At 38.9% G+C, this 243,793-nt stretch overlaps 1 protein-coding gene and 2 pseudogenes across 3 annotated transcripts; 2 read left to right on the plus strand and 1 right to left on the minus strand.

Annotated features, from left to right (window-relative positions):
• The first annotated feature begins 26,845 nt into the window (after positions 1-26,845).
• Positions 26,846-42,515, plus strand: LOC100066414 (protein limb expression 1 homolog pseudogene; annotated as a pseudogene).
• On the plus strand, positions 27,096-243,475 carry COL14A1 (collagen type XIV alpha 1 chain). 3 transcript variants are annotated; one of them, XM_005613198.4, is made up of 48 exons: positions 27,096-27,518; positions 47,266-47,391; positions 55,729-55,845; positions 59,481-59,624; positions 63,906-63,992; positions 92,170-92,325; positions 93,151-93,270; positions 94,486-94,650; positions 98,580-98,741; positions 105,211-105,362; positions 106,558-106,687; positions 108,218-108,363; positions 110,995-111,124; positions 114,274-114,413; positions 120,698-120,824; positions 122,232-122,371; positions 122,866-122,998; positions 124,359-124,418; positions 125,998-126,149; positions 131,130-131,259; positions 134,446-134,568; positions 136,868-137,017; positions 139,851-139,967; positions 147,211-147,357; positions 151,216-151,272; positions 154,615-154,754; positions 156,704-156,827; positions 157,688-157,831; positions 158,670-158,834; positions 159,420-159,458; positions 159,614-159,752; positions 163,413-163,555; positions 166,313-166,422; positions 169,868-170,026; positions 177,726-177,803; positions 180,325-180,411; positions 189,988-190,041; positions 193,419-193,514; positions 194,680-194,733; positions 195,171-195,224; positions 207,248-207,301; positions 207,769-207,840; positions 216,590-216,625; positions 217,634-217,700; positions 220,901-221,089; positions 239,002-239,079; positions 240,776-240,931; positions 241,768-243,475. In XM_005613198.4, exons 2-48 carry the CDS (start codon positions 47,304-47,306, stop codon positions 241,797-241,799), a joined length of 5,343 nt encoding a protein of 1,780 aa, XP_005613255.2. In that variant the 5' UTR covers positions 27,096-27,518; positions 47,266-47,303; the 3' UTR covers positions 241,800-243,475.
• LOC111775118 (U2 spliceosomal RNA) lies at positions 184,325-184,428 on the minus strand (annotated as a pseudogene).
• Positions 243,476-243,793: the final 318 nt, after the last annotated feature.

Here is a 243,793-nt window from a genome sequence, read left to right on the forward strand (position 1 = left end):
GAGAGCATTATACTAAGGGAAATAAGCTAGACAGAGACGAATACTGCATGGTATCACTCATATGTGGAAAGTGAAAAAAAGAAAAGAAGTCAAACTTGCAGAAACAGAGAGTAGAAGAGTGGTTACCAGGGGGTGGAGGTGGGGTAAATAGGGAGAGGTTGGTAAAAGGGTACAAACTTTCAGTTATAAGATGAATAAGGTCTGAGGATCGAATGTATAACCTGGTGACTGTAGCTGATACCACCGTGTTATATAATTCAAATTTACTAAGAGAGTAAAATTTAAATGTTCTCCCTGAAAACAATTTTTTAAAGGTAAAAAGAAAAAGAGAGAGCTGCCTTATCCAAGGTCATGTCCCCTTCCCTGGGGACAGGCCAAATCTTTAAAGAAGGGACCAACTTGCTGAACAGAAAGTGCACAAAGACTTGAAGAGCCACTTCTCAAAAGAGCATATGTGGTCACCTTGGACGCATAAAGGCCTGACCCCTTCGCTCCAATTTGGATGACTCTAAAAGGTCGTCCTACCTCCAGAGCTCCCTGTAGGATTCGTCAAGGCCTTTGTTTCAACTGCTTCCCAGTCGCCTGCTCTCTCTGCTAAATCATGCCTTGACTTTCTCACAGGTACTGTTCCTGAGAGCACTTACCCCGATAAACTTCTTGAATACAAATCTCCATCTTAGAGTCTGCTTCCAGATAACCTACCCCTGATAACATGTAACATAAATACGGAAAAGTGCATTGATCATAAGTGGACAACTTGATGACTTTTTATAAAATGACCACACCTATATAACCAGCATCAAAATCAAGAGACATCCCACATGCTTTCTTCCCATCACTAAGAGTAACCGCTATTATCATTTCTAACAGCCCAGGAGTACCTTTCTATTTTTCTTTTTTTAATCAAATTCTTTGGTATTATATTTACTACAGATAATTTGCTAGCACTTATAATAGGCCAGGCATCGTGCTAAGAACTTGACGTTCATGATCTCATTTACTCATTGGGAAAATATGAGATAAAAAAGATTATCCTCATTTTACAAATCAGGAAGCAGCTTCAAAGATGTTAAATAATGTCCCCAAGGTCACACAGCTCCTAAGTGGCAGAGGCAGCATTTTAAACCAGGTTTAACAAAGCCTAGACCTTTAACCACCTCCTTCTACTCCCTCTTGTGATAATGTCATTACTTTGCATTTTTCTGAGGTTTTGTAGTTTTCAAAGCACTTTCATAAGGTTATCCGCAAAGTATGGGTTTATAGTAAACCATTGACTTGAAGTCTAATACGTGTTTGAGACCTAGTCCTCTTTTACTCTGTGACCTCAGAGAAAATACTCGAGCTCTTTTGGCCTCACTATCCTCATCTCTAAAATAACAGCACTGAATTAGACAATTTCCAAGAGGCCTTCCCGTTCTAATCTTTTTACTGATAAGTGATATAAGGTAAAACTACAATCTGTATCATTGGCTATCAAACTTCTTTTTTTTTGTTTGTTTTGAGGAAGATTAGCCCTGAGCTAACATCTGCTGCCAATCCTCCTCTGTTTGCTGAGGAAGACTGGCCCTGAGCTAACATCCGTGCCTATCTTCCTCTACTTTATATGTGGGACTCCTGCCACAGCATGGCTTGCCAAGCGGTGCCATGTCCACACCAGGGATCCGAACCGGAGAACCCTGGGCCGCCGAAGCAGAACGTGGGATCTTAACTGCTGTGCCACCGGGCAGGCCAGCCCCCAAAACTTCTTAATTATAGCACACAGTAAGAGATTAATTTTGCATTGTGGCTCAGTACACACACACATATATAACTGAAACGTAATTTTACAAAGCATACTGGAATGGTCAGATCCACTAGGTTATGCTGCAGTAATAAGCAACCCCAAAATCTTAAAGCAACAAAGATTTTGTTCTGGCTCATGTCATGTGCATTATGAGATGACTGGGGATCCTGCTCCACTTTGTCCTCATTCTATGACTCAGGCTGATGGCAGCTTCCATCTCAAAGTTCACCAGTCTTGGTGGCAGAGGGAAAGAGATCATGGTGAATCCCATACTGGCACTTAAAACTTCCACTGCAATGACACATGTCACTTTTGCTCACATTACTTTGACCAAGTCATTTGGCTACACCAAATTTCAAGAGGGTGGGGAAATGCAATTTTACCACGTTCCTTGGGAAAAAAAACAAAAATAGCTGGTGAACAGCACGAATGACTATCACAAATATGTACTGTGATAGTTAATTTTATGTGTCAACTTGGCTGGGCCACAGTGCCCATATATTTGTTCAAACATTATTCTGGATGTTTCTTTGAGGATGTTTTTGGGTGAGATTTACATTTAAATCAGTGGACTTTGAGTAAAACAGATTGCCTTCCATAATGTGGGTGGGCCTCATCCAGTCTAATGTCTAACTAGAACAGAAGATTGACTATCCCTGAGCAAGAGGGAATTCTGTCAACAGATGGCCTTTGGACTTGAAATGCAACAGTGTCTCTTCCTGGGTCTCCAATCTGCTAGCCCACCCTGCAGATTTTGCTCTTGCTAGCCACATAATCATATGAGCCAGTTCCTTACAATAATTTTCTTTGTGTATATATACACATCCTACTGGTTCTGTTACTCTGGAGAATCCTGATACAGGTACCCATACTATGGGTATTCTGTATGCATTCTGATACGTTGTCTTTTCAATTCGATTGAGTTCTATTCTATCCTACCCTATTCTATTCTATTTCATTTTTTTTGATGCTAGTCACAGTCCAATAAGTTGATTTGAAACTCACCTGTGGATTGCAATCATAAACTTCAAAAACACCAGCTTATATACAATTTGAACTTAAACAGTTAATAGTAAGCCCTGATTTTAACCAATCAGAGATTATTTTACTGGTTTTACACAAGAAATGTTATAGTGTCCATGTTTCTGCTCAAAGGGAAAACAAAACAAATCAGAATCTTGCTTTATTTTAACACAATTAGCAAGGCTCTCTTCTCACCAAAGGAAGCAAACTCTAATCACATCCATTGATACAGCAGGAGTAGATTATTGATCCGGAAGAACAGGTGCAAACCCCAAGTGATTAAACTGAGCAGAAGCCCTGGGTCAGGTTGCAATATTTAGCAAACAAAGAAAAGCCATCCCTAAGAAAATGGATGGCATGGGTTGAATTGTCAGGAAACCCTCAGTACCTCAGACTTTATGAACAATAGAATTTGTTGGGATAGTCTGAACCCACACTCTAGAAGGAGAATTATTTACACTTTACTACACAATTAATTATACAGCTCAAACTCCAGTTACTATGCAATGGTATTCTGCTGGAGAATACCAATTACTCCTCACCAAGGAACTGCTGAAAATCATTAGCTTTTATCAGTAAGTCTGTCTCAACAAATTCTATTGTTGTTTCATAAACTCCTGAGTTAGAGAAATCCTCTAGGAATTATTATAAATAAATATATGAAATGAACAGATCTTACTTATTTAAAATAGATATATGCAGGTACTGAGTAGTGCTCTTCACGGCCAACGCATACAGGCCATGTTAGTTGCATAATGCATGACTGGGGACACGTTCACACAAACTTTGAGGAATGGCACCCCTGGAGTTGGGCAACATGGTGGCATTGACCAGATAAGCAGTCTCCCGTGCAGAATGTGCCTCGTAGGGCTTTTTCCCTTTGGCTCTACCAGGTAACCAAGGCTCTTAGCACAGAGTGATGGACTCAAAAATATTACTTGACTATATTTCCACAGGAAGGCAATGAGTCTTTGTGAAACTGTGATGGGGCCACCGCCAAAGTGGCATCGCTGATAAGAGACGAAGCTGTTACCCTTATATAGACCAGTCTGCTCGTCTGTCTGCTCCTGTGTCTACTCTTTCAGGTATTTCACTGTTTCTAGTTGAAGAGAAAACAACAACAACAACAAAAATAAAAAACCCAAACAAGAAACAAATGACAATCTTTGAGACGGTGCAGTAATGGAATTCTTAAACTGGGACTATGTGGTTGAACACAGATGTGTAAAGATAGAATAAATGTCTAACTTCTCGGTGAATATAACAGTTCTGTTTCAGGGAACTTAACCTGACTTAGGATACCTTGCGGCCAGGAATTAAAAACGGTGTCGCTGAGAGCTCCTGCTCGAGACGAAAAACATGGAAGCAAGAAAAGAAGTCTTAAAATCTGGAAGCTTCTCCCACCCAGACCAAAGCTTGGGGTTGTCTTAGTGCTTATAGCTTCCCAATGAGTCAGAAGATGCCTAAAGACTTGGATCTGCCTGTCACCTTGTTTACTTAGGACAATTCCGAGCCAAGAGTCACATAGTTTGAAAACTGTGAAAAGAAGCAAATCATTTGTTTTAGCTATTACAAAGGTGAGAAACATTGAAAAGATTAATGGCACCTCCTCTCTTCTGCTGAACGAAACCCTACACGCTGATGGCGAGGTAAAAGTGAACTGTGAAGAAGGAAGAGAGAGAAGGGCAGGTCTGGGAGTTGGTGGTGGTGGTTGTGTATGAATCTGTGTTTGTGAGAGAGGATGCATGACGTCTTTCTGCAATGAGAAGACCAGCGACAGAAACTCAGTTGGGTCCCGGTCCATAGAGTCCTGGTCCTTCTGTTTTCTGAAGACGTGCTAACCTCAAAATGCCTAAATGACAGGTGGACAACAGACATATGTGGAGAGACAGGGACTAAGACAAGAATGAGCACTGGGGCGATGCTTAGTGTAGAACGAATGTTCCTTCGAAAGCATTCAGTTCACATCATTGTTTGTTTCAGAACAAAATAGAACAAAACCACTGCCCTAACAAAGCAAACACCTCTGCAGGCCCAATGCTCCCCTCAACCCACGCGTTTATCATCCCCTATTGAAAGGGTCAGAAGCTGGCGAGAGCTACGCCTCCACATTTTCTGAAGGTCACAATCTGCCATTCAATGTTTCTTTCACTTGCTGCTCCAGTCTTGTCATAAGTACAGTCTTACTCAGGCAATTTACCCAGGAACATGGTGATAATTCTTCCTGGAGACCAGGGTAGAAGGAATCATATAAAGTATATCAAAGTGTGGCTATTTCTAGGTTAGGGTTTAGAATCTATACCAGTGAATAAATTAAAGATGATTTTGTATTAATCAATACAATCTGGGTATGAAAACGTGTTGATTTGTGAAGCCATTTAAACTCTGTCTCTTTTAGCAATCTAAAACCATTAAGCCAATAACAATAACAGGTAACATTTATTGTCCTTTCTCTGAGTCAGGTACCATACACTTTACACGGATTGTCTCATTTACTGCTTGCAACAATCCTCTAAGGTAGGTGTTATTATTGTCCTCATTTTACAGCTGAAAATGCTGAGGTACAGAGAGGTTTAGCAACTTTCCCAGAGTTACACAGTAAATGACAGAGATGGGATTTGACCCCGGGGGGTGTGGTCCCCTTACCATCCATAAATCCAACTAATTAACATTAAATCTCTTGTCTTCCCACAGGACTTCACCAATTCTCTTGAGTTCTTGCCCAGACCACTGAAGGGAGTTACCCCAGAGCTTTAGACCTACAGCCATCCCCAGTCCCAGTGCCTGGCAGAGAGGTTCACAAGGGGTGCTCTTTGCAGTCCCTTGAACTCTGTTTCTGATTGGAGCATCCTTATCACTACTGAAGTTCCTCAGCACAACGGTGAGGGTCTCAGAGTAAAGGTCTAGCTGCATATTTATGGTGAGTTGGAACGTGTGAAAGAAGATCCAGGTTACCCATGGACAGGCCAATGAGAGTCCTGTTAGCATGAAAGCTTGATACATCCCTAGCTGCGTGAGTTAGGACTGACGTCTGGTTCTCTGGGCTAAGACTGCCAATATTGGAGAGACCAATGGCTTCCTTTGATCTCCCAGGCAGCATGCCAGATATGGAAGGCATGCCCCTTGAAGAGTGAAAATGTTTTGAGGTGCAGAATCTTGAGACACCTGTTGGGAATTAACAAAGAGAGATTTTTAAGTTCAATGCCATTCAAGTTATTTTCTGCTTTAGTACCACAGGGACTTAGTATAAGGTCCCTAGAGGAATAAGGCCATAAAGGGATTATTAATGAATCAAAAAGCAAAGGAGAGCTGGGCTAACATGCACCCTTAGGGAAAGAGATGGAGCAAAGCTGTCTTGCTTGTCACTTAAAAAAGGAGTTTGGCCCAAATGGGAGGATATTTCAGTATCTTCAGCCTTTAACAGGCTGTAGCTGTTATAACTTGTAATCTGCTTTCTCTCTGCCTGGGCAGGGCCTGGGTTCCTCCTTGCCTGTCTTACTTTCCCTTTGGCTCTTTCTAGCCTACAGATCACGTGAGTTTCTGCCACATCTCCCACCTAGCCCTCTGACCTGCCCATCACCCTCAGGCTCTGCCTCAGAGCAACCGCCTCCTTTGCCACAGTGGCCATGGGGTAGGTCTGCAGGTTTCTCCACTCTGGTACCTTCCGAGGTCTCCTGGAGCTTCAGGAACTCCTGGACCCTTGGACAGAGACCTGCCTGGAGAAGCTCAAAGTCAAGGCCTCCTTCTACTAACCACAGCTGACCATCAGGTTGCCAAGACGTGGCTATCACTTTCCATCATCTTCACTGAGAAGGAAGGTAGAAATCTGTCTTCCTGTAGGCGTTCTTCTCCAGATTTTAGGCTTTATCTTGGAGAAGGGAAATCAGGACACACACTCTGAGCGCTTCATCCAATTTCTCTCTTTCTATTCACCTTCTTTTTCCCACAATCCTTCTAGTTAGAAGAGGTGAGCTTTTGTCTTATTTCCCTGACATTGTAGCCACCTTTAAACATGGAGCAGCAAACCTTGCGTTCTGGCCGTCATGGGCAGAAAGGATGGCTTTTTATACTGTGAAGAACTCTGGGAATTAATCCACCAGGCCTAACCTTGATGTAGTAATGGGCTCTATAGTTAAAGCTACAGCAAACCTTTATCTTCTTTCACCATAAAGCCTGATTTTATTGTCTTTCTAAAGAGGGTAAATACACTATATCTACCTCACCAAGGCTTGATAATAGCTCTTCAGAGGCGAGAGAATGCAAGAAAATGTGATCCAAGGGCGAAATTAAAATGTACCGCTTTAACATTTGCAAACCATATTTTTAAAACTGTCATGATCTAACCGTTGTTCCCTCAAGGGCTCCTTATGTTGAAGATTAGCACAGAATTAAACTGGGAGTATATTTCTGTTCAGGAAGTTGATTCATGTTTTACTTAAATTGAATTACTCTTCTCAGTAACAGATGTCAGTCACCTATGCCCTAACCTGTGTCCACAGTAAAGGGACACCTTGTCTATGGGTCTTTTGGTGAGAAGTCATCCATTTTCAGGATGCAGCAAGAGATCTTTAATCCAGAAAGACCACTTGAGACAGTATGGGGTTTGGAAAAACACTCAATTGACAATTGGGAATCATAAGCTGTGGTCCTTGTTTTGCCAATCCTGACCCCTGTGATTTAAGGGGACTTAAAGGGACTCAGTTAATAACCTCTTTGGACTTTAGTTTCCTCATTCAATAAAATGTCTTTGAGGTCCATTCTCAGCCTATGTATCTTTACTAAAAATGCTCATTCAGCATTCTTCACTTAGAAAGCTATGAAATGCTGCCCTCTTGTGTTTTCTCAAGGTTCATCTAGTTTAAAAAATTTTTAATAAATTCTTAATTTTAAATTAATTAAAACTTCTTTTTTTAAAAATTGATCTGTTATGCTCAGTTCCCATTGAATCAAACATTTCTGATACTTGATTTTAAAAGAACTAAGTCCCCTTTGAAACGATAACCCCATTCCATTAAAGTGGTCATCCTTTCCTTTGGAATGTCGAAGCCACGCAGATGAACTATCCTCTTATAGCCCATGTGTCACCTGGGGACACCATGTCCTGGGGGAATTGTGGAAAATATGGCCCAAACACAAATTCCAGTGCCTAGGAACACTTAAGACCTTAAAATGATTTCCATTTCTCAGTTCCCTCAGTCAGACTCAGTTCGAGTCAGAGTTTTGAAATATTTTAACAGAAGTATAACGTATATGCAGAAAAATGAACAAACCGTAGGTGTAAACTCAGTGAATTATCAAAAAATGAACTCAACTCTCTAACCAATACCTGAATCAGGAAAAAGAACATTACCAGGGCCCCCCAAATCTCCCTAGTTTCCTTTCCCAATCCCTATTCCATTCTTTCCCCCCAAAGGTAACCATTCTCTTGATTTCTAACACCACAGATTCATGAGGTGAGGGTGAGGGAAGCATTCTATATCTTCATCTGGGTTGTGTGTGTAGGCGGATATTACATTTTATGTATTACATATATGAAAGTACTTTGAGCTCAATACTTAAGATTTATGCATTTTGCTACGTTCAAATTATACCTCAATGGGGGCCGGCCCAGTGACACAGTGGTCAAGTTCACACGTTCTGATTCGGCAGCCCCGGGTTCACTGGTTCAGATCCTGGGTGCGGACATGGCACTGCTTGTCAAGCCATGCTGTGGTAGGCGTCCCACATATAAAGTAGAGGAAGATGGGCACGGAGGTTAGCTCAGGGCCAGTCTTCCTCAAAAAAAAAAAAAAAAATTATACCTCAATAATTTATTCCAGCTTTTCTAGCTGTTCTCAATGGTATAGCTGGTCCAAAATAACCTTCCTTTTATGTTAAGACCTTCAACAATCATGGTAAAATGATCAAACCCAGGAAATTATAATTGATACTATGCTACTAACTAAAGTACAGACCTTATTCCAATTTCACCAGTTTTTCAACTATTGTCCTTTTTCTGTAGCAGCATCCTACATTACATTTAGTTATTTCTCCTTCATCTTCTCCAGTCTGTAACCGTTCTTATAGAAGCAGAACCGTCCACACCTTCTCTTTTAGACACACTAATTCAATCACACCTGGAATTTCATGGTGTTTAACAGCTTTTCTGGAGTTTGGATCCTGATTTCCACCATCTCACTAGTTCTTCTCTTCGAGCTTCACTTCGTCCCCATACAATAATCCACTGTCACCAAGGATTTGTGGCCCTGTCCCCGAGTCTCATTGCTTCTTTCAAGGAGTAGCTGTGTCAGGTGAGGCTGACACTACTCATCTCCTGGAATTCTAGTAAATGATATTTTTTATGTCCTGTGAGCTTAGAAATTCATGAGACCTTTGCTGTCACTTCAAGGCTGGCTCAATGGTGGTGTTACGTTTACCAGCTTTGACATGCGGCAGGGCATAGTGAGTTTGGGATGACTTAGACATCATTACTGTAGCCAGAAACCATCCTGCTGTGTGTGGCTAGGTTAAATAGGGTGCTGGGAAGGATATACAGGTGTGTGTGAGGGAGAAAGGTGATTTCAGAGCAGGGAGAGAGGTAAAAAAGGAAAGACAGCAGCTTGCACAGAGAAAGAGCACGTGTTGAACACTTACTAGGTGTCTGACACTTTCCATGCCCTGTCTCATTTAACCCTCGAAGCACCTCCACCTTGTTAGATATTTCACTATCCACTTTAGTAACAAGTATCCTGAGAGAGATTAGTAATTTGTTTAAGGTCAGACAGCTAGTGAATGTCAGAACTTGGGATCAAAGATATGTGCGTACAGATTTCCATTATATATGTGCTCTTTCTCTTATACCTCTGGGCTGCCATGAATATAATGAGAATAATAACATAATAATAATAAAATATGATACAGGAACAATAAGAAGAGATAGGTGATCTTCCTATAAACACTTATTATGGGTCATTCAACTTACATATATTATCTTACTTAGTTCTCATAACAACACTACAAATTAAGGATTACCATTATGCCTAATAGACAATGGAACTGGAGCACAAAGGATGTTATTTTCACAAGATCATGCAGTTATTAAGTATTAGAGCAGGATTTGGAAGAAGTGGGCAAAAGAAAATTTTGTGTGGAATATAAACCCGTGAAAATTTAAGAGATGATTTCCAAAATAAATTGCTTGAAGCAGTTTGTGTAATTGATGTAGATAGGTTTTGACCCATTATTGGATTGTGAAATATATTAAGTGGGTTGAAACCAGCATCAAAAAAAGAAGAAATAGGATAGAGTATAAACAATCTATTTACACATGGTAAAAGAGTGTATAGTTTTAAGAAGCTTTTCTTTGTAAGGATGTGTGTGTGTGTTTGCATGTGTGTGTAAGGGATCATGATGTAAATTTTCTTATTGTGTGAAAAAAGTTTTAAAAACTCTGATATATTTGGTGACAGTATTTCGTGGTTTAAAAAACAAAACAAAACATGTTTTTGGAGTCAGAGACATCTAGGGTCAAATATTTGCCCAACTATAATTTTTGTAAAAACCTAAGTCTTGTCTGCTTGCTCATTTGCTGCTATCCAGTGGGAGAGTCTTGTGGAAAAGGTTTAGAGAGTCTCCTGTATTTTCTTTTCATAAAGAGTCCTGTGTCTCTTAATGCTTACCAAACACCACTGAAATGCATTTCGTGGAGGCTCTGCTCCAAACATGCTCCTATGCATGATGGGCTGGACCCCACAGACCTTTGCACCTGATTCTCACATATCATCCACCATGGCATCTTTCTCCCTCTCTCCACACCTGGGAGAATCTTAACGTTGTTGAGGGACCAGGGCTAACGCTTGACTCAGAGTCTGACACATCTTTGGGATAGAAGATGTTTATTCTCAGAATCATTCCTTTCCAGATGGTTCACACCCGAGACCTGACTAAGTGCCCAAGCTTTAGGGAGATTCTCGGGAAGGAGAAGACCAGGAGGTCATCCAGTCGTGGAGAAATGCAAAATGATTAAACTCTGCAGGAATTTCAACTCCCTTTCGGCAAGTACCCTCCATTTTTCCAGGCTCGCTGCCCAAACATAGATTCACTCTGCCTCTTGCAAGTGTCTGCGTGACACCGTGGGAGTCATTTCATGGCAGAAGTGTGGGCTGGAGAAGACTTGGCTTAGTATCAAAAGAGATAATCTGAGGATGGGGAGGAGAGTCAACCTCTTAATGTTTCCACAACCCTCCCGTTTGCAACTAGATTCCTCTTCTCTGGAATTTTAACCTCTACTCCTGGAACAGAGAATATTTTTAAATGCTTTCAAACTCAGAAAAGACCCACACACAAATTTAAACAATGAAAAATAAAATAATCTCTGTACAAAATTTAAAAGCAAGCCATACTAATTATAGAGAGCATTAGCAATAGAGAAAAGCAAAAGAAGCAAATTTATATTATCTATTTTTTATCACTCGGGGAAAACCTTGGTTTACACCGTGGTATATACTCTTTCGGACCTTCTTTATGCACATAAGACACAATTTGTTTGTTTTGCTGGTATGATTATCTTTGTCACTTAAACTTCACATATAGCCATGATCGTTCCTTAAGATAATTCCTACAAGTATAATTACTGTATTTCCTGAGTCAAACAGTACACACATTTTGAGGGGTGTTTCTTTCAGAACCAGTTTTCATACACATTCGCAGTCCTGCCTCTCCCTTCTAACCTTGGTATGTATCTTGAGACTCACACCACTGTTGTTCTGCTGTAGTCTGTAATACCCCCTTCTGCTGAGGAATTATTTGTGATAAAAGGCAGTATCTGGTTATTCCCCTGAAGGGTAGCAGACTATGCCACTCCCAAATATGCCACTTTGGTATAAGGATTACCTTGAGCTGAAGGAAATTGAGAAGCAGATAAAGGAAAATTCTCTGCCTTCCTCCTATTTGCCTAAAAGCAGGACATAAATTTATAAATGCTTGCCCCCTTTCAGGAAGGACAGAAGGTAAGCACCAGAGGCAACTAGAGATGGCATCAGAGGAATCTACACAACAAACCTTGCTAAAACTAGTCCTTATCTACCATTAATTTCTTTCTTTCTTTCTTTTTTTTTCTTCTTCTTCTTCCCCCCAAATCCCCCCAGTACATAGTTGTATATTCCAGTTGTAGGTCCTTCTGGTTGTGCTATGTGGGACAGCACCTCAGCGTGGCCTGATGAGTGGTGCCATGTCTGCGCCCAGGATCCGAACTGGTGAAACCCTGGGCCGCCAAAGCGGAGCACGCAAACTTAACCACTCGGCCGCGGGGCTGGCCCCTACCATTAATTTCCCTGTGTATTTATCTTCCCATAATTTGCTGCCCCTAGAAGCTCAAAGTCCTTTTCTTTTGTCTTGCTACTTCTCTAAAAATCTGTTGTTCTTTTGTCAATATGCTATACTGTATAAGCCCAAATTCTAAACACTGCTTTGAGTTACTCATCACTGGTTACACCCATGTGTTTGCACAATGCAGATGTTAATAAATTTCTGTTTGGATTTCTCTTCTTAATCTACCTTTTATTAGGCCAATTTACAGAGCCCCAGCTGGAGAACCCAAGAAAGGTAGAGGAAAAAGATTTTTTTCTGTCTGCCATAAGATTAAAATGAGCTCAAGGGACGATCTTGATAGATCTTAGATATAAATATTGTGAAGTGAAGTTCATGGGTACAGAGACTTAGAAGCATAAATATAACCAGGAAGCACAGAGGAGCCAGCTTTTTACGGGATAAACAAGACCAGTGGTAAAAGGGAACTGGGGGGGCTTGTCTTCTAAGAGGTCTTCCTAAAAGGCAACGTGGCAGCAAAAAAAAAAAAGTTACAAGAGAGGTAATTTGTTTGCATACTCACACTTATCAAATTTTACATGAGAAATCCATCTCCTTATTCTTTGAGGTATAGCTCAAATTTTACCTCTTTTTTTTTTCACTGAGGAAGATTGTCCCTGAGCTAACATCTGTGCTAATCTTCTTCTTTTTCCTCTATTTTGTATGTGGGATGCGCCACAGCATGGCTTGATGAGTGGTGTGGAGGTCTGTGCCCAGGATCCAAACCCACAAACCCCAGGCTGCTGAAGTAGAATGTGGGAACTGAACCACTATGCCACCAGGTTGGCCTCTCAAATTTTACTTCTTTAGTGGAGCCTTCTGTATCAGTCAGGGTTCAGAGAAGCAGCACCATTAAGGGACATACACAGTTGTAAAAGCTAGTTTATAGTCTTTGTAACACTATTGTCTGGATAGAATGCACTGTTTTGCATACCCATCAGCCAGGTATAAGAGTACTATTTACTCTACGGCTTTGCCAACAGAATCTATCACCATAATTATTAATTTCTGCCACTCTGATAAGTAAAAAATGATGTTTCTCCTTTTAATTTGAATTTAATTATGAGTGTGATTGAAGAACTTTCCATAAGTGTAAGGAACATTTTGTATCTTTTTTGGGGGTTATTTTCTCCTTCATGTGTTCTGCCCATTTCTCTATCAGGTTTTGGCCCTTTGTTATTTGATGTTTAAGAGTTCTTTATGTGTTAGTGATACTAGCTCTTTATCTGCAATTTATGCTGCAAATATTTTCTTCCATTTTGGAATTTATCTTTTGACTTTGCTTATAGAGTTTTGTGCCATGCAAAGCTTCTTTTAAAACATTTTTATTTTTATCCAATTGAATTTGTGAATCTTTTTTCTATTGTATCTGAATTTTTAGACATATTTAGAAAGCCTTTCCTTACAGGTTTCAAAGGAAACTACTTATGTTTTCTTCTATTACTTTCATGGTTTCATTTGTAGAATTATGTTTCTTATCCATTTGGGTTTTTTTCTTGCATAGAGTGTGTGTTAGGGATATAATTTTATCTCTTTCTAAATAACTTTCCAGTTGTCCCAACACAATTTTGGTCCCGCGGATTGGAGATGCCAACTTCTTGATACATTACATTTCCATATATGTTCTTACTTTCTAGTCTATTCCACTGATCAGTGGATCTATTCATGAACTAGTACAATACTCTTGTACTTCTAACAGCTTTCTGGTATATTTCTCTATCTGATAGAGATTTCTGCCTCCCCCCACCCCTTAGTGGCTCTTCTTGTTTGGTGTTTCCCTGGCTATCTTTCATGTTTATCTTTTCATGTGACTTTTAATTTTAACTTATCTCATTTTGAGATAAAAGCTTTTGGGTATTTTTATAGAGGATTTACGACATTTTTATTAAATTATGGAAAACTAACATATTTATGGTGTCATTTTACTCAAGAACAGCAATGTCTGCCCATTTGTTTAAGTTCATCAGTCTTTCAGGAGTGTTTTAAAATTTCCTCGTAGATTTTGCAAATTTCATGTTAAGTTTATTTCTAATTATTTTATCTTTTTTATTGCCATTGAAAATGGGATTCACTCTCCCATTATTTTTGTGTATATGATGGATATTTGTTCTTATATGTTAATTTTATATCTTGCTATCTTGGTGATCTTTAAAATTGTTTGCATGTGTTTTAGTATTAATTCTCAAGATCCACTGGTTCTTTAATTTTTTAAGTATTAGCTGATGAGGATTTTTAGGCTGCTTAATTTTAAAATGGCTTATGATGAGGATTTTTAGGCTGGTTAGTTTTAAAACTACAGATGAGATTCAGGCTCCAAGGAGTGGAATTTGTTTTGCCCCTTTGTTGGGAAACATTTACGTTTCTAAGGGAAACCTCTATCTGTGAAGATGCCTCCCTCTCTGTGCCAGGAAGAAGGGGGAATGGTCTTATCCCTAGAAGCTCTTAATGGGGAAGGCAAGAACTTAAGTTGGTTGCTGTCTGGCAATCTCATGTAACTGGTTTAGGGTGGTGGCGTCTAACCTTTCTAACCTTTACTTAATCCGATTTGATTCTTGTCTAAAAGTCATGGGATCACCCAATGACCAGACCCCACCCGCACTGATACCATTTTAACTTTTTTTCATGTTCTTTCCTTTGTCTTGTAAAGAGATGAATCATATACCTATGCCTTATAAAATTAGCCCTAACCCTCAACTCGGGGCAGCAGCAGGAGCTCTGACTGCCCGTGGGTCCTGTCCCCTCGCACCAGCTCTGCCTGCCCATGGGTCCTGTCCCCATGCTAGCGGGGGCAGCAGCAGCGGCTCTGCCTGCCCATGGGTCCTGTCCCCATGCCAGCGGGGGCAGCAGAAGCGGCGGCAGCAGAAGCTCTGACTGCCCATGGGTCCTGTCCCCATGCTATTCCACACTATTTTCTAAATAAAAGAGCACTACTGCCAGATCTTGAGAGTCTAAGAAATCTTTCTTTCGACTCCTCGGCTCACCGATCCCGCATCATTAGCTTTTTCTTTCTTAAAGTTCTCTTTTTTCCCACTAAATCTGCTTAGCCATCTTTATAATCTCTTGTTCTTATTCACATTCTCAATTCCGTCTTTTATTTTTTAAACATTTTAAGCATAACTTATTATGTGCTTATTAATTCCATTATCTAAAATCTTTGCAGATCTCATTCTACTGTCTCTTTTATTTCTGCTGGCTGTTGCTCATGGTCTCTTATTTCCTTACGTGTTTTGTGATCTGTTTTTGACCATGTATTCGTATTCCTGGGCACTCTATCTGTGGAATTTTTGAGCCCTGTGTTTAGAGTGAGTTCTTCCAGAGAGGATCCAGTTTGCTTCTGCTAGATGTCTAGGGACAATAGCAACACGTGGCCAATTCGGAATGCTTCTTAGCCTGGAGGCTTCTTAATTCACATAGATAGGATGAATTTAGGCCACAAATCGGATGTAGTCTTTCTTAGGGCTACCATTTCTCACGGAATCTCTCTCCCTACCCATTCACCCAGTTCCAAGATAAAACAAACAAACAAAACTTTACTGGCTACCTTTGAGAGTGGGTTTATTTCTAGATCTCTCTTTCATTGATAGATAGCCATTTAGGTTCCTAGCTGTATGTGGGGCTCTCCTAGAAGAATTCCCCCCGGGGGGGGGGGGGGGGGGGGGGGGGAGGTTCTAGGCTTGAGCCTGAAAGGCTGTCAAGATAGAAGGTCAAACTCCAAGGTAGGCAGATGCCCCAGGACAAAAGCATGCTTAAGTGCTGGCTCACCTCTGCATTCCTGCCTTTTATTAAATTTTGGCCTATAAGATATTTTTTGTCCTCTTCTACTAGTTTTAAAATGTATTTTTAAATCTTTTATTTAAATATGTTATACAGCTTTTTGAGTTTTTTCAACAGAAAAGTTGCTAAGAGAACCTAGGCTATCCCACCTTTGCCAGACTTGGAGATATAAGGTGACTTTTAAGACATCGAATACATTTTATTATTTTATTATTTTATTTTTTTTGAGGAAGATTAGCCCTGAGCTAACATCTGCTGCCAATCCTCCTCTTTTTGCCGGGGAAAACTGGCCCTGAGCTAACATCTGTGCCCATCTTCCTCTACCTTACATGTGGGACGCCTGCCACGGCATGGCTTGCCAAGCAGTGCCATGTCCATACCCGGGATCCGAACCGGTGAACCCCAGGCTGCTGAAGCAGAACGTGTGAACTTAACCGCTGCGCCACTGGGGCGGCCTGGAATACATTTTAAATGAGTTAAGATTATGATATAGATATTTATTTATACACCTAGAAAGATGGTGGTGTAATGGTCAGTGAGAACAAAGAGTTACAAAATCGTAAAGAATATGAGTTCATCAGAAGATATTCACAGAGATCCTGTGTACAGAGAAATAGATTTAAACCGTGGTTATTAACAGTGGCTGTTACAAGGAGATTGAATTTTTGGGTGATTCTTATTTCTTTGATTTCTTCTTTTATAGTTTTCCATAAAAACATGAATTATTTGGCTAAAATATAAAAAACTATTTAAAAAATCATATAAATCTAAACTGAAGCATTTCAATACTAAGCAGGAATGGTATGTTTTTTTCAAAGCCATTTCAGTACGTTTTACAATTTATCAGCTTTGACTTAAAGTCTCTCTCTGTCCACACACAGGCACACACACACACACACACACACACACACACACGCACACGTGTTTTTTGCGCCTCTGGGCAAAATCACTTGAGTATAGGCTTCTATCTTCTGTAGAGCTGTTTGGTTTCTAGGAATGAAAGACTTTCTCCAAAATGAGGCTGTCAGTAGAAAGAGAGCAGCTGAGGGTGGTCCTCTTTCATTGGAGTCTTCCAAAAGTTTGAAGGTAGTTTGAGGAGTTGAAATGACCTAGATAATGTCTTCCCTGTAAACAGAAAATCGAGGAGATAATCCTCCAAATGCTTTCCAGTGGATGATTCTATTATTTTGTATGAATGTTCCCTGGCTGGAATGATTTCTCATTTTTCTCCCAGTACCTCATTTAACTAACTCCAGATGAAGAATCTTACAGCTTGCAACTCTTTTAGAGTCTATCTTATTAATCGGTCTTTCTAGAATTGATCAGAGAAGTATAGACAGAAATTTAGTATAGCAATCAGTAGACCACGAGCTCTGAGGACACCATAGCAGACCCTTTTCTGGGCAAATGTGCAAGAAAATGCCACTCCAACAAGGCCAACTGTGCATAAAAGCAGATGCTATAACGCAATGAAAAAATTTGGGAAAACAAAAAGAATACACTGAGACTCCAGGAAATTCCACTAGTATGTATCACGAAATTAGAAAAAAAGGAAAGACTGTGTCAGACTATTCAAGACAATTCTTTTCTTTCAGATAGCCCCACAGACTTGGTGATGACCAACAGTCATTTTAATTGTGAAGTTGAAATGTATAAACTATATTCATAATTTTTAATGGGAACTACATTCTGAGACATGCTTTAGGTTTATCAGAATTTCACACCCTCACCCACAGAATTTTTGCTTCCTCTAGATGTAACTGAGTTTAAGTACCCAATAAAATTATTAAAAGCTCTTACAGGGTTACAAATGAATATAAATTACACCATAGTAGTAAGTCGATTATGCTACATTTACTTATTTCAAAGAATAAATGGACACATTTATTTTGATCATAGATTTGAAACCTCTTAGAGGAAAATGCATTCTTGTCTTGTGTAGTAAATACAGATTTTGAAATCTTGTTCAATCTATCATCACAGGCTGTCATGAATTACTTCATGATCACAAATGCTGACAGATTAGACTTGGCAGGTTCACTTCGCAGGACGTTTGGAATGAGCTGATGGTTTGTCAGCATTTCTCCCCCACTGTGAGCCTGGATCCTTGTGTTGGATACTTCCTCGAGGCAAGGAATATACCTAACCCTTTGTGGTCCTGGATCCTCCTCTGGGTTTCTAAACAGAAGTGTTTTGTGGTATTTGAGAAATCAAGCAGATTAATTAGGCAGGAAGTTGAACGCCATCCTATGACCTACAAGAAACCTTTTTCTTATTTAACTTCTCCATGCCTCCATTTAGTTTTCTAAATGGATGATGCTATGCGCTCGTCCTATAACCATAGATTTATAGTGAGGATCACCTGTGACAGTTTATTTCGGAAAGCTTTGAAAGCAAAATGGCTAGCCCACAAAAATTCTTCTCACTCTCAAAAACAAGATTTTCAGATAAGGGAAGCAAATGAGAAAGACAGATCTAGGTGCTTGAGGGATCCTCCTGGTAGTTAAATTTGACCAGATCACTCTTGTGTTTAGAACTTCCCTTCGCACACAGAGTAAAACCCAAAGTCTTTGCCTATAGGCTTTACACCCTCTGGGCCCAGCCACCTCTCTGACGTCATCCCTCACCTGCACTCACCTTGCTCACTCCTCTTATGCCTCACAGGCCTCCTTGAAGTTCCTCCATCCTCAGAGACTTTGCCTTCCTGGTTCTCTCTGCCCTTCCTCCAGTTCGTTCCACAGCTGGCTCCCTGCCTTCATTCAGTCTCTGCTCAAAGGCCCTCTCTTGGGGCTCATCCCTGACCTCCCCATCTAAAAGAGCAGCTTTTGTCCATCTATACCTACTTGTCTTATTCTTCTTTCCGGAACTTAACAGTGACATGTCGTTAGTGCCCTCAAGGGAGTTCTGACTCCCTGTGACCTTGTGTACAGCAGAGTGGAACCTTGCTCTGTCTTTTTGTGCCATCCTCTCACCTTCTGCTGCTATATCAGACAATGCTCTGCTGCTATTCATAGAGTTTTCGTGGCCAATTTTTTTGGAATTGGGTGGCCAGTTCCTTCTTCCTAGTCTGTCTTAGTCTGGAAGCTCTGCTGAAACCTGTCCACCAAGGGTGGCCCTGCTGGTATTTGAAATACCAGTGGCAAAGCTCTCAGAATCACACACAGCAACATGCAGCCAGCACAGTATGACAACCAACAAACAGGTGGTGTGGTTCCCTGACCAAGAAACAAACCCAGGCCATGGTGGTGAAAGCACTGAATCTTACCCACTACCAATGGCATTATGTCGTGTATTTATTGGCTTACGTGTTTTCTGTCCCCCTCCCTCCATGAGTTCCAAGAAGCAGGAACTTCTTTTGTTTATTGCGTATCCCCAATATGTAGAATATCACCTGGAAAGTCATAGGTCATGAACAAGTATTTGCTGATTGAATAAATATGTAAATAAGCTCGTGGCTCCTGAGGCTCCTGTCACCTGCCCTATTAGTCAGACAGCCAGCATGTGCTACACATATGGATTTAGGTGAATGACTTAAACTGATGACAGACACATGGGAAAAATGAAGGAGGCATAACTGATTAATTTCATTCAATTCGATGTAACAAACACCAAGCCCCTGTTATGAGTAAAGCTCGGTGTTGGAGTTGATACCAGCCATCTGCTTCTCTGAAGAAGCCTTGTGATTGATAGTTTTGCACAGGAAGAACCTAACCAGAAAGACTTCCTCAACCAGTTGGGAAATCCCTTCTGATTCCCACTGAAATAAATTTAAGTTGACAAGCATTTCTCACATTCCTACTACAAGCAAGACACTACGCTGCTGTCTGTCCCCACTGACATGCTTCACAACGCATCAATCTTTCCAGTTTGAATAATGGCAAATCTAATTCTCAGGGGAAAGAACTTGGTGCAGGAATACAGAACAAGATTATAGACTTTTTTTTTAAAGATTTTATTTTTTTCCTTTTTCTCCCCAAAGCCCCCCAGTATGTAGTTGTATATTCTTCGTTGTGGGTCCTTCTAGTTGTGGCATGTGGGACGCTGCCTCAGCGTGGTCTGATGAGCAGTGCCATGTCTACGCCCAGGATTCGAACCAACGAAACACTGGGCCGCCTGCAGCGGAGCGCGTGAACTTAACCACTTGGCCACAGGGCCAGCCCCAAGATTATAGACTTTTGCAAAGCTGTATTAACCTGAATGCTTCTAAAAGTACAAATATTATATTAGAATTCAATTAGAGTCATGCTTCCACACTGCTCATTGATGTGCAGTTTGATTGAGACAAGAAAAAAGTACCTATTACAAGTTAGCCAAAAAAAACATAGCTTTCTCTCATTATTGTTTGAACATCTAGAACTCATTTTTGTGCAAATATTTGTAGAGTTTATTTCTGGTATATTTTATCTATATAATTTCATAGGCGTAAATTTTAAACGCACACGTATATATGAGGACCTCATTATACAAAAGAATGGAGTAAAAAGAGTGGAGGGTATGAAGTAGCATCTGGCACAATTAATATAAGCAAACAGTGAGAATTTACTGGGAGCCTGGCACTCTTCTAAGAACTTTCATGGATTAAATCGATTGGACAAATTAATTCATTTAATACTCACAACATGCCCACAAGGGAGGCCCTTTTACCACTCCCATTTTGCAAATTAGGAAACAGGAGCAACATTAGTAACTTGTACAAGTTAGTAATTGTGCCAGAACTCTGTGCTAGAATCCACGCTGTTAGTCACTATTATGTTGTCTCCTAGGAAGCATACATTCTACCTGGGCAGATAAGAAAGAAATATATTAAATATTAACCAGAGTTGACAGCAATAGAAGAGGTATCTCAAGGTAATACAGAATTTTTTTTTTTTTTTTTTGGCAAAAACCGACAATAATTACTGCAAGAGCTCAAAGGAGGGAAAGGCAAGTTCTGCCTGGGATGGAGTGGACCAAAAATCAGAATGGCTTCTTCATCACAACAGCACTGCTGGAAGCAAGAAATAAGGGGAGCAATGCCTACAAGATTTTGAAGCGAAATTATTTTTAAGCTAGAGTTCTACGCACAGCCCAACTAGTAAGGAAATTTGAGGGTAAATAACTACAAAATCTCAAAAATATATGACTGCCTCCCCACACACCTACCTTAAGATATCGCTAGAGGATGTCCTTCATCAAAACAAGGGAGTAAAATTCGATCTAGGAAGATGTGCAAAATTGAAAACAGGATATCCAACACAGGAGAGAAATAGAGAGAACCCCCAGAATAGCAACTGTGCTTCAGGCGTAGAGGGCAGCCACCCAGAGTGAAGAGCATGACTCAAGAGACAAGCTTTTGAGAGTTGTCATCACCATGCCTGTGCTGTTGAACCATCTTTTTAACCAGAGAAAACCCCTGGAGGATGTACTCAACCCAAACAAGGGAATACGCTAAGAAAGAGGAAGATATGATATCCAGGAAACAGGAAAAGCTAATCTTGGAGAAAGGCAGAGGGAATTCCAAGTAGGATAGAAAAACAAAGGCCAGGATGAGAACTGAGCAGCAGATCTATAAGAAAACCTGCCCAGAGAAGGAGAAATGTTTAAGAAAAAAATTTTATCTGATTAAAGTAACCGCATGGAATGTTGTACTGAAGCATTGTTGGAAACAGTTGGAAAGACTAGCAAAAAACAAAGAGAAAATGAAGCAAATGAAAAAGCAAGGTAACTCCTAACTTCAAGCAAAACTAAAAGAAGATAGGGAAAATAATCATAAATGTTATGATGCTTTTATAGGAATAATATTTGCAAAGCATACGAATGGAAACACTCAATATGGATTTAACCAAAAATTGTAATCTCATTCTATTGGGAAGATAAAAAGGGGAGACATGGGGATGGCAGCATAAAGATCTACATCCTCTTCTACCATAATAAGAAATATGTAAGTGATGTTTAAAATTGATTAGTAATCACATAGTAGCACATACATGTTACTTAGAAATATGGAGATTTGAACATGTCAGAAAAAAATGCTAAAAGAGTGAAAAATGGTTACTTCTGGAGAGTAAGACTATTTTTTAACAAGCTTTTAGTGTTATTTGAATTTTAAAATTACATGTATGGATTACTGTAATAAAATAATATTTTAAAAAATTAAAAGAGTCCATGTGAGCTTTCCTCAAATGTTTGGTATCCAAAAGGCTCTCCACAAAGGTTCTTCTTCTGGTATTATTATTATCGGAAAGAATCTTGGCTTATTGTAGGATGATATTGAATCTAGCAATATCTGCCACTGACTTTCTGGGGATTTGGACAGGGGATATTAATTCATTGAACCTGTTTCTTCATTTGTCAAGTGAAGGGGTTAGCACACGTATATAATCTCTTTGGCCTGCTCCAGCCCTAATATGTTATGAATAGAACCTTTTATGCAACACACATACACTGACAGGGTGCTGTCACACAGGAAAAACTTGGCTGCTTTTAAAGTCCTGACTTTGATCTGGGCCATAGATCCGAGAAGATGAGGAATGCCTTCGTCACTGCTTCAAGAACATGAAAGGTGACTGTGAGGAGAAGGCGGGACTCCAGTACCACAAAGGACAGTAAGACAATATGATTTTAGCCTCTGAAATGATTCTTACCTTGCAGAGCCAATGTATTTAAATAGGACAATCTACTTGAATGCATTTTGTAAAGTAAAAACCCTATGCAAGCATAGGAGGTACCGCTAGCATTGTTTAGAAAGGGGTCAGTGCACACCAGTGGGGAAAGCTCTGGTCTGGGAGTTAAGACATTTGAATTCTAGTGTTGACTTTACTCTTAACCCTCTGGGTAAGCTTGGACAAGCTCTCTCATGTCCTTTGTCTCAGCTTCAGGATTGGTAACATGAAGATTGACTCAGTTGGGGTTTTCCGGTTAGCAGAAAAACAAATCAGATTTGGCAAAAATGAGATAGTTCACAGAACTGAGACAACAGCTTCAGGAAGGACAGGAACCAAAGATGTTCTGGAGCTCTGGGCTGATGTTCAAGATTGAATGACAATGGGACTGGCCCGTGGCCGAATGGTTAAGTTCACACTCTCTGCTTCCGCGGCCCAGGGTTTTGCAGGTTCAGATCCTGGGCGTGGACATGGCACCGCTCATCAAGCCATGCTGAGGTGGCATCCCACATGCCACAACTAGAAGGACCCACAACTAGAATATACAACTATGTACCGGGGGGCTTTGAGGAGAAAAAGGAAAAATAAAATCTTTAAAAAAAAAAAAAGATTGAATGACAAAATGGCACAGTCACAGCCCAGTGGGAAGGGATGCCAGTAGCCACACTTGAGGAGGGACGGAGGGCCTCTGCTGATGTAGGGTGCCTTAGTCCATTCCATTTGGGCTACTGTAACAAAATACCATAGACTGGGTGGCTTATAAACAACAGAAGTTTATTTCTTACTGTTCTGGAGGCTGAGAGTCTGAGCTCAGGGTGCCAGCATGGTTGGGTGAAGTCTTGCTTCCAGAGTCCCAGACTTCTCATATTCTCATACGGCAGAAGGAGCTAACGGTCTCTCTAGGACACCTTTTGTAAGAGCATAATCCCATTCATGAGGATTCCGCCCTTATGACTTAAGCAACTCCCCAATGCCCCACCTCCTAATACCATCACCTTTGGGGGTTAGGATTGTAACATGAGAATTTTGGGGAACACAAACATTCAGACCACAGCACAGGATTAACTCTTCAGTTGTTGGATCAAAGGGAGATGTGGGGTGGTGGTCCCAGGAAGGGGATGTTGGAGAAGACATTCAGGGTTTGGGAGGCAGCTATTTACCAACTGCTATGGAAGTATTTCAATATTTTAACAACTGGTAGAGCTGTCTTGTGTGTATCTGCTGAATGTTAGAGCTACGTCTAGGTATAAGGAGCTATTTATTATTTTAGGCCTCATTGCTAGGATGAATTGAGAGGAAAACTTCAGCAAACACTTTTTTTCTGTCCTTGTCTCCTACCACTTTAAACTCACATTTGGGGGAGAGAGAATCTGGTTGGCCTAGTTTTACAGTCAATGCCCACACTTGGCTAGGGGAGAACAGAGCACCCTGAACGACAATCCCACCATAGCCGCATCCAATGGAGTGGAGGCAATTTCTTAAAAAGAACTCTGAGCTCTGTTACTCTAGGGTGAGATAAAAGTATTTAATAACTGGTATGGCAGGGACATCAATCAATTAGAACATACATCAGCCCTTGACTAGGGAGCAGGGTCCTGAAGGTCCCTGCCTGTGCAGGGGGTTAACACTCTGTTATCAGTTGTGCTGTTGCAAGAGCAGGACAAATCCTGGGAGTCTCAAAAGCAGGAATGGGATAGTCAGCATGGAGAAGGGGAATATGGGAGCAGGGGTTTGGGACATGGTTATTGCTCTGTTTCCAAAAGAAGTGGGGGAGAGGAATGCTGGGCTGAGGAAAAAATCATAGCTGACTGTTACAGAGGGGTTGGAATGTCACTTTGGTGAAATATTTTGCTTCTCTGAGCCTAACTCCTTGTGGGGAGTCATAAATAACCCATGAAGCTGGAAACTATGGTTTCTAAAGAGTGTACGAGGATCTGAGTGGTGGTATTTTTGGCTTTCACAATGACTAGGAAATGGGGAGGGTGTTACTGGAATTTGGTGATGGAGTCAAGAATAATAAACATTCTACAATGTCTGTGGTGGTCATGCTGTCCTACCCAAAATGTCAACAAGGCCTCTGTTGAGAAACATTGCAAGGAGAATTTTCCAGAAGGGGCTGCTGAAGAGAGTACTGCCATGTGTAGTGCAACGGACAGAAGAGAGATAGACCTAGTTGGGTGATAAAGAGACCCTTTTTTTATTTTTTGTGAATTAGGTCCATAAAGACATCTGTCATTTAATCCTCATGCCCATCCCCTGAGATACAGTTAATGACCCCTTCTTAGACATCAAGAGAGAAACAAGATCACGGTCATGTCACAAACTCAGGACGAGTCTAGGAAGAGTTGTGGAGTCCTGGAATCAATTACTGTGGGAAGCTGGAATTTCTGGACATCTTTGAAAAGGCCCCAGAAATTCGCATATTTGTTCAGATAGAGTTTCTCCTAGATTGACGGAGGAGACCATTAATGGGATCTTCTGGTCTTGTTTCAAGGACTCAGTTCTCAGTAATCTACTAGACTCTGGGGACTGACCTTAAGATCAGTTTTGAATAAACACTCCCTTGAAAGGGCTGGAAATTCACACACAACTGCAGCTCAGTGGAAAACTGACTGAAACCAGCCATTCAGATTCAAGATTAACTGAAGAGTCTCGACATTGAAAGTGAAATGCAAGAAGTCAAAAGTTAAAGAGATGAAGGAAGGATGAGTTACGATTTTTAAAAATAACAGTTTATATGACTACAAAATCAATATACATTATTGTATAAGATTTTTATCAAATATTATTCTTCTCTATTGGCTGTATATGGATTTTTGTACACATGTCACATTTTAAAATCATCAGAGAATTCCTTATTTCCAATTTTCTATAATTCCATCATAAGTAATTTTTTATCCCCTTCGCCTAAAGCTTTGTGCTAAGGTGCCACTACCTCCCCGAAGGGAATTACAAGAAACGCTAAATTTACGTTACCCAACTACCTCGTGGTAAAAATGAAGGACATAAGAGTAGATTTCATCAGATAAGTGGTTTATTATTTAAGTAAGCACTTGCTTGGCGGGGGCATAAGAAAGGAGCTCTAACCAAAGTGGTAGTTGTCTCCAGGGATAAATACTGCATTTCAGGAATTCCGGTCCCTGCGCGTTCATCTAGGGTGGATGAGCGACTTTCCACTTTCCGCCCTCTCCCAAACCCCGGATGCAGACACCAGGGGGCGCTCGCGCCCTTGCAGTACTGCATCTGGAGCCCTTGCGCTCAGCCTGTCTCCTGCAAAGCGGCGCTGGCTGCTGACCCGCGAGAACCGCGGTCAGTGAAGCGCAGAAGCAAAGCGGCGCCTAGCTCGTCCGCGCCCGGAGGCTGAGCTGAGGCCAATCTGGAAAGGGACCAATGGACGCAGGGCGGCGATGAGGGCTGGAACCCGCCCTCTCCACTCCAACCGCAGGACCGGCGGGGAAGTTCAGAGCATGGGCAAGAGGATGGCAACAGCATGCAGATTCGGGGAAAGCGGAGGAGGTGGCTGACAGCGATTGGGATAGTTAGGATGTCGGAAGGACCCCCTGAAAGGTTTCAAATGTTACAGCCCCTCTTTCTGGACGCTCAGCTAGGCATGATGGAAGCAGGTTCGGGGAACTTTTAAGAGTATCACTTGCCCTTTCTCTTGTCTCCTTCACCGGTCTTTAGCGGTGGTGAAAATACCCTCTTTTCATTTTCCCAAGGCGAGAAAGTATTTTCTCACAAAAATGGGTTCTTGCTAAATTCCCAGTTTCTATGCCTTCCTCCCTAACATTAGTGTACACACAGCAAGGCTGATTGTAAAGGACGCCGTGGTAGGTTTGTTTGCACGGTTCAAAAATGGGTAACGATGGTGAATTTCTAAAGGGGGCCAGAGGGTGACAGCGCAGAGTCGCTAGAGACCTGGCGCCGGGCTCTGGCTCTCCTGGTGGGCTTCACGTCTCAGGGTGGAGCCTCGCGGAGGGTAGGGTGCATAGATCAGACCTACCACCAGGGTGTTTGATGAATGCAGAGTCCCCGGCCTCAGCTCTGCTCTGTTGAAACAGTATCTCTACGAGTGGGAACCTGCAGGTTAGGAATTCCAACCACAGGCCACTGCCGACGTTCGTCTTTCTAAACCTAGAAAAATGTCAATTTCGACACCCCCAGATGATTCTTCTGCTCACCAAAGTTTGAGCATCGTTGTTTTGGCGTTTTATAGCCCTTGTTCCGAACTGTTGGGAAAAGGAAGGGCGAGGAGGGAACGTAACCTTTTACGACGGGTATGGGTCCCCGGAGCGCAGGCTCCTTGACGCAGGAAGGCAAGGCAGGTCTTGAGGAGCCGGGAAGTGGGCACACAGCACCTGCGTACCAGGGGGCTCCAGACCTCCCAAAGCCACCGCGGTTTAGCAGCCTCACACTAGCCTCGGTCGGGGTGGAGGAGCAAAAGAGGCTTTTTCCCGAGCTAGACGCCCAGCTACAGCGCGCACCTGGGGTGCCCGCCAGGTTTGGGAGGAGGGGCCGGTGAGCAGCGCGGGACTCGCTCCTCGGAGGAACTCCTGTAGGGCGGGGGTGGGAGAGGAGGAGGCGATAAAGTGGGGGGCGTTTGGGATTTAGGCCTGCCTCCCACCTCCCCAACCTCCGCCCCCGCGGCCACCTTCCGCTCTATAATTGGCCGCCGGCGGGCCTTCCTTTCCTCTTATCAGATCCTGGGCGCCCAGCAGGAGGGGAGCGCTGGAGAGGAGGAGGCAGCTCCGGGCGGCCGGGAGTGGGAGCGGGAGAGGGAAGGGGAGAGGGCGAGGAAGAGGGACAGGGAGAGGGAGAGAAGCTAATTAAAAGGGGCACACAGCGCAAGGGGAGTGAGAGCGGTGCACCGCTAAGAACCAACGCGCCCGAATTTGGATCTCCCCTAGGCACCAAGAGGTCCCCAACTTTGGCTGGAACCTTGCTCTGCACAGGTCAGTTCCAATCTTTCTCTGCCCTTCTTCGAGTCGGCTTTGAAAAGTCTATTCGTGTGGAAGGAAAAGTGCAGAGGGCGAGACACCTGCGGATGCAATGCAATGCCATGGGCATTTTCTACAGCACGCGCCCAGGATGGCCCAGGGACCTTTGGGGTGGGGTGGCACGATGCACCCGGATGCCTCCTCGCGGGGGTCACTGGGCAGGGAGATTGGAGGTGCTGCGCGGCGCGAATGCAGAGACTGTGAAGATGTGTTGCTCCTGGGATCTTTTCCCTGTACTTGGGTGTTGTGAGCGCACGGCGGGAAGAAGCAGCTTTGGCTGCAAGACAGTGGCGACTTGAACATTTCCAAGTAGAAAGGGTTTAGTAAAGGCAACAATCTGGTGAGAAAGTGGCTTAGGGATATGTCTTGGAGGGCTGTATATAAATAGAAAGCACGCTGTCTTTATTTAGATTGTGTGTGGGGTCGCTTGGGAGAGCAGTCGAATGAGATCATAGGGGACAAAACTCACCCAGACACCCCTTGGCACTACCATAGATTAGCGCTGGGGACCAGACGCTGGACGCAAAGAGGAGCACCCAGGCAGGGAGCGCTGATGGAGGATGTTGGCGGTAGCCGCTCCTCCACGTCTCTGAGTCAGGAAACCCGGATGCTTCGCGCATTTTGCTTTGGTGTCTGGACTCAGGGGGCTCCGGCTTTGAGATGCATCACCAGGCTGTGGTGTTGGAGGGTTCTCTCTGCCCTGGCTTTTCCACTCCTAACTCCTCCCCCCCCCCCCATTTTATTCCTCTGTACCCCTCCTTCGAGCCTCCTCATACGCAGCGCCTGGGCAGAGATGCCTCCGGCGGAGCTGGGCTTTGGCATATGGTGCGCACAAGCAAGACAGAGTTAGAGGCGGGCCGAGAGGATCCGGCGTGGGGTCCCTGGAGTGGCCTCAGTCCTAGGTGAGCGTCTGGACGCCGCCTGCAAGTCCAGAAACACAGGCCCTCTGATTTGGAGCTGGGTTCTTAGGTCCTCTGCGGGCAGCGTGCCCTGTGGCGGTCGAGCTCCGGGCTGACACGGGGTCGCCCCTTCTGCCTAGGTGCGGGCTTTGGACTTGTCCTTAGGGAAAGTGCCCAAATGGGGCTCGTGTGCAGCTCTCACAGGAGCCTGGATTCCTCTCCCCTGCCCTCCCAAATCGCTTCTGGAGCTGCTACTGAGAGCCCCACTCCCCCTGGAAGTTTCGGAGAGTCCTCTGCTGGCAACAGTGGAAGGGGGGTGAAGCCGGCAGGAAGAAAGAAATATGGGGCTAAGACTTCGGTGGCTCTGTGGGGTGCAGAGATAAAAGCGCTTTTCCGAAACTCCCCTGTTACAGGCTCTGGGGCGGTTCACCTTCAGAGGGCCAAGGAGGTCACTTCCTAGCTGCCCCGTGAGATAAAGAGGCCCTATTCGAATCCAGCAAACGAGCTTAAGCTGGGTGCACTGATGAGAATTGGTGTTGCGTTTCTGACAAGATGGTCCAGTTCTGCACACAGAGAATCACTGGTAACTTTAGAATGAGTGAATGATTAAATGAATGAATGAATGGATAGCATTTGGCTATTTGGTTGTTCGGAAAGAGCAACTTGGTTGGATTTCCTCTGAACCTGGCCGCAATGGCATGGTTACTGGAAGACAGACTTCAGGATAGTAATTTTTTTTTTTTTTTTGAGGAAGATTAGCTCTGAGCTAACTGCTGCCAATCCTCCTCTTTTTGCTGAGGAAGACTGGCCCTGAGCTAACATCCGTGCCCATCTTCCTCTACTTTCTATGTGAGACGCCTACCACAGCATGGCTTGCCAAGTGGTGCCACGTCCACACCTGGGATACGAACTGACGAACCCCGGGGCTGCTGAAGCGGAAGGTGTGCACTTAACCGCTGTGCCACGGGCCAGCCCCAGGATAGTATTTTTTAAAAACAGCTTTATTGAGATATGATTCACATACCATACAAGTGTCCAATTCAGCGGTTTTTAGTATTTTCACAGAACCACTGTGAATGAGGTTCCTAACTACGTAACCATCACCACGATCAATTTTAGAACATTTTTATCACTCTGAAAAGAAAACCCACACCTATTAGCAGTAACTCCCCATTTCATCCCAACCTCCCCCTACTCCCTCCACCCAGCCCCTGGTAATCATTAATCTGCTTTCTGTTGACATTTCATATAAATGAAAGCATACAATATGTGTGTGGTCCTTTGTGACTGGCTTCTTTCACCCAGCAAAATGTTTTCAAGGTTTATCCATGATGTACAGGATACTCTCTAACTAAACACTGAGCATCTTCTCCTTTTCTGCCTGGGGAGCCCTTAGCTGGGAGAGACCTGAACCTCCAGTGCAGCCCTGACCTCCTGGGGGTCCCTTTGAAAAGACAGGAGCCACACTGGTGAGGCCTCTCAGTAATTCCCTGGGTAGGATTTCTTGGAACCCATCAGAATTCCTGGAGCAGTTTTGGGTAGGTCCCAGGCTTCAGGATTGATGGGAGGAGCCCTTTGGCCCTTATTCTGCTGCTAACATTCCAGCTGAGGATTTCAGAGAACTCTCGGGGCCTTCCATGAATGTTTTGTTTTTCAGAATCAGTCAGGGCTAGCCTTAAGAATGGGCTGAGCGAACTGGTATGATTTGGGGGGCACTGGGGCAAGCCCCAGCACCCCAAGAAGACCCTTTGGGGTGTGCTCCCTTCGGCTTTTAAATTCTTCCTAGTGTCACCTAATAAAACACAAAGACCATTTGCCTGTTTTCAGCTGACAGTCTCTGCAGTTGTGTGACTGGAGAACCACATTTGCTGTCATTTGGCTCCTAAGGCAGCCAAAGGACCGCTGTTTTCAGGGCCTGTGAAGTGTAACCCGATTCCTTTGAAGGACAGGAGCCTTCCCGAATTGCTTGCCGCAGGCTGAGGTGGCGGTGTTTGAGCACTGAGCTAACAAATTATCTGAGATTACTACAGTTTGTGTAGAACGAGATCATTGGTAAATGAGGCACTAGATGGTCCCCGGGGCAACAGGGGGGCCACTGGAGGTGGGGGAAGGGAAGAAGAGGTAAGTTTAAAAGAAAATGACAAAAACAAACTTCCCGCTTGGCGGATTTGCCCCCATGGTGCTGGAGGTCAGGAAAGCAATCTCCGCTTGCTGCTTCTGTAACTAAATAAAAAGTGGCAAGGATCCAGCTACTCTTCTGTCTACAATCTGCCTTGAGTGAAGACCAAACCTCATCCTGTTCTGGTGAGGGGTGACTGGTGTGTGTGTGTGTGTGTGTGTGTGTGTATGTATGTGTGTGTGGTGGAAGTGCTGGCATTTTTTTTTTTTTTGAGTACCTGTCCTTTTCTCCTTTAGAAACACATTTAAATCTTCCAGTTACTTGCAGAAGTAAATATTATTCTTCCTGTAGAGATAAGCTCACTGAGCCTCGGGGGCATAAACTACCTTGCCTGGGGTCACAAAACCAGCAAGTGATGGACACATGGTTAAGAAAAGTCTATATGAAATTTGAACCCAGATCCCGTTGGACACATTCTCCCTCAGCTTCTTTGATGGGGGTGGGGGAGGGGCGTGTGACTAGCAATGGATTATATCAACTGAGGCCATACAATCTAGTAACTGAAATGGGATGGAAGGCAGACAGATGTGGGTGAAATCAAAACTTGCTCCTTCTGTGCCCTGTCCATGGGCACATCAGTGCTCTCGACAAACTTTTCTGTCAACTGGCCTTTGTTGGAGCTAGCCTGGCAGGCGTCTCTAACTTTGAATTTTATGCAGCAGTGCTCACGGTCTTTCTCCCCAGAAATTACCTGGATTGTTTATGAAAATTGATCTAGAGAGAGGCCAGCCTTTGCCGAGTCCATCTGAGTGTCTTAGAATGTGTCTGTAACTAGGGCCACTCAGGGAACCCTTTACTGGATAAAGATTTCTTCCTGAATGGCTTTCTGCCTGGTTTTGTAGAAAGGAGCACACTGAATTGATATCTAAAAATGATATTCTACTGCAGGATTTTTGCTTCCATTCTTCCTGTACTTTCCAGCCCTGCCTCCTGCCATGTACTGAAACTGTGCTAAGCATTCACAATGCAGTGGTGAATAACACACTTTGGTGCGTAGGAATGCAAATAGCCAATTACAGTATAGCGTTAAGTGCTGCAGAATGGAAAATAAAAATTGCTACTGTAGGAACCATGGAGGCGCATCTGGCCCACACTTGGAAGATCAAGGAAGCCTTCTTGAAGGATGTCTGTGTTGAGATGTGCAGTTATCTTGTATACTGTCCATATGTAGTATAGAGTTTAGGTAACAACACTCCTCCACTTCTTTGACCAAGAAGCTTTGTCAGTCCTTAACAAAAGAAGGAGGGAAAAAAAAGCCAGGTGATGGATTCCTGAGTCAAGGAACCGTCACTCCAATTTGCCATACTTTTGGGATGGCTCTGCCTTCTATCGCATAGAATTTACAGCAGTAGTTTAAGACTGTTTGAGCAGCTGTGTTTCTGGGGCTGATTGTCAGTCAAGTCCCTTGCATTGGAGTCATTCACAGGGCTGCTGTTAGCCTACATAGGGTCTTTCTATGAATTAGAAATATGTGCTCTGTCTGGGCAGGCCCGTGCCGTTGGGAGAAGAAAGCAGCGTCCTTTCCTCTGGGTAACACAGCTTTGCATACAACTTGAAGAGCAGAGTGTCTGCTAATTTCAAGCATCCCTCACTCTAGGCCAAGTGCAAATTGTGCAGTGCGTCGGCTGTGACCTGTACACATCAACCCTGATCATTCACTCATTGATCATTCAATCAATCAATATTTATTCATTGCCTTTTATGCTCTTTGAACCTTTTTCATTATAGTTAAACTCCCCATCTAGATGTCTTATAGTTCCTAAGACCCAGAAGGTAAAAACAGTTACTGAGGCCATGAATTTAACTGGAGAGTTGCAATGGGATAAGGAGCAAATGTACCTCATTGGAGGTCTGGTTGGTGACAGATCTAGGCCAGTGCTACACAAACTGTGGTCTGCTGGTTGGTGCCCATCCACAAACTGTTACTTCTCCCCTGATAAGATGACATTGCACCAGGATGTAAATCAAATATGTCACTAACAACACTGTTAGTTCAGCTGAGATATTTTCTCATAGCAAAACTTTCTTGGTAAAAGAAGCAAGACAATGCATAGATTTACATTTTGGCGTAAGCCAAATTGTGGACCAATAACAAACAGTTCACGGAAGAGCTATGTTGAATGACACCAATCTAGGCAACATTGGCCCATATCCGGCCAGGAAGGAGATTTTGGCTCCTTTCTGTCTTTATACTATTTTCTTTTCTCTCTTTCTCTTTCTCTTCTTCTTTTCTTTGTTTCTTCTGCCTCCTCATCCTCATCTTTATAATTTCCCCTCTCCTCTCCTTTCCTTTATGACTGTTTTACTAATCCTTCCCCTCCTTTCGATGTTTCTCTCTCTTACTATTTCTTTCTCTACTTTTTTGATGCTGTGAATTTGATTCAGTTGTTTATATTTTAAAAAACAAAATGAGGGGGCTGGCCTGATGATGTAGTGGTTAAGCTCATGCACTCTGCTTTGACAGCCTGGGGTTCCTCAGTTTGGATCCTGGGCCCAGACCTAGCACCACTTGTCAAGCCATGCTGTGGCAGCATCCCACATAGAAGAATTAGAAGGAGTTACAACTAGGATATACACCTAAGTACTGGGGCTTTGAGGAGAAAAAAAGAAAAGAGGACTACTGGCAACAGATGTTAGCTCAGGGCCAATCTTCCTCACCAAAAAAAAGCATTAAAAAAAAATGGTAAGCAAGCTAATTGGTTGTTAGCCAAAAGGAATAAAACAAAACAAAACAAAAAACAAAATGAGAGGAGCCCAAATACAAAAGATAAGAAATGAGAATGGAAAACAATCACAAAATTAGAGGAAATTAAAAGAATTGAATAGAAATTAAAATAATTTTACACCAATAAATTAGAAAACTTGGATGAAATGGATTTATTTTTAAATAAAATACAAACTACTGAAACTGACCTTAGATTATACAGAAATTATGAATAAAACAATAGGCATAACAATTTTGAAATAGTTTATAAAAAGTAGCCTCCCCCAAATGCCAAACCTCCATGGTTTTGCAATTGAACACTAACAAAAATATTAAAATATTGATAATACTAATGCTATTATAACTGTTCCATAGTACCATATACAGAAAGAAGGGAAACTTCAAAGTTCTTTTTATAAAAAAAAAATACTGACATAAAAATTTGACGCAGCATAAAATAAGAAAGCTACAGACTAATATCACTTATTAATATAGTATACTTATTAATATAGATAGCATATTAGCAAATAGAACCCAGTAATGCATCAAAAGAATGACATGCCTCTCTACTTTCATTACAGTTACTGTATAGTAAGGCTTGCTATTAGAATTGTGAGTCATCTGATTTCATTCTTCTTTTTAAAGGTTATTTTTAGCTGTTCTAAGTCCTTTGCATTTTCCATGCAGTGTTTAGAATCAATTTGTTAATTTCCACAAAAAATGACTTGTCGAGATTTTGATTAAGATTGCTTTGAATCTATACATTAATTTGAGGACATCCTAATGATATTGAAGTTTTCAATCCATGAACATGGAACACTGCTCTATTTATTAAGGTCTTCTTTAATTTCTCTCCGGAATGCAGTTTTGTCTTTTTGTAGTTTTTACACCAAAGAGTATGGAAGTCTTGCATGACTTACTAATTTCTAAGTATTTTGTGTTTTTTCATGTTATTGTACATGGAATTAAAAAAAATATTTTCTTTTCCACTTGTTTGCTGCTATAAGCATATGATTGATTTTTGCCTGTTGATCTGTGTCCTGTAGCCTTCCTAAATTAGTTCAAGTACATTTTACTTTCCTTAGTAGGTTTTTCATGATTTTCTATGTAAACAATCATTTTGATTATAAATAAATACAGTTTTACTTCTTCCTTCCCATTCTTTCTTCCTTTTATTTCTTTTTCTTGCCTTATTGCACTTGCTAGGACCTCTAGTACAATGTTGAATGAAATGGTAAAATGTTACAGTGTTGACATCTTATCTCATTTTTGATCTTAGGAGAGAAACATTCAATATTTCACTATTAAATGTGAGATTAGCTGTGGGTTTTTCATAGATGCTCTTTATCAGATTGATGAAGTTCCTTTCTATTCTTAGTTTCCTGAGTTTCTTCTTCTTTTTTGTGAGAAAGACTCACCCTGAGCTAACATCCGTTGCCAATCCTCCTCTTTTTTCACTTGAGGAAGATTAGCCCTGAGCTAACAGTGGTGCCAGTCTTCCTCTATTTTTTGTACTTGGGATGCCTCCACAGCATGGCTGGTGAGAGTGGAGTAGGTCTGCCTAGGGGATCTGAACCCACAAAGCCAGGCTGCCAAAGTGAAGCACATGGACCTTTAATCACTCAGCCACTGGGTCAGCCCCTCCTGAGTGTCTCTTTAGTCATGAATGGGTAGTGATTTTCTCAAATGCTTTCTCTGCTTCTATTGAAATGAGATATATATATATATATATATCATTTATATATATGATTTCAGTCTGTTAACATACTGAATGATATTGATTTTAAAATATTAAATGAATCTTACATTCCTAGAGTAAACCCTACTTGGTAACAATTATTATTATTTTTATGTATTACTGAATGTTATTTGATAATATTTTGTGAAGGATTTTTGTATCTATGTTCAAAACGGGTGTTCTGTAATTTTTAGCTTTTGTAACAATGTTTGGTTTTGATAAAAAGATTATGCTAGCTCACCTTTGTTTTCTGAAATGATTTCTGTGGGATCAATGTTATGTCTTCCTTAAATGGTTGATAGAATTTAGTAGTGAAATCACCTAGGGCTGCAATTTTCTTTCTGGGAATATTTTTAATAACAAATTCAATCTCTTTAATAGATATAGGCTATTTGGACTTTTTGTTTCTTCATATGTCTGTTTTAGCAAGTCGAGTGTTTCAAGGATTTTTTTCCCATTAAACTGAATTGTTGGATTTATTGGCATAAAGTTATTAATATTTTTCCTTATCATTTTTTGATGTGTGAAATATATAGTGATGTTCTTCCTTTTATTCCTGGTATTGTTAATTGTGTTTTCTATCTTTGTTCCTTGATCATTCTTTCTAAAGATTTTCAATTAATATTTCAAAGGAGCAAATTTGGCTTTGTTAATTTTCACTAATGTTAGTTTTATATGTCGTTGGTTTTTACTCTTATCTTTGCTGAATCCTTTCTTCAACTTAATTTGGATTTAATTTGCTTTTCTTTTTCTGGCTTCTTTAAGTGAAAATTAGACCATTAATTTTAAATCATGCTTCTTTTTTATGTAAATATTTTAACCTATAAATTTCTCTCTAATCCTTTAGCTGTATCTCACAAATTTTCATGTGTTGTGTTTTTATTTCCAAATTTTTAAAAAATTCCAAATTTTTTTTTAAACATTTTATTTTTCCTTTTTCTCCCCAAAGCCCCCCGGTACATAGTTGTGTATTTTTAGTTGTGGGTCCTTCTAGTTGTGGCGTGTGGGATGCCACCTCAGCATGGCTTGATGAGCAGTGCCAAGTCTGTGCCCAGGATTTGAACTGGCGAAACCCTAGGCCACTGAAGCGGAGCATGCGAACTTAACCACTCGGCCATGGGGCCAGCCCCCCAAACATTTGTTAAATTTCAAGTATTTAAAAAATTTCCCTTATGGTATCTCCTTTGACCCATGGATTAATTAGAAGTATGTTTAATTTCCAAATATTTTGAATTGGTAGAGATATTTTATTATTATTGATTTCTAATTTAGTTCTGTTGTTGTCAGAAAACATACCCTGTAAGCTTTCCATTTTTTGAAATTTATTGAGTTTCATTTTATGGCCCAGAATAGGGCCTAGTTTGGAAAACTTTCCATGTAGAAAAAACAGTACATTCTGCAGTTGTTGGATGTAGTGTTCAATAAATATCAATTAGTTGATAGAGTTGTTCCCGTTTTCTATATCTTTACTGATATTTTGTCTAGCTATTCAACAAGTTCCTGAGAGGAGCATTAGCATCTCTAATTTTGCTTATTCTTTCTTTAGTTCTCTCAGTTTTTGCTTCATGTATTTTTGAAGCTCTATTACTAGCTGCATCCATGTTTATGATTAAATTTTCTTGATTAGTTGACCCTTTATCATTCTGCTATGTCCAGGATTTGAGGTGAGTTTTTATGATGATTTCATGCCCCTTCATTTTGGCTCACTTTTTTTTTGGGGGGGACGATTAGCCCTGGGCTAACTGCTGCCAATCCTCCTCCTTTTGCTGAGGAAGACTGGCCCTGAGCTAAGATCCGTGCCCATTTTCCTCTGCGTTGTATGTGGGATGCCTACCACAGCATGGCTTTTGCCAAGTGGTGCCATGTCTGCACCCAGGATCCAAACCAGCAAACCCCCAGGCCGCCAAAGCAAAATGTGCACGCTTAACTGCTGCGCCACCGACTGGCCCCTTGGCTCACATTTTTTTTTTTTTTGACATGTTCCTTTTCAGTTTCCAGTCTCTTTGGCCTTCCTGAACTTTTCTGCCCTTTAATACTTTGTGCTAATAAGACCATGGGTTTCCACTTGATTTCTAGTCACCAAGCCATGAATTATGGAGAGTTCACTCGGGGGGAAAAGGCGAATCACCAAGCTAATACTAACAAAACGATGTCTTCTTTATTCCTAACTTAGAGTTGTTTTCTACTGTGTCATCATGCTAACAGATAAGAGTAATAATCACTAACTTCCTCAGGGCATCATAAGCTAATCCTGAAAACCCTTATGATGATTCTGGATGTGAGGAGGGTGGTATTTTCATTAGAGAGAAGAAATAAGGAATGCCAAACAATGTCAACACACTGGGCTGATACATTAGGCCTGTTTTCAGTCCTTGTTTTTTTTATCTACAAACCTGTATGACCTAGATCATCAATTGACTGTACAATTCTCTTTCTATAAAGTTTTGATATTAAAATATTAACAATGTAGAGTTGGAGAAGGCATCTTAGAGGTCATTTTGTTCAGTTCCCCTACCCATAAATTCAGGAATCTCTTCAATAATATCCCCTATGGGTAAAGCTTGGCCAGCTTCTGCCGCAGAACTTGTAGTAAAAGAAAAGAACCTGTTCTAACTGTTAGAAAATTTTTATTCCCAAATTCCTATCTCTGTGTTTCAGCCCATTGATTCAAGTTCTATTTGCAAAAGCTGCACAAAATATTCTTGTTTTATCTTCCACGTGAAAGCTCTTCAAATATTAGTAGATGTCCTAAAATTACATGCCTTCGATTCTTACTTTCCTAGGCTTCAAACATGCTTAAACATCCCCATTTCTTTCAAAACTTCTTTCCGTGAACTTGTCAACTAGAACCGCTAAGTCTTTCTCTAAGTCTGAATTGCTCTTAAGCCAAGTCTTCCACATCTTCATATGGTTTATTTTGAACCCGCGTAGAGCTGTCATCTGGAAAATGATAGAAATGGATAGGAATGTATTTTGAAAAGTTTAGAGCAGTTCACCCATGCAGATAATTGTTGCCCTTGTCATTATCTGGATCCTCAGTTTTTGTCTGAACCGTTTTGTGAAGTTAATCCTCCAGTCTTAATGTGATGGGGGAGATAAAGACTTCTCAAATCTCCTTCCTCATTTAGCATCTACCCAAGTGGCAAATTCATTGGCTATAGTCACTCCCTTTTCCTTCGTGTTCTTTCAACCTGTTGCTAAAATACGCTATAGTTAGAACTTTTTGAGAGCTACCTGTATTCTAGTACATTATCACAATCATCCTGTGAGGCAGATGTTATCCTGCACATTTTATTGATAAAGAAGTCAAGTCACAGAGTGGTTAAGCTGGTTAGTCAAGGACCCTGGCAAATTATTGACAGAACTGTCTTCCTAACTCCCAGTTTTCTATTCATACCATCACTTTGTGCTAATTCTTTATTCTATTTCATACTTACTTTGCAATATGTTTGCTTGTGATCTTCCTTTTCAATAAAATTGTAAGTGAGATCACTGCGGGCAGGGATTAAAGAGCATAAAGTTTTGTATCTTCCTAAGTACCAAGTAGAGAGCTTTGGGATATAGTAGGACTCTCAATAAGAGATTCTTGGAATGAAAATTCCAATACGGTGAATAGCAAACTCTCTCAGAACTGGTATACCAGATGGCCAGCAACATTTTTTTTTAAGTTTATGGTATTTTTGTAAGTCAGCACAAATAGAATAGATTCAATTGAATTGAATCAAGGTTTGAGCGTATATATATATGTGTGTGTAAGTCTATGCAATTCTGTGTGTAGATGTGGATGAGTGATTTACAAAAGCTTTAGAATAAATATTTTAAGGAAGTTTGATAAAACTGGCTTAATCAGAGCCTTTGCTCCTTGTTAGACTTAACTGTACAAATGAGATTAACTAAAACAAACATATGAAGTAGAAAGAGGGCTAATTAGCCCTAATGGGGAGAGTTTTAAGTTACTGATTACAAAATTGTGACAGCGTTTTGAGAAAACTTGTACTAAGCATTAGAAACTTTCCCCAAATTGGGTTTATACCTTCTGAACTTAGAGCTAAGTAGCCATTTCTAACATGATGTTTTTTAAACCAAAAGACAAAACAAAAAAATTAAGGCAGAGTTACTTGTTTCATGCAGGCTTTTGGGCAAAGTCTCAACAAATTAGGCCTTGACATTTTGGTAAATGTTAAAACATCTTGTGGCACTTTAGTAAGAATTGAGATTTTTCTTGCCCCTATTTTACTGTCCAAAAATTTGGAGAGTTGGCAGAAAACCTTGGGAAAACTAAAATTCCACTGATCCCAATATGTTATTACTCATCCTAATTTAAAATAAACAGAAAAGGGAAAGAATTTAAAGATAAGCTTTGGCTATGATTTTTTTTTTTTTCCATATAAATAATACTCAGTTTTCAAAAACAGGTGCCAAGACTAAGGTAGCCGTTGTTTATTTATTTACTTAAATTAAATTTTGTGAAATGCAGATTAAGTTCCAACATGGCAGATTGAGTATTGCTTCAAAACACCTCGACATGGGAACTGCAGAGCTTGGAGGAGACCAGAGAAAGGCTATTGGCTGGTGGATTGTCAAAGGACCCTTTTCTCCTATGTTAACACACTACCATGTGAGAGCTGATGAAAGTCCCCTGATCTCAAAGAGCATGCCCAAAAGACAAATGTGGCCTTTTCCTTACCTCTCCCTCTCCTTGCCTTATTCTGGTTGAAACCTATGGTTATAATATCTGAGGAACAAAATTTTAGAGTATTTTGTTTGAGTTGAGAGAGTGATTCTGCTGCTGCAGTTTTCTTGGGGTGTGGTGGACAGCTGTCTGGGTGATTGGCAGGTTTATTGACGTCTTGGTTGTGATAGGACTGGAGCCTGCTCCCATATCTTTTCAAATCCCCTGTATCATGCCTTCTGTCTACATAAGAGCTGCTCACATCCATTTGGATAACCCACCTAATGTTGTTCTATTTACCTCTGAAGGGTTAGAGTTCTATAGATGCCCCAGGGCTTTTCCTCCTGTATTTTAGCAAAATTTACTCAACGTTTGTCCCACTTCCTCTGTGCCCTGACAAATGGTTGGTTTACTAATGTGTAGTCAATTAATCCAGGCTACAATGCCATATATTATATATACCTTTATTAGTCACCTAATGTGTTGCCTATTCCATTAGGAATTTTAAGGAGATTCTAGTATGTGAATGTCTTAATCCAAAAAAATATTCCTTAGTAATTAGCATTTTGGAACTAGAGTAAGCTGGTAGAGGAAGATATTTTTTTTGGACCCCTAAGCACAATTCAATACATTCTTCAGTTTTTATTATAGGATCTTAACTTGATTGTTTATTTGATTATCAAAGCATACGGATCTCCCTTTAATTGGCAACACAACAGAGTGGCATATTAGACTGTCATTGGATATTATAAAAAAACATATTTCCCAAGAAAAAGTTTTTTGAATGATTGCTTGAGGGAAATACAATTATTTATTATTATTTATTTATTCTTCTGGATATACTGTATTGCTGTGGAATAAACCCAGAATATCACAGGTTTAAGTGCATGAGTCACATTGCTTTGAAGGCTTATAGAATTATGCTTTGCTGCATTCACTGAAATAACTCTTAGGTAAAAAGGAAATGAAAGCTTATATGATGACGCCAGAGCATATTCAGAGGAAAATTAATGGGCTCAAAAAAAGAATAGTGTTAGATTAATTGAGGATTCAACAAAAATTCACAAAGAACAACAGAAGTTAAAAAAATAAAAGCAGAAAAGCAAAAGGAGGCAATTCCTAATGATAAGTGAAGAAATAAATAAATCAGAAAACAAAAAATAATATTGACAAGAAAAAAACTCATCTTCAAAAAAATTGGAAACTGGATAAATGTGTAGCTTATCTATTCTGGAGAGAGAAGTCAGAAACACACTACCTTAATACCGATAATGGAACGGTAACCAAAAAAGATATGTTTTAAGTTGAGCGATCACACAACTCTGTGCTGATAAATTCAAAATCAAAATAAAATGAATAACTTTATGGGAAAATATCGAGGCTAGAACCAAGAAGTAATAAACTTAAGTAGATGTATAAACAAGGAAAAAAGATTTAAAAAGTTGTGCAGGAATTAGCGTCAAGAAGGGAATTATGCCCATGTGATTTTTTCACTCAAATTATTCATAGGTCTTCATTGAATAGGTCATTCTCATGCTACTTAAACTGTTACAAAACTGTTACAAAATGAAGATATGGAGCTTTCTACCTTACTTTATGAAGCTAGAATAATCTCGACACCAAAACCCTTAAAGAAAAGAAAATTATTGGTCAACTTCGGTTATTAACATAGATCCAAAAAATTAGCTATACAAAGTTGACATTATATGAAAACAATAATATGCGGATACAACAAAGATAAGTTAGCCTGGGAGGCGGGTCCCCTAAGGGGTCTTTGGGCTCTGGGAAATTGTCTGATTGGCAGGGATTCTTTGCTTATCCAATGCATCGATAAGCTGCACAGATTCAGTCCAGGACTGCAAGAATTCAGATATGAAAACGGTCTGTACAGAAGGCTTGCCCTGGCAGACCCAAGATAGACAGAACCTTGGAATCCCTGAGACACAGCAATGCCCAAGTCTTGCCTCGCAGAGAGACCTGGGGCTCAGTTCCAAAGACTTGAATGGTGTGTCTGTGTTAACAGGAACTTTGGGAAAGCAAGCAGCAGCAAAGGGCTGCTTTCCCAAGTGGAGCCATGGTGGTCTACAAGTCCACGCCATCTCTTGGGCCTCCCTCTGTGAGTGATGTGACCTTCCAGGGGGGACAGTATTTTGGCAACTTTCAGTGCTGCTTCACTAGAGCTGAGGCATGACAGGATACAGCTAAAGTGGTCTGGGTCAACTCCTTTTTCAATAAGCTGCCCTCTCCAAGGATCACCAAGGAATTCATCAAAGGAAGTGTTCAGGAAGCAATTGCCTATGCCAGCAACACTCTAGACTTGCTTATGACCCCAGCATCAGCATCAGAGCCCATCATGTTCGAGTCAAATATAGGGAAGACCATATTTGGAATTCCAGGAGCCAATGACCATTTTCCAACTATCGCACTGGAAGGGAAGCCTTCAAAGCCCTTCGTGAAACAAAGTGTTCCCAACAGAAAATCTTCTCCCACTATTTCCAGTATTCCCTAGATGAAAAGATGCGCAGCTGTGTGGCCCTGGACTGGATTATAAAGGAGTAAGAGTTACCAGGAATGCTCTCTGAAGAGCAATGAGTGGTCTTGAGGGAGTTAGAGCAAGCCAGGAAAGCAGGATAACCATACTGCTACATAGAAAATAAAGAAATTTGGAGCTTAGCCTTGACTTAGATCCACAGTGGGCTTGACACTTCCTCGCCCAGGGATGATCTGCTGAGCCACACGACGCTGTGCGGCTGTCTGTAGCCAGGCCAGATCCCAGAGGCCACGAAGGATGGCAGAGGCCATTAAGAACTTCCTTGAAAGGGGTCATCAGAAGCTTTGGCACCTATAGCTACGACCTGAAGCCTGCACTAATCCTCCCACCCATTGTGTTCACAGAATCTGAGAGTAGCAAGACCCTCACAGGACCCAACACCCACCTGATGCCAATTTCCCCGTTATGTCTTCAGATTGAAAAGATGGAAACAGGATTGTTTGAAAAATGTTTTCCAGGGCTGGCTCCAACCCAAAGCCTGGCTGACACGTGCCTCACTAGATTATATATATTGTTTCAAAGAATGGATTAGTGTAGATTCCCTCAAAAGAGCAGCAACCTGGACTTGGAGAAGTAGCACAATAGCGATTAAAAAATATTTGGGATTAAATAAGCAATGTGGATTGTTTTAAAAAACATACAAGGGTTAGAGTCTCTTCCGAAGCTATGTAAGCAAAGAGAGAGCTCACACTCTACTGGGTAAAATCCAAAACTATTGTGAGGATTTTATCTGGATCTATCAAAGTTCTTGAAGAGGCAATAGTATGAAAACACTAGATAAATCTAATGTGGCTTAAAATATCACTGAAATAATAATTTTTTAAACCCCACACTCTTTCACTTGGAGATAAATCGTTCCTACAATGGTGCCCTCACTCCTGGGCCTCAAGAAGAATTAATATGCAATTTTTATGAGTCCTGCAGTTGATCATATTCATTTTTCATTTGCAAATAGGTAACTTGAATTGATTTGTTTTTATTCTTGCCACCACAAAAGTATATCTATATAGAGAAAATTATAGGCATTTTAAAGTTTAAAACACTTTGAAAACTCATTAGCATGTAACAAGGAGTGCTTGTATTTGATTAGTTTCTTAAGAGATGGAGAGAAGGAATATTTTGGTCTCTCTGTTGTTGTTCAAGAACATAAAAAACCAATAGCTCAAATGTAGTGTCATTATTACATTTAAGTTACTGGAATATTTTGTAAGGAAGTAATATGACTTTGTCATCTATTTGAAAATGGCTTAGCTGAAAGCCAAAACCATTATAATTACATTAAACTTAGAAAAAACCGTAATAATTGCCATGAATAGGTAGGATTTCTTTCTGTATTGCAAGGATAGGTTATTGTTAGACACTATGAAAATAATTACACTAAGAAGTAAAGATCAAAATATGAATATCTCAATAATCGAAAAGTCATAAAGGCAAGATTCACCATCCATTCCTGATTGAAAAAAATACTCTTAGTAAAAAATCAAGAAGCGTTTTCTTAACAGAAAAGTAAAATATATCTAAGCTCAACTGCTAGCAGTAAACTTAACGATGAAGTATTCGAGGCATTCCTAGTAAAATAATTGTTTTAAAACTACTAGCCTATACAATAAGAAAAAGTACATTGATTGCAAATGATGTGATTTCAACCTGGAAAATCCAAAAGATTGAATTGAAAAAAATAGAGAACTAGAAAGAGTTCAGAATGTTGGTCTATTATAAAATAAATACATAAAATCAGTATCTTCTCTGTATTAAAACACAATCCAAGATCCCATTCATAATTGGAACTAAAAAGTTAGAATAACTGAAATATACTTTGAGATGGGAAAAACCATTTTACCCGTGACGCTGCATCAGAAACTATAAAGAAAAATATCAAGTCGGATGCCTTAACTTGAAAAGAAAATTCTTGGCCCACTAAACAAAATTGAAAGACAAAAACAACCTGGAAAAATATTGCAATATATGTGTTAAAATGAATAATATGTAAAGAGTTCTTATAAATCAATGATAAAATGGTTAAAAGATATGAATGAGTATTTTATAAAAAGTATAGATAGCCAACAAACACAAAATGTTACATTTTACTGGTTATGAATGAATCAAATTAAGACGATATTGTGATAATTACATTTTACCTATCAAATCAACGTATATTGAAAACAATTAACCGCTGTGATGGTGGAAGTGATGTGATGTGGTACTCATATAAGAGGCTAGTGGAAGTGGAAATCAGTATAATTTTCTATAGGGCATTACATACTTATCTTTCAAAAACCTTAAAAACACATCTTGTTTTACCGAGCATTTCCATAATTGGGAATTTAGCCAAAAGAAATCAATAGTCATGTATTCAAGAAAATGTGAATAAGGATGTTTGTTGCAGTGTTATGTGTATTAGGGAAATTTGGAAATCAGCTAAATTTCCAAATAGAGATAGATAAATAAATTGCGATACAGCCGTGTATACTGTAACAGGCTTAAAATATCATCATCAGAAAATATTCACACTTTAGTAAGGGAAAAATAGCAAAAAGTGCATACTCTTTATTGTGTTTTCTTGTATTTTCTAATTTTCCACAATTAAAACTCATTATTTTTGTAATCAGAGCATGAAAAGATATTTTAAAATGAAAAGAAAGTCGTATGAAGTGTGATACTGTTGAAATGGTCTCCTAAGATGCTTCTACCACATCTGATTGCCGTGTGTGTATGGGTTAAAATCCAGGATCCTGAACTCACTAGCTAGGTGACTTGGGGAACTTCTCTGTGCCTCATTTTCCTCATCTGTGAATTGATATTATAATCATATCTACTTTGATTAGTTAAATTAATTAAAGGAATTGCTGTGAGGATTAAAGGAATTTATATATGTGTAAAGTAATTAGAATAGTCTTTATACATAGTAAGGGCTCAATAAATGTGAATAAAGTACAGTGACCTTTTTTTTGGATGAACCATGGAAAAAGTTCTACTCAGCTTTTAGTATCAGGGAAAGCTATGCATCTCCAGAAAAATATATTTTAAAATTTAATCTAGAGCCAGCCCTGATGGCCTAGTGGTTAACGTTTGGCACTCAGCACTTTGATGCTGGGGTTTGCTTCCCAGTCGTGGAACCACACCACCAATCTGTCAGTTGCCATGCTGTGGCAGTGGCTCACATAGAAAAACCGGAAGGACTTACAACTAGGATATACAACTATGTACTGGGGCTTTAGGGGAAAAAAAAAAGAGGAAGATTGGCAACAGAGGTTAGTTCAGAGTGAATCTTTCCCTGAAAAAAAAAAATTGATAATATAGTAAACTTTAAAACTTAGCATGTTCCTTCCTTCTTTGACTGCTAATTCATAAATTCTGGGCCAAATTCATGGTCACCCCTACTAACTATACAGGACCAGATAGGTTTTCTCTGTGCACATTTTACTCAGTACTATATTATATTTCCACCAAATTTTCCCTTATGTTAGGATTTCCAAGACACCCAGTTAAATTTTAATTTCAGATAATAATTTTTTTTAGTATTAAGTATGTCCCAAATATTGCATGAGACACACTGAAATATTATTTTCTATTTGTCTGAAATTAAAATTTAACTGGGAGTCCTGTGTTTTTATTTGTTAAATATGGCAGTCCTACCTTAAACATTATATTTATTTATTATTAGGTTGCCCCAGATCCTTTGTGGAACAATATTGGGGAATGAATGAATGAATGAATGAATGAATATCTGAGTGAAAAAAATACCTTGAGTAGAAGGAAACTTTTGAGATGTCTTAATCTCTGAGGAAAGGACTCAGAATTTCTCCTCTGTAATGGCTTATAATAGAATTGTTGTCAATGATTTCTAGACTGGCTTTTTAAATTAATGCTAAGCATTCATCCTTCTTTCCCTCCCTCTTTCCTTCCTTCCTTCTATGCTTTTCTCCTTTTTCATCTCTCTCTCTTTTTCTTTTATCTCTTCGTTTATTGATATTCTAACAAAAAAAAAGACTTGGGAGAGTTTTATTTTTTTATTTTATTTTATTTTTTCTGGTAGTAGTGCTCCTTTATTCAGAGAATAGCAAGGGAACAGGACCCATGGGCAGTGAACAGCTGCAATGGGTTGAGGGCAGGGCTAAATTTATAAGGCATAGGTATGTGAGTTATTTCTTTACAAGACAAAGGAAAGATCATGTAAAAAGTCATTAAAATGGTATCAGTGCAGGTGGCATCTGGTTATCAGGTGGTTGTATAACTTTGGATACAAATAAGGTCAAATCAGGTTAGGAGGTCCTACACTTGCCAGAGGGTGGCATAGATGGGCATTGCAGGCCAGGACGCCTTGGGATTCTCTCCCTGGGGCAGCCTTGATTCTCCTCATAAAATGCCCCCTGAACCCATTTGGCCTCAAAATCCTTTGGGGAAGGATGAATTTTAGATTCACAGGTATGAGAAAAAAAAGGTATAATAAAAGATTGGGGATTATTCATCCTGGTGAAGTGAAAGCTAAATAGTGATTTAATATTAGCACAAAGTGGTTTTTCAAATTCTCTTTGATCACTAGAAGAAGGTCCCGTATATCTTTACTTTGTAGGCAACGTGAGGCAACATAGGACTTTTAACTTTATGTGATAAATACTGCAGGAGCACATTACTGCCAAGGAAATTGTGACTGTCTAATGATAATGCTCATTTCAGGTAAACTTTTGGAATTTATCCATTTGATAAATTCACTGTGCGATTTACGTCTTACAAGAGTCACAAAACACCGTCTGAACTTCTCTTCCAAATAGTTCAAATTATTCTCTCCATTTACAGCATCTTCTCAAAAATCTTCCTTTTATCAATTTATGTGTTAGAGTGAAATATATGATGCAATGAATTACTTCCTGACAATGTTGTCTTATTTGCCTGCCCTAGATGACTACATATTCTTCATTTTCAGCCTTCTCAAAATATCCCTGTGCTCTCTGTTTCTAGGCCTGCTGCTGTATCCCATGTGAAAAGCAGGAAAGAAAATGAAGATTTTTCAGTGCAAGATGCAGTACTCTCTGTTTCAAGCTTTTTTGGCAGTTGCTTATTTTTACACCAGTGTCCAGGGTCAAGGTAATTGAAAACTTTAAGATAATCATTAGAGTCTGGGACTCAAGCCATCTTGGTTCTGATTAGCATTTTTTATTTTATTTACCCGAATAGTACTTCATTGATTCAACTATGTTTCTAGGCAGGGTCGTATGTTGGCTTTTACTCAATTTTACCAGCTGTTTACACGGTAGAAATGTGCCACACCTTTGATGAGGGTTACGACCTCGCCAGTGACTGAGCATAGTAATTTTGTGGCAAGTGGTCAAACAGCTTCTGAAAAGCCTGAGGCGAATTTAAACAGTGAAAGTCAAATTTGCATGTTACAAAATCAGTTCTATTAATAAGGAACTATGTGTGTATGTATGTGTCCCAATTGTGCCTTGTCTCTTAAATAGAGTGTCTACAAAATATTTCTGCCATTTCATACCCGCTCCTTAATTTTGTTCCTTTCTTTAAAAACTGAGCACATAGTCTAAAGGTTACTAAGAGTCTAACAGAGCCTGCTGGTATGCCATTTTAAGCATTTCTAATGATTTCTAGCTTTGTTTTTATTGAAATTAGTTTTTGAAATCTACTATTTCTGTTACTGGGATCTACACTTTAATTTTTAATTTCCACTCATTTTATAAAGTATGTCAGGAATTGGCAAACTACCACCTATGGGCCAAATCTGGCCTACTTCTTGCTTTTGTAAATAAAGTTTTATTGGAACACAGGCATCCTCATTTGTTTACATATTGTCTGTGGCTGTTTTCATAATGCAATGGCAAAGTTGAGTAGTTGTGACAGAGACTGGATAGCCCACGAAGACTAAAATATTTATTGTCTTGCCTTTAGCAGAAAAAGTGAGCTAACCTCTGAAGTGCACAATATGTGCAAGTGTGCAAAACGACATTGCTAGACAGATATGATAAACCTGCAGAAACAGAAGCGTTGGTACTGAAATAGTCATTCATCAGTTAAGCAAAGAAGTCTAAATGATAAAGAAGGTGGTTTTAGGAGGGTTAATGTCTAATGTTTGGAAGTGAAAGTTGTAGAAAAGTCAAATGCAAGAACCGCCATACCCTGCTTCCTTAGAGTGAGGCACAATTATTTGGAAAAGAATAGAACTTGACTCCCTGCGCCCTCAAATAGTGTTAAAACACTTGGAGTTAATGACTATATATCCAGCTACTTCATGCAACACATAGGGATCAGTTGGATAGAGGAATTCTGTTTATCTTATTTACATTGATGAAAGAATGCTTTGAGCTGTAGCAATTAGAGAACAGATCTGGGGAATTCAGAAATGGTCATTCATGGAGTAATTGATCAGACAGAGCTCTTCTGGGGTACTTTCAGGGATGCTGTTTATCAACTATACATTGTTAGCCAAATTTTGTTTTAAATTAACATTTATGGGACACCTACTCTGTGTCACGTTCAGGATACAAAGCTGAATGAAACTATCTTCTTTGCCTTACAGCAGTGTACTGTCCACTAGGGAGAGAGAGTATAAGCAGATAAATCTCAATACAAGTTCTATAGGGGGTTATGGAGAAAAGACAGATGGAAAGATAGGTTGGACCCAGATTATGAAAGATTTTAAACAGCTCTGCTTTTTAGAGAAACACATTGATAACAATATTGATGATACTCATAGTTGTGACTCATTGGTGCTCGGGGGATTGGAATAACTAAAGCAAGAGAGAGCCTTAGAAGATTATGCTAAGCTGTCCAGGAAACAGGTGTTGAGGGCCTGAAGTAGGTAGAGGGATAGAGAGAAGAGAATGAATCCAAGAAATATGTAAGAGGTAGAAGAGAGAGGACTTGTTTATTGATTAGATGTGGTGGGGGCTGAAGGAGAGGGAAATATCAAAGAGGAATCTGAAGCTTTTTGTTGGAGAAATGAGTAGATGGGGCCTTTAATTTCCACCTCTATGTTATTATTGCTTCTGTATCTTTGTGTCTTAATTGTTTGTTTGCCTAAGCTCATTGGAGGCAGTGTTTCTCTGTTTAATGTCTGTATCTCCAGTACAGAACAATGCCTCAATCATAGTCGATGTTTGTTGGGGAGATTAATAAAGAGAATCAAGGATGAAGCAAGTATCTGAAGCTGAAGATAATGAGTTCAAGTCTTAGACAAATAGTGGAGCTTGAGGTGCTGGTGGGATACCCAGGTGGAGATGTCTGGTAGGTAGTCAGGGGTCTGGAGCTTAGGAGAAAGTGATGAAGGCAGGAGATTTTATCTGAATTGTGTTGTGCTTAGGAATTAGCTTATAGGGACCTTTGAAGTCTTAGAGGTAGAATTAGAAAGGATGGTCCAGTGGAGAGAAGTGAGGATGGAATTTGGCAGACACCAACAGTTAAGAGGTTAAGGGAAGAAAAAGGACCAATTGAAAGTGTCAAAAAAGCCATTGTAAGGACAGTCAGGGGAGGGTAGTGGTCTAGAAGTGAAGGCCGGAGAACCTTTCAAAAAGGAAGCTAGTGGGCATATGCTGGAGGAAACCCCAGTGGGAAAAGCCTTCAGATGTCGTTGGCTTTGGTTTTTAGGAAAGTATGTGAGACCTTTGAGAAACTTTATTTCTACCATGACACCATGTATTTACATGAGTGATTTTGAGCAAAGAATAAAGAATATGAATGCTTTATTTGGTTGATTTTCTACTTTTAAAACAGACATAGTAGTGCGTTCCTGCGGGTTGGCCAATTTTGACCCTAATTTGCCAAGCCATATGTGAGTCTGTTTCATATTCAGTTAAGTACATTGCTAATGGCAGATGTGTTGACTTGCTGGCTGACACTAATTACTCTCAAACCTTAAATTCTTATTGACGTCTTTGGAATCATTTTTATGAACAAAATGAGAAAAAAAAAAAAGGTAAGTGTGGTAGGCAGAATAATGTGCCTGCAAAGATATTCATGCCCTAATCCCCAGAACCTGAAAATATGTTAAATTATATGGCAAAGGGGAATTAAGATGTCAGATGGAATTAAGGTTGTTAATCCACTGACCTTAAAAATAGAGAAATTATCCTGGAATTGTCTGGGTGGGTCCAATTTGGAGCCAATCACAGGGGTCCTTCAATATGGAAGAGGGAGGTGGAGGTGCCAGTGTGAGTGATGTCATGTGAAAAAGACTCAACCAGCCTTTGTTGGCTTTGAAGACAGAAGGGGGCCACAAGTCAAGAATGTGGGAAGACTCTAGAAGCTGGAAAAGGCAAGAAAATCCAAAAAGGAATGCAACTCTACCAACACCTTGATTTTAGCCCAGTGAAACCCATTTCAGACTTCTGACCCGAGAACTGTATAATAGTACATTTCTGTTGTTTTAAGCTTCTATAGTTTGTTACAGCAGCGAGAGAACTAATGCAGTTGGTGTTAAAAGGCATATAGGAAATTAACTCTCCCCTCTTAAATTACTAATCAACAGAATGCGCTTTACCCCTTAGTCTCTCCATGTAATTCTTTATGAAGACTTCTCCCTCTCCAGAGAATGTGAACCCCTATTGGCTCAAATAACTGTTTATACCTGGATTATTCCAGCACCTTCTTTTCAAAACAAATTGTTAAATGAACTGGACCGTAGAGAAAGTAACGTGGTGTTAGCTGTAGGGAAAAAACGTGTATAGCATGACAGAATGGTGGCACCAATACTTTCTCAGAATTTCACAGTAAATCTATATTTGGTTCTGGCAATGTTTGTCTTGGATGACTACAGGAAAGAACCGCTGAAGGTAAAGTAACTGTCATTTAAAAACCTCAGAGCATATAAAATTGGAGACTTTGCACGGGGGCTAGATTTAACTTTATAAAGACCTCTGTGTTAACACATTTACACGTATTTTTTGCTATTATTACTAGTCAAACATATTTGGAAGTTGAGAATATTTTCTTTACTGCTGTTTTCAGCATCTTTATAATGGATCATGAAATTATAACATATTAGATTCTAAGCAAGATAAAAAGAATCCTCTAGCATATCCCATGGTAAATTTCTCTCAAATTTTAACTTCTCCTATTTATAGAACATTTGGGCAATGCGTTTAATTGGAAAATGACTGATAAAAAAAGCTGAGGGTTTTTGGTGTTTGTTTGGGTTTTTTTAGATCACTTGGAAAAATAATCCAAATACTTCTCTGCTGTTTAAATGTATTTTGCTTTTATAAACATATTAGTTTTTCCATTGATATGCACCCTAAACTATGTTTTGAAGGGAAAGATACTCCCAGTGCCTATTCTGCTCCATGTCTAACAGTCAGAGATTTTTGGTTGCAAATAAAAGAAACGTTCTCTGGCCAATTGAAGCAAAAAATGTATTTACTGGAGGTAATGAAGTAACTCATATAATTAAAGTAAAAGGTACATAGTTAAGCTTTGACAAGGACAGGAATCTGGAAATACCCTGGATATAGTTTCTAGGTCACAAATGGATATAGTGACCTTTTTTTTAGGGCACGTCATTGGAATGAAATGACTGGAGTGATTTTCCATCCTTCCATCACTGGACATAAGTTTCAGATTCTTGAGAGAGTCTGCCCGACCAGGTTTGAGTCATTGTCTCACCCCTTAGCCAGAGGAGGATGGCTGACAGTGTAGCCAAGGTGCCTTGCAGTGGGAAGGGAGTGTTAGTCCTTGGAAGAAAACCAGGGTGCTGTTAGAAAAGGCAGAGGGGAAGTGATTATGGGTAGTGAAGAACAAAAGATCTCCATTTCATCTTCCTGTGTCAAAAGTATGTGTTTCGGGAAATGAAGGCAAATATTTCATTAGAAATAAACTTTCACATAGGTTGCCACTTGTCAAAATAGCAAGATTTCAGTTGAGTTGAGTTGAGTTGAGTTGAATTGAAGTGAAAGAAAAAAAGAAAGAAAGAAAGAAGGAAGGAAGGAAAGAAAGAAGGAAAAGGGAAGAAGGAAAGGAGGGAGGGAGGGGCAGAAAATTAGCCCTTTAATAAATAGTCATTTTATGAAATGAAATTTCCCAAGTACCTGATAACAGTAAGGCTTCAATGGAATCACAAAACATTCCTTTTCTGCCTATGAGATTTGATTTCTACAAGATTGATTGCAGTGAAATTCTTTGGGTTTAAAGAAAATCTTCCCTCTAAAAAAAATACAACACAACAAAAGAAAAATACCCTTGTACCTTCAGTAACAAGCCTAACCTATAGTAGAGAGGAAGATAAGAAATGGACCCTCCTCAATCCCGCTTTGGGATGAAGTTCATATATTCACAAATGTTATATTTGGCTCAATGCAACATAGGAAGCCTGACTTCACCATAAAAAGGATGAGCTTGTTGGCCTGGTCTGGGTTCTAAGTGTGTGCCAGAAGTCAAGCTTTACATTTGATTTTTGTCTTTTTAAAAATGTTAAGATTTTAAGTGACACATATTAACTTTTGAGTCAAGTTCATGCAAACATTTATAATTATTACTGGAATTAATTATATGTGTAGAAGCATTTCCTCTGTGCTCACAAAAAGAAAAGAAAAATCATGGGGCTGGTATTAAATATACACAAACTTTTGTTCCAGGAGATAAAAGCAATTATTTCTTCACTGCACTTAGAGTGTTCCTGTCAATCTTGCTGCCCTTGTTTTGGTACAAGTCCCACTGCCTTCCAGACCGGGAAACGGAGCTAACTTTGAAGTTCAAAACTGACTTCATGAATCTTTCTTTCTTACCTAGCATTTCTTCCTTTCAGTGTTTTTTTCCCTAAAGGCAAAATCCTAAAGGAAATGTGAATTTTGTATCTAGCCAAGATTTTTTTTTTAAAGTTTTTTTTATTTTTTCCTTTTTCTCCCCAAAGCCCCCCGGTACATAGTTGTATATTCTTCGTTGTGGGTCCTTCCAGCTGTGGCATGTGGGACGCCACCTCAGCATGGCCTGTTGAGCAGTGCCATGTCTGCGCCCAGGATTCGAACCAACGAAACACTGGGCCGCCTGCAACGGAGCACACGAACTTAACCACTCGGCCACGGGGCCAGCCCCTAGCCAAGATTTTTTTAATGATTGTGAGAGTATTTATGCTTACTTAGAAAATACTTGTAGTCTGCTGATAAAAGAAGATGGTGGTATTTCTTTTTGCTAGCAGTTGTAATGGGACTGTAGTCATATGAACCATTTGTAAATTGTTTAAAAAGTTGAATATTGATGGATTTTTGTTGTTGCGTTGGCTTCACACTTTGTTTCCTTGAAGAGTTCAGTGGAAGCCAGTGGACTCTGGGTTCTGGAGCATCATCTGTATTGTCTGAGCATGATCAGTGTTATCCTCATTACTTTCTCCTGAAGGTTCAGAAGGTTAGCTATTGACTAAAAAAATGTTGTAGACTATAAACTCAGACCACATTTAAAGAACAGTAGCCTGGGTAGAAGATGCTGTAAAGATATCTAATCTTTAACCTAGGAATCCTGAATGTTCTTTGCCCTCCTTGAGATGTCAACACCCCTGGGGTGCTGACAGAATTGGTTGACCCTCTTGGAACTGCCTAGACTGAAGACTCCATTGACGAATCCTAGGCATCCCAGCTTTCTTTCACCAGTGCATTCATGCAAAACTGTGCAACAAGCTTGGCTAATGATATCTATCAGCCCACTGGCAAGATGTGGCTCAGAAACTGGATATATGGTTTACAATTTTTTAATTCTTATTTTTAATTTTCTTCCATAAGTAATAAGAACTTATCTATAAATAGATTTTTCTCCTCAAGTTCCAGACAAAGAAAAATAGTAATAGTTTCTCTGTTCATCCAAATGTTAGGTTTGGCCACCTTCCTCTTCTGTTTTAAAATAGTTGTTCTTATGATAAATCCACCTTTTCCCATAAACCAGAGAAATGTAAACTCTTCCATTCCTGTCAAACTGAGAATGGGAAGCTAATGTTTTTGTTTTGCATGACTTGCCTTCTCCACTGAGAGGTAGCAAAGGGCGACTAGAAAGAGAATACCACACTTAAGATTGTGCCCTTCGGTGCTCAGTGATTTCAGGTGAGGAGCTACCCTGGAGGGGAGTAAATTACTCATTTATCTAGCCCAGTGAGGGGTGACTTCTTAATATGGCTCTTCTCTCAAAGAAACAGAGCATTTCATTTGGGGTCAGAGATTGTCGTTCATCAGTATGTGAATGTGGGCAAGTCTCTTAGCTTCTCCTTGGTTCCCTAATATATAAAATTGGGATAGCAATATATTTTTGTGAGGATTAAATGAGCTTTTGAGATCACCCATTAGATGGAGTAAGAGGGAAGGAGAACAAACATTTACTGACCGCCTATTATGATGCATCGTATCTGTTATCCTGTTTAACACTGGCGTCCATCCTGTGCAGAAAGTATTGCCGTCACCTTTTCTAAAAACAAGGCTTTGGAAAACACAATCAGTTGCTCAAGGTTGTTGTCTAATAAGTGGCAGAAGTGGGAATTAAACTAATGTCCAAATCTCATAGTATGCTCCATACCTATTAAGGAGAATGTTTGTTTCCTTCCCCACGTTCTGTTTTCTAACGTAGAAAGAAAGGCTGGGCATAAAAGTGGGTAATAAGTGCTAACTTTTCTGTTAAGCATTAGCTTTTCTTTTTTGACAAACTAATTTAGATATTATATCATAAAAATCTTCTTACTAAAGGAATTCTTTTGAATTTCCAGAACATTGGTGTAGGGTCCCAAAAATATATTTTGAAATTTGAATGACTTATACAAAAAGTGATATAGATTTACGCATTTTGTGAACTATCAGAAAAGATTAAATATGTGGGGATGATTCAAGGCCCTGTGCTGTGAATCATTCTGAAAGGTGTAAATCAGCTAGACTTGGAGAATGGCTCAAAGTTTGTAAAACATAATTATCTTTTATTTGGTCCTTTTTATTTTGGTCCTTTACAAACTCTTTCTCAAACGTTTTTAAATGAAGATCATATTACTATAATATGTCCATAATAGCCTTCTGAAATGATCTTATCATAAAAAATATTGGATTACTAACGTGAAAAACCACAAGGCACGAAACAGTCCCAGTAGGGTAGATTATGAAATCTCACATGTTCCAAGTAGAAAAATTCGTCCTTGTAACGTAATGAAAGCACTTTACAAGATTGGCTTCAAGTTTTAAACTACACTAGAGAATTAAATTCTAACCCTAACTCATAGTTCTTTGTCATAAGGTCGGAACTGTCTGACAAATGGGCTTATCTCTTGAGTAAGAAACCAATGCCCTTGCGTTTGAGTTATTTTGCAATCTGATCAATTCATGAAGGAGTTGTCGAAAGAACATATTTTGAGGCTGATGAAGTCTCGTGCCTTTTGATTACATTACTTTGACTTTTCAGTTTAACGATTGAAAGCTTAAATGTTTTAACCTTTAAACAATTTTTGTTTTTCCTTTTCAGTGGCTCCACCCACACGGTTAAGATATAATGTATTATCTCATGATAGTATACAGATTTCATGGAAGGCGCCAAGAGGGAAATTTGGTGGATACAAACTTCTTGTGACTCCAGCATCAGGTAAAAACAACCAATTGTATTTTCTAGAGTCTAGCAACTTTTTACACATAGATAACTAAAAATGTGTAGTGCTAAGTGTTGCTTTAAAATCATTTGAAAGTTTTTTTAAACTTAATCTTTTGAGGTTGAAATCTAACCCTACAATCTAGGAAAAAAATGTTCCCAAAGTCTGCGTAGTGACTGTTGGGCTCACCGTAATTCTCCTCAGGCGAAACTTCCAGACTATCAAAATATTCACGACTTCTGTTTCAACATAGAATGAATACTTTTGGTCTATTGGCACCTCGAAAAATACGATATATGAAAAAATATGAACAGTTGTGACTGGCTGAGTAAATTATGATTAGTTAACTTGATAAGACATTATTCAGCAACTATACATTAAAATTATAAAAGCTAAGTAGACATTGTAAAAATAAGTGATAAATTAAATCAAGAAAAGCAAAAGTTAAGCAAATTTATTGATCATGAAGATAAAATATGTAAAAACTTTTTAAAATTAAATTTGGGTTGAATTTTTTCTTTCTTATATTTTACATTTTTGTTATACAAGTATAATCAACTAAAACAATACAGAACATATAGAGGCATTACCCCTGCTACATGGGTGTCATGGAAGGGAAGATGGGGTCAGCAACTGGAGTGCTTGAGTTCGAAGCCTGGTTCTGTGACTTATAAGTAATGTCATTTGGGCGAGTTATTTAATCTGTCAGTGCCTCAGTCTCCTCTTCTGTAAAATGTGCAAACAGTATCAGGACCTCATGGAGTTGTTGTGGGCTTGGAACTCAAAATGTAGTCTGGGAACCTGCAGCATCGTCATCACCTCAGAGCAAATGCAGAATGTTGGGCCCCACCTCTCACCTACAGAATCAGCATCGAAATTTTAAAAAGATCCTCAGATGATTTCTTTGCATATTAAATTTGGGAAGCAGTGGTTATGAGTCTAAATGAATTAGTAAATGTAAAGCACTTTGAACAGTGACTGCCAGATAGTAAATGCTCAATAAATCTCACCCTGATTATTATGGAGATGTTCTTTAGTATGTCTCTCAGGTCTCATTTCTTTTCCCAGGATCCGTTTTCACCTAGTACATAATAAACACTTAATAATAGCATATTTGTATAATTTATATATTTATATAAATATAATAATTTTTTTCTCTTTATTGGTGATAAAGATGGTTATGTGGAGCTGGACTCCTTTATGTTGGAGACCTTTTCCCAACTCATTTAATGAGGCAGACAGATACTCTGTTGTTCATGAATGTGGATATCTTACCAGTTCATTCTTACCAGATGATTTAAAATCTCTAACAAAACGAGTACATGAAACACCAGGCTTCTTGCTCTACCACTAAAGAGGAACCTCCTTTTATTAACAAAGAGTACCCATAGGCTCCTTAGAATGACTTCTGGTTCCCTGATAGGAGATGACAATCTTTCCCATGTTGGCCTGCAGAAGTGACTCACTTGTGGAAAGCAATATTTTATTCTCCAGCCTGGTTCAGAGATTTCATTTTGGAGTATGGCCCAATTTTGAAATAACTTTGAGTTTTTATAATGCAGTTTGTTTTCTAAAATAAGCCATCATGGGAAATTTAACTTCAAGAGATTCTTGGACATCATTATGACCCTAAAGGTCAAAATACAAGTTACCAGTTTATGGTACGACTGAGAATTCCCCATGTATGACCTTAAAAGGTTATTTTTTTCCCTCCAGATAAACAGTGTTTTATCTTTTACTAATTAATTTCTGATAATTCCAGACTATTAAGTACCCCAAGTTGGTGTCAGTGAGGAATCAGAGAATCTTAGAAGTGACTTGGGTGGCCTCTGGACCAAACCTCAGTCTGATCCTTCGATCCACTCTGGCACAGCACACCCAAAAAGTAGACCTCCAGCTCTTGCTTAAACACCTCCAGTGACAAAATAAAAACTGAGGATGAAAGCAAATTATTTTTTTATGAATACTGGGTTTACTTTCCCCTCTGAGCCAATGTCCTTACTGCAGTTGTCCAAGCCATTAAGACAGTTTTAATACTCTGATAGCTATTTGATCAAACATAGCAAATAAAAAGAGTAGTAACTACATCTAGACACAAAATGTTTGTAGACATTTTAGTAGTATGAGACATGTTCCAAGTACTGTTTATACCAGTTTTTCCCAAAGCATGTTCCATGGTATTCTGCAGGGTGCTAATAGCTATTATATGACCAAAAGTTTAGTGGCCAAATAAATTTGAGAAGTCCTGGTTTAGACAGAGTTTAAAGCTTTTTATTGCAGGATTCATAAAGCCTTTAATAAAATAATACATCCTTTGCCTCTCAGAGAGAGACTCTATTATACAGAGTTTGCCAAGGAATTTTTTTTTTAGTGAAATGTACATTATGGAAGATTTATTTGGTGCGCTTTGTAGTAGATGAGTTTTAAATGATAGAGGAAGTTTGTGAAGCCAGATTTAAGATCTTGGACACAAATGCATTTAAGGGATTGGGTTTTGGCAAGAGAGAGGCGCATTTCTGCCTTCTAGTAGCAGGCAACATGGATGATAGTAGTGTCAAATTTCAGACTTAACGTCAGTAATTTTATTAGAATGTAATTAACATATATCGTAATCTGTGTTATGTTTGATTAATTCAGCCAATTTCAGACTCTTTTTGCTGTTACTGCTACAGGGGCAGAAGTTTTAAATTAATTTCCCTTTTCTCAGACACAGTAATCACTGCCAGTGATTAGAGAAGAAAGGTGTATTTGTAATTTTGCATAAAAGTTGAGTATTTAATGAACAGCATTTTCAGGAAAGCCTTAGATAGTCTAATTTGATGGAGAGAGAATGGAGGTTTGAAATCTTGTTATGAACCAAGCTAACTTTTCAGTAGCGAGGTAGTGAGAGGTTCCTTCAACATCCTGAGCCTAGTGATGGCCACATTAAAGATAATTAAATTGCTGATGCTTTAAGGATGCTTTGACTCACTTTAGAGAGGCCATAGGAACAATTGCAGCGTAGATAATTATATTCAATCTGCCTATATCTTTCTCTTCACTTTTAAGTGGAATTCTTTTCTTGAAGAATATATCTGATGTTGAGGGCTTGCTGTCTTCTAATCTTGCACTATCACTTTCCCTAGTGTTTAAAAACAATAATGTGTTATGGTGAAAGATTTTTGAGAATGTGCTTTTACCTAATTTAGACAATTGTTTGTCTAATGCAAAGAGTACAACTGAAAATGAGAATGAAAACTGTATTAAAATTAAGTGCTATGGGGCTGGCCCTGTGGCCGAGTGGTTAAGTTCGCACGCTCCGCTGCAGGCGGCCCAGTGTTTCGTTGGTTCGAATCCTGGGCGCGGACATGGCTCTGCTCATCAAACCACGCTGATGCAGCGTCCCACATGCCACAACTAGAAGGACCCACAACAAAGAATATACAACTATGTACCCGGGGGGCTTTGGGGAGAAAAAGGAAAAAAAATAAAATCTTTAAAAAAAAAAATTAAGTGCTATGCACATAGGCTCCATTGTATATATTTTAAAATGTCTTCACCTTTTAAAATCTTTATTGCTGGTTAATAAGTTTTCTTAATGTACGCAGTTAACCTATTTCTTAGATCTGATTTTTCTTTCTGTTTTATTAAGGTGGAAAAACCAATCAACTGAATCTCCAGAACACTGCAACTAAAGCAATTATTCAAGGTCTTCTGCCAGACCAGAATTACACAGTTCAACTTATTGCATACAGTAAAGACAAAGAAAGCAAGCCAGCCCAAGGTCAATTCAGAAGTACGTATTTATAGGTCTTAAGGTGCCACCATAGTACTCTGTCCCAGCTCTGAGTTTGAGTTTGTTAAATACTGTAAGAGGTTAAAATCCTAGATTCTTTAGATTTGAAGAGATCTTAAAAGACATTTAGTACCATCTTCATGAGTTCCTTCTATCTCTAATACTCCTCTGCCCCTCCTTTACCCATTTCACTGGACTCCTACTTATTCTTTAAGTTTTAGTTTTCAAATGCTCTAGCCTGCATCTTACCCAGACATCTCATCTACCCAGCACATAATAGATGCTCATTAAATACTTACTGAATGACTGAATCGATGATGCCAGCATTTCCTCTTTAGTATCCCCAGCAAGTGCCAATCCAGCCTCTGCTAAAACAACCTACACAGTGAGGAATTTAACTACTTCCAATAATTAATCAGTTGGCATTTCTTAACAGCCTATTATGTGCCAGGTCTCATGACAAACATTGGTAAACAAATGCAACATGGTAAGTATTAGGGAAAGATACACCTAGGACGTTATGAAGAGAGGACTCTCTCTGCCCTAATAATGGGTTGGGAACAGAATGGATGGGGGGATGGCTTCATATCTGAACCAGTTTTCAAATGGTAAGTTGAGCAGACAGAGAAAGGATGGGGCATCCAGACACATACTAAGCAGGGGAGAAAGTTCTGAGGCAGCCCAAGCCGTGTCGACATCCTTCCATTAGAAAGCTTTTCTTTTTATTGAGTTTAAAGGTTGTCCACACAGGCCCTGCTTTTTCTGCCTTTCAGGAGATATTCATTCATTCATTCTTCTTTTTTTTTGCATTTAACAAATATAGATTGCATGGTTACTAAGTGTCAGGCCCTATTCTAGGCACCAGGAACATGACAAATCTCTGCCCTTATAGACCTGACATGCTAGTGACCAGAGGGTACAGGAACTCCTTCTTCCTGAAGGTGGCCTGTCAAATGTGGAGGGCAGAGTTTTATGTGTCATGAATGCTAACAGAAGAGGCCTGCCCTGGTTAGCTTTCTGTGTTACTTCCTTGTTAAGATAGACTCTTTAAAAAACCTGACTTATTATTAAGGACAATTTTCAACATCATAAAAACATAGGCAGAATAGTATAATGACCCCCTAAGTATCCATCATTCGCTTCAACGATTAGCCATTCATGTCTAGTCTTGTGTCATCGATACTCCACTGCCACCTCCTCCCCATATTATTTTGCAGCAAATCCTACGTATCATTTTAAATAACAATAGCTTTTAAAATCCCGCTATTAGGATTAATCCACAAATCTGGGAGGCCATGAGTTCTAGAGCTCTGCGTGCAGCAATGTTCTATCTAGATATTCTAACCCTCCCTCCCTTTTTTCCTCCTTCTTTTAAGTAATGTTTTATGAGACATATTTTGTGATTTCTTTTTTTTTAAATTAAGAAAACCCAACTTTGTTAAGCTATTACCTCTTGAAACTTCTGAACAAAGATGTTTGGTAAATCCACCTGTCAGCAGGACATACAGATGTTTTAAATGTTACATTCTTTTGAGACTCACATTGTCTGGAAGCTCTGGAAAAGGTTTTTTATGTTATTTTCAATATAAATCAGACTTCTGTCTCGTTTTATTGGCACTGGGCTTCAGTTTCTGGCCTCCAACATTCCTACATGAGTAAGCGAAATAACTTTTCTTAAAAGTTTGTGAGAAGCAGAAAAAGGGATGAGGAGAAATGATTTATTTTACGTTAGTCTGAAGGTATTGCGATTGATTATTTTAAATATTCCACTGACTGGGCAGCGTAAGAAACACAGCCTTAAAAAGCTTTCACAATAGCTATTTACTCAAAATACTGAAAAAGAAATGCAGTTTTCAGCTTATTTAGCTCTGCTGAAATAATCTTAGGGAAACAGTCTAACCTGTTAGTTGGATAAATAATATGTGAGCATTTATATTTTTTAGCTGTGTTATTTTTATTGGCAGAGTGGAGGAATTAGTTCTTCCCAAATAACAGTTTGTAAGAATGAAACTCAAATAACTTTATTTGGATGGCCTCCTTTTCCATTTTGCATTTCAGTTATAATTTTGCTCCCTGGGAGATGGAGCTAAGGCCCGGTCTCCCCTCCCTGGGAAACTTTCCTGGTTGGATACAGGAAAATGATGATCCAGACAAATCCTGTGGATATACGTTTGCAATTTGTGTAGGGGTTTGAATTCTTCATAAGTTCATCTTCTGATACACAGGGAAGCATAAGAAACGATCTTTGGAATTTGAAGACAGAAAGGCATGCCGGCTATTACGATCCTAAATCTGGTGTGGGTATTTGGCCAAGCAACTCAATAGCTTCCAGCCCCAGTTTGCTTGTCTCTAAATGGGGGTAATGACATGTACCTATTATACAGAGCAGGGGCATGATAGAAGGGTTGTTAGGATTAATATCACTTGGCTTGTGACAGTCTGTTCTCTAAAAGATTTTGCCCCTTGCATGAGGGGGGCTGCAGCTTGGTGTGACCTATGTGCTACATCTTGTATGTGAACCAAAGGCCGAATTCAGAGTGACTGTCATTTTTCCTCGTTCATCTGTAGACTGGTTTATGGCCCTATTTGGCAAACTTTCTTTTCCACCGCCATTTTCCAAAATATCCTTTGGAATGATGTTTTGCTAATCTCTGCCTGCAAAATCTTGCTCATCTTTCAAAGTCTGGCTTACATGTCACCTTCCCAATGAAGTTTCCCCAAGTCTCCACCTCTGGAATTCTTCCCCAGATCTATTTCTACTTCAGCACAATTTTTCTCATATTAACATTGCAGACTTATTTTCTTTTACAGAATGTAAGCAATTTGAGGCCATGGCCTATGTGGGGGTGGGGTTGAAGATGTAGAATTGGAAATTATCCACAGAAGGGTGAGAATGAAAACTGTGGGATGACAAAATTAAAGTTGGGGTGTGCAGAGATGCAAGATAACTTTAGTATACGATTATGTTTCAGGAATGGAAGTAGAACAAGGATCCAAAAAACAAGAATGTAAAGGAGAGGTCAGAGGAATACAAGAAAAGCCAGCATGGTGCCTTTGTGAAAACTGAGAAAGAGAAGAATTTAAAGAAGAGGGTGTTTCAAAGTGGCCAAGGCTTGTAAAGAAGTCAGAGAATGAGGGCTGAAAGAATGGATTTAGATAATTAAGAAGTCAGAGGGAATAGCAGGATCAAGGCATCTTCTATTTATTATTATTATTTTTAATCTTGGAACTTACTCTCTAGGTACCAGAAAGCCAAGGAAGGTTTCTAAGGAAAGGAATAATAGAACTAGAACAACATGACCTTGGCAGATGGCAAGTCTCAAATGCTTTTAGCAAAGGGATGGAAACCAGTGGAAAGACGAGGAGGAGGAGAAGACGATAAAGACAGGATCAATGGAATGATCCCCTAGAGATGACAGGAGGGATGGTTCAGAGAAAATCATTGCTTCCCTTACACAGCCCACCCCTCAATAAATTTGCTTATTTCTGTGAAATGAATGCAGCAATTAAATGAAACATCTTACCATGAGGTCACTTCTGCCTTTTCACAGGGTATTTTATTTGTGCAGAAACCATTGCCATTTGGCAATAGTCTTGACTGACTCAAACAACTTAAGGTGCCAAACAATAGCAGGAAATTGCCGTGGAGTTTTAAGCAGTGGAAAGTGAAGCTAATGGTCTAGGCTGATGTGACTGTATTAAAGGACAAGGGGCATTCTGGGTCCCTGGATATTTCATAATGAAAGTGACAAAGAAACTATTATTTTTAGTAGGGAAACTTTTTTTTAAAGTTTATAAGGAAATTATTATGGGGTTCCCCATCTTCTATTGCAGATAGACCAACTCCAAATGAGAATATTCGTGGCTAAGATCTTTCTAGAATAGAGGCCAACTCGGAGGTCTTGTCCAGAGACCTGAAGATATGGCTCAAATCACTTTCTGATTTTATGAGATATGTTTTAGTTACTTAGCTCCTGGTTCTTTGTTCCCTCATGTATGGAATGGGGATAATCACACCAATTTTATAGCAGTTATAAAGGATTAAATTTATCTGATACACCTGCCCATAATGGGCACTTGACCAAAGTAATTCCAAAGTGTTTTCCTCACCTCCCTGTGGCAAAGTTAAAAGAAATACAAGTTCTAATCTTTGGGAATGAGTTCTACCATAGAGCTGATTTGTACTCAATACTCAATACTTGCAAGAGTTTTAGTAAAACTCATTGCATGTTTTCTTTTAGACTAATATAACATGTTGATGTATTTCTATTTTTCTTCCAGTTAAAGATTTAGAAAAAAGAAAGGAGCCAAAACCCAGAGTCAAGGTTGTGGACAAAGGAAATGGGAGTAAACCATCTTCACCAGAAGGTCAGATTTTTTTTCTACTTGCTTATTTTGGGGGTTGAGTTGTTTTTATAACATAGACGATAGAAACATACCTGGCCTTTGGTCCTATCAGAAGAGTACATATATGACAGTCTCCCTCTGCTCCTTTTCATTCCCCCCCCTTTCCTCACACGTAATCACTATCAACACTTCCCTCTCCCTTACTCTCCCATATTCAATACATCACCAAGTTCCAGTGAATTCATTTTCTCTTGAAATACTGACAGAATCTGTTCATTTATTTCCATGTCTATTGCCAATGCTCAGGCTAAGCTCCCATTTCTTTCCTGGTGTACAATATTAGTCAGCAAATCTCAATTTGTTCTCTACCAAGAAGTTGGAGCAATCTTTTCAAGACAAATCCAACCCTATGCTCTCCTCACACACAGCTTAAAACCCCTTCAATATTTTCCCACTGCTCTTAGGATGGAGGACAAAATCCTTAAGAAGACCTCCAAGGCCCTGTGTAGTTTGATAACCTACTGACTCGCCTCTCCTCCTCATTTACCAATACTCGCTCCCTGCTCTCCAGCCCCATTGGCCTTCTTTCAAATCCTTTAAAGACTATGGTCTCTCCCATACGAAGTCATAGCACCTGCGGCACTCTCTGCACGAAACACTCTCTCCCATCACCACTCTGCTTAAATACCTTCTTTTCTTTCTTCAGAGTTCAGTTCCATCATCACTTTCTCAGAAACTTTCTCCAATATTTCCTCTATTAGAGGTCCTTTTACACCAGCTAACTTTCCTTCACAGCATTTGCATGTTTATCTTCCCCACTAGATGATAAGATCCAAGAGAAAAAGGATTGTGTCTGTTTTTGCTCTTCCATATCTAGCAGTTTCTGATGCATAACAGGTATCCAGTAAATAGTCACTGAATGGAAAGATGGATAAATGATCAATTAGAAATGTTACCTACTATTGGCTAAAAATATACTCACCCATCAACTCACCCCAGTGTTTCTTTTTACACTTTGGCACGTGACTTGCCCTTCTCTCTGAATATATAAACATATGTGTATGGCTTGCCATACTGTATTTCTTATTCTGTGCATTGCTTTTTCACTTTGAGAACTTTCCATGTTACTGCCTACAGGAGGCGTGATAGCCTAGTGGCAAATTGTGTGGGCATCAATTTTGCCTGCCTGGATTCAACGCCTTTGCCACTTTAAGCTTGGGTAATTTATACTGGTGATCCTAATGTCTGTGTCTCTTTTTCTTCATCTATAAAAGGTGGATTTAATTCATAGAGGTATTTGGGATTAAATGGGTTGATATATGTAAAATAGAATACTGCCTACCATTGAATAATTTTAGCTGTTATTGTTAGTTTACCTCCTTCCTTCTAATGGCCAGATCGTATCCTAAGGAATAGATTATCTTAATTCGTGAACCGTTCCCCATGCTAATGAGCATTTGGATGCTTTCTAATTTTCACTGTTACAAACATGCTGCAAAAAACACCGTATATCGGAAGGTGAATGTTCAGCTCAATCAGGTCCTCCCTCCTGGGGAATCGGAACAGAAGACAGAGAGAGTTAAGTCATAACAGGAGTAGAAGAAGTAGAGCCCAAGACTCACCAAGGAACCTTAATAGCGAAGCCTTGACCTTGGATGCCTGCTGCTAAGAGGCTGATCAAGTGATGGAATGGCTAGAGCTGTTGTGGCATACAGTGGGTTGCTGGAGCTAATGCTGTTTTCTGAACGAACGTCAGGTTTTTCTTTTTCCTTTTTTTTTTTTGAGGAAGATTAGCCCTGAGCTGACGTCTGCTACCAATCCTCCTCTTTTTGCTGAGGAAGGCTGGCCCTGAGCTAACACCCATGCCCGTCTTCCTCTACTTTATATGTGGGACACCTGCCACAGCGTGGCTCAACAAGCAGTGCATATGTCCACACCTGGGATCCAAACCAGTGAACCCTGGGCTGCCAAAGCAGAATGTGCGAACTTAACCCCTGCACCACCCCGACAGCCCCTCAGAGTTTTTAATCATAAGTGGATACTGTAACTTGTCAAATGCTTTCTCTGCGTCTATTGAGATGATCGTGTGATTTTTATTCTTCATTTTGTTAATGTGGTGTATCACATTGATTGATTTGCGGATGTTGAACCATCACTGCATCCTTGGAATAAATCTCACTTGATCATCCTGTATGACATTTTTAATGTATCGCTGGATTTGATTTGCTAGTGTTTTGTTGAAGATTTTTGCATCAGTGTTCATCAGTGATACTGGCCTGTAATTTTCCTTTTTTGTGTTGTCGTTATCTGGTTTTGGTATCAGGATATTGTTGGCTTTGTAGAATAAGTTAGGAAGCTTCCCTCCTCTTCAATTTTTTGGAAGAGTTTGAGAAGGATAGGTATTAAGACTTTGAATGTTTGGTAGAGTTTGAGGGGAAGCTATCTGGTCCTGGACTTGTATTTTTGGGGAGGTTTTTGATTTCTATTTCCATCTCCTTACTGATGATTGATCTATTCAAATTCTCTATTTCTTCTTGATTCGATTTTGGAAGGTTGTATGATTCTAAGAATTTATCCATTTCTTCCAGATTATCTGATTTGTTGGTGTATAGCTATTCATAGTATTCTCTTATTCTGTATTCTCTGTATTTCTGAGGTATCTGTTGCAATTTTTCCTCTTTCACTTCTGATTTTATTTGAGCCTTCTCTCTTTTCTTCTTGGTGAGTCTAGCTAAATGTTTGTCAATTTTGTTCATGTTTTCAAAGAACCAGCTATTCATTTCATTGATTTTTCCTATTGTTTTTTTAGTCTCTATTTCATTTAGTTATTCTCTGATTTTTATTATTTCTTTCCTTCTACTGATTTTGGGCTTTGTTCTTCTTTTTCTAGGTCCTTTGGGTGCACTGTTAGATTGTTTATTTGAGATTTTTCTTGTTTGTTGAGGTAGGCCTGTATTGCTATAAACTTCCCTTTTAGAACTGCATATGCTGTATGCCATAAATTTTGGCATGTCATATTTTCATTTTCATTTGTCTCCAGGTATTTTTTGGTTTCTCCTTTGATTTCTTCATTGACCCATTCGTTGTTCAGTAGCGTTTTGTTTAATCTCTACGTAGTGTGGCTTTTCTGATTTTCTTCCTGTAATTAATTTCTAGTTTCATACTTTTGTGGTCAGAAAGGATGCTTAATATGATTTCAGTCTTCTTAAATTTATTGAGACTTGTTTTGCAGCCTAATATGTCGTCAATCCTGGAGAATGTTCCATGTGCATTTGAAAAGAATGTGTATTCTGCGGTTTTTGGCTGGAATGTTCTGTATATATCTACTAAGTCCATCAGGCCTAGTGTGTCATTTAAGGGCAATGTCTCCTTATTGATTGTCTATTTAGATGATCTATCCATTGGCGTAAGTGGAGTGTTGTTATTGTGCTACTGTTGCATTACTGCTATTATTGTGTTACTGTCTATTTCTCCTTTTATGTCTGTTAACAATTGCTTTATATATTTACATGCACTATGTTGGGTGTATAGATATTTACAAGTGCTATATCCTCTTGTTGGATTATTCCCTTTATCATTATGTAGTCCCCCTCTTTATCTCTTGATACAGTTTTTGTTTTAAAGTCTATTTTGTCTGATATTAGTATTGCTACTGCAGCTTTCTTTTTATTGCCATTTCCCTGGAGTATCTTTTTCCATCCCTTCCTTTTCAGTTTGTGAATGTCTTAGGTCTGAAGTCTGTCTCTTGTATGCAGCATTCATATGGGTCTTGTTTTTTCATCCGATTGGCCACCCTATGCCTTTTGATTGGAGCATTTAGTCCATTGACATTTAAAGTAGCTATTGATAAATATGTACTTATTGCCATTTTGTTACTTTTTTTCTGGGGATTTTAGTACTTCTTCTCTGCTCCTTCTTCTCTTGCTCTCTTCCCTTGTGGTTTGATGGCTTTCTGTAGTATTATGTTTGGGTTCCTTTCTCTTAATTTTTTGTATTTATTATAGGTTTCTGGTTTGTGATTACCATGAGGTTCATATATAATAACCTACATATATAGCAATCTATGTTAAGTTGATGGTCTCCTTAGTTTGATCTCTTTCTGAAAGCTCTACTCTTTTACTCCCCTCCTCCCACATTTTGTGTTTTTGATATCATATCTAACCTCTTTTTCGTCTGTGTGTGTACCCATTACCCTCTTTCATGCAAATAGATAATTTTGGTATTTTTGTCTTTTCACCTTTATATTATCTTCATAGGTGGTTGATCTGCTGCCTTTACTGTATTTTTGCCTTTACCAGTGATTTTATTGCTTTTTTTGTTTTTGATATTTTCTTATTCCTATTTGTGGTCTTCTCTTCCCCACTTAAAAAAGTCCCTTTAGCATTTCTTCTAGTACTGGTTTCTTGGTGGTAAACTTCTTTAATTTTTGCTTGTCTGGAAAATTCTCTCTCTCCTTCCGTTCTGAATGATAACCTTGCCAGATAGGGTAGTCTTGGCTGTAGGTTGTTTCCATTCAGCACTTGAAGTATATCATGACACTCCCTTCCAGCCTGTAAAGTTTCTGCTGAGAAGTCAGCTGATAGCCTTATAGGGTTTCATTTGTATGAAACTTGTTTGCCTTTCTCTTGTGGCTTTTAGGATTCTTTCTTTATCTTTATTTTTTTAAATTAATTAATTATTTTATTCCAGTAACACTGGTTTATAACATTATGTAATTTTCAGGTGTACATTATACTATATTTTGAATTCTGTGTAGATTACATCGTGTTCACCACCCAAAGACTAATTAGAATCCATCACCACACATATGTGCCTGACACCCCTTTCACCCTCCTCCTTCCCCACTTCCCCTCTGGAAACCACTAATCCAATCTCTGTTGCTATGTGTTTGTTTGTTGTTGTTTTTATCTTCTACTTATGAGTGAGATCATATGGTATTTGACTTTCTCCCACTGACTAATTTCACTAAGCATCTTCTCTTGCTCTCTTCCCTTGTGGCTTGATGGCTTTCTTTAGTAATATGTTTGATTTCCTTTCTCTTACTTATTATAGGTTTCTGGTTTGTGATTACCATGAGGTTCATATATAATATTCTACGTAGATAGAACACTATATTGAACTGATAGTCTCTTTAGTTTAACCTCTTTCTGAAAGCTCTGCTGTTTACTCCCCTCCTCCCACATTTTGTATTTTTGAAATCATATCTAATCTCTTATTTTGTGTGTGTATCCCTTACCCTCTTATCGTTGAAATAGGTAATTTTAGTACTTTTGTCTTTTGACCTTCATGTTATCTTCATAGGTTGTTGATCTGCTACCTTTACTGTATTTTTGCCTTTAGCAGTGATTTTATTGCCTGGTTGTGTTTTTTGTTTTTTTTGATAATTTTATTATTCCTATTTGTGGTCTTCTCTTTCCCACTTAAGTAAGTCCCTTCAGCATTTCTTGTAGAACTGGTTTCTTGGTAATAAACTCCTTTTATTTTTGCTTGTCTGGGAAACTCTTTATCTCTCCTTCCATTCTGAATGATAACCTTGCCAGATAGATTATTCTTGGCTGTAGGTTTTTTCCTTTCAGTACTTTAAATATGTCATGCTTCTTTCTTCCAGCCTGTAGGGTTTAGGCTGAGAAGTTTGCTGATAGCCTTATGGGCTTTCCTTTGTATGTCATGTTGCCTTTCTCTTGCAGCTTTTAGGATTCTCTCTTTATCTTTAATTTTGGGCATTTTAATTATAATATGTCTTATTTTGGGCTGATATCTTGTTTGGAGCTCTCTGTGCTTCGTGTACCTGGATGTCTGTTTCCTTCCTTAGGTTAGGAAAGTTTTCAGCTATTATTTTTTCAAATAGATTCTCTGCCCCTTTGTCTCTCTCTTCTTCTGGGACACCTATAATAGGAATATTAGTGCATTTGATATTGTCCTAGAGCTCACTTAGACTGTTCTCTTTCTTTTTAATTCTTTTTTCTTTTATCTGTTCAGTTTGGGTGATTTCCTCTAGTCTTTCATCCAGCTCATTGATCCATTCTTGTGTGTCATCTACTCTGCTATTGAGTCCCTCTAGTGAATTTTTCATTTCCCGTATTGTATTCTTCATTTCTGATTGGTTCTTCTTTATATTTTCCAATTCTTTGTTGACGTTCTCACTGAGTTCATCCATTCTCCTCCCAAGATCAGTGAACATTCTTATGACTTTTTTTTTCAATATTGGCACCTGAGCTAACAACTGTTGCCAATCTTCTTTTTCTTCCCCTTTTTTCTTCTCCCCAAAGCCCCCCAGTACATAGTTGTATATTCCAGTTTTGAGTGCCTCTGGTTGTGCCATATGTGATGCCACCTCAACATGGCCTGATGAGTGGTGCCATGTCCGTGCCCAGAATCCTAACCAGTGAAATCCTGGGCTGCTGAAGTGGAGTGCGTGAACTCAACCGCTCGGCCATGGGGCCGGCCCCTCCTTATGACTTTTTATTTGAATTTGAACTCTGTCAGGTAGATTGTTTATTTCTGTTTTGTTTAGTTCTTTTTATGGGGTGTTTCCCTGTACCCTTACTTGGACGCTATTCCTTTGTCTCTGCCTCTTTCTCTGTGCTTATATGTATGTGTGAGTCAGCTATGTCTCCCGATCTTGTAGAGATGGCTTTATGTAAAAGATGCCTTATGAGGCTCAGCAGTTTGCTTCCTTCTCATCACCAGTTTGAAATGTTCCAGGAGTGTACCCTTTGTGGGCTATGTGTGTCCTTGTGTTGTGGCAGGGTTTCTTTTGCTGCAGGTGCCCAGGGAGGCTAGGATGTCCCCCTGGCTGACTGGTTGTAATGCTCAGCTGTATGTGGCTGCCATGGACCCTTCAGTCACTTTATCAGGCGTGGCGAGCCCCAGCACAGTTGACTGCAAGATCTAATAGCACATTTCTGTTGCAATTTTTCTCTTAAGTGAGTTGGCCCCACGTGTAGCTGTTTGCTAGGCCCAGGGGCTTACAGTTGCTGCAGGCCTCTGGCCAGCAAGGCTGTTGCCAGCTATCTCAGGATTGCAGCTGAGGGGGGCTAATCCCAGGCCCTGAAGCACCCAATTATTTCAGGCTTTAGAAGGTGGAACCGGTACCCTATGTGGCTGCTTGAGAAGTACAAGTCTTCTGTAGCTGACAAACCCCACCACCCACAGGGCCATGCACACCATCAACACAGACCTGCCCTGTGCGTGCACCCCAGCTCCCTGAAGTGGACCTGGTTGCCCCATTGCGGAGGCTCCACACACTCCACCTGCTCCTTGCTCATGTCCTGCCTGGTTGAGGCAGAACCACTCCCTTGCCTGCAGAGGATCCAGGCACCCTGCCTGTCACAAGTTGCCTGAGGGCTTGCTGTTGGATAAGGCCCATCCCTAGGGTGGGCTGCCTGCTCTGGCTGAGCTGGATTAAATTGGCACTTTAGTGGGGGGGGGCAGACCCTGGGCTAACAGGTCAGTGGAGGGATTCCAGTGGTGTCTGCCAGTGTCTATGTCAGCACACCTGTACTAGGTCACAATAATAACTACCTCCAATGTCTCAGTCCCTGGACAGGTCTCTCCTCTCACCAAGATGCACCCAGAGCCTATCAGGTGAGTCTCTTTTCACCAAAGGACTGTGCACCTTTCTGTGACTTTAGGTTGCTTTCTGAAACAGGTGAATTTGTGTGTGAGCCCTTTAAGAGCTGGCTTTTTCTCCCTTATGCCTGATAGCTTCTCTGGGAGTATTCCCCATTGTTGTTAGTAGCCAGCAAAGCCAGATATTATGACACTTGTCTCAGTTGTGCTGAGTCCAAAAGATACTTATAGCAGTAACGCTCCCCTGTTCAGGTCTCCCACTCCTCCAGGGAAGGCTACGTACTTTTGGATTGTTCCCCGCTGGCCATAAACTACTGTGGCTTGTGAAGTGGCTTTTTTTCTTGCCAGAAAGGAATTTCTGCCTCTTCCACCTCAGTCAGGGCTGTCCTTTGTTGTGGGGATCTTGTTATCCAGTTTTCAATTCTGTTCCAAGAGTGGTTGTAAATTCATTGTGTCCATGGGAGGAGGTGAGTTCAGAGTCCACCCACACTGCCATCATAACACCATCCTCTGCCCACTTGTTTTAACATCATTGCTGATTCTTGCCTGAGTCAGTTACTACTATAATGTTTCTGAAGTGGTAATTTTCCTAACTCCATTATTCATTCTACATTTGTTAGTTGGCATTCTACTGTAAGGGAGATCTTTCCCTTCTCCCACATTTATTTGTCTATTTATATCAGTATAGACTCGTGGATTCTTATTTTATGTGATGGGTTGTAATCCATTACTATCATTATTTGTTTTGATGCTCAAATTGTTTTAATTTGCTCAGTGGGAGCTATTTCAAGTTGTCCTCTATGTCCTTTTAATATAGCCCCATCCTTCTTTAAGCTTTTCCTACTTTCTGGCACAAACCTTACATTCCAGGCTCTGGTACTTTTTCTGCCCTGTTCTAAAGTCAACCATTTCTTCAAGGAATCCTGGTTTCTTTTCATGGAGAATGGTATTTAGATACCAAGATGTGGGTGCTAGATGTGCATATTGCTTCTGGGTTGTCATTGCTTCTAGGCACTCTTAGCTGAGAGTACACATGTACACACACACACACAATTATCTATCTATCTATCATCTATCTTATTGTAGCTTATATTTATATTATACCTTTAACACAGGGTTCATTCTAGCCCTGGTTTTTCCATATTTATAACTCCCTTTTCAAGAGAATTGGGAAAAATGGCTCCCAACATCTTAAATGTATCTCCTTATATGCTCAGTTATAAAAATAGTTTTAGCATTGGTAATCTATACACATGGCAAAAAAAATCTATTGACTAGTGTTCAATATTTGCCTTTAGAGTGGGGTATATAATAAAATACACATGTTCAAATGTTGGGTTAGTCCTTTTCTTCCTTACTCCCTGTGGTTTTATTATTCATTTTTAATACAGCTAGGTTAATTTGTGAGTACATAAAACATTAATGTGGTTTTGAAAGTAAAAAGCTGTACAAAAGGGTAATACTCAGAGGCTGGCCTGGTGACGTAGTGGTTAAGATCATGCTCTCTGCTTTGGTGGCCTGGGGTTCACTGGTTCAGATCCTGGGCATGGATCTAGCAATGTTCGTCAAGCCATGCTGAGGTGGTGTCCCTCACAGAAGAACTAGAAGGACATACAACTAGGATATATAACTGTGTACTGGGGCTTTGGGGACAAAAAAAAAAAAAGCGGGGGAAGGTTGGCAATAGATCTTAGCTCAGGACCAATCTTCCTCACACACACATACAAAAAAGGCAATCCTAAAAGAAACATCACTTCCATTCAGCTTTACTCACCCCTTCTTCTTCTTTTTTTTTTTTTTTTTAAAGATTTAATTTTTTCCTTTTTCTCCCCAAAGCCCCCGGTGCATAGTTGTATATTCTTCGTTGTGGGTCCTTCTAGTTGTGGCATGTGGGACGCTGCCTCAGCAGGGCTTGATGAGCAGAGCCATGTCCGTGCCCAGGATTCGAACCAACGAAACACTGGGCCGCCTGCAGCGGAGCGTGTGAACTTAACCACTCGGCCACGGGGCTAGCCCCTTTACTCACCCCTTCTAAATAAACAAAGTCAATAATTTCTGACTTAATCTTTTGAAAAAACAGATTTGTAAATATTTTTATGGAGGACTTTACATGTAAGTTCTCACCTGAGTCTTGGCTCAGCATTCTTTGCTTAAAGAATGGCATTGAAGGTGAACTCTATCTTCCATCCATGGACTAGAGTTCGTCCTAGAATTTAGCTATAGCTAGTTATTCCTGAAACGTCCTAAGTTCTCCATTCTTTTCCCTGATGCATCTTCCTCTTGCCCTTCTAAAGCTGAGGATTGAGTGAAGTGAGTTACAAACAGGAAGATGGACAGTGAAAAGGTGGGAGTAATAGGTTCTGATAAATGAACACCTGGAGAAGGACCAACCTTCGGCAGTTCATTGGCTTTACTCACTAAACACATGTTTATGGACGGCCCTTCCATGAGCCCATTGTTGGGCAAGAGCTGTTTCAAGGTGTTTATTGGGGTGATCAGGATCTGGTCTGGGGCAAAAGTTTCAAGAGGTTTGTGGTAAAAAGGTGGCTTCTTCCTTTAGATGGAGTCTCCCGTGAGGTGTGCGCAGGGGCAGTGAGGATTCTGAGGGCGCTGGTTGTGTGGGAAAATTGTCTAAAGAAGTGAGTTGTAAACCGTGGAGACAATCCAGGCCAGAGTTAGGGTTCCCAGTAGGTTGAAGAGGGGCAGTAATGGGACCCAGTGGAGACAAACATGGCCTTCCCAGACCAGGCCTCAATGCACCACTTGCCATGGCCTTTCTTCCAAGATATGGTGGTCCCGTGCTTCACACTGAACCATGCTGCTCTTTGTTTTCCTTACAATCTACAATTTTTCTTGTACAAGAGCCCACATTGATAGTGGCTCAGATGCAATCAGACATATTTTGCATATTTTAGAATTTGAGTTTAAAGGCAAAGAGCTAAGATCCTTAACAGAAGTCGCAGTGCAGTTGAATAATTACTTGTTTTCAATCTTCTGTACTTATTTCTTCAATAATCTAAAGCAAACTCCCAAACAAAAGTGGCATTTGCCTTTGAGCATGATATTGGCACATTTGCATCAATGGCTGTTTCTCCTTTGTTGTCCAAACAGCTTTCTCCATTTATTTTTGGTGTTTTGCGCAAGAATGCAGAACCTGTTAGAAAGATTATGAGACAGATAGGAAAAGTAGCATAGGGTTGCTTTTTTTTTCTTTTAATTGTTTTTAAATTAAGATTTCTGACCTTCTTAGTTTTTTAAAAAATGTATATTTAGTTTTCTACTATATGGATAGTAGATATATATAATATATATATATATTTAGTTATATATATATATATTTAGTTTTCTGCAGATATGTATAATATATATATATTTAGTTATATATATGTATTTAGTTTTCTGCAATGAGAAGATAAGAAGAGGATCCCAATGCTCTCATTTTCTGGGAAAAAAATAAGATGAGCTTAAGTTATTCTTTGCAGGGGTTGGCCAACTATGGCCCATAGGCCAAGCCCAGTCCTCTGTTTCCTTAAATAAAGTTTTATTGGGCCTCACCTATACTTATTCCTTTGCATGTTGTCTAGAGCTGCTTTCCCACAACCTCAGAGTTAAGAGAAGCAACAGATATCCGATGCCTGCAAGGACTAAAATATTTTCTCCTTTGCTGATCCTTTGCTTTTGAATGTGTTGGAACTGAATCCCTTGATGAACTGAGTAGTTCATTGCTTTTCTGAGGGCAGCTGGTCCATTTTGGTATTTCCAATAAGAAGTGCTATAGGATGTACTCTCATATATAAACCTTCAAAGGATCCTAATTCTCAGACTCCCACGTTTGATTTCTTTTTATTTGAACCATAAGAACTCCCAAAAGTTAGTTGTGAAGATTAAAGGAGTTAATATGTGAAGTCCCTAGAACATAGAAAATGCTATTTAAGTATTTGCTATTAATATTACAATGTAGGGTTTACATTCATTAATTTAATCATAGACATATCTTTTGTGTTATTGATTTAAAAATAAATGCATAGAGGTGGTTTGGTGATTATCCGCTAGTGCTGAGCACTGAGTTAAGCACTGGGAATAAATTGGTGATCATTGTAGGCAGGATTCTACCCTCATGAAACTTACATAGTCTAGTGGGGCCTCAACACGTGTACCCAGTACCTTCTCTTGGAGAAGAATCAGTTCTGAATTATGTATAGTCATTATGGTTGAATGTAGCCAGGGCATATGATTATTCGCAAGGTGTATTTTCACTTACTGGGATTGCTTACTTCCTATTAGTGCTTTTATGGTTCTTGACTCACAGTTAAGAGATCAGTTTGAAATCTTACCCCCTTTTCCACTAGTTATTCTTGGACTTAGATCTGCCAGACCCAGGACTTTGAGTTCAGTTCAACGAGAGTGGGACTGGTAGGAATTTTGATTTTGGTAAGGCAGGAGTCAGATGATCAGCTAAAGCCTAGGCGAATGGGTGGGTTTTGTAGGTTAGTGCTTGCTAGATTCTGACTTCTAGGTGATAGGGAAGGGATTGGGTCTAGTCATAAACTGGACATTGGGATTAGTTTGTGGGCTGGAATTCATGCACTAAGGGGTTTAGAAGGATGCCTGGCCCATAAAATATGCTCTGGAAGTGTTTCTCCTTGTCCTCTTCCTCTTTCTTCTTCATCTCTTTCTTCTTCTTTTACTTCTTTCTCCTCCTTATTCTCTTTATTGTTATAATTACTATTATCTAGACAGCTGATATGGTGTACCAGGGACAAGACTTGGGTGGCCTAGGATATCTCTGCTCATAAGCCCAGGGAGAATTTGAGGACGCCCCTCTGTCTATGCCTGTGCCCCCAGTGGGGAAAGAGTCTCCTTAAGAATGCATAACCATGGGCCTGTACCACATTCAGATGAGGCATTCACATTTACACTCCTCAAATGCTCTGGGATCCTCCTATTCAAGAAATTAATACAAAAATTGTTCAGAGCTGGTAAAAGTAGAGTGCCTGGGAGAAACGAATACAAAGTCACATTTGCGGCACATCTGCTCAGCTTACGTTCTAAAGATTGCCACAGATAAAGCAGTGCCAAGGAAGAGTTCATAAGCCAAACCTTTGAAACACAGAAGAGAACCGTGTGCCATGAGGAGAGTCAGAAGACACAAAAATGGTGGTGTCAGAATCCCATGAGTGTCAATCATGGAATGATTACATAAAACACTATAAAATAAACAATATTATTAAAGCCATAGAAATATTCAAAACATGAGAAGTAAAGAATGCGAGCCCCTGAAAAAGAGAGTAGATTTGAAAAGGAATCAAGTAGAACATAAAGAGTTCTGAAGAGTCTAAATAAAAAGTTAGCCACACTCAGAGTCATGCTGGTGAAACTGTAGAACGCCAGGGTCAAAGATAAGATTTTAGAAGACAAAAGGGGAAGGAGGAAGAAGAAAAGGACTTGCTGCTGCTGTTTCTAAATGATGGAGCTCTAGCTGTGTGAAGTTGTCTGTTCTTCAATTCTTTGGCATATTAAATAAAACTACAGTTTTTGAAAAGTGATGTTAATTAATTTACCTTATTTATTTATTTATTTGGTGAGGAAGACAGGCCCTGAGCTAACATCTGTTGCCAATCTTCCTCTTTTTGCCTGAGAAAGATTGTCCCTGAGCCAACGTCTGTGCCCATCTTCCTCTACTTTGTACGTGGGTCTCCACCCCAGCATGGCTTGATGAGTGGTGTGTAGGTCTGCGCCCGGGATCCGAACCCGCCAACTCTGGGCCACTGAAGTGGAGCACACTAACTCCACCACTAAGCCACTGGGCCAGCCCCTAATTTACCTTATTAGTTTGTTAATTAAAAAAAAAGGTTGGGAACTTCAGCTTGCTCAATAAACTGGTAACGTGTTTGAGGAAGAAAAGATTATTAATTAAAAAAAGGTTGAGAAGCCCTGATCTAACACAAATGTGTAAGAGAAAAGCTGTGATATATAATTCTGGCCCTGTTCCTCCTCACTGCCCTCTGTGCACTCTGTAATATTTCATAGAAACACAGAGCAACTGCAGAGGTAGTCTGCCGAGCAGAAGGCATCAGACACATCGTAGTTAGTAAGTCCAAGTAACCGTGCTCAGAGGAGAAATCAGAAGATGATGTGAGTTGCTTTCCAGCCCGAGGGTTAAGAGGATAAACAATAACGTTTTCATCAGGATATTTTTTTCTTCTCATATTGAACTTCCCCTTCTTTTTTCTTATTTTCCTTATTACTTATTGAGATCAGTATGAACTTAGGATAGCACATAAGTTTTGTGGTCACACGTCTCTTGGAATAAAATCTTCCTTTGCTTTGTACCTAGCTGTGCAACCTTAGGCATATTAACCTTTCTAAGCCCTAGTTTCCTCATTGGCAAAATGAGCATAATAGTCGTAAGGAGCATGCAGGCTTGTGAGGATTAAATGCTATCTTATATACGACACACCTGGGACATAGCAGGCACTTAGGGAATGTCAGTTTCCACCTCCTTTTCCATTTCTTTTTTTTTTTAACATCTTCTTTTCAAGGAGAAAATGTTAGCATACAGAATGCAGTAGAGTGTCTTTCATTATCAATAAGTATTTGTCAAATATTTGGATTTGGCTTATTTTAGACTCAAAGAGAGAGGTTCACAATCCCTTGGAGAAATTAAGAAAGATTTTTTATGAAAATAATGTTTTTATCATAAAAAAACAGAAAGTAGGGCCAGCCCCAGTGGCCTAGTTGTTAAGTTCAGTGCTCTCTGCTTCAGCAGGCCAGGTTTGGTTCCAGGGTGTGAACCTACACTATTTGTCTCTTATTGGCCCTGCTGTGGTGGTGGCTCACATACCAAAAAAACAAAAAGAAAAAAGGGGAACATTGATAGCAGATGTTAGGTCAGGGTCAATCTTCCTCAGCAAAAAAAAAAAAAAAAGAAAAAGAAAAGAAAAGAAAAAAACACAGAAAGTAGATTTCTGTTTTTTCCTTGATGTGAAGCATTATAATTCGTGTTTTCAAGAATTCAGAAGAACATGAGATAGAATCAGTCATTCAGAAAGTAATCATTGAACACCTGCACGGTACATCATACCTGTGCATAAAATTGTAAGAGTTCCCCAAGGGCAAGGGTATGGAATTCTTCTAGCAAACGCCCCTCCAATTTTCTCCTAGTTCCCTCGTCACTCTTGATAAGGCATTTTTAAAGGATTTTTGACACCTTTTCTGTTGGCCTCCAGCAAATCCTATCATTCTTAACCTGTGAATTCTTCAGTGGAACAAAATCATAGCTCTGCCTTAAATAAGTTTTCAAAAGTCCTAATTTTGAAAAGAACTTGTAACATATCCTTTTTTAAAATCAGATACTTTACAACTGTGAGCATTGCTATAGATTTTGGCAGAGTCTGTTCCCCATAGGAAAGCTTGGACTTGTCTGATTGATACCTTCCTTCTTGTCTGAGAATTTTCTGTTAAACATCTTGTTTCCATACCTGCAGGGTTGACGTTTGGTGTCAAATTGAGCAGGCATTTCAGCCTGAGAAATTGCAAAATGTCAGGATCTGTTTGTTATTGATGAATTGGAATAACAGAGGTGATTAAGTTGTGGCATTTTTCGGAAAATGACCTTGAACAGCCAAAGTAAGCATCTAGCCAAATCACGCGGTACTATATACAGAGCTGAAAATAAATGTGAATGTAATACACTGGCTCCTGAAGTTGAGCACGTTTTATTTTTAAATAGAGGTGGCCAGGCAAAATAGCCTCTCTTGGGTCAGTATTAACTTATGAAAATCAGGAAATAACCAGGTAATTGTATAAATAAAATTTTTGAGCAAACTTTATATAAAAGTATTTGAAAAGGACTATATATTTTCAAAGAATTAAAACTTGTTTTAGGTTTCTTGCATTGTGGTAGGTAGAGTTTGGAGAGGATAGACAAGAAGAGATGATGGGGGGAAAAAATTGAGTCCAAAGTCTCAGAGATGAGAATGTTGTTGGGGGAAAGAAGAGTAATTGTATTGGGATGAAGTGAGAAATAAATACGGACAGGTCAAGTGGAGCTGAATTAGGGAGAGCTTCGAAGAGCACAATGAACAGTTTAGGCTTAATTTGGTAGGTAGGGGAGGGAAGAAATAACCTTAAAATTTAGCTGTGGAAGGAACTTTGAGAGCCATGTTGTTCAATCAGTTAGGAGGATGGTTGAGGCTCTTCAGGCAGGCCATCGAAAGTTGACTAGCGTTTGCTTTCATTGATAGAGATCTCACTATTCCCAAGGCAGCTGTCTATGGAAATCTTGACTGTTAGAAAGTTCTTTCTTGAACTGAGTTGAAATCTGTCTCCTGGTGGGCACACAGAACACTCCCAATCCCCTTCCTGTATGACAGCCCTTTAAATATTTGAAGACGGCTCTCACGTCTGCTCCCGGTCCTTTATGGTTTATGAGCAGAGGAGAAATGTGATGAATGTGATGTTTAGAGGATTGTCAGTTACTGTTAAGATGCAGGGTTCTGAGTGACGGCTGAAGTGTTCTTTTGGCTGTGGTTCAGGGGTTGGGCTTCACGTGCCTGCCAGTTGTCAGGTGTTATTCATCCCAGGTTGGCTATAGGACAAGTGACTCTCATTTCATGCTATCTTTTTTTTTTTAAAGATTGGCACCTGAGCTAGCAACTGTTGCCAATCTTCTTCTTTTTTTTTTCTTTCTGCTTTTTCTCCCCAAATCCCCCCAGTATATAGTTGTATATTTTAGTTATGGGTCCTTCTGGTTGTGGTACGTGGGACGCTGCCTCAATGTGGCCTGATGAGCGGTGCCATGTCCACACCCAGGATCCGAACAAGCGAAACCCCAGGCCGCCTCAGCGGAGCACACGAACTTAACCACTCTGCCCCGGGGCCGGCCCCTCATTTCACGCTATCTTTAATGGCTAGGCTTGGCAATCATCCCTCCCTCCCTCCCTTCTTTCCTTCCTTCCCTACCTCCCTGTCTCTCCCTCTCACCCCATCCCTCCCTCCCTTTCTTTTTCGCTTCCTTCTTTTCAAGTTCTTTTCTTCTCTTCTGTGATAGGAGTTGAATAGCACAATAGTAAGAGGTTCAGACTTTGGAGTCAGTCCTGGATTTGAATTCCAGTTTTTCCATCTGCTCAGTGTGTGATGATGGGCAAGTTAGTTAGCCTTTCTAGTTATTTAACCTCTCTTTTTCAATGGTGTGAGAAGAACCTACCTTATAGGATTAATATCAGCTTCAACACAAAAGACATGCAAAGCATCTGATGAAAGCAGTCACTAAATGGTAGGTCTTTTTATTATTGTAAAAAAGGGAAGCAATGAAAAGTGTCTGCCACAGTCAATAGATAAATAACTGTATGCATTAGTCAAGGTTCTTCAGAGAAACACAACCAATTGGATGTGTGTATATATAGAGAGAGATTTATTGTAAGGAATTGGCTCACACGATTTTGGAGGCTAAGAAGTCGCAAGGTCTGCACTTGGCAAACTGGGACCCAGGAGAGCCGATGGTGTAAGTTCCAGTCTGAAAACTGACCAGCTTAAGACCCAAGAAGAGGTAATGTTTCAATTTGAGTCTAATGTTCCAACTCAAGGCAGTCAGGCAGGAGCACTTCCCTCTCCCTCAGTCTTTTTATTCTATTCAGGTTTTCAGTCAATTGCATGAGGGCCACCTCCATTGAGGAGGGCAGTCTGCTTTACTCAATCTGCAGATTCAAATGTTAATCTCATCTAGAAACACCCTCATGGACGCACCCAGAATAATGTTTGACTAAATGTCTGGGCACCCCGTGGACCAGTTAAGTTGACACGTAAAATTAACCATCACACTATATAGTATATTTCTAGGACGTAAGAGGTTCTACGAAGAAAAATAAAACAGAATAAGGGAAGAGAGTGATGGGGAGTGCTCTTTTAGATGGGGCGATCATCTGTCAGGGATGCTTCGAAAGATGAGGCTCCACCAAGCCTAGAGTGACTGAGTGTGCACACTCTGATTTATGTGAACTCCCAACTCAACTGAAACGAGCCCCCTGCTCCACATCTGCTCGATGGATCACTTGTAACATTTATACAGCAGATAACGAGTGAGCATCCATTGCATTAGATGAGGACATCTTCTGTAGTAGTGAGCATGGTACGTTGGAAAAGGCATATTGGCCCAAACACTTAGAAGACCTGGCATCCAGTCCTGGCTCATCCAGTAACCACAGAGCCATTCACTTGTCTCACTGAATCTCAATTTCATTTTCTGAAAAATGAGAACAATAATGGCTCCTCACGGGAATGTTGTGAGAGTCAGAATGTGTCGATGCATTGAAAAAGCCTTTTAGAACCACTGAGCTCTTCACTGATGTAAAATGATGCTAACTATTTTTGAAAAAAAAGTATCGTGAGTGATGTGGCTGAGGCCAAACTTGGAAGTGAGCTTCCAAGAGTTGTATTGCACCAATGTTTCAGGGATTTTCTTTTGCTCTTGGTTTGGAATCTCGAACTTAACCTCACCGGAGACTTAAGTGAAAAATTGTTCTGTGACCACAGTTTTCCTTCAGCTGTCTTGGGTAATGAATAGCCTAGCTAGGTATTTTGCTAGTGGCATCGAGAAAAATAATTCAAAGCTGGTAAATGAATTGTAGACCAGTTGTGGTAAAAATGATCGTGAGGTCTCCTGACTGTGTATTAAGATAAAGCGAGTGAAAATACTATGTGCTCCACTTTCATCCGGATTAGCCTCCAGCATTGGGAAAATCTCAAGGAAGACAGGCCAACTCGATACAGCCTTCCTGATCCCTAAATTACTGTAATCCACTTTCAGAGTGTGGTGTGGCAGGGCAGGAGGAGAGGCCAAATTCAATGGAGCCCTCATGGTTCATTTTTCTCATGCCCTGCTGGAGGTATGAATTATGTGAAAAGAGAAATTCTTTTTGAAGAACACAATTCAATGTAGTTCACATTCGTTGATGTACTATGTGCTAAGAGCTGAGCCAGACAAAGGGGATAAAAAGATAAGACAGAAAGCCCTCATCCCTCGAGGAGTTCAGTCTAGTCAGGGAGCTGGAAATAGAAACAAATCATAATAGTCCAGTGTTATGAGTACAAGAAACCATGCACAAATGCAGAGGCAGTAAAGAGAGGCAGATAATGAATCCCATCTGAGGACTGTTAGAAAGGGTTCATGGAGTTGGTGAAGTGTAACTTGGGTCTTGAAGTTTGAATAGGAGTTCACCTGACAGAAGAAGGCTTCTGTCAATTCTCCCTTTTCTATTTGCATTAACTATGTTGGTGAATACTTTTATCCATAAATATATTGTAAATATTTCCTAATAAACCAAAATTAGGTCTTTAATTTGAATGTCATTAGAACAAAAGGAATAATATGGTATAAAAGTAAGACATAATTTGGAGCCGGCCCTGTGGTGTAGTGGTTAAGATCGTGTGTTCCGCTTTCGGCAGCCCAGGGTTTGCAGGTTCAGATCCTGGGTGCGGACCTATGCAGCACTCATCAAGCCACAGTGAGACGGCAGCCCACGTACAAAATAGAGGAAGATTGGCAACAGATGTTAGCTCAGGGCCAATCTTCCTCACCAAAAAGAAAAGACGTAATTTGGTAATTTTCGTACTATTCTAGCTACAGTAGAGCTCCCTTCCCCCATACACACAGCTACTCTTTATAACATTCTGTTTATTTTTATAAAGCACTTTTAGGGGCCCGCCCAGTGGCACAGCGGTTAAGTGTGCATGTTCCACTTCTCGGCAGCCCAGTGTTGCTTGTTCGGATTCCGGGTGGGGACATGGCACCACATGGCAAAAGCCAAGCTGTGACAGGCGTCCCACGTATAAAGTAGAGGAAGATGGACACAGATGTTAGCTCAGGGCCAGTCTTCCTCAGCAAAAAAAGGAGGATTGGCAGTAGTTAGCTCAGGGCTAATCTTCCTTAAAAAAAAAAAGCTCTTTTAAAAATCTGAACTTACGTTGTTTTGTTAGAGTCTTTTTCCTCTCATCGAGGAAATTTAATTTGCTGCCCAAGGGGGGAACTTGGTTGTGTTCCTGGTTGCCCAAAACAGTGCTTAGTATACAGTAAGCATTAAATAAATACATTTTAAATAAATAAATAAATTTCCTCCAGGAAATTAGTTCCATAATATCAAATTAATAAACATAGGTTTAGAGTAGAGCGATTGATATCAATCCAACTGCTTGAATTAACTTGTAGTTTCAACACAGAATTTTTTCCTGTCAGTAACATGGTAAAATTGGTATACAGTTATTGTTAAAGGGATGCTTATCAGATGAGCTGCTGAAATACTAAGTGCCTACGTTTTGGAGGGAAAAAAGTTCTAGACAAATAATTGGAGATGCTTGCAAATAGCCCATACTAGCTGTGGACACAACAGGGGCAAGCCCTGTGGGGTGCTGCTTCCTATCAGAGACTTCATTTCCCTCTGCTTTCTAAACTTGTATAGTATAGAGTGCCTTATGAAGGCTGCACAGCCCTGTGGTGAAGAGTATGGATCATGAGGACCTATCATGTGGGTGGGTTCAAGTCCCAGCCTTGCCTCTGCTTATTTGTGGGACACCCTCCTTAACCTCACAGGAGACTTAAGTGAAAAATTGTTCTGTGACTGCAGTTTTCCTTCAGATGTCTTGCTTCATGAATAGCCTAGCTAGATATTTTGTTAGTGGCATCGAGAAAAATAATTCAAAGCCGCTAAATGAATCATAGACCAGTTGTGTTGAAAATCACGCAGTCCGTGTATGTAATACTTTTGGGCTGCAAATGGACTGTTAATGATAGTACCTGTCTCATAGAGCTGTAGTGAGGGTTGAATCAAGAGAGAAGTGTAGAGGGCTTACTGGTTAATAAATATAATAATGACATACACAGCTTTCAGATATGGAATGTTAGGGATCGTTGGTTTTTCCTCGGCCTCCTCATCATGCACCTCCACAGGGTGTAGGACATAATAGGAATTGTTTCTTCTGATTCTGCCTGTGACATCAGAGTGTTATTATCTTTGTGATCTAGCCTATATATTGAGTGATTTCTTTGATTGTGTTCAGCTGCTTAGCTTTTTAAATTTTTATACCACCTGTATTTTCAGAATTGCATTTTAGAGAAAGCCCATGTTAAGCCAAGAGCTGAATTAAAATACAGTTCGAGATTTTTATGGTATTCTTTAAAAATTAGTTATGGAATATTGTTTTAACAATAAAAGCATATGTACTTCTCCATTTAAAAGGCCGTGTTAAATTACATTTGGCTGCAAGGTTTCATACAATTCACCCTGACTCCCAGGTGTGTCTGGTTTTCCACCACTTGATTCCATAACATATTTTAAGGTGCTTAATGCTTTCTTTCTCATTGGTCCCTCTCCAATTAAGAATGCTGGAATGGGTAGCATATTTGCCAGTGGAAAGGAATGTTATTTGTCATCAGTGCTGAATCTGGACTCTTATTTTTAGTAAGATTTGAATATACTCCAAATTTAATAAATTCAAATTTTGGTAAAATTTGAATATATTTTTTAAACAATTCCCTATAACAGCTGGAGTTACGTTTGAGATGTGTGGTTATTGAACTTAATATGGAAGCTTTAAAACTACCTCTTGCCCCAAGTATTTGACCCATTTTTTGCCTCTGGCACAGATAAACCTGTCGTTGGGGCAGACACGTCACGTGTTCGAGAGAGTTCTGCGTACACTAAATCTTACTGGAGGTGGACACACTGCGTCTGTGCCTGCGACAGTGGGAAACAGCCCTGAGGGTCATTGTGTTTGGATGTGTCTTAGAGCTAATGACCAGGGTTTAGGGCATTTGAAAAAGAAATATGTTTTTCACAGTTCCCAAGTCAATGTGCACTAATCTTGAGGAAAAATCATACTTTGGAATGCAAAACCAATTATAGATTTTGCCTTCTGAAACCCTTGAAAACAGCATCTTTCTGCTGATGTAACAGATACTAGTCATTAAATTAGAAAACAGGGCATAGGTCTTAATTTCAAATGAAGCATGCAGAATTGTGGCTTGTGTTTAAGATTTGATTCTTCAACTGTGCAATAAAACACTAAAATCATTTTTCTAGTTAATACTTTCTCCATGCTAGATAGGATTACTTTCCTCTTTTTAAAATTAGTTACTTAACTAGTTATTTTTAATGGCATAATAAGCACCCAAACCCCCTCTACTCCCAAAAGCTAAGACCTTGGTCACAAGCCACATATAACCATATGGTACTGCTGCCATCCCACCTCTTTCCTTCCCCTCACCCAAGGCAATGACAATCTTGGATCCTGTCTTCATCATCATCATCATGCTTTTCTTTTTAAATAGGTCTACAGCATCTATATATGTATTTCTAAGAAGATTTTACATATATATATATATATTTTTTTTTTTTTTTTTTTTTTTTTTTTGCTGAGGAAGATTAGCCCTGAGCTAACATCTGTGCCAATCTTCCTCCACTTTATATGTGGGTTGCCACCACAGAATGGCTGACGAGTGGTGTAGGGCCACGCCCAGGACCAAACCCACGAACCTGGGCTGCTGAAGTGGAGTGCGCCAAACTTAACCACTATGCCATGGGGCCAGCCCCAAAAGATTATATTTTGTATTAGTTGTTTTTATTGTTATAAAAAGATATCATGCTAAACGTGATCTTTTGGGGCTTACTTTCCCTCCACAAAATATTGTTACCCACAAAATAGCAATATGTTGCTAAGATTCATCCAGATTGTTGCATTTCAATATAGCTCATTTGTTTTTGTGCATATATAATATTCCATTGTATGCCACAGGTACTGATCCACTCTCCTATTGATGGATATTGGAATTGTTTCCAGCTTTTAACTATTGTAAACAGTGCTGTTATCAGACTTCTTCGACTTGCTTCCTATTGTCCATGTGCAAGAATTTCCCTTGGGTGTAGACTTAAGAGTGGAATTGCTGGGGGCAAGATAGGTGAATTTCCAGCTTGAGAAGGAAATGCCAAAAATATGTTCTAAAGAATTTGCAACAATTTACGTTACTACCAGCAATGTGCAAGAGATCCTGAGGGTCCATATATTTTCTTACATTGGTTTCATTAGACATTATTTTTTTATTATTTATGCTGTTTAAATGGATTTTTATTGAGGTAATTGTAGATTCACAAGAAGCTATAAGGAATGGTAAAGATCTGTGTACCCTGTACCCAGTTTCCCTTGGTAGTAACATTTTGCAAAATTGTAGTACAATATCACAACCAGTGTATTTACATTGATGCAATACATCCACTTGTTCAGATCTCCCCAATTTTACTTGTATCATTTTTGTGTGTGTTTATGTAGTCCTATACAATTTTATCACATTGCATGTTTGTGTATCCTTAAGTACGCTCAAGATGCTGGACAGTTCCATCACCATAAAAATCCCTGTGTTGCCCTCTCATAAGCACATCTCCCTCCTTCCTATTCCCCATCTTTAACTCCTGACAACCACGAATCAGTCCTCAGTTTTTACATTTTTTTCATTTCAAAAATTTTACATAGGTGTCAGGGCCAGCCTGGTGGCACAGTGATTAAGTTCGCACATTCTGCTTCAGTGACCTGAGGTTCACTGGTTTGGATCCCGGGTGCGGACATATGCACCACTTGTCAAGCCAAAGCTGTGGTGGCATCCCACATATAAAGTAGTGGAAGATGGGCACAGATGTTAGCTCAGGGCCAGTCTTCCTCAGCAAAAAGAGGAGGGATTGGTGGTAGATGTTAGCTCAGGACTAATCTTCCTAAAAGAAAAAAAATTTTTTACATAGGTGTAATCATGAAGTGGGTAACTTTTTGGGACTGGCTTTTTTTCCCTCCTGATACTTCCTTGAGGATTCATTCAAGTCATTGTGTGTATCAATAGTTCTTTCCTTTTTATTGCTGAGTGATATTACAGGGTATGGATGGACCAATTTGCTTATCCATTAACTTGTTGAAAGACATCTGAACTAATTTCAGGTTTTTACTATTATGACTAAAACTGATATAAACATTTTTGTATGGTTTTTTTGTGTGCAAATGTAAGTTTTCATTTCTCTGGGATAAATGTCCAACAATGCAATTGCTGGATCACATGAAAAATTCATGTACACTTTTTAAAGAAACTGCCAAACTGCTTTCAGAGTGGTTGTACCATTTTATATTCCCATGCACAATGTGTGAGAGATCCAGTTTCCACACATCCTTGCCAGCATTTGTTGTTATCCTTATGTTTTATTTTAGCCATTTTGATAGATGTACACAGTGAAATAACATTGTGGTTTTAATTTGCATTTCCCTGATGGCTAGTGAAGTTGAACATCTTTTTACGTGCTTAGTTTGCATCTGTGTGTCCTCTTTGGTGAATGTCTGCTTATGTCTTTTGCTCATTTTCTAACTGAATTTTTTTTGGTTTTGTTTTTTGTGTTTAGTTTTTAACTGTTGAGCTTAGAGAGTTATTTCTTTATGTTCTAGATTCTAAGCCATTTATTGATATGTGGTTGGCTAATATTTTCTCCAAATCTCTAGCTTATCTTTCCATCCTTGTATTTATTTATTTACTTTTATTGTGGTAACATTGGTTCATAACATTATATAAATTTCTGGTGTATGTCATAATATATTTCGAATTCTGTGTTATATCATGTTCACCACCCAAAGACTAATTATAATGCATCACCACACACACGTGCCTAATCACCCCTTTCACCCTCGTACCTCCCCCCCTTCCCCTCGGTAACCACCAATCCAATCTCTGTTGCTATGTGTTTATTTGTTGTTGTTTTTATCTTCTACTTATGAGTGAGATCATACCATATTTGACTTTCTCCCTCTGACTTATTTCACTTAGCATAATACCCGCAAGGTCCATCCGTGTTGTCAGAAATGGCCAGATTTCATCATTTCTCATGGCTGAGTAGTATTCCATTGTGTATATATACCACATCTTCTTTATCCATTCGCCCCTTGATGGGCACCTAGGTTGCTTCCAAGTCTTAGCTATTGTGAATAATGCTGCGATGAACATAGCAGTGCATGTATCTTTGTGCATTTGTGTTTTCAAGTTCTTTGGATAAATGCCCAGCAGTGGGATAACTGGATCATATGGTAGATCTATTCTTAATTTTCTGAGGATACTCCATACTGCTTTCCCTAGTAGCTACACCAGTTTACACTCCCACCAGCAGTGTACGAGAGTTCCCTTCTCTCCACATCCTCTCCAACACTTCTTGTTTCCTGTCTTGTTACAGCCATGCTGATGGGAGTGAGGTGATATCTCATCGTAGTTTTGATTTGCATTTCCCTGATAGTTAACAATGTTGAACATCTATTCATGTGCCTGTCGGCCATCTGTATATCTTCTTTGGAGGGATCTCTGTTCAGATCTTTTGCCCATTTTTTAATTGAGTTGTTGGTTTTTTTGTTGTGGAGGTGTATGTGTTCTTTATATATTTTGGATATTAACCCCTTATCTGATGTATGGTTTGCAAATATCTTCTGCCAATTGTTACGTTGTCTTCTTGTTTTGTTGATGGTTTCCTTTGCTGTGCAGAAACTTTTTAGTTTAATGTAGTCCCATTTGTTTATTTTTTTCTGTTGTTTCCCTTGCCTGGTCAGACACGGTATTTGAAAAAATGCTGCTAAGATCGATGTCTAAGAATGTACTGACTGTGTTTTCTTCTAAAAGTTTAATGGTTTCAGATCTTACATTCAAGTCTTTAATCTATTTTGAGTTGATTTTTGTGCATTGTGTAAGATAATGGACTGCTTTCATTCTTTTGCATGTGGCTTTCCAGTTTTCCCACCACCCTTTATTGAAGAGACTTTCCTTTCTCCATTGTATGTTCTTGGCTCCTTTGTCGAAAATTAGTTGTCCATATATATGTGGATTTATTTCTGGCCTCTCAGTTCTGTTTTATTGAACAGTGTGTCTATTTTTTATGCCAGCACCATGCTGTTTTGGTTACTATAGCTTTGTAGCATATTTTGAAATCAAGGAGTGTTTCCATCTTTTAAAAAGGTCTTCTGTAGAGCCAAGAGTTTTAATTTTAATGAGGTCCAATCTATCAATTTTTTATTTTATGGCTAGTGCTTTTGGTGTTGAGTCTAAGAACCCTTTGCCTGGCCTTCGAACCTGAAGATTTTCACCTTTCAATTTTTTTCTAAAAGTTTTCTGTTTTACATTTAAGTATGAGTTAATTTTTGTTAAAGATTTGAAGTACAGTTCAAGGTTCACTTTTTTGTCTATTGATGTACAATTATTCCAGCACTGCTTTTGGAAAAAGCTCTATTTCTGCCATTGAATTGCTCTGCAAGTTTGTCAGATATCAGTTGGGTGAATTTGTGAGGGTTTGTGTCTGGGTTCTCTAATCTGTTTCATTGGGTCCATGTGTCTAAATCTCTCCCAATATCAAACAGTTTTGATTTATTCTGTCTATAGAGTGAGTCTTGAGATTGGGTAGACTGAGTTCTCCCACTTCATTCTTCTTTTTCAAAATTATTTTTGCTCTTCTTCTTCCTTTACCCTTTCATATAAATATTAGAATAATCTTTATTCTACAAAAAATATACGGTTGGAATTTTGATAGGAATTGCATTGAATCAGTTCTCAATTATGAAATATCGGTTTGGGCAGAAGTGACATCTTTTCTATGTTGATTCTTCCAATCCATGAACCCAGTAAACCTCTCCTTTTTTTTAGGTCTTCTTATACAGGAATTAACCTTATATCTTACTTTGGAACTATATGGAATTTATATCACCAAGTCAAAATGACTTGGATGAACTAAGTCAACAAAATATTTTTGTTGGAAACAATTTTGAAATGGAAAATATCAGTTTCCATAGTCCTCTTCTAAATAAGCAGACAGAAATTGTTCCCTTTCTAAGATCTTATTTATAATGTATCCAAATAATTAAAAAGTGAAATAATATCCCTAATAATTTTGAAAGAAAAAGAAAACTACTTTCCATTTGAGTTAAGTTTCCTCATAAAAACTGAGAGTAATGGGTTTGTGGAACTTCATAAGACTTCAGTTTTCCCTGATTATTTCCCAAAACCAAATTAATTTCTATCCCGTGACTTGCGGTGTTCTGTTTTAGAATATTTCAGTGTGGTATAGTAGGGCTGCCTCCCAAGTTGGAGGTGGCTTTGTGTTTGGTTATTAAAGAAGGGATGTTTGGTGCCCAAAAGTGTAGTATATAAACCTTGGATCAAGCTGTACAGTTTAGCTTCCTTACTCAGATGCGTATCTGAGGATTTCATTGGCAAATAGATTATTTTCCCATCTGGTAAAAGGATCTAGGTATTCCATGCATATTTACGTCTGGGGAAAATACCAAGAATCTCTTAGCAAAATGTGGCCTGGTAGATGCAGAGACTTATATTAAACCGCCTGCCCCAGCCATAGCAGTTCAACTATTTTTTCCTCCAGGAAAAAAATATATTCAATTTATTTATGGGCACTTCTGTATTTTGCTTTTCATTACCTAAATTGTATTTCAAATATTGTTTTATTGTCACTGTAATGTCAGAAAACAAACTAAATAGGGATTTGCTGCCAATTTTAATAAGTTGACATGGACGCAAAGAAACATGCACAATATTCATGATCTCTAGTCCTACTATGAAAATTCAGTAAAGTTAAGCAGTCCTTTGCACAAACTACAGTATGAAGCGATGCTTCTAAAGGAACTCCCAGTACCATGAAAGTTTTAAGAGTTCTTGAACACATTAAGAATATTTTAATGTCTTGGCTCTGAGTGAATGCAAGTGGCGGTTTTCACCCAGTCAAGCGCAGACCTACCCTACGTCAGAGGGCCTCCTCCTTTGTTGTGAAGACCCCTGTTTGCCCTCTGCGTCTTGCCCACACTGTGGGCTGGGGCTTTCCCAGAGGATAAAGCTCAGGGTAGTGCCACCCCAGCCACTGGGCATCCTTTTCTAAATCCTTATTCTGAAGCCTAATTGAACCACTTAAAAAATCAATTACTTAAATGATTTTTTGGGACAAAATCTTATTGTCTCATAGACACAATAGGCTAAAGAATTTGAATTGGGGGAAACTCTTGGGCCCTTTTGCAATTTTCTTCTTCCACAAACCCATCTTACTTTAGCAAAGGTCTGGGTACATTTCTTAGATTAAATGCACGGCCCTGACTTTTCCTTGAATTCAGGAAGCCCATATTCCTCTTCTCCTACCACTTCCTCGACATAGACTTATCAAAATAGGACAGCTGCCTCTCTGCTTCCTGGCCATCTTCCCATCTCTGCTGACTCTCGCATATTGGTGTTGCTAAGAACTTTCCTGGAAAGAATCTGCAGGCTAAAACCCAACGCTGGATGATTTTGCACAGACACTACTTTCTGAAATATGCAGAAGGCTGGAGTTGCCAGGATGGTGTGAACCTGCCAGTGTTTTTCTATTTCCAGGACACTGGCTCTGCTGCCAGCTGTTACCACAATTTTTTCCTAGTAGAAAATTTGTTTAAGGGAAAGGTTGTAAAAACATGGTTGCTTTAATGCGAACTTTATTGTATTCTTAGCACTAAGTTATCTGAAAGACATTCAAGTTAACTCACTCTTTTAAAAGTTCCACCAGTAACACCGGATGCTTTTCTGGTTTGTCCTTTGCAGAAGTGAAATTTTTCTGTGAAACTCCAGCGATCGCTGATATTGTAATCCTGGTTGATGGTTCCTGGAGTATTGGAAGATTCAACTTCAGACTGGTTCGGCTTTTCTTGGAAAACCTGGTTACAGCGTTCGACGTGGGCTCAGAGAAGACACGAATTGGTACCTCTTCTGTTATTAACAGCAGTCAGTTGTCATTGTAAAACTGCTGGGAAGCTTCTTAAGAAATTTCAAAAACTCTTTACAAAGTAACTTTCAGAATCACAGGATGTTCCCAAAAGTGCAAGCTTGGATCAGGAAATATTTACTCCTACTAAGTTTTGCTGTGACACTTTCATTCAATTAATTATTGAACACATTTTAATTTTCTGAAAAGTCAAAATCTTCTCTGCCTAATAATAATAAAACTTTTAAAGTTACAGTCGGTTTAAGCATTTATCACATAAAAGTTTTCTTCTTCTTTAAGAGAAACAGCTGAATCCAGTGAAATGTTGAACTAAGAAAATTGAAGATTGGAAATAGTTTTGTAGTACAAGATGATCTTCGCCAAATTAATTCAAGCCGAGATAAAAAGCAAAAAAAAAAAAGAAGTAAATCTTTGAGTAACATATCTACTTTATTAAAGTTTCAAAGTATCACATTTAAGTAGCTGTTAAGGAAACTCATTCCTTTGAGAATAAAAACAAACAAATAAATCTAGATCTTTTACCTACAAACATGATCATACTTTTTTTAAAAAAATGCTCTTTACCTAATTGGATGCTCAATTCTAAATGGCTAGAAGATAAGTACATTCCCCTGGCGCCCAGATAGTCCAAATTAATTCCTTAAATTGATGTCAGGAATTCTTTTTGAAAGTACATAGTGAGGCAGAGAAGAAAATGTTGCAAAGATTAGGCCCTTCATCATTCTAGTTTCTGGAATAGTTCACCAGATCTTTGAGTAACCCATCATTTCTGGGTGGACTTTCTTATCTTTATTTTCCAGGTCTTGCACAGTATAGCGGAGACCCCAGAATAGAATGGCACTTGAATGCCTTTAACACAAAAGATGAGGTGATCGATGCTGTCCGAAATCTACCATACAAGGGAGGAAATACACTAACAGGTACGTTTTGTTCACTGCACATTTTTAGCAACATATCTTGCTAAAGAATAGTTTTATCACTTTATTCTGCCACTCTGTAAGACTGAGCATAGTATTTTTTTAACCAAACTAGCATCTAAAGTTCTCAGATGGCTCTTTTCTCAACCTCAGCATCAAGAGTTAAAGCTCAGACATCTCATTCCTATTGCTGTCCCAGGAAAGGCCTTTTGGGGCTAGAAGACAGCAGAGCGATCCCTGAGCGTGCCAGTCTGCAGCAGCTGTCTTAAGCTTTGTCAGTTCATTTCCTTTTCTTTCCCTTGTCTTCTCCTCCAGCCACCCTGTCAATTAAATAAAAACAGATTTCTATCTTATTTTCAAGAAAGGTATTTTCTTTGCCCTTATTCTGCAATCAGTAGTTATTGTGAAAATATTTGTGGATCTTTGGCTCACAAGTATTTTTGATAAATGAGTAATGTAAGGATGTTTAGATTATAATTATCCATGGCCCAACCATAAGGGGTTATTCCAGGTTTTAACCTTAGTACGTGCTATTTTCTTCCACAGCACATGATGGATAGTTTAACTATATAAATGCTATGCTTGACTTTTAAGTAATCCACTGAAATCCTGATCGTTGCTTCGCCATTTGAGGCCTAATCGAATGGGTTTTTTATTAATACAACAAAACATTTATTAAACACAAACCCTATAACAATATTGCAACATTTCTTATTTTTTCTGGGTAAAAAGTGTCACACTAAAAGGCGAGAGTTCAATTATCATTTTAGATCTGCTCCCACTACCCCTAAAAAAGAGAGGAAAAGAATTTTTGTTCTTTAGACCATCATGAACAAAATTGAATGTGTAGTGATAATATTTGGGACAGTAGCTTCTATGTGGGTATTCTTGCTTCATCCTAAATTATAAAGGTTTAGATTTTCTTGTACACAGATCTGTGACCATCTATTGGCCACAAATTCAGAGTTCTTTATAAATGCTAGTTTCTGAAATGGTGCAATATTCAGTTATTTTTATTACCTCTATTCTGGTAGGTTTTAGTTTTTCATCAGATCTGTCAAGGAAAAGATCCTTGTAAAAATAGAGATGAAAGATCACATCTAATAAAAACTCCTTTAGCTCAATAAGTTAATCAGCTTGTGGTTGCATTTTGCAGAATTAGAAGGCTTTTTATTAGAGATGATTGGTTTGTGTTTCTTTTTCCTTGTTTTCTCCCAGGTCTTGCTTTGAACTACATTTTTGAAAATAGCTTTAAACCAGAAGCAGGAGCAAGGTCTGGAGTGTCCAAAATTGGCATTTTAATCACAGATGGCAAGTCCCAAGATGATATTATTCCACCATCCAGAAACCTTCGTGAGTCTGGTGTGGAACTGTTTGCCATAGGTAAGTGTTATTTATGGTCCTCTTTCCACAATGGGCGCAGACACACAACCACTTGAAACAATGTGTAATGCAAAGTGCATTTCATTGAAAGTCAGAAATTTCTAGCCCTGACTGTAGTTGTAGCCATCATGTGACCCGAGCCCAAGTTCCTTGCATGTAAAATGGAAGTGATGGCAAATGTCATACATCCAATAGTGTGAGGATCTCTGGGTAGGTGTTTGTTATCTTTTAATTAGTTGAGACTTTTCTTTTCAGTAGCACTTTATATCTGTCTCTTCTTTGGTCGTATAGAGAGAAACTAATTTATCAGTTTCAAGGAATTAGGGTCCTGAAGCTATTTAAAGAAAGCACAGAGTTCTAGATATGCCATATTATTTCTTTGAAACTAACTCTTTATAAGGTATCGTTCTTGTGGAAAAGGATATGTATGGCACACATTCAGAGAACTGCACAATATTTAGATGATGATGCAACTTTGCTCTTGATTAAAATGTTTACATTTTCTTTGGCAACCAGAAGGTCTTTTATTTGGTAGAGACTGACAGACTTTCTCAGCAGAAAAAAAGCCTGATTATCAAGCAACACTGAAATACAGATCAAAATGCCAGAGCAAGTTCCTCAACGGGGTTCTGAAAACATTTAAAATTGGTTATTATGAATGGTCCATTTCATTATGTTTTCCGTATTTAATTTTTCTATTTATTATCAATCTTTAGTCTCATTAAAATGTATTTATCTCCCAACATTTATTGAGAATATGATGCAATCTTCTCTTTGTGAACTGACTGTGAGATATTTCTTCTATCAGAAGAGAATGCTTTTTACCCTGGACTTATCCACCAGTTAGGAGTGACAAACTGGATGTCAGCATGAAAAATACAGATATGAGGGACCCGTTTTAGTCCTACTAAATTGAAATATCCGGAGAAGAGGGCCCTGGGAATCTGTACTTTGAAAACATTCTCCAAGGTTGAGAACTACTGGTAAACCCATTGGACAGTCTCCTTGTGTATTACTCAAGTTTCTCTCCCTTAGAGAAAGATCCTAAAATGTTTCCCTGTTTATATGTTTTGTTTCATCAGAGCACGTTTCTGATAAGCCATTTTTTTCAGAACTTATTTCCTACTAGTGTCCAGCCACGTGTTGATTGAGAACAGCTGCAGAAGGAAGAAGGGGCTATGGAAAGTGCTCTTCCCTCTCTTTCCTGTTCCTTGTCCCTGCAGGGCGTCTGGACAGTGACGTCCTAGAGGGCAAGGTTGTGTCTTCTTCATCTTTTCGTTCCCAGAACCTAACCCAGTGCTTGACACTTAATGTGTCCAATAAATGGTCGTTAAATAATTTAGTGTGTCTAAAAGATTCCTAAGACAGCAACATTACCTTTAGTATTAAAAATGAAAATACTTGTGAAAGATAGATATAAGAGAAAAGTATTATTATTACTATTCAGATAAGGGAAGGGGGTTTTCCTACAGCAGAAGCCGTTATAAAATACTGCTAGTAAAGGCTGTGTGTTCTGTTCATAGAAGAAAGAGCAAAGGAAATTCAGAGGAAAAAATAAGAAAAATAAGTTCAAGCTTTGGTTTTGGTAAATTATATCCTTATTAGTGTGTGTATGTTTGTGTGTGTGTGTGTGTGTGTGTGTGTATTATATCTCAGGGGTATGCTGGAGCCAGGTCACACCCATTTGCAAGAGCCAATTGTGTGCATCTCTTCCCAAGTTTGCATTCTGTGACCTTGCATTGGTAGTTTGAAATCAGCCATAGTGAGGGTGTTTATAACAGAGAAATCAGCAAAACATTACAAATTAGTGCAGAAAGCTGATTGTTAAACATTTACCAGCACATCCTTGGAAACTCTATGGGCAATAAACTAAATGGTTTTAACTATATGGCAACTTCAGTCCTGACTTAAAATGTGAATTTTGTCCTGAGAATTATTTCAGATTTACTTGGCATTCGCATTTCTCATCTTGAGGTTTAACAGGACATCTTTCAAAGCTATCAGTGAACAACAATAACAAAAAACTCAAATAACAAGAAACAATTCCTTTGATCCATTCCCAAATTTTCTCCTCAAAATACGGTTTATAGAATGTTTCATTAAAGAAGTATTTGCTTATTTGCTGTGAGCCAGGCATTGTGATGGGTGCTGGGGCCCAAAGAGAAACAAGGCAAAATTCCTATAAAACAAATTCCTTTCAAGACAGGATGACCATTTCATCTCTTCTTCATGCTGTTTGCAACAGTTGAACTATTGCGTTTGGAAAGACGAGAGAGAGAGAGACAGATTGGGGACTATCTTCCCTAGAAAATTCTTGTATGAATCCAAACTTGCCGGTTTTAACTAAGTGCCATGAAAAGCTTTATTGACGTTAAGCTCATTGCTTCAGCATGCACTCAATGTTATTTTGTTATTGTGGACATAGATCCAACTGTGTGTTTTAGCAAGTATTGTAGAAGGTCCTTCAGGCAAGATACATCAGAGAGATAGATTTATTTTTCATTTTTTATTGTTCTATCCTTTTGTCCGGCAGAGGAAATCCCTTTGGAAGACTTTAAAATAATGAAAAATTAATTCATGTGTTTACTCTCCATTTTCTGGTCAGGTTAATAATGAGCGGATGAGTTTTTAAACAAAACTTCAAGTGAACTCATTTAGATGTGATTTGGACATTTCTATAGAAATTACCTGGAAATCAGTAGTATTTGTTATCTTATAACCCCCTGAAGCAAATAGTTCAGAGACAACTATTGCTTTGTTACTCAATTATGTTGAGGTTGGAAGATAAATTAAATGGTACAGCAAGGCATCAAAAAAGTAATGCATGTTGCCACAAGTAATTTCTCTTTCTTGTTCTTTAGTACCTCTTTCTAACCCCCTCAGATGATTGCAAGACAGGGATTTATAAAGAAATACCTCTTGTTGGCTGAAGCCTGAGGAGGAGAAATCGTACCTTCACACTCATAAAAAACCCAACCCTGGGCCTCTCTTTTTCTGTTTCTAATTTTGTTGGTAAATGTTTACTCATTTTAAGGTGCACTCTTCTGAGAGGCAGTAGGCTCTCATGGTTAAAAGCATATAACTGTGGATCTAGACTGCGTGGGTGGAATCCCAGCTGTCCACTTCCTAGTCGTGTTTCCTTGAGCAAGTTAATTAACCTCTCTGTGCGTCAATTTAGTCACCCATAAAATGGAAGAAACACTAGTGCCAAACTCATTGGTTGGTTGTGAGGATTAAATGTGTCAACATACATAAAACACTGAAGTGCTTGGGGCCTATTAAGCACACTCTAAGTGTTAGCATCCAGTGCTAAGACAGACTAGAAATGTTCTTTGAGAGCCGAGGATTTTCTGCCTCACTCTGTTCTCTGGTGTGTTCCAAACACCCAGCATTGCCCTTGACCTATAGTAATAAACATCGTAGAAGAACCAGAGCCATTTCCATTAGCAAAATTGCAGTGGTTACTAGCCAGACAATTTTACTTGAACGTGTTAATTTTTTTCCCAAGCTTTCCCTTAGTGCTATACAATAATAATAATAATAATAATAATAATTTTGTATATATAATTTTTATTCTAGCAGTCTGTCCCATTTAAGTAAACTTATTTTAAAGAAATTGGAATGTGAAGCTTTGATAGTTTAGGATCCTGGTTTAATTACTATTGCTCCTGCAATATTCATGCAAGACAGAAGTTTAGTTTCATCAGAACATCTTCCTTTTAAGATATACTGAACAAAATTAAGATCTAATCGTTTAAAAATGATTCTGAAGGTGACTTTAAAAACCCAATCCAACATGAGCTGTGCCTCTTTAAAGAAGCCGATGCTTTTATTGCAGTGAGGACTGATGGCTGGGGTCGGGTTCACTGCAGTTGCTTTTTCAAATGGGGCATGAATGTCACGGCCCTCCCTGTTGTCCTCAATGCAAGGGGTGAAAAACGCCGATGAGAATGAACTGCAGGAGATCGCCTCCGAACCGGACAGCACTCATGTGTACAATGTCGCCGAGTTTGACCTGATGCACACAGTTGTGGAGAGCCTGACTAGGACCGTCTGCTCCAGGGTGGAGGAACAGGACAAGGAGATCAAAGGTAAAACGAGAGACAGAGCATGCGGGTGTCCCCCTGTGCAAAAGGCCACCGTGGATTATGAAAATTCTCGTCATTTTTCATGTTGACTTTTTAAATAGAGTCCTTTATTCTCCTAAGACGTGAATCATCAGAGTAGAAAAGGGAGTATGTTGGCAGACTCTGTAGGGGAGAAGGGATATTTTAACCACTAGATAATTTTCTCCACCGTGTTGCATTTAGGCCATCACTTTTTTTTTAAATTAAACTTTGGATTTTGAGATCATTGTACATTCACATAAAGTTGTAAGAGTTAATCTACAGATTGTGCATACTTTGTCCGTTTCCCTCAATGGTAACATGTTGCAAAACCACAGTACAGTGTCACAGGCAGGATATTGGCGTTGATACAGTCAAGATACAGAATATTTCCATCACCACAAGGATCCTTCTTGTTGTCCTTTTATAGCCGCATTCACTTATATCTTTCCTCCAACCCCTCCTGAACCCCTGACAACAACTAATGTATTCCCCATCTCTAAATACTTTTCATTTTGAGAATATTATATAAATGGGATTATGTGGTCAGTAACTATTGGGGATTGGCTTTTTTCACTCAGGGTGATTCCCTGGAGATTCATCCAAGCTGTTGCACATATCAGTAGCTCTTTCCTTTTTACTGCTGTGTCGTATTCCACGGTATAGATGTACCACAGTTTGTTAAGCATTGAAAGACATCTGAATTGTGTCCATTTTTGGGCTGTTACAAATAAAGCTGCTATGAAGATTTACATATAGGTTCCTGTGTGAACAGAAGTTTTCTTTTCTCTGGGATAATGCCCAGGAGTGCAATTGCTGCATTGTATGGTAGTTGCATGTTTAGTTTAGTTAAGGGACCTAAACTGTTTTCCAGGGTGGCTGTAGCATTCTGATTCCCACCAACAATATATGAGTGACACAGCTTCTGTGCATTGTCACCGACATTTGTTGTTGTTACTATTTTTTGTTTTAGCCATTCTGATAGGTGTATAGTGATATCTCATTGTGGTTTTAATTTGCAATTCTCTGCTAGCTAATGAAGTTGAACATCTTTTTGCATGCTTATTTTGCATCTGTATATCCTTTTGGGTGAAATGTCTATTCATTATTTTGCCCATTTTCTAATTGGGCTATTTTTGGTTTTATTTTTTGGGTTTAGTTTTTAACTGTTGAGTTTTGAGAATTCTTTATTTATATTCTAGAAATTAATCCTTTATTAGATATGTGGTTTGTTAATATTTTCTCCTAATCTGTAACTTGTCTTTTCATTGTTTTAACAAAGTCTTTTGCAGAACAAAGGTCTTTTAATTTTGGTGAGATCCAATTTATCAATTTTTAATTTTATGGTTAGTGCTTTTGGTGTCAAGTCTAAGAACCCGTTGCCTGGCCTTAGATCCCAAAGATTTTCCTATGTATTTTATTCTAAAAGTTTCGCATTTTATTTCTAAAATATTTTACATGTAAGTCCATGATCTGAGTGCATTTTTGTAAAAGATTTGAAGTTTAGTTCCAGGTTCTTTCTTTTGGCCTATCAATATACAGTTACTTCAGCACGACTTGCTGAAAGGCTCTATTTCTGCTATTGAGTTACTTTGCATGTTCGTCAAGTATCAGTTGGGCAAACTTGTGTGGGTTTATATCTGGGTTCTCTAATCTGTTCCATTGGGTCTATGTTCCAATATCACACAGTCTTGATTTATTCTAGCTATAGAGTAAGTCTTGACATTGGATAGACTGAGTTCTTCCACTTGATTACTCTTTTGCAAATTTTTTTTGGCTATCATTCTTCCTTTACCTTTTCAGATAAATATTGGAATAATCTTTATTCTACAAAAAATTTTGTTGGGATTTTGACAGGAATTGCATTAAGTCAATTGTCAATTATCAAATATCAACTTGGGAAGAATTGATGTCTTTCCTGTGTTGATTCTTCCAATCCATGAACATGGCAAATCCTTTCATTTGTTAAGATATTCTTTGATTTCTTCATCAGGATTTTGTCGTTTTCAGAATACATGTTCTATACAAGTTCTTTTTTCTATTTACATCTAAGTGTTTCAATGTTGGGGGGAGGTTTTAGTTGTATTTTTAATTGCAGTGCGCACATGTTCACTGCTGGTATGTACAGATACAATTCTATTTTTTATCTTATATCCTGTGACCTTACTATTTGAACTTGTTAATTCATTCTAGGAATTTTTCTCTAAATTTTGGGGCATTTTCTATGTAGAACATCACATCATTTGCAAATAGGGACAGTTTTATTTCTTCCCTTTTGATCTCTGTGCTTTTTATTTCCTTTTCTTGCTTTACTTCACTGGCTAAAACTTCCGCTACTATGTTGAATAAGAGTGATGAGAATGAACATCCCTGCCTATTCTCTATCTTGGGGGGAAAGCTTCTGCTTTTCAAGGACTTGGTCCATTTCATAGAACTTGTAGAATTTATGTGTGTAGAGTTGTTCATAGTATTTCCTTAGTGCTCTTTTCATGTCTGCAAGGTCTATAGTGATGGATCCTCTTTCAGTCCTGATATTGGTAATTTTTGTCTTCTCTCTCTTTTTTTCTTTCATAACCTTGCTAGGGGCTCGTCCTTTATTTTTTAAAAAAAGGCTTTTCAAAGAACTCGCTCTTGGTTTCATTGATTTTCTCTATTTTTCTTCTGTTTTAAATTTCATTGATTTCCGCTCTTGTTTACTTTCTTCCTTTTGCTGGTTTTGGATTTATTTTGTTCTTTTCTAGATTCTTGAGAAGGAAACTTAGATTATTGATTTGAGATGTTTTCTCTTTTCTAATGTAATTACTTACATGCTATCAATTTCCTTCTCAGCATCATGTTAGCATGATGTTAGCAACATGCCACGTATTTTGTATTTTCATTTTCATTCAATTCAAAATAATTTTGATCTTCTTTGATCCATTGATTATTTAGAAGTGTGTTATTTATAGTTTCCAAGTGTTTAGATGTTTTTTTGTTACCTGTCTGTTGTTGGTTTCTATTTTGATTTCATTATCATCAGGGAACACACTCTATATGATTTCAATTTTTAAATTTGCTGAGGTTGGTCTTATGGCCCAGGATGTGGTTTATTTTTATGTCAGTATATGCTCTGTGGGTGCTTGAAAAGGGTGTGTATTCTGCTGTTATGTGCAATGTTCTATTTTGACTGAATCTTATTAGTTGATGGTCTTGTTGAGTTCCATATCCTTGCTGATTTTTTTGTCTAGTTGTCTTAATAATAGTTGGGAGAGGTTATGTTAAAATATCCATCTATAATTGTAGATGTGTCTATTTCTTCTTTCAGTTCTATCAGTTTTTACTTTATATATTTTGCAGTTCTTTCTTTGATACATACACATTTAGGATGCTATGTTTTCTGGGTGGATTAACCATTTATCATTATGTAATGTCCCTCTCTGTCTCTGGTAATTTTCTTTGTTCTGAACTCTACTTTATCTGATGCTAATGTAGCCATTTCTACTCCCTTTTGGTTAATGTTTACTTGATAAAACTTTTTTATTCATTTACTTTCAACCTCCCTATATCACATTTGAAGTTGGTTTCATGTAGACAGCATATAGTTGGTCATGTTTTTTAATTTGCTCTGCTAATCTCTTCTTTTTAATTGGTGTGTTTAGGCCATTTGGATTTAATGTGATTATTGATACATTTGGGCTTAAGCCTGCTAGTTTATTTGTGGTTTTTTATGTTCGTTCTTTCTGTTTTCATTTCTCTGTTTTCCTTATCTTTCTTTCCTGTGGGTTACTTAAACATTTTTTAGAACTCCACTTTGATTTATTGATAATCTTGACAGAATCTCTTAGTATAGCTTTTTTAGTGGTTGCTCTAGGTATTACATTATATATATCCTAGTCTGCTGGTGTTGACATTTTACCAGTTTGAATGAAGTGTGGAAACCTTACCTTCCTTCAAATTCCTTTACTATAGCTGTGTATAGTATAATTTTCTTAAATATTCCCTCTCTATATATTTAGAACCACATCAAAAATTGGTATAATTCTTCAACCATCAAAAATAATTTAGAAAACTCAAGAGGAGAAGTAAAATGTATTATGTTTATCCATATTTTTATGCTTTTCTGTAATTCTTTCTTCCTTTCTCTAGTCCTGGGATTCCTTCTTTTAATTATATTCTTTTTGTTTAAAGAACTTCTTTTAGTCATTCTTTTAGGATAGGTCTTGCTGGAAAATTCTCTTATTTAATTTTACTTCATCTGAGAATGTCTTGAGTTTTTCCTTGATTCCTGAAAGATATTTTTGCTAGATATAGAGTTTTGAGTTGATAGCTCTTTTCTTTTAATACTTGAAAAATGCTGTGTCGCTTCCTTCTGGCCTCCATGGTTTCTGATGAGAAATCTGCTGTCATTAGAATCTTTCCCCCTGTAGGTAAGGTGTCATTTCTCTCCTGTTGCTTTTAAGATTTTTCCTTTGAGTTTGATTTTCAGAAGTTTGACTATGGTATGTCTTGGTGTGAATTTCTGTGAGCCTATCATTTTTGGGTACACTCATTTTCTGGAATCTGTGGCTTACATCTTTTGGCAAATTTGGGAAATTTTCAGGCATTATTTCTTCAAGTACTGACTCACCACTAGATGTCCTCTGACAGCATCCTAGAGGGGAAAAGGAGTGGTACCTTAATACTACCAGGTGGGGTTGGAAGTCTAAGCTTCTCATGTGGTCTCTACTGATATCACAGAGGAGGGAGGTGGTAGAAGGATTCATCACCACCCATCAGGGATAATTATCTCTCTTCCCTACTGGGTCTTTTCTCACACCACCCTGGCTGCGTGATGGGATAGGAGTGAATGTTGGGGAACCCTGTTACAGCCAAGAAAAATAGAAGTCTTGTCTCCCCGGTTGGCCTTTGCTGGCATGAGAGGGTGTGGGGTCACAGTTCTGTCCCTGGGTATTTGTCTAGAGTAGAGCAGTTATTGCCTAAAAGTTTTCTGTCTTGGCAGGCTGGCCCTTTCCTGGTCCTTTGGCTGGAGAAAGCAGGCTTTCTTAGGGCTTTTTTCTTTAACTACGGATGTTTCTCAGTTGCTAGGTTCTTTAGCACATGTCTGGGATTTATAAGGCAAAAGGAAAACTCAGGGAACTCACCACTGTATTATTTCTTGGGTCCCACAGTCCCTTGCTTATCTACCTTCTTTTCTCTGCCTGTCAGTGTCTTCTTATGCTTGTTTTGTATATAATTTCCAGAATTTTTAATTGTACTTAGTGGAAAAATAGGGAAAAGTACATCTACTCTATCTTCCTGGAAACACAGTCATCATGGATTTTTAACCCTTGTCTTTCATGATATCATTGGTCTGCAGGTTATACCTGGGTTATAGGGATGTGATCTGAGAAGAGGGTAACATCCAGATCCTCCTTTAAGAGTTTGGTTTTATTTCCCACCTTCATTGTATCCAGGATGTGGAATGATTCTATTTGGCGACATGCCCTTCTCTCTTCCATCATTCCTCTTTCCCTGGACCAGATCTCTTGGAACTAGATTGGGCAGCCAAGCAGTATTTTCCTGAACAAATTTCTCTGAGCTTCTTAATGAGACTACTTTAGAGCCCAGCTATTGCCACAAAAAACATGTGATTGCTGATAAATCATGTAATACAGTTCCTAGCCACAGCTAGTGTTCAATAACTATGTTTTTTTTCCCCATTGTGATGGTTACTAAAGTTCCTTGGGGTAAGTGCCCTTAGAGAGTAAAAAGTCCTAAAGTTCAAAGACTTTGAACTTACTTGTCCCAAATCTTTTATAGAATTGTTTGCATTAACAAGTATATAATACACACAAAGTGCTTACATAGTGTCTGGCTCATAGTGGGCATTCAGTGTATGTTAGTTGCTTTTTCTTCCCTTTAATTTTAGATATTCAACATTTGTTGCATTGAAGTCTTCAGTACAGAAGCTATACCGTCTGAGGCTTAATCACACAGGCTCTGTGTCAAGAAGTCAAGTATCAATCTCAGCTCTGATACTTACTAATTGTGAGACTTGGGCAAGTTATTTAACTTCGCTGTGCCTTGGTTTTCTCACCTACAAAATAGGAGAAATAATAGTAACTGTTGAAATTAAATGAGATAATGCTTCTAAAGAGCTCAGAAGATCACCTTTAGTATACACACGCTCGATTAATGTTGTGTCTTTGTTTTTTTTGTTATTCTATAGCATATCTTTAAGAAAGTTCAAGAAAGTCAAGGACTATGTCTTATTGAAGTTTGCATCTTCAAAACCTTGCATAGTGATTGGTGCCTAGTAGAAACTTAAATGTTTCAATGAACAAATGTGGGAATGAATAACTGAATCAGTGTATCTAGAGATGAAAATCTTAGAGGTAGCATAAAAGCAGTAGTCATTTCTAACTAATGGAGTTTCCCAGTTTCGTAAGAAATAACTTTGGGAAAGAGGTTCATTTTATGTGTTTCTTTAATTTAGCCTCAGCCCTTGCCACCATTGGGCCGCCTACAGAGTTGATTACCTCTGAAGTCACTGCCAGAAGCTTTATGGTGAACTGGACTCATGCCCCAGGAAAAGTGGAAAAGTACAGAATTGTGTATTATCCTGCCAGGGGTGGAAAACCAGAAGAGGTAATGAAGAGACAGTATTTTCAAACCATTATTTTTATTCTCTCAAGTCTTCTACAGTAGTGAGGACAAGACAGAAATGTGTATATAAGGAGATTATTCTGTCACAAATGTTTAAAATGATTTGACTGAAATACATTTCCACGTGTCCATGTTGTTCTTCCATCTCTCTGGATTACGGTATTTACATCGTCTCTTCTCACCTCCGTCACATAACCCTCAGAACTGATTATGTATCCACTTCTAACACAAGTTATTTTCACTTTTTTTTCTTTTTGAGTTCTAAAGCAAAAGGAAGCAGCAGTTAATGATCTGGCCAGAACCCCTTTTTACTATTCATATATTCTTTCTTTTTGGGGAGTGGTCTCAACTTTCTGCCTTAATGAAGTCTGTGTGTTTCAAATTATGTGGTCATATAGTCCTCCAGGATTTGAGATTTCCTGGATATTTGTGGAGATTAGTGCAATGGAGAAGCCGTAATAAAGCGTCTGTGGCCATCTTTTTTCATGAGTTGGCCATCACCGGAGAGGACGCCTATTGCCTGGTGATTTGATCCTTCCTATTTCCTATCTTTGAATCAGCAGTTCATGGCGAATATGTTAAAATGTGATGAAATCTCCCTTTCTTTTTTTTTTTTTTTGAAGTACTAACCTTTGTTGTTCAAACCTCTGATTGACCTCAGCATGTTTGACAGTTTTCTTCTGTATTATGGCAGGATTTATGATTTCTTTTTTACGTGTTAGAGAAGTAGATCATGGAGTTTTAAATCATCTGGACTAAAAAAAATCAGAGTGCTTCCACTGGTTCTATCTTTTTCATGACTAATAAACCTTTTAAATGCTTCCCAAAGCTCCATGGAAAAATTTCACATGTCTGCTGTCATTAAGTGAACATGAATAGGATGATAATTAGCCTGAAAATGACACAATTTCCGTTAGATACGAATTAATAAGGTACTTTCGTACATATTCCATAAAAGATGCATCACTTCATGTAAAATTTAAGGAGAATTGACTGCCACAGTGGAAAAAAGGATGTGGCATAAATAAGAACATATTTAATGAAATGATCTTGCTAGAGGTATTTTTGCTTTTTTTTTTCATGTAGCCTTTAAAATAAGAGGTATTTTTGCTTTTTGATTTCAATTCTGCATCTGAGATATTCCATACTCTCATTCCTCGAACTGTTCTTTAAACAGGCGGTGGTGGATGGAAGTGTATCGTCCACAGTGTTGAAGAACTTGATGTCTTTAACTGAATATCAGATAGCCGTCTTCGCAATATATGCCCACACTGCTAGTGAAGGCCTACGGGGAACTGAAACTACGCGTATGTATTGAATTTTATCCCACTTCTGACTTTGTACATCATTGCGTAGATGGCCTTTCCTAAACTGGAATTCTGCTTAGGTTGTATTGAGGGCATCCTGAATCAAATTCATAGAAAATAGTTGTCACGGTATATGCAGCATTGTGCTATAGTCGCGTTTTGCAGGTGCTACATATTGGGAGGGATGTTATAAAACTCTGGTATGTTCAGGATAGAGCAACCTCAGTGGTGAAGGGTGCAAAATATTAATCATTTAATAAACAATATTTAGCGAATGCGTGTTATAAACTAAGCACTGGGCTTGAATTTCAGTAGTTCTGTTGCTCTCTTGTCTGGTAGAATACCATGGAAATTATGTTACATCTCTTTTCATTATTCATATCATTGTAATTAAAACAAGTTTTTGAATGCTAGTAATTTCTTATTTGAGCATGATCATGATAACACACACAGAAACTTTCAGAGAATCTTGGGAAAATATAGTTGTAATAAACATGATCACCTACTCATTTAGTTATTTCAAACATTAATTGAGTTTCTGTTACGTGCTAGGCACTATACAAAGTTGGTCTAAAAATTCTGCCTCTGATAGAACAGTGGCAATGTAAACAGCACCAATAACAATGTGCCAGGCATTTTGACGATCACAGTCCACATCCAATACTTTCTTGGATTTATCCCTGCAACAGTTTGTAAGGCAGATGTTAAGACCGTTGCTTTGCAGAAACATTTTAGCGACAATCTCTGCCCTCAGGGAAGTTTTAGTCCAGTAAGAGAGGGAATTCAAGCCAAGGACATGCAAACAAAGTAGCGCAAGAAATACTATAGACACTCCGATAGAAGTGTGACAGGGAGCTGCCTGTGTAGCATGGTCCCAAACTTGATATTGTGGTTGGAAAAGCAGGTAGGAACCGATGGTGGAGGGCTTAGAATTATGTTTGAAAACAGCAATGTTTCATGGTTTTCATTGGCATGATTTAACCCAGGAACTTGCAATTTATCCTTAATTCTTTTCTCCTTACCTCTCAAATATGGCCAATATTATTTCTTGATTATTCCATTTTTCTCAAGCTCTGTTGCATTTGACTGAGTGAAATCTTATCACTGTCTCTAATTAACTATGTCGATGAGTATTTATTCATTCACGTATGTGTTTGTCCAGCCACCCATTTTGTCATTTATTAAGTGACCCAACAATTATTTTTAGTGGCCACTGCATGTCAGACACTGTGTGTGGTAATGGGCATAAAATGATGGTCAGAATAGTCCCGCTGCTCTTGACTGGCTCCCAGAGAAATGTGTCCATCACTGTAGTGGGGTGTAAGAAACTAGAAGATGTTCCTGATTTTAAACAGTCGCTATGTTTACTCTCCCGGAAGGGGCTTACATGGCTATGTGAACAGATTTAAGGATGAAAATTATCTGAAAAATAAGCTATGTTTACTTAGTAGCTCCTAATGCATAGATACTTTGAAATAAGCAAGCACAGTGATAAATGGCTGAACGTTAAAAAAATATCTCCTCTTGCAGTTGCTTTACCTATAGCTTCTGACCTTGAGCTGTATGATGTGACTGAGAACAGTCTGAGGGCAAAATGGAATCCGGTGGCTGGAGCCTCAGGGTACCTGATCCTCTACGCTCCTCTCACGGAGGGCCTGGCTGGGGATGAAAAAGAGGTAACTACCTGCTGCCTACCAGAGTCCTAGAGTCTTTGACTTCCTTAAAATCGATGTTTTTACCACAAGAATTTAATGTATAAAATTTAGAAAATTCACGTTAGCAAAAGGAAAAAAAAAATCGCTTGTAATTCCACCTAGAGATATCCGTTGTTAACATTTAGTTAACAATCTTTTTCAATGCATTTTAACACAAAAAAATGGAAACAGTTTTGCAGTCTTCTGTTTTCATTTTGTTTATTGTGAATATTTTTCATGCTGTTAAATAATCTTTTATATAGTCATTTTAGAGGTCACGTTTAATTAATCTCATGTTACTGCACGTTTAGCTAGTTTGCTTTGCAAATAATGCCTTTGGGGCCATTCTCAACATATAACTTTGCATGGTTGTCTGGTTATTTCCTTAGGATAAATTCCTAGAAATGGAGTTTCTTTTCATGCAAATTACCACGTATGCAAATTAGTATTAAGTATGCAAATTATTAAGGCTTAAGTATTATTAAGTATAACTGTGTATTATGAAATGACTCTAGAGAAATTTTATATAATTTATATTGTTATATGAAATTTTCAAACGATTGTTTTCCCATATGTACACTGACTTGGAAAATTTTTTTTACTGATTTGAGAGGTAGTGAAATGTATCTCATTGTTGTGGATTTCTTTGCATTTATTCTATTTTAAATGAATCTTTGACTTTCAAATGATTTATTTTTGTCCTCATTTTAAATTAATTTATTAATTTTAAATAATTAATTTAGTCCTCAATTTAAATTAATATGCAAATGAAATATTTAAAGTAAATATTAATTATTAGTTAATTAATTTTTAGGGAACAACTACCATAATATAGATATTCAAGGAGTAAAGAGGAAATGTCTCTGACACTTGGGAGTGTCTTGGCGAGGCCAATGGAGTGGCTAAGAGAGGGAATTCAGTACTCGATTCTTGAACATCATCTAAAACCTGCCTCTGGTGACAGAAATCTTTAGGGCCAGAAATATGGTGAATCTGAGCATCAAGAGCAGAGAGCATTGATGACACGTGTTATTTTCTTTCCAAGATTTAGACGGCTTTTGCCCATTTGAGTTTAATGTTGATCTTATTATTTTGGCAGAAGGGAGACTTACAAATGATGCTAGAAAGATGCTCAGCTTTACCGGGAAAGAGAAAAATAAAAAAGAAAGGAATATCAGTTTACCTAATAGATTAGCAAACAGTTTTTAAAGTCTGATAATACTGCATATTCATGAGCATGTGGGGAAGCAAAACTACTCATATAAATTGGTATGTAAATTAGCCTGTCGAATACTTGGAAATATTTTATCAAGTTGAAGATATATACAAATTTTTGGGTATATATCATAGGGAAACATCCTCCAAGGGTTTTTCAATGTAGGCACTTGATCAGATGAACAACTGACATGTTCATCAAGGAATGGAAAATAGTGGCATATTTATAGAAAGGATACCATAAAGGAATTAAATAACGTTAACTCTGTCCCTGTGTATTGACATGGATAAATCTTGAAATGTAGTATTGACGGGGAAAAATATTATGTTGATATGGTCCCATTTATGTACGTTGTTAAAAATACAGAACCATGTATTATTTACAAATATATACATATGTATGTAGAAGTAAAAAGGTGGATCAGTAAGATACACCTCAACATTAGGGGAGAGGTGGTCAACAGAAAGAATGAAAAAGATCTTGTGTTTTATTGAATGTATTAGTTCTTTTAAAAATGAGATCTGAAGTCAATATGATAACATGTTAATATTTATTAAACTTGAGTGGTGGTACATCAGGGTATATTATTTTCTCTACATTTATGTTATATATGATGAGATATTTCAAAATTAAAATTTTTAATTTGAAAATAATGCTGGCAGTTGTGTGACTGAAGACTGTTTATGGAGATACTTTTGCCTTCTAAAACAAAAATAAAAACGTCTTGTCATGCAGTTGTCATTCAGTTGTCACACCACTAAGAATGTTTGCTAGTTTTCCTGACTCTAACGGTCAGAAAAATCATCCCAGAATCAAAAAGCAGATTGCCAAGTTGAGCATCAAGGTGGGTTGATCAGTTCTGAAGACTGGAAGAGACTTGGAATCCAAGTAGACAGGTCCCTTTGTTGAAGGGGGCAGTAAAACTGGTCCCCTTTGACTTAAGGTCAATTACTTTTGAAGCTAAAAGTGGGCATCCAGCCAAGAGACTGGTTAGAATTAGCCACGTGGTAACAGACGCCCACTTGGCCCTGCCTCCAACAGGCTGTCTTGGAGCTTATACTCTTTATAGAGAACATTTCTGATTCAATTCCACCCACACTCTTCTGGGGACCAAATATTTGACACTGTTATTCTGGCTGCATTTGCCACTTGTCCACATGTAAAGAGTTATCCTAAAACAGCACGCATGGGTACATTCAGTTTTGTATGGTTCCATAGCATCTGTTCCTAATAGAAAATGACATGAGACAATGAAAAACTGATAACTGAAGCCTGTTTGATGAAGTTGTGAGGAGACAAAGTCTTCTTACATGAAGTTTCACCTTTATTCAGTTCCACGCTAATCAACATGAATAATACACATTGGCAAATGATCTGATAACATGTGTTCTTTCCAGATGAGAATTGGAGACACCCACACAGACATTGAATTGAGGGGGCTGTTACCCAATACGGAATACACAGTTACGGTTTATGCTATGTTTGGAGAAGAGGCCAGCGATCCTGTTACAGGACAAGAAACAACATGTGAGCCGTTCGGTCCTTCAGATGAAATGCTGTAATAAAAGCCCAAACGAACGTTGGGATTCTGAATTTGAAATCCTGGTTTAGATTGGAACCTCTTAGGAACTAATTGTAACTTAAGAAAATGTGTGTTTTATTATGGGGAAGGAAATGTGTTTCTTCATCTTGTTATTATTGCGAGTCATTTGGATGCTAGAACTGAACTTTGGCATCTTTTAGTGGTTGCCACCAGTGTTTTTGTCTAAATCCAAATGCTAGATCAGAATACAGGAGAAAGAACATGGGCTTTAGAATCAGAACAGATGAGGTGGGAGTTCCAGCTCAAGTCATATCGTAACTGGGTGACAACGGGCAAGTGATGTAACATTTTTGAGTCTCTAAAAGGAAGACCAATAATCTTACAGCATGTTGTTGATAGAAGATTAAATATAGCAGTACAGATGAAAGCACTTAGTACATAGTTACTCAATTTTTCTTTTTTCCCCACTATCATCCAAATTAACACTTTTTTCTCAAAATTTTTGGACACCTTCTTATCTGAGACTATTATTATTAAAATTAGTTTTTAAAAATTGAATACAAATTTTATTGGCAAGTGTAATTTTAGCTAAATGTTGAAAATTTTTAATATTTTTAGGAGATGTATGTAATCATCTATTTTATTTGAAAATATGATAAAGACAAAATGCTACCTCGGCATACTAGCAATGCTTTGCTACCTACCATTAAAAAGATGGCTCTATTCATGGTGTTTTGAAACATAAATAAGTGTGGGGAGACTTGGAGTCTTGCACATCACTCTGGAGCACAATTTTTACAGTACTTTTGTATTTAAGATTCTACTTGGGAAACATACACAGAAGTTCAATGAGAAGGAAAGACGTTTTCTCCTGCATCCATTCTTTGTTGGTCAAGGCTATGCTGTTTTTTGCTCATCAGAGAAACACCAGTGTAATTAAAACGACAATCAAACAAAAAGCTGGGAGAGCCCAAAACAGAAGAAAAGAAATGAATTATGCTAGAAAGCATCTGATATATCACTTGACTTCAGTGAATTTTGAGACTGTGTCAGTTTGGAAGAAAAACTTTTCCCAACCGCCCGTCTCTCTTTCACTCAGAATACTCATTTCTTTATATTTAGAAAAAAAAAAGTGCATGACTCTTTCCTACCGTTAGTGGTTGATTTTTTTTTTTTTTAAAGTTCCTAAAAAATGATGTCCTGGGTACCCGTTCCTGAGATTAGTATTTTAATGCACCAAGGAAACCAGACATTGTTCCACCATACTGCCAAATTTAACTGAACTCCAGAAGAATTTAGAGCTACGTGTGCACAACACTTAAAATACTTATATTGCTTTTCTCCTGCCTACACTTTCTCTCTAGCCCCTTAAGGAGGCTCTTAGGTATTAATTCTCTTAAGTATTAAGAGACCCACTAAGTCCCATAGCCTCTTATTGCCAAATAATCAAAATGTATTGAATCAATGAAAGAATTGGCTTTTGGGGTTAGGAGGCATCCTGTTTGTGGCTATGGCTGATAATTATTGTCATTTATCTTGCAGGTTTTTGCTCTGCTGGCTTATCAGCACTATATCACAGGGTCTCGAATCAATTGATCAGTTGTCTGGGTTAAATTCTAACTATTCTTCTGCTCCTACAAAGTGTGACCTTGGCCAAGTTACCACAATTTCATGATTTATATAAGGGGGCTCATTATAGCTCTATCCTTGCAGTCTAATGTAAGGATTTAATGAGATAACATGTGTTAAGTCTCAGACTCATGGAAAGCAAGCAATAAATCTTAACAATTCTTTTTGCTATAAACCTGTAAAAACTCATGAAACTCAAACATTATTGACAAGTTTTCATCTGTTGCATCACAGTGGGGTCTTTGAAGAAGTGCAAAAAGCTGTGGAATTGGTAGTCAGGGATCTGTAAAAATAGCAACACCTCTTTAAGTATTTTTTAAAGCCACAGCAAAGTGTCTATTTTTATCTGGTCTCACAAAGCCACTGGGATTTATCCAAGGCAGGTCTCCTCCTCATTGATTCAACAAATAGTTATTGAATACTTGTTATATTGGGGATAAAGCTGGGAACAAAATTAAACCAAATTCCCTGGTCCTCTGCGATTACAATATATCAGGGGAGAGAGACTGTAGACCAATAAATGTTCAATAGAAAAAATAAATGAGGGGAAGGAGATGGGTAGCATTGGGGTGGAAGGATTATTCTACATAAGGTGATGATGGAAAGCCCCACTGAGAAGGTGACATATGTTCAGAAATCCGCGGGGCCGCCTCCGTGGCTGAGTGGTTAAGTTCGCGTGCTCCGCTGGGCGGTCCAGGGTTCAGATCCTGGGCGTGGACATGGCACCGCTCGTCAGGCCATGTTGAGTCTGGCGTCCCACATCCCACAACTAGAAGGACATGCAACTAAGATATACAACTGTGTGCAGGGCGGGGGGCGGGTGCTGGGGAGATAAAGCAGAAAAAAAAAAAAAAAAGATTGGCAACAGTTGTTAGCCCAGGTGCCAATCTTAAAAAAAAAAAAAAAGAAATCCGAATCTTGGATGACTCCAAGGTTTTTGGCCTGAGCAATGGGAAGAATGGAGTTTCTAAATGCTCAGAGGGAGAGACTGAGAGAGAAGGTTGGAGAGGTGGCAGGAGTCAGTGGTTCAGTTTTGGACAAGTTAAGTTGGAAATACCTTATAGACGCTCAAGTGGAGATGGCAGATGGGCGTCACCCTCATTTTACACGTGGGAAATTGTAGAGCAGAGAAGTAGAGTGACTTTGCCAGAATCATATGATAGTTAAATGGAAGAGCTAAGATTTAATTTCAGGTGTCCTGGTTTTTGACCCACTAGTTCTCTTATTTACATCAGGCTATAATAATAGCATTGACTGGAGACGAAAGGCACAGGAAATTTATCTAAATCTTATTTATTTCTAAGCATATGTAATTTATTACTGCCAAGCATTCTGTATAGGGAAAACTTTTTTCTTTGTTAATTTACTAATTTTCTTTGTCATAAGTTATCTGGGTGAAGTTTTTTAAATGTAAGTAGTTTGGAACTCAAAGATGCTGTTTTTGTCTTTTTTACATGTATGTTATTTAAAATTTTAATTATTTTCTATTCCATTTACTGTGAAGTGCCCTTAAGTCCACCCAGAAACCTGAGAATCTCCAATGTTGGCTCTAACAGTGCTCGGTTAGCCTGGGACCCATCTTCAGAAAAGATCAGTGGTTATCGAATTGCATATAACAATGCAGACGGGACTGAAATCAATGAGGTAAGCTGTGGAACACGATATCTATTTTTCCATGATTGTGTGTTAGCTTTTTATGGCTTCATAACATAGTGGCTTAAAACAATACTAAGTATTTATTTTCTCTCACAGTTTCTGTGGATCAGGAATTGAGGCTTGGGCATGTAGTTCTGGCTTGGGGTCACTCATGCGATTGTAGCCAGATAGCAGCTGGAGCTGGCATATGATAATGGCTTCTTGATTCGTACGTCTTGTGCCTGGCCTGGGAAGACTGCATCAGCTGTGAGCTGGAGAGGCTCTCTCTATTTCTAAGTAGACTTTTTCACATGATGCCTCCAGTGTGACAGCTTTAGGGGAGCTAGACTTTTTACATGTTGGCTCAGGAGTCCCCAGACACTTGTCCAAAGAGACAGAGAGAGAGAGAGAGAGAGAGAGCCAGGAGGAAGCTGTGTCCTCTTTAGTTTCCAACATCAGAAGTCACAGAGATCACCTCCACCACACCGCATTGGTAGGAGATATCACAAGTCCCCGCATGGATTCAGGATGGGCAGGAACACAGGTCCCACCTATGGTGGGAAGCATGTGGGATGGAAGATATATGTGGATGTGGCCGTCTTTGGAAAGTACAGTCCACCCTGGTGGACAGGGGTGAGAGGTATGTATCTTCATAGAAGTAGTAAATTAGAAATAATGTCAGTGTTATCTAGTTTATCCCTCTGATTTTGAGTAAACTAGCATCTGAAAGGCCCTGGTTAGATGAGCTTAAATTGAAAACTGGATGATTCAAGTTTTGTGTAGGAAGATACTTTCAAATAATGGAACTTACTGAAACCCATGAAGATATGGTATTTTGCACTCAGTGACTAATGCTCTTCAGAAATCCCTTCTTTGGAAATATGCTTTAGCAGGAAAGATGGCAAAGTTATTTTTATTCCTTATCTTGGTCCAAGAAGCTAAGAGAAAGAGGGAAATGTGTTGGATTACATCGGTTCTATTTTCTGACTAAATAAAGCAAGTATTTTCATATGCCAAGACAAAATTTTCCTACAATTAAGTCCAAGCAGTATTTTGCCACATGCACCCTCATACGGGACATTGGGTCAGGAATGGACGATAACTGTACATTTGCTAACCATACAGAAATATGTTTCAATATCTTTCATTAAATCTTCATAAGTTCTGAGGGCAAATAATTCTGACAAAGCTGGGATCATTTGGACTGTTTGCTTTGCTTTTGAAGACTGGAGTCTGGAGTAGTGAAAAGATTGAAAGCAAAAACACTGATCTCTCAGCGTCTCTTTGTTATCAGTGATAAATAATCTACTTTCCAAAGGGTTGCAAATTCAGCTGTGTAGGAAGATCAGGCGGGTAATATGAATGAGTGAGGCATGCCATTAAATGTGCAGAGGTAGTCACACCCGCAAAGAAAGACACTCTCACCTGTTTTTCTTGAAACGTGAGGCTAACTTAGGCTGTATTTCATTTTCCCATTTTTGGGACATGGATTTAGAAGAAATTCTCTACTGAAAGACGATTCAAGACTGATGCTAAATGACAATGAACAATGGGGTGCAGTGACAAGGATGCTAGGGTGTGGTGGGGACAGACATGCTAGGGAGTACTTACATGTCCATGCGAGATGCGGCCAGCGTCGGCTCCTGCAGGTTGCTGCTGCGTAGAAATCCAGGTAGGGGCTCCCAGATCTTGTGACCTTTGATCTAGTGACCAGGGATTTCTATTTTTATGTGAAACTTACCAATTTAAAAGTGTTGACTCATTGAACAACCAAAATAACAGAACAACTGTATTCACCAGTAAATATTTGTTCACTGTGGAGCACCCTCCTTTGGTAATAATTTTTCATAAAACAAAAATAAACGATCATATATATGTATATATGAGTAATATTTGAAAATATAATTATATAATAAAAATTGTTATTATTTTTTATTGAGATATAATTGACATATAACATTATATTAGTTTCAGGTGTATAACATAATGATTCGATATTTGTATACACTGCAAAATGATCACCACAATAGGTCTAGTTAACATTCATTTAAAAAAAATTATAATTGGCAACAAATGCCAGCTCAGCATGAATCTCCCTGCTAAAAAAAATTATAGCTGTTGTGGCCTGTTATGGCATTTTACATTATTTGCCTTTGTAAAGAATGACCCCAGACTAATATATATGTTGGGATATACAAATTTGTTGTGCTTTTGTGTAGTGTTTTTCAATCTTGGGGACGCCTTTGGTGCTTGCTATTTCTAATTTGTATTGTGCTGGGAAATTAGAAAACTATGTTTGGTAAAACTGAATTTAAAATGAGTATAAATAGACTACAAATGGAAATCTGAGAAAATTTTATTTGGGTAAAATGCATACACAATGTGTGGATTTTGTAACATTTCCATTTTGACTGGGGGGGAGGTGTGTGTGTGTGTGTGTCTGTGTGTGTGTGTGTTCTTATTTCTTAATTCTTAACCATGCAATTGAGATTAGAAGTTGCTGGAGAAGTGTCTTTTGTTTAAGAGAAATAGTACGTTACCTAATTTTGGAATATATGATTTTGAGAGTGAGTATTCCTACCATATTTTGCTATAACTTCTATTAATTTAAACTTTATTTGTAGATAATGCTACAACTGGGTTTTTAGGAAATTCCCAAAACTTTCTGGAATGAACTTTGAAGTGTCCCAACTAAAATCTACTTAGTTTATAACATGTAATTGATTGTGAAATCTTTGCTTTTGACAACATTTCTATTTCTCGGCTTCACTTTCTCTTCCTCCCGTCTTTCCTCCTTCACTTCCTCTGTATCTTTCCCGAAGCATTGCTGCTCTCCCCAACTTTTTGGAGACTGAGGAAGAAAAATAAAACAGAGCACTTACACAACTGTCAATGATGTTGGTAATAATGGCAGCTAATGCATCTTGAGTGTTCCCCTGAGCTAGCAACTGTTTTGAGAGCTTTACAGAGACCACCTCCTGCAATCCTTATAAAAATTGCTGCCAAAGCATGGCTTGTCAAACTAAGGACAGAAGCCATCTCAGATAGCATCTAGTGTGACAGAATTTGGGGAAATGTGCAAACAAAGAATTAAGTGCTGCCATTTGAGTTATATAAGTGAAAGACCACAGCTTTTATGCTCTGAGAGGCGCTCCAGTTCTCAGCAGCCATGACTCAACCACAGAGCCCAACTCCCTGGTTCCTCATCAGGACCTCTTTCTTCATTCCTCCCAGAGTTAGGCTGAAGTTAACCTTTTAGCTAGACTGAAAAATTCTTCTCAATAATAGTTGCATAACAATGAGATCATAGTAATTTGTTATCATTTTCCCAAATCCTTCCCCTACATATTCAAAGTACTACCAACAAAATCAGTTCCAGAACTTTGTCTGAAACATAACTAATAAAAATAAATGATACCTAAAAGTTTTCATTTGATGAATAAAATAACTAATAATTAATGCATAAAATGTGGTCTGTTCAGTATCAAGTAAAATGCTTTAATAAGTAAACTAGATCTTTTCAACATATATATGTTATGCATATATATTAAAAAGGGGGAAAACTGTGTGCATGTATATGCACACTTTTTTCCCTTTTGTCTCTGGGTGTACCTAAGAAAATTTGATTTTAATTGTTTTTGTGTATTTTGATATCTTCACAAAATTCCTATTTGTCATGGATTTGAGAGTTAGAAGTCAAGCCCTAACTATCCACTCCATTTAATAGTTTCATGGCTCCAGGAAGTTGAGTTAAGGTCTTTGGGCCTCAGCTTCCATGTTTGTAAAATGGTTATTGTGAACACCTAGGCTTTGGTGGGGGGAGGAGCAGACTAAATAAGGCAACGAATGTAAAGTTACAATTCAAAACAGCAGAAAGCAGTGTGTAAATGCAGTTTAGAAGAACATGTCTTGAGCTCATATTTTGTATGTGGATCTGTCTTTTCTCTGAATTTAAATAATGAAGACCACTGTAGATAGTGTTTATGAACATAGGATGTAGAGTTTGAAACACTTGTGTTTAAGTCCTAGGTACTAGTTGGTTTTCCCTTGGGCAAGTTCCTTAACTTTTCTGAGTCTCGCTTTCTCATCTTCACATTAGGGGTAATAATTTGCTACCCTACACGGTTGTGTAAGGATTAAGAGAATTAATGTGTGTAAAGTATGCAGATAGTACCCAGACAGGAGTAAACACTGAATGCTAAGAATGACTATAATGTTATCAGGCCCAGATTCAGAAGAAGATAGTGTATATTTTTAGTTAACTATTGTTATGTAACCAACACACCCTGGCTTAAAATAACAACCCATGGTTATGCAACTTGGGCAGGGCTCAACACAGACAACTCGTCTTTGCTCCATGAAGTGTCAGCTGGGGTGACTCTCACACTCATCTGGGAGCTTGACGGGGCTAGAACTTCCAAGATGACTTCACTCCCATGTCTGGGGTGAGTGAAAAGGCTGGGATCAGCTGGCCCTTTCTAACGGAGTGACTCAGAGTTCCAAAAGGGTGAAACTGGAAACTCTTTTCCCCAAAGTTGACGCTCTTTTTTGAACTGCAGTTGATTCCTTAGAGATGTATATGGTTTCTGGATTGGCTCTTAGTTTAGATGAGCCCTTTTTTATCTCTTTTAAAAAGGCTCTTTGGTACCTCCATCTTCATTTTCATTTATTATTCTAGTCACTCAAAAAAAAAAATCACTTCAACATAGAGTGATGAAGAAGCTAAACAAGGTCCTGCCCTCAACGGCCTTACACTCTATGCAGGAGATAAACAGTAAGCAACTACATAAGGAAATAAAATAATTTCAGGCTGTGATTGGTGCTAGGGAAGACACAAACAAGGGCAGTGTTAGAGAATAATCCTGCTGAGCTAGGTGGAAACAGAAGCCCCCTCTGAGGAGGTGAAATTTAAGCATGGACCTGACAGATGAGGAAGGACTAATTTTGAAAAGAGCTAGGGAAATAGGGTCCCAGACAGAATGAATTGCATGTGCAAGGGCCCTGAGGTGGGAAAGACATGGGCCTGATGGAAGGTCAGTGTGACTGGAGCCCAGCAGGTGATTGGGAGTATGGCAGAAAAAAGGAGCAGTGCTCCAGGTTATGTAAGACCAAGAGGTCATCGCAGGGGATTGGTTTTAATTTGGAAGGCAATAGATAGCCATGAAGGTTTTAAAAAGGAAAGTGACGCGTTGTATGTTTTGATAAAGGTCACTTTGACTGCCATGAGCAAATATATACAGTGAGCTTAGTCACTTTCCTCTTAACTCCCAGGCAGCAGTAAAGTTACTCATGGATAGCATTGTAAATAACAGATGTTATTGATATTGCTCAAAAATGTCTCTTGAAGACATTTTAAGGGGGATCTTTTTTGGCAGAGTCTGCTCTCGGATAAATAGGTACATTTCTTTAATTCCCTAGAGTATCACCAGAGCTAGCACATTTCATTCTAAGTACCCGCCTTATAGGGGTTTTGTGAGGATCCTTTGAGACTATGTGTATACAATGTATGTATGTGGGTGAGGGCACCATTTACTCGGTCTACACTATGTCCCCTGTGCTATGTAGCTCAGTTGGCCAACACCCAACCTCTCAGTGGTAAAGCTGTGTCTATTCTTCCTCTTACGCTGAGGATGACTTTGCTCAGGACTCTGTCTTCTCTTACTTTATGGTTTCTTTTGTCAAGATCTGTTCTTTGTTGTTCCTTTTTCTAATTCTTCCCTTTCCTTACACCCTCACCCCTTATCCCCAGAACTCCATCCCTTATGTGCCCTAAAGAAATTGGTATATATTTTTCCTAAATATGTCTCTCTGTGGAAGATAAAGGAACATTTCAAATATTTACTCTTATCTTTAATTTGAATGTCTCCTGATCCTTCGCCTGCATGATTGCTCGCCTATGCAACTTTTATAGGAGTAATTGTGTACACTTAGTCACAGTCAGCAGAGCCCAGGCAGTGAAGCAAAAAACTGGCAGCTCCTAACAGCTCAGGCTGGAAACATTATATTTATTTATATTAGCATTGTAAATTGTCTGCACTTTGCTTTCTCTGTCTTTAACAAATGGAAATAATACTGGTTGCAAAGCTGTCCTGAGAATTAACTGCTAGGTAATCTATTTGAGGGTATAAGATTAGAAATGTGTATGTATAAACTGGTTTAATAATTCAATCATTTTTGCAGTATTTATAGCTCTGCTGCCAGCCAAGTGAACTGCAGACAATAGTAAAATGACTTCTGTTTCCTGTACTTAGGGACCATCTGATATAGCTATTATTGACTTCTCTCTTTTGCAGGTTGAAGTTGATCCTGTTACTACATTCCCTCTGAAAGGCTTGACGCCCCTCACGGAGTATACTGTTGCCATCTTCTCCATCTATGATGAAGGGCAGTCAGAACCTCTGACAGGAATTTTCACCACAGGTAAGCCTTATTACGGTTTGGAAAGGTTCCAAGAGAAACTATAGGGAAACCAGAAGCCAGAGCAGCTTCTTCAACGGTGATTTTCAAGAGACTATGTTTTAATATTATTAATAAATGAAGAATTGAGTGACTACAAGTCATCCTGGCCAATTATTTTCTAGCAAATTATTCCCTACCAAAGCAAAGGAAAGAGAAAAAAGACCAGCTAAATTCAAAAATTCTCAATTAGGTAGAAGTGTACATACATTGTTCTCCTTCTAATCTCACATCATTTCTTAAGTTCCATCGTTGTAAAATTTTCGCGTCTTTCTTCCATTCATATCTGTATATATTAAGTTGAACTTCCTAAGTTGCTGATATCCAACAATTGACCTAAAAAAGTGGCATTTCCATATTATTGAACCTAATACATCAGTCCATAGCCATATTGTATTTCATGCAGCCTAAAATATTAATACAACAATATGGGGTATTTTAAATACAAAAATTTAAAATAAGGCATGAATGCATTATTTTCCTTTTCTTTATATATCCTGTCATCACTCAATAAATATAAAATATTTTTGCCTCTTGGTGGCAACAATTCTTTTGTTTTCTAAACCAATCTTTGATTGCACATGGAAACAAATTTGGTGCTATATGAAGATGAAAAGGTAATTTGGAGAGAAAGGAGAAATAAGCTGGATTGAAAAATAATGTTCACAGAAAAAATTTCAGTAATTTCATAAAATCTCCTGAGGGCTAACTCTAGTTGGACTTCTCATGGTGTGCTGTCAAAGAGTTTAAAATCTCTGATTTAAAATAATAAAAGTCAATGAACTGACGATTAATTCCGGGTGTAGTTGGATGTTAAGCTTTCTGTTATACATCCAAAAAGTGTGTAAGCCATGAAATAGTGAAAGATCTGATAAATTATATTTCCCTTCTGATGGCAGCCATATGTACAAGTTGAAAGGACGAAGGTTCTTCTTTAGGATTTAACTTATTACTGGACACACAAGGGAATAGAGTTAAAAGGGACATTTCTTAGGCCTCTAGGGCACTGTTTTGCTAATTTCCTTGAAATACTTGGAAAATATTATCTTTGGGAAATAATGAATATGGCACTCTTATTTTTTATAGTTAATGAAAAGAGCCAAATAGAAAATCTAAGATTCTGGAAATTACTGGAAAATTTTAGAATCTGCTGTGTATGGTCTTCTTAATTTGTGCTGTGGGTAAACGCTGGAAACAGAGACGTAAGGTCACGCTGGACTGATCAACGCTGCTTTCCTGCTTCCATATGCTTTCCTAAAGCAAGAAATTCCTCAGAGTCTTCTCTTCCTGTGGCTGGCCTTGGGAGCTGCTTGAGTTTTGATGTTCTTGCCTCCTCAGATCCCTAACAGAGTCTCCTTCCTTGGCTTACAGAGGAAGTTCCAGCCCAGCAATACTTGGAAATTGATGAGGTGACGACAGATAGTTTTAGAGTGACCTGGCATCCCCTCTCTGCTGATGAAGGGCAACACAAGTTGATGTGGATTCCAGTCTATGGTGGGAGGGCCGAAGAGGTGAGTTGCCTGAAATGGACTGAAAACTAATACAGACCATTTATCTGGAAGTGAATACCCACTGCTGCATTTGAATTGGTCTTCACTTTAAAATAGATCGAGAATCCCAGAAGTAATCAATATTTTGCATGGCATGGAGTTCTATAAATGTGAAATCACGTGATTTTTCTAAGATTAAAATGCATTGTTTCTAGGGCTTTAGTTATATATTTTATATATTTTTAGATTCTTTGGCTTTCATAAATGATATTTAATAAAATCTCAAAATGCCACTTTTGTATTTATCCAACAGTTTTATTTGCCAAGGGACTTGAAAGGAATAAAGTCTCTGGTTTGACTTTACGATTGAATTCAACAGCCCGGGAGTTCTTTATGCTTTGTTGTTTCTTGCTTACGTTCAGGATAACATTTTTCATTTTTATTATTTTTTCGCAACTTTCTTTTTCCTTTGTTATTCAAGCAAACCCAGTTACTAAGCACCAAATACTTTTCAGATTGTCCTCTTAGAAGACCAAGACTCTTATGTTGTTGAAGGCCTGGAGCCTGGCACTGAGTATGAAGTTTCACTGCTGGCTGTACTGGACGATGGAAGTGAGAGTGAGGTGGTGACTGCTGTTGGGACCACACGTAAGTCTTGGTCTGGCCAAGACGGACTTCATGAGCTCCCACCATCCATCCATTCTGACACATTCTTCACCCAACCAGATTCTCTCCCTATCAGCCTTATCCCAAGCTACAGAGGCTTCAGTTTCTCTTTTTCCCCCAGAATTTTTCATATATTTTCACCTTTAACGAAACTGATACGTGAAGCGTTTTAGAATCTTAAGCTATTATCACCATGAAGGCGGGGACCATATCTGTCTTGTTCACCATTATATCCTGAGCCCTTAGCACAGTACTTGGCATATCTTAACTGAACAATAAATACCTGTTTGAGTGGATGGATGGGTGGATGGATGGATGGATAGATTAAATAATTTATAAATGAATAAGCAAGCAAACAAATAAACCTAGGGTTAATATGTCCAAGAGTTTCTGGAATTTCCCAAGTTGATCTTGATTCCAAGAATCTTGTACAAAATTCACTCACTGATTCATTCATCCTTTCATTTTTTAAATATGAGGTATTAACCGCATTTTAAATTGTCTCTGTTTGGGTTCCTTGGAATCAGATTCTGAGACAGAAAATTGCATCCAGAAGGTTTATTGAAGAGTTTAATTGGGAAATACATCTGTAAGGAAGTAAGGATGACAGGATGGGACAGAGGCAGAGGCTAAAACTGAGCCCTCCACTAATTCTGCTAGGAGTTCTGGACCTGGGATGACCCTTCTGAGTTGTCCCAAGTTGAGTCAAAGGGGCTGGGCCTTTGTATCCCTTAATACCCGGTCTTTGGAGGTGGGCCATCCCCTGACAGAGTCTGTGACCTCAAGCAAGGCAATTTGCAGAGCTCTGAGCCACTGGCAACCAGTATTCTAGAAGCTGGTGGATGAGTGTGTTGACCCTGAAAAGAGAATCTGGGCCGAACACCATACAGCCACTCCATTCCACTCGTTGCCCAGGGTGGATACAAGAAATGGAAGATGTACTTCTTACCCGAGCATATTGCCTTCCTTGGTGGTCTTGTTTGGCAGCCCTTTCATGACCTTATCTACAGCACTATTTAATTTCCTTTAATTATCATGGTTATCCCTCATTTTAAAGTAACTGGGAGGTTTCACAATTTTATAGGTGTAATTCAAATGTTTATATGCAGTCGGGTATCTCTGATTAGAAACTTTAACTTCTTTGGGGTTCAGTTTCCCTATCTGCAGAATAGATATAATGTCTGATTACTACTTCTTCGTTCTTGCAACCATAGTCAAGGTTGTTGTGAGTAGCAAGTGAGATAATATAGGTGAAATTTTCTTTGAAAACTATAAAATGCTATACACAAATGTACAGAGTTATTATCATGACAAAATTTTTAAGTAATGAATATTTTTTTAGTTGACAGTTTTTGGACGGAACCAGCCACGACTATAGCACCTACCAGACCTGTGACTTCAGGTAAGGACAAATGGAAGCTCATTTACCCATAACCAAAGCTTGATTTAAACAGAAATTATGTTATCCCAGCTTTATTTATTTTATATTATTAATTAGGAATGGGACCTGCCAGTTCACATTACATGCCTCTCGGAACCTCTCAACCTCTTCTTACCCTGAAATGCCAATCGGTCTTCTAGTCTGCTAATCTGTTACCTCTCCCTACCTTTTCCATCTTTGTTTGTGATTCCCATTTAAACTTTCAGAGGATGTCAGCATAGCAGCCCCCACCATCTCTGCCCTCCTCTTTATCTCAGTGCCTTCTCCTGTGGCTCTCTGTTGAGAATTATTCACGTCATGGTTTCCTTGCTTCTCTGTGGTCTATTGTTCTTCCTACATCAGCTGTGTTCTCTCTCAGTGTAACTTTCCTTTCCATTATAGCACACCTCTCAGCTAGCTCTCAGAGTCAACTAGATAAAACATCATTTGATAATATCATTTATTTCTCTACCTAAAACCCTTCATCGGCTCTCCATTACCCATTCATTCATTCACCAATTCATTCATTCTTCAGTTAATCTTTACTGAGCCCTTCTTTGTGCCCCCAGATCGCTTTATCATAATATTCAAGAGCCTTCCTGGTTGGGTTCTGCTTCCCTTCCTGGCCTCAACCATATTTTCCTTGCTTTCCCCATTTCCTCCTGCCATCTAGAACTCCTAGCCCTGAAGGTGAGAAGTTGCCTTCTATTACCACTGCCTGGGACCCTCCCCAATTTTGCCTGGTAAATGTCACTCTCCTACTTCCTGTGTGACACTTTTACTATTTTTGTCAAGAGTAAATCACTATATATTTCAAAGGCCTAACACAGTCTGACACACAGGAAAAGCTCAATGAATGTTTACTGAATGAATGAATAAATGAATGAAGAGGAGAGTCAGTGGAGATGGACGGAATGAAAGGTAGTCAGCACAGAAGGGAGAAGAAAAAAATGGGAGAAATGAAGGAGCAGGCACCTTGTGAAATGAGAAAGAATGTGTCAGAGAACACCGGTGAGGAGATTAGACAGATGTAAGAGGAAAGATAGTATCTGTGTGGGCTGAATGGATAGAGGCAGCCATAGAGAGTTGTGCTTCGAGTGACAAGTGTTAAGACAGAAATGGGGAACAGATGAGTGGGTCGTGCGTTGGATGCTGGATTGCACACTGAGGCTGACCACATCTGGCCCATCATGGCCACTTCCCCAACTCAGTGTTAGTGTGAGGGTTTCATGAGCAAACTCCCCTTTGGGCTCCCCTTAAGGTTTCCTAGTCAAAGGGCTTCTCCCCAGTTCCTCTTACTAGTATATATACAGAGCTCATAGCTTTGAGAGGTCCAGGGTCTCACCTTGTAGGCATCTCTGAAACCCATTCTCGTTTGCTACATGTAGGTATCATGGCTCCCCATTATGCACTAAAGCTGAGTTGTTCTTGCTTCACATGGGTCTACGTTAGAGAAATACATTAAATGATACTTGTTGTCACGTCCACAGATGGTTTCTGTAGCTCATTTTGGAATATGATGGGTTAGAAGTCCTTTAATACTTGGTTGTGTTTATTCCAGTTTTCCGGACAGGAATCAGAAACCTGGTTGTAGATGATGAAACCACTTCTAGCCTGCATGTAAAATGGGACATTTCAGACAGCAGCGTGCAGCAGTTCAGGGTCACCTACCTGACTGCTCAAGGGGACCCTGCGGAAGAAGTGGTGGGAACGGTCTGTATAAATATGGCTCACTAGAACCTCCACAGGGCGTCCTGACTAACAGAGCTAACGAGGCTGTCTCTAGAGATGAATGCAAGCTTTGCTGCTCATTTCTTGGTGACCCCAGAAACTAATCATTTCTTGGTGAGCTCCAGAGACAAATGGTTTTGGTTAATTCAAACTAACTACTGGTTTCTTGATGACCTTTCTGTCTCCGAAACTTGCTCCACATACAACCTGCTTCAAACTGATAATGCTTCTGAACCTTGTTTCCCATGTTGCTTCTGTTGCCTGGACAACCTGTTAAAGCACCAAAGCTGGGTCATAAATAGGCCATTATACACTTGTTCCTGTATGTATATATAAATATATAAACTTTTAATATATGAACTTTAAAAAATATTTATGTTAAACTTTTTTGCTCTTGGGAATCTGATTAAATGTTTTTAAGCAAAGCATACATGAAAGATATTCTTTATGTAGTTGAAGTGTTCCTAATAAAGTACCATCCCTTAACAAATAGTTATATTTTTCACTGACATCAACTTATTTTGACTATAAATGACTTATAGTCATTTCTAATTTGTTCTTAATCATGAGTGTCTCCCTTAGGGGATTTAGATTTTATGTTGAGTTTTCTTTAAGCGGTTTCCCATATATTTGTTTTTCTATATTAGAAATCTGGATACATCCTTAATTATGGCCCTTTCATGTTTTCTTAATTTACACTATATCATTTAGTCTAGAACCTGAAAATTATTCCCTAGACATGCTTCCTGGCAGACCAGATAACTCCAGTTTGCAGCCAAAAGAAGTTTTTCTTTTTTTTTTATCACGGAATATACTTTCTTATCCTCATTGCTTACATGTCTTGTCTTCTGCATTATTTTTGAGACACTCTGGGAAAGAAGTCTCTAAATTCATTATTGCTCAAGAATAACACTATTGTCCTTTCTTCCTCTTCCTTACTTATAAAGCTTTTGATGGAAAATTATTTTTATTTATGTGCTTATGTAAACAATTATTTGAGCCCAAAGCCCTCTTAGGAAAATACTTTATTTCAAGCTGATAGAGCAATCGTTACAGAACACAGTGATAACCCTGAGAATAGCCACATCCCCTGTGAATAGCTAGAAGGTCCATGAAATTGGTCTGGGAGTAATTTTGCAAAGTTGATGGATGCTTAAACAAACTTGATTGAACTATAAATTCATTCAGACCATACATTTCAAATGATCTATGATGGGAAAATTCAAAAAAATTAAAATTCTGCTTAGAGGTGCTAACTAAAGATAAAATTTGGGTGTTTTGTTTTCCCTGTTATTGTGCTCGTGTTTTAATTTAGTTCCTAAAAATGAGACCCTTAAAAACTTCCCAGAATGAGAGCTGTGTTTTTTGTTTCTACTCTTTCCAAGAAACACATTAAGCTTCTTGCTAAATTATTCCTGCTAATTTGGAAAGAGTAACAATTTAATCTCATGCATGCACTTGTAAGCTATGCAAGGTAAAATAATAATAATATTTATCTTGGGTTGTCTTTAGATAATTTTCCCTTTGCTAGTTTCTTTCATTTCACACTGTTTATTTTGAAACACTTGGACACCTAGATGAAGGAAAAAAAGATCAAAAGTCTTAAACACACATGTGCCCCAGTTAAACAAACCCTTAATAAAAGTGAAAAATATTGATAAATTTGGTGATGATTATTTACTGTGCAGAAGTGTTTTTGCTATACAGAAGAAAGTACTCTAGAATTCTTTAAATATTAGGTGCCTTTAGTGAATTCCAATTAAATTGGATTTGTGCACGCAATTTACAGGCATGTTTTCAGCTGAGGATGAATCGAGAACTTATATCTCAGTGTTTTATGAAGTGTGATTACTATATAAATGTAATTTATTAGTGGAGACAGAAAATGGGATGCATTTTGATTTAAATCCAGGTAAAGGTTAGATAGGCTGTTGCAGACCTATAGCAAAATCCAAGGGTCTTGAACTTCCACACACCAAATGAATATCTTAAAATAATGATGCATGGCAGGGAAAGACAGATGGCTAAAACATATTACAAAAGTGGGAAAGGAAATGTGTCTGGATAAGACGAATGTCTCTTACCATCTTTCCAAATTTTCCTTAACTATAAAAGCTCATTAAGTTTACACGAGGAGAGGATAAGTTGGAGAATACTTTGTGTATATAAGATTGTAAACCAAAGTTAAGCTTTAATATATGTAAAACAAGGTGAATTAAATTTACTTTTCCAATTGAGGTAACTGAAATAATTTTATATTTTCTAAGCATAATCAAATCTACCAAATATTTCCAAGAAAAAACTTTTGAACTCTTAGAATGTAAAACTACTTGTCAAATATTTCACAAAGACTGAATTTTAACTCCGCTCTGAAATACAGAGGAGTGGCGATAACTTTGCCCTGGATTTTGCTGTGAAGATAGGGAAGTCTCACACTTCTTTGTTTGTGAAAGGCTGATCAGGATTTCAGACTTTTCTAGAGCCTAGATGTCAAAATCCATAGCCATGATCTGAATTCCAAGTTGCAAGAAATACTATGGCACAGGAATACGTAAAGTGTGGCTCAGTCTCCTATAAGATAAGGTCAGATATTAAGGATTAAGCTTTTAGAAACATTTATAGCAATTTGACTTTGCTGCAATATCCAAGAACATGATATTTTTTTCTAGCCATTTTGTCTTATTGTATTTTATAAAAATATTGGTCTTCAATGGATTGGAATTAAAACGACAGCACCAACACTGCCTAGTCCTTGCCATGTAGCGTGAGAAGCTCTGTCTAGAAACAGAGCTTTATAAGACAGGAACGCAGTGAAATGCAGGGAATCTTCTTTCCGTTGAGGGAACAGCTTGCTGGTGCTGGCTGGGATCCCGACTCCTCTGAAGAGCTTTGGGCAGTAATGGAGCCAGACATAAAGTTGCGTTTCTGAAAAAATTAAAAACAGGAAGCTCACTGGTTAGATTTGCATCTCATTTAACCGCGAGCATCTTTTATAGAACTGCTTTATAAAGAAAACCACCATCTGCTACCACCTGTAGCATCTGTTTTTAGTAGGAGCCCGTCTTTACCTTGCTTTGTGCAAACAAGCAGAGGCCAAGCAGAGGGAACTTTGCATACCCAAGAGGAGATTTACATTTGATTCTCGGGGAATGAATACCCTTAGGGTAAAGAGGTCCAGGCAGTGCCGTCATCTCATGTGGAGTAAAGGATGGTGAGGGACCAAAGAGAGGCTCAGGTCAGATATCCAGGATTTCACTATGGGTCCTTTACTCAGTAACTGTGTGGGACTCAGTTTCCCCACCTGTAAAATGACTATAAGGATACTCCTTACCTCAAAGGGTTGTGGTGAAAATTAAGTGAATTACTATATTAGAATACTAGAGAAGCACCTGGGACATAATAATTGCTAGGTAAATGATGGCTGTTATTATAAACCACAGCAACTACTTCCTGGCGAGCTAAACGAGTCCTCCAAAATGGCCCCACCACTTTTGAGTATTCCACAGGCTAAATTTGATTGGTTCCAAGGCCATATGTCTCTCAGTTTGAGAGATTACCTTATTTAAGGAACATCAACATGGGTGGTTTGCTAAGCAGACAGCTTGGAATGAATGCCCAGGCTCTGTGCTCCAGAGGAGTTATATTTAAAAGCAATGCCCTGAAGGAAGCTACATGGATGGGGCAACACAAGTCAGGGCAACCACAATTCTTCCTTTACTTGTCCTTACTGCCAGGGTTATCTAACTCTAGAATAAGGCAGAGCTCCTTTTTAAAAATATCCCTCCGAGGACCACATCAATACAACCTTGTATATTTCAATGTCCCTTTCATATGAGGAACAAAATCATATTAATCCAATATAATCACTTAATTCAGACTCCCTTTTTTTCATATATTAAAAAAAATATTGCTTTTAGAGCTTAGCAGTATCTTAGCAACAGCTGCTTCTGGGTTCAACTCGAGGCTTTCTAGGGCTTATTCCATGATTTATAGGTTCCTTCCCTCATCCAGAAGTAGACAGCACAGCCCTTTGCCTGCTGGCATTTTACCCAGCCTTTGAATCAAAAAGCGTCTCCAGCTGTCCTGGTCTTATGACTCCCTCAAACGTATTTGGGTCAGTTCTTACATCCTAACATTTTTCCAGCCATGATTAAAAATGGCCCAGAGGTGTGCCAGCGTCTAACTGCTGGAGCACAGGCAGAAAGTTCTGTGGTTTTAGCATCGAGAACATGTGGCTTTTCTGGTCCATATATTCTCTTAGGGATGCCAGAATTTGCACTCCTGAGTCACATGGCACATGGCACTGATGTTTGTGTGGTGCTCACCCCATCGCTGCATCTCACTTTTTGCAACATTTAGTGACAGCGATGGCGATTTCAGATTGAGGAAGACATCGCCTGTCAGAAGTAAAAACACTGCAACATGTCTTAGTGTGACTGGTAAATATGTTTCCATCCAGAACACTTGGATTTATCGTGTGGTTCTGTTGTTCTTGGCTGGCACCCATCCTTTTCTAAAAGGCTGGGATTAGTTTTATCTCTGAAAGGGTAAAGAACGGAAGGCTGAATTTTCAAGAGGATACTTAAGTAGAATCAAAAACGATAAGCAGGCTGGGTCATAGAATGAACACTCCTAAACTATAAACACCTGCTTCCCAAAGAGATGACTATTCTTTCTTCTGGAGACTTTCCAAAGGCTGAAAAGATGTTAAGAGAAGACCATTCCTTAGAGCCTGAGAGCTTCAAATTTAAACCTTCTGCATTAGTGATTATAAAGTAAGGGTTGCCAAGAGGGGAATTTCAGAGAGAGATGCTTTTGCATGGATGCCCTTTTTTTCTCGTCACTCTGCAAACACATCTCCTTGCTTCTGATTACTTCAAAGTTCCTATGGTTCTGCTCCATTAGTGGACCAATGGAAACAGAGGTCTTACAAAGACCAGGGTCCTTTGCTTTTCTGTTCAGGTTATGGTGCCTGGAAGCCAGAACAATCTCCTTCTGAAGGCTCTGCTTTCCAATACGGAATACAAAGTCACAGTGACTCCCATCTACGATGACGGAGAAGGTGTGAGTGTCTCCGCCCCTGGAAAAACCTGTGAGTGAAATTTTCTCCCTCTGGATACTAGCTGACTAATTAATTGAAAATGCAAATGGCCTGTAATGTACCCTAATAGCCACAGTGTAGTGTGGTGAAAAGAGCAAAAGAGATTTGGAGATAGAAAATGTGTGTTTGAATTCTGTCTTCACACATTCAAGCTGTGTGACTTTGGGCAAGTTGCTTAACTGCTCTGGGCTTCAGTTTTCTTGTCTGTAAAAGCTAAGACTTAAAAAAAAACCTGACATCTTACTCCTCCAGCATCTAATTCATCACAAGTCCTGTTGATTCTCCAAAATGCATTCTACGTGCTTGTTTACTTTCTCCTCATCCAGCTGCTCACCCCGATCCAAGCCACACTCTCTCTTACTAAAATGGGTATCTGAGCTTCCTGTTTTGTCCTCCTACTTCCACTCTTGGATCCTTTATTCTCCTCACAACAGCCTGAGGAGCGTTTCCAAATATAAATTATCTCACGTCATGCCTCTGTTTCCTATTGTACTCAGGGTAAAACCCAACGTCCTTCCCATGGTCCCACGAGGCCCTATCTGACCTAGACCCTGCCAATCTCTTTGATCTCACCTCCTAACAGTTCCCCCGGCCATACCTCCTTTCCTGTCTTCAACGGACTTTTGAAGCCTATTCCTGCCTTCAGACCTACGCACTAACTATTCCTTCCATAAGGAATATCCTTTCCACGATGTTTGCATTTCTGGCTTTTTCTTGTCATTTTGGTCTCAGCTCAATGTCACCTCATCTCCACAGACTTTTCTGACCACTCATGCAAAGTATGTCCCACTTTCTATGATCTTAACCTTTTTTGGTGTGTGTGAGGAAGATTGGCCCTGAGCTAACTTCTGTTGTCAATCTTCCTCTTTTTGCTTGAGGAAGATTGTTGCTGAGCAAACACCTATGCCAATCTTCCTCAATTTTATGTGGGACACCACCACAGCATGGCTTGATGAGTGGTGTGTAGGTCCACGCCCAGGATCAGAACCTGCGAACCCCAGGCCTCCAAAGCAGAGCATGTGAACTTAACCACTACACCACCAGGCCAGCCCCGATATTAACCTTTCTTTGATCATGTCATGGCACAATTTACTCTCTATTTTCTTGTGTACTCATGTATTTGTACACTGTCTGTCTCCCATCTCTGGAGAGCAGCATCGTGAGAGCCCACGACGTCATCTGTACTGTTCACTTCTGCGTGCCAAGCTCTTACAGCATGGTGTGGCACGGAGGAGGCATCACAAAATGTTTGTTTTAGATGGATTGGCCATGGTAATCAAGTGAGGCGTCTGCAGGAAAACCCCTGGTTAGAGTGCTACAAAGTCTTAGTTGTCTTCCCTATTGTTGTGATTGTCTATACTGGCGTGAAGACTACCCCAGGACCTAGAGGCTTAAACCAGCAACCATTTTATCCTATCACAGGATTTTGTGGGTCAGAAAGTTAGGCAAGGCTTGCTGGGAAATTCTCCTGTTTCATGAAGTATTGATTACGGTCACCTGGTGGCCCGGTTGGTCTGGAGGGTCCAAGACAGCTTTCCCCACTTGCCTGGCATGCTGGTGGGGAGCTAGAAGTCTGGACTCAGCTGAGCCTCTCTCTCTCCATGTGGTCTCAGAGCCGCCGTGTGGTCTTTCCAGCAGGATAGTCCTAGTTCCTCCATGAAGACTCAGAACTGTAAGAGCAAGAGCTTCAAGAGGTCGGAAGTGAAAACCGTCAGGACAGATAAGAGCTATACTTAGAACTAGGCCAGCGTCGCCTCTGGTGTAGCCTAGCGGTCAAGGTGGTCATAGAACCCATCCAGATTTAACGAGAGGGTCAAACCCCCCACCACTCAATCGGAGGAGGGTCAAAAACCTGTGCCCATCTTTAATCTACCACAGTTACCAAATGGTTATGTGTGATTAGGTGCAGAATGGTGGCAAAGGCTGACTTCTGTACCTGGGCACCTACGTGTGGATTTTTTGAGTAAGTGTGCAAGTTGTTAAAATTCTGTATCTGCAGCCTAAAGCCTTGAGTCTGCTCAACTGAGCAAATGGGTCTTATTTGACAGTGCTGGCATGGCTTCCTCCTGCCATGCCCATGCTATGATGCCTCCACCCAGACTCCCACCACACCTGCACATTTTGCCAAAGATCACGCAGGGTGTTATCAGCCCTAACAGTTGCTGCGGTCATTTCCTCAGGGGTCCTGTAGGAGGAGAGAAGGAAAGGGGAGAGCAGAGCAGTGGGGGCGCTCCGAGCTCTTCACTACCCAAATGTTGGCATCTTGACTTGAGCCACACGTTGGAATTTCTAGCATATTTTGGTATTTTGCTATTAAATAAGTGTTTGAAAACTACAGACTTAAACAGCAACAAAGGAGAAAATCAAGCGGTATTAAATTAAGGTTCATGGAACACCTACTATGTGTTTTTAAATACATCATCCTTGTCTGTCTTGAATCCAGGTCATTAAAAAAAAAAGCAAGCCAGAATGGTTTAAAACAAGCATAGTAAAGCCTGCTGTTCTGAGTTGCTTTGGACTGTATTATTTAACGCTCTAATGTTCCATAAAGTTACCACAGGCCCCGCCACTATATCTATATGGTAAAATAATTTCAAAGTGTTAGTGGGTGGTCTACTTGTTTTAGACCATCCACTAAATTCTATCGACAGCGAAATGATAATGATGATACCCATCAATATGCACAATAGTTTGCAAAGTTCTTCCCATATAAATGGCTTTAATGTTTGCATAAAAAATTGATAAATGCTAATATAAAATTTTAAACAATATAGGCCATATAAAGATGAAAGCAAAAAAGAAAATCATCAGAATCTTCCCTTCCAGAATTACCATCATTACCATTGTGTGACCGTCACCCACGATATTGCCGTACATACATACTTGATAATGGCACAGAGCGGCGTGTAGACAGAAATTTTTAATAAACACTCTTCAATTCAGTTTCACTTAAAATTAGATGAAGAAAACAATGACATTGAATGAACTTCAGATCTTCAGAGCAATTATTGTCTATATATTTAGTATTTACAACAGCCACAGATTCTCAAAGACTTCTCCCCTTCGGGAAGAAGGTGAAGAAGAAGGTGGGAAGACATCTTCGATGCTGTTGCCAACAGTGTAGGGGTGAGGATGACCACCACCCTAAACCCGTTTTTCCTTTTCTTTCTTCCTCAGTGCCACCCTCTGGGCCCCAAAACTTACGGGTCTCAGAAGAATGGTATAACAGGTTGCGCATTTCATGGGATCCCCCGTCTTCCCCTGTAAAGGGCTATAGAATTGTCTACAAACCCGTGAGTGGTAAGTAACGCCTTTTAAAAAATATTGCTACCATGATTAGGTGTCTAAAATGTCTTCTAAGATAAGTTATTTTTGTTTTGTCTTTCTATTTTTGCTTTTATCTTTGGTTTTAAGAGGTGAGAAGAGCCTCTTACCTGTTATAAAATAAAGCTTTTCGAGTAGGGCCAGTGCTAGGATAGCTATTATCAGAATGATGAAGTTATGACCCCACCTGGAAAAAGACTGGGCACGTTAAGGGGCAGAATATGTACTTGGTATACACCTGACCTATGCGCAGCCCAGACAAGGAACCAGCCCGAGGAAACCTTGATTCCATAGAAATGGGAAGTTTCTATGGCTCAATGGGTATGTGTAGCTCTAATGATTCAGAATCTCTCATTTCTAATCCCTCTTCTACCTCTTACTTCTTGGATTAGTTGGAAAAAGTCCATTTATCAACTTCTCAAGTCTCCTCATTTTGGAAACTATGTTGGAGAATAAAATTCATCAAACCCTAAGATTATGATAGGAAAAGCCTTTTCCATCAGCCTCTTAGCCACCTTGATAAGAGACCCCTCTCTTCTTACCTCCCATGTCATTATATCCTGAAGACAGGAGAATGGCCCAAGTAGGGGTGATTGTACCCTTGCTCCATATGCCTTGAGATGAAACCGTCTGCCCCTTCACCTGTTATGGCATCATCTCCCAACACTTTCATGAAGGTTAAACAGGAGACTAAAAATAAATATGATAAGAGTCTTTTCAGTTTTCTGGATCTGGGCCTTCAGTACTCTGGTTGTTCAGCTGAAAGGGGTTCTTCAGTTATTTTTCTTGATTTGACAGGAAAATTTAAAAAACATTCTTTGGGCCACTAAAAAATTTTTTCTGCCCTCAAAACTCCATTAGTGTCCATCTGTCATCTGAGATGTTGTTCTTGCCTCTGTATCACTTTTCAGCCTTTTCTATTGTTTTGTCATCGAGTTCTTATAACTACAGTACCCCACCCCCAATTTCTCCGCACAAACATCCCTATGAACCATGAAAATGAAATAGCAAGAATATAGCATGGATGCACTAGCCTCCTCGAGACGGATTCCTTGGGATCCAGTATCAGTTTTTTTTGTTTCTTTTCTTTAGGCCTGAGGCACATGTTAATTCACGAAACAGCCTTCCTGAATTTGTTCTTTGGACCATTTTATAAATATTTGTCAGATTTTCTGAGAGAAAATAGTTTTCTTTTAAGCCAGTGGCTCTCAGTGGGTGCCGTTTGCTGCCAAACAAAGATATTTTGGATTGTCACAACTTGGGAGGTAGGGGGTTGCCGTGGGCATCTAGCAGGTACTGTTAAGCACCCTCTAAGTCACAGTACCTCCCCCGCACAGCTGCAGAATAAAGAATTATCCAGCCCAAAATGTCAATAGTGCTGTGGTTGAGAAACCCTGTTCTAGGTCAGGTGGAAGAATGTTATGTGGTCATTTGCATTGAGAGTTTGGGGCATGGGAAAATTGCTACTGAGATACACAGACATACAGAAATACGTAAATATATATAAATTCATTGTTGGAAGCGAGGATCTGGAGTAAAGAAATGAGTATTTTAGGAACTTGTACCTAACTCAAAGTTCTTAAAGAATGAGCACGTATGGGAAGAAGCAGATGGTAAATAAATTTGTAAAGGACTTAGCAAAGAATGTTTTTAATACTAAATCAAAGACTCCAGTGGGTTGAAACAGAGGTAAAAATGTAAAGGCCTAAAGAAGCCAGTTTGGTCAAGGGCTTTGGAATAAGAGTGTCCTCTGTCTGGTCTTAAAAATCATAAGAGGAGTGAATAGAACCAATGGGATAACGGATATGCTGGCCTCCCATGTGGCAGGATATGGCATAGAGTCTTTGATAAAATTTGCTGCTACTGCCACTTGCATGCCCACTGGAGACAAAGCCGGGTGTCTGAGAAGGGGAAATTGAGAATGAATTCTTCAGTTTAGCAAGTGCCCCAAAGCCTACGGCAACATGGTAGTTCCACTGTGAAGGCCTCATACTATGGTGGATGGTAGATTGTGAGGTGGACCAGTTTATTTGAGTAAATGCTAGGGAAAGAACTACATTTGAGAAAAGAATTCGATTTCTAAAAAGAGCCCTAGCATGGTAGTCAGGTATGTAAGCCTTAGAGCTAGATGGGGCTAGATTCAAAGCCAGCTCTGCTGTTGGCCTTCTGTATGATCCTGGACAACTGAAAACCAGTTGCCTGAGTACAATTCACTTCAGAGTGTTTCCATGTTTCCATGCTCTGTTGTAACTGAAATATACTTCTTCTCCTTTAGTTGCTGGCCCAACACTGGAAACTTTCGTGGGAGCTAACATTAACACCATTCTTATCACCAACCTCCTCAGTGGAATGGACTACAATGTGAAAATATTTGCCTCCCAGGCCTCAGGCTTCAGCGATGCTCTGACGGGCGTGGTGAAAACATGTAAGACTGATGTCCTGTCGCCTCCACCCCCACGTGTGGTTTTGCTGCTTTGTTTTCACTGTGACTCAATCCTTGCTTCAACTTGGCAGTTGGTTTCCCTTTTCCTCAGCATTGCCCTTTCTGGATGGTGTTTCATGGAAAGAAAGGTGTGCTCCTCACTCAGGGCTGTCATTCAGTGCCCTGGTTGGCAGGCGGAACGTCAGCCTGGCGTTCAAATAGACTTGGTGGTGGCAGATAGGAATTCCTTCTGGAAAGTGTTTGTTGGCATTTTTCAAATTAGATGAAATTTTCCAACCGGCCTGTAGCCTGACACAGCCAATGCCAGTCAAAAGGACCATGGGGAAGATCGCCTTTTCTCAAAACCTTTGCCCCTCCCCCTTCCACACACACACACACACACACACACACACACACACACTCACACACTTGCCATCCACAAAAGATACATTCACCACTCTAAGGACTTTCTTCTCTACCTTTTAAGGATTTGCATGCTGTCTGCATACCATCTGGGACTTCTCATTGGCATACCCCACTCCCAGACACCCATGTCGTAATGCAGGGTTTTCCAAACTCCAGCACGTGTGTTCCATACTCCCGATGTTTGTTATACTTCCACACCATCTGTTTAATATATTTCTTTAAATTGACTTAGGACAGCTTTTTTTTTTTTCACTTAAATGCTTTTCAAAACCCACATAGTTACTCTAAACAGAGACCAGTATTTTTAATGACCGAAATAAAAATGGTTTGGCTGTGTGCCAATTAAAATCATCGTGAGTGCTATCCACATTACGTGTCCCACATTTGAGAATGATAATCACGGTGTCATCAAAAGTATAAGCCTTAAATCTGCTATTTATTACCTATGGCCTCGAGCAAATTACTTAACTTCTCTGAGCCCAAGTTTTTTCTCAACTCTGAAATGAAGATAATGATAACCATTTACAGGCTGACTGTGAAGATTAAGAAGATAATGTATAAAAAGTGCCTACCATATGGCAAGCACTCAAGGAAGAACCACTATTAATTATCGTAATAAGTGTACATTGCGCCCCTGGCTCTTATCTCACCCTCATCGCTAATCAAATAAGTAATCTGATAAATGGAATTATGCAAGAATGGGGCAAATACTAAACCAGACCCCAAGCCGCCTATATTTGGCCACCTGTATTTTATACACAGCCAGCCTTTTTGTTAGAGGACACTTCCTGAATTCTCATTTATGGAGTATCTTGAGACCTTAAAGTCTAGATACAGAATCAGTTCAATCTCAAAAGAAATAGTCTCTGTCTTCAGCAGATCTAGGAAGCCGTTGGCCTGTGGTTCTGATCTCGTACTTGGCTGTCGAAGTGACACTGTTCTGGGCACTATCATCAATTCCAAGTGATTTCCCTCTGTTGTGCCAGGATAGCAATCCCACACTCCTTCCTGAGGAACATCTGACAATCTCTCATGCATTTTCCCACCCTCTATCTCCTCTCTCATTCTCTAGTTTATCTTCATTTTCCTCTTGTGATCACCCTTTCTGTCTGTGCCACTTCTTCTATCTCTATGAGTTTTTTATTGGTCTCTCTTCTCCTTGCTCTTTCTTATCTCTTTTTATCCCCCTGTCTCTGCTTCTCTCTTTCTTCTGTTTCATCCCTCTTCTCCCCTTTAATAAATATGTTGAGTATTACAAATATAATTTCAAAAGATTGAGAGTATTGAATTGTTTTATGTTCTGTTCTTAAACTAAAAATTAGATGGGCTTATTCCTTTTCTCTCTCCCAGGCAAAATAAAACCCCATACAATACAATGGCAAATAAACTATTTTAAGGTGTTTTTTAAATTTAGTACAGTTATATACATCATTACTGATTTCCTTTTTTTGTGGGGAGAGAGGGGTTGTTTGATTTGTCTTAGGAAAAAAAAAATCTTCCCTCTCTGATCTAACAGAAGGGAACAATGTAAAGATGTAAATTGTGATTAGACAAGATTATTTTTACCATCTTGAGAAAATAATTTTAAGCTATTTTTTATTTTATGAGATATCTAAGAGAAAAGGAGAAGTAAGAAAAAATGATATGGATGGAAGTCAGAGGTCATTACAGAAAGTAAATATTATTAATTTTCTGCTTTGCTTGGATCAAAGTGATAAACACTGGAGGCTTACTCCCCTATTGTATTGGAGAAACAATATTTTTACTGCTTCCAAAAATAACCTTTATGTGAATCATTTTTGTATATCACAGTGTTCTAAGATTAATAGGAATATGTGTTTTTTTATAGTATTTTTCTGTGTCAAATCTTTCATTTTTAAATTTTCAAAAATTTATTCATTCTCACTCAACCATATTCTGAAGGCCAGTCCTTGTGAAACTGGACTCCTGATTCAGTAAAACTTCCATTTTATCTACTTTGCTCCTCCCTTTTATTTAAACCATGGCTACATTTCAGCGGTTGATAAGTACATATTGTATTTAATTTTATTATTATAAAAGTATTATATATTAATTGTGGAATATTTAGAAACCACAATAAATAGAGAGAAGATTAAAAATCACCCATAATTTCATCATTCATTGCTTCTGTTCTTTTTCCTGTGAATATATATTTCTTTTTTTGTTTACCAATAACAGACATACCATATTATACATGATGCTTTGCAACTATTTTTTCAGGTCATAAAGTAGTTATCTTTTGTGCACTAATTTATTGTGAGTTGGATTTCCCACCTATGGGGGTGGAAATTTGAATTCGAATTTTATTGCGTTAAAGTTAATTTCAGACTTGGGGACATTTGTGGCATTATCTGCAGTGTGACATAGTTATGTCTCTCTTTTATTATAGTGTTTTTGGGTGTGACCAATCTCCAAGCAGACCAGATTCAAATGACCAGCTTGTGTGCTCGGTGGCAGGTGCAGCGTCATGCCACTGCCTACAGGGTCGTTATAGAGTCCGTCCAGGGTAAGTGCGACCCATCACGTATGTTTTTGTCAAGCACTCAGGTACTTAGTTCTGTGCAAGTCACTGTGGACAACATACAGGTAACGTTAAACAAGAGCCCTCTTCTTGAGGACGCAGTATTGTGTTATGGATCACGCAGGATATGGAGTCAGAATGGCTGGTTAAGTCAATTATTTAACCTCTCCAAACAGCCTTTTTCTCATCTGTTAATGGGTATAACCATAGTGCTGACCTTGTGGCATTCTGTGAGGATTAAGCTGAGGGTAATCCACGTAAAGCACTCGCGACAGTGCTTTGCACACATTAAGCACCGAGGAAATAGTAGCTCCTACTGGTAGGAGGAGCTGAATAGGGGGACTAACGTACATTGAAATTATATGGTGCCGTGATTTTGGTATTTACTCCATGGGGATCTAGGTTTGACTTTAATGTTTTTCTTAGTGATTCTTTCCACTTTTGAGGATAATTGGTGGCCGACAAACCCTCATTCAGGAGATGGTCTCCTGTATCTATGCCATCGTGGACAGGTGCTTCAGCGTTACAGTTCTCAAGGACATCTACAACTCAGGACTGTGTTTCAAAGTTGAAACATTAAAAATGTCTCCTTATTTTCATTAAAAGTATCGAGAACAATAAGAAAAGGCCGATTCCCAAAAAGTGAGTTTCTAGCAACTGTTAATCCTCTTTTCACGTTATCAGCACGGGTAATATTCAGAAGATGAGACCGAATGATGAAAATTACTTTAATCACATTTGTATTATCAGTAGAAAAGGTATGTCTTGTTATTTTGGGGGGATTATAGGATGCACCAGAGAATCCCATAGGATTTTTTTTTTATCTTTCAAACTTGCTAATAAAATTGTTAAAAATTTTTCTATCTGGAAAAATGATCTTGGTTTCCCTATCTTAAAAAGCAGAAGGAGCTAATTTTTTGGGTCTGAATAAGACGGGGTTTAGTCTTACATCCCTGGCTATAACTACATTCAAAATGCAGAAATCCCACTTTTGATCCAATCCAGAAAGTGGAAAGCACAGTTTAGTAGAGTGCAGGTAGCATTTGGAAACATCCTGAGACTATGAGAATAGAGTATGAGCAACAGGAGAGGAGAGTCCTGCCAACGCCAGCCAAGGCATTGTCTCCGTAGACACGTTAAGCCGCTAATTCCTTGATTTCCTGTGTATAGTCATCCCTTTAGCCTGTAAGGATCCCTCTAGCTGGACATTGGCTAAACATGTGGGAGTGGCTTTAATCTGGAATAAACATTGAGTAAGGGAAAGTCAGGACAAGTCACATGGACTTTGTGGTTGTATTTAACATAACTTATGGGATGCTTCAGCAGAACTAGATGAAAGATACGCAGTTATTTGAGAAACAACTATAAAATCTTGAGGAGTTACATTTCATATATCTTTATACATCTAGATAAGTCACATTTTAATGTAGAAAGGTTGATATTTAATGGTAATTCTTAATCTTTAAAAAAAATACTGTGTATAGGGGCCATCCTGGTGGTGCAGGGGTTAAGTTCGCACGTTCCACTTTGGTGGCCTGGGGTTCGCCAGTTTGGATCCCGGGTGTGGACCTATGCACTGCTTCTCAAGCCGTACTGTGGTAGGCATCCCACATAAAAAGTAGAGGAAGATGGGCACCGATGTTAGCTCAGGGCCAGTCTTCCTCAGCAAAAAAGAGGAGGATTGGCAGCAGATGTTAGTTCAGGGCTAATGTTCCTCAAAAAAAAAAAAATACTGTGTATAAAAATCACACTCCCAAACTACCCCACAATACTTTTATCCTTTTATGTTATTAAGAAGTTGACATGAAGGGACATAGGGTCCTGGGGATATTCATTGTCTTTCATAGAAATTATAATTATGTAGATTGACATAAAGATGTATCAAAACTGGCTTTCTCAGTGGAATTAGCTAGATCCCTAAGTATTTATTATTAAGTGCTTTTAGTTTATCATATTTGCAAAATAACCTTGGGATTCTTATCAGAGGATATGATTGATGTGTCTGATAACATGGTCTGGTAATCTAAAACCTCAATAAGCTCTTTCTGAAGCCAAGATCTTTGCTACAAAAAATGAGTCTATGTTTCCTTCTTATCTTCAAGCTAAGTTAATTTGTACTCCCTCAGTGTTATTTTCAGGCTGCCAAAAACAGCTTCAACTGAGCTTCAGTAGTCTCAATTAAACAAGAATGAACAAAAGTGTTGTTTCATTTATTTTTCATCAACATTTATACCCGGGAGATTTATGAGCCCACTTAGCCTACATTTCATTCACTCAGTTGTCTAACTGAATGTTATTAACCAACTGGACAGCAACAGATTCTGGTTGACAGCCTCGAAAAGAAGTGTTGGGCTGGGGAGTGAGTGTGGGGATAGCAGTAGGCAAGATGTTTAAATACTTTAACGTATACAGTTGAGGTCAAGGAATAGTCTTTCTGCTTTGGAGTAGGGAAGGATTCGGTTGAATTTCTTTATCTTACAGAGAAATGTGATCATCATTCTGATCACTGCCTTCGAAGGACTTGTGGTCAGATGCCCATTCTTCCACGGACAGTTCAGTCCAAGAGCCCCCACTGTTTTAACTCTATAATATCTCCTGTTGGCTATATATGCTGTCTCTGGAGAAATTTCAGTTCTTCCACCCCAGAGGAGACACTAGAGGAAAATGGGACCCAACTCTTCTATGTGATGGAGAAAAGCTTTATCCCAGGGTGACCTATTTCTGAATGCCTTTGCAAAATTCCTAGTGTTTGATCAGTAATTTTTCCAGTTCTTTTTGTATATATATTCCCCGTGGTCTGGTCATGTGTACTTTTATTCTGAGATGAAGTCAGTGGAGAGGTCTCTGTTCTAACCATGACTGCTGGTCAACTTTCTTCCCTGGGCTTCCGTTTCTCTAAAATTACTTCTTTTGAAGATATTACCGAGGTAATGCCTACAAATTTCCAAGATTTTTGTGAATAAAGTAGCCAAGCTGTATCATTCAATGTTTGTTTGTTTATAAGCGGCAGAAATGCAGATAACAGGGAGTTAAGCAAAAGGGTCAATTTATTGGCTAATATAATGAAAATTTCAAGAGTATCTGGCTTCAGGCATATCTGGATCTTGGTGTTCAAACAATGTCAAGATTAAGTCTTAATCCATCCTTCTGCTCTGCTCTTCTCTGCCTCTCTGCTAAATTGTGTGAGTTGGTGCCAGTCAGATCCAGAATTACATCCGCCCAGCTTCCACTTAACAGTCTTAGTGAAAAGAGAGCTTCTCTTTCTCAATAATTCCAGCAAAAGTCCAGGAACTGAGTCATATTGGCCTCTTTTGGGTCACATGCCCCTAAATCTGTCATTGAGTTCAAGGGCGTGAAATAAACTGACTGGTTGGACCTGATTGCCTCCCACCCCTGTATGTGCAGGGGGAGAAGGGATTTTTATTCAGTCCTTCCCAAATCATAAAGACCAAGAGTGGGGAAGACTGGATTCAAATAAAGAGGGATTAGGTGCAAGACAGGCAAAAACAACAGATGTCCTCTACCCATGTAAATATTATGACATTTTTTTATAGCCAAGAAGAAAAGAAGGAATGATTACCAGAAGGATAAGGTCCTCTAGGGGAGACCGAAATAAAATCTGCTCTTGAGTCAGTCATCCACTTGCCAAATTAAATTGTAGGCTTTTGACTAATTGTAGGACAGAACAAAGTCAGAGACTTCTGGTTGGTCTTGGGTAACTCAGAACCCCACGAGAGTTTCCATTAGGTCTGTGGATGCTTTAGAGTCCTGTCTCTCTCCAGCTGTTTTTGAGTTGACTTGGCACCTGAAGTTGAGTATTGCATTTCCCTTCAAGTTCATATATTTATATACCACATGGGCCCAAATACTGTATTCCCTCCATAATCCTAACTTGGTGAATTGCTTTGTGGCCTCCTTAAAAAAGTTTCAAAGGATGCTCAACTTGTCTTTTATCTTTAGGTGTTAAAATGTCAATTTTGCAGTATCATCCATTAGCAAAGAGAGAGAATTACAGGACAGTAGAGAGCCTACCTTACCAGACACCAGATCCAAAAAAGAAAGGTCACATGAAAGAAAACCTGTTCTCCAGATTAAACTTTTTTGAAGCAGTAACGTTACAATCGGGGGGTCAGGGTATTTGAGAAACCTGGGGAATGGAAGCATTTGTATCATAAAATTTCAGCAGAGTATCCTGGATCCTGGATATTCTTTGCTTCCCGATCTCAGTAACTACTCATAGGACATTTTGGTCAGTCACGTTGGAGCCATCTTTATCAGCATGATAATAACCCAGAGAATGGCTTTAGCCTTGCTTCATAAGAATGAATGCACAAGACAGAATTTTTTACCCCATTCAAAAAAATAAAATAACTCCCTACTTTTGGCACAAAGGGTTGAGGAAATTAGTCATTATTTGATCAGTTTAAATATTTTCCTTTAAGGCAAAGCCATCAGATCTGAATCACACATGCCAAAAGCAACATTCAAACACCCCCATTCATGTAACCCCTCTTTGTTAGTATTGGGAATCAAACCAACTCTGTTTCCCATTAATTTTACATTGCCTGTTCCAGTTTTCCAATGATTGGTAGATTCTTTTTGTTTGTTTTAGCAGTAAAACCCATTTATATTCTATGGGTCTAGGGTCTATAAAGTGCACGGATACCCATGAGAAATAGGAGATGACAGAAAGCACATTTCTAGAGTTGATTCCTAGAGAGTCCCTGGGAACTTTTGTGAAGATAGGTAAATATGATCCATGTAGGATTTAGGAAATGTTTGTATCACAGGGGGCTCACAGAAGCTTGCAGGAGGCTCCAAAGTTGTGGTTAAGGGTTAGAAAGAAGCAGCTATTGTGGAGCACTGAGCCTGGGAACCGCAGACTGAATGTGGACATCAGCAAAGCAGAGCGCAGAGTTTACTAACATTTTCTTACTATCGAACTCCTTTCACAGCAATATATAGTCTCAGAAACACCTTAAGAATTTATTTCATCATTATGTAAAACATATGATAAAGAAATTATTGAGGTAGACCTTAATTCATTCTGAACCAGTATATTACTAAAGATTATATGATAAAGTTCACTTTTGAAACTCTTTAATATTCATAATTATAAAAATAAATTTCAAATTCCATTTACTAAATGGCTTTAATTTCTTTATATTTTTAAAATCAGGATTTAGTCATTAACAAAATTTTAAATGATATAAGTCATGTTTGTTCTGATATATGTATATTGTAATATATATGTTTTGTTCCTATATATATTAAAATATAGATTGAAATTTAATAGGTATTATACTTTCAAAATAGACAATAATCACTATTTAACAGTTTTGCATTTCATACTTAAAAAAGCAACTGGTCTGTTTTTATGTTTTCCATATTTTGTTTATATTTAATAAACTGCAAATAACATTTTGAAAGAGTTCTTTTTAACCACTAAATAATATGTGTAAGGTATTTAATCAATGCAGTTTTTTAACACTGGTTTTTAAATTCCTGGAAATAAAGCTATATAAGGCTTTGACTAGATGGATGCAACTTATGGATCAGATGAAGGTCAATCTAGAGGGAAATTTGTATAACTGTTCTTTTCGTGGTAGCAGTGGTTCTTCCTTTTACCCAATTATCCATGTGGTAAAAAAAAAAATAAACATGCTATGCCTATGAAGAAAACCCATTTGAAACTCTTTAGTAATGAAAGCCATCAAGGCAGGCAGCCATGTCCAAAGGGGTGATATAGCCCTGAGCCGTAAGGGGTCCTTAATCTGATCCCCACAAGCTGTCATATTTGCTTATTTCATATGGACCCGGCAGCTCTCAAACTGTTTCACTTTGAAAAACCATACAGTTCATTTATATCATTTTATGATCTATTCATGGAAATTAAGCCAGCATCCTCTGAGACTGCGCTCTAGAGTTCTGATTTAAATTTCAATTCTGCTACTTAGCATGTGGACTTTGTTAAGTTACTAACTGTTCTGGCTTTTGGTTCCTTGTCTTTATAATTATAAATATTATAAAGATCAAATGAGTTAATAAATATAAAATCCTTAGAATAGTTCCTGGCACAAGATAAGTGCTCATTAAATGTTGGCTGTAATTATCTTTGTTGTTATTGTTATCGTTAAATACCGAACACAGAACCTGGCACGTGGTAGGCCCTCAGGAAATGATGAATATAATTAATCCAGTTTCCCCAGACTCCAGACCAAAGGACCAGTGCTAATTGCTCCAGAATAGCACAGCAGTTTTGCTGTGGATGTGGGCATGAAGAAAGGAGCCAACAGTTACTCAGGTCTGCCAAGTTCTTTGTGCCTCTGTCGTGGTGGAGACACGGCAGAAAAGGTGCTATGTGGAAATGGCTATATATGGCATGTCTCCGCGGTAGAACAAAAAGAACTTTGGAAGCAAGAGTCAGTAGGCTGAGTTCTCCAGCATGTATGGCCCTAAGCACTTAAGCACCATGTCCGATTTCCTCACATTATGATTTTAAAAGAATAGGAAAAGATTTTTGAAGTGGATCGAGGGAGTTTGAAAAGCCTCCTCTGAACTCCCTAGGAGTCTCCTTTGCAACTGAAAGAATCATGGGCATCAGTTAAGAATCAAGCCTGAGAGCTGGGAAATTAGGTAGTCTGCACCCATGGAGGAAGCTTCTGACACCCTGGAAGCCCCTCTTGGCCCACAGGCATAAGAACTGCCCAGAACCCTACAGTTTCTAACTCTATACCTATATCTTCAGACCACAGCCAAGAAGGGCATCCTGTTGCCTGGTAATAAGTTGTATGGGACCAAAAGAATGTATCTTTTTATGTCAATTTGTAACTGGTTGACTGTATTCCAGAGAATCATGTTAAATAAAAGGGAATTCTGATTATTAAAAAAATGAATATACGTGCCTCCACACCTGTCCAAAAGATCAATTAAGATGTTTACATATAATTATATACATTAATAATTCTCCATTCATTAGAGGGCTCATCTCAGGAGTCTTTTAGCAGTGAAGTCACATTTTGAACGTATAAAGTGTGATTTTCAATTATAAAAATATCAATGGCTGTCTTAATTCTTTAGAAAAAGATACAATGCCTCAAACTAATATGATTCATTCGGGAATTATCTGATTAGGCCATGCATATTCAGCATTTCAGAAGCCAATCATCTACTGATGGCTGTTTCTAAAAATAACATATGTATATGTTTTGTTTTGTTTTTATTATAGATACAAAAAAGCAAGAAACCATTGTGGGTGGAGGGACAACCAGGCATTGCTTCTACGGACTTCAGCCTGATTCAGAATATAAAATCAGTGTTTATACAAAGCTCCAGGAGATCGAGGGACCTAGTGTGAGCATAATGGAAAAAACACGTAAGTCGAGTGTGCTCTCTCCTGATCCCCAGCTCCATGAGCAAACAGTATTTTAGACATCCTCTTTCAGTTCAAAAACCTCATTCCATTTAGAAAAATATTAGCTATTGCTGCCCAGGAATATCTGTAATTCCTGATAAGTCACAGAATTCACTGCATGTGGCCCATTAATGTCAGTTATATGGTTTTTTCCAGCTTCCATGTGTTTCCCAGGGGACTATAAGGCCACATGATGGCATAGCGCTCTAAACAATGATCTATATTGTGATCTATATCCATAAGGAACCTTTGTGGTATGCGGAATGTGAAATGAAGTTTAAGGACCGGGTTCTGACATTAAAACAATGGCGTACTACCACAGCCATGAGAGTGGGAATGGAGCCAAGATGTTCCAACTGGCTGACCCTAGACTTATTGCCTACTTAAGAGTCTCTTGCAATTTTTCCAAGTTGGCTGCAGATCTGATGCACTGAAGGGAAAGGCAAAGTACAAAATTAAAACAAAGCACTTTTTACATGTTCTAAAGAGCAAGGAGGGTGTCAACTTCTTGGAATGGCTTTTAATCAAGGATTCCTGACCTAAAGGCCACAAACATTAGAATGGTTTGAATTATAGTGAATTCTGGGGGACATTTGTGTGCTTAACTCGATATCCCGAACTTAAACTCAAAATCCTTGAGGATTTGTGTCTTAATGGGTAGTGGGCAATGGGCTTTCTTGGTAGCCCCTCTATCATGTATCTGACATTTAGAAAGTTCTACTGTCTATGTATAGGTCTTTCAGTTGATGTGGCCCCTGCAGAAGAAATCATTGTCAATGTGTGACCTTCCAAAACAGAAAGTCAAATTGTCATAAATGGAATCATCTAGTTTTTTTCTAATACAAAGACTTTATTTCATAACACTGAACTATTAGACATTTTATAGTATACATGTGTTTCTGATGTATAATTTATCTATCATAAGCTTCGCTCATTTTCAGTGTACAATTCAACGATTTGTAGTACATTTAAAGAGTTGTGCAGCCATCACTACAGTCCAATTTTAGAACATTTCCATCAACCCACAGAGATCTTTCAGACCCATTCACAGTCAATCTCCTGTCTCATCTTCAGCCCTAGGCAATTTGCTTTCTTTCCTTGTACGTTTATTTGCCTTTTCTGGACATTTCCTATAGATAGAAATATGCGATACATAGTCTTTTGCATTTGGCGGCTTTCACTTAGCATATGTTTTCAAGGTTTATTCATGTTGTAGAATTATCAGCAGGTTGTTTCTTTGTATTGCTGATTAGAATTCTGTTTTATAGATAGAGGATCGTATAATTTTGAAGTTATTAGGGGCCTGGTAGTACACAAGATTTAGAGAAAAACAGGCTTGGGTGGAGTCCTTTCTAGCATTGTGGCTTTGGGAGATTCAACATCTTTGAGCTTCCTTGGCTCATCAGTAAAATTAAATACCTACTCTCTTACCTCCTGTGCTGGTGGTAAAGATCCAAGAGAATCTGCTGAGGAACTTTTCAACCTGTGTCATAAGACACAGCAAGTATTTTGTCATCACCATCACAAACTGATGGCCATGGGGTTAGCTCTCACAGTCAGCTGTGTTTTCTCTGGGCCATAATTTTTTTTTTTTTTTTTTTAAGTTTTAAGCTGTTTTCCGAAAGTTCAAAGGATCTGACAACACATGGCACACAATGGTGCCAATCTGCTGAAAGCAAGTAACTGCTATCTCTTTTAGACAGCATATATGCACTCAGGTTTGCTAGTCCTTAATGTTTAGGCTAGTCCTTAATGTTTGCTTGTATTCGCTACTTGCCTGACCTCTAAAAATATTTGAGTTTGGGACCCCTGGTCTACTTCAAATTCCCCTAACCTTAACCCCGCAACTGTTAACTACCAACCCAGGGTTTATTTAGATGGCTCTGTTTGATGTAAATATTTTCCTTATGTTGAGGACATCTGTCGTCTTGTTGTTTCCCCCAACTGGCTCTAGTTCAACCTTCTGAAGCAATACAGATCAAGACTGCTCCCTCTTCTGTGTGACAGCCCCTTACATACTTGAAGACAGGGACCATCTGTATGCCACGTAGAGAATATAAACACGGGTCACCAGTTCATTGTGGTATTTCTTACACAAGAGGTTCTTTGGCAAGAGGTTCTGCTCAAATGTATCGATCTGTTTGCCATGGTCTCTCATTGATTTGGTTCTTGGTTTGTTGACTGAATTTAAGATATGCCTTAATTTTCCTCGTTAAAGAAGATATACAATTACAAAGATGACTCACTGCTTCCACGGATTTTAAGATAAATAAATCCGGCTTTAGAAGCATTTTATGGTGCTTTCACGAAAGTTTTGCAATCCTAATTTTACTATTAAGATTTATCGAGATTTTTTACTTTTGAAACTTGTTAGCTTCAAAAGGTTGCCTTTAAAAGATAAAAGTGATGTATACCCATAATAAGGCAACAGAGGGTACAAAGTGCATTGTCAACCTCCTTTCCCCATTCTCCTTTTCCAGAAATGCCCATTTGTACCAGCTTGGTTTCCTTCAAGAGATTCTACCTGACATATAACTACCAGATGTCTATCTATCTATCTATCCATCTATCTAGATATATCAATATATATCCTATATATCAGATACATTTTTATCTTTTATTTTCACAAATAGAACCATAGTTTTGTTTACTTTTTGTTTTCACAAATAGAATCATATCATGGCATTCTATGACTTCCTTCATGTCACGTAATAGTTAGTCTCAAGCATTTTTCCCTATCAATAATATACAGTTACTTCATTCTTTTAAGTATTGAATCATTTTACTCAAATAATTTTATCTTATTGGCTCTTAGAATTGGGAGAGACCTTAAAATTCATCTCCCCCAACTTCCTGCTAGTGAAGGAATTCCTTTTGCAACATTCCTGAAAATAGTCAGGCCGCCTGAGCTCAAGTCCTTCCAGCTATTTGGTTCTCACTGTCTCCAGAGACTGAATGTTCCTCTCTGTCAATGGCTGTGATTAGTCAAGGGCTTTCCCTCATATTAAACTGGGATAACAAAAACAATTTTCTATGTTTTTCTGAAATTTTTAGTGTCAAACCTGAATAAGGAAAAGAGTACATAGAAAATAATGTTTAGAATATTTATCTAATGATTCCATAACTTCCTGGTGCTTTGCCACGTGAGCTTGTATGATAGTCACCACTCTGATGTAACTATCCTCAGGTCCTTTAACCAAACCTCACCTCACATATTACATAGACTTCTCATCCCTCATCGCCAAGTTGAACTGATTCAGACACACTGTAGTTTCCCAATGTTTTGCCATTTGGTCTTCAGAACTGAATGTTTTCCAGGTGCAGACTGACCAGAACAGAGAGTGAATCAGATTCCACCGGGGACCATGTTCTGGGGATGCAGGGTGAGAAGGAGCAAAGTGCTATTGGACAAGGATTGATGGTCAATCCTTAGTTAGGCAGAAGGGAGATGAAGTTTATTATATGTGTGAAAGCAGCCGCAGACCAATCTGAAATAGGTTGGCGGGATTCCTGCCTTAAATCAGCATTAGAACCACTTTGTAGTTGACAGTTTGATTGCATTGATTCCTGCTGGGTAAAATGAATTGTGGCGAAATGAGATTTCAAGCCTTTAGTCTGAGCTGCGGGGAGAGGAGGATGGATGGAGCCAGTGTTCACAGACTGTGGCTGATTTATAGTGGTCATTAAATTCGCTAAAGTCTCAAAGAAGACAATTGTCAGAATCATTGATGCCCCTGAAGAATTATTACTCCATGACCCCCCCTTTCTTTGCCACATATGAGATGGCTAATTGATGTTCTTTCTTCCTCTTCTTTACAGAATCCCCTCCTACTCAACCACCTACTTTTCCTCCTACCGTTCCACCAGCAAAAGAAGGTAAAAGAATAATACAATAATGATGCGATTTTAGGTTTGGGATTTCTGTTGGTTTTGTTTGTTTGTTTCTTTCTTCATTTAAAAGCCAAGGTATGAATAAAAGATATTTTCTCTTTAATACAAATCCTTATCCAACCTTGATAGGGTACAAACTTGCAATGAACAGTAAATAAGACATAGAGATCTTATGCACAGTACAATGAATATAGACAACAATATTGTATTATAATTATGTAATGTGATAGAGGTGCTAATTATCGCTACAATGATAACCATACTACAAAATATAAATGTATCAAATTAACACATTGTACACTTTAAATTATGCAGTGTTATATGTCAAATATATTCAATAGAAAAAGAGAAAAAAATCCATTTAATAAAAGATTCTGTATACACAGAGTAGATTTTCTAACAGAATTGCTTCATGTTTATTTCATTGAAAATATCAGAGTAGTAAATATTACATTGAGGAAGAATAGTCCCATAATTTGTGAGTGAGAATCTTGTTTGTAATTCTGTAGGCAAGGATAATAGTTTCCCAGCTTACCTCTGAAATGCCTCTCCCAGTTGTTTGTTTCTATCTTCGTCACAAGAGTTTCTTCTCACCTCTTACCTGAGCCATTAAGGTAACTTTCTAAATAGCTTCCCAACACAGTAGTGATTGTTAATTTTTGTTTCATTCCATTAATGAACATTTATTAACCCTACTCTTCATTCTCAAAGCTCTTATGCCCGGCACTTGGAATACAATAATAATATATGATTGCTGCCCTCTGCTTATTCTCAATATTGCGAGAGAAATAGGTGCTTATCTAGATAATTACCAGTCAAGGATATGAGTTAGAAAACGGGATTATACTACGGTAGGCCAGAAATGAGAACATTTAATGCTGCTGCAGGTTATTTGCTTTAAAGAAGGAGAAGGAATTTGATCTACACTTTGAAGAATGAGTTTTGCAGATAAATAATGGAGGGAATAGCACTCAAAGTCACTGAGTGATCTAAATGCATAATGTGTTTGGGAAAGCCTAAGTACGTTAGTGTGGCACAGAGAAAAGGGTACAGACAGAGTTATGAAGTGATTTGTGTTCCAGAATAAGGAGTTTGGGCTTTATCCTGTAGGAAATAGTGTGCCGTGAGAAGTTTTATGAAGGGAGGGTGACCTGAGGAAATCTATGTTTGTGAAAGATGACCTTGATGGGAGGATGGACTAGAGGAAAGAGGGAGATGAAGGTAGAACATGTAGTTGGAGGGTTGTATTAGAAGAGTTCTTCCGTTCATCATGCATGTTAAAGTGCCTGCTACATACCAGGGATCCAATGAAAAATAAGTCATTCCTGCCTTACAGAGGCTTAGAGTCAGTGGAGTCAAATGCTGGAGAGTGTAAGGGTCAAGGAAAGAAAGAGGCAATGAGGAAATCTGATAAAACTCAGCATCCTTCCTAGCAGTGTGAAAAGTCTTCAATGATCAACCTGCTTTGTAGCGTCATTTCCCAGAGTATGTTAGGTAATGGCAAAATTGTACAACTCAAGGTTTCCCATATTTGTCTCACGTTGTCCTGAATCTTTTAGTGCTATTTACTCTATCGGGAATGGCAGACTCTTTGTTCTTCCATCTTCATGTCTAGCCTTTTCTAGCCTTAAGAGCCATAATTATTTTCACCTTAGAACTGAAAATAGAATCCCAATTGATGAATTTCCTAATGAGACATTTCTGATACAGATATTATGGAATGCTCTGAGGTCAGAATATTTTTATTTGTAGCTGAGTGTGGGTATCATTCAGTAAGCATTCGTGAATTTTCATGGAAGACACGCAATTTCAAAGGGTCTGTGAGAGTAAGGATTGACAAAGTAGAAACATTGGGCCTGAAGTGTTTGTGATGATACTTTTAGACAGAGGGGCTTTTGCAACTTGAATGCGTTATTTATTTTAGGTTCTGTTTGTCCTGAGTGTATTTAATTAAAAATGCCTATAAATTTTATTATTAAAGTAACACTGAATATTTATTAAACAAACATAAGAAGTAGGAAAGCGTACAAAGAAGAAAATTAAAAACACAGTTTCATAACCCAGAGGTAATTCCTTTATGCTTTTTGATGTATTTTCTTTTTTTCTTTGATTTATTAAGGACAGTTTTCATTTTGAGTATATTTTCAAATAGATTTTGCTCTCACTTCGAAGGTGAAACCTAATCTTGATTTCATCTTTCCTTAGAAACAAAGGACCAGGTTTTCTTTTCTAAGCTTATAATTAGCAGATCTGTGATCCCTTTCAGCTTTAAATTCAAACCATAAATTTATAAAATTTTAATAATCACAGAACTCTTGAGAACAACCTCCAGATCCTTATTGTCCCTGGAGTATTACCTCACTTGGAGATGTTTAGCTTACATTATAAATAGCTTTAAGGGAATAACATTGTACTTAAAATAAAACCGGGGTTTTTTTCTAAAGAAAGAAGAAAAACACATTATCTCATAGAATATTTGTGTGCAACTGGCCTGAGATTAAAAGATTCAGATTATTGAAGAGCAAATTCTTTGTTTCATCATAAAACAGAGTCAACCACAATGATCTACCCTACTGAGGGGAGAGAAGCACAAATAATCTGAAACAGCCTATGACACCATGATACATGATACATGAGTATGATACATGACAAAGGACTATGAAAAAAATGCTTTCAGTAGAGCAGGTTTCTGCTTGTTTGTTAGTGTTGATATCAGTGATACCTACTGATAATAGTTTCCCTGGGCTAGCATTAGTGTGCATTTCTTGACACGTATCAGTGGATGGCAGAGGAACATAGACAGAATTTTTGAGCAAGGCTAGAATTAAAGTTTGCTTTATGGCCTCAGCCCAAATGCATATCAAGTTGTAGATTAACCTGCTTCCACTGTGTCACATGCCTTCCTTCTGAAGTTGAATCTCTCTGAAGTTACTAACTCAATAAGCAGAGGACAGGGTGCTGAGAGCGATAGCTTGGACTTCCTTCTCATCAGTAGGCACTCCAGAGTGTTTGCTGAAGCTTCAGTCCCTAAATCACTTTAGTTCCACATTTTTCCATTCTCTTATTTCTATTCTTTGGGGCTGAGATTGGTGGATCTTTTTCTTCTCTAGTTCGACATGTTCCATAGAAGCTTCTTAGTCATGAGTAGAAACCTTGAGTATAGCAGAGAAATCATGGTCGGGAAGCAGAATGAGTAAGAGCTTGGAGTATGATTTACATCTTTCCTTTGGGGAAGAGGTCAGAGGAAAACCATCATCTGCTTCGTTGGTTTGACAACTGCTATGTTTTCCTCTTATCTCTGATTCACAATTCGTTCTTGGTCTTCAGTATGTAAAGCTGCCAAGGCAGACCTGGTGTTTATGGTGGATGGATCCTGGAGCATTGGAGATGAAAATTTCAATAAGATCATTAACTTTCTGTATAGCACTGTTGGAGCCCTGAACAAGATTGGTGCAGATGGAACTCAGGTAAGGCTAACATATCAATTGTTCATTCATTCTGTGCATCAAAAAATTATCCCAAGCTGTTATTATGGCTACTTGTCATGGGATATGGGTAAAGAACTATAATGATCGGATCCAAGCCCAGATGAAAGGATAGACAAGTCTGGGTTGAGAAGCAGCTTACTGATGCCTCATAGGGCTTGAGAAGACGTAATCCATAAAAACCATTGAGTTCAGCAGACTAAGAAAGGGTTAGAATGGCCATGTCAGCAGATGTTTCTTTTATATACTCAGATAGAGTATCTCCTTTAAGGATACACCCAATAGTTTTCCTGTCCTCAAGGACATTAAAATCTTGAAAGAGAGAGATTATGATCACAAATTACTATAGAACAAGTAGACCATAAAACTAATTTATTCATTCAACAAATATTTATTGGGGATTTATTGTGGTCCGTTACGGTGCTGTCATAATGGATATGATAATGTCCTTAATTTCATGGTTGTTTATATTCTTAAATGCAGAGAGAGGAGGAAGATGACAGACATATAAACAAGCAAACAAATAAATTCACAATGTAGGGATGTGAGCTATGAAAACAAAGTTATGTGATTTAAATTCACTGAAGCTTATTTTAAATTGTGTGGTCAACAAAGCCCTCTTTGAGGAGGTGTCTTTTGAACTGAGATGTGAATGATGCAGAGAAGATCTGAGCGTAGAATTTCCAGACAGGGGAAGTTGTAAGTGCAAAGGGCCTAAGGTGAAAATGATTTTTGAGGCGATGCTAAAACTTGTGGCTAGAATATAGTGGATGAGTGTGTGAGTGGGAGGAGAAGACGTGGAAGAAGTGGGCAAAGCCCGATCATCTTGAGCCTTATGAACTCATGGAAGGAGTTGGGTGTCATCATAAATGCAATGGGACACCACTGGAAAGTTTTAAGGAGAGAAGATCTGATGTGCTTTTTTTAAAAAAAATCATTCTGACTGCTTTGTGGAGCAGGAATACTAATAAGGGTAAGAGTTGAAGTCGAGAAACTAGTTAGGATGCTGCTCTCGAGGTCCAGCATAGAGATGATAGAGGCCTGGGCCAGGGTGGTAGCAATGAGGTGTGCTGAAATGCACAGATTTGGAATATATTTTAGAGGAACAGTTGAGAAAACTTGGATGTACCATAACAGAAGAGTAGATGAAGTGCTGAGGTATTTCAGGGAGGAAGAAATTTGTTTTGAATAAAGGAATCAGGGGAGTTTTCCTAAAGATGGTGACAACTGCAATAGACCTTGATAAACTGGTAGCAGTTGAAGGCTCACAAAATCAAAGACAGTACTCTGAAGATGCTATGTTTACTCCCTCCATCATAGTTCTGAAAAATAAACCTAAAACAATAAATTAAAAATGGCCCCAAAGTTCCACCGGAATGAATGCAGATTGTAGGAAATGAAGCCAGGAAAGTTGTATTGTAGTGGTTAAGAACACAGATTTTGAAGTAGAATACACCTAGCTTCAACTGTCGGTTCTGCCAATGACGTCTCTTGTGATCTTGTGCAAGTTACTTGACTTTATGTGCCTCGGTTTCCTCGCCTGTGGAATGGTGGAATAGTAGTAGTTACTTCATAGTTTTGCCTCATGACGAATCTCTGTAAAGAATGTAACTCTGATTCTCTGACCTTTGTCAAGTTACAAAGCCTAGGCTGCCATTTTTCCATCAATCCAAGGAGACGGCAAAAGGCCTACGTGCTTTAGAGAGAGATTTTTAAAATAAACTACTTCCTGAAAAGTGCTTAGAGAAAAAATGCTGTTGACTGTGTCGTCAGATTTAGTATATGACTTGTGTGAAATTTTAAACTCAGGAAATTGAGGACTGAGTTAAAAAATAAATTAAGATTGTAGGTGTAATCGTGCTATTGTGTGGGCTATCTGGCCTGGAGGAAGTCCACATACATGTAAAAACAAATATACCTTCTCTCTCCAGGTTGCAATCGTTCAGTTCACCGATGACCCCAGAACAGAATTTAAACTGGATGCTTACAAAAACAAAGAGACTCTTCTTGATGCAATTAAACATATTTCATACAAAGGAGGGAATACAAAAACAGGTAAGGCTAAAAAAAAGCCCAGTTAAGACCCAAAGTAATTAATTATTGGTAATTACTGAAATGATTTTTATGAAGCATAGTAATACAGATTTTTAATATTTTTCATTGATTTAAGAACTTTGTTCCTACCCTTCTTTCCCAAGAAAAACAAAAATGGGAGGTATTTCTATTTTTAATTTTTTGAGAAATCTCATACTGTTTCCATAGTGACTGCAGCAGTTTGCACTCCTACCTGCAGTATATGAGGGTTCCCTTTTCTCCACATCTTCTCTGACACTTGTTATTTCTTGTCTTTTTTTTTTTTTTTTAGATTTTATTTTTTCCTTTTTCTCCCCAAAGCCCCCCAGTACATAGTTGTATATTCTTCGTTGTGGGTCCTTCTAGTTGTGGCATGTGGGACGCTGCCTCAGCATGGTTTGATGAGCAGTGCCATGTCCGTGCCCAGGATTCGGACCAACGAAACACTGGGCCGCCTGCAGCGGAGCGCGTGAACTTAACCACTCGGCCACGGGGCCAGCCCCTCTTGTCTTTTTAATAATAAAGCTATTCTGAGATGTGTGAAGTCATGTCTCATTGTAGTTTTGATTTGTATTGCCTAATAATTAGCGATGTGTTTACTAGAGGGGAAGGGGGTGAGGGGAGGGTGAAAGGGGTAAATGGGCACATATGTATGGTGACAAATAAAAACTAGACTATTGGTGGTGAACACTCAGTCTATACAGAAGCTGAAATATAGTAATGTACACATGGAATTATTCAATGTTATTGACCAATATGACCTCAGTAAAATAATTGTTTTAAAAACACCGGGAAAAAAATGAGAGGGAATACAATTGAACCATTACCTTCCTTTGTTTCAGGAAAAGCAATTAAGCATGTCCGAGATACCTTGTTCACTGAAGAGTCAGGTACCAGAAGGGGCATCCCAAAGGTCATCGTGGTTATAACTGATGGAAGATCACAAGATGATGTGAACAAAATCTCCAAGGAGATGCAGTCTGATGGTAAGTTTTACATAGATAAAAAATAGCGGCTACCAATAATAACGTTAGCGTTGTTGTTTTCTGAACACAAATTTATAGGCTACATCAGCATGACTTAAACGTCTGCAAATTTTTCTTTATATTAACTGGACAATGTGATTTTAAAAATACTTTCCAGGTTACGAATCTATTATTTTGCTGTGTTTTCTCTAATCCTTTTATTACATACAGGATGGCTGTATGAGAAACTTTAGCAATAAGGGGAATACTATGAAAACAACCATTATAAAGGGCCAGGGAGGGAACCTGATCACAGACACCCTCAGCCTCCTCATCTGTGAAAAAGAAATTCTCATAGGACTGTTGTGAAGATTACATTCTATAAGATATGCCTGGCAAAGCGTAGTTTAATATTTATTTACCAAGCATTGAATCATGGCCCACCTCAGGCTGCTAAACCTATTAATACTTATCTCAGTTTCTACATCTGAAAAAAAACAAACAGATAAAGTTTCTCTGTTTCAACTACACTTCATCCCATAAATCTTAAAATAATTATTAAAAATAGGCAGACGTAAAGACGTTACTCAAATGGCAACCATTTTATCTCAAGCACTAATTGGGGCCTTGACCTTCTTGAGTTTCCTTAAAATGGAAAATTTTTTTTAGGGGATGATGGAATAACTATCATATAAATATGTGCGTGCAGAATTCTGACGAACTATAAAGACTAAATTATCCACCCCCACTAGCTCTCGTTAATAAACATATTTTAAACATTTGGACATGTCTTATATTGCATTGTTTGCATTTTGTGCAGTTTGAGTACTCAGACATCTGTTCCCCCATTCTCCTACAGGCTACAGCATTTTTGCTGTTGGTGTGGCTGATGCAGATTACTCGGAGTTGGTTAGCATTGGCAGCAAGCCCAGCGCCCGCCATGTCTTCTTTGTTGATGACTTTGACGCCTTTAAGAAAATTGAAGATGAGTTGATTACTTTTGTCTGTGAAACTGCATCAGCAAGTTAGTTCTTTGGAATTTGTACTTACTCATGTTGCTTAAAGGCTGAAATATTAATACTGATTAAATAGTGAGTCCCAGCTTGATCTGAGGAAAGAATATTGACTTGCAGAGCTGTTTGTTAAGCAGACGTTAAGTTTTATGGTTTTAAGTGTGGAAGTAAACCTCCCCTCTCCCTAGTTTAGAGTTTTAGGTGGATAAAGACTTTCCCTAATGAGAGGAGAGTCTCTGTTTCAAACAACTCTGCTTCAGTAGTTGTAGCAAGTAGTTTTCAAAAATGTATTAAGACTACTCCTCAGGGTAAGACATTAGAAGTGAGACCTCTCCCAACAAGTGCTCTCAAGTGACCGCCATAGATTTTAATAGACCCAGGAGAGGAGAAGGAAGCTGTGGTCCTTTGGTTTTAATAGATGTAAGAGCATTTGAATCTTTAGGAATCCACTGAAGACCATAGCCACATCTGCTTTGGATCCCCTCCACACCTGACTTCCGGAAAGATTACGTTAGCTTCCTGCTCTCAGGACAGGGAAAGAATATGTTTGGAAAATCTCTAAATTAGGATTTTGTATTGTGTGTTTTCTTTTCCAGCCTGCCCACTGGTGCACAAAGATGGCACTGATATTGCAGGTATGCATTATCACAATTTTTCCAAATACAAATATATTAAATAACTCCCATTTGGGGGTCAGATTTTCTTTTTTAATCATTAATAAACTAATCTTGAAATTTAAAATCCAGAAGTGGCTGTTTATTCTTTTTCTCTATCTCTTTGTTTTTTTTAGGATTTAAGATGATGGAATTGTTTGGTTTGGTTGAAAAGGATTTTTCATCGGTGCAAGGAGTTTCCATGGAGCCTGGTACCTTTAATGTTTATCCCTGTTACCGCCTTCATACAGATGCCCTGGTTTCCCAGCCAACCAAGTATGTTCCCATTGCAAGATATTAAAGCCAATCATTTGTTTATTATATCTCAATGTGAAAATGATGTCAACTTGAAATATGCTGTAATAGTTCCTGATAGGATTTTCCATGACTTTTAGAGAAGATGATGTTTAGATTTCTTTGTTCGAAAGCATCACAGTCATACATAATGCTGGTTGAACTTTAATATCTTTTGAACTGAGAAAATGTGTAAAGATCATTGATGCTTACAGAGCACTACTGTATGACAGGCATTGTTCTAAAGCCTTCTGTATATTAACTCACTCAAACCTCTGAACAACTCTACGAAGTAGATTCAATTCTTATCTCAATTTTATAAATAATGAAACTGAAGCACAAAGAAGCTGAATGACTTGAGTAAGGTCACTTAGTTTAAGTGACAATGCTGGGATTTGCACCTGGCCATCAGGCCCCAGAGCCGACACCCTGACCCACTTCATGCTAGTTCCATGAATTTTTATCTTGGGTTTTTATCTTTGAGAAGTCACCCAGCAGCTCTACAGACTTGAAGAGTATTTTCAGGTTTATGTCAAAATCACATGATCTAGTTGCTTTATAGTCTGTGAGGCACCTAGGGATTCCTGGGGCCTTTTGCAGCAATTCTGCAGGCTCTGGAGGTACTTGAGATTACAGGTTAGGAATTCCTGGTTTCACGGGGCATCTCTCAAGCTGTCGTGTGCTACTTTACATCCTAAATCAACATTTGTTTTTGTCTCAAAGTGCCTTCAGTATTTTAATGTGAAATATTTTCAGTGTCCAAATTTTGATGTAGTGTGCACATGTATGTGAAAAAGTGGGAGAGATCATAATAGAGTATTAACTTCATCCATCCAATTTACAAACAAGTTGCTTTTCTGTCTTCTTCCAAAATATTATTTATTAAATTCTAACCTATTACAGTACTATCCAAATTATTTTATTGTGCTTCATTTTGGGGAATATTATTTGAAATAAGTAGAACTCTTTTAATAATTTAAAATATTTGTTGTTATAGGTATAGCTTCATTTTCTAGAAAACTGTTGTAAATGTCTTTGATCTACAGAATATATGTGGTTTTAAATAAAACCAACATCCGATGTTACCTTTTGGCAGGTTTTTTTACAGTGTCTAGTGATGAATATTAAAATGTGCATTTAAAAAATCATTCCTGGATGTCTAGCAAAAATGAGAATTGCCAAAGGGAAATCCTCTACTACTCTGCTGAAATTGCTCATTCGATCAGCAATGCCCTCCACCTTGCCAAGTCCAAACATTAGTTCCCAGTCCGTATCTTACTCACCTGTTACCAGCGTTTGACAGTTAGTCACCTCCTCCCCCTGGATTCACTCTCCTCCCTCTGTTTCTGGGACACACACTCTCTTGAGTTTCTGCCTTGTTACCACTGTTCCTTTTCAGTGCTGGCTTCTCTTTTCTCCTCCACCTCTTCATTTTGAAAAACGCAGCCTAGCTCCTTGATCTCCTTGTTTTCTGTGGGTGTACCTGCTCCCTAGTGATCTTTTCAGTATTGTAGTGTTAAGCACCGTCTTTATGTCAAGGTCTCCTAAATTTATATTTCCAGTCCAGACCTATTTCCCAAAAGTTAGACCTGCATATCCAATTGCTGACCGGACATCTCTCCTTGGATATCTAATGGACGTTTCTTACTTCATATTTCAGTACCACATCCCTGATCTTCCTTCCAGAACCAGCTTCACCTCACCTTTCCCATCTCAATGAATGAAAACAACATCTAACTAATTTCTCAGGCAAAAATCCTGGCTCCTCTTTTTCTCTCAAGCTCCTCATCCAATCTATCAAGGAATCCTATTGTCATGCCTTCTCACCACCTCCTCTGCCATGGCCATGATATGGGCCACCATCGTCTCTTTCCTAGGTAATTGCAGTAGCCTCCTAATTGGTCTTCCTGCTGCTCTCCTTGCCTTCTTAGAGTCTGTTCTCTAAGTTGCAGTCAGAACCATTCTTTTGAAATGTAAATCACATCATGACACTCCAAAATCTGCCAGTGATTCCCCACTCCCCTTGGAGTGAAAGTCAAAGCTCTTCAATGGCCTTTTCTGGGTACCTATTAGCTCTTTGACTTTACCTTCTGTCTCATTCAGCCTGTTCTCCAAACACACCGGGCACACCCCACTTTGGTGTCTTTGCACTGGCTGGATGTCTTTGTCGCCTTTGAGTTTTCCTTCAAATGCAACCTTTTCAGTGAACCTGTCATCCAACTTAAGCTTCTCAATGAGCCTCCTGAGTGATGCCAGTGCTGATGACTTTGATTAAAATTGCAGGAGAATCCACTCCAGCAGTCCCAATCCTCATAATGCTGCTCCATTTTTTTGTTTTTCTGTGGTACTTATTATCTTCTAACATACTGTATAATCCACCCTGCTAGAATTTAAGTGCCTGTACAAGGATATTTACCAGTTTTATTCATTGATGCGTCTTAAATGCCTATTACAATGTCTAGCATACAGTAGGCACTCAAAAAATATTTGTTGAATGAATGAAAGAATTATTATGTAAATAAGTAAATGAATGAAATGTTTTTATCCAGGTAAGTCAAACTTTCATTTTCAAATCCATGCTAAATTCCCACATACTCACAAATTTATCTATTTAGTTAATAACTCTTGTGGGTCTCCTATATATGTAGAGGGTTATATTTGTTGCATGAGGAGAAAATTTGAAAGCATGTAAGTGATCCGCTTAATTGTTAGAAAGATGAGATGCTGTAGCAGGTTGGGTTCCCCAGAAAGCAGATCCAGAGGTGGAGAGTGGTGTGCAGGGAAGTTGATGAGGATGTGCTCTTGTGGAGGGGAATGGAAGGACGTAGGACAGGGCAAAGGAGAATAGTCTAGCTGTGAAGCAGTCTCAATAAAAACTTCAGCTGACCCACACTCGGGCGTTCTGAAAATAGATCTATCTCCATTAGAACGAGAGGCTCTGGTCCTTATATCCTCTCAAAGACTAGTCATTGAAAAGAGGTGCCATAAAAAAGTTGACCTGACCTTGGGGGAGGCCTCTTTCTTCAGCTGAGGCAAGTCCTGAAGGTAGTTGGTATCTGAGCACTGTCTACAGACATCGCCACAACAGCAGGAGTAATGGATTCTTAATTCTTGAAGGCAGACCTGGATGGTGCATCAGAGCATGAAGCACATACGGAAATGCAGCTAACTGCAAGCTGTGGTTTCTAGAAAGTGACAATGCCTTAAATTTTGCTAAAGGACTATAAATACATGTTATCTGTAATACTAAGACTTTTGAATCTACTTTAAATGTTCACTCAGAAGTGGCCAGTTAGATAAATTACGGAACAGCTAAACAAGAAAAGATTGTGCAGACATTAAATATCATGCTTTTAAAAATATTTAAGGAAGTATTAAATGTGTAGTAAATAGGGCTAGGAAAAGAAAGGTGCAAAATTATATAAATTGGACAAATACTTACAGATATTTTTTAAAAAACTAGAAGGAAATGCCCCACACCGAAACAGTGATCACGTCTATATGGGGTTAATGGTAATCTGTTATTTTTTTCTTTTCTGTTTTGCCAAATCTTGTATAATGAAGGTGTGTTTGCTTTTATAATCAGATAAATAACTTTTTGAGGGGGAATGCAAGAAAATATTGTTTTCTTTTCATTTTCAGGTATTTGCATCCAGAAGGATTACCCTCTGACTACACCATCAGTTTTCTATTCCGGATTCTTCCTGACACTCCGGAGGAGCCATTTGCCATTTGGGAGATTTTAAATAAAAATTCTGACCCATTGGTTGGAGTCATTTTAGATAGTAAGTATATTTATTTATATAATATTTACACACACATGTATGAGTAATATAGGTGGCATGCCATCTTGCCTATTTTGTGTATCTTGTAGAGAAACTCACTTATCCTAAGCTGCAAGTAAATACCGACAGTGAACTATCTAGCAATTGGTTCATTCATTTATTTATCCACTCATTGTTTCAACAAATTTTTGTTTGTGTGAGGAAGATTGGCCCTGAGCTAACGTCTGTTGCCAATCTTCCTCTTTTTGCTTGAGGAAGACTGTTGCTGAGCTGACATCTGTGCCAATGTTCCTCTACTTTATGTGGGATACTACCACAGCATGGCTTGACGAGTCGTGCTAGGTCTGCAGCCTGGATCTGAACCTGTGACCCCTGGGCCGCTGAAGTGGAGTGTGTGAGCTTAACCATCATGCCACCAGGCCAGCCCCACAAATATTTTTTGAGTTCCTGCTGTGTGCCAGCACTTGACTCTGGGATTCAGTAGTGAGCAAGATGGAGCGAGATAATTACTAAGATAGTGAAGACTGCAGGAAGAGCAATTTTCATGGTAGGGGAGGAGGGGCAGTAGGAGGGGTGGGACCAGAAGTCATTTTTTGCATATGGATTTGATAAGTGTAGATGCCTCTTTTGGGTTCCTGGACCCAATTCCAGCATGTATGTTCAAGTAAGGCTTCCCATACAACACCAAGCAATTCTCGGACACCAGCAGAGTGTCTGAAAATTCAATTCAATTCTGACTGAGCCAGGCTGTTACCTGTGCTTCTGACCAATTGGCTACAAATTGGAGGTTCCAACGACCCCCTCCAACTCAGGATGCAGATCATGTGTCCAGGTTGTTACCTGTACCTTTGATTGACTGGCTATGGTCAGAGGTTCCCGTAACCTCCTCCTCAGTTCAATTAATTTTTTAGGGTGGCTCACAGAACTCAGAGAAATATTTTACTTACTAGATTGTCAGTTTATTATAAAAGGATATAACCTAGGAACAGCCAGATAGAAGAGATGCACAAGGCAAAGTATCTGGGAAGGGATGCAGAGCCTTGGGCCCAGAGCTTCCATGCCTTTTCCAGGCACATCACTGTCCCTAATCTCCATGTGTTCACCAACCCGGAAACTCTGAACCCCATCCTTTTGTGTTTTTATGGAGGCTCCATGATATAGACATGATTGGTTAACTCATTGGCCATTGGCAATTGAACTTGATTTCCAGTCCCTCACCATTCCCTGAAGGTTTGGGGGAGGGGTTGGGACTGAAAGTTCCGACCTTCTAATCACATGATTTGTTCTCCTGGCAGCCACCCCTCCATCCTTAGGTTACATAAGGGCTTTCTAAAAGTCACCTCATTAACATAACAAAAGACACGTTTATTGCTCTTATCACAGAAAATTCTGAGGGTTTTAGAAGCTGTGAGCCAGGAACCATGGATGAAGACCAAATATATATTAGAAATATATTTTGGTTGTCTGAATGGCCAAATATATATTTATTATAAATCACCAAAGTGCAATGCTTATTTCACATCCTAGAAAAAAATGTGAGATTGGCAGCAGCATATTTTGGTAAAAATTCGAGAATGAAGATATAAATTTGCAAGTTGTACATGTGTGGTATCTATAAGCCATGATACTGGGTGAGATCATCTAGAGAGTGAGTCTAGAAGGAGCAAAGAATAGATGTGAAGACTTGGGAAATTCCACTGTTTGGAGGTTAGAAAGTTGAGGAGGAACCAATAAAGGGAGCTTCTTAAACTCATGCTCTTGTGTGTCACATATGATGATCACTTAAGAGAATCATCCAGGTTTTGGTTAGTATCTCTGACTTTTCTAAATATGTTTTTAGTTTAGGATTCCAATCAAGCTAGGAGCCAAAATTTGGTGGCTATTGTTAGGTGCTAACTCAGACATTTGGGTAAGGAAAGTATTGTAGGCTTATTTCCAACTAGTGTTCATGAAAGGACTTTTCAGTACATGGAAATGAATCAACAACTAAATATGACACTATGAGCCCTTTTTGCATTGATATTGAAACTAAGGAAAAGCTGTAGATTAAAGGAGTGTAAGTAACTAACTCCATATACACCCAGGACTTGAAAACAAAGAAGTCTCTCAAAATGCTTAAGACTAGCTTTTTCCTTTTCAAAGTCAAGTGAAGAATTAAATTGTAATCTAGGGAATAAATTAGGGAGAAAACTGTTCCTATTTTTTGTAATAAAATATTCCTTTTGTAATAAAATATTCTAAACATGAAGTACTCAAGATTAGAAAGGTTGTGTTTGTTTCTTTGTTCATAATAAAAGACGTATTGGAATATCACTGTTTTGGGATGGTGTAAGTTGCTTGTCCTGGGAAAGTTGGTTGCTCCAGTGGGTTAATATGGCAAAGAGTCTAGTTTCTATTTCTTGAGATTTGATTAACTTCATTCTCCCTTTTTGTCTGCCTCTACTCCCAGTTTCAGACAACCATCTCTCAAGAGGGTGATGGGGATGAGAACACAGGCAAGGAAGTACAGAGAAAGATATATGTAGGAGTCCTTGCCTTTCCATCATCACCACATGGTTAAATGAGTTAATCTGGCCAACTGAAAGCCTGGGGCAACCCAAGGACCACAGATGCTTTCCTTACTTACTCATCGCTTCATTCTAAACTCAGACTCAAAACAATGCATGCATTATTTTCAGTCTTGAGTTAAATTTTAGAAAAATTATTTACCCATTTTAATTCTTTCTAAAATGTTTTTATTTTTCTTCATTTGATTAGATGGTGGGAAAACCCTAACATATTTCAACTATGACTACAGTGGGGATTTTCAGACTGCTACTTTTGAAGGACCTGAAGTTAGGAAAATTTTCTATGGAAGCTTTCATAAGGTGAGTATGCCTTGGATACATATATTCTTTATTCTATTTGCTATGGGCAAAGCAGCAGAAAGATATAAAAAGAAAATTCCACAAGCTTTGGATCTCAAATTGCAACTGAAGTAAGGATTACCTGTGGAGCTTGTTAACAATGGCCAGAGATTCTGATTTGGTTGTTCTGAGAGGGGACCCTGAAATGTGCATTTTAAGGAAGTACCCTGGGAGATATTGATAGAAGTGGTCCAGGTTCCCACTTTGAGGAACAATATAGTAGAGGGTACTATATTATCAAACGGACAGTTATCAATTCACTACATTATGTGTAATGTAGAAAAAGGATTGCTGGTCAACCTGGCTACCAATGGAGATGAAAGCACACTTAGCCGAATCATGTTACAATGTGAAGATAGACTGCACTGATATTTTATTATATATGAGGACAACCCATCACTGTGATCATAAAATTTACCCCGAGGAAGAATTTTGTAAAATATGACTTTAGTTGTTCTTATTTTAACCTGGCCCTTGTGAACTCTGTCCTTTAATGTTTCACATCTCTGAAAGTCTTAGTTTTGGTGATCGCTGGAGTAGACACGCTTCCTTCCAATATTCACTGTTTCCTTTATGTTTGGCGGATAACCCCACTGACCCCTGGGCTGTTAAGGAATGCAACACCAAGATTGCAGGAGAGCAGAGCATTTACCAGGTGGTGCTGCAAAAAGTCTTGCCTCTTAACCAAGCCCTTCTCACCCCTTTAGAGGAGGGAAGGGACGTTGCACTGTAGTCTTCATCTTGGCTTCTGTCTCCTGACCCAGAACATGTCAAATCCATCTGACTTACACAACTTTGCTACTTCCTGGGGTTTTAAATACCATAACTACCTAAGAACAATTATCTAACAAAATTTGTACTCTTTCCTGCATAAGAAAAGTTGCATTAAAAAAATGTTATTTTTTCTGGCTTAATAGCACTGTACTACCAGAAGTACAAGGTATCTTAAAAACACATAAACACATGAAGGTGGAAATTTATTAATTTGTGGTTCAAAATGATCCGTTAGCAGCTCTTTGGGGTTATTGTCATTTATTCCCCAAGTTCCTCTTGACGCAGTTCTTTTCTTGATTAGGCAGTGTCTATTGCAAAGTAGTCAAGAAAAATTGGAGGGGAGATGAAAAGCAAGTGCGATATCATGCATGTTAAAAAAATTTGCCACCTGAGCCTGTGCTATAGGCACGAACTTGTAATTCTCATTTGAAAGAATCCTTTGTGAGCCTTAGGTAAACCTTAAGCTTTACTTGTCTTTACCTTTGAGAAGAATTCAAAGACATATAAGTCAGGTGCATTAAAAATAGGTTGCAAATTTATAAGCCTTCAAGTTTTTTAAAGTTATATGAAGAAAAACCTTTCTCTACTTTGCAAAGTGTTAAAGTAGCCAAACAACAAAACAAACAAAAAAGAAAAGCTTATCATGTAACAAACTACTTCATTAATAGATCTATTAATGGAAAATCTTGATGCAAATTCAATCGGTAGAGATCGAATTTGATTTGTTCATAGACTTATATTATAACTGAATAAACACTTTACCTTGATTTATTGTTGATTTTTAGTTGGCTTTATTTTTTTACACTTTGGGTTTGAAGCGTGGCCCCATGGTCTCTTTCAAAAAGTTAACATTATATAAATGAATCCTTAAAAGCAACCAAAGAAGCAAAATACTTTTGAAAACTTTGCAATGTCTCATTTTGTACAGCAAAAGTTTTTTTTTTTAAAAAAAATCATATGAATAATTTCCCTACAAGCTCACAGTTCCTAAATCATGAATATTATATGCTAAGTTGTCTACCACCCAGTATGAAAATTTCTCTAATTTAATGATGAAAAGTGTTGCAAGGTGCAAAAACACACAAGAGTCAAATTATACCCTTCTAAATGATCATAAAAGAAATGTTAATAGGAAACAAGTAATGTGGGGGATTTACTCCGGCAGTATTTCTCCAGATAAGTAATGGTTAACTCCTTTTTGAAGGAAAGAGAATTCTCTAGAGCCTCCACTGTTGACTTAAATTATTTTTTATCATGATATAACTTAAATAAAACATGAAATAAAAATTGGTATAAATCCTTATGCTTTCAGTTCCTATGCAATAATGAAACAAAAATAAATGAAGATTAAATAAAACCAGTAAAGTTAAAAGTAACACTATTTTAATACGAAAGATGACATTATTTCGGTGACATTCAACCTCTGCTCACAATACAAATACAGTCCTAGCAGCTGGAACCGTGTGTCTTATAACCATGAACATTGCCTAATATTTTTTCTCTTTGAACTACCATGATACCTTCCATTATGCAGCTATTTGTAACTTTTGGCTTTTACTTGATGTGAAATCATTATTTGCCTATTAATTTCACTCTTTTAGCTCACTAAACAAGTAATCTGCTGCAAACAGGTAGTACTCATGAGGCAAGCGCCATCATAAACTGAAATGCATATATAAGCACTGAAATTTCATGGCAGAACTGGCTTACAAAGCGATTCATCGAGCATATATTTACTGTGTGTGTGTGTGTGTAAGAGTGGCTCTGAGCTAACATCTGTTGCCAATCTTTCTCTTTTTGCTTGAGGATGATTGTCGCTGAGCTAAAATCTGTGCTAATCTTCCTCTATTTTACGTGGGATGCTGCCACAGCATGGCTGGATGCACAGTGCTAGGTCCATGCCCGGGACCTGAACCTGTGAACCCTGGGCCACCAAAGCTGAGTGTGTGAACTTAACCACTACTCCACCAGGCCAGCCCCTACTTTTGACTGTTACGTACATGATAAGATAAATTTTTACGACTCCTCACAAAGAATGTGTAGACGCCTGAATATATTACCATGGACCTTAAGATTCTAGAGATTTCAGTTTCAGAAAACCACATACATCAAGCCAAAGGACTTTATTTCATTTGGACCTGAAGTGACCAGAAAGCCTTCCTCCTTGCCCTTCAGATTCTAGATCTCCTCTCCTCACCCGAAATTAAACAAATGTTTTCAAAGTGAGGTTTGCCAACTACTGGTAGTACCTGAGATAACTTTTGCTGGTAAATCAGCATTTTTTAGTTTTAATGTTTTCATGTTTATTTTAAGGTGCATTCAGAAAGGCACAACTAGTACAACAATTCTGTGACGTCGAAATGTTGCTGCTTTAGAGGAAGGCTAGATTTTAAAAAGTGAATCCTTTCAAAATCATTTTAAAAAAGTATTAACTAAATAAAAATAGAGATAATGCCTGAATGTTGGACAATCATGCAGATGGTAAAAATAGAACCTTTTTCCTCTAGCAAAATACATAGTGACAGAATCCCTTCTCTTTCATACTTTTTAGTGATGAATCATGCAATTATGTAAAGTTGGTTGATATTTCTTCTTGTTTCTTACCTCCTAAAACATTTTTACTTTTACCCAGCTGCACATTATTGTCAACAAGACTTTGGCTAAAGTGGTTATTGACTGCAAGCAAGTGGGTGAGAAGGCAATAAATGCGTCAGCTAATATCACGTCGGATGGTGTGGAAGTCCTAGGGAGAATGGTTAGATCAAGAGGACCAAATGGAAACTCTGCACCAGTAAGTGAATGAACAAATGAATCTGTGTTATTGTTATAGAAAAAAAATATTTTAAAATATAATTATCTATTTTCCAGGGGCAAAGTCTGGTAAAAGGATGGATGGATGGATGGATAAATAGATAACACTCTCTTTAAATGAACTAAAACATACATTCAAAGCTCTTGGGAGTATGCTTCTGCTATGTTATAATGAGAATGCTCCAGGAATTGGGCTAGTTTGTTGTCTAAATTCATTTTAAAATTCAAATAGTAAAATATTCATCACATGGTTGTGACATAAATAGTTTGTTCGTGAGAATCCAAACTGTAAATGAAAGTCATTTATATAAGCAAATAGAAATCCAGGCAAAATATGTGATTGTTATATATGGGAAATTGACATAAGCCTCTCATGTGGGTTAGATCTGAATATTCTAAAATGAGGTTTTTGCTATTGTTGATGAGAAGTTTACCCTTTAATCATTAATAGTTATTTAAGTAACAAATCATCTAAGATAATATATTTTTCATCATCCAATATGGAATGTAAGACTGGGAGACTTCCAATTGGCAAAGAAACCACATTCCCTTCACTGACTACCCACAAAAAAGAACAGTATACACAAGCTTTTGTTTTAACACCATGTGTTCACAGCTAATTAGCAGCATTCTCTAATTGAAGCCCTTCTATAATTAGAACCAATTAGCCTGGAGGGTACTTTATCTTGTAAACAATTCCAACTCTTCTAATCTACACTTCTCTACTATGTGACAGAAAAATCAAGTTAATTGTGAATCACTGTTACTGTCGTGCACTTTCACAGCTCTGGAGAACTAGCCAGCTATATGGAACTTTAGAAAGACTTGGTGGTTCCCAAAGTCTTTTTAAGCTGAAGATTGCTTTGCACAAATGAAATCTTCTAGAATGTCAAATAAATAAATAAGATTAAAACAGAGCCACGCTGATTGATGCGAGAGGGGACATGGGGTAGCAGGTGTCTACACCCACCAATGGTCCCTAAGGGAGCTTCAAGGAGCACAGGTCAATTCCACTATTCTCTCATAACTTGTTCACTTTATACACCAGCGAAGAGTCCCTGAGTGGTGAAGTGATTACTTTAGGACACTGCTATTTCATGGCATTTCTCTTTGTGGTCACAATAGAAGCGAAATCTTTGTGCTCGTAGGAGGACATTGGTGCTTTCACACCTTGGTGGATGTGTGCTAATTAATTGAACACTTTAAAAGTATCTTTAAAAGTGCTTTTGTCTCTACTTTGCTTTAGAGAAGTATGGATTAGATGTTTGGAAAGAGAGAATATTCTAAAAGCTGAGGAAGGCTCCCTGTTTTTCAGGAACGGTAACAGACTTTTAAGAATGTTTATATGATATTGAGGTGTTGTCTCCTCTTAATGTGTAGTATTTCATGCTGATTTAGAAATGCACCATCTTCTGTTCATGAAAGATACTTTTGTGATAGCACACTCCAGAATTATAAGACTCCAGAATTAGCAAACTAGTCATATCTTGTACGGATAAATGGATGTATATAGACGGATGCTTGGATGGATGAATGAATAGACTCTAATTTAAGAAAGAGAAACAATTTTAGGTGTATGAGATTCTGGGCCCAAATCACTTCTTCTTCTTCTTTTTTTTTATTTTAGAAATAATGCATATCAAATCCCTGCCACTTAGTAGGCATTTAATGAAGTGCAGCTATTACTATTGAAGGACGTCAATAATACCTTCTCCATCTCACCTTTTCTAAACCTCTAGTACTTGGTTAACACTTGATTATTTGTAGTCATATATTATTTTCACGCTCTTTCATATATCTACATTTGACCTCTCCAGCCAGAGTATAAATCTCTCGAAATAGAAACCATGTCATGGTCTTCATTTGCATCCACTCTCTTCTAACTCACATCACAGTATCTAATGAAATATGAACAGAGTAAGTTCTCAAGAAACATTGAGAGAAATTAAAGAGAACGTCATCTATTTGAATTGTATCCTGTCTTTTCTTGAAATGTTGTTTTGCATATATTATTTTCCACGTGTGGATTGACAACAGTCCAGTAATATATATCATACCCTCTCCTAATTATAATTTGTATCTTACATTTACAGTTTTGATTACAATTACAATGATTGTATTTCAAATTACACTCTATGTAATAATTTTACTAGAAATATATGACCAATTAAATATCAAAGAATTTATTTCCGAAAGCAAAAATGCCTGTAGATTTTAGGCCTACCGGCGATAAATCTTTACTTTTTAGCCATGGAAGAAAAGCAATTAAACAGAGCACCGTCTGTGGTAACTTCCAACCAGTAGTAGACAAAGGGGAATTTATAGAAGTCACTTTAAAGAGTTCTTTGTAAGACTAGGAGGAAAATAGTTACGGCTTTTGTTAGAATCTAGAAGTCTACAAAGGATTACTAAATAGATTTTCAGTCTGCCCACTTATGGAAGAATTTGATTATGTTGAAATGGATGGTATTAGATTAGATCTCAAGAATGTGATTGGAAACTCACTTGCTTTTTGGGTTATTACTTGTTTCAGTGCAAAGCAAGAGAAAAGCTTCCATGTTCAGCTTTCAATTTAGAAATCACAGATTGCTAATTTAATCTTGATATACATCTGTACTCCAATACCCAGCAAAAGGGAATGTATAATGTGCAAGTGTGGAATTATTCCAGGAGGAATAATTATCATATGAGACAGACTGACTAGTAGTCTATAGGTCAGCATTCCTGACAAATTCAGCAATGATTTGAGAAATGCCAGAGGATGGAAAAACTAAATATTCAGTCTTTAAAGAAAATACATTCTTTTTAAACCAAAGTTGAGTGGAGGAGAGATTAATGAATTTAGAGATACAGTAACTACTGTATTGAAATTACTCAGTGAGTAATGAAAACAACTGTGTTCAGCAATGCAAGATTTTACAGGCAGCGGAAGTCCCTAGTGGGACTAAATTCATAATCAGGCTTAACTCAGCCGTCAAAACACATGTGGGAAGAAACTTAACAACTGTGCTTCTCCTCTCTAATCTTCTTTCTCCTAAGAAGTTTATTCTACTTTTTCTGATACCTAACAAAATTATAATGCTGCCAATCAGAGATGATTCTAGAAAAATTTTTAGCTCTTGCGTAGAATCGTGTTTCTTAGGGTCTTTCTTCCTTCCACCTTTTCAAATCTAACACATAGAATTATCCAATTGACATTTGTTTAGCCCTCTGCTGTGTAAATAAAGACAAATACAAGTTGTGTTATGAAGTTTTTTACAATTTCATTTTCTGAGTTAAAGCTTCTATGTAGGAATCAACAGTAGGCTAGTCAATGATCCTATAGAAACAAGTGTTTTCAGATTGCAGGAGAATGTATTTTTGCGTGACTTATATCTTTTAATCCTTAAAATGATAATAGTAGCTAGTATTTATTGCATGCCTAATGTATGCACTTTTCTGAGATTATTTCATTTAATCTTCCAATAACCCTAGGAAGAGAGACATTATCTCCACTTTGTGGATGCAGAAACTGAGATTTGACGAAGCTAGAGAGAGATCCCTTTTCAAAGTGAGGAAAGTGAGATATGAGACTGTATCTCATAAGTTTACCTGCCTCCCGTTCTAAGCTGTCTTCCACTGGGAGAGACTGATTATCACACAGCTTAAGGCAGAGCAGGGAGTCTGGCCTGAACCAGTCACCATATGCCCTGTCTGTTCACTGACAAGTTCAAAGACTCATCGTTATTTGAATTATGACCTTGAAAGTAAATGTGATCAAAATATTCCCCTAAAGTGTGTCAAACATTCTAATTACTACCAATGAGTACAATAGCTGTCAATTTTCATTTCCTAAATTAATTAGTGCTCTTATGGTTTTCCTTAAATTCAACAAATTGAGGACAAGTAAAAATATTATGTTCAATAGCTGACAAATGGTATATGCTTAATACATCTTAGTTTTGAGGTAGAGCCAATAAAAGTTAAACACCAAATTAAAAGCAGAAGATGGGCTGGGTTCACAGTAACCTGCCTCTGCTATTCTCGTGCAATGTAAAGCTCTCTAAATATTTGCGTAAGTTCAGGTGCAGCTTGACTTCAAATTATCATCTTAGGTTATGCTGGAAAGAAACATGATAAAATCTGGTATTGAGTGAAAAGTGGATCTGGGGGTGCGTTTTGATTCCTATTCACACATCGCAGTGACTCAACTACTGAGAAATATTTTAATCTTATATTCACGCTAACATTTGACCCCAAATGACTTGCCTTTTGTGCTAGACCCAGAAAAAAATGCCCAATAATGGAAAACAAGCATTTGTAATTGGCTAAGTATTCCCTTGAAAGAGATTGTAACAAGTGAAAGTAGGAAATTAGGCGTCTTTTTCTCTCCTTTTTTCTTTTTTTTTAGTATAGATATATTTTTCATAATGTTCAGTTAGTTAAAAAGGACAAAAGTTACAGCAGTAAAAAGGGGCTGCCTCTTGGCATTAGTTTCTTGAGATATGATTTATTTTTAACCACATTGTCTCGGATTTACAGGCACTTGAATATAAGATCTTTCAACATACCGTCTCTGTACTGTTTCCTACATAATAGGCACAAATATGTGTGTCATCGCTTTTGGAATAAAAGCCAGGGGGCTTTTTTTTTTAATCAATCCCCAGAAATGTGCCTTGGGAAAGAAGTCCCTAAATAAAGGCTGAGGAATCCAAACTATTATGGATGCAAAACAATTATGAATAAATTTGTTGTGCTCACACAAAAAAAGGCTGCTGACCTCATCCAACTTGAGAAAGAAAAGACGGCCCACGAGGAGCATTCCTCAAATGATCGTATCGGTTTCATTCAGCGCTTAGTAGGCATTCGACCCCTGAATAAACAAGACAAGCTCGTAAGAATCCTAATAACTCAGTAGGGCAGAAGAAGTTTAGCCAAAGGTTTGTGTGTAGACATTATGCTGTCATAGGTGATTAGCTGGTGAACATTTATTTGAAAAACTTATAGAAAGTCTAGTGTATACTGGGGCTAGTGAAAGAGCTGTGCTTTAAATAAATCTTTCCATTCATTAAAATGTTTTTACACTGGGAACTCTATTCAGAAATGGAAAATTTCTTAATGGATGAATGACTTACAGATTTAACTGACTCTATCTAATGCCGTCATAATGGGACCCATTTAATAAATGTCCCCAGACAAATGGCTTTGTAGGGTTAGACTGGAATATCTGGATTGTAAACGTTACATCAAAGATCTGTTCACTGGAAAATGAGCCACGAGAAAATGAGGTATGATGTTCACATCCCAAGTAGAACTCGGCTTTCAGCATGTGCTAAAATTACTTGGGGTCTTTCATCCTAGCTCCTAATCTGCAGAATGGGGTTCACATTACTATTATACCTCACATTGGTGACCTGAGGATTAAATGCTATAGACGAAATCTTTAGGATAGGGCCTGGCACCTAGTAGGTTTGCAACAAATATTTGCTGCTATTATTGTTGTGATTTGCTAAAATGTTTCTCAACCAAAACATTAAACAGATATCATTATTGTGGAAACAAGCTATTGTTCTATTTCTATCCTCAATACTGTATCACTTTCATTTTGATTTTACTCTTTTCGCCTTTGTATTATATACTCCTACACCTTCAAGAATTCAATTATGAAAGAACTGTACATGTTGCACTCAAATGATATTTATTCTCCATAATACCCATCTTCTGGGCACTGTTCTCAATATTTCCCTATATGTATATTTTTGTTTGTTTGTTTGAGGAAGATTAGCCCTGAGCTAACATCTGCTGCCAATCTTCCTCTTTTTGCTGAGGAAGACTGGCCCTGAGCTCATATTCGTGCCCATCTTCCTCTACTTTATATGTGGGATGCCTACCACACACAACATGGCTTGCCAGGCGGTGCCATGTCCACACCTGGGATTCGAACCGGCGAACCCCCGGCTGCCAAAGTGGAACGTGCGCACTTAACTGCTGCACCACCGGGCTGGCCCCAATATTTCCCTATATTAACTCATTTTATTGTTATAGCTCTTATTATTACACTAGTAAATAGCTACTATTGAAAAGCTACTATTATTATACTAATTTTACAGATTAGGAAACTTGAGACTCCAACACATTAAATAATTTGTTCCTAACGACTTAGCTTGTGAGTGAAGGATTCAAGGATTCCACTCAGACCATCTGGCTCTTTAAAAATGTTTTAATTTTTAAAACCTAATTTTTTAATGATCGTAATTTTGTTGTGTGGTTGTCCTGCCCAGACTCAGATACCATACCCTTTGGGAAACAAACTTTTTTAATCTAGAAAAAAAAGATAGTGAGCCATGCACCTATTTCTTCAAACAACTCAATAGTTGTGTCTAGAAACAAGAAGACATGATGCCTTGACTCATGGATCTGCTTTCAAAATTTAAGGGTTATTTGCAAATAATTGTGCAAAACTCACTTGGGGAAGGATGTTTGCAGCAAGGCACGTTCTTCTTGAGTATAACAAGAGAAAGCCTGACTTGATTCTCTTTCTGTCAGAGAGGGCAGGCTTCTGTGATGCTGCATGCATTGCTAGTGAACTATTTCAGCAGGACTAGCTGCTTGGGCATTCTCCTTTTCAGCAAGGGGACCCTTGATGGGGGCAAGTAGTATTCCTTAGGAGAAAATAAAGCACCAAGAGTTTCTAGCTCTTGCTGAAAACACCACTTGCTGAAGGAAGGTTGCAGATTTAAAATGAAAAGAACTTCCTCCTTCTCCCAGCTCTGTAATTCATGACACTTTTAATATTTGAAAATAATATAGGAAGAAATATAATATTAGAAATGATTGGGTCATGAAGCCAGTGTTAGCCCTTAATCTGTTGTAATGATGTTTCTGTATATTTCAAAATGTGCATTGAGTTATCGCCAACATACATGAGTAGAAGACTATTTATAGCATGATCAATAGCTTAAATAAAAATACACTTGGCGCACATTCTCCCAATACCGTATGTGAATTTGACATGACATTTAGCACATTGTAAACAGTATTCATGTGCCTGTCTCTCACTCCTTGTAAGATCTTTGATGGCAGGATTCTGATTTTGTTCATTTCGTATCCTAAAGGTCTAGAGAGTATCTGGCTTGCATTATGCAGTAAAGAAAAATTTGCTGAATGTGTGCATAAATGATTGAAGTCAGAATTAATTCAATAAACATCATGATACCTACTACATGCCACATAATATGATGGAGACACACAGATGAATAAGTGGTTCTCTGTCCCTTGAAGAGCTCACAGTCTAAGGGGGAGATAATAGAAATAATTGTGTGGTGGGGGATGTGCTATGAAAGAGACATATGGAGTGCTGTACAGAAGACGTTGGAGTAAGTCTGATGGGCTGTGCAGGGAAGATTTCAACAGAGGAGCTAAGCTTCTTTAGGCAGAGATGGGAGGGGGAGGTTGTGATAAATAAGGGACTTTGGATGGTGGATGTAGTAACTAGAGACAAAGTCTTAAATCACTGTATGTTTTTAGGAACAAAATTAGTTTGATATTGTTGGAACGACTTTTTTATTTATGTACTGTAATTTTGTGTTATAAATATATTGGTGTTCTCTTATGTGATACATAAAATGAAATCTTTTAATTATAAACACAATGTATCTATACATCTTTTATTGAAGGACAGTTTTCTCTTTGAATTGCAGTTCCAGCTACAGATGTTTGATATCGTTTGTTCCACATCATGGGCCAATGAAGACAAATGCTGTGAACTGCCAGCCCTGGTAAGAATTCTTCTTTCATTATTTGTGGCTGTTCTTTATTGAAATTTTCTGGAGTTGTATTTAATTTTCTCTGAAAATGGAATGCTGTTTTGCAAAATTCATATCAGAGATAATTCATTGTGATGATAATGAAAATTAGAAACAGGTTAAGAAGGAGGTGTGCCTGAAATCAGCAGGACACACCAACATATATGGTGGGAACTGTAGAACTCCAGGGCATGCTGTGGTCCAGATGCCTCCAAATTTCCTGGTTCGTGAAGCCTTTAGTGTTGCAATAATTTTTTCATGGCACCCCTCAGCCAAAAGGAATACCTAATAATTCCATATATAAAGTAATTAGGTCCAAACATCTTAATAAGTATTTATGTCCTAACAACTCAGTAGCCCTGTGAAAAAAGAATACACATAGATTGAAAGAGAAAATGACATTTTAATTTTATTCTTAAATAACCACAATTACTTACTAATGGCATGTGTGCATGCCTATTGGGAATACCCAGTTTCTCCTATCTTGGAATCTGATTGGACGTCATCATCCTCACTCCTTTTTCCACAATGATGTTTCCCATGGTGCTTGCTTTCCATCGCAGCAACTGCCAAAAAGCAGATTTGCAAATCGATGACATCATCAAAAGAAGTATTTTAAAATCTAATGTTGAAACTGTGAGCTACCTTGAGTTATTTATTCATACAAAGTCCAATGGGTGCCAAATATTGCTGTTTCTCTTTTTAAAACATTCACAGTGCCCCTGTGAGTTTGTTTTGTGCCCCAGGGCATCTTGGCACACAGTTTTGGAATCATAGTCATAATCTATATAACTTATGCAATGCTACTAGAAAACCAAACTTTTCCTGGCTATTAATACCAAGTCTAATTCATGGGGGTATCCCTGTATATATAACAAATAGGTTCTTATCTTAGGATCCTTAGGACCAGTGAGCTGAAGTGGATGACAGTAGTCATGTCTTCATCATTAGACCTGGAGAATGGGCATGGAGAAACCTTCATAAGGTCTAAGAGATTTGCTTTTTGAAGATCGTACCCCAGATCACATCATCTATTGCAGGCAGTAGATTCATGGTGACTCTGTTTGAGAAGGAAATAACTTACTCTTTCTTCATCAAAATAAATTTCAAAGTAAACTCTGGTGAGGAATCAAATGAGTGACACTGTGCTGTTATGCTGAAGTGCAGGTGGATTGGAAATAGGAAGGGGAAACACTCAGAATCCTGTGCTGTATCAAGCAAAAGGTGATCATTGCTCCTAGGAAGGACCCAGACCTTCTCAGAGATTTTCTTTTCATTCCTGTCACTGAAAATGTGTAAATTCCATGATAGGAAGACATGAATGGAGACACAGTCGACATCAATGGCCAAACCATTATTGAGTCTCTGGTCACAGGAGATCTACTGTCAGCCTTATTTGGGGGATCTTTCAGGGTACTGAAGTTTGAATTTCACTCTAGCTGCCCAGATATCAGGCCAGATATGTTAGCGGGGAAGTTTCCTGTAATGAGCTGAAAGCTTTGACTATTGTCCAACATTTAGAGAAAAGCATGTGCAGTAGCTTACAGGCCCTTTGCTCAGCATTTTTGCAGTTTCTTTTGTGAATATTTTAGACACTGAGATTATTTTCAACTTGATAATTTAATTATCATCTGTGCTCCATCTGCTCTAATCTTACTTTCCCCCAAAGTCTTAAATAAAGAAGCTCATTTTCTCTCTATCCTAAGGGACCGATGAACTCTATGAAGTTCTACAGTCTCTCATCCCAGTGCAGACTTCTTTTTGGCCCCTGCTCTGAATATGGTATTCGCAGATTGCTCACTAGCTGTTAGCGGGTACTCTGCTTTCCTCTACACCCAGCAACTCATTCAGATATACGCAGCCTGACATTCATAATCTATCTTGTAGTGTCACATGACAACAGAATTCCCCAAGAGAAGAAAAATGACCTCCTATCCCAAAGCTTTAGATTGATGCTGTGATGTTTCTTTTATTTTCACCCACAGAATGTGAGCAGTAGTTAAAATTGCTACAGGAAATTAATGATGTCTTCAAGCACTGCTTTTATTTTGTTTTGTTTGCTTTATTATAGATGAGATTGTTTCGATCGACTTTTCCGGTGTTTTCGTTTATCGTTTGAAATGGAAAAAATATAGTAACACAAAGAAAGTTTTCAGGACCTTTAGTTCATAGAGTACCACTACTTCACCTGAATTAAGTAGTACCCAGGATTCCTTTGCAGCCTCTTCTGCCTTACTTTCTTAACCTATATTCCCAAGCTGGTTTTATCAAAGTCCTTTGGTAATGATTATTATCAATGGCTCACTAGACACCCATTCATTTTTCTTTAAAGAAAAGATTTTGTGGTCAGGAGAGAACAATCTCTTCCTTTCTTGACTAATACTCACTTAAATTTTTTTTTTAAATGTCTTAAATCAAAGTGTTTTCTTTAAGTCCATAAAGCCATTTGTATAGACTATCTTGTTAACAGTTATGCTATTTTTTTTCTCCCCAGAGGGACGAGGAGACCTGCCCAGAGCTTCCACATTCCTGCTCCTGTTCTGAAATCAGTAAAGGGCCTCTGGGACCAGCAGGCCCACCAGTAAGTCTTGCCTAGTCTGGGCTTAAATGTTCTTTAATAATATTTATAGCTATCCCTTGTTGCTTGTCTAATATGTGCTCACCACTGTGCTAAATACTTACTCGCTTAACCCTATGAGCAAACTGAAGCACAGAGATGTTAAGTAACTTGCCTAAAGAACACAGCTTGGAGGAGCTGCTCTTCAAATCCAGGTCTCCGTGACTCCTAGAGATGGTGCTCTTAACCACTATGCCATACTAGCTCTCATATTCAAAATCTTGCTTTTAAACTCCTGAGGTTTATCTTCAGTGTGACTGTTTCAAACACTAGCCTTCTACTTGCACCTGTAAGATTTGCACACCCTCCCTTTGCCCATTCTGTATCAAAATTTACATGTGAAGGGAGGATTTCGAATTCACCAGGAAAAGTACCCCATCTGAGCATGAAGTTCTCCACTACTGACTGGAACTTCCTAGAGAAAAGAAGAGAGAGAGAGAGGAAGGAAGGGAGGGAGGGAGAGAGAGAGGAAGGGAAGGCGGAAGAGAAAGAAAACATTTTTGTAAAATATAAAATGTATATAATTGCACTATCTGGTTCTTTGAATTTACCATGATAAATCCTCTTTAACAGGTTTAAATGCTCATTTTTATGTCTAACCTGCTTAACTGGGGTTATTAGTGTTCCTTTAAGGTAAATATGATATAGCTGGTCTGTGGTTAGAAAATGGCAAATATATCAAGGCAGAAAGGCAAAGAAAACAGGGAGAAGATGCAGGAGCACATAAAGAAATCCACTCTTTGCAAGAGGAATATTCTGATGCCCAACTGGTCCTTGCACGTTGGCTTTCCAGAGGCAGCCAGGCCCAGTCAGCACGCGTGCAGTAGCTTACCCACGCTGACAGCTGGCTTGCAATGTCAAAGTTCACTCCAGGTTGGCCCTACCAACATGATTTTTCGTCATTTCACATTTCCTGATCTGAACAAAAAAGTGAACCTGCTGCATGTATCTGAAATATGTCCCAGCAGTTTCTCCTTTATCTTTGGCACATAGAACATTCTTTAAGCTCTGTATATAGAACCCAAATACTTTTTCTTTTTCTTTTTTATTTTAACAAGACTCTTTATCCTAAAGGAGCAGATGTAGAGTAACGGTAAAAGCATTAAATTTAAATAGTTAGACTAGGCACGTCCTGGAACCACTGTGTGAACCTCCACATCCTCATATGTAAAATAGCACCCACCCCTGTGACTAGCATTGTGAGAAACACATGACATAATATGTATAAAAGTATTCTGTGCATTATAAAACTTCATTCAAATGTAAGGAGTTGCCTTTAGTGTAATTGGGGAATTGAAAACAAAGAATTATTTTCAACCGTGTGCAGCTTGCTTTTTTCACCCAAAAGTATGTCTTTGAACTTTATCAAGGTTCAATGTACATTGTTTAGTTTATTCATTGTACCTGCTGTAAGGTATTCTATTATATAACCTACAGTTTCTTGACTCATTACTATGGAGTATTTCCCTATTTCAGATATTGCTACAGTCAACATCCTTTGTATGTCTCTTGGCTCTAGAAATAACACTTAGATTTGTTGGAGAGTAAGGAAGTTACATCTTCAATTGCATGAGCACCGCAAGTTGCCCTTCAAGATGGTTGTCCCAATATACTCTCCCACAAACTGCAAGTAGGAGGTCTGGTTTCCTGGCATCTCACCAGCACTGTTGGGTGTTGCTTATCTGATGACTCTGAAATCCTATGTCATTGTTATTTTAAATATGACTTTCCCTCTCTGCTAATGAGATTGAGCCGTTTTTCATTTGTTTCCGAGCCATTTGGATTTCTCCTTATGTAAACACCTGTTTATAAACTGTGTTGGCTTTTTGTTGTGTGGGTTTTTTTCCCCGTTGATTTGTAGGTGGTTTTATCTATTCTGGACACTAATCCTTTATTAATGATATGGCTCGCAAATATCTTTTCCTAGTCTGTGGCTTCTTATTGTTGTTTACGGGAGCTGATATTGTCTAGAAATTTTAATTCTAATATAGTTAAATCTAATATTTCTGTGAGCTATCATCTCATATTTTTCTTTACCCTTCTTTTAGCTGTGATTTACTTAGAAGTATCTTTTTATTTTTATTTAAAAAAATTTTTTTATTGAGATATAGTTGACATACATTATATTAGTTTCAGGTGTACAACATAATGATTCAGTATTTGTATATATAGCAAAACTATGAGCACAATAAGTCTAGTTAACATCAGTCACCATATATAGTTACAGAATTCTTTTTCTTGTGATGAGAACTTTTAAGATTTACCCTGTTAGCAACTTTCAAATATGCAACAATGTTATTAACTATAGTCGTTATGTGACTACGTATATTACATACATGCAACTATGTATTTGACTGACTTATTCTGTAGCTGGAAGTTTGTGCCTTTTGACTCCCTTCACAATTTTGCTCACCCCTGACCTCCTGCCTCTGACAACCATCAATCTGTTCTCTGTATCTATGAGCTTGCTTTTGTTGTGGTGGTGGTATTTTTTCAGAGTCCGTGAGATCATACAGTATTTGTCTTTCTCTGTCTGACTTATTTCACTTAGCATAATGCCCTCAAGGTCCATCCATGTTGTTGCAAATGGCAAGATTTCACTCGTTTTTTGTGGCTGAATAATATTCCATCGTATATATACACCACATTTTCTTCATCCATTCAGTCTTCGCTGGACCCTCATGTTGTTTCTATATCGTGGCTATTGTAAATAATGCTGCAGTGAGCACAGCGTGCGTTTATCTTTTTGAGTTAGTGTTTTCATTTTCTTCAGATAAATACCCATAAGTGAAATTGCTGGATTGTACAGCAGTTCTATTTTTAATTTTTTGAGGAAGCTCCATACTGTTTTCCACAGTCGCTGCACCAATTTACCTTCCTACCGAAAGCGCACAAGCGTTCCCTTTTCTCCATAGAAGTGTCTTTAAATTTCTAATCATATGTGCGATATTTGTTATCTTTTCCTTATTGACGTATTAGTTTTATTGCACTTGGTCACGGCAGACAGTCTGTACAGTACCAATTCTATGACATGTGTTGATATTGGCTTTGTGGCCTTTTGTTAAGTTTTACAGATGTTCCATGTATGCTTTAGAAGAATTTGTGTTCTTTAACTGTGGAGTTCAGAATCCTGTATATAAATAATCAGTAAAGTAAATCATTAATTGTATTGTTAAAATCTTCTTTATCTGTGCTAGTTCTTTGTCTTTCAATTACAGAGATAGATGTTTAAAATCTTCTACTCCAATTGTCAGTTTCTCAATTTCTCTTTGTAATTCTGTGTTATATGTCCTGAGATTGTATTACAATGTGCAAAAAAAAAAACAAAAAACACAGCAATTATCTTACTAGTGACTTGCTATGTCAATATTTCTCTTTTGGATTATTTTCTTAGTATGTATTTTCTTCATCCTTTAGTTTAAGCCTTTCTATGTCTTATATTTTAGATGTGTCTCTTTAAATAGCATATGTCTGGATTTTATTTTTCGTCCGGCTTTAAAAGCTTTCTTTTTAGAGTTTAGTCCTTTCTATTGTTTGTAATAATTGACCCATTTGGGTTTATATTTCTATATCCATCACCTTAATTTTTGTTTTCTATTTTCCCACATAGTGTATATGTGGCTTTCTTAGTTGATTGAGGTTTTATTTGTTTATTTACACTTTTTGCCTTTTTGCTTTTATTCTCAGTCTTTTCCTTTCCTCTCCACTAGTTTGGAAATTGTAGTCTCTATATTTTTTCTTTTAAGAGTTAACTTAGAAATTTTAGGAGACATATTTAGTTTGACAAAATCTAAAAAGAACCAAGATTTCTTCCCTTCTTTCAACCAACGTGGTATTCTTGGAGTTCATTTCTCTTGGATCATCCTTTTTATAATTTATGTGCTGTTTCTTTCCAGTATTTTAGTACTTTTTTAATATCACAAATTAAACTGATAAGAACAGATACTACAGTTGATGTTAGCCAAATGGCCGAGAAGCAATAATAATGTCACAAATTAGATATTTTATTATTATCACTTGTTATAAATTAATATGTGTTAAGACTTGCCTACACATTTGCTGTTTCTTTGCTCATGATGTCTTCTGGTATGATTTTATTTTTCCTAAAGCCATCCGTTAGATGTTCCTTTAATGGGAAACTATTGGTAGTAAATTTTTAATTTTTGTTCATCTGAAAATGAAAATTTCCTATGTTATCAAAAGATAATTTTGATGGTCGTTACAGAGATTGCTGATTGTCCTCCGCATTCATTGTCACTGCTTCTTTTTAACAATAGAATCCCCTGAATGTTAGCCAAGTACATGGCCATTCATCTAGGGACTTGATGTCTTAGCATCTATGCAAGTAACTATGACCTTATGACTAAGTCCCAGCTAATGAGAGAGAGGGTGTATGCAGGCTCCCTGGCTGTTCTTCTTAAATGAAAACTAAATGCCCTCCTTAACCATTTTCACCCTTCTCAACAGGCTAGACTGGGAACATGTGGTAGTGAATTCACTTTGATGAACAATATCCCAGGGCATAGCAGAACAATAAGTAGAAGCAACTGAGAGTTCACACTGCCTTACATGGTACAGCTACTCCACCACTTTGGATCAGCCTCCAGATCAGATTTTAATATAAGACAATAGTAAACCTTCTATCTTGCCTAAAACCTTTAATATTGATCTCAGATAAGCAGTCACACAACTTTCCAAACTAATAAACTGTGTATACAATTCTAGATGAGCAGTTATTTCTCTGAGCACTTTGTAGATGCTGTCACACTGTTTTGTAGCTTCCATTGTTGCTATTGAAAAGTCAGCTGTCAGTCTAATTAATTGTTGTTCTGTGGGAACTCTTTCCTCCCTGGATGCTTTCAAGATCCCTTTGTCTTTAGTGATCTCAAGTTTCACTGCAATATGTCTCTGTGTGGATTGTTTTTGTTGTTGTTGCTTTGCCTTTTTGGAAATCTTTGGGCTTAATGAATTTGAATCATTCATTGGTAGATATGTATGCTGTATATATATGATGCACATATATAATTCATATACAAAGAATTATACATTGGCATAATGTTTCTCATTGAATTTATAGTATTCTCAGTCATTATCTCTTTGAATATTACCTCTCTCCTATCACCTCTATTATGTTTTTATGAAATTCCAGTTAGTAGTAGTGGTACACTATAACTTCTAATTTTATTTTCATATCTCTTAACCTCTCATTTTATTTTCTACTTGTCTCTCCAGGCTTCATTCTATGTAATTTCTTCAAATATATCTTTTGGTGTACTCTATAGTTGGCCATGTTTAATATGCTATTTAACTTATGCATTTTGTTTCTGTTTTTGATTATTATATGTAGCAGATCTAGAAGTTATTTTTGGTTCCTTTTTAAACTTTCTGGTCATTTATATAGGCTCTTCTTTTGTAACATTTTCAAAACTATTTTTTCTTTAAATATGTTCAATATAGTTTATATTCTTTGTCTGATAATTTCAATATCTGCAGTGTATGTGCTTCTGATGCTGCCGTTTGTTTTTCTGCTGGTTTTACTCATGCTACTTGTTTCCACGTGTATTTCGTGATTTTTTTTTTAGTGTCTATTTGAGTTCCTATTACTTGAAACATTATCTCTGGGAATATTTCGAGCCTGTGTTTGAACTCTATTCCTCCAGAGAATATCTGTTCGGCTCTTGCTAAGCTTCTGGGTGTACAACCAACCGAGAACCACCTTAAGGGTTTGACTTTGGAGTGTTCTTTGATCTTCACAAGCAGTGTGAATTCTGGTCCCTTGATTGTATGAGAATCAGCTTCCATGGAATATTTCTTGGCAGGGATATTTCCTACTCCCATAGCTAAAGTGGAAACAACATCTTGGTCATCCACCTGCTAGTGGGTCTTTTTTTTCCCTAGCTCATTCAGAGTACAGCCTTTCAAGTTCCTCAGCTTTAAAGAATGTTTCATATTCTACCCTCCCCCCATCTATCATAGGTCCAAGTTCACATTTTGTTGCCTTGTGTGCCTGTAAAATACAAGCTTTGCAGCCAACCTCAGCCATCTTCCCCATCCTCCCCGGGGGCAGCCTCCGTGCAGATGCCTGCTGCTCTGGTTTTTTTGCTTCGTCTTCATTCCTGGTACTTAAGGATTCAGTTCTTAATTACAATAATGTTCTTTTAGTTTAAACAGCGTTAATAAGCTTATTTAGCTGGAGGGTTTTCAAGTTTTTTCATCTGCAATACTGTTGGAACAAGTTATAAAATATTTACATATGACCTAAGAGTCAAACTTTGTAATGAGTAAAAAGCAACAGAGAAGGGTTGATCTCTGACTTGGAGGAAAAGGTGATGTAAAATAGAAAAACGATTGAAGTTTTCAAATATTTAAAGTATAATAAACTATTTAAGAAGTAATGTCCCCAAAATATGTAATAAACACTATCTGATGATTTCTCATAGTCGTGATTATTTTTTCGTTCAAGAATTTACACATTAGTATTATGTGCCAATAACACTATAAAAGAGCTATAGGGAAACGTGGGTAAAATAACCATATTCCCTTTTCCTAGCCTTAACCCTTTCTTATTAAAAGGATGAAATTTTACATCCACAAAAACTTGTTGAATTCTTGTCATGTACTCAGTGATGAGGGTTTGGGATTAGGTGGAAAATAACATAGAAGTATAAAATGGTCCCTGGTTTTTAGGCATGGTGCCTGTAGCATGAATATCTGTGAGTCAACTAGTCACATTTGAACAAAACTTTCCATTAAAAATCAATCATTTAAGATGCACAAACAAAATTAAAGAGTTGTGCCAGACTGGGTATGTTAATTAGGTTGCATTGGGCTTGCTGCAAGGAACAGAAAATTTGGCTAGTAAAGTGGTGCAAACCATTAGGACATTTGGACCTTCCTTGTTTGCTCAACCAAAGATTTAGGGGTAGATGGTCCCAAGGCAAAGGAGGCTGCTCAACAACCCCTCCAGGACACAGATTGTTCCAGCTTCCCAGTTTGCTGTCCTTAGTCTTGTTGCTTCTTGATCAAATTGGCCCAAACTGGTTAACATGCCCATTCCTGGTTGTGAAGCAGGCTGGGCAAGTAAATTTCTGTCTTTTTGAGCCTTTCTAGTGGGAGATATAAAATGGAGAAGGCAGTCAGGGAAGACTCTTTGGCAGCCAACCAACAATGTCTGGCAGACTGGAGGAAAATATTAGCATCCTTTATAATAGTTAAAGGTGTAGTACCCAAATATATGAAGAATTTCTGCACATCGAAGAGAAAAATACATCCAACCCAATAGAAAACTGAGTAAAGTATACATAAGTAACTGCAATGAGACAAAATGCTAATGGACAAACTTATGAAAAGAAGTTCAATATAGTAGTTTTCAGGGAAGTTAAAGTTAAAATAAGACTAAGGTATTATTTTTACCAGTCACAGTAAAAATGTGAAGTTTGACAATATCAAGTGTTGACTAAGGTTTAGAGAAACAGGGACCTTCTTAAACTCTTGGCAGATGAGTAAACTGGCGTGGCTTTTCTGGAGTGCAATATGACAATATATCTGTATTTGTATCAAATTTCAGTTATAGTTCTATTTGTTGATATCTTAAATATTAACATTTTCACTTAAATGTTAACATTTGTACTTAAGGGATATTTAAAGATATTAATTGCAGTATTGTTTAAACAGCAAAAAATTATGGGGAAATCCTCTACATTTCCAATAACAGTCAAATGGTTAAACAAACTATTATATATCCATAGTTTGAACAACTATGCAACTCATTAAGAATAAGTTAGATCCATATGTTATATCATGAAAAATTCTCTAAAACATATTAAATTAAAAAGCTCAGAACTATATAAAAAGTGTGAAGGCCAGCCCCAGTGGCCTAGTGATTAAGTTCCACACACCCCACTTCGGCGGCCCGGGTTCAGTTCCTGGGCGTGAACCTATACCACTAGAGCCGTCAGTGGCCATGCTGTGGTGGCGGCTCACATGCACAAAGAGGAAGATGTTAGCTCAGGGCGAATCATCTTCAGCAAAAAGAAAAAAAAGTGTGATATCAATATGCAGTCTGTATATATCAAATAATACCACAAAAAGTCTGTAGGTAATTTTTTTTATAGATACACATAACACATGCATAAAATACAATTTTATAATTATATTTTAAAAATCTGGAAGGTAAGCAACCAACTGATATTGGGGCAGGGAGTGAATTTAAGTGGCTAAAAAAAACTGGAAGAAACCTGATGACCTGACCCAGTCTTTTCCAGGGATGCAATCTGATGGTACACAAAGTGATTGTGAGTAGTCATGGACATGACAGGGCATACACTGGAATCGCACAGTGAGAAAGCTGTTCCGTTTCAATGATCTTTTAATCCTTCTGCTCAGGTAGAAGAGAGATTCTCAGTTTGGTACCCATGTAGCCTAATACTTATTTCTCTCTCTCTCTCTCTTTTTTTGTTTTTTGGTGAGGAAGATTGGCCCTGAGGTAGCGTCTGTGCCAATCTTCTCTTTTTCCTTGAGGAAGATTGTCCCTGAGCTAACATCTGTGCCAATCTTCCTCTGTTTTGTATGTAGGATGCCACCACAGCATGGCTTGATGAGCAGTGCATAGGTCCATGCCTGGGATCCAAACCCATGAACCCTGGGGTGCCAAAGTGGAGCATGCAAGCTTAACCACTACACCACTGGGCCAGCCCCTGTTTATCTCTCTTTTTAACAAAGCGTAAACCCACAGCTCACAGACTTCAATAGGGAGAAAATCTAGCTAAATTTAATAACATTTATAGTATATTTTTAAGGTTACCTTTTATTCTTAGTAAGTAATATGTTTTCCCATTTACTGTAGTGCTGTAATATTTGCTTTTCAAAAATATATTCATTTAAGTAAAATAATTTGTCAATTAAAAACTATTCACAGGGCCTATATGCCCCTAAATACAAAGAATATATGTTTGCAAAGAAAACATATACACTTTTATATGTTTATTATGTGTGTACATATATTTCTGTATAAAGAAAAATCGTGTGAAGTGATAATGCAGGTGGTGCAGTAATCTGGCAAAAATCTTGAGGGGAAATGCAAATAACTGAAGTTTCAGAAACACTAATCTAATTAGCTTTTTAGGGTGTAAATAAAGAACATTAAATTCTTACTATTTTCTTATGTTTTTTACCATTTAAATAATTTAATCTCAAGGTTGTGGTGTAAGACATACACAATTTTAGGTTAACAGTATTTTATCATTTGCATCCATTAATAACAATAGTCCTACATCACTAAAAAAAAAAATCCTGTAATTTTTTCTTTTAATTGAAAAGGATTTGGCATAGAAAGTTTGCTCAAACTATGAGATCATCAGCAGGGAGAGGTGAGTCTGGGCGGCAGATTTCCAATTAAGGATCATGATGAGTGTATATCATTACGCAATGTGTTGGCCTTGATACAAAATAAAAATTACATAATCCATATTCTTAAAGAAAATAGATGCAGTATACGGCTTTAAGATGTCTTTGTGCTAATACTTAACATCTGTTTGCCAGGGTGGTCCAGGACTCCGAGGACCAAAGGGTCAACGAGGTGAACAGGGCCCAAAGGTAATGTTCTCTCTCTCTCTCTCTTTCTCACGCACACACACACAAACAACTAGACATAGTATAATTTGGAGTTAAGTACTATTTACCTTTGCAATATAAAGCTCCTTACATTTTTATGAAAATTGTGTCTAAGCTTTTTCCCTTATTCTTAAAGACTTGTACTTTTTCATCAAAAAAATATTTAGTAACTTAGTGAAAAGAAAGGTTTCTGGGTCAGAAATAGAGTGTCAATGACCTGGGTGGTTTAGTTTCCAAGGTATTTCTCTCTCCCTTGTACATTCTTCTCTTTCTCCATCTACAACGAAGATGCATCTTTGATGGAGCACTGGTTCACAACTAGGCAGCAGTCCCTCCCAGGTCATTTCGCAGGTTTTAGATTCTTCTTTTTCCCTTCCCACTGTGTATAATCTAACACACAGCTCTATTTTTCCATTCTCACTATCCAAGGCCACCAAGTGTGGTGGTTCAAGTTGTACACTGTACAAAGGCACCAACCAAGAGAACCAAGCCATGCCACGTCATGTCAAAGCACATGTTTTCCTACTTTGCATGAAAGCGCCTTAAGGGCTGGCAGAAGCTCAGCCACTAATTGAGTTCAGGCCTCACCATCTTCTATCTGATTTTTGGCAAATCTTCTAACTGGTCTCTTGGCTCCAGTGGCTTGATTTTCTCATTAGTTCTTCACATCTGCCCCCAGATTCATTGCTTTAAAGTTATGCTGGGTCATATTATACTCTTAAAATCTGCAATCATATGCTATTGCCTTGAGAATACAACTTACCTTCCTTGACTCCTTGTCTCATTTTTACCATGTTGCGCCACATGGTCTCCTCTCCGTCCATCTTGCTTGACTTACTGCCTCAATGTGGTTACTTGTTAAATCTGCATAGTATTTATTCATAGAGAAGAGAACATTGCAAGGTTTCTTACTATCAAATTGGAAACAAGCAAAGCCATGTAGGACAGAATGTGGGGGAGAAAAAGAAGTAAATGAAAGAAGGCTGAAGATAATTAATCAAGTACTAGTAGCCAACTCAAAATTCAAACCAGAAGATATTGCCTTTTTTGTTTGTTTTATTTTCTGAGATTGTGACGCATTTTCTCAGGCAGAAACTTGATGTGTCTTACTTGGCTCCATCTCTTATGTGCAAAAGGAAGGCCAGTGGTTTGAAAGCCTCTTCTCAGACAATGATACACTGGGTCTTCCTGACCTCCTGAGCTCCCACAGATTCTGGCTCCCTCCTCCCAATGCCTCTAATACCATTGTCCCATTGCTTTTCTAACGTTCTCACTGGATGATGGTTCTGGTCATGAAGACATAGTAGGAGTTCATAGATGTTTGATATTCTCAAGATCATCCCTTCCCTCTAATTATCCGTTCCCATCGGATCACTACTGATGTGGTAATTTCTGTGTGATGATTTTGATGAATCACAGATACAAGTATGTAGTGGTTTGAGGAAAAAGTCTTGTTGGACAAAGGATACTCATACATCCACCAGTGTGGTGAGTGTAAGAACAGATAAACTATACTTTCCAAATGGAAAACTCCAATATGTATTATTTCTTATTTCGTGGCTTCGTATTTCAGTGGCAGCAAATAGGTAGTAAGAATTTAGAAGTTTGAAGCAGCCCTGTTGCTGGTCTCTTCTAGTCATTTTTGTCTCATACTTCACGGAATAAAATGGGATCACCTCCTTTCTGCTCTTCTATTCCATTCTCAATTCCTCGATAGTATACGAATGATGTGTTGTTAAACTATTATAAATATTAAGTAATATTTTTAAATCACTTCCGTGTCTTTCCCATCACATTTTTAAAAAAATCTGGCTACTTCTCTCTCCCCTCTTCTTATGTCATGTTTCTTGTAAGAATCGTTTTCATTTAGTTCTTCTGCATCCTCACCTGCAAAATAATAATTTTTTTGTTTGGTATATAAATGTTCTTAGCACCTTTGTTCACAATGGCAAAAAACTGGAAGCAGCCAAAATGTCCGTTAACAGGTGAATAAACAATTTTCTGTATATCCGTGCAATGCAATACTACTCAGCAGTCAAACATGCAAATTACTGAAACATGCAACAAAATGGGTGAACCTCAAAGACTCTGCTGGTGAGAGTGCACAGTGTAAAATTGCTCCTGTTAGAGTCACCAGTTACCTTGTTACCAAGTCCACGGGCTGTGGTTTAATTCTTATCTTACTTGACATCTCTGCAGGATTTGAAATGATTGGACTCCCATTTGAAATTTTCTCCTCTTTTGGCCTTTCCTACACCGCTATACCCCTCTATCTTCATTTTCTTCCTAATTCTTAGGCTTTTTAATTTCAGCTTCTTTCCTAGGCTTCTCTTCCTCTCCCTTCTACCTGATTTTCGACTCATCTTTATCCATTTCCTCTTTAATTCTATCAACAGTCTCCTTAATAACCTTACCCACAAACACATCTTCAGTTACTCCAAAATCCGTCCCAGCTCAGACCTCTCCTAACCCCCAGACTACCATTTCCACCTGGTTATCCCCATCCACGTAAAACTTATCAGGCCGCACTCATTATTTACCCCTACTTTACATCATTTTGCTTTTTCTAGTGTGTTGCTTGTCCTGAGTAATGGATTCATCAATCTCACATCTGATGAGGTGGTACCCAGGTGTTGGAAGCCTTAACTTATAGAATAGCTTTCACTGGAGTCACAGAAGGAGAGAAGGGAAAGAAGAAGAGGTTGAGGACAAGTACGTTTTCTAGGTCTAATGTTACAGAACTGGTGTAGCTTTAGCTCAACCACGAGGTCCAAACTATAGAAGTAAGAGTTGCTAAAGTGAAAAGAATGCCTGATCCTGGGAAGAAAAGCAATCAAATAATGTTGAGCCTAGGGTAGGTCATTCAGTGGACATTGAGGAAGCATAGGGTGATGGCAGGAGCAAGGTGAGGTAGAAAGCAGAGGCCAGGTGCAAAGTCTTCTGTAAACGCAGAGGAGTGCCCCAGAGGTAGGGAGTTGACAACAGTGAAGGTGGAGGGAATGTAGTTCAGCTGGTTGGTGTGAACCTTTACAGACCAGGAGGGTGGTCTTGAATCGCTGATATCTTTTGGATTTGTTATGGAGTGTGGGGGGTCTAGTTACTCACATAGTTGGCATGGTATTCGTATTTATGGAATAAAAAAAATTGCATCAACCCGTGTGTGTTTACTCTTTTGGTTTACTGATGACATTTTGCCTGGGAGGTGAATCAGCTGAGGCTTGATATTTTGTTATCCTATGCGTGTTTCATGTCTTAGGAAAAATTATTTAAGGAAATAAATTATAAGTGCCCTAAGCAGAAATATCTCTTGGGTACCAGAGCGTCTATCTCTGGGATGACTTTCGTCTCTTGCCTTACAGGGACCAGATGGCCCTCGAGGTGAAACAGGCCCTCCAGGACCTCAGGGTCCCCCTGGACCCCAAGGACCAAGTGGTCTTTCCATTCAAGGAATGCCTGTAAGTTGTGTGTAAACATTCAGATGAATTTTATTGTTATCACTTCTCCATGAGTATATAAAGAATGAACTTCTGTCTCCTGCGCTTTAATAATGAGCCTTAGTCCCTCCCAGCCCCTAAAAATAAAAATTGAGAAATAAAAGTAATGAGTGAGAGTTCGTTCATTAGCCAATTTTTTTGTTCAATGGTGGAGGTCTTTTATAAACAGATACATGCCTCGGAGTAGGTATATCCACCATTTGTCTATAGAAAAGAAAACAGGGTTTGACATATAGGGCCTTTTTTCTTGTTTCACTACGTCCTCAACGGATGTGTAAGAATCTAGAAAATAACAAATATTATACAAAGATAAGTTATTCATTATGGGTTTGTAGTAATTGTGGATGTAGATTCATGAAAGTCATTTATTTATGATCTTTATCTCAATGGCTATCAAAGTGCATTGCACTGAGTATGAGTTTTAGATTATAAACAGTATACTTTATACAACCGCATTTCTTTGTAAAAGCTGTTCCAACCGTTGAAAACAAATTTAATGCCACTCACTGATCTTCATTAATCTTACTGTAGGGATCTCGATTTAAAGGATAAAACCCATCTCTGTGATTAACATTTGAAGCAAACAGATCCTTTTAAACACATTTTTAGCAATCTTTGTGTACATATGATTGTGTCTCCGTAGCTAAGATGTTTTCCTTTTCAGAGTTATTTTCACATTTTAGAAAGCCTTAACATGCCAGTTCGTACAATTACTGCTACTAATAAGCATTTGTTGAGGTCTTGCTACTGGCCAGGTACTGTGTTTGGTTTTCCATTCTTATAAATTTCTAGCTAAAACAAAACAAAAAGCTATATAGATAGAATCTTTAAAATCTAAAGTATAAATAATACTGAAATATTCAAGACTCATATCCACATATTTACAGTATGGGCTTAGCCATATCAGACTGTATATTCTGTGTTTAAACTCTCATGATATATAAACATTCAACTCCATGGGAAAGCTTACGTAAGTGGTGTAGCATATGCGAGAAGTGAAATATACCATATTTGGATGTTAGCGTGAAAGCAATTTAATGTTGACGATAGAACAGTCAGTGGAGAAAAAGAAAAGCCTAAGAATTTACCTACGTGAATTTAACCCTGTGTACTTTTGAATATACAGGGAATGCCGGGTGAAAAAGGAGAGAAAGGAGAGACCGGCCTTCCTGGCCCACAGGTATTATTATTATTATTATTATTATTATTTCTGTTAGAGTCCATTAGAATTGGAGTTAACTGTTAGAGTTAGAGTTAACGAACTGTTAACTCTGTTAGAGTTAACTAGTCTAGAGCTTTGCCAAGGGGATAAAAAAGGCTGTAGCTTCTGAAGTCAGCTATGATCTTGGCAATAAGTGGTTTCTATATTAAAGACTGTTAGCCTGTATTCACTTACCTTAAGCCCCCTTTGAGGGTCATACTGGTGGTCCCCTGGGTGAGCTTTGGCGGGAGGACGTCTCTTTCCTATGAATAACTTCTGCGTCTAAATTCTCAGTCACAAAGGTGGCTTTTACACTATTAGCCTTGTTTGGTGACCTTGATCTATTTCAGGGAAGCTGAGTGAGAGTGTTATGGATTTCCATGAATCTGAATTTTTTCTGTCCTTTCTATGTCTAGGGTATCCCGGGGGCTGTTGGTTCACCAGGACGTGATGGCTCTCCAGGCCAGCGGGTAAGGATTTGCCCAAGGTTAGTTGTTAGCACAGTAGATTCCTCACCAAGTCACTCTGCTCCTGGCCCGTTCGTGTGCAAGGAAGTCAAACCAGGTGTTGTTGGGTTTTTTTTTCTTTTTTCCTCTTGTCTATCTGCATTCTACCTTTCCTGCATCTATTTCCTTTCACTGACATTTTCTATGTTCATTAGTTTCATCAAAACCTGGGAACTTTCATCAAACCTTCCCAAGTTAGCAACACCTCTTTCTGAACATTCCTAGAAGCTGAATACAGTTTGCACTGAATTGTGTGCATCAGTTTAGCAGATTTTCTAGTTTTTTCAAATCCTCAAGGCACAAACCTAAAGGAAATCAAGAATCATTTGGATTGAAATTTAAGTATTATCACTATCTGCAATATTCTCCATTTACTTAATATATGTCAATTACCTACTCTTTTAACCTGTTCAAGTGGACAGCAGTGAAAGAAATTAGAAGGATGGTTAGGAGAGGAAGGAGTTAGCATTTAGTGTTTGTTTGGTCGACATGTCTTCACTGGGCCAGATTTGAGGTCCTTGTTGCCAAAGATTTTATAGCTTAATGGGCGGAAATATAATCAAATAAGAAACAATAATATACGCTGTAATGGGGGCGGTATTCACAGAGCTCTATGGGAGTACAAAGGACAGATAACTAAGCTAGGCCTGGGGGGTTTGGGAAAGTTTCCAAGAGGAGGCACCATCGAGGCTGAGTCTCAAATGAGAGGTAGAAATTAGCCAGCTGCATGAGGAAGGAAAGCTATTGCAAGCAGAGAGAATGGCATATACAAAGGAGTGGAGATGAAGAGAAGGTGGGGCATTTCCAATATTGCACATAGTTCTGTATGGCTGCATATTAGAGTGCAGTGTGTATGTGTGTGGGCACATGCATACATGTATGTGCACACATGTATGCACACACTTAGATGTGGGAAAATTTTCAAGAAGTGAACCTGGAGAGAGACACACAAATTCTCCTGAATCATCTATTTTTTTTAGGCTAGGCATTTTGAGCTTTAACAAGAAGGCAATAGAAAGTCATTAAATTTTCAGCGAGGGTGAGAGAGGCTGGTCTTTCTTAAACTGTCACTGATTTAGACATATGGGCAGCTCCTCAATTTCTCTGAAGACTGAATTGTATGGAGTGGCAACCACTTAGGTCCAATCCAGAGAAGGACAACACGTTTGGCATGCACTGATTATTTTTGGTACAACTTACCCTCTAGGTTAGCCAACAATTGGCTGAAAGGCTCACTTCTCTACTCAAACAAGGCCTGCCTTTAGCTCAGGGTGGCCACACCACTCAAGAATAAGGAAATTGTCTTTTCCATAGAGGTGTAGGTGTGGGACCTTAAATTCTTTCCACGTTCTTTTTTTTTTTACGCCAAACTTTTATTTGCTTAAAATCACTGTTTAGTCTCTGTCCATCAAAGGAATTATGCAGTCTGTAAAGCGTGTCCAGGTGAACGTATCTAAGGGAGGCATTCTCTAAAAGTTAGATTCAAGTAGATTTCTTGTACATGTAGGAGTGTCTAGAAGTATTTATATGTTTTGGCAATGAGCTTAGGCTAAGATCCGGTGCGGTTACACACCTAGGTTCCTTCGTGATTCCTGAAGTTCAGAAAGTGGCAATTCTAAAGATTTGTTTCAGTGAATTAGCTTGATTTATCCATGCATGGGGTCCAGTCTTGGCAAAGAACTCCCAAATCAAACATATCGGATTAGTGTTTGGGTCATTTGATTTTGGAATTCTTTCTTTTAAAGCCAATATACCAACACAGACTTTTTCATAAATATTTTGCTATTCCTCCAAACATGTTTTCTTTTATGGGATGAAAAGTTTTAGAGCTGTAATAAAGTGATAAGATATCTGTACATGGATTTTATTTTCTTCTCTCTCTCAATTTGGAAGTCAAACTTGCAGAATGTGTTTGACTTCTATTTTGAAAAATTCTTGGATGGGAATGGACTTATTTTTAAAGCTGGTTTTCAGAAGATACTCATTCTTTATAGGGCCATGTTAAAAACAGATTGTGCAAATCCTGCGGCAATTGTTTTAGAACAGGTATTTGAGGGCAATACTATTCCAATGTACAACTCTAGGGGCACCATTCACACAGGATAAAATAGAATGGTGCACCCTGGAATGGCATAACCTGGCTGCCCTGCATGAGGGAGGGACCACATATATTCTTTTCAATATCTTAATATTCTTATTTAATAAGATATTAATGGAGCACATATCTTAATTGAATACATACTGTGTGCCATCTACGGTGCTCAGTCTAGAGAGAGTTGTCCGTTACTGCCTCCAGAGGGGAAGGATCCAGAAGAAGAGAGACTCAATAGCTAAAAGAGGCAATTCGTAGACCATCTACCTGAAGGACCTGGAAGGATGGGGTGGTGTCAAGAGCCTGACTCTTTTCCTGGGTCAGGAAACAAATGGGTCTTACTCAGAGGCACTCCAGAAGGAGGGAAAGGTGGGTGAAAACAGAGGTATTTAGGTGGCTCTGATCTGTTTAGTTAAATATCTGGAGGCTTAAGAAAAGTAAAAGGTCTGAAACAATTATGTAGTTACGTGTCAGGATTGTAAAGTGGGAGGTCCAGGACCAACATTCATGGTGATAGGGACAGATTTAGGACGTGGATTGCCTTCCATGAGGGCCAGGTCCCTCTGGGACAGCAGGAGTATCCAGGTCTGTGGTTAGGCAGTGGGAGAGGGGCGTTGTTGAAAGAGTATTAAGGACAAGCACTTTGCAATTATTCCTGCTCTGCCTTAGGCCATCCTAAAAGGCAGAGCTGCAACCAGAAAAAAAATAATAATAGCAATAACAACCATGGCATAGAAGAGACTGAGAACAAACACGCTGGATGATAAGACTTACTGCTGACATGCCCGAGAAGCCGCTTCCAGAAAACTGCCCAGTTAGACTTGACTCTCCAGGGAATCAGGAAGGCAGAGTTATTTTGTCTTTTCCTCCCTCTGGACCTTTAAATCACTTACTCTTGTTGTACCATCATTTCCCCTGATCCTGAGTGAGTAAAGCCCACTCTAGGTAAAGAAGGAGGAAGCTGGAATGGATAAATCTGTGTATGATGTCCAGTCAGTGCTTCTAGCTGTTGGGAAAGTCTTGCGGGTGAGTGAGTGTGTGCCGTAGGAGCGCGGGCTTGTCCTCACTGCTCCTTCTTCTCTCTTTCTAATCTTTGTCTTCGCTTATTGACAGTTAAGAACTCACTGCCCAAAGCTGGCACCATCACTTGACAATTAGCTTACGGAAGGGTTAGCATGTCTTTCCTGGAGCGGTGTCAATGTTACTCCTTAATTTAGCCTGGAAGGAGGGAATGCTTAGCAAAGAATAAAAAGAAGATTAAACATCTCCTCTTTAAACAGGGAACATGTTTTCTGATGTTTCTAGTTTATTTTGGCATTTCCCGAGGGGAAGCTTTGACTCTTAAAGGCTGATCATATCCAACCCTGGAACCAAGGGCAAAAGCAAGTCCAGCAAAAGTTGGACTTCTTCATCGAACAAGTCTCAGCCTCTTGCTGGGAAGCCCATAGAGCACAATGCAGGACCCCACTTCATAGAGCAACAGTGCAAGTTCAGATTTAATAGCTGAACGCATGCAGGCATCCAGGTTTCACCCTGAGCCATCCCAATCAACAGTATTCTGGTTTCATCTTTCTTTTCCACTGTACATCTTGCCACCTCTCTCTTGCCTCCTTCCTTCTCTTTTCCTGGTGTCTGTGACCCCAGGGTCCATCCTGTGATCTTTGAGCTCTTCCACTGTAGGGTGGATCTCTCTGCCCTCACCCTAGACATCCAGGTGGTCCTTAGAGAAACTAGGAAGAACAGGCAAGACATGGATCAGTCTAAGAAGTAAAAGAAAGAACTGACATAGAAAAAAGAAAAGAAAAACAACCTCTTTTCTAGTTCTGAGTCTTATTTACATCCAAGACCACCAGCTTTCTGTCAAGCACTCCAAATAGAAAGTTTAAAAATGATTTTTATTTTCCAGTGCTCGATACAGTTATGTAAAAAGTCAGAGAGACAAGAAATAAAAGTGACAAGAAGATATATATTTTATGACATCTGGAAGATAGTAATTCCTCCATTGTGCAGAGGGTATTAGTTTTTCAATTCCAAGTAAGCTTAATTTGGAATGCTTCCTCTCCCCTAAGTTTCTGCTCCCTGCATCTCCGTGCCATAACCACAGGCTTCCTTTCTCATCCATAAAAGATGAAATACTGTAAAAAACAAAAAAACCTTCAGTATGTGAATTCTGCTGAACTTGTGAGGTTCTGAGAAGCAGGATGGCCTGGTGGTGAATATCAGATTTTGACTGTTAGCCAGACCTGAGCTTGAACCCTAACCACATGACACTGAGCCAGTTACTTAATCTTTCCAAGCCTCACTCTCCTCATCTGTGAAGTGGAAAAAATAATATTTGACTCCACAGAGTTATTGTGGGAATGAATTCACATAAAGAATTTCTATATCAAACTTCAATTTTAGCTGCTGTTGGTATTCACTATTTTCAATGTAAACCTATTGAGTTAGGACAATATATTATTTTATAATGCCTGTACTTGACATATTAAGGCTTCTTAGACAATTTTAAAGAACTCTAAAAAAGTCTAAAGAAAAGTGGTTTGTTGTTGTTGCTTAATTTTCTGGGATTCCACATTGAAAGGACACTTGGACTATGCTTCCTTTTCATGTGGGTTGATGTATAGAATGGCCATATTTGTGATGAATATCCTATTTCATCAAAGTGAATTGGACTTAAAATGTATTGGAGAAATTGAACTTGAGTCAACTATCTGGATTTATTCCTGTCATAAATGTCAAACAGTGATGAGAGATTCGTTTAAGGAATATTTTGTTAAATACTAAGATTCATGATAATTGCCCCTTGAGTATCTTCCTCCTTCAGAAGAGGAAAAGTAAAATACCATCGCAAAGCTGGTGGAGAGGATGATTTGATTTTCTTTTTCATGGGTCTGGATGGGTTTTCATCAAACCCCAGGAAAGCATTCTCACCATCAGCCACAGTCATGATCGTATATGCAATCGAGACTTGGCAGATTATTTGAATAAATATAGCAGCAACCACTATCATTCATTATTGACCAAGTGCAGACGCTTTACGAATGTTATGTTCTCTAATCCAATGGGCACTGTTTATCCCATTATACAGATGAAGAATCTGAAGCTCAGAAAGCAGAAGTATTGAACAATGCCACACAGCCAGTAAGTGTTGGAGCCAGGATTAAAATCCATCTCTCTGGCTCCAACGAAGCAGTCTTTCTTTCCACAAAATTACGTTAATAAAGGTCACCAAGGGATTTTGTTAATGTGGGTGAGTCTTCCACTAAAGATATTTAAGAAGCCAGGACTCCATCACTGAAGTTATCTTGCCCAGCATTTTTGGGTTGTAGGAACCCAGTTTGGGTAACTTTCTTGGTGAAGTAGGAATTGATGTATTTCACACATAAGAATATGTTTGTTTGATTATTTTCCACCTTTACTTGGAGAGTGGCACATGTGGGCACATCTCAGGAGAGAACAGTTACTTAAGGAATTGGTTTTGTGTTATTACTGGCTTTAAAGATATTTCTGTTGGAGCACAGGGTACAAATAGTAGCATCTGCTTTGTACTCTGGGTCTCATGCTGTCCTTCAGGGTCAGGCCAGACATCTTTATATTTGCAAACCAGCAATTCCACAGCTTAAGCGATCAAGTTTTTTTTTTCATGTTTTACTTTGTTTTTTTAATACACAGATTCCTGGCCTTCGACCTCAGAGATCCAGACACAAAAGGTCTTAGGCATGAATAGGAATGTATAGCTTTAAAAAGCTTAATGATTCCAATATCAGCTAAGTTTTGGACTCACTGGATAGTGTATTGCGTTAGGCCTATTGTATGTCAAAGTAACGTCTTAGATAGGATATTGCTGCTGTTTTTTGTTTTAATTCACTGAAGTCATTCCTAAGGGTTACTAAAAATACACATGTTTATATTTATACATATACATTTAAATTATGGGTGTAATATATACACACATATTATATATATACGTATTTGAAATAGTGTACTGTGTATATATAACATAAATATATGTATATGTTTATGTATACATATGTATACACACATACATAAATTTTTTGTGTGTGTATGTGACCGACAATTCCCCAGCATGACTCAACATGGTATCACACATAAGGATTGATCTTGTATCTCTAGCCTGGGCCAGTGTTTACAGAGTCTGTGGCTTTTCACTGCTTGGCCTCTTAATCTGGTGGTTGGTCTTAATCTTTTGCTGCAAATAGCAGCCTTATTTCTTATGGCTGACTGCCACACTGATCTGTCGGCCGTTGCTCGCAGCAGTTCAGAGCCATGCCACACGGTTGAAATCGTGCAGCAAGAGTTTCTTCAAGTGTTTCTCTACCCTCACTGTTTGAGTTTGGTCTGTTTCAATAAACTCGTCAGATGCCAACTGCCCAAGAGTGTAGCATCAGTTGAAAGACCTTAACAATTGGTGTTCCAGAATCTCAAGGTTAATATCCATGGCCCACCATTGTAAGCTTCACAGAAGCAAGGATGGTGATTATCCTAATTGAGTCACTACTTCTGAGTGCTATTTCTAATAGCTACGTAAACATAAATATTCCAACCTCCGACTTGAATTTCAGTTACAACTCTATTTCTGGGCACATCAGTTTCATCCTTTAAGCACCATAGTCATAGTGCCTAGAAACGAGAAACTTTAAGAGCCTACAAAAAATACTTATGACTAGAAAGAAGCATATATATTTGCTCTAGAGTATGGAAAAGAAAACTGGAAAATGGAAATTAATAAATGTTCAGTTTTATAATGGTACACTTTGCCCGTTTCAGCAGGAATTAAATTTAGTACTCATTTGAATATTAGTGATTTTGAAAGCAAACTTTAGATTAGATTTCCTTTTGCTGATAAATCATAGCCAACCGTAACTTGAAAAGTTGGTGATAGCCAAATGTTTTCAAAAACAAATTAGAAAAATCCTTTCAAGTGTTTATAGCAAAAATTATTCTTAATGTGGGCTGTGGGTGTGTATGAATATTTTGAAGCGGGAATTTCAAAAGGGAAAAATGCCTGAAGCTACTCACATTATAAACCATCCCTGTTTGTGGGTGGCTGATTTCTTGTACTTTAAAAAACATATTTGTCGGCTTAACTGAATTCCCGCATTATGCTTATCATTTAATCTTCTATGCCCTAATATTCATTCTTCATTACTTAATTAAGGGTTTCTGCTTTTTATGAAAGTACATAATCCACAAACCAAACACACATCTTCTCAGTCTGGCTCCCTAATATGAAATGGAAAATAGATATAGAAATGTTTTGCAAAATGCAAAACCATTTTTAGCTGTTAAAAGTTGAAGACCATTCAGTGAGCTTTAATTAAAGTGAAACTGAATCACTAAGCTAGAATTTGCCAATTATTTTGCCCAGGAAAATGCAGACATTTTACAGCGTTTTTCTTTTCACCAAGTTTACTGCTTTTACATAAAAAGCTTCTGCAGGGGCCAGCCTGGTGGCATAGTGGTTAAGTTCATGCAGTCTGCTTTGGTGGCTTGGGGTTCACGGGTTCTGATCCTAGGCATGGACCTACACACCACTCATCAAGCCATGGTGTGGCAGAGTCCCGCATACAAAATAGAGGAAGATGGGCATAGATGTTAGCTCAGTGATAATCGTCCTGAAGCACAAAAAAAGAGGAAGATTGGCAACATATGTTAGCTCAGGGCCAATTCTTTTCACACACACACACACACACACGCTGCTGCCATTTCTGCTCGCCTGGATGAAGAAGTGAGAAAAGGGAACTGAACCCTCCATAAGAGTTGACTGGCTTTCTGAGGGTGGGCTGTAACGTGGGCACTGCTGTGGTACTGGAGCAGGGAGACTAATGCAGTGGACCCAACCATGCTGAGTCCCTTGACTTACACACCACCTCTCCTGAGAGACCCGCCTTGTATCCCCACGCCTGGGTTAGGTACTCTTCCCACATGTTCCCATGGAACTGTCTAGTCCATCATCATAGCACATTGTCATTTTGCTTCAATTATTGACTTTTCTCAAAACTGTAAACTTCTCAGAAAAAGCCTGTCTTATTCATCATTGTTGACCCAAGACCTAGCAGAACCCTGAGCACATACCTCTGCAAATATTTTTTATAATGTGACAAATGTAAGGCTCACAATAAAACTCTTTCAAAGGTAAATTTACTAGTGTGATTCAAAAGTGAAAAAATAAAACCGCGTGATGAAAAATGTGAACATCTTTTATTTTCTAGGGTTAGGGAGAAATTTTGGAAAGAAAATGATTTTGACTGTGTTTCTAAAAAGGTCTTAAGCCTAACGTACTTTTAGTTATAACAATGTGTAACAAATAAATTTTAATTTGGGATGATGGAAATAGGTAACTCACAGTAGCCTTAAGAATTCCTTTATTCTTGAACTGTTATATCTAAAAAAGCCCCATTGTTCATGACAGTCCTTGAAAGAAAGTGCCAGAGTAAAATGCACTGAGGTGGATACTGTTGGTGCTCTAATCAGATCCCCTTTACCTGGCAAGTGTACTCCATTCCCTGGTTGCTAAAGATGTTGACTGCTAACATCTCACAGTTGTCTCTTCTACAGTGAATTACCCTTGGAAATGCCACCTTGGCCCCGGTCAATGACCAACCAATATGGGTGTATAAAACCTTACCATGGGTCAACTGTGAGGTATCACTCACACTCCAGAGATGCCCAGGGGATCAGGCTGAGACTCAACTTCAGCTCAATCCAGTTCTCCACTTATCCTTTTCCTCTGTCCTCTCCTGCTTCCTTTACTACCTTAATGGTTCCTCCCAAGAAGACTCCCTCTATAAATCAAATGTACATGCATCCGGGTCAGCTTCTAGGAAACCACCCCTAAGATATTCACTGAAATGAAATTTCAGCTTCTGAGGGTAGATGACTCCTGATGCCTTTCCTCCACGCTGTGGAGGATTCGGGAGCAAGGAGGGATAACATTGGCATTGTCCCCCTGCCCTGTCCATTTCCAGACTAATTATACCCGCAATTAATGTTTATTTATTCCACATGAGGAGCAGAGCGCTTCTTCCAAGAGCCTCAAGTGTATTCAAATTAACCGTTTTTATTAGCACCTATTTTGTGCCAACAGTGTGCTCGAATGTAACAATGAAGAAAACAATTTCTGCCTCCTTCCCTCAAAAATAAGAAAGCTCAGCTTCTGAGGATGCTTTTTAGGTGGGAGAACACAGAGTGAACATTTTCTCTAGTCTCCTCTTTTGATTTGATCACACTAACTTTAGCACTAACCCCTCCACCAAATTAAGCTCATATGGAAGAACAACATTTCATCGTCTTCCCTTCCGGAACATTCACACGTGGTGTCTATAAATCAAGTGAATTCAAAACTGTTCACAGGAATAGCCTCCTGGTGCCACCATAGAGGAGAGCACTGATAGATCATTGCTTTTAAACTCGTTCCACATGATTGGGAGAGGGGGGTAAATGTGTTATTTCCTGTGAGTCTTCCTTGGAATAATGCAGTTTTCTTTTAAGAAAACATGTCATGGCTTGACTCCTTCTGTGGATACCATTGCCCCCGCTTGTTTTTGAGATTTTTCTTCCTCTGGATACAATCTGGAAGGAGTCCAAGGAGATTTGCTGCAGCAGCGCTGTAGTTTGGATGCTGGGCAGTTGTGTTCGCTGTGTGTCATGTGTGGGCTAACACATGGGTGCGGGTTTCCTTCCTGTCCAGGGCTGGAAGAGTTTTAAGGCAGGAAGCAAAAGACATCCTTTTTAAAACATCTTCTTAAGTTATGTAATATGTGCCCAGAGTCCAATTTTTTCTTATGAGAACTTCGTCTAGCAAGTAAGAGTGGATTAAAAAATTCTTTTTTTTAAAAAAATAAGATCTCCTAACCTCTCTAGGTCCCAAGTTTTCTCATTTATAATGTGAAAGATTTGGACTGGGTGAGTTCTGAAGTCCTGTTCATCTCTCATATATTCTGATTTTTTATTTCCTGAATTTGCTATATTTAAACTCCAAGTAAAATAATTTCTTTCAACCTGTATCAGAATTAATTTTTGTTGTTTAGTTAGCAGATAGAAGGAAGAATGCGTGTATACATGTGTGTTTGTATGTATGTGTGCGTGTGTGTGTGTGTGAGAAAGAGAGAGAAACTTAATCTATCAGGGCCCATCACTGCAACTTTTAGACTTAATATTTTTAACTCTATAACTCAAGTGAAAGAACAGAAGTAGTAGTAAAAAAAAAATAGCTTGTATAGAATTATAGGATAATTGCTCTAACAAGCAACCCTAAAATCTCAGTGGTTTAATGCAATAAAATAATTCAAATACAGTAAAATAAAACAAAAAAGTCTATTGCTTGTTCACAAGCCCATCTCGTCAATAAGGATAGGTAGAGAAATGGGAAGGTCGAGTCTGTTCTCCATATAGTCATTTAGGAACTCAGGGTCTTTCTGTCTTGGAACATTTTCATCTTCAACACGTGGCTGCTAAAGTTGCTACAGAAAGGGAAAAGAAAGAAGAGGATTACCCACGGGAAATTTTTATGAGCCATAATTGGAACTGGCCCCTTTCTGTTGGCCAGAACTCAGCCCTATGGTTCCAACATAATTGCTGGAACAGGGGACTCAGAAATGTAGCCTCGCAGTGTGACCAGGCAGAAAAGGAAAACTATGAATCTTGGAATCCTCTGCCTTATCTGGTTTTAAGACCTGCTAGCGTTAGAGCTTAAGAGCCTGATGAAAGGGCCTTGCTCACCAATGCTTTTCCTACATACTTATCCTACATCCTTTTTATGCCATCCTTCCTACCCTCTCTCTCAACTCACACACCATTCCTTTCATCTAGACTCATCTTTACTCTCTCTTTTATTTTCTGCCACAAGGCAGGGAGAAAAAATGTGAATGTGGATGGGGAACCCCAAGATGATGGATTTTCGTGAGTAAGAGAAGTGGAAAGGATAGCTCACTGGAAAAGTGGCAGGAATTTCAGAAACAGAGTTGGGAGAGGCAGGAAGGAAGTCAGGAGAGACTGATTTGGGTTGGTTTGAGATGGGAATGGATTCTCCCAATAGGAGACAAATCCCGAGATGAAAAGTCCATATCTCTGTGTAGTAGAAGGTAATTCTTGAACGAAATTTTATGGGCCTATAATAAAATTTAGACTGAAGGTCCTCTGTCAAGTTTTTAACTGCATTGGAAAGACCGGCATCCACAATTAAGAGTAAGTTATTCCAGCTGCTGTATTTTTTAATGCTCACATAAAAATAACACACACATACACACATTCAATAATTTACAAATATATTGTCATAAAGAACATCCTTTATTTTCTGTCTTAAACACCTCCAGCATGGGGGAGGAAGCAAACATGTATCCATTTGTAAGCCCAGGATAACACACATGCAACAAACCTGCCCAGCAGTCAAAACTGTATCATTGCAGCAGGAAATCCCCAAATATTCTCCCCCAGGATGCTTCTGAAGCGTTGCAGTTTCCCATATTGTAGTATTCCTAATTTGTAATGTAGATCTCTGTGATAGGGATTCCCGTAACTCTCATGAAAGACACTCATTTGTCTTTTTGTCCAGTCATTAATTACCAAGAATTGATCTCCTGTCTCATTTGTTATGCTTAGATTAATAAAAACACTTTCTGGAAACAAGTTCCTAAGTTTGTAAGTGGCATTTCTCACACCTAAAATTCTTGCACTGGACAATTTAGTGGAGCCAACAGACACAAAAGTCTTGCCAAGAACAATTCTCATGAAGAGTTTCAAAGCAGTGAATCCTTGGAAGTCCAGAGCAAGCGACAGGACTTCACCTCCAAATATTAAACGGGATTAGGTCCACCTATTCTGAAAGCCATATAAAGCAGCCACATAGTTGACACACTGTATTTCTTTTCCCCAGGGCTTTCCTGGAAAGGATGGCTCTTCTGGCCCTCCAGGACCGCCAGGGCCAATTGTAAGTATTTCCAGAAACTACAGGGATGTACTCGGCTTTAAGGCATTTCATTTCTTTTGAGACATTTTCTTTTGCCAGACCTCTCCCCTCAGTAGCCATCATCTCTTGGTACAGAGCTCTCCCTAAAACATCCTTTAAAAATAATATATCCATGTGGTTTGATCATTCTATGTCTGAGCCACTTTGCCATAAGATCACCAGCACTGATGTAGTTTTTATTAGACACAGGGAAGGCTTGAATTTGAAAGAACTACACCTGGCTGATAGGGTGGAGACTTCTCAAAAAAAGTCTTCCCTGCTTTTTTGGTAGTTGGGAACAGGAATGAGCAATGAAGCCTGAAGTCTTGGTGTTGAGGACGAAGGAAGCTGTCACTGTGTGTGTTTGTGACCCCTTCTTGAGAGTTGGCTGTCTTCGATGAGAATGTCTGAGTACTCACCTTTGCTCCATTTTCTTGCCTCTCTATTAGGGCATTCCTGGAGCCCCCGGAGTCCCAGGGATCACAGGAAGCATGGGACCCCAAGGTGCCCTGGGACCACCTGTGAGTATGCAGCAGTAGCCAGTCAAGATGGTTGCCCAGCCAACCCTCTGGTTTATTTACGTGTTTAAATTTACCAGCATCTCTGTTGGTTCAAAATGTTTATTCAGTATTGGACTCTGTGGGACTCCATAAAGGAAAACAGAGAAGCTCCTAGGATAAAGATCAACATCGGGCTGTGCATATGTTGTGGCTAAAGACAAATGGTCCTAACAGGGAATAATCAGCTATGCTTCTGCTTATGTATATTTCCATTGTTTGTTATTCTGTATTTGTCTAAGTAAACTCAGTGACAGCTTTATAGGGATTGGGAACAATAGCTATGTGTTAATTATGACTGTCTTCTGGGTAAAACTACAAAGCTTGAGAAATTCAAGGATTAATGAGGATGGGAATAGATTTTTCTTTTCTACATTCTACAAGAAAGACAGGATCTCCCATTAAAGCACACACTCACACATAAGCGGATAGTGGTGTAAATGAAAGCACAAAGCACTAATTACCTCGAATTTATATGCTTCTAATTTGTTAGGTTGGTGTTTACATGTGATCAATGGGAGGCGGTAGGATTCGGGAGTAACAAATGAGCACATCTGGGCCTGTTTCCTCATGTGTGAAATGAGGTAGTTGCATTATATGGCCTCTGAAGCCACATTTGGCATCTTCTGTTACTTGCAAGTTGTTCCTTCTAGGTTTAGGTATTAGGCAACATCCTGATATTATCTGTGATGTACTAAATCTGTATTCATAAAGTAAGGCAACTGAGATGTGCAAAGGTATATTCTACTGCGACCATGCTAAGAATTTGTGGAACAGTGAGACTGAAGGGTGAGAGTAGGAGAGGCTAATGGATTAGATTTCTGTCGCTGCTATAACAAGTTACTACTATCTCAGTGGCTTAACATGACACAAATTTCTTACTTTACAGTTCTGTAGGTCAGAAATCTGACACAGCTCTCACTGGGTTAAAATCAAGGTGTTGGCCTGTCCTTTCTGGAGGTTCTAGGGGAAAACTGATTCCTTTGTGTCTTCTAGCTTCTAAAAGCTGCCCGCATTCCTTGGCTCATGGCCCACTTCCATCTTTAAAGCCAGCAATGTGTATCCCTCTGACCATTCCTCCGTTAGTCACATCTCCCTCTGAACACAGCCCAAAAAGGTCCCCTACTTTCAAGGACCTATGTGATTACATTGGGCCACCCAGATAATCCTAGATCATCTGCCTAGATAACCTCAAGATCCTTAACTAAGTCACATTTGCAAAGTCCCTTTTGCCACCTTCTGTACTATGGTCATACGTTCTTGGGATTAGGGCATGAACACTTTGAGGAGCCTTTGTCTGCCTGTCACAGTGAACAAATCATAACAGAAACAATAATTCTCATTCAGAAAGACACCTCTCTCCTCTAGCTACCCAGACAGCCATGTTACTCTTTATTCTTGAAACTCATTTCAATAAAATTATTTCATCCTCAGAATCCTTTTTTACGCTGTGATTCCCAAGATATACATGCAAGTGCAAAAACACACACAAGGGATAAACATAAAAAATGCCTCCAGATTTTAGCAAACACATCCTAATTTGCACACCCAAATAAATGCTCTCCTTAATAGTCACTTTAAAAAGCTGTATACTCATTCCAACGGCATGATCATTGTTCAAAACAGTTTTAGGTCTCTCTTTTTCAAATCCAGCTAGTAATGTCACAGAAAAAAATGTGATTGCTTTATCTTCACATATCTTTTTTTATCCAAAATGATGTTATCAAGTACGGTCATGCAAATGGAAACACCCACACCCACATGTGTCAACACATGCAAACACATGCACTCACACACACAGCCTTTCACTGCAAACTTGTCTTCATTTGATCCTAGGCTATTGGTCACCAGAAAAGAGATGTTAAAATTATCTTTGGGACAAGGGGTTCTGGTTAAACAAGTGCCAGACACAGTATATACTTAATATGTTTCTCAGAAAGTCATGAGAGATTTTAGGACATCAAAGACTTTGAGGTATACTGAAGTAAAACAAGAAAAAACAACAACAACAGGTTTAATTTAGTTAGACAATAAAAAAATGCATTTGTGCATGAGGTAAGCTGCTTGTTCTTTTCACGCTTCCTGACGTCTCCTAGAACTAGTTGGACCCAAGCTGGGTTCATCCTGATCCAAGAGGGATGGGATGGGAAAAATGCTCTGAGGGCGTTGGGAAAATAAAATGGGGTTGTATAATGGTAGAACGAGGCACAGAATATATTAGGTAAGTAGAAACCCATCCTGCTTATCTACCTGACCTTTTGTAGCTCTGGAGTAAACTCTGAATATGGGGCATGCGGAACTACAATACACTTTTTCCTAGAAATAAAACACTTGTTAATAATGTTATCTTCGATTGTCATAAATCAACAGAAAAGGGCCCTTGTTGGAAACGTTTTTATCGGAGAGAGAAACCATTTGGTCTAGAGGCACTGGGTGGGGATACCACAGTAGGCTTTGGGTATCCTCCCAAAAGGCAGCTGTTCTCTGAACTGTCTATCCCAGACTTTTCCCTGTGCTCTGGGACATGAGCAACCAGATGTCTGCTGGCTGCCAGACCGGCATGACTAGAAAAGCAGGCTGGCTGTCATGGTGTTGAGGCCTTGATTGATTTCCCATGGATGTCGGTCTAGGAAGGCAGGAGGGAGGGAGACCAAGAAAGACAGACTGCCCCATTGAAAATAGCAACGTGTTTCCTACAGTCGGTACCAGGAACGCTTGCTTTCATGCACCCTGCTTTCAGCCACTGACTTCCCAGAGTGGAACGTACGTTGCTGCTGGTGCGGTCATAATTCCTACCTGAGGTTTAAGCATAGGCTCAAATATAGTGCCTCCCTGCAGGGGAGCAGAGAGTGATGAAGCTGTGGAAGTAGGGGCCATGTGCTTAGCTTGAAAGCAATACACGTAGATAGGTCCAGTGCTCCGTCATTTAAAGAGCATTGCATTAGAAGTCAGGGTATCTGCATTCTAGATGTGGCGCTGACATGACCTTCACTAGCTATGCAAGCCACATCACTTAAGTAATTTATCTAGCCTCTCAGCATGTCAGTTTCCTAATTCATTCATTTAAATATATTGACACAGTAGCCACGATATGTATGAAATACATGGAGGAGAGGGATTCTGAGAGGTGTGAAAGATGACCAAGATATTTTTCCACATTCATGGAAAATCTAGAGAGACCGATGTTTTTTATATAAGTAGGTATAATAAAAGGCAGAAAGTGGGAAATGCCTCAAGGGAAAGACAAGTAAGTTGCTATGAAAGTTCCATTGAGAGAAAGAGAGACAGAGATAGAGAGATGGAGAGAGAGACAGAGAGAGATAACCCCCGGAGCTGGGAGGGGCTGTTCTCCTGAAGGAGGCAGCATTTCAAAGGGCTCTTGAAAGACGGGTGTGATTTCCTTCCAACCCCAGACAGGAGGATGGCATCGTTTAGATGGGGATTGTGGTAAAACATGAAGCAAACACAGGGGGTCCCCTGTCTTTTGTACATTTCAATACTTTTCAACTCTTTCGCTTCATTGCCACTGTCACAATTTTATTTCAAGCCCTCTTCATTTCTCACCATGATTATCACAAGAAGCTCTACTGGGCCCCCTTGCCTCTGCTCTAGACCTGGTTTGGTCCATTCCCCAGCTGTGAGGAGATCTTTCTAGTATAATTCTGATGTGTCATTCCCTGGCTTGAACCTCCTTAGTGGCTTTCTGCCACCAGAGGATGAGTTCCAAATATTCATCCAGGTATACGTGGCCCTTCATGATGGGCCCTTATTTCCCCTCCAACTTGATCTCCCATCATCCCTTTGCTTGGACTTGAGACACCCAATACTATATAAAGTTCTCCAAATATATGCCCTACTGTTTCACACTTTTTTGCCTTTGGGGGCGCTCTTCCATTTGTCTGGCCTGCTTTCTCTTCCTTTCTCCACCTGGTGAGTTCCTGACTATTCTGTCTTTAAAACTATGCGTGTCCTGTGTGAAGGCACCGTCAACTCCTCAGGCTGAGATACTTCATTTCAATTGTGTCCATCTTGCCACTAAAATGATAATTCCTTGAAGGCAGAAATTTTATCATACTCATGTTTTTATCCCTAGATCCCAGCTCAGTATCATAGAGGGTACTTAATAAGTATTTGTTAAAAGAAAGAAAGAATAAAGTCATGTTTGCATTCTAGTTAGCCTGATGTTCAGGGTAGTATTAGATGATTATTCTTGTAGATTAGGGGTCAGACCATGCAAGACCTTTAGAGCTGAGCTCGGATGTTTTGATTTGGTTATCGGCCATCTTTAATATGTGGGACTTGCACCATGAGATTATCCCTCTTCCCTTCAGCACTAAATGTCTGTGAATCTATGAATGTAGCTACTGTATTTTCTTTTCTTTACATTTCAAGTGTTCCTGAAATTAAAGCAATATGTGCCACTTTTTCCTTCTGCATCTACAGAGAGTATGTGTTTTTCCGCAACGCATATTTTGGTGGAGTTGTGGCCCTTCACTTGCTCAGAAATTTTTATTTTGTTTTTGTTTTACTTTGCAAAAATCAAAGGAAAGATGTCAGAGAAGTTGGAATAAAAAATAGCTTCTTGCCATACAGATGTTTCACTAAATGCATCTTTCATTGAGACTGCCTCACAGTGTCGTATAGCTACTTAATAACAAGCATTGTGAGGCTGAGTTTGAGGAATTTGGGGCCCGATTAAATACATCCATCCCTATATAGCAGAAGTTACCAACAGCTGGTGCTGTCCATTTGCCTTATCTCTCAGGTTTGCACTGTAATTTCTTTTTGTAAGTTTCAAACATTTCAAATAAGCCAATTTACTAAATGACAGCTAGACATAGAAATGTCTAAGAGTGTATTGGCTGAAAAGTAAAAATATTCAGGATAAAATTGATTTTAAGAAATGACTCAAGTTAAAACTTAATTCTGAATTACTAGATTTAGGTTTGGGGGATGTATGTTTGCTTCTGTATTATTATTTAATTAGGAAAAATATTATCTTCCCTGGTACAGGAGATGTTGGCTAGTGCATTTGCTGAGCAGTGTTCTCTTTCATGGCAACAGTGGAGTGTACTGGAGTGTGCACACATTCTGGAGCCTGGCTGATTGTTCTGGTCTCCTCTTGTCTACTTCTTTTTTTTTTAAGATTTGCCCTGAGTTAACATCTGTTGCCAATCTTTTTTTTGTCTTCCTCTTCTTCTTCTCCTCAAACCCCCCAGGACATAGTTATATATGTTCTAGTTATATATATTCATAGTTATATATATTCTAGCTGTAGATCCTTCTAGTTCTGCTATGTGGGACGCCGCCTCAGCATGGCAGGATGAGTGGTCCATGTCCGCGCCCAGGGTCTGAATTGGCAAAACCCTGGGCCTCCGAAGCAGAGTGTGGAACTTAACCACTCAGCCACAGGGCCAGCCACCAGCTTTTCCACTTTCTTATGTGCAATGTTAGGCAAGTTATTTAACCTCTCAATGCATCACTTTCCTTATATATAAAATGGAAATAATATCTCATGGGGTTGTTATAAAACGTAAATGAGTTCATCTTATGAGTCTTATAAAAATTACGTGAGCTGATCTTATAAGGCTATTTTAAGGGTTAAATGAGTTAACACACCAAGAACAGAGTTTGGGACATGGTAAAAGCAGCTTAAGCATTAAACTGCTAGTATTTACAAACAGTTTCTTAATATATTAAAAATGTAGAATATTTACCTATTTTTGTTTGATGATTTTTGTTTTTGTTTTGCATCTAATGCTTGAAAAACTGATTCCATTAGGAATTTATTTGATGGTAGCATAAGTAGCTCTTCTCTCCAGTTAGACCTACCAGTGGACATTACTGTGTCCTTGGGACTTGGCCATTTGTAGAGCCTAAGAAATGAGGGAATAGGGCACAGCTGGAACATTTATTTCCAAAAGAGAGTTGCTTTGTAAATCGTCCTCTTGCAAAAAGTTTAATAATGGAAGTTGGATACTTTTCAACAGAATAAACTTTTTCTAATGATCTAGAAGCCCACTGCCTGAGTATGTCTTAAATATTTTTCTTCTATTTTTCAAGCAAGGCAGTTAAAATGAAGTGCAAATTGGCTTGTCATCCAGACGAAGTGAAATTCAAGTATTCATTCATTCGGTTAACACATGTCTTTTGAGCACCCGCCATGTCCCAGGCGTAGTCTTAGGAAGTAGGGATACAAAAGTGCACAAGCTGGACACAGACTGCCTTATGGAACTGACATGCCCAGAGAGGTCACAAACAGTGTGGACCTGCTTTCTTTGTAGAGGTTGAGATTCTTCCTTGGCAAACCTAGCTTTTGTGTTTTTCTTCCATTTCTGTCCCTTATGCTGCCTAGCTCCAAATAATGACTATGTCATGAGATGCGAGCTTGTTAACCTCCTACAGGACCCCAGAGACCATTTAATTTAATGGCCTCATGTTACAAAGAAACTCAGAGTTTAAGTGCTTTGCAGATATTTTTCCCAAAATATTGGTATGAAAATTTTCAAATGCACACAAAATTGAAAGAATTTTAGAGTGAATACCCATATACCCAAGACTAAGATTCTACCATTGTGTGTGTATTTTTTCAAAAAATTCTCTTGGGCTCAGTTGATTACTGATCTCATTTGCAATTTTGGAAAATTATCTTACAGCACACTAAAGGGGGGTGGATTTATACTTCTTGTTGAAATCAGTAAACAACAATATTTTCTTTTCATTTTATTAATAAAACAAAAGGAAACTCAAGGTCAGAGGAAGTCAACAACAGCCCTAGATTTATAATAAATATTTCAGTTTAATGTTGGACTTAGTTGAATATTTGAGCAACTCTTTCATGCAAGAACCTGGCTAGGTGTTTTTGGAAATATAAAGGAATATATGGTCGCCAATATTAGAGATCTTACCATCTGCACAGAGAGAAAAGAAATCCATGCATTGACCTGTAGTTAAATAGATATGACGATAAAAATTTAGTGTCAAATAACTGATACTCAAACTAAATACTCCAGTAGAATATTCCTACTGTTGACACTTAATTAAGATTTAGGCTTAATCTTTTTTCTCACATTTCAAATATTTTCATAAACTGAGTAGACCAGGCCTATGGGAATAAGAAATTGTAACATTGAGGAGTAGGAGACAGGAAGGTTAGGGCTAAAGTGCCGAAGACTTTAAATTTGAGGACTTTGACTTTGTCACATGGATGTCTAAGAATTGCTGAGTGATTTTGAACAGAGGAAGAGCTGCTATCAATCAACAGTCACTGCACTGTCTAGGTTATATGGGAAGTATCAGGGGAAGATGGGACTAGTGGTTGTGTGGAGAATGAACTGGAAGGGGGGTCTTTAGTTAGGGAAGTCAGTGAGAAGGAAGTTTACAAATGTCTTGGTGCAAGAAGGTAAGGGTAGCACCTGAGTGATGGAATAGCAGAGATAGATACAAGAGGGATTGCAAAGCAGAAAAAACAAACAACAAAAATGTGTGTGTGTGTGTGTGTGTGTGTGTGTTGAATACACATGCAAGAGACAAGGGAAGAGATGAGAAAACATAGAACCAGTGGTGGGCTCGAGCTGGCTTGTACCTATTCAGGGAAGTCAATTATGTGCTTCTCTTCCCTTCTCAACTCAATCTTCAGATATAGTGCATTTGTAGCTTGAAATCAGCTATGGTAGAAGTATTTATGTCTCCAAAATCCGCGAACAATACAAGTCAAGGCATTTTACCTTTCCAGAAAACCAGTTTACCCACACACCATTGGATGAACCCAGAATTTTGAGTTTAGGTGACTGTTAACTGAGTAGAGATTTTGGAGAAGATACTGAGTTTGGTTTGGAACTTGTTGAGACTGTAGTAACAGGGGGGAGCAGTCTGACAACGTGGCAAATTCCATCTATGAAGCCCACTCATTATCCTTTTGGTAGAGACTATAAAAATGTTGTTCAATGAACCTACTACACTGCCTCAGAGTTGAAACAAAAAGATGAAATCCTTCTGAAGACACATGTTTTGCATTACAAGTGTAATTTCATTGCAGAAACACTGAAAACACCATTGTTTTTTCAGTGAAGTTTTTTTTTTACGGTAATAGTAAAGTTTCTTATGGGGCGGAGCATAGTTAAGCCACAAGATAAAATATAATCCAGCTGAGAATTCATGTTAATATGAGCTCCCGTGATCAGGGAGAAAGAAGCGTGTGCTGTTATGCTGGATGGAAAGCAGAAGGAGGCTGATGGGATTTCGCAAGTCTCATCTCTTACTTGAACTCTTAGGCTGGAAGATCTTTTCCCTCCTTTGAGAGATATTCTTTAAAAACTTGAAACAATTTAGCTATTCAACAGAGATTTGTGAAATAAATCATGAGGCATCAGTAGAGTGCAATGCATAGAGTGGTGTTCAGTGTGGAAAGATGGGAATGACCTATTCAGTGACAGTCTGTTACAAAGCATTATTACCGCATGATCCCAATTTTGTATTGAAACATACTGTGTCTATGCAATAAAGGCTGGAGGAGTAAAATGTTGAAGAGAGCTATTTCTGCTTGGTGGTATTACAGGTTGCTGTTTGTTTCTTCCTGTTATCTATGTATTTTTTTGCTGCAGAATTACTAGTGCTAAGAAAAACATCTTAATAAAATAAGAAAAGATGCACTATCATTATGCTTGGCTGAGTGCAGTGTTACAAGTAAGCTGACAATTTCAACATTTTACAGGGTGTCCCCGGAGCAAAGGGAGAGCGAGGAGAACGAGTAAGTATCCTCTGGCTCCGTTTCCCAGCCGCAGCTGGTTGCACACCTTTCATTGTGTAAGCCTGATAAAGGATGGCCATTTACTACCATGATTATTCATTGCTCTTATACGATTCCTTTTCTCCTCCGTCTCCTCGACTCATCTGACCATGAACACATTTTCAAGCAGAAAACACCCTGTGGGCTAGAAGTCAGGAGAGCTGGTCACTAGTTACAGATCCATTACCATCCAGCTAGATGACCCTAGGCCCATTTCTTTAAGGGTAAAACCGACAGTATAAAGCTCATCTAACTCACAAAGTGGACTTGATGAAGAAATTATATAATGGATGTAAAAAGGCTTCAGAAACCTAAAGGCTATCTACAAATGCCAAGTAGTAAAATGGGGTTCATGTTTTTCCAATACTGGCACCCTGGAAGACAATGGCAGGCATAGAATCAAAGAACTGGCCAGGAAACTTAAACCATTTTATTCTAGGGGCCTTCTCTCTCCTTTGAGAAATTGTGCAGCTGCTAATATAATTGTGCTGTCGCTATAGCAGAAACAGCAGCGACCTTGGGCTCATCCAATTACCTCTGTAAAACCTTGGGCAATGTGTTTAACTCCGTTCATCTATAAAATGAGTTTAGCATCTTTTCTCCGAGCTGTTATTAGTATTAAATAAGCCACTGCTTGAGAAAGCGCTGCATTTTATAAACTCTAAAGAGCTATAAATGAGGCATTAAGTGTATATGGGTTTGTTTCAAAACTATTAAACTGTTTAGAATCTAGGACCAGAAATGCTTTCTTGAGCTTTTTAATTTAATAAAGGCTCTCAGGAACCTTGTACCATGAGAGTCAAATTACTTACTCCTTCTCTGTATGCACCGTGGTGGTGAGTTCTACCTATTGCTAGGAGCCAAAGAACCCAGGTTGGAACAATGGGTCAAGTCAGATCTCCTTTTGGAAGCGTTGCCATGTGGCTGGGCTTGCGGTGAGAGTCAGGACCATGCTTTTTTCTTATCCAGGGTGACCTTCAGTCTCAAGCTATGGTGAGAGCAGTGGCACGTCAGGTGTGCGAACAGCTCATCCAAAGTAAGTGGATTATAGTTACAGATGTTTTCTATTTCTCGTCCAAATGGGAATTTGCCTTTCCCATTAAGTGTAACAACTAAGGAAGACACCTCTAAACCTTTATCTTGGTGCAGACACAAGCTTTACAGATGGCTATCACTAACCCATCTAATGAGATTGTTACAGATGACACTAAAGTTCTACATCGATGGCACAGAGGCCAAATTCCTCCATGTCATTTGTCCAAGAACTCCCTGTTTGCCCATAGATTTAACTTGACTGCCAAGATCAAATCTTCTATTTCTTCTTCATCTCTCCAAATAGATTTTTTTTTCTCAAGTACTCAGCGCTTGAAAGCTGCCAGACTTTGAGGCATCAGAAGCTGCCTTCAAACAGATGATTCATGGTGTGGATTTCTATTAACTCACTAGATTTGAATCAATACTTCTTCCTTATCCATTTCTTTTGGGTAAATTTAGGTCCTTTCCTTTATTCTTTAAGATTTATGCCAAAAAATGCACACGCACGCGCACACAGGCATAGGCTTCATGTGACATTTGATATGATACATGGGCTTCACGCCAAAAGTTACACTGGAATACGCTTCATGTGACACCTGTCCCATTTCTTCATTTTAAACTTGATCTTTCCCACAGCCCAGTCTTTCAATGGCTGATTCCTGCTCATTCACCTACATACCCACCCATTTTGCACATTTCTCCTCAGTCCGCTGGCTATATATCTTGTCTCAGTAATCTAACCAGGGGGTTACCAGTTTTACTTCTCTTTGCCAGTAATGTGTTCAGTTCCAGGAAAGTCTGAGACCACCTAGAGATGAAATGTTCCTCTCAAACCCAGCCAGCTCTGGCCCAGCTCTGCCGTCAAGCTCTGTACCCCCAAAACACCCTCCACTTCCAGGGCTGACGTTTCCTGAGTGGCTGTCTTAACAGCTTTGGGGGGGGGGGGCGTGTTTATTTTAACCCAGGGAAGTTTTGAGAGTCTGGCAAGTACCCATGAAGGCCCTATTGCCTGGGGCCAGAATTCCGTCTGTAGTAGATAAACCCAGAGAAAGACGTGGAATAAAGGTCTGCATAGGCTTGGGAGGGTGTCCATTAAGACAAAAATCTCAGGGCAAACTGAATGCAAAGCCACCACCTCAGACATAGTAGGAATGCTCCCTCCATTTTAACTTCATTTAAGCTTACGTTATACGCCCAAAGCAAATGTATGTGTGTTACAGAATTTACCAGTTAAATGAAACTGTTCAGGTTTAATGCCAAAGTAGGATCTTTAAAAAATTTTTTTAAGATATGCATTTTTTTTGGTGAGAAAGCTTGGCCCTGAGCTAACATCTGTTGCCAATCTTCCTCTTTTTTTTTCTCCCCAAAGCCCCAGTACGTAGTTGTATATCCTAGTTGTAAGTTCTTCTAGTTTTTCTATGTGGGATGCCACCACAGCATGGCTTGATGAGCGGTGTGTAAGTCTGTGCCCAGGATCCTAATCAGTGAACCCCAGGTCCCTGGAGCGGAGTGTGCAAACTTAACCACTATGTTACTGGGCTGACCCCAAAAATAGGATGTTTAAAAACACAAGTTATAAAGGAGAAATTGAACGTTAGTCACTCCTGTAGTAGAATATGTCCAAAACTAACCCGTATCTCAGATTATTTTGTAGGTTTCTCATTTCAAATATACAATGTAAATGAACAGGTAATTATTTTAAGGAAACCCATGGGTTAAATCCTAATATGCTCGCTGACCACATTTCACAAGAGTTGCTATCTTATTCCACTGTAGAATAAAAACCATGTATAAATATACAATTATTTAAAACATGCCCTAAAAATTGAGAGTTCAAAATGGAGTTTTTCCCATCAGGAATTCTCAGATTCTTATGAATGACTTCTAGGAAGTGGAAGCCAGCAGGGGATTATACAGGAAAGCTGAAACAGGTCTGTGAAATAGGGAGGCCCTGCCTGTCCTTGCAGTTGTGAGCGAAAGAAACAGGAGAGATCGAATGCAACTTTATGAGCAAAACCCAAGCTCCCTAGCAGCCATATTTCTGGCCCCTCACCCATCTTCCCACAAACTATTCAGGTTTCTCAGGGCTTTTCATTTCCTCCTTAGGCTCCACTTCAGACTTGATTTATCAGTCAGCATATAATTTCTCACATGCTCAATTATGTCAGTCCAGGGCTGATCAAAAGAATTATGGTAGGAAGGGTTATTTGGGAAACCGCGAGGCCAAAGTGATGACAGCTAGAGAAGTGATGAAAGATATCTTCCTTGTTAAAGGAAGAAGCTGAAAAGGCAGATGCAGAAATGCCTGACCGCCCCCTAGACAATTACGGGTAGGCCTACTGATGGCCCCTGGGTCAGGAAGCTAATCCTAGTTACTGTCATTGTTCTATGCTTAAGAACACACTGAATATATTTTAGAAATAACCCTTCTAAAAATGCTTACTCTCCTTTATTAGGTTTGAATATTTGAAAAGAGATAAATAATAGTCATCTAGAAAACCCACCTGTGGGAAAATCCCATCTCCTGATGATGCTGGAAAGATGAGGCATTATGGTACCAAGTACTTGATCAGTCTATGCTTCTAGTTATTCAAATACACGCTTCCAGGCATAACTGAGTTAAGGGATTATGGGAGAGAAAGCCAGATTTTTAAAAAAATAAACCTAATGGAATAAAGAAAAAAAAAATAAAGCTGGTGGAAGTTTCTGCAGCTGGGACCCAAGTAAAGGTTCCTGCAAAAAGGCTTGGCAAGGAAGAGATGAGTTGAAACAGAGCACTTGTCTGGGGATTTGTGAGCAAGAGGGTGGAGCAGGCTTTGTGGGTTGGAAAAAAAGACAAATCACTTGGGGAGAAATTGCTGGAGAAAAAGGGCAGCTGGATGAGGGTTTAGGGGTCAGACAAATGTTGGGGGTGAAGATAAAATTTATGTCTTCTGCTCAATGATGTTTACTGAGATGCTGACGTGAGCTGCGGAATTCCAAATACATGAGATGCGACTGAATACAATCCAGCTGTTAATATCATCCGAAGTAAAATGCAAAACGTTTTGAGTTGGAAATCAACATATTTCAGAGGGGTGTGCTTTTCCCTTTGGTCGGTGCCTCACAGAATTGTTCGGAGCCGTGACCAATAATACCTCCAGTCCTGCCTTTCTTTGGGTGACAGCTCCTTGAATGCTATCTTTGTCCTTTGTGTCTCAGGTCACATGGCCAGTTTCACAGCCATCCTCAACCAGATTCCCAGCCACTCTTCATCTATCCGGACCATCCAAGGGCCTCCTGGGGAGCCTGGGAGACCAGGCTCACCTGGGACCCCTGGTGAACAGGGACCACCAGGGACCCCAGGCTTCCCAGGAAGTGCAGGGGTGCCAGGGACCCCAGGAGAACGAGGTAAGCTGGACCACTCCCCTCACTGAGTGCAATGAAGCAGAGTGTAACAGCAGTGCTTATACAATGACAAAGCCCAAAATAATAGACTTAAATTAATTCTACCCATCTATTCTTCAGCTTCTTGTTTATTTATCCTGAAGATTGACAAAATTGAGTAATCTACAAAGTATTTATCAAGAGCCACATCTACTTGTATAAAAAAGGAGGATCAGAACTCCCAACTCACCCCTAAGAGGCTTTTGAGCTAATGAGAGAAAGCTGTCCCCTCTAGATGGAGGAATTAAGAAAAGGTGCCCCTCCCAGATAGAAGAATTATAAAATGATATCCCCCTCTGGACAGATGTAGCATCACATATATATCATGGCAAATAGAGAGCTCACTATCTAGGTGGGTGTGGTGCTTTTATTGTGCAGTGCCCATACTGGGCAACAGTCAGTGGCAGCCCTGAGGTGACTCATGAGTCATATCAACATATGATTCACATATGCCTGTATAGACTATGCAAACCCTAAACTTCAAATTAAATACTGTTTGTGTCTCATCTTCCTATAATATGAAGCAGCAATTTATTTAATAGTTTCATGGGTCAATGTTTTGTCTTTCCTACTAAAAGTTTCTTTAAAATAGAGATCCTACTTAGTTTTTCTTCTGCCCTTTGCAGGTCTTATCAGTACTGTATAATGCAATAATAAGACTCTTTTGATTGAATTTCACCCAATTCTGTAATTGATCAAGATCACCCACTCCAGGAGCAGATCAATGAGATGTGGGAAACTGAAATTACCTATTAACCACAAAGAAAGTGACAAAAAGAGACAACTGATAAAAGTATTTTCTAAGACACAATTTTATAGAATGTAGATCTGAAGAGAAGCTAGCCATTACGTATCTGCTCTGTGAGTCATGTTACTTTTGTGAGATGGGTAGGATATATTCCTTTTATCAGATTTTGGGATGCAAAATGCAGTTTACAGAGATCGTATTTCACGTTCATTCCTGATCCTTGCCAACAGGCCATGTGTGTTTCTGCCTCTGCACTTATATACATGTTGTTCTCCCTCCTTTGGAAGTGTCCTTTCCTTTCCCCTTCTTATGTGTGTCTTATTCTTGGTTCAAGGCTCAGCTTAACCTCTGTCTCATGCATGAAGTTTTTGCTGATTGCCCCAGACCACAGATTTCTCCACCCCTTGAACCCCTGATGCACTGACAGTCTCCCCCGCCAATTTTAGCAATCATCAGGTGTTAGTTAACAGCTAGATTGCCAAGAGCAGAGATCAGCTTTGAATTGCTTCGCACATCATAGGTCCTCCCTAGATAATTGTTGCTTTGAGACTCAGTTCTGATTTTCTTTCTGAAACTTTTTCCAGAGCCAGGACACTAAATCAGCAGACATAAGAAGGGCATAATTCCCTCGCAGCACACCAAAGATCTGGCAGCCAGGAAGGTGCTCACCTCTGTCAGCAGGGCACCCACTGATGGTGTCGGTGATGGATCAACTGTGACTCAGGCAGCACAGAGCCAGCACCTGAGTCACTCTCAGCAGGTCACAAGTTGTCTTTGTTCTTTTTGGAAACCCTGTCCTTGTTCTTGCCAGACTGAGTCTTTCCCGCTCTGCAAGAGCACTTGGATGATTAGACCAGAGGAAAATCACCCAGGAGTTCTCAAATAGTGGCCTAGACAACCCTGGAAATACGAATTGCTGTGCTATAATTTTCTTACATACATATTATATATAGATGTATATATTCTTAAAGACTATCACAGACAAGCAAAATTGTATGTTTCACAAATACGGAGGAGAATAGTAAGACAGAAAGTGAGAAATGCCCTTTGAACATGGGGAAAGGCGATTTCAGCTGATCATCAATTGAGGGATGTGGTTTTGGAGTTGAGGTTAGGGTTTATAGGCCAACTCTCGAGGGACTTTCCATTCCCCATGAAATATTTCCAAGGTGGACATTGATGTTTTGACCTTAGCTGTGTGGTCCAAATACTCAGGTAAGATTGAGAGAGAAAAATGCCTGCCTTCCCACTAAATCAAAACAGTAGAATCTTAAAACTGAAGAATCTTCGAACTGAAGAATCTTCGGCCATCTTTTCTCCTGACCCTTGCATTTTTATGAAAGGAAGTGTATGAAGATATCGAGTCCCAAAGAGGCTTCAAGTCAGCCAATGTCAGAACTAGAAATAAAAACCAGAGATCATGGGGTTTTTTTTCCCCTGTATAAAATGTATTATCACTATGCTCTATAATATAATTTTAAAAGGACACTACATTGTAATGAGTAAAAATAAGTATTATTATTAGGCAATGTATTTAGACAAATAATAAGCTCCAATAGCAAGATTAAAGAAATACGTCTGTTGAGTACTCTGTTCTAGCGCTTAAGCGAACCTCACTTTCTGCTGAGGTTTCCGATGAGTCTCACGTAAGTCTTCCCCCCAAAATTCATGACTTATGGACTTTGGCTAATTTTTGATCAGAAGTGCTCCATCCGATTTCTCTATTATAGTTTTTCAAAGTTTTTCAAACTCTTTTAAACATGATGCACAGTAAGGAATATATATTACATCAGGATGCAGTATGCACATGCATGTGTATGCCTTCAAACTTACATAACTGAGGTAAAAATATAATAATACCTGCCTTTACTATTGTTTCCTGTTTTCTTTTTTTGTAAAGGCTGAGGGGCAACCTTGGATTTCATGACCTCAGCTTGAAATACACTGTTCTAGTATAAGATCTTTGATTAACCCCGTTCTTATCATTGAAACAGCCAAAGAACACGCATGTTTAGAGCACAGAGAGGAAATTACAAATATTCCCTCTATATTAGCAAACTGAAGTAGGTGGCTGTTGATGACTTTTGTTGTTACCTAAAAATACTCTATTTTCATCCGTCTCATTGTCTGTCTCTCTCCTTACCCCTTCTGTCTCCTTTAACTTCAATGGAGTATTTATCACAAGTTGGTATGGAACAGTCTTTTAGCAATTTTCTCACAAAGATTGTAATATATAGAGAATCCTTAAAATTTAAGGCTTCAAAGGATCTTTCTGCCCACGTTCTCCATCTACACCCAGAACTCCAAATTAGATTTGTCTAATTATTAGCATCCAGAATTGAGGAGGGTCCTTTTACATAACATAAGCAAAATGTATGCAGCCCAATTTCTCATCTGCTTTTTTGTGTCACTTATTAACTTATGTCAAAGAAAAGCTGTTCCTCCATTGGCTGTGACGTGGTTGCCTCTCCCCATTAAACCCTGCACTGTCTTCAGATCTTCCAAAATTCAGAAAAGGAGTCGGATCAGCTCTAAGTTTCCTCTTTGGTTCTCTGAACTGTGACAATAAAATCCTGGCTCTTCTGGCCTTAACTCACTCTCCAATCACAGCCTGTGTGACTCTAACTAGATTTTTTGACAACAGCTCCATTTCTAATTCTGATCTCTGTCTATCATTCCCAGATGACTAATCTGTTTGTTTTCTCATTCTTTTTATTTATATGTTCATTATTCACACTGGTATCTTAAACCATATATTAACCCAGTCAACAATAAGTTTGCTGTCTATAGTTCACACAATTAAGTTTCTTTATTTACTTGGGAAGAACTGAGAAATTTTCCTGACTTCAGTCTTCATTGCAACTCCTTCAGTCTCCATGATTCTCCAAAAAATACTGGATCAGAGGAAGCATCCAACTAAAGATTTTCATGTTTTCGATCATGTATCCATAACAGCTGGAATTTATAGGTGGCTTCTTTTATACAATAAATGAATGCAGGGTTTATGTGAGGCTTTTGGCACAGCAGTGTCTGAGATAAACTATTATTTATGGCTTTTATGTATTAGGCACCAAAGGCATCTGCCAATATTGTGCTCAGTCCTAGATACACACTCTCTCGTTTGGATAAAGTAGAAGACGTGCTTTGGATAAGGAAGGAACATAAATGTTACTAATGTACAAGTTGGGAGCTGATAAATGCTAAGCAAGTTATGTAGAAAGGAAGTGGCATCAGAATTTAGAGAAAGACATTCATGGTGGTCTTTGATAAAAAAAGAGTGCTGGCATTTATTAAGCAACTCAAACTATCGATTGCTTGGCACATTATTAATGCTCATAAAAATCTTATGAGATCCATATTAACCCCATTTTTAGGTGAGAAAACTGAGGCTGAGTTAGATTGTGAATTACCCAAGGTCACACAGCTAAATAGGAGACCAGAAGTCAAATGCATATCTGTAGGATTCCGGAATATCTGTGCTTGCTCCACTGCTCGGTCGCCACCTTTGACTTTGTTGTTTAGGGGGGGTTTCACAGAGGAGAGGCCAGAACTGTGCACGGTCTGGTGAGCCCTGTTTCCTTATGGCTCCTAATAACCACAGTTCACAGCATGGGAACCTCTGGGCTGACCAGAATGTCTTAGTGGGTTGGGGTTGTACAGTTTGCGAGCTCCTTGTGCACTGTGTTCTGCTGGATTTGGATAGCCTTGTGGCATCTGTGTCCTGGCTAGTGACCTATTGGATGAATATGAACGTGATAAAAACATTTTCCAGGGTTATACATTTTGGCCCTTGACAATTCTTCTAGGCTTTACCGTGTGCCCACGCTATAAAATAGTCCAAACAGGGGAATTACCTATAGGGAAACTGGTCATGGATCTGGAAATTTGGGATGTACTATAGAGTTATACTTCTAGTATAATATCTCACCCTGGGGGCCAATGGGAGAGAAACCTGGAATAAGGTGATTTGATCTTGTTTTACTTCTGCTATTTTAGAAGAGAAACTGTTTCACCATCACCTTGTGATGCTGCTCCAGCTGGAAGCAGCTTGACAGGATGGAAAGAATGTGGTTTGGGGCATTGATCATCTTATGGGTTAGGATCTTGGCTTTGCCACTTACTACCTATGTAATCTTGGCGGCTTAATCTTACAACTTAATCTTTCTGGATCGTCATTCATTCATCTAACCCGTACTTACTGAGCATCCACTACCTGTCAGGTATGGTGCTGGGCATTGATGATATAGTGGTAAACAGGGCATCCATTTCCTGCCTTTCATGATACTTAGTGTGGAGATAGATATTAAACAAGAAAAATACATAAATAGTTTAATTTCAGTGTTATAAGTGCCATGAAAAAGTGCAGGAGGCTTCATGAGTATAGCAGATGAGACTCTGACTTAGTCTGTTGAATCAGTGATGTTTTAGCCGAGATCTGAAAGTTTAGGAGTTTGGCATATCAATAAGAGAGTCAGAGGAGAGCATTCTAGGCAGAGACAGCAATAGGGTGTGCAAAGGTCCTGAGGTGGGAAAGGGCTTGAAACCTTTAAAGTCATAATTCTCAACCCTAGCAAACATATTGTCTCCTTTTTATAACAAATAATTTGCAACATCTCTTTTACTCTTCTAAAATGAAATTCATAGACAATAAATATAACTATCTTCACACATAATTTAAAAAAAAACCAGAGTGCCCTCTAGTGTAATATAAAGAAGTAAAAGAAAAGTAATTTATAGTCAAATAATTTATTCCAGTATGCAAATTCTCAGCATGACTACACTGGAAACATAATTAAGAAGTCAGAATGTACTTATATTTAAGAATTACCAAGAATGCAACAGCTACAAATTCAGGCTGATACAGCTGAGCTTTATCAGTTACTTATGTCTTTCTGCATTTGTCTCTGTTGCGTTCACAGTCAGGATCTACTAAGATAGCAAATACATCATTGGCATCATGCAAATAAATGTGAATTACCTTCTACTTTTTCAGGCACATGTTTCTTGGTTAACAGATCTCTTGGTTTTCCGTTATATTTCTTTTTCCTAGTGTGGCCTTCTCCAGAGAAGGCCCCCTCCCACCAACTGATGGTGGCAACGTCTTTCCCAAAACCAGTGCCTGGAAAAAGCTGAGTGGAAATGACTGGGAGGTGTCATTTCAAAGACTTTCCCCATTGGAACACATTGGTTTCTATAAATGTCGTTAGCTCTTTAAATCTATTCTGTGGGATCAGATATTTTGGGTGCTAAGGGCTCTAGTCACTCTAATATGGTTATTGAGGATAAAAATAATAATAATCGCATTGAAATGTCATCTTTCATCAAGAGAGAATTTCACATTTTTTTTTAGATTTTTTTTATTTTTTACTTTTTCTCCCCAAAGCCCCCCCGGTACGTAGTTGTATATTCTTCATTGTGGGTCCTTCTAGTTGTGGCATGTGGGAAGCCACTGCCTCAGTGTGGTTTGATGAGCAGTGCCATGTCCGTGCCCAGGATTCGAACCAACAAAACACTGGGCCGCCTGCAGTGGAGCGCACGAACTTAACCACTTGGCCACGGGGCTGGCCCCTCACATTTTTTTTAAGAGCTTGATGCTAGGGCAGTTCTCTGCTCTGCTTGCTACCCAGATTAATTGTTTATTGTTCTCTGAGGATAAAACCTCTGAGTGATTTTTGAAGTTGGAAAATTATTCCCCTCACACTTTCCCCGACAGAGAAGACCAAATTTGGTCTAATGACCAAAGGTAAAGAAAGACAAGATTTAAGGATCAATTTTTATCAGTCCTAAGGTTGTGTGGTTAACTTGGAGAAGATGGACTTTTGCTTTAAAAAATGAGAAAAGAGTGATGGGAGAAGGATGAGAAGATGAAACACAACTGAACTCCCCCAAGGAAACATAGATAGAGGAATTAGCCATAAGTCAATGACGACCCCTTTTGGAGACACAGAAATGGCAGTGAGGGCAGAGAAATGCTGGGCACACACTGAAGCTCTATCTGAGGCCCTAGTGCTCACGCCACAGTGAACTGGGAATCAACAAGGCTGAGAAGTCTGGAGAGAAAACTGGGTCCCAGATTGATTCAGAGCTGGGAGAGGGAAGTAGGGTTCTTATGTTCAATATTCCTGTGGTGGAAAAGAGCTGTTGGCGCTGAAGATGCATTTGTCAGAAACTTTGGACACAAATTCAGAATCAAAGCTTAGCAATGGTGAGTCATGAATGCCTCAATGGTAAGCATCTGTGAAACTTCTTAATGGCCCTTATATCCTGGTTTATTCTCGGAAGAATGATCTTATGGGACAGACCAACTTGATTAAAGAGAGAAGGCTGGTAGAGCTCTCAAAATAATTTGCTGGTTGACGCTTCAGTATTTACATATCTTCCCTGTAATGTTGTATTATAATTGATATTCAGTTGCATGAGACGTAGACTTTTCATTGCTCTTAAAAATCTGCTGAAATACATGTTTTTCTTCTTCCTCTCCTGCTTCCCCATCTCTTGCCTCTCATCCCCTGAGAGATGAACTGGAGAGAAAGGGTTTTCTCTCTTAACACCCAATAATTATCTAGTAAAGTCCAATTTGGATGTTCTCTGGAACAAGACCTTTCTCTGAAGGTTTGATGGATTGTGTTTTCCTAATGTATCGTAACGTTAAGGAATTAGCAATGAATGCTGTTTCTCTTTTTCTTTTTGTACCATCTCTTATTTTATAGAGTTTTTTTTTCCCTATTACGAAGTGACTCTTTACATGCATCATGACTGCAGAGAGAAGCTTTATGTATTAGTAATCTATTACTATGTAACAAATTACTCTAAAACTTAGGAGCTTAAAACAACGAAACATGGTTTTTATGGGTCAGGGTTTCAGGAGTGGTTTGGCTGGTGCTTCTGGCTCAGGGTCTTTCGAGGTTGCAGTCAAGATGTCAGCCAGGGCTACAGTCATCTGAAGGCTTGACTGGAGCTGACAGATCTGCGTCCAAGATGGCTCACTCACAGTGCCATTGGCAGGAGTCTCAGGCCCTCCCTGACGACTCCACTCACATTTAGCATGCGAGGAGTGGGTCTTTCCACAGGAGCACTTGAAACGTTCTTGCAACATGGAAGCTGCCTTCCTCCGAGCCAGGGATCCAAGAGAGAGATCAGGAAGGAGTTCACAATGCCTTTTTTGACAAGTCCCAGAAGTCACAAGCTTTTATGTTCAGTGTATTCTATTTATCAGAAGGGAGTCATTGACCCCAGCCCACACTCAAGTAGAGGGGAATTAGGCTACTCATTTTGAAGGGAAGAGTGTCACAGAATTTGCGAATATTTATTCAATCACACTCTAAATTAAATCAAGGCCTTCTGGCCTTGCACTGTAAACAGGCTGATGCTTTCATCTGTAAGAACGATTTCCAAGCAGGCTGACTTCTAGGACACCTGTGAAGGCTTGGCTCACTCCATTTCTGCCTGTTTTCACCATTTAAGTGTTTTTCTCTCCCACCTCTTTTAAATTATTCAAATGCCAGATGTAGCTTTTTAGAGGGAAACCTAAGATATAGATTTAAGCACCTTGAAAGAGTAGCACCTATTGGAAAAATGGTTTTGTGGACTAAATTTTTTTGTGTTCCTGTTTCTGGGATTAATTGTAGTCAGGATAAAATCATTTCCCAAACAAACACAAAGAATGATTATAAAAAAAAGTCACTACAAATTAAAATTACCATCAAATTGTGTCCCCACCCTTTGTCCTGAGTAGAATATGACTATTACCATAACAAAAAGCTGCAACTGTGTTTTGTCTTCTTTTTGCTATGGAAGCTAATATAAATGTTTCTGTTGCTTAAAATTTTTTTGAAACTCTGAATTGGAGGGTTTGTGTAGTAGGTCTTAGCAGATTCTTTGCATTGGATTTTAGTCCCCCTCTGGGATAGTGGGTATTGTGCTAGAAATACTCAAAGTTAATGCCATCTCGGTAAGATATCTTCGTGTGGCCCCAGTTCATATTTTCCCATCTGCTTTACTTCAAGTATGTACCCCTTGCTCTCGCCAAATTGAATGGCTCAGTGCTCTTGGTATTAGTCAGTTTTTGCTGCATAACAAACCACAAAAATCTCAGTGGCATGCAACAATAGATATTATTTCTCACCACATGTCTGTGGCAGGCAGGGGCAGCTCTGCTCTGCTGGGGCCCTGGCTGGAGGGACAGTAGCTCCAATGACAGAAACAAAATGGGGCAACCCAACCACCCAATCATATTTCAAGCCTCTGTTCATGTTATTGCCACTAATATCCCATTAGTCAAAGCAAGTCACATGGCCAAGCCCAAACGCAGGGCGTAAGGAAATGCATGAGCCTGTAGCAAGAGAATGGATGGATAATTCTATTGTAGCATGGTGAAGAATTCAGACCACTAATCCAGTTTACCACATTCTTCATACATGCCTTTTCCTTTCTTACCACACTCAGTGCTGATCCCTGTTGTGCCCTGTTCTTATACCCTTTCCTGGATTTTCCTGGATTTTCTTCCTCTGGTTCATTCATACTCAAACTTCAAAACTCATCTCAAGAGTGACCTCTGCCAGACCACTCCCTTCTCTCCATGGTTTGTTTGTTTGGCCAGTACAATTGTTGTTGCCACCCTGCTTTATTCCAACTGAACCAGACTGAGTAAGTGCTCCCTCGTTTGTGCTTCCCTGTCCCCAAGCACATGCCTCCATCATGGCAGTTTCCCATTATATTGTAACTGTTGGTCTCGTTTATTTTCCTGCTGGACTGTGAGTTCCTTGAATGGGCTGTGCCTTTCATCTCCACATCCCCCCAGGAAAAAGCCTGAACAAATATTTGGTCAATGAATACTTGGCTGATCTCTACTTCATTAGTGTGTGAAGCATATCTTTCAGCACCCAGGTAGAATATACTTTCTTGAATTGTCCTTTAATGATTTCACTTCTGTTAATCCTGTCTCACCAATGAGGCTACCTGCTCCCCAAGGGCCACGTTTAATGTCTATTTCCCTTTTATTCCTTATAATAACCTGAAATACAAGGGTTATGTGATGAATCGTAAATGATTTATGGTGTTGATTACCGCTTGGCTAGCTTTTTGGCTGCCATTTCTCATTCACCCTAGAGCCATGATGAAAGCAGAAGCCCAAGACATCGTACTAATAGCCAATTACTGCCAAGTTGACAATTTCAGCCTTTTCTTCAAGTCATCATCGTATAAATTTAGCCAGAAAAGCAGGGTGAGATTTTTAAATAGGAGTTTTGGTTATACTGGGTCAGAAATGCATATTAAATAGCAAACGCGTTAGACATTTCAGGGCCCAAATGTAAATATGTCTGATTTAGATGTCTGTGGTCAAAAGATCAAATGATCCCCTGCCCATATTACCTATAAAGATATGTATGTGTGTGTATATGTATATATGTATACACACATAAAGAGAGACAGAAACTCCTTTTCTTTTCAGTGTAGGAATATACTTTGCCATTTTGTACATTTCTGGCCTTGAACCTAAACAAGTGAAATGGAAATATAACATGTACTAGTTTATATGTTAAAACTAAAGCTGTTTATATTAGCTACCATAAACCATTTTAGTGAATTTCTTGACATGGCTATTAAAGCAATAAATATAATAAACAAATATACCAAAATGCATTTGTATATCTGAGTGAAAACATGCATAGAAAAGATGTATTTATCAAAGCTGATCTGTTTTCATTGGTTCTAGGTTTAACTTTGACATTAAATTGCTAAGTGAGTATAGCAAAGTAATTTGACTTTCTGAACTACTTTTGCTAGCGTGGAAAAAGATGATAAGGATCCTAGATATATGATATATTTATCTTAATAGTGGGTTCTTCCTGTTTATTATGAAGGTCATAACACATTTTGTTTTAAACTCTGTAGACCGTGGCCTACAACGTGACAATGCCTTGACACAACTCTCTTCTTTTTCAAGAATTGAGAGCATCATATCACTTTTCAGTTCTGCAAGAAATGAAGACCAGATCAAGCTCTGATTTAAATATCATTGACTGTTGAATATTCATGCTGAACCTGAAATGTTCATTTTTTTTTTTTTAAGATTTTATTTTTTTCCTTTTTCTCCCCAAAGCCCCCCAGTACATAGTTATGTATTCTTCGTTGTGGGTTCTTCTAGTTGTGGCATGTGGGATGCTGCCTCAGCGTGGTCTGATGAGCAGGGCCATGTCCGCGCCCAGGATTCGAACTAACGAAACACTGGGCCGCCTGCAGCGGAGCGCGCGAACGTAACCACTCGGCCACGGGGCCAGCCCCTGAAATGTTCATTTTTAAGCTGTAGAAATAACTCATTTTTCTGCTAATTTTGAATTATTTATGATTTTCCCAACAGTCAATTCTAGAAGTAACATAATGGCATTTAAGGAAGACCAATCAAAATTTTGGAGCTGAAAGTGATAGACTGGCATTTGGTCTGACGTTCTTATTATGTACCCGTAAAGTCCTAGTATCCACGGCAAAATGAGGTGAACAAAAAGCCAGGATTCCTGGTGCCCAGTTGAATCCCTGTTCCTCTTTGCTGTGCACCTGCAGCTGAGAACAGTCAACCTGCAAACAGCCACACAGGGTCGGTGGACATTGATGAGCTGTGCACTTCATCATCTTCCTTGCCGTCTCCTCCCTTCTCCCTTTACAACTTCCATTTTCCTTCCTTCACCTCCTTCCTCCTTGCTGCACTTCCTTCCTCCCCCTCACTGCCCAAATGGAAGTGTGTCGATTCAGATGTCTGTAGTCAAAAGACCAAAGGACCTCCTGCCTATATTAACATGTTTCTGATGGGAAAACCTGAAGTGCAAAATATCCTGTTGTCTTGATCTTGATCTGGTTAGTGAATTCCTTTGACCACTGGGTAGCCCCACCTAACGATTCAACACACTTTCTTCTGGCTTTTCTGTGGAATCAGCACAGGGTTTATTGGTGGAGTTGAGCTCTGCAGGATTCCACTCCACCTTAACTATGTACTGCTTTGTAGCACCCAGCAGGGGTACATCCAGGTTTTGTGGGGCCTGAAGTTTAAACAGTTTTGAGTTCTTCTTTAAGAAAGAGTATGAAGTTACAAACAAAAAACTAGGTAAAGGGTATTGAAGGAGTTCTATGCACCTGAGGGACCATATACAAATCCTTAGCCTGATACACAAAGCTTGTCATGACCTGGCCTAGACGGCCTCTTATTCCATTACCCACTGCCGCTGCCAAAGCCAAACAAACCGCTTCTGGTTCCCCACGCAGGCGCTGTTCTCTCTCTCTGGCTCACCAGCGAGTCTTTGCGCATGCGCTTCCATCTGGTGGTAGTTAAGCGCTGATACCTGCTCTTCAAGACTTAACTTGAACAGTCAGCTGTGTCGGAAGCCTTCTGCGGTCTGCCACAGATACCTCGATTCTGTGCTCTCGTATTATGTTGTAGGTGTTCTCACACTGCAATATAGCTACTCGTTTGTCTGTTTTCCCTACTACGTGGTGACCTGCTACAGGCAGGAAGGGTGCTTTTGATTTTGAATTCTCAGTGCCTGATGTTGGGGCTGGGCTAGGCGATTTGCTTTCAGTTTGCCCTTCTCCCTCCTTTAGCCATGCCTCGCTGTGTTTCCAGGCTCCGGTGCTCTCTGCTCCTGGGCAGGTTCAGCCAGTGGGAGACACTGAGGAGGACTGGAGGGTCTGAAGATGGGAAAGTCAGGCTATTTCTCCCCTTACTCCCACCCCTGCCTTCTCTGTGACTTCAGCTGTGGCTACAACCCCTGTGTTGCTCCTGCTTCCTGGACAATCGCTCACTCTGGTTCTAGATCCTACCAGAAGGTCCTAGGCGCTGGGCTCCAGTCACACCATTTCTTCCCATTGTTTTGCACTCCTAAGGGGAATAGTGGCTTCCTGCTGTTGCTAATTTATGGGTTAACTCAGCATCTTTATTTGGCTTCTCAGTCCTTCTGTGTAGCCCTTTGTATATAGGGACATGAACCAAGTCCCTGTATTAAATTCCCTCTGCCTGAAAGATCTAGAGTGCTTTATCTTCTCCTGGCTGAGACCTGAATTATAGAGGCATATACTAGATGGCCAGTTGTTTTATGAAGAGAAGAATAGGAAGAGGGACTCTTAGCAATGGTTTGCAGTGTTTGTTTCCATTTAAAACAATCGTGTATTTTCCAGTCTTGGCCACCTTAGCACAAAACATGGAGCTCCACATGCTGGTACTAATCCTACAGTCCAAACATGTAGAAAGAGCAGAGCCTGGAAAAATGCATAAAATACTTATTGAATTGAGTCCAGTTAATCTGCCATCTTGTAGCTTGGTACAAGTACCTGGTCCAGTACCTGGCACCCAGTAGGCATTCAAACACCCATTGAGTGAAAAACAGACTATCCTTGCAATTTATTGCCAGCATTTCCCAGGTAACAGGCAATATAACACAGCTGAAGACTTGTCTCACAGTTTCTGTGACTTTTTGGTGGAATTACGATGAAAGCATTACCCAGGCCTTGCACATCTGCCTGGGCATAAATCCTGGGAGTTGCTCAGAATGTCTGGGATCCAGAGGAAGTGGCTGTGCTCCATGGCGCAGCATGAGACTCCAGCCTGGAGTGCTTCGTGTGGTCAGGGAGGCATAGAAATGAGTAAAATCTCCCTACTCAGAGGCCAACAGGCCAAAGAAAATAGGAAAGCAGTAACTAAGGGCCAGACCCTGTAGTCAGTGCGAGCAGGATAAATCCTCTTAAAATCAACCCTCAAGTCTTGCTGAGAGCAGAGGGCAAGTGTGCAAACCAAGGGAAGTAAGCTGACGAAATGTGAGAACCACAGGGCTGATTTCTGGGTGTGGGACTGGAGAAAATGTGCAGACTGATTTGGCAGGCAGTTCAGGAAGCCAGGACAACAGCAAACCAGACAGGAGATGCTGCTTGCAGGTCCGGCTTGTGGCGGAGAGTCGGGAAGTGCAGTGGGTAAGCGTACAGGCTTTGGTACCAACCTGCCTGGCTTGAAATCTTGGCTCTGTTACTTACTGGCTAAGGACATGTGACTTAAGCTCTCTGTATCACAGCCCTCTTTTAGTTCACAGTAGTGCCCGCCCTCTCGCTTCACGTGAAGACTAAATGAGTTTATACATGTAAAGCATTTAGCATTCAAAACCTAGTGGGGTGATTTGTAAGCATAGCTGATACACTAGCCAAACACATTTATGGTTTGTCAGTGTCTGCGATCAGACTTTGTATTTCATTCATTCATCCATCCATTTGTTTGACAGAAATTTCTTGAGTGTCTAATATGTGCCTGGCACTGGTAATACAATGAAGAGCTAAAACAAACAAGTCTCTCTCTTAGTAGACCAGTAAAGGGAAATATTAGAGGGTCAGAGTTAGGTTAGTGGTAAAGGAGAATCAGATAGCCCTGAGATGGTTTCTCAGGAGATTCTCAAGAAAGAATGAATATGACAAATGTAACACGCTAATGGGGGATGTTGATAATGGAGGAGACTGTGCATGAGTAGGGGCAAAGGGTATATGGGAAATCTCAGTACTTTCCACCCAATGTTACAGTGAACCTAAAACTCCTCTGAAAAAGTAAAGTCTATTAAAATCTTTTTGAAAAAGAAAGAAAAAAAAGACTGAATAATAGAAGAGACTTCTCTCTGATTATCCTAAATATTTTTGGTAACTCCACAGGAAACTAAGGATATTTTAATCTTGCCTAAATCATACTTTTGGTTAGATCTTAATTTATATGCTCATGAAGAAAAATGGCAGAAACTTAAACTTAATTGGTTTCAGTTACATTTTATCTCTAAAAGGCACTAGTAGTTGATATTGCCACATGAGGAACTTGTTAGAAAAAGCAGTGTGTAAAGGTAAAAGAGAAGCTCCAGCCTAAGGAATTTTGATTTTGATCCTTTGAGGGTCATGCTGGCTTTTAACAGTTCGCTGCATGTTGGTGTAGACATTCAATCATTCAGTTAGTCTTCCAGAATTTACTGGGCCACATACTATGTGCGCAACTCTGCTTGGATCTGACATTAGAGCAATAAATAAGCCATGATCCCTGCAGTCAACAGGGTTCACAGTTCCAGGCTAGACAAACATGAGAACAAGTGATGCAATGGGATAAGTGCCAAAGGAGACACAGATAATATGGAAGCAAAGAATTCACTCATTCATTTGTTTACTCAATAAATATTTGTTAGTTTTGTACATGTGCAAGGCACCATATGAATAATATAGATAATCTTGCCCTCTTGAAGCCATTGTGTTTCTGCCTAATATGGTTGTAGAGAAGCTTTGAGTTGAGTGTTAAAGAATGAGGAGTATTTATGGAGACCGTGAAGGTGAGAAGGGTGTTCCAGAAGAAGGGACTATCCTGTGCGATGCCTTTATGGAAAGGATTCTGGCCCTTAGCTCTGGTAACCCCATCTTAGCACCAAGCAGATGCACCTTGGGTTCTCACAAAAGAGATATCTGAAGGAAGCCCTTATTATGGGCCATGACTCCATTTTGTTTATAAAGAATGACTGCCCGGACTCCGTTGCCCTCTGTCACCTCATGGACAGTCACAGGCTGACATTTTGGGACATATAACCTCCCTCCTTTTAATCAGGGTCTACAAGGCTTATCAAAAGTATGTCCAGATCTACTTTTAGAGATCCGAGGTCTCTAAGCTTAGCCTTTAATTTCAGTCCTCATCTTCGGTCCTTAAATATGGATTTTTAACATGGTTTTTTCATTCCAAAAAAAGCCTTATAACCAAGTTCAGTTGTCATGGACACACATATTCCTTCTGAGAACCATAAGTGAGCACACGGGCAACTATTAATATACTAACCTACATGTGGTGGGAACATATCATAACTTCAAGGATAATAAATTCTGAAATTCTCTGTTAATACATAATTATATCCTTAGAATTTTTCTTTTTTTTTCTGAGGCATCTTGAGGGGCTGGAATATTTTCTTGCTCTCTTTCTTTGAGTTGTTTTACAGACAATATCAAATGCCACTTGTTTTTCTTTACGTAACTAGAAAATTGAAACAACCAGACTTTCGACTCTCTAATCTTCTCCACCTTTTGCATTCTTTATGAATAAGCAAAGGATGAGTCAGGAAACTCTTATCGGGGGTTATTCCCCAGAATGCTTTCCTGGATGTCCTATTCAGCCTAATCTCCTACATCTTCCGCTTGTAGAGAAGCACTGAGAAACCAAGCTGTTAATGTTGATCCTTGAGTACCGTAAGGTCATGGGAGGCCTCTGAATCACCATCAAGTTAATTATGAGCAGCCTGGATTAGTCATCAGTGTATTTTATTGTGTTCTAATTCTTTAAAAATTCGCGGTTCCCTGTGGGAAAAATGACTCCAATTCTAACAGAAGAGGCAGTTTCTGCTAAATTCCCAGATGCACATTAGGGCACAATGTTTGCAAATGAGGGAGCACCTCCCAGCTAAAAAGTATTCACTCAATTGTTACTCAATTAGCTAAAATAGTAGGTAATTGGATAATACCCCATAGATGTACCCAGGGTGGTTTTCTGTCTGAACAACTTGATTAGCAATTGAGCGTTAAATGTTGACTAGTCCGTAAAGTTGCGTGCATTTCAAACTCAGATGAGATTGTAGTTTTACTTTTGAGCAATCACTCTCTTCCTTCTTAGTTCCTAAGAGAAGAGTCTGGCCCGAACGGGAGGTCATGAGCTTGGTGGTTGGTGCCCTGCCCTCTCCCTGTGGTACTGGTCTTTGGTGAGCTCAGAAAACACCACCCAGGCCATGTGGGTTGGGGAAGTGTAAGCAGTGGATGGACCAGCCTGGAGGACCACTAACAAGAAAAGACTTGTTTAAAGATGTCAGGTATACCTTGCCCTCAAGAGCTGGTCACAAGCAGCACAGCAGACACCAAAGCTTCAAACCCAGGGACAATCACAGTCAGTGATGTGATTATATGCACAGTGTGGAAAAAACTGTTAGTTGCTCATCAGTCCTGTTTTTTTGCTGACTATTCCCAGAGCAAATGCTACATGAATACCTTTTTTGCTGGAAGTTATAAACCAAGATGTTAAAAGTGATTATTTTCAAGGGCTGGAGTCCTTGCCTGTTGTGTCTTCTCCTTTGTCTACAGTGAATATGTGTTGCATTTAGTAAGGGGGAAAAAGGTTATTTGTTATTTTAAACATTTTAAATCACTTGCATGCCTGCCACTTATCAAATTGGTTATTTTCATTAATTGATATTTCCTTCTAGGCTTTGCGAATTCACACATAATTCCTTTATAAGTATAATGATGTAGAGATGCAGTTCTGCATTCTGCTGTTTCAAAGCATTGTTGCATATGAAAAACAGACACCAGAGACCTTCTGTGATGTGAGCCAGGGTAACCCAGACCCCAGTCTGATGCAACTCCCTCTTGGACTGGTTGGGCCTCAATATAGTACTCTCACCTGTCCAGTGATCTTGTGATAGAAACTGTTGGGATGATGAGGTGTCAAGAGTATGTGTTTCTCTGTTTTCTGCCTGTGAAAATGTATAGTTTGTTAATAGCACTGTAAATTATTTGGAATAAGAAGTCTGCTCAGTGGAAAAGAAACATGAATACGTTTAGATTTTTATGGGGCTGAATCAGCCAAATCAAACACAGACTTTCCTGAAGCTTCCAAGTTTTTAATGGAAACTCACGCTCTTCAGAACTTTGTTGCCTAATTATAATTCATGCCTTTTGCAGATACATTACAGGGTGGACCAAAAGGAAAATGTTAGATGTGTTCACTTGTGACTTCTATTGTGTTACTTGTGGAGTGCCAACTGCATACGTTGAATGGCCTGGTGCGTGCAGACACAGGCCAGTTCCTGGCAGGCTGAACCACTTCAGTAGGAAGGAGGAAGATAGACTTGCAGTCTTACAAATACAGACGACATGCTCAGACACAGAACCAGCCCTCTGTATATGATTGCGCGTAAATCACCGGTATCAGAGTATAACTTGAAAGTCCCATGGTAACCATAACCCAAAGGCGCCCACATCACTGTCTTCATCAGAGAGGTCCTCTTGAAACGCGGAAAAATGGAACTACCCAGATTTCATGTTAAGGAGAACTTTTTCTTTTCTTTCTTCTTCCTTTTTTTTTTTTTTTTTAAAACAGGTCTAACTGGTGTCAAGGGAGAAAAAGGAAATCCAGGCATTGGAACCCAAGGTCCAAGAGGCCCCCCTGGGCCAGCAGGTAAATCTTCCTACCTAATAGGAAAGTGCGAGGTGAAAATCCTAAATCTTTATATTCACTGGATATCACAGTTAAGGACAATGGCCGTATGACCTCCTTGTATCTAACTAGAATGACTGTATTTCTCATTCATTTTCTTGAAAGGCCAATTTGTTAGTAAAAATCCTCCCAATATACAAGCCCTAAAAGTTACAGTATATTCTGGGATCTTATTAGTTGCATGAGTTAGGGTAGGCTAGGCTGTGCTGTTGAAACAAATCAATCCCAAATGCTTAGTGTTTTGATACAACAAAGGTTTATTTCACACTCACACAAAGTTTGATGTGAATCCAGTGGCTCTCCCCATTTTGGAACAAAAGACCTCCCGGAGAAAGATAACAGAGACACATCAGCTCTCAACTTCTTAAATGCAGAATGACATATGTCACTTTCAATCCCACTTCACTGGCTGGAACTAATCACAGAGTCCCAACTAATCTTTGCAAGGGAAGCTTGAAATCTAGAGGAACACATGAATATTTCATGACCACTAATAGCTTTTGCCACCATGGTAGTCTTCCTGAATGAGTTTTGCATAAATTTTGAGTTCTGTGTACATTGCTGTGTGCTTTTAGAATGGTCTTCAGATGTTCAGACACGTTATTAGCATTGTGTAAGTTTTCAATCTTATTGTGTATTTATAATCCCAGTCTTAGCTATGTTGAATCAAATGCTTTACAGATTTTTCTGTCCGACCCAATAATGATTTTGGAAAATGCTTTTTCTAGGAGAGATTCCTAATGTGATTAGATTCACTTTGGTGTAAATATTCCTGTTATTAGAGGTTGTATGAGGAACTGATCTAGCATGATGTGTTACATAGAATGGATGGTTGGTGAATATTGCTTGAATGGAACTGAATGTATCGAGAGCCACAACACTTTTCAAAATAAGGTGATACTTGTTCCTAATTTTCATTTCAGTTCTAGTTGAAGAATTTCATGTCTAGTTGAAGAATGACTTTTAAACACTCTTGGGTTCCAGGCCTAAAAGCAAACACACCAACTGAAAAAACCCAGCCTGACACACTTCTTAAATTCACAAAAAGTTTAATCCTCCTCCCATTTTCACTCAATCTAAATTCTCAACTGATATAAGCTAGCCGAAAGAAATTTTTCATTAGTATATTGGGTTTCAGACTTTTCATTTTTATCCGCTGGGATGATTTCTTTCAGATTCAGACTTATTTATTTCAATTACCTGAGGTCATAAACCAGTATAGGTTATGCGATTGAGACTGAGTGTGTTCCTGTGTGTGTGCACACATATGTGTGTGTGTGTGCACACACCTGTACATTGGATTCATAAGAACTGCACTGGGAAACAGAAGCTCCATAAAGAAAACAAGGTTGACAGTGGTATGCTCCTTTCCCTTTAATATCCAAGAGGTGATGGAACAGAATACATTTTGCTTTCCAGTTTCCTGAGCTAATTAAAAGCATTGACCTCCAGGATAATGTGTGATTATAGTATGATCCTCTGTCCAGAGAATCTAGTTTGGGAATAAGAACTCAATGAATAGACCGAGGCAGATGACCCTAATTGTCAAGATATGTAAAGTGGCTTATCATGAGAGTTAGTTTACTTCTTGGTGGTCTCAAAACCCATCCTGTGGTGGTAAAAGACCAACTTGTTTTTATTTGTGGATACTTCTTAGGACCTTCAGGGGAGAGTCGGCCAGGAAGCCCTGGGCCCCCTGGCTCTCCTGGACCAAGGGGCCCTCCAGGTCACCTGGGAGTACCTGGACCACAAGGTCCTTCCGGCCAGCCTGGATACTGCGACCCCTCTTCATGTTCTGCCTACGGGGTGGGAGGTAAGTGCCAGCCTCTTGTGGGCTTTGCTCAGTTTTACTGTGGTTAGCACCATAATGGTGAGTAGACCATATGGTTAGTACCATAATGAAAAGTAGACTGATTATGGGAGGGAAGCAGAGGGTGAACTCCTTACTACCTTAAATTTTCCCGAGGCATCTTCTATAAAGTGCAAATTACTCTAGAGGCTACCCCTTTAAAAACCTTAAGAGGAAATTCAAAATAACAGCACATGTAAGTCTTCCTTGCTTCCAAATGACAATCCACACGGATTTGGCCTCTGACCTCATATTTGGTCATTGAGGGACATGATTGAACATTCTTTTGGTCCTCCAATTCTGTGTTACTGCTGTGGTGTGGCCATGATGTCCTATAAAATTTTACTCTTATTTTGGGGAAACCTCAGACTTAGAACTTCCTCCATAATTAAGAGGGTCCTCTTGATTCTTTTGGGTGATATCCTGTCCACCACATGCATTTTAGGTGATCAAGGATAATTTTAAGAAGAAACAAAAGTGGTTATGCTGTTCTTGCCTCATTACTAACTCCTAGACTGAGATTCTGAAAAGATTATGTTCCCTAAAAACATCTGCCCTCTGCATGCTGGCGGGTTGTGCAACGGAACATCTTCTGACATAGTCACTCTTGGAAGCATCAAGAGAGAGGTTCAGAGACTCCTTTGGGGAAATGAGCTTATTAGTCAAAGAATTCAGATTTTCTGCTTTAGGAGAAATTTAACCTTATTTGCCAGAGGAACTGGTCAACGTTTTGCTGATGTGTTTTTCTCTGTTCATCTCTTCCCTCCCTGTTCTCTCAAATCTCTCTGTCTCTTATTAAGATCTGATCCCTTACAATGACTACCAGCACTGAAGTGGTACTCCTCCACTCTGATTACATTGGCCTGGGCAATTGGCTATGGATACAGAACTGTCCTGTTCACCCCACCACTCAGCCTCTGCCCCTAACAATGGGCACTTTGCTTCCCTGCCTCACCTGCTTCCCTACCTGCCCACTGTCACATCTCTTGCCCTCCTTGCTCCAAACACATACAATGATAGTACTGGAACTTAACCAAATCACATGCGTCAATTGTAATAGAAACCGACTGCTCTGCAACAACCCGGATATATGTATATGATTGTGGACCAAGAATTTATCCCCAACTTCCCTATGTGAAGGCTCAGTAATAGTTACTTAAATGTGCCTTCTCCTCTTTCCTGTCCCCACACAATTGATGGGCATCTTTCTGCCTGACCACCGTCCTCTCCATTCGTCCTGTGATCACCTCCCCCCTGGACTGTCCCCTGGTGATGGACTTCTAACATGAGATGGGTTTTTAAAATTTATTTTTTCTTTCATAATTCTGCTGAATTTTCAGGGCTCCTTTTGTAAATAAAACACATAATATTTAAGCAGTTGCCTGTGATTCTAGTTTCCTAACAATTTCTGTGATGTATCTATCACTTTTTTCTTTTACTAACCATCTGAAACCTCGTGGGGAGGGTGCAAGCGGCGTGGTGGGTAAAGGTTGCTACTGCTTTCCACCCAAGCAGGATATCTCTGTCGTTTCATGACCAAATCCATGTCTCCATGGACCACATAAGGAGAGAATATCAATATATGATGCCTGGGTCCCATCAAGTCCCCACCCCCACTCTTCCTCTCTAGCTCCTCATCCCGATCAGCCGGAATTCACCCCTGTCCAAGACGAGCTGGAAGCCTTGGAACTATGGGGCTCTGGGATCTGACAGCCTCAGGAGAAATTTGAAGATCTACCGCAAAAACTCTTAGGGAAACTTATTCAAGAAGAATGTCATTATGTGGTTTGTATGCTACCTTTGGGGGGTCTGTTTCCTCGACCTAAATCTCCTCCTTGGATATTCTTAACATTGCCGTTATTATTAACAAAAAATTATATTTTTTAAAAATCCCCTTAATCTATGACCCCATAGCATTGATTTCTCTCTGTTATTTTAATGGCATGCCAGATTATTTGTTTTTCCGGAGAAGAGTGCTCAAAGAGAAATTGGCAAAAAATTTGAACTCTGGAATCTTTTCTGTGTTAAATGATCTCAAGACCCAAAATATAACGAGACAGGTATGATTGTATTCGAGGGACCTGAGGTCCTAGCAGAGCAGGAATTTAAAAAGATTCAAAGATTATGCCATTTATCCCTATCCCCTATAGCATTGCTGAAGAGAAAAAGGGACATTATTGGAGAAACTACCTCTTGTTTAATTGATCTGTTCAATTCTGAGATCCCTTCTTAACTACTTTGACCAGAATCCAAGAATATGTGTTAGAATATAACTTTTCTGAATTTGGTGACTTTAAAAATGGATTTAGTTTTTCAGTGGTTTTCAACATGTTAAAAAATGACTTTTCACCGGTTCTGATGCAAAGAGATCCAATCTCGATGAATGATTTATCTAGCAGTATTCCAAGGCTCGCCCTCCTTGTCTACATGGATCACTTTGTACGTGCAGATAAGTTTTTACAAACCTATTTCCATTCTCTTTTGTGAGCAAATAAAAGTTTAAAACAAGATACGTGGATTCTTTTTAGCACATTTCTAAACATCACCTTAAACTTTTGTAGTCTTAGCTGAGTTTTAACCAGAAAAACAACAATTGCCTTCCTTTAGACAGGCATTCAAGCTTTCATTCATTCAGGAGCTCATTCATTCATTCATTCTGAGCGTAGTAGGAAGCCTAAGAGAAGAAGCAGTTGAGGTGGGCCTAAAAGGCTGGTAGAATTTTATCATTCACTTATCACCCCCCAGACAGCAATGGCAGAGAAAATACAAGACTGGTGCTAAATAACTGTTTGCCAGTGGTTGACTGAGGAGCCCATCTATCTTCTG

This window comes from Equus caballus, chromosome 9 (assembly GCF_041296265.1).
Source record: "Equus caballus isolate H_3958 breed thoroughbred chromosome 9, TB-T2T, whole genome shotgun sequence".
Taxonomy (NCBI): domain Eukaryota; kingdom Metazoa; phylum Chordata; class Mammalia; order Perissodactyla; family Equidae; genus Equus; species Equus caballus.

Coding starts and splice junctions, on each gene's coding strand:
- COL14A1 (XM_005613197.4), top strand. CDS start 47,304: ATGAAGATTTTTCAGTGCAAGATGCAGTACTCTCTGTTTCAAGCTTTT. Junction 108,364..110,994: donor TGGCTGGGGATGAAAAAGAG/GTAACTACCTGC, acceptor TGTTCTTTCCAG/ATGAGAATTGGAGACACCCA. Junction 126,150..131,129: donor CGGAAGAAGTGGTGGGAACG/GTCTGTATAAAT, acceptor TTTTCTGTTCAG/GTTATGGTGCCTGGAAGCCA.